General features: G+C 35.0%; 2 protein-coding genes, 1 long non-coding RNA gene and 7 pseudogenes across 11 annotated transcripts in view, besides 5 other annotated features; 4 read left to right on the top strand and 6 right to left on the bottom strand.

Moving 5' to 3' along the window:
• Positions 1-5,476, bottom strand: part of UGT2A3 (UDP glucuronosyltransferase family 2 member A3) — a 23,342-nt gene extending 17,866 nt beyond the window's left edge. For 3 of the 4 annotated variants that reach the window (NR_024010.2, NM_024743.4, XM_011532247.3), the window contains exon 1: positions 4,718-5,476. Coding sequence is in view for 2 of the 4 variants with exons in the window: in NM_024743.4 (NP_079019.3) it covers positions 4,718-5,432 (715 nt within the window). In the remaining 2 variants the exon portion in view is untranslated. Of the gene's footprint in view, positions 1-1,681; positions 1,839-4,717 lie in introns of those variants that run through there. The other variant, XM_047416177.1, reaches the window with a different exon arrangement.
• On the bottom strand, positions 26,662-29,667 carry LOC100289568 (UDP glucuronosyltransferase family 2 member A1 complex locus pseudogene; annotated as a pseudogene).
• SPOPLP2 (SPOPL pseudogene 2) lies at positions 49,011-51,383 on the bottom strand (annotated as a pseudogene).
• UGT2B27P (UDP glucuronosyltransferase family 2 member B27, pseudogene) lies at positions 73,333-74,068 on the bottom strand (annotated as a pseudogene).
• LOC100422020 (UDP glucuronosyltransferase family 2 member B7 pseudogene) lies at positions 75,328-76,012 on the bottom strand (annotated as a pseudogene).
• UGT2B26P (UDP glucuronosyltransferase family 2 member B26, pseudogene) lies at positions 81,460-98,738 on the top strand (annotated as a pseudogene).
• Positions 99,242-114,927, bottom strand: LOC105377265 (uncharacterized). Of its 4 annotated transcripts, XR_001741714.2 has the most exons (5): positions 111,989-114,927; positions 110,341-110,448; positions 103,615-103,808; positions 102,358-102,433; positions 99,242-100,791 (listed from the first exon to the last, which is right to left on the bottom strand). It is a non-coding gene; the product is annotated as an uncharacterized LOC105377265 (long non-coding RNA). The 4 variants fall into 4 exon arrangements; XR_938854.2 differs by lacking the exon at positions 111,989-114,927 and having other exon boundaries at positions 110,359-110,655; XR_938852.2 differs by lacking the exon at positions 111,989-114,927 and having other exon boundaries at positions 103,615-103,700; positions 110,341-110,655.
• Positions 105,047-166,659, top strand: UGT2B7 (UDP glucuronosyltransferase family 2 member B7). 3 transcript variants are annotated; one of them, NM_001349568.2, is made up of 7 exons: positions 105,047-105,274; positions 143,144-143,275; positions 152,212-152,360; positions 156,479-156,610; positions 160,847-160,934; positions 161,775-161,994; positions 166,129-166,659. In NM_001349568.2, exons 3-7 carry the CDS (start codon positions 152,238-152,240, stop codon positions 166,406-166,408), a joined length of 843 nt encoding a protein of 280 aa, NP_001336497.1. In that variant the 5' UTR covers positions 105,047-105,274; positions 143,144-143,275; positions 152,212-152,237; the 3' UTR covers positions 166,409-166,659. The 3 variants fall into 3 exon arrangements, with proteins under 3 accessions (NP_001336497.1, NP_001065.2, NP_001317648.1); NM_001074.4 differs by lacking the exons at positions 105,047-105,274; positions 143,144-143,275 and adding an exon at positions 150,146-150,913; NM_001330719.2 differs by lacking the exons at positions 105,047-105,274; positions 143,144-143,275; positions 161,775-161,994 and adding an exon at positions 150,146-150,913.
• Positions 108,170-108,370: a silencer, noted in NCBI's record as "peak5046 fragment used in MPRA reporter construct". NCBI's record gives its function as "represses an SCP1 promoter by STARR-seq MPRAs in K562 erythroleukemia cells {active_cell/tissue: K562}" and the evidence as "EXISTENCE:reporter gene assay evidence [ECO:0000049][PMID:32103011]".
• Positions 108,719-108,768: a silencer, noted in NCBI's record as "silent region_15466". NCBI's record gives its function as "represses an Ori minimal core promoter by ATAC-STARR-seq in GM12878 lymphoblastoid cells {active_cell/tissue: GM12878}" and the evidence as "EXISTENCE:reporter gene assay evidence [ECO:0000049][PMID:35858748]".
• Positions 152,112-152,488: an enhancer, noted in NCBI's record as "UGT2B7 (B) eExon fragment used in the reporter construct". NCBI's record gives its function as "activates a pGL4.23 vector minimal promoter by reporter assays in HepG2 cells and mouse liver" and the evidence as "EXISTENCE:reporter gene assay evidence [ECO:0000049][PMID:25340400]".
• Positions 156,748-156,892: an enhancer, noted in NCBI's record as "145 bp enhancer 238 fragment used in the MPRA reporter construct; PK_construct_1404". NCBI's record gives its function as "activates an SV40 promoter by MPRA in HepG2 cells {active_cell/tissue: HepG2}" and the evidence as "EXISTENCE:reporter gene assay evidence [ECO:0000049][PMID:23512712]".
• Positions 156,814-156,825: a transcriptional cis regulatory region, noted in NCBI's record as "FOXA motif; enhancer activity is reduced when this motif is scrambled". NCBI's record gives its function as "necessary for full MPRA enhancer 238 activity {active_cell/tissue: HepG2}" and the evidence as "EXISTENCE:site-directed mutagenesis evidence [ECO:0005528][PMID:23512712]".
• SPOPLP1 (SPOPL pseudogene 1) lies at positions 178,886-181,744 on the top strand (annotated as a pseudogene).
• Positions 198,411-201,314, top strand: LOC101060162 (UDP-glucuronosyltransferase 2A1-like; annotated as a pseudogene).
• The last annotated feature ends 21,777 nt before the right edge of the window (positions 201,315-223,091 follow it).

A 223,091-nucleotide genomic window follows, 5' to 3' on the forward strand; every position in this document is an offset into this window, starting at 1 on the left:
GTGTGGAGAGCCTCTTTTTAAGGTCATCACATTTTAATGTTTGAAGTTTTTTCCTAGGTCATAAATCCAAACGCCTTGAATTTGATAGTGAATAAATTTTACTGAAGATACTCAGTTTGAAGTTATCAGAAATTAGAATAGAGCCTTCTCTCAGCTTCCAAGCAAATGCATTTATGTCTTATAAATTTGTTGTTTTCTGTGCCTCACATGCTGCCTGCATTACCAACTTGTAGGTGATTTTAATTACTATGATATTAGGACTCATTTAAGAAAGACTCAGTTTTAAACAATTGGAGTCATTCAATGTTTAAAGGATAAATACACAGTAACAAGGATAAAGATGATCAAAGGAAAGAAAATTAAATTTGCTTTTTATACTAATAAAATAATTTCACATCTTATTTGAAATGCCATACACACATATCTTGGAGATATTGCAAGATAAGTTGCAGTTCATCTCAATAAAAGGAATATGCCAATAAAGTGATTCACACAAATTTGGGTCCCAGGACATATAAAAGTTATGTTAACCATACCTTGTAGGCTATTAGCTGTGCAATATCATCACGTTTAAAAAGGAATGCACATACCTTAGTTAAAAGTATGGCTAAAAAGTGCTAATAATAAGCTGAGTCTTCAGCAAGTGAGGTTTTTTATTTTTATTTTTTCTGGTGTAGGGTCTTGCCTCAGTGCTGATTACTGTTGATTGATCAGGGCAGCTGGACAATTTTTAAAATTAGACAACAAAGATTGTTGCATGAATTGACTCATCTTTTCATGAAAGATTTCTCTGTAGCATATGATGATGTTTCACAGCAGTTTACCCATAGTAGAATTTCTTTCAAAATTTGAGTCCATTCTCTCAAACCTTGATGCTGCCTTATCTACTAATTTTGTGTAATATTCTAAGTCATTTGTAGCCATTTCAACAATGTTCATAGCATTTTCACTCGGAGAAGATTCCAACTCACAAAACCAATTTCTGTGTTCATCTATAAAAAGTAACTGTTTAAAAAGCACCTCCTCACCGGTTTTACAGGTTTTAGTTTTATCATGATATTATAGCAATTTAGACAAACCTTCAGGCCCACTTATAATTCTATTTCTTTTTTCATGACCACCCCATCCCCAGTTAATTCTTCACATGATGTCTTCAATCCCTCAAAATCATCCAGGAGAGTTAGAATCAAATTTTTTCCAAACTCTTGTTAATGTTAATATGTTGACTTCCTCTCATGAACCATGAATGTTCTTAATGGAATCTAGAATGAAAAATCCTTTTGAAAAGGTTTTCAATATACTTTCCCCATTAGTAAGAGCTATAGCCTTACAAAATATATTTCTTACATAAGACTTGAAAGTCAAGGCTATATGATCCATGGCATGTAAGATGGATGTAATAATAGCAAGCAGGCAAACATTAATATCTGTACATCTTAATCAGAGCCCTTTGTTGACCATGTGAATTGTCAATGAGCAGCAATATTTTGAAAGGAATCCTCTTTTTTGAGCAATAGGTCTCAACAGTGTGCTTAAAATATTCAATAAGCCATGTCATATACCAATGTGATATCATCCAGGCTTTGTTGTTCCATTGATATAACACAGGCAAAGTAGATTTAACATAATTATTAAGAGTCCTCTATAATTATTACAAAAAGTAAATGGGCATTGGCTTTACCTTTGTCATCAGCTGCATTAGCCACTACAAGAGATTCAGCCTGTTTTTTGTAGCTTCAAAGACAAGCATTGACTTCTCTTCTCTAGCTATGAAAGTTTTAAATGGCATCTTCTTCCAACAGAAGGCTGTTAGGTCTACATTGAAAATCATTTGTTTACTGTAGCCACATTTACTGAGTATATTAGCTAAGTCTTCTGCATGACTTCCTATTGCTTCACATTGAACTTTTGCATCATGTAGGCAGTTTATTCCTGTAAACCTCATTAGTCAACCTCTACTAGCTTCAGTCTTTTTTTCTGCATCTTCCTCTCCTCTCTGAGGCTTCATGCAATTGAATAGTTAACGCTTTACTATGTATTAGTTTTTAGCTAATGCCAAAACCTAAGGTGATGTTGTGGTTGGTTTAATTTTTTTTCTTTTCTTTTTTTTCTTTTTTTTTTTTTTTTTTTTGGTAGTGGTTTTGCTCTATCACCTAGGTTGGAGTGCAGTGGAGCAATCATAGCTCACTGCAGCCTTGGACTTCAAACTTCTGGGCTCAAGCCGTTCTCCCACCTGAGCCTCCCAAGTTACTGGGATTACAGATATGAATCACTGCAGCTAGCTAGCTAATTTGATTTTCTCTCCAGACAACTAAAATTTTCTCCATATCAGCACTGATAATGGTTATTTGTTCTTATCATTTGTATGTACACTGGAGTAGCACTTTTAATTTCCTCCAAAAACTTTTCCTTTGCACTCACATCTTGTTTAACTGTTTGGTGCAATGGTGTAGTTTTTGGCCTGTCCCAGGCTTTTTTTGTTGCTACAAAGGAACAACTGAGGCTGTCTAATTTGTAAAAGAAAAAGGTTTTTATTTGGCTCACAATTCTTCATGGTATACAAGAGGCATGGCACCAACATCTGTGTCTGGTGAAGACCTCTGGTTTCCTCCACTCATTGAAGAAGATGTTGGGAGCCAGCAAGTGCAGGGATCAGATAATGAGAGATATGCAAGAGAAAGAAGGTGGATGTTCCTGGCTCTTTTTAATAATTATCTCTCCTGGGACCTAATAGAGTGAGAACGAACTCACCCATTTCCCCAGGGAGAGCATTAATGTACTCATAAGGAATCTACCCTCATGACCCTAACACTTCCCATCAAGCCCCACCTCCAATATTGGTGATCAAATTTCAACACAGGATTTTGTAGGGTCAAGCAAACCATATCTAAACTATAGTACTCATTAAACTTATTCCTTTATATTTTTGGTTTAAATTGAGAGACCTGCTACTTTTCTTTTCACTGGAACATTTAGAAGTCATTGTATGTTATATTACTGTGTCTCAGGGAATAGGGAGGCCTAAGAAGAAGTGGGATGGGGAAACGAATCAGCGGAGCAGTTAGTACATGCACAACATTTATAATTAAGTTTGCTGTCTTATATTGTAACACATCAAGGTGCCCCCAAGCTAATAAACGTGTAACCATCAAGGAACACTGATCCCAGATCACCGTAACAGATATAACAATGAAAAATTTGAAAAAGCATGATAAATGCCAATATGTGATAGAGTCAAAAGTACACACTTGCTGTTGGAAATATTACGCCAAATTGATTAGCTTGACTCAAGGTTTTCAAAAACCTTTAATTTGTAAATTGCAATTTTTGTGAAGGACAATAAAGCAATGTATAATAAAATGAAATACACCTGTGCGTAAGCACTTATGGAAATAAATCCTTGAATTGAAATTGACTGATATCCCTTTTCCTATAGTTGTTTGAATATATACTCTTGATTTAGACTCACAATAGATAATTCTATAAAATATATAATAATCAATAATTTAGTAAGTTGGAGCTACATAATAAATATAGTTATTAAATGAATTTCTTATATATCAAGCTGCTCCATGATTTTTAAAGAATTGTTGGGGAATTTCTGAATGCATGGCCAGAACCCACTTTTGTTTATTGGAAAATGCTCTTTCACCCCTTTGATAACACTTTTGTTTTATTTTAAATTTCAATCTTGTCAGGGGGCTTTTACTATAATCCTATTTTACCAAAATTTGCCAGTGACCTCTATATAGCTGTACCCCTTTAAATTAATATCTGAATGTAGACTTGAGGCCAAGAGATTTGTATTGTTTACCTAGATCCATAAAGCCTGGTAGGCTATCTGCAGCTAGGCACAGCTTACTGAATGGAAAATTATTTAAAGCAAATCAATACATGTAAATTCAAATCATGTCTAAGGCTAAGGACATTTGAACTGGGATCCTCTGAATATTAGTTCTGTGAAACAGTCTATGCATAAGAATTCGTTGGAATACATTAAACAATATTTTAGTGTCGAATATAATTGTACCTTTTTTCATGTTTCTACATAATTCTCAAACATATTTGGATAAAAACATGTCTTGCATTGACCAGCTCTGATCACAACTATATGAAAATTGCAAAGCAAAACAACTTTTTATCAGTAAAGCAAGGAAATAAAAATAAGTCAAGTAGGTGTATATCAGTAAAGTAAAAATTCTACTATCTTATGCCCCACAAGACCGTAAGTCTTTTAACTTTTTATAATATTTTTTCAAGTTTTTGTGAAGTAATCACCTAAGAAATTAAAGAATTCTAGAAAATGTTCAATTTAATGACTCTTGAAAAATTAATTCAAAGAAGACCTTCTGAAGATTTTCTTAAATACATGATGAGAGAGAAAATAATGATTAGCATTTTATTTCAATAGAAATTCTATAAAATTCAGACTAACAATCAGTGATTCTCAAAAATATGTGATGTTGATTTGCGCTATTTGGAGGAAATACAAAATATAATCTCTTAGTTATTGATGATCATTTTTAAGTATATTACTGGTATTAAGAAAGTAGGTTATCTTACGCTTAGAACAAATACACTTTCTTTATGAAAAACAGCTACAACATTTTCTAAAAAAACTCATTGACCTGCATATATATGTCATAGACAATGTATGACAATTTTTAAAAATATTTCTTTTGATAACTAAATTAAAAATAAAACAAAAGTGTCTTACCTAATGCCTTACTATAAAACTCTTCCCAAAAATGATAGTCGTAATCCTGAATCCAGAAGTGGAACAAAACTGAAAGCATTGAATTTTTTACTCTTTCCAGAAAGGTCATTCTGTCTGTTAGTCCTGTCATAGGCACAGGTACATAGGAAAGTGGAGCTGGAAGTTTCCCACAGCTTCGCTCCATATTGCCTCCTACAGAAATTCTAAGTGTGAGCACAAAAGGGACTGCAAGCAACTCAGCCATCAGGTCTCCACAGGGAATCACAGGGTCTATAAGCATTACATCGTAGTTGGTTTCCTGTAGCTTCTTCATAAGCGTCTGATTGTAGATAAAGCTCTCACACATCATTTTTAAAGTTCCTCTTATTTCAACAAAAAAATCATTTAATTTTATAACTGATTGCCAGGTTGATAAGCCTGGCAAGACATTCAGAGCTAGGTCAACAAATATTTCATTTTCTTCTGTTCTGTCCTGTGGCATATGGACCACCTCAAATTTCAATGCAGAAGGCTTCCTGTAGTCAATTAACGAAGGCTTTGAGTGAGTCAATACTGTTACCTCATGGCCTCTCACTATGAGCTCTTCTAGAATGACCTTGACATTAAGCCAATGGCTCATGTCACAGGGCCACACCAGGACTTTCCCACAGAATCCACAGCCAACACAGAAGAGCTGCAGGAGCAGAAATACCAAAGCTGACTTGTCAGACCTCATGATGGCAGTTCCCTCACACACTGATCTGCAATGGTTTTGTAGTTACTAAGCAAGGAGTTGAAATGACAATATAAGCACAGAAGTTAAAAATTAATATTTTAAGAGTAAAGTTCACTGGTGGTTGCCAGTTTAACATGTACTGAAGGTATCAAAAAAATGCAATGTATCAGGGAAAAGTTGTTCCAACCCTCTAGAACTTAGAAATAAAATACATAAATATACTTTTATTACCTGGATTGATGATAAAGAAAAAAATTTTTCAAGTCTTTAGATTTAATAATTCATGTGCAGAAACATGCACACAATCACACTTACATTCATTCCACACTAAGTCCAAGGCATCAGATGGTTTAGGACAGCACATGTTTCACATCCCTTGCTCACAAGGACAATACAAAGGTTTACTGAGAATATACTTAGAGAGTTTGGGTAACTATTTTGACTAATTTTATATAATAAGTACAAAGTGTTCAGTATTTCAGAGGGGAAAATGCACAATTGCTTTAATATGAAATAATAAAAGCTTTAATAAGGCATTTGACTTAGGAGGTGAGATGAAAGCTTTGATAGGATTTACTGTTGCCAAAGGAAGCATTTCACAATCGATAGAAGCATACAAAAGTATAGGATATTTGAAAATCATTCCAGTGAGTAGTGGTCACAGAGAAAGTTCAGAGCAGGACGTTACAGAAGAAAGTTAGTTTGAAATTGGAGAACATAATTTTAAATAAAAAATTATGAGTTTGAATCATAATTTATAGGCAAATAATTATTTACTCAAGTTTTAAAGGATAGTCACAAGATCAACCTTTTCTTTAGCAAGAAACTCTTGCATCTCAACACAGAGTGGTATGTAAAGGTAAGAGTTTAAAACAGGGAAAACGATAAAAATTATATATTAGTTACTGAGACATGTCAACCTAATAGAATGAAACATAAATTGTTAATAGTTAAATGCAAGAAATTAATTTAAAATTTGAATTTACTGATAATATCTGAGATAGGAAAAAATGTGTAGGAGAAAAGACATGGTTGTGGTTTCTGTCTTAATAAGCAGAAGTTTGATAATGACATTAGGTAAAATATTATGCACAAAACTTAGAGCAGTTTTCAGAATCAATATCATCTAACTGGGTTATTTTTCCTGTAGTTACTGTTCAAATTTTCAACAACTGTATGTAGATGTGAACAAAAAATAAAATTTTAGGAATCCCCAACCATCTAAACGGACCCTTACTCTCAGCAAAGAGCATTTCAAAGTTAATCTCAAAAACTAGTTGAGGCAATGATGAGAAGTGGGGTGGTGGGATAGGATATGCCTCATTATACCCTCCCCCCTTTCTGAATTCAGGAAAAACTCACTAGCACTACCATCAACGCAGACTTTAAAACCAATAGAACAGACTCACTAATTTTGATAAGAAACATTTACAATCTATTCTCTCTGAAGCCTGTTGCTTGACAGCTTTATCTGCATGATAACACCTTGGTATTAACAGCCCTTTATCTTAACCCAGACATTCTTGTCTGTTAATTCTATAACTTAGACAACAATATAACTCAACCAATTGCCAATAGAAAATCCTTGAATTTGCCTATGACCTGGAAGCCCCACTCCCAGTTGTCCTGCCTATCCAGACCAAGTCAATATATAACCTACATGTATGGATTGATGTCTAATGTCACTCTAAATTGCATTAAAACTGTGTAGCCTGAGCACCATGATGACATGTTCTTAGGGTCTCTGGAGGGATAAATCACAGGCCATTACTGACTCATATTTGGCTCAGAATAAACCTCTTTAAATATTTTAAAGTGTTCGACTCTTTTCATCAATAACAACTTGACACTTGAACATGTGGGGCCTCAGACAAAACTCAGGACACCATAAAACTTGCCTGAACTTGAAGCTAAGGTAGCAACAGAGGCCCACTGAATGCCTCTCCAATTTTGAGCTTCTTCTCCAGTGGAACTGGTATGTCCTCTTGAGTCCTGGATCTCCTTTCGGTATATAGTCCTTGATTTATTCTGAACATTTTTTCTTTTTTTTCTCCTTGGAGGTTGTCTTTTAGAATCCTAATTATACTTCAGGAGTTCATTCTAAAGGGTCCTCTCCATTGCCTTTTTTCCCAAATATAAGCTCAAAAGGCTTCTCTGCACTTTTGTATGAGAAGCTGAACTATTATTTTCACAGATAAATGAGAGACCAGAGACTGAGCTCCTCAGCTCTGAAGAGAAAGGGCATTTTACTCCTCCCAGCCAAGGGGGCCCACTTGGAATGTCTGGGATGTTAAAACTTCATGATGTATAGTGGCCAAACAGAGAACCCCTGCCAACACAACGAGTTTAAAAAAGCTCATCTAGAAAATGCATGTAAGAGCTGATCACTCAGTGTTTTGAGCCCTCATGGAGGTGATAGCTGTCTGGAGAGAGAAACTAATGAGAGAAAAGAAAATAAGGAACCAGTTAGGCAAATAGTTTGGACAAGTTTCTTGGTAGAAGTCCTCCCCCAAAAAATAACAGTGTGGAAGAAATCAAGCTGCAAGCGCAGATAAGGAAGCAAAGTCCAAAGCCTTTGTCTTCTGTGCAACAAGTGAGCTCTGCCTGTACATGGTGGCCTTCAGTGATCACATACCTTTTATTTTCAGGCATACTCGTATAAAGGAACTTGCACAGAGTGCTTGTCTAAGACAGACCTGTAGCTGTATACATAAAGAAAGTTACACAGAACCAGACACATCCGCAGTGACACATACCAAATAAGCAAAATAAAACAACATGCACTAAGTCAGGCTAAGGACCTGCGTGCACACTAGAGGGAAGAAGTGGAGCTAACGATAATTTGTATATATGCAAAGAAGACATCCAATCCTAACCAGTTTTTCATGTCTTACACAAATGAAACACTCTGCCCCATTAGCTTTCTTTCTTCCTTTTTTTTTTTATAAGAGTCTTTGCATTCAACTGTGAAAGGACAACCCTTTCCAGAACTCCTGGTAATACCTCAAACAACAAAACTGCTCCAGTGACCCTAGTCTGCTTTACTGTAAAAAGTAAAGTAGAGGTGCCTCTTCAAAGACTTTCCTCCTCATCTAATTGAGAATAAATAGTAACTTGTCTTAGAAGCAAAATTTATTCAAAGACCTGTGCTAACATTCTTAAATATTCACTAGCCGTAATAAAGAAATCAATGTACTTTATGTTCTTAGCTCCCACAATTTAGCCTAAATATTTGCCCTGGCATGCTTGCACTGGTCCAAGAAAGCGTTAGGTCATAGACTTGTCCTATTGCTTATTTGAAGGTGTTTTTACCTTTCTCAGCATTCCACAAGTTACTTCCACCTTCCTTTGTTCTCCTCTGCCTTTGCCTCTTTTAAAAAGTTCTAAGTTGCTAGCCAATCAGGACAAACACAGAATATGAGGTCCTATTCCTTCCAGTAGAAACAGGACACAGCAGTAAGGTGGATGCATCAAGTTATAAATGACCCTGTATCCTCTGTTTGGTGTACTTTCATGACTAAACTGCTGGTGAGTGCACCCTTTTTGCAGAAAGGAAAAAAAAAAGAAAAAAAAATGGTCTTGCTGAAGAAATTAAATTTATGTTCGAGTGCTATTTCTTTTCTTTACGGCACTGAAGAACAAGCATTTCAAAGATTCACTAAGACATGTAAGAAGGCAGAAACAACTCAACGTTAAAACATGTGGAGTCTCACTTACAATCAGCACGCATTGATGCACCACACAAAAAACCCTAGGACACAGTTTGGTTCCTCCTTTTAAGAAAAAAAGTGGGAAAATATATAAGAATGAGGAAAGACAAGGACAAAACTCTTTTGGGGCAATTTTTTGGTTTCATGCGGCTCCCATTTGCAAGCATGTGTGTAAAACGGAGAAGTTTGGGGGCCTTCCCCATCTAATGATTTAGGACCACCCCCTTAGTGCTGTCTTATCATAGTGTTTTCAGAAGATCTGGTTGTTTAAAAGTGTGTAGCGCTCCCCCCAACTTCCTCCTGCTCCAGTCAGGCAGGACATGTTGGCTTCCCCTTCACCTTCTCATAATTATAAGTTTCCTGAGGTCTCCTCAGCCATAGTACCTATACAGCCTGGGGAACTGTGAGTAATTTAAACCCCTTTTTTTCATAAATTACCCAATCTTGAGTAGTTCTTTATAGCAATATGAGAACAAATGTGAGAACAAAGTAATACAGAAGATGTGAGAACAATGTGACAGCAAACTAATACAGAAAACTAGAGAGGTGTGGCATTGTTATAAAGATACCTGAAGATGTGGAAGCAACTTTGGAGCTTGGTAATGGGCAGAGGTTGAAACAGTTTGGAAGGCTCAGAAAAAGACAGGAAGATGAGGAAAAGACAGGCAGATCCACAGGGCCAGAGCTGCCCAAAGCCTTGAGAGCCCTCCCGTTGCACTGGTGTGCCATAGATGTGAGACATAGAGTCAAAGGAAATTATTTTGGAGCTTTAAGATTTAATGAGGGCCCTGCTGGGTTTAGGAGTTGCCTGGGGCCTGGAGCCCCTTGATTCTGGTCAACATTTTCCTTTTAAAATGGGAACATTCACTCAGTTGCTGTATCCCCACTGGATCTTGGAAGTAACTCTCTTGTTTTTTATTCTCCAAGCTCATAAGTGGAAGGGACTTGCCTTGTCTCAGATGAGACCTACTATTTGGACATTTTGGGTAATGCTGGAATGTGTTAAGACTTTGGGAGTCTGTGGAGAAGGCATGATTTTGTTTTAAAATGTGAGAAGGACATGAGATTTGGGAGGGTTCAGGGCTAGAATGATACAGTTTGGCTCTATGTTCCCACCCAAATCTCATGTTAAATTGTGATATGTTTCAGCTGTGTCACCATCCAAATGTCATCTTGAATTGTAGTTCCCATAATCCCCATGTGTTTTGGGAGGGACCCAGTGGGAGGTAATTTAATCATGAGGGTGGTTATTCCCATGCTACTGTTCTCATGATAGTGAGTGAGTTCTCATGAGATCTGATGGTTTTATAAGGGGCTTTTCCCCCTTTTGCTCAAAGGACATGTTTGCTTCCCCTTCTGCCATGATGGTAAGTTCCCTGAGGCCACGCCAGCCATGCTGAACTGTGAATCCACTGAACCTTTTTTCTGTATAATTTACCCAGTTTTGGGTATGTCTTTATTAGCCGTGTGAGAATTAACTATTACAAATTGTTATCTTCAGTGCTAGAGGTGGAGGCTGGTAGGAGGTGATTGAATCATGGGAGTGATTTCTAATGTTTTTGCACCATCTTCCTAGTGTTGTCTTGTGATACAGCTCTCATGAGATCTGGTTGTTTAAAAGGGTGTATTACCAAACCCCATCTTCATGCTGCTCCAGGAATGTAGGATATGTTGGCTTCCACTTTACCTTCTTGCATGATTATAAGTTTTTTTAGGCCTCTTCAGTCATGCTACCTATATACCCTGTGGAATGTGAGTCAATTAAACCTCTTTTCTTCATAAATTACCCAGTCTCAGGTAGTTTTTTATAACTATGTCATAATGGAATATCAGACTTTCTAGGGCTCTAGATAGTTACATATTATGTTCTGTTTTGCACATTTTAAACTGATGGCCCAATTACACTAAGTGAAAATTTAGACCCAAAGGCTTACATGTAACTATAAAGTTTTTATGTTCTCTATTTTTCTTTTTTCTACCTGCTTTATGTCTACTGCTAGTTTTCTACTGAGGAAAAAAAAAATCACTTTTTGGCTAGAACCATTATTTTGTTTTTTTTTTCTTCTTATTATTATTATTTGTAAACCAGTGAGTTTGTATCAATATCTCATGTCTGGAGTTCTAAAGTAAAAGCTGTAGAATCTTTGTATGAGGGTGTTTGTGTCTGTTTATCTGTACATACGTGTATTTTTTATGTGTTATAGCTACAAGGAACCAAATAAAATTAAAGTTAAGGAGATCTCAGAAATTAAGGAAATAATAAACCTAATGGCTTTTCAAGTCTATGTGAATTAAGTAAAATTTTTAAAGAAAAAACTAGCTTTGAAATTGTTGGTAAACTAATATTAGAGATGTCTTAAGAATTGTTAGCATTTTTCTTTCCACTTATTGATCAAGTGGTTTCATACTTAGTCTTGCCAAATATTTTTGTTTCCTGCCAAATATTGTAAGGTGCCAAAATTTGGCATAAGGTTTATAAAACTGTGAACCCAGCACCAAACTAAATGATCTTTGCTTGTGTAATTTTTAGTAAAGAAAACATTTAATATTATTGGCTTAATGAGAGCAACTAAATCCTGAGTTATTGGAAAAATACCCATATATTTAACCTTAAGTTTCTTAGGTAAATACCTGAAATTCATAGGGTATAAACATAGTTAAAAAATAACTAAGGGATGACTGTTACACTTTTTATAAATAATCTAGGCAAACTATTAAATAAATTTATTATATGACTATGATAAAATGAAAGTCATATAATTTGGAATCTAAAGCTATATTAAATAATAGATATTTGTTAAATGTATGGGTAATTTTTGATTTCAAAAATTATAAGGAAACTTTAAAAAATGTTTTCTTATTAAAAGACAATTATTTTTCTAGTTCAACAGTTATTTAAAGTGTATATATTATACAAGGCAAAAGAAACTAGGGAATAAGAGATATTTAAAGAAACATACATATAAAAAGGTACCTTTGGTAAGAAAGATTACATGAAGACAAATCTTGTATTGTATATTTTTGTTCTAAAATAAAATAACAGGTTGTTGAAGAAGATGGATGTTTAAGACAAACCCCAAAGCCAAGTATGTTATGAATAATCTGTGTAAGTCATAGTAAGTTTAGTAAAATGAAATTTATTTTAAATACATATATGAAATATATATGAGTAAGTTGGCTATAACTAAAAAGAGATTATAATAGTCTTTCTGGTAATTGGACTTTAATATTAAAATTAAACTAATACAAAACTAATGAATTGGTTATAAAAATTATATTAAAATATTGAGTTAATGCAAGAATATTTCATTTTTTAAACTGTGTAATCTGATTAGTAGAAGTTTAGTTTCTGCTATATCCTGCTGCTTCAGCTCTTCCTTCCTTTTGAGAAGGCCTGGGATGGTAACTCTCTCCTTAAACTTTTGTTGAATCCTGTAACATTTCTTTTTATTCATAGTCTGAAGTAAGGGAGACAGTTTTTGAAAACAGGCAAATGAAAAACATTTTTTGGATCTGCCTGCCCAGACCAGCTCAGTTGTGGAGACCCTTACCCAGTGGCACTAGAGGAATTAAAGACACAAACACACAGAAATATAGTGTGTGGAGTGGGAAATTAGGGGTCTCACAGGATTCAGAGCTGAGAACCTGGAACAGAGACTTACCCACATATTTATTGACAGCAAGCCAGTGATAAGATTTACTAAAAGTATTCCTTATGCGAAATAAAGTAATGGGCCAAAACAAAGGATGGGCTCTGGCTAGTTATCTGCAGCAGGAACATGTCCTTAAGGCACAGATCGCTCATGCTATTATGTGTGCTTTAAGAATGCCTTAAGCACTTTTCTGCCCTGGGTGGACCAGGTCTTCCTTGCCCTCATTCCAGTAAACTGATAACCTTCCAGTGTGGGTGTCATGGCCATCACAAGCATGTCACAGTGCTGCAGAGACTTTGTTTATGGCCAGTTTTGGGGTCAGTTTATGGCCAAATTGGGGGGCCTGTTCCCAACATCTGCCTTTGTCTGTATCTCTGTTATATTTATATATTACTTGCGTCATGTGGAAGTGATATTTCAATATCAAAATATATGAAAGAGCTCTAATCAATTGACTTAAAGAAAAGTTAAGCGCTTATCACACTAACAAAAGCTAGCTTGGATACCTTTGAGTTCACATGACTATAGTAGTATTTGGTAACATTAATTTGGAAAATTTAATCTCAAAATTCTCTCTAATAGTATAAAATCTGAGTCATGTTATGTTAAATTAAGTAACCCTCAGTATGGTCACTGAGAATTTATGTTACTGAGAGTTAAAATAGTTGTAGAATACAAAGGTTTTTTTGGGTGAGGTTTATAAAAACAGAAGGATGGGTCAGGTGTGGTGGCTCATGCCTGAAATCCCAGCACCTTGGGAGGCCAAGGCAGGTGGATCATGACATCAGAAGATTGAGACCATCATGTCTAACATAGTGAAACCCCATCTCTACCAAAAAAAGATACAAAAAATTAGCTGGGCATGGTGGCAGGCACCTGTAGTCCCAGCTACTCATGAGGTTGAGGCAGGAGAGTGGTGTGAACCTGGGAGGCAGAGCTTGCAGTGAGCTGAGATCTTGCCACTGCACTCTAGCCAGGGAGACAGAGAGATACTCCATCTCAAGAAAAAAAATGATGGGGTAGATAGATAGATAGATAGATAGATAGATAGATAGATAGATAGATAAGACCAAATGGATAAAGAGAAAAATGAAAACTCAGGGAATGAGAAACTTTTGACTCTTGGGTGGCTACACGGTCACCCACCTTCAGGAGCTGCAGCTGGGCTGCATTCAGTTACTAAAGGTCAAAGTTACCAGTGGAAATTTAGAGATGGATGATAGCCACACTCCCAGGGAGTTAGTTCAGTGAATGCATAACAAAATGTAAACTAATAAGAAAACTACAAAATGTTAATTCCCTCAGTTATTGCTATCTGTAATCGCTAAAATGAAAGTAAAAGAGTGCTGGGTTTTGCCTTAAGGCTGGACCAAATTTATGTGGGTCTTTCTCAGCTCAGGCCACTAGCCTCAAAGCTACACACACACACACACACACACACACAAACATACACATCTTAAGCCAGGGCAACAAAGCTACTTTTGAGACCTGTAGTTACCAAGAACCTCTAGTCAATGTGGGGAAAGGGAAAGCCAAGTTAACTATTAAACCCAGAGGGTGTAATGTAAAGAAATTGCTCCATTTTGTAGAGTAATATAATCAGTTTCTGAGAAACCTTTACTATAATGGATTGGAAAAATAACTACTTTAAGGACAATATTTTTTATTTTAAGTGCTACAGAATGAAAGAGCATGAGTTTATGCAGGTCCCACAGCTCAGGATTAAATAATCACTGAAGAGTATATGTGACCCAGCTTCACAAAAGTTTATTCCTGAGAAAACAACCAGCCTAGTGGACAGAATAATTGCCATTGTTAAGTTTGATTACCCTGAGAAAGAGACTGCCCAACTCACCCTGTAAAATTCCAGGTGGAGTTCCCCAGATGAAGCAACTGATATGCTTCGTATACAAGCCATATGGGACTGGCTTTATCAATACCAGAATATTATTCAACTAAATATACCTATTACCCTGGTCATAGTAAAGGCTATGGTTAAGTGGGCCCCTTCTACCTGGGCACAAAATGCTATCAAAGGTGGGGTGAACCAAAGGGAGCTCCTGCTGGTCCCCAAACATCAAAGGGACCTACACCAGTTTTTTTTGTATTTGCCTTAGATTGGATAAGTTTTTTTTTTAAAGCATAATTTGTAATCTAATGGGAAAGCTGACATTGCCTGTGGCAATGTTGAGGCAAGTTTAGATAGAGATTGACAAAAGGGCTTGAGAATCTTGGCTCAACCCTATTCTGGGAGATTTTATTTTTACCAGAAAGTTAAATTTGTTTGAAGATAAAGAAGAAAAGCTCCTGGGATCAGAACATAAAATTGTAAATGTTGAGAGGATTACAAAATTTGAGATGTTTAAGCAGATTGTATGTAAGGTTGTTGTGACTCATTTACCTGATAACAGTGGTGTTCTTTACATTAGAATAGAGGACAAAAATTCCCAGATTTTCGTAGAGAGATAATATTGAAAACAACATGAGTAAACTAACCAAACCTAACTAATGAAAGATAAAAATTTTTTTTGTGGATTTTTGTTTGAAACATAGCTAATTATTTTTCTTTTTAGAGATTAGAAAACTTTTTTTTTCTTTTGAGCCACATACAACGTTTAACAATTGGGTAAAGTACACTCCTTTAGGCAAAATTTAAAACGTATTTCTCTCTCTACCTGATTTCTCCAGAATTTGAAGACTCATTGTAAGCATACTTAATTTACGACAGTATAGTTATTTGTGTAAGTTAAATAAGAATCTTTTTTTTTCTTTTTAATAACAGGACACTATTAGGAAATATATACCAAAGCTCTAACTCGAATGGAATACTTTCAGATTGCTTTTAGGGATCAAAGTTGACTAATAGAGCCAATAAAACCCCTTGGTAAATCTGACCTCTTAACTGGTCTACACGATTCTTGTAAGAATTTCTTCCCTATGGCAAGTAAAGAATGTCACTTTCTGACAGTCTCAGGAGCCCCACATTATCTTGGGACCTCAAGGTGAGAAATTCATCCAACCCATACTGATATTTGCAGGCACAGATAAATCCGTGGCTGGGCTGAAGGGTTTGAAAAGTCTAAGCTAATATTTCTTATGGACTAAAGTTCCAGCAAAGCTAATTTTAAGAATTCTATAAGGCAAATAATTATTCTGACTAACTTTATACAAAAACCCAGGCCAAGTAAAATAGGAATTTTTTTTTTACTTTATGCAAATATATTTGTCCTACTATTTTTTTTCTTCAGTAAAAATGGGAATTGAAGAAAGAAAAACTGTGCTTCAGGAAAATAATATAGCACACCTGTTGTTAGATTTGTCCTGTCTATTATTTTTGAGTTTTTAATATTTTATACACTGTGCACTTAATCCTGAATTTTTTCTTGGTTACAAGTCCCAAAACTAATGCTTGCAAATTATATTTTAATTCTTTTTCTGACTTGGCCTCAATAAAATTGTTACTACATCTTTTCTGAGGCCTTGATTCTTTGTAATACAGGTGAGAAAAAAGCATGTGAAATTGATACTACCTTCCTCCTCTTTAAACAAAAATCCTTTAAGTCTAATGTATAGAGAAATTGTGCCAAACATTAACCTTTTGTTTTTCTGCTGTCTCTACATAAATGCCTTTATTAAATATCTGTTTTCTTTCATAGATACAGAAGCTTAGCTTATCTTCAATGCTGCCTCCTTAAACAGATATGAGAAACATTTGTTTAACTGAACTCATCTAGTCTCAGGCCTAGAACACTGACTAAATAGATATAGGATGATATATTTAAGTTTGCTCTTCTTATTTAACTGAATCTGTCTTTCTAAAAACCTATAGTCTATTGTTCACTTAAGTGCTGTACTAGAACTGTGGGTGAGAATATTAACATCTTTGTTATACAACCATGAGTACATGCAGATAGCTGCATAGCAGTGATTTCCCTCCTATTTCCCTGTGATTAAATCCTTAACTATGCTCCTATCAGCAGGAAGAAACTAGATTGATTTTCACGCTTTTTTATCTCTATGTCCACAAACTTAAGAATAAGATGTATGAAAGCCAAAAGAGATATTAAAATCACCTTTGCAAAAATTATATCAGTGTGTAACCAAGCAGCTTAGCTTCAAACCACATTTTAAAAACTTTTTTATTTCCTCTTTCTCTCCAGTCTCAAGACACAGCTTTCCAACAATCAACAGATGTGTATTCTTTCATCTTGAAATAGAGCATGAGAATGTGCTTTAAAACTCCACTCTCCTTTCCCACTTTAAGCTCCCATGCCTTCTGCACATTAATTTACCTAGATGCCTGTTAAGCACACACCATGATAACTTATCTGACTATATACCGGTTAGAAGCTTCAGGGATCAAATCCTAACATGCTGCAGGCATTTCTGGAATTCTCTTCCCAACAGGAGATTACTTCAAGGCTGGAGTTCACTCCCAGTTAGAGTAACTGCAAGATTCTCTGTGATTAATTTGTAACCAGGTTGAGCACATAATGTTCTCCCCTTCACTAGATGGAACAATAATTCAAGATAAACCACTGGAGTGTGTCACACAACCTGGCACATCCGAACCCACCTTGCCTCTTCTGCATTCCAAGCCCTTCTTCTTAAATCATTGCCCTATCTACAGAAATTGAGAAGTAGTAAATTTTGAAAGAAGTGGTAAATTTTGAAAGTGCTTCTGGCCACTTTCCCCTTTGCTGACAACAGTAATAAAATTTACTGTCTTTCTTATTATATCCTGCTTTTACTATTTTGGCTTCTTTCTACAAGTGGTGAGCAACCAGACCCTCTTTTGTTACAGTGGAAGGTGACTGGATTATGGGAGTGAAGCATTATTGAATGATTTAGCACAATCCCCTTGGTGATAAGTTAACTGTCACTCAGGTAATTCACACAATAATTGGTTGCTTCAAACAGTTGGGAACATCCCTTCTCTCTCTTGATCCCACCCTTGCCATGTGATGCAATGGCTCCTTCTATAAATTCCATCACGATTGTATGCTTTCTGTAGTCCTCACCAGAAGCAGATACTGGAGACAAACTTGCACAGCCTAAAGAACTGTGAACCAATTAAACCTCTTTTCTTTATAAATTATTCAGCATATTAGTCTATTTTCACACTGCTCTGAAGAACTATGTAAGACTGGGCAATTTATGAAAAAAATAGGTTTAACGACTGACAGTTCCATAGCTGTAACAGAAGGCATGACTGGGAGACCTCAGAAAACTAAAAATCTGGAGAAAGTAAAGGGGGAAGCAAACACATCTTCCATGGTGGCAGGACACCGAGAGAGAGACAGAGGGACAGAGAGAGAGAGAGAGAGAGAGAGAGAGAGAGAGAGAAAGCAAAGGCAGAAGTAACACAAAATTTTAAACTATCAGATCTCATGAAAATTCACTCACTATCAAGAGAACAGCAAGGAGGAAATCCACCTCCACGATCTAGTCACCTCCCACCAGGCCCCTTTTCCAATTCAATATGAGATTTGTACAGGAATACAAATTCAAACCATAGCACCCAGCCTAATTTATTACTTTATAGCAATGCTAAAAATAGCCTAACACAGAAAATTGATACCAAGTGTAGCATGTTGGCATAGAGATACCTGAAAATGTGGAAGTAGCTTTGGAAATGGGTAACGGTCTAAGGTTGGATGGGTTTTGAGGGCTTAGAAGAAGAAAGGAAGCTGAGAAAATGTTTGGAACTCATTTGAGACTGGTGGAATGTTTGTGACCAAAATGCTGACAGAAATATTGACAGTGAGGGCCACACTGAGAAGGTCCCTGGTGAAAATGAGGAAGATATGAGGAACCAGAATAAGGGTCACCCATGTTACACCCTACCAAAAATCTTGGCTGCATTATGATCATGTCCTAGGGCTTTCTGAATGTTTCAACTTAAGGGTGATGACTTAGAGTGTTGGGTGGAAGAGATTTCTAAGAAGCAAAGCATTCAAGAGGTGACCTGTCTGTTTCTAACAGCCTATGATAAGATATAGAAGCAAGGAAAGAACCTAAAGTTAGAATGTGTATTTAAAAGGAAAAAAAAGAGCATAAAAGTTTGGAAAATTCTCAGAATGGCCATGATGTTGAAATGAAAATAGCTTTCAGTAGAGTTATTCAAGTGGGCTTCAGAGCATTAACTTGCTAGAGAGGTTTGCTTGAGTAAAAGGGAGAGTGGAAGCAAGAGAGAGAAGGTAAGTTGAAGACTTTTTTTAAGAACTAGATTTTTCTATGATGTATTAGTCTGCTCTCATGTGCTATAAGGACATACCCAAGACTGGGTAACTTATAAAGAAGCGGTTTAATTTATCAAAATTCCAGAGGGCTGGGGAAGCCTCAGGAAACTTACAATCATGGCAGAAGGAAAAGTATACATATTCTTTTTCACATGGTGGCAACGAGGACAAGAATGAGAGCAGCAAAAAGAGGGAAGCCCCTAATATAACCATCAATTCTTGTGAGAACTTACTTTTATGAGAATGGCATGGGGGAAACCACTCCCATGATCCAATTACATCCCACTGGGTCCCTCCTATGACACATGAGAATTATGAGAACAACAACTCAAGATAAGATTTTGGTGGAGACACAGCCAAACCATATCATTTGCTCCTGGCCCCTCCAAATCTCATGTCTTAACATTTCAAAATACAATTATGTCCTTCCAACAGTTCCCCAAAGTCTTAACTTCACCTTCTTCCATGATTGTAAGCTTCAGGAAGCCATCACTAGAAGTGGATGCTGGGGTCATGCTATACAGTATACTAAACTGTGAGCCAATTATAATTCCTTACTTCATAAGTTATGCAACCACATGTATTAATTCATAACAATGCAAGAATGGCCTAAGGCAATGAATTAAAGATTTAACTCTACAATCTCAAACTGTAAGAATCTTAAGGGAAAACCTAGAAGACACCATTCTGGACATTCGCCTTTGGAAACAATTTATGACTAAATCCTTATGTATTAGCCCATTCTCGAACTGCTAGAAAGAACTTCCCAAGACTGGATAATTTATAAAAGAAAGAGGATTAATTGACTCACAGTTCCACATGACTGAGGAGGCTTCATGAAACTTACAATCATGGTAGAAGGGGAAGCAGCCATATCTTACATAGTGGCAGGCAAGAGAATGAGTGTGTGAGGGAAAAAACTGTCAGACACTTATAAAACCATCAGATTTCATGATAACTTACAATCACAAGACTATCACGGGAGGCACATTGCCTCCATAATCCAATTTCCTCCCATGTGGTTTCTTCCTTGATGTATAAGGATTATGGGGTTTACAATTTATAATGAGATTTTAGTGAAGACATAAAGCCTAACCATAGCATTTCCCCCGGCCCCTTCCAAATCTCATTTCCTTACATTACAAAATCAATCATACCTATTCAACAGTCCCCCAAAGTCTTAACTCATTTCAGCATTAACTCAAAAGTTCATATCCAATACCTAATGTGAAATAAGGCAATTTCCTTCAACCTAGAAGCCTGTAAAATCAAAAGCAAATTAGTTTCTTCCAGTATACAATGAGGGTACAGGCACTGGATAAATGCTCTTATTTCAGATAGGAGAAATTGACCAAAATAAAGGGGCTATACTCCCCATGTACATGAGATATCTAGTGGAACAGTCATTAGATCTTAAAGCTCCTAAATGATCTCCTTTATACTTCATGTCTTACATCCAGTCATGCTGATGCAAGAGGTGAGCTCCCATGGTCTTGGGCAGCTATGCTGCTGTGGCTTTGCCCAGTGCAATCACCCTCCCAGTTGCTTTCACAGGCTGGTGTTGAGTGTCTGTGGCTTTTCCAGGTGTGTGGTGCAAGCTTTTGGTGAATCCACAATTCTGGGATCTGGAGAATGGTGACCCACTTCTCACACCTCCAGTAGACAGTGTCCCAGTGCAGACTCAATGTGGATACTCCAACCCCTTATTTCCCTTTAGCACTGCCCAAGCAGAGGTTGTCCATGAGGGCTTCATCCCTGCTGCAGATTTCTGCCTAGACATCCAGGCATTTCCGTACATCCTCTGAAAAGTAGGTGGAGGTTCCCACACCTCAGTTCATGACTTCTGTGGACTCCCAGGCCCAACAGCACGTGGAAGCCAACAAGGATTGCAACTTGCAGCCTCTGAAATAATGGGCTTAGCCACACCTTGGTACCTTTTAGCCATGGCTGGGAAACAGAGCACCAAGTCCCAAGGCTGCACAGAACAGCAGTGGACCACTTTTCTTTCCTAGGCTCCCAGATCTGTGATGGAGGGGTTGCTATTAAGAACTCTGACATGCTCTGAAGACATTTTCCCCATTGTCTTTGTGATTAACATTTGGCTCCTCATTACTCATGCAAATTTCTGAAGCTGGCTTGAACTCCTCCCTAGAAAATGAGTTTTTCTTTTCTACTACATGGTCAGCCTGCAAATCTTTCAAACTTTCAACCACAAATCTTTCTCTGCTCTCCTTTTTAACATAAGTTCCCATTTCAAGCCGTCTTTTCGTGAACACATAAGAATGAATGCTTTCAAAATCAAACAGGTCAATTCTTAAATTCTTTCCTGCTTAGATTTTTTTTTCTGCCAGATACCCTAAATCATCTCTCTCATCTTCATAGTTTCATAGATCTCTAGGGCAGGGGCAAAATGGTGCCAATGTCTTTGCTATAGCATTGCAAGAGTTACCTTTGCTCCAGTTTTCCAAAAGTTTCTCATCTCCATCTGAAACTGCCTCAGCCTAGAATTCATTGGCAACATCATTATCAGTATTTTGGTCAAAACTATTCAACCATTCTCTGGGAAGGTCCAAACTTTCCTACATATTTCTATCTTCTCCTGAGCATTTTAAACTATTCCAGTCTCTGCCTGTTATCCAGTTCCAAAGTCACTTCCACATTTTCAGGTATCTTTATAGCCATACCCCACTACCTCAGTACCAACTTACTGTAATAGTCCATTCTCACACTACTATAATGAACTTCCTAAGACTGGATGACATTGTTTGGCTGTGTCCCCACCTAAATCTTATCTTGAATTGTAACTCACAAAATTACCATGTGTCATGGGAGGAAGACAGTGGAAGGTCTTGAATTATATATCAGGTCTTTCCTGCACAGTTCTCGTGATAGTGAATGAATCTCATGAGATCTGATGGTTTCAAAAATGGGAGTTTTCCTACACAAGGTCTCTGTTTGCCTACGGCCATCCATGTAAGATGTGACTCCTTGCCTTCTGCCATGATCATGAAGCTTCCCCAGCCATGTGGAACTGTAAGTCCATTAAACCTCTTTTTCTTCCCAGTCTCGGGTATGACTTTATCACTAGCTAGAAAATGGACTAATACAATAATCAGGGCTATTGGAGGGCTCAGAAGGAAAATGTGGGAAAGTTTGGAACTTCCTGGAGACTTGTTGAATATCTTTGACAAAAATGCTGATAGTGATATGAACAATAAGGTCCAGGCTGAGGTGGGTTCAGATGGGGATGAAGAACTGGAGCAAAGGTGACTTGTTATGTTTTAGCAACAAGACTGGCGGCATTTTGATCTTGCCCTAGAGATTTATGGAACTTTGAACTTGAGAGAGATGATTTAGGGTAGCTACATAAAGAACTCTAGGCCAAAGGATCTACACAACTCCACAAAGGATCTACACAACTGGTTTTTTAGGCAAGTATTTTGATTCTAAGTCATGATTACACACCAGCAGAGAGGAACTTATCCCTGTATATACTATACACGTGCTCAGAGCTTCTCATGGAGTGATTAAAAGATCAAAGAGGTGGGATTGTACTGAGCTTGCTGGAATACATTTCATCACTTTATTAGGCCTTTTTACTAAGAAATATATACATGAATGGAGCAATACTGTCTGTGATTTGTTTCATTTTAACATACCACCTGGTAGTGTGGTGAAGTACTGTATTGAGAAGCAAAGGTGAAAGACACATGAAAACACAGAGAAAGAGAGAGAATGAGTAAGAGAAAGAGAGAAAAAAATTATTAGAGTTAAAATTTATTTTTGTAACATGAGGGGTTAGCCTATGACCCAGCATCATCAGTGCTCATAAAGTGTGTGTTGAAATAAATACAGGACCTGTAGCAGGGGTTAGATCATTCATACTCCAAATTTTACGTAAGTGATTCTTTTCAGTCTGAATATACACCTTAGTTTGACAGAATATTGAGACATTTTTGTTTTATACATATGATATAGATTTAATTTTGAGAAAGCATGCAATGATTACTAAAGAGAATTTCTTAAATATTTTAAAAATATATGTGTACATACATCAATATGAATTGACTGATGCTATTACTGATTCTCCGTTTTTTTCCGGTAAAATGCATTTATAGTTATTATATTGAAGTAAAACTGAAATAATGATACCTATTGGAAAAATAAAAGCTGTGATTGAAGTGTAATTTTATACAAATAATCTTGCTTATGTTGAGGTTTAAATTTAGTAATATTCCAAATTTTCAAACAAATATATAATGACTATTTCTTAGTAAAGATTTTGAATTCAATTGAATTTTAACTATACATTATAAATGTGAGGTGATATCAATGGAATATAAATTGATCAGAACCTGTTGATACTCAGCAACATTACGGTTCAGATAAAGTTTTAACTTTTAAATTATATTTTACTCATTATAGAGAGGGATTACAGAAGTAAAGTAAGCAGATAACTCTGAATCATGTACATCAGATAAACATAAAATTCATGTTATGATTGTTTATGTAATTAAAAATATTTTGCTTAATCCATAGTGTAAGAAAGTAAGGATATAAGGAGGGCTAAAATTATATACTACATAGACGTATAGAGGATTTTCAGTATAAACAGATACAAGCTGAATCTGAAGGTACTGTTGGTAAGAAAGCAAAGGAAGAATATGCTTGAAAAACATACAAAGAAAAAAATCGAAAAAGTCCAAAGCCTAAAATCATGATTCTTTATAGAAATATCCCTACGCTTTTCTGTGGAGTATCAAAAGAAGAACAAAAGTGATATTTATTCCTAGAACTACATTATTGCACCATAAACCTACACTGAATTCTGACTCTAAAAACAAAGTGCAACCATTAAGAATTGTAAACGGCATGCAAATGTGAAGAAATACAATGGAAACACAACCTGAGTGAAAGGTACAGAGATACTCCACAAAGTGAAACATAGCTGAAAGGGTTTCAGTTACAAAATAATAAATACTTTATTTCTAAAATGTTATGGCCACAATATTTTATGCCTTAACTACAAAGTATAGTCAATACTTTCAGTTACTAAAGGAATATAATCGTTTTATGCTCACTTTATCAATATCTTTTTAACTATTTCTACACCGTAATATTACTTTTATAATTTCAAAGATAATTACATTTTCAATATAAAATAATTAGGAAAATAAATTTTGCTATGACCTAACACCTAGTTATGCTACTCTCCCCATCCTATAAATGTATAATAATAGCAGATCACAAGTTACATAGGAGAAAAAATAATTAAGCTTTGCACATAAGTCATATTGTCTGTCAGTCTGATGTGCTGCCAGTAATACATGAAGGAGTGAGACGTCTGCCAATAGCTTTTCAAAATTCTGCTTTTCATTTGTTCTGGATAATTACCTAGTAGTGACATGGTTGTGTCACATGTAAATTCTATTTTAATTTTCTGGCATGTGTGCATATTTTTGTGTGTGTGTGTGTGTGTGTGTGTGTATATGTATAAAGTTCTATGGCAAAGGTAAATATACAGTCCAATATAGAGTCCTTTAACTTCATAATGTTTTTTATACATGTATATGTGTGTATATATTATATATGTATAGGTGTGCATATTTATGTTATATATATATTATGTATGTATACATGTTTATATAGGTATATAATGTGTGTTTGTATATATAAACACATATATACACCATCCTAATGTTTATGGTGATAGCTCATAACCTATTTAAGAGATGTTTTATATACACAGACACAGACACACATATACACCATGCTAATGGTTATGAAGTGATAGCTCATTATATTTTTGATTTACATTTCTCTAATGATTAGTGATGTTGAACATATTTTTATATGCTTTTTGACCATATAATATTTTTTGGATAAATGCATGTTCAAGTGCTTTTTTAAAAAAAATTGGGTTGTAGTTGCTAAGTTGTAGAGGTTTTATATATGATTTTGTTTATTCAACACTTCTCTCTGTTATCTTAAAATTAGTCTAGATAAAACAGTTTCAATTTTATTGACCATTTTAAAAACTGACTCTTAGTTTTGTTGATTTTTTTCTATTCAAAAAGTTTTCTATTTCTCTTCAAATCTGTAATATTTTCTTCCTTCTGCTGTCTTTGAGCTTAAAATTATTTTTTTCGCATTTCTTGAGATGTAAAGTTAGTTGCTTATGTCAGATTTTCTTTTTTATGTAGGTATTTATTAGAAACTTTTCTCACGCAACCGTGCATGTTAAATCATGAGGTTTTGTTTCTTATTTATTTTTTGTGTATCTTCTATAGGCATATTTTTTAGTTACTCTGAAGATTATATAATTATTTTACAGTTTAAAAATGTATTTTAAATTGTTCAAAACCATTTCAATCACATATGAAAAATCTACTACTATCTTCACTTTATGTTACTGGTGTCACTAATTATAGCTTTTTATGTTGTGTAACAGTTCTTTTCTTAGATGGACTTATTTAGATAGATTTATAGTTTTTTAATGTTTTTGTCTTTTAAATTGTATTCCAAAATTGAAATTAATTAATACACCAACATTATGAAGCTCTATATTGGACTGTATGATTACCCTTGCCACAGAGCTTTCTATTTGCATATGCCTTTGTTTTGATATCTAGCATCCTTTCATTTAAACTTGAAGGACAGCATCTCTTATAGTCAGGTCTTGTAATGACTATTTTCTTCAATTGTTGTTTTATTTTTTACCATAGATGATATTCAATATTCTATAAATATTGTAAGATATAACTTTGCCAAATAGTAGTCTTGTTTAGCAGGTTTCTTTTTCTTTTTCTTTCAGTGCTTTGAATATATCATCTCATTTACTTTTGATTTGGGAGGTTTCTGCTGAGATTCTTGTTGATACTCTTATTCTAGCTCACTTATATGTGATGAGCCATTTTTCACTGGCAGTTTTCAAGATTTTCTCTTTTCTGTGACTTTTTAAAATTTGAGTTTAGCCATGTTTTCCACATTCCACTATGCATTGGAATCACTGAGACACCTTTTAACAATACAAAATCTTGGCTTTTGACAGATATTATTTATTAAGAGAAATGGGCATTGGTGTTGTTATAATCAAAACTCCCCTTTTTTTCATGTTTAGCAAAAGTTGGAAACTCCTGTCTTAATCAATCTGATACGCACAAAATTTTTATATGTATAGTAGATACGTAAATTTTGCTTTCCTCTCTGATAACTCATGTAAACATTAGTCTCATTAAAAATCCTATTTTTCAATATTTCTTTCTTTGTTTTTCATGGGTTTTGGGACTCTAGGTTGGGAGTTCATAGAGAGAGAGGATAACAACCCTGAGCAGATTCTTGGGAAAGGACGAAATGGTTAGGGCAGAACATATTGCATACACAAGGCCAACTGGACTCTGATTGCTGCTGATCTCAAAACGCAACGCCAGACTGATGAAGAATGAAAGTCTTACAAGCAATAGCTCTTGAGTGGCAGGGAGTCTCATAAAGGAATTCAGAAAGCCCCAGAGTTTTAGAGTGGAAAATATGAAAATGAGGAGAAAGTAATGTGTTCTCTTTAAATTATCTGTGGATGAAATATTAACAAGCTTGCTCCATTCTTGCCTTTCCCAAATTCGGAAACATCTATTTCCTCTTTTTCTTCTTTCCTATTTTACCAAATGTTCGACAGGAAATCAAACAAAGTTTTGTGACCAAAAATATAGCCGTTGCCACACAGACCAGCAAAACCACAATCACACCCAAAGAGTGGCACTGGTACTAGGAGAGGTTGTGCGCAGCTAGCCGAGGGTGCTTGGCTCCTTTGTGGTGCATGACAAACTTGATCCAGAAAACTGCTCAACCCAGGGGCTTTACAGGTCGATCATGGTGAATTTTTGATAACCTTATAGCATTCTCTTTATAATTGGAAAGCAAGAGCACATATGGAAAACAGAGTTTTGTTTTGTTTTCATTAAAAAGAAGTAGGTAAACCGTAGCATATGTTATACAAGCCAAAAGCTTGTTGAATAAAAGAATTATTTTTGTTGTGATATGAACTTCATTGGTTGCATAGCATTGAACAGATACGGTGGGGAAATTGAAAAAGACACATATTCTTAGCAGAATGGGGTAAAATGAAGACGTAGAAAAATACTTAGTAAGCTGGTTGTTAATTTAAATCTACTGTTTCCAAGAAGGAGGATTGACACTCTATGAACTATCATTTCCAGGACTATTGCAATACTAAGATGATTATACCTGATGATATAATCATTGCAATACTAAGATAATGGCAATACTAAGATGATAATACCTGAGATTGAGAGGGAAGATCTTTTAAATAGTCTTCCAGTATGGCCCTAACATTTTCTAGTATGATATATAACATAATCAATGGTAGATAAGCCTTTTAAAGCAGTAATACTTACAAAAGATTATTGATACCTGTTCTCAAAGACCTAAGCAAATCTGTACCTGTAATTGTATTCATGTTCAGCTGCACAGCTGCTCCTTTGGCTTTCATGTGAGAGGTGTTGTCAAGATGATCACCAAACATAGGAAACTCCCACCATAGGGACTCCATGGTAAATAGCTTCATAGACCCCATTTATATCACCATGAGTGATAAAAGCTTTGGTTTGTGCATGACCTAGTTGGGAAACTGAATAAGAAGTATGGTTTTTATTATCACAATTCTTAAAAGAATTTCAGAGACATGTAGGGAAAAAATCTTTGAAATAACTCACTGAAGAGGGCAGAATTTTCTACAAAAGTGAACAAAAAGGGCATCATTGCAAAAGAAATTTGCTTTCTTAAGGAAAAGAGGCATTAATTTATTTCTGCATTGCTTGAAACTTACTTTAAAAATAAAAGTAAGAATCAAAAAATATAATGACCAACAATTACTCAATTATATATACTTTAAAATTAAAGGTAAAATAACAAACTATAAATTTTAAATTTTTGTTAAATTTATTAGGTGTTAAACAGTTATTCAATTTTTCCCTTATGAAATTCCTCATTTTTACTACGTCATAATCTTATCATGAAGATCGCTCTGGCATATCCAAACGTAGAGCTGAGTATTGGTTCCCAGTGTAGCTGGTTTCTTTCCTTTGAATCTCTATAAAACCTGAGGAAGTAAATGTATGCATTTCACAAGTTAAACCACAAGATAATAGCATTTTGAGTTTTCAGATCATTATAATTCATACAATCCACTTTATTTCAGATGATATTTGAGACAGGAGCATATAAGGGTCCTATGTAATCACTGAAAAAAATAGTAAGACTGTTGACAGTCACCTCTTAAAAGGGTAGGTACCATTAAACTCTTGGGGATACCATTTATTATTTTGTTTCCTGCAAACTCAAATCATCTAGGAGTGAGATTATAAAAATAACAAAAAAATAAAGCAGTGTTGGCTAATTTGTCAGCATATGGAAGTTCAATTTCTTACGGACACACAACTTCTGTGTAAATGTAAATCACTTGGCCATTCTAGCTCTATTATCAAATTTATAGTTTCCCAGAGACAAACATTGCTTTGGTTTTTGTCTGGTTTTGGGTAGTTGGTTGTCTTTTCTCTTCATGCCTCCTTCTCTCCTTTATTTCATTTATCTTTAATTAAAAAACAAAGAGAGAGGAGTTACCTATATTTCATTGTTGAAGGTTAAATTTTGTTTGTATTTGTATCTTAGTTCCATACTTTTTTCTTTCTAGAAACGTATATGAAAATCTCACACTTGAAAACAAAGGATTACATAGATACTCTGAACTCCCAAAACGAGAATCTCATGACTAAAACCAATTTCACATTCCTATTTACCATACTTGCTTTTATTGAGTGTTTTGAAATTTAACTAAACATAAAATTAAAAAAAAAACCTCTAGGCTGGTGTATAAATAGCACTAACTAAAGAGAGGAAAACTAGAATTACAGTAATAACAAAACTAATTGAATATCATAAAGAATTACATGCAGGTTGCTAGACTATAATATTAAAACCATAATTGCCTTTTAACTATAGAAAACTCTAGTTCATTAGAAAGACTACATAAATTTAAGCTTCTACTTTTATGTTCAAATACGTGGAATAGAGTTCCTATATAATCAAATATGTTGAGAATACTATTGAGCATGATTCTTCTCTTATATAATTCCCCAATTTTTATATTCCTTTGAGCTAGTATATTTAAAAAGTTTCCTTTGGAGTCATCAGAATATGTCTCAAGATTTCAAATCCTGCAATGTGGAATAGGGACTTAATGCACTATTTTTATTTTATTATTAACAAATGACAAGCAAGAGATGTGTTACTAAAGCAATAGAAAAGATCACTAGGCAAATAATCAGTTGTGTCCACATACACAACCATAATGTTTTCCAAATTGTTACGTAAATCTAACGCCTGTTACGCAAATTGAAAAATGAGATTCAAGTTCCAAATGGAAAGCCATACTTTCTCTATTGTGTGAATAGCTTCTTATAAGGATTGGAGGTTCTACTGACTTTTTGTGGAATCTGAGCCAGGGCGGAAGTGATAAGATAAACCTTTTCTTCTGTAAGGTTTTTCACAACTGACTCCAGAGAAAACACAACAACACCATCCTTATCAGAGCGCTGGAAAAATTCTTCTATTTCCTACAGAAAAAAAAATTTTCTTCATTATAAAGATGCAATGCCAAATAGAATAATACAGTTTATGCATACTTCTAAAATAAAATTTTGAAGTTGACATATATATAGTTGTATTGTCCCTGTATTCTGAGATGCATTTTAGCATAGAAATGAGAAAGTTTGTGTTAGAAACATATGTCTTCAGTACATAATAATTATTTACTAGAAAAAGCACACAACCACATAGTTATACAGAACATTTAAGTGAGAAATGTCCATCTTGTTTAATATTTGGTAGACATCAAATTCTAAAAACATAATGGTTAGTAAACTCATAAAACTATTTCAACAATATCAAGTGTCAATTTGTTGGCATTTTGTGATGTCAACAAAATAATAAAATTTTAAAAATCCAACATCAATTCCCCAACAAAAGTACAACTAGTAGCTATCCAAATACACAAATGCCACTCTGAATTCACCAGATCTCAATAGAGAAGGAGAAAACCCCAAGACTTACGGACATGACAAACTTATGATTGGTAAGATGAATAATTTTTGGGGGCTATACCAACCCCTTCCACACACAAAAATGACACCACTGTGAGATAACTTCTTTTTACCTGCAGTTATTGAAATGGGAGGAGGGAATTTCAAGTGGACATATAATTTCTTCATGGGTCTGTAAATTTGGAGGGAAAGCCCACATTTGTCCCACCCCACAAGAGGTATTGAGAGTGTTCACAGGGCTGAACCACCTGGGGTAAATTTGAGACCAAAAGTAAGAGTAGTAATCACAGTGATTGGCCCACAGATCTTGGCGTCTGCTTTGTGTACCTAGCTACAGGGATGCCACACTGAGGAGTCTGACCAGAACCATAGCACTGCAGGAGGCAAGATCTAAGAGAAGGTCTGAATCTTTGACAAGATTTTTTACAATTCCCAGGGAGTCATGTGGATGGAGATTTTCCATGACTGGGAAACAAGTATAAGGTTTGAAATTAAGTTCCAATGATTGTTTAAATCTCTCGCAGACCTAGAAATCACTGCAAGTCTGGGTTTAAGTTCCAGTGCAGCATTTATGTTCAGATGCTCACAATAAGTCTCCCAAGACTGGAAAACAACATTAGAGCAAATATTGAATTGAGTTTTGGTGCAGTATTAAATTCTGGTGGCAAATATTAAGTCCTTGCCCAAACAAAAAGCAACTGGTGGCAAGGAATTAGATTCCAATAATAAATAGTAAAGGTTGAACAACACAAGAATACACCTATAAGAGCTATACCATGTCAATATCTCTTTAAATATGGAAACAGCAATGTACAGATGAAAGGAAACACAACACCGCTAAAAAACAACAGAACTCACCTAATGCAGTAGAAGAAATAAACATATATAACATTTCTGACAGAGAATTCAGAGCACATCTTTTTATAAAAGAGCTCAGGAAACACCGAAAATATAAACAGAAAGTTAAAAAATCATTTGGAAAATATTTAAAGATCAAGAGGAGAAAAGTTGTCTTTTTTAATACATAAATTGAAAAAGCTTCAGCTAGAATAGCTACAAAAATAGATGACTCAAATAAATGAAATAAGAGATGAAAAGGATACATAACAACTGATACACAAAAATACAAAGGATTATAAGAGACTATCATAAACAAGTACCTGCCAGCAAATTAAAAAATCCAAAGGATATAGACAAACTTTTAGAAATGTACAACAAATCAGGATTGAATTATGAAGAAACAGAAACATGAGTAGAGAAATAACGAGTAACAAAATTGAAGCAGCAATAAAAACTCCATAAAAATGTACTAATTTTATTCAAATTATTGAAAAATAAACCATTTTTCTAAAAATGTTTCTTCCAAAACATTAAGGGGAATTGAATGCTTTAAAAAATAGGGTTTTATGGCTGGGATAAGGATCACCTTGATAGCAAAACCAGAAAGAAGGAGCCAAAAAAAATTTAAAAAAATAGAAAAATTCTGTAGGCCAATTTTTCTGATGAACATAGATGCAAAAATTCTCAGCAAATATTAGCCAATCAAATTCAACAGCACATCAAAAAGATTATACTCTATGATGAACTGGGATTTATCTCAGGGATGCAGGGAAGGTTAAACCTATGCAAACCCATAAACGTGATACATAACACCAAGAGAATTAAGAAAAAAATAATTTGTATGTCTTAAAAAAAAATCTTCTAATATACAACAGAATGATTTTAACACAAAATGCCATATAACCAACATAGGGTAAGCTTGAATGGAGAGTGATTGTCTAATGTGTATAAACATTCTTTTAGGTTGGTGACAGTTTTGGATCTAGATTGAAGTGACAGTTACACAATACTGTGAATGCCACTGAATTGTTCACTTTTAAATGGTTAAAATAGTACATGTTATTTTATGTAATTTTACCTCAAATATTAAAAAAAAAACATGTATACATGTAGCTGACCAAATTTTGCCCAGAGGACCCAATTGATTTGTCAACCCTTGGTTAATTAAATTATAAGAAATTTAATTCTGACATATTTAAAATAGCAAATGCTGTCATTTTTATCATTTACTTTTGAAAAATGATACTTTTAAAAATATATGAGGCAATTTAGGTAAGGACTCAAATCATTGTGGAAATTTATCTGTCTAGTTAATAATTATTATAATTAATGCAAATTTAGTTTGCTACATATAGCACCTGTAGTGCTTTACCAAGTTAATGCATCCGGCCTTTCATCAGCCACATGAGGTAGATAATGGCGTTACTTCATCTCCGTTTCACTGATGGAGAAGTTGAGGCATAGAGGTGAGGCAACTTGCCAAACCCCACATAATTCTGTAGTGGTTTTGCAGGGACTTGAATCCAGGCTAACTGGATGCAGAGTACAAAAGCTCTTAACCACCATGCTATGCTGACCTCCCTTTCTGAGTTTCAGTTATTTTCAAAATGCTACATTTGTAGTTTTCATTTTCTTGCCTCTATATTAATTATATATTATTATGAATGTATAATTACATTTTTAGAAATATTTTAGTTATCTATCACGTCACAACCAACTACCCTCAAAAGTGGGGACTTTGAAAAACAATAAGCATTTTATTAGAACTCTCATAGCATGAGTGTTGGGTGGGCTCAGCCAGGTGGTTCATACAGAGTATTTCTCAGGTCGTTACTTTCATATGATGGCTGGGGATGTAATCATCTGAAGGTCATTCATTCACATACTTAGTGATTGATGTCGAAAGACTGAAACTCCTTTTTGACTGAATAATCCTGACTTCCTAGTCTCCTCTGTGTGCCCCTCCCCAAACAGTCATTTATCATCAAGACTTTGGCTGTAATACAGGGCTCCACAGTGTACGGAGGGAGAAAAAGAGGCAGAAGGACAGAGAGAGAGGAAGAAAGAGATATAAGTAAAAACAAAGACAGACAGACAGACAGAGACAAGGAGACAGACAGAGATAATATACTGCCTTTTCTAACACAGTCTTCAAAATTACGCTGTCACTTCTACCATATTTTCTTTGCTGAGACAGCCACAAGCCTTGCTAAAGTGCAAGGGCAGGGACTATGGTTTGATTAGAATGTCAAAGTATTTGCAGTCATGTCTCTAAATCACCAAAATATAAGCTGTTGAGTTAGTCAACAGAAGTCACTGTGTAACTAGCAAATTCATTATATATTGAAAATAGAAACACAGTAAAATCATAAAAGTGTGTGAATTTAAAAGTTTACAACTATTGAAACCTTTATTATGCATTGTAAAATATTTATTCATAGATATTTTAAATATAAAATAGGTTTCCTATGAACAGGCGTCAAATTAATCATATGGCATAGAATACTGAGGTGATCCTAAGTGGCTCAATTCTTTCCCATTTATTCTACTGCAGACACATACACATCTACAAGAAAAAATGACATACAACAACATATATAGCCTAGTATAAAATGATGGAAGATCTAGGCATAGTGGTTCATGCCTGTAATCCCAACACTTTGGGAGGCCATGGTGGGCAGATCACCTGAGGTCAGAAGTTTGAGACCAGCCTGGCCAACATGATGAAACCCCATCTCTACTAAAAACACAAAAATTAGCCAGATGTCAGGGCAGGCGCCTGTAATCCCAGCTACTCGGGAGGCTGAGGCATGAGAATTCTTTGAATCGGGGAGGCAGAGTTTGTAATGAGGTGAGATTGTGTCCCTGCACTCCAGATTCCACATTAGAGTAAAAACAAACAAACAAACGAACGAAAAATGAAGGAAGGATGTTTACCGATTGTTAAAATCAGAGGGAATTCTGTGAATAGATGCTTGTAAGAGCTGTGACAAAGTGACTTTTGGGAGGAAAACTAATGAGACATAGTTTCTAGAAGCAGGGAACAAAATTTACTCTACAGGATGCAGTGACATCCTGTTAAAAAACAAGTAGAGAAAAAATGTGTGGAACTAGAGATCTCCCTAGACTGCAGCAGAGACAATTGAAAAAATTGTGAAGGGATGCTCTTACAATACAGAACATGAGGGATGTTGCAGAAAGCAAAACCTGTTGAAGATTTCCCCAAGAAAACTACATGAGAAACTAAGCAGTCATACACAATTGGAAGATTTGCACTCAAGGATTCTAGATAGAGGAAACGATCAGAATGAGATTTTGATTTTCGATTTTTATATTTATTTTTTAAGGCCTTGCTCAGTTGTCCAGGTTGGAGTGCAGTGGTGTGATCACGGCTCACTTCAGCCTCAACTTACTAAGCTGAAGTGTTTCTCTCACCTCAGCCCCCTCAGTAGCTGGGACCACAGGTGCATGTCACCACGCCCAACTAATTATTTTATTTTTTGTAGTGATAAGCTCTTGTTGTGTTGTCCATGCTGATTTCAAACTCCTGGGCTCAAACAGTGCTCTCATTTCAGCATCCCAAAGGGTTGAGATTACAGATGTGAACCACCGTAACTTTACAAAAATATTTTTAAATAAGCATGATTCAAATGTTCAGAGATGAAAGAGTCACTAACATAAAACAAGAATGGGATGAGGTGAGGATGAATACAAAAATAATTAGATATTCTTGAAATCAGAAATGTGCTCCCTAATTATATGAAATGTTGTTTGATTACATAAAATAAAGTGGAACTGAATGATTGACTGGTACAGCCCCCAAGAAGAATCACTTAATGATCTCGAAATTACCAGTAAACTGATTAAAATGTAAAAGTATTGCTTGTTAACACCTTCTGTTAAAGCTTTCCTGATTAGTTTTTCTTCCAAAGCTCTCTAGTTTCTAGTTGTTTTCTTGGTCTTAACTATCCATTACATGCTTTGTTAAAGTATTTATGCCCTGTTTCAATGTGATTGTCTCAATTTTTATTTCATTCTATCCTACCTCTTGCAATCTGCATGTCTTCATTATTATTGATCAATCCAACTGCAAAGTTCACCTTATCTAAGGATTATTCATTAATTTTTACTTGTTTATCTGATCTTTATTAATTTTGTCTCTTTGCCAGTCACTCTGAGCCATGGTCATGATGACTTAGGATTCTGGATCTCTTATGAATAATAAATTTATCCTTAATAAAGTCTCTATACTAAAGAAGAATCTAATGAAAAATATCACTTGAAAAAATGAGTGCAGTACGTGAACAAAGTTCTGACTAGATCATAAACACAAAAAGTGATTAATCAGTTTATTATTTAGGGACTAACAATGAAATCAATTATATATCTTCATATACTTTGAATTGGAAAAATTAATATTTATCATAGGTAAAGCACCAAATAACTGGCGACTCCAGTGCTGGTTTGTTGGGAGTATGAATAGAGTGGTGATAGGTGAAGGGCATCCACAGGCTCAGCACAACAAGAATCCCCTCTAACCAAGTCTGAGCCAGCAACTACTGAAATAAAAAATCCAACCTACTAGTATTGCAATTTTTAATATATATTTGGACATTAGGCAAGTGACCACCAGTGGAACTGCGGACTCAGTGGGCCAACTCTAAGCTCACCTTTGTCTGAACCTCTATATGGCCCCCCACTTTCAAAAAAGAAAGTCATGCCTCCTACTCATCCAAACTTTACCAAGATTCAGTGTCTTAGGGTACAACTTAAAAATAATAACAAATGAGAAATTTGAAATTTTATGCCTCACCAGTTTTCAATTTACTGTAGCTCGGATCCAAATATAGCTTTATGATACTGAATCAGGATCCTGTAAGCATTCCTCTTTTGCCAGCTGGTTGAAGGTTAAGCTTCATCAGTAGAGGACACTCGAGTGATGGTGAGGTGCTTGATGCAGGAAGGTGCATCCCTTCCAAGACTCACACTTTAGTTATTCAGTAATGTTTATCATTAATATTGAAGTTTAAGAATATGAATGTTAAAGAATATACTTAAGAATACTAAAGAATATACTTAAAGTAAGAGGAAAACTTCTAATAGCACATTTGTTTTATCTTTTAAGAAATATTGCATTCTGCAAAGAAATTAATTCAGAAAACTCCTACATAAACCATTTGTCCTTGACATAGATAGATTCAGCTTCATATGTTATTTTAAAGATTAAAATTATAATTATGTTATTTTTGTGTTTATCTTCTGTGGTGCTTGAATATCCCTGTCTTTATGCAGCATATTCAAAATTTAAAAAAAAGAATATCGCAAATTTGAAGAATGTTATTTCAATTATATCATTCTATGTGATTGCTTAGAGTTTCTGTGTTTAAATTTTTTTAACTGCGGAGATATTTAAAAGCTTGTACAATCAATCCCCAAAGAGCAGACACATCATATTATTGCAATTTTTGTAATCCAATTTAAAATGGAATTTTTATGACTCTCCATCAAGCATACCATCATGTTCACATATTTTCCTAAGTATATATGTACATATCACTTCATGTAAAAAGGCTTCTCAGAATTAAACTAGTGAAAGTATTATGTGTTCACTCATGGATAGACATAGATATGTGTATCTGGATATATGGTCTAAGAATTTCAAAGAAGATCTATTTTAAGAACATACTTTATTAGGAAAGTATATTCTGATATATTCCGATACATTTTCAGAAGATACTTCATTAAGGAAATATAAACAGACTAGAATTTAGCTTTTGTAGTACATGCTGAACATCATTATTGCCTCAGACTAATATTTATCCATAAGTTTCTCCCTGTTTTTTTTAAAAAAAGACATTACTATAATTGAAGTGCACAAATGCATTACTTTTTTCCTTTCTTGAACTTTGTTATTTTTTTCTTTCTAGTGACATGATTATATGTTCAAAGTTTAATAAAATAAAATATTCAGTGTATATTTCTTTTCTAGATATTAAAATAATTTGTTTTATAACCAATTGTTGCTAAAAATATTTTTTTCATAGAAAAGAGTAATATAAAAATCTTTTTCATGTGTTAGAATGATCATTATGCTTCTCTTCCATCTGATTGTTCAGGCACATCTCTTGTCAGACAGAAGAACTGCTCTAAGTTGGTTTTTTCCTTCTCTGTGATTTGCTTTGCAAACCTTTTTCTGAATCCAGATGCTGTAATGACCAATATTTAAAGGCAGAGTTTAGAGAGCTTTTGCCATTTATTATGCTTTCTTGAACATAGATTTTAAAAATTATTGTACAGGATATTTGGCTCTTTATTCCATCTACAATTTATTTTTCCATGTTATGAGGGGAGAATAAGTAAAATGATTGTATATATTTCTGGTTTGTGTATCCTCAGTATTCCAGGTATTAAAAAAGTTGGAAATGTCTGACTTGACAAGTTAAGGCCAAGAAATAGTGAGATATTATTGCAGGACAGAAATCATGTAACATTGTAATCTAGAGGGACTGGACTAAACTTTCTGAACCATATCTATAATTCCTATCTAAAGGGAACTAGCCTGGCATTTTATTTTGTGTATTATTATCCAATTACAAAGGGTTGTTACTAAAGTGAAAATAATAACTCAAGCATAGTCCAGGCCTCATGTGGAAAACATCTTTTGTCTTTCTAACTAAGGATTTTACCAGGTTGCATAGTTTTGGATAGGAAGTCAGTTATGACCATCAATAATTTTGAAACAAAGAACATTCTCATTAAGAAATATTTTGTATTTCATGAAGGACTTATTTTTACACTCCCATGTAACAGAAAAGACTTGTATAAACACCATGTTAGGAGACTTGGCCAAGTTTAGCTTAGCTTATATGTGCACTAGGTCATGAATTTGCCTTTAAAGGTCACCCTAGCTTCCATGGTAGGTCTTGACTCAAAAGAATGTGATGCTGCCAAACTGCAAAACATACATACACTGCCTAATCCACCTTGTCTAATAATTTTCAATTATTTCCCACTAAATTTTTATGTAATTTTCCATTTTCACATATCCCACTAGCTACTTTTTGTTTTCCTCAATTTATTCATATCACTTTTCTCTTTAAAAGCCTCAGTTACCTTTGTCTTAATTAGAGTTGAGCTCAGTTTATACTGTAGTCTCTATCTCCTACTTCATTAGTAAGAACAAAATATGTCTTGCCATTTTTAAGAAGGATCTTGCTCTGTTTTTCTTGACAGGGACACACATAATCCATATCATTGTATTTGTTTATACAGAAGAGTTTTCTTTACCTCTGTAACAAACCTACACCTCTTGCACATGTACCTCTGGAATTACAATAAATGTTGGAAGTAAAAAATAAAATAAAAAAGGGGTTTCTAAAAATGCACAGTAGAAATACATTATTCCCCACCTTCTTAAATAAACAACCTTGAGTTTTCAGTGAATCTCATTTTTTTCAGTTTAGAAATATACATAAGTAAGCATCAAAATTGAGTAATTTTAGGATTTCTGAAATTAAAATTGTATATTACTTAATGTTTAATGAAGAGTAAAATATTTGAATAAATCAGGAAGGCACAAGTCTTGTGAAATATGGAGGAGAATTTTGCCACACCTTGATGAATATTGGTGGCATTAAATGTCATGACCTTCCCTATCATGCCTGCCTGCCTTAGATCTCAAACAGTGCTACTCTCTTTTTTTTCTTGTCTTAACAAACTTTTGATAATCAAACCAGCAAAATATTATCACAAAGAGAGTAAAAATTGCCTTGCAGGCCAGCACAACCAGAGAGCAGTACTGGAGCCATGTGAGACTGTTGGCAGGTGGCAGCAAGTACTTGGCTCCTCTGTGGCGCATGACAAACTTGATCCAGAAGACTGTTTGGTCTGTGGGCTTCATAAGCTGATCATAATGAGTGACTGAAACCATATAACATTCTCTTTACAGTTAACGAAAATCAAATAGACATAAACTTATAGAATATAAAATAGAAATATGTGAAATTTTTGTGTAGATGTTAAAAGTTAGTGCCACATATAAGTGGGTGCAAAATAAAATATTTTATTTCCTGTTGGTTATAGAGATTTTGGTTTATGGATTAGAATTTGTTGGATGCATAAGATTTCACGATGTGAAAAGAGAATTTAAGAGAGAACAAATGTTTCTATGCTAGAAATTAAAATTAGTTAAGTCCAAAGGATAAAAATAAATCATTTGAGGGTACAGAGGTTGAATTAGCCATTAATGAAATTGTAATGAACCTGGTGTGCAAATTTCAAAATAATATCAAAGTCTAGAGATAGGAGACAAATCTATGACAAAGTTCAGGTCCATATCAGGGCAAAGCTGATAAGAAGTTGGCATTGATCAGAAATTAGTATTGACATCATATGAGTGAATTAGTGATTAAAAGTGTAAAAGTACATGGCCTTAGTTTGAATCATGACCTGATATCTACTGGTGCTTTTTTATTTATTTATTTTTTTGAAAAGTATCTGTTCCTAGTTTTTTTTTTAATTGTTAAATTGAATGAATAAGAATGGTATCTTTCTTATCTGTTTATTGTAAGTAGTAATGATTCTTAGGATACTTGGTAGAATTATTCTCATCATAATGAGACTCTATGTAAATGTTCACTATTGTTACTGTTTTTCTTGCATTGTGATTTTAAAATCTAAGTGGGGCTTAATATTTTACTTTGAGGCATTGTAGTCCCATTTATTAACAGTGCTGAAATAATTATGGACTAATAAATAAGGAATAAGGATGAATGTAAGCATAAGCCTTACCAAGTAGAAACCAAAGGGTGCTAAAGCATGGCACTGTAGCAATAGCAACGGAGGTAACTTCTCTTTTTGATATTTAAAAAACAGAGTGGGAAGACTATGTATTTCAGAGGAGGGAATTAAACCTGATATATATTTTCAATACAATTGGGAAAAATTATAACCAAGAAGTTGCATAATACAAATTATGAATATAATGCATGTCATTTCATATACAGTGAATAGGTATCAACTAATTAAAAATTATCTTTATTTTTCAACACAGCATTATATTTATTAAAATTTATAATATTGTCAATTTAATAGTAATAGCAAAACTGAAATTAACGTATGTACTGAAATAACTTAGAAATCCTATATTTCTGGTTTCGGACATTTTGGCTATTAAACAGGAATATTCCAAACTATCTCTTTCAAACCAATTATTTTTCAATTTTATAAATCTTCCAAATAAGCAAAAGCAAACACAACCATAAGAACAAAGAATATGGCTACATTTATATAGTATGTTCTTTTTCAAATAATTTGTAAAGGCAAATTTGAAAGCTCTAGTTGTTTACACGTTATCAGTGATGAGATAAAAATGTTAGCATAAAAATTTGGAAAGCATTAAATATAATAGGAATTAGAGATTGATTATGTCAATCTGATCAGTAAATCATGCTGATTTACTGAAAACAAATTACAAGAGTTTTAAAAACAAGGAAAAAAGGGTAACTAAAGTGAGATGATGGACATGTTTACTTGCTTCATTATGGTAGCCTTTTAACTAAGTATTTGTATCCCATACTATCACTTTCCATACCTTCAATAGACAAAATAAAATTTATTTGAAGACTAACGTTTGATGAGATCTCATCCTAAAAGACCCTTATAACTGTGCTGAAAATTAGTCAGTGCTGTAATAATATTCATGCTTCTTTTCTTCAACTTTGTTTTCAGTCTTCCTTATAATCCTTCTGTTACCATATTCAGCAATTCTTCTTATTTCACTTTTTGGCTATTTTAAAACTTATGCCCTATCCTAAAACCTCTGACAAATGTTTCCACTGAAACCACCAAAAAAACAGGTTGTGATACTCACAGTGGTTTATTAATGATTTCCTTTAAGCGTTACCAAAAAAAAAAAAAAAGTACTCAGCATTGTGTTCAAGTTTAGAGTCACTGCTGCTTCCTTGGCCTTCATGTGAGAACTTATCAATACATGCTATGTAGTTTAAAAAATTTCATTCATGAAGAGTCATTAATGACTGCTTTTAATGCGTTGAGCAAATCTGTAGTTGACATTGTTTTTGAGTTTACTCTAACAGCTTCCCCCTTAGCCTTCATGTGAACAAACTTATCGGGTTGATCTACAAACAAAGGAAGTCCCACCATAGGGATCCCATGGTTGATCCTCTCATAAGTGCCATTGGCTCCACCATGAGGTATAAAAACATTGGTTTTTAGATGACCCAGGATTAGATAAATGTTTGAATAATTATTCGTGATGAGTCTTAGAATTAAAATGAGCAATGCTCAATAGGAGGCAATGGAATGGACAGTGTTCTCTAGATAACAAATTACTGCAACAGTAAAACTGCATTAAAATTACTTTCAGATCTCAGAGAAAGAAGCACTAAGTCATCTGGGGTGAAAAGTGAAGGCTACACATTGAAGAAATGGTATATGACTTGAGACTTGAAGAATAAATACAAGATTGTCAAGTGGACATATAGAGCACACTGTGGATAAAGAAAACTGCATATCCCCTGCTGCAGCCCCCCAGAAGTAGGATGCATGGTAGAACATGTTCTCTTAGAGAAATAGTGGAGTCACTGAGTGTGATAGGGCACGGTGTCCAGGGCAGTAGGGAATAAGGTGGTGGTGATGCTTGAATAGAGGAAGGACAGGCCACGCTCCATCACAAAATGTGTTACCACTTCATAATGAAGACTGGGGATTTATTTCCATAAAAAATGCAGTTGCTGGTAATAAAAGAAGGGTTGTTATTTTTCAGTTGCATTTGAAATACGTAGCTGTTAGGAGAAAAGGGTAGGTGGAACATTTGAATTAGTAGACAGACATCCCAGAAAATTAATGAAAAATTATTCATGAGATGCAACTATACTAGAGATAAAGGTAGTTTTTTTCTGACCATAAAAAAATGACTGTGTATAACAAATGCCAACTGTTGTAGTTTATTATATATTTCCTCAAGACTGGAACATAAACGAAAAGAAGTTGGATTTTATTTTTGAGTTTTTAAATAATAAATGGTAAATCAGAAATTTTCTGTGGGACTATTATCATCCTGATTGGCTGTTACTCAAGTTTTCAAAATTTATTCTTCAGAGTCATACCAAGAAAGTTATTCTGGACTACCCACTTGTACAGCTGAGTTATTGTACTAAGGTATCTGATTTCCTGTCATCAAATTTCCATAGATCCATATAGATAAGTGAGCCTACCAATGAGAACACATGGACACATAGAGGGCAACGACACACACTGGGACCTTTCAGAGAGCAGAGGGTTTGAGGAGGAAGAGTCTTGCGGGAAGTCAGGAACCCCAAACAGAGGGACCGGCTGAAGCCATGGTGGAAGAATATAAATTGTGAAGATTTCATGGACATTTATTAGTTCCCCAAATTAATACTTTTATAATTTCTTACGCCTGTCTTTACTGCAATCTCTGAACATAATTTGTGAAGATTTCATGGACACTTATCACTTCCCCAATCAATACCCTTGTGATTTCCTTTGCCTGTCTTTACTCTAATCTCTTAATCCTGTCATCTTTGTAAACTGAGGAGGATGTATGTTGCCTCAGGACCCTTTGATGATTGCCTTAACTGCACAAATTATTTGTAGAGCATGTGTGTTTGAACAATGTGAAATCTGGCCACCTTGAAAAAAGAACAGGATAACAGCAATGTTCAGGGAACAAGATAGATAACCTTAAACTCTGACTGCTGGTGAGCCAGGCGGAACAGAGCCATATTTCTCTTCTTTCAAAAGCAAATGAGAGAAATATCACTGAATTCTTTTTCTCAGCATGGAACATCGCTGAGAAAGAGAATGCATTCCTGAGGGTAGGCCTCTGAAATGGCCACTTCTGGGGGGGCGGCCTTCTTTTATGTTCGAAGCTGTAGGGATGAAATAAGCCCATCTCCCATAGTGCTCCCAGGCTTATTAGGATGAGGAAATTCCCACCTAATAAATTTTGGTCAGACAGGTTGTCTGCTCTCAAAGCCTGTCTCCTGATAAGATGTTATCAATGACAATGTGTGCCTGAAACTTCATTAGCAATTTTAATTCCGCCCCAGTCCTGTGGTCCTGTGATCTCACCCTGCCTCTATTTGCCTTATGATATTCTATTACCTTGTGAAGCACGTGATCTCTGTGACCCACATTCTATTTGTACACTCCCTCCCCTTTTGAATATCACTAATAAAAACTTGCTGGTTTTATGGCTCAGGGGGCATCATGGAACCTGCTGACATGTGATGTCTCCCCTAGACACCCAGCTTTAAAGTTTCTCTCTTTTGTACTCCTTTATTTGTCAGACTGGCTGATGCTTAGTGAAATAGAAAAGCACCTAGATGAAATATTGGGGGTGAATTTCACCTGATATCGGGCTGAATTTCCCCTTATAGGAGAGAGTCAAGAAAAATAACTAATGGGTACTTGGCTTAATACCTGGGTGATTAAATAATGTGTACAACAAACCCCCATGACCCAAGCCGACCTATGTAACAAACCTGCGCTTGTACCCCTGAACGTAAAACTTCAAAAAAAAGAGAAAGTAAGTACCTTGTTTTATGAGTCAAATTCAAATTGGAGCATGTCTGTTGGAATTCTAAAAAGGGACCGGGTGCAGTGGCTCACGCCTGTAATCCCAGGACTTTGGGAGGCAAACGAGGGTGGATCACGAGGTCAGGAGTTACAGACCTGCCTGGCCAAGGGGGCAAAACTGTATCTTTATTAAAAATATAAAAAATTTAGCCAGGCATGGTGGCAGGCACCAGTAATCCCAGCTACTCAGGAGGATGAGGCAGAGAACTGCTTGAACCCAGGAAGCAGAGGTTGCAGTGAGCTGAGATCACACCACTGCACTCCAGCCCAGGCATCAGAGAGAGAATTCATCTCAAAAAAAAAAAAAAGAATTCTAAAAAGATGGAAGTCACCTACTTAAATGCTTTCCATATGGCTGACAAGGAAATGAGGACAAGGCAGGTTAAGTAATGAGAACTGCTAGAAGACTGAAGTGAACAGAACATCTATATTTCCTTGACTGGATTTTATATTGAACCAGATTAAATAAAATCATGATGTTTTATACATAGTGACTTAGATATTGAGATAATAAATGAAAAATTCAAATATTTAAGTAATCATTAGGCAGACATAATTCCAGTGAAAAGAAGAGTAAGAAATTACTAATGGTCCACACCTTTTATTATTATTATCATTATTATTATACTTTAAATTTTAGGGTACATGTGCACAATGTGCAGGTTTGTTACATATGTATACAAGTGCCATGTTGGTGTGCTGCACACATAAACTCATCATTTAGCATTAGGTATATCTCCTAATGCTATCCCTCCCCCTTTCCCCCAACCTACAGCAGTCCCCAATGTGTGATGTTCCCCTTCCTGTGTCCATGTGTTCTCATTGTTCAATTCCCACCTATGAGTGAGAACATACGGTGTTTGGATTTTTGTCCTTGTGATAGTTTGCTGAGAATGATGGTTTCCAGCTTCATCCATGTCCCTACAAAGGACATGAACTCATCATTTTTTATGGCTGCATAGTATTCCATGGTGTATATGTGCCACATTTTCTTAATCCAGTCTATCATCCTTGGACATTTGGCTTGGTTCCAAGTCTTTGCTATTGTAAATAGTGCCACAATAAACATACGTGTGCATGTGTCTTTATAGCAGAATGATTTATAGTCCTTTGGGTATATACCCAGTAATGGGATGGCTGGGTCAAATTGTATTTCTAGTTCTAGATCCCTGAGGAATCGCCACACTGACTTCCACAATGGTTGAACTAGTTTACAGTCCCATCAACAGTGTAAAAGTGTTCCTATTTCTCCACATCCTCTCCAGCACCTGTTGTTTCCTGACTTTTTAATGATCACCATTCTAAGTGGTGTGAGATGGTATCTCATTGTGGTTTTGATTTGCATTTCTCTGATGGCCAGTGATGAGGAGCTTTTTTTATGTGTGTTTTGGCTGCATAAATGTCTTCTTTTGAGAAGTGTCTGTTCATATCCTTTGCCCACTTTCTGATGGGATTGTTTTCCTTTTTTTTTTCTTGTAAATTTGTTTGAGTTCTTTGTAGATTCTGGATATTAGCCCTTTGTCAGATGAGTACGTTGCAAAAATTTTCTCCCATTCTGTAGGTTGCCTGTTTACTCTGATGGTAGTTTCTTTTGCTGTGCAGAAGCTCTTTAGTTTAATTAGATCCCATTTGTCAATTTTGGCTTTTGTTGTCATTGCTTTTGGTGTTTTAGACATGAAGTCCTTGCCCATGCCTATGTCCTGAATGGTATTGCCTAGGTTTTCTTCTAGGGTTTTTATGGTTTCAGGTCTAACATGTAAGTCTTTAATCCATCTTGAATTAATTTTTGTATAAGGTGTAATGAAGGGATCCAGTTTTAGCTTTCTACATATGGCTAGCCAGTTGTCCCAGCACCATTTATTAAATAGGGTATCCTTTCCCCATTGCTTGTTTTTGTCAGGTTTATAAAAGATCAGATAGTTGTAGATATATGGCATTATTTCTGAGGGCTCTGTTCTGTTCCATTGGTCTATAGCTCTGTTTTGGTACCAGTACCATGCTGTTTTGGTTACTGTAGCCTTGTAGTATAGTTTGAAGTCAGGTAGCATGATGCCTCTAGCTTTGTTCTTTTGGCTTAGGATTGACTTGGCAATGTGGGCTCTTTTATGGTTCCATATGAACTTTAAAGTAGTTTTTTCCAATTCTGTGAAGAAAGTCATTAGTAGCTTGATGGGGATGGCATTGAATCTATAAATTACCTTGGGCAGTATGGCCATTTTCATGATATTGATTCTTCCTATCCATGAGCATGGAATGTTCTTCCATTTGTTTGTATCCTCTTTTATTTCATTGAGCAGTGGTTCGTAGTTCTCCTTGAAGAGGTCCTTCACATCCCTTGTAAGTTGGATTCCTAGGTATTTTATTCTCTTTGAAGCAATTGTGAATGGGAGTTCACTCATGATTAGGCTCTCTGTTTGTCTGTTATTGGTGTATAAGAATGCTTGTGATTTTTGCACATTGATTTTGTATCCTGATACTTTGCTGAAATTACTTATCAGCTTAAGGACATTTTGGGCTGAGACGATGGGGTTTTCTAGATATACAATCATGTCATCTGCAAACAGGGACAATTTGACTTCCTCTTTTCCTAATTGAATGCCCTTTATTTCCTTCTCCTGCCTGATTGCCCTTGCCAGAACTTCCAACACTATGTTGAATAGGAGTGGTGAGAGAGGGCATCCCAGTCTTGTGCCAGTTTTCAAAGGGAATGCTTCCAGTTTTTGTCCATTCAGGGTGATATTGGCTGTGGGTTTGTCATAGATAGCTCTTATTATTTTGAGAGACATCCCATCAATACCTAATTCATTCAGAGTTTTTAGCATGAAGGATTATTGAATTTTGTCAAAGGCCTTTTCTGCATCTATTGAGACAATCATGTGGTTTTTGTCTTTGGTTATGTTTATATGCTGGATTACGTTTATTGATTTTCATATGTTGAACCAACCTTGCATCCCAGGGATGAAGCCCACTTGATCATGTACACCTTTTTTATTAATGTATTTACTACATTTACTTTCAACTTCCAAATATAATGTTAAGCTTTTCATTTCTAAAACAATGAATTGGCAATGAGTTTACTTATATTCACTTGTTTCATAACTTATATTCTCATATCTGATGATTTACAAAGAAAGCAAATCTATCAATCATCTATGTATGAGAAGTACATGAATTTGCTTAAAAAGCACATATATATTTTTTCCAGTTACAAATTATTAAGCACTGTTTCCAAGAAAAAAACTCAAGTGACTTTTTTCCCATATATCCAGAATAATATCTCATTTGCTACAATTGGAAATCATTTAAAGGTAGAAAAGACTGATTGGCAGTTCTTTAATAATAGGTCTGTTTAAAATATCCCAAAATTGTGGTGATGCTAAATTTCATTCTGCTGGCTCTTAGCTCTTCAATGGCACAATCCAAAGCATTGACAGCAGTGGTTTATATGGTCTGCTATAGCTAAGCCAGAGAGTACATGCCTAGTACCACAATGTGGCACTGATTTTGGAATTACCAAGCAATCTTCATAAACTAGAGTATAATCTACAAGTTTCTAACATCTACTTGCTATCTGAGTTTTAAAAGTAACTACACATTTGCATCAAAAAAATTAGTATGGGTGATTACAAGAATGTTATACAGGATATAAAACTAAAAGCTGCTTTATAAATATTCAAATATCAGAGTTGTGTTGTACATATTAGAAAGCTAGTTATTACTAAATTTTATGGTGGAAGAAGCATCTGTACCTCTCTCCCTGCCTGGCTTCCTTCTACACGGTATGTGATGCTCTTTCAGTTTAGCAGTCCATAGATGGCTTGTGTTAGTCAGCTCAATTAGACGCCTGCCTTATTACTGGAACAGAGGGTTTTCTGTGTCAGGGGTTCTTGCCTTGGTGTATCAGAAGAATGGGATCGTCGTGGGCTTGAAGAATGAGTGAAAGGTTTCATTGAGTAGAAGTAGTTCTCAGCAGATGAGGGAGCCAGAAAGGGGACGGTTTTCCCCTGGAGTCGGGCTGCTCTCCAACCACCCCAGTCAAACTCCGTGTTGTTCTGCCAGTTGGTGGCCTGCCTGCATGCTCCCCTGGACATCCTCTTGACGTCCAGACATTTGTTTCTTCTTCTGCTAATCCACTCCTCTTGATGTCCAGCCACTTGTGTGCTTGCCTGCTAGAGTCTCAGGGGTTTTTATAGGCACATGATGGGGGCGTGGCAGGGCAGTGTGGTCTTGGGAAATGCAACATTTGGGCATGAAAGCAGGAGTGCCTGTCTTCACCTAGGTCCCGGGGCACAAGTCAGGGGTGGAGCCCTTGCCAGGTTCCTAAGCTTCTCCTCCTTGCAGTTCCCTGCCCCTATTCCATATCGCTTTCTTTCCCATCCTCCTCCTCTTCCTCTTTCTCCTCCTCCTCTTCCTTTCCCTCATCCTCCTCCTCCTCTTCCTTCTCCTGCTTCGTCTTTTTTGAGATAGGGTCACATTGTGTATCTGAAGCTGAAATGCAGTTGTGCAATCATAGCTCACTTCAATCTCAAATTACTAGGCTCAATCAATCCTCTTGCCTCAGCCTCCTGAGTAACTGACACTACAGGCATTCACCTCCATGTCCTGCTATTTTATTATTATTATTATTTTTTTTTTTTATTTTTAGAAATGGGCTCTCTCTAAGTCATCTAGTTTGGTCTCAAACTCCTGGGCTCAATGGATTCTCCCACTTAGCCTCACAAAGTGCTGGTATTATAGGCATGAGCCACTGTTCCTGGCCTTGAGTCCTGCTTATATCCCCCTTCTTTCTCAGATGGGAGGTAGCATCAATATATGTGTTAGAAGCAAAGTCCTTTTGGGGCACATTTTATACTGCACGGGATCTACCTTAGATCCCCCTCTTTTCTGTTACTCCTTTCTTTCAGACATTGGCAAAGTCCAATCACCAAGGCAGTTTGGTTTTTCCATTTCTCAAAATCTACCTGGCTTAGTGGTACTTAGACTCAGGGAGGGGTGAGCCTTGGGTTTCCATTCTCTGAATAGCCCCCTGAGCAACATACTGAATTGGCCTATTTCAAAATTAGGGGAAGTAAAAAGGCCCAGATTACATGGGAAGCCTAAACTCCATGATATGTTTTAGATTTTTTTCAATACCTACTCCTTGTTATTGTGCTAATGAAGTTACCCATTAAAACATAACTCCTTCATAACTCCTTTCTGATAACATTTGTAGTGTGTACCCCTCAGTAATCCTGTAAACAAAAGTACTAAATGACAGGGCAGAATTTGTTGATATCTGTTACCTGCCTCCAATATCATGATAATACCAAAATGCCACACTGCACCTCCTCATTACCATTCTTTTTTGTTCTTATAAATTCAAGTTATCATTTGGTGTCATTCTCTTTTTTCCAAATTATAAATAGTTTATAACTGTTCATATTAAGCAGAATTTCCATATCATCCACAATGTTAGTACAGTAACTGAAACACAAAGAAGAAATAAGAGGTGGGTGGGGATGCTCATGGTGTATGACCTGATATACTGTAAGGTTTCTCTCTTTTTGTATGTGTCTCCCACAGGCAAGTATCAGTTCTCTCTCTCTCTTTTTTTTTTAGATAAAGTTTCATTCTTGTTACCCAGGCTAAAGAGCAATGGTGTGATCTTGGCTCACTGCAACCTCCGCCTCCCAGGTTCAAGCAAGCCTCTCACGTAGCTGGGATTACAGGCATCCACCACCAGGCCTGGTTAATTTTTTGTATTTTTCATAGAGACAGGGTTTCGCCATGTTGGCAAAGCTGGTCTCAAACTCCTGACCTCAGGTGATCCACCCACCTCAGCCTTCAGTTCAGGTTTTGAAGGAGAGTAGATTATCCAAGATTCATTAATTGTTAGGTATATTTTCCAAAGTGTGAAAAAACAGGAGTAAATTCGATAATGAATCTCTGCAATCCAAAACTATTTAATACAATCAAGAATATCTTTCTTATCTATTATCACAAACATCCTAGTTGCCTCCTTCTAAAAATTTCTTTAAAATATTAAGACACAATTAATTCTACCTTATTAACTCTCTCAAAAGCAAAAATAAATATGTACCATTCAGCATACAAAAGTTACACAGTAAAAGTGAAAGTGTATATGTGTGTGTGTGTATATTTTACATATATATGTGTATATATATATGTGTGTGTGTATATATATGTATATATATATGTGTGTGTGTGTGTATATATATATATATGTGTATATATATATATATATCTTGGTTAATTGGTCCACTCATTAAATTTACGTTTGGTCATCCTTACTCTTAACATATATATATAAATGTAGGTCACTATAAATTTGAAAAATTACCTCCACACAATACATGCTTTCTTCATGATGTCTTAACCTCATTCAGTTCTCAATCATTGCAAATGTAGATAAGCCCACAGTTTGTGGGACAGTTAACATACAGGACAAACACTTGTTTTGTGGTAACTTACTGGGAAGGTAAGTGTGTTCTCTGGTATTTATAGAACTTAGATTGAAGACATTACTGGTATTCTCCAATACGATTGCTTTTAAACAGAATTTAATCTTAAACCTTGAGATAGCATAGGACAAACCCTATAAAATACATTTTTCCTCTACAAAACACAAGATCTTTTTGAAACTTAGTATCTTCAGTTATCATTATTACTGCATTATAAAGCTGATTTATATAATTTTGCATAGCATTGGTCAAAATGACAAGGCAAAATAAAAGAAAATAAAGCATTATTATACAAACAAGAAAAGTCATTGAAAATAATTTAAGGCCTTGAAGTGAATTAATCAGTCTAACTTAAACCTGAAGAATAAACCATTAATTATCCACCTAAAATGCAAGCAATATGTTTTTTTCAGCTTCTGTTCTGTGGACCAAGTAACAGAAACAAATCTTCCTTATGGTTTATGTATTAGAATCCTTCTGGACTTGAATGACTAAAAGTCAATTCCATTTTTCAACTGTTCACGGAAGATTTAGGACTGTTTTAGCCGTGTGTGTGGAATGCCAAACTGTGGACACTGTGCAGATGCTAGTGCTCAGAAGGCTTCTGCTGCTAAGTAAGAGTGAGACTGAATCATGGACTTCCACCTTGATGTTTCCATTATGTCGGTTGCTTGGTTGCTGTTCCAGTTTTTCTTATGTTTACACCCAAGTTGTCGAAGTACACTGCACCTACTAATAATGTCTATGGCTTTTGCTTTCAACTGTTCTGCAATGTGCAAATCTGCAAGGACAAGTGTATCAACAACATTTTCTACTGAGGGATTACTACACAAAGCTTCCTCACACATGACTTTCAGCTGTTCCCAGTGCATGTTTGTCTGCAGCTGCCAACAAGTTGTCAGCCATTTTGTCAAGGTTTAGTTATTTCCCTGTGTTAATGAATCTCATCATTTCTTTAAAAACATCAGGGCCTAAATAATTTATTTCCACTCGATTCTTTATGTTTTCTTCCATTTCATGTTCAAACATGGCATTAAAAACTGGGGATGGAGGTACCAGCAGATTTATGAGCTTTAAATTCTTGTCCTCTCACAAAAAACTACAGTCTGTACATCTTGTGTTTTCACAGAGATTACATAAATCTTCTCCTAGTCGACACTCAGCCACCTTCAAAGTATTTGTATTAGTATGTCCTGATATGTTTACTGAATCTAGTACCACACTCATCTCACAAAATAATGTAAGCTCGTCATCTGGTAAAAGACCTTCAGCTTCGTCAAGCAAATGGTCCCTTCTAATGAATTTTTGTTAACATCGTTCTTGAGCAGTTGTTGGCTGAAGATTAATTTGATGAATGCAATTTTTCTAAAATGGATGATTTGGATGTTAGCTGTTTAGAAATAGCTCCAAAAAAAGTTTTTGTAATACATGTTCACACTGAAAATGAAACAGATTTGCTTCAGCCTCCAAGAGTGTATTTATGTGAAATTAAATGAGTGCTGGCTGTGAGCTGTACCCTTTTCTTCCTAAACTGGAAAATGGTAAAGAGGTGTGATTTCAAAAAGTTGCCCAGGCTGGCCTTGAAATTCTGGCTTCCGGTAGTCCACCCTCTTCAGCCTCCTGAGTAGCTGGAACTATAGGTGCATGCCACTGCAGTCAACTTCTCCTAATATGTTTAAATAGTTGCCTCTAAAAACAATTTTCACTATTTATTCTTGTCACATTTTGGAGCTGATACCTGGTACTTTTTATGCTACCAATCTGGAAGTGGCTGGGTCATGTTTTCTTCTAAAATGTCTGTCTGCCTTCTTGTCATAAATTTGTTCTGCCTCAGCATTGATTTTTAGGCTTAACATGAGTTGTTTAAGATCTAGTCATAGCTTGTCACTTTTGGCTTTGTTAAAACTTCCCTTCCTCAAGTAGTTGATTGAGGTAGAGTCTACTTGGTTCTCATCCTAATGACCCAGAAATGCAACACATCACGGAAGTGATGACCATGATATAACCTAATGATCAATACCAGAGTCGTATAATAATTTTCCCCTTCATGTGTTTTCCCTTAAGCTAGCCATTCCTCAACTCCTGCAGAGAAGCCTAGGAAATAATACCCATGGTCCTTAATAAAAGTCCTCCCACAGAGGTTCCCCCTCACACTTCTATGCAGGTGGTTGAGCTCTCTGCCACTTCTGGACTTTCTTTCAGTTTTCTATCATCATCCCTAACATCACTTAGGAACTGTGAGTAATAAATTTCTTCTATTTTATGTATTTTGTTCTTCCTTTCTCATTTCATTATATTTTACCTCACTCATATATCTGAAACTCACTTCCCCACCTCCATCAGAACTTTCCAGGGTCTTGGTTTAAGGCCATTCTCAAGAAAGAGACTTCAATATAAAATTGGAAAGAACTCATAACAATGTAAATCACAGCACCTCTGAATATATTTAATAGAGCAATTAAAACATAAAAGTTTAATTTTATACATCATAGAATTGCTATTTAGAAATAGGAGATGTTAGAAGAAAAAATAAAACACTTTGTCGAAGTTATATACATATTTGCAATTTTTTAAGTAATATTACCCAATAGGTTATACAATCATGCCAACTCATAATTCCAGGTTGCAAGGCATGAAGGAGGGGAGAATGCGAGATGACTCTCTAATGGGTATAAAGCTTCCTTTTGTAGTGAAAAAATAATAATTTGGATCTGGATAGTGGTGATAGTGGCACAACATTTCAAATATGTTAAATGCCAATGAATCATACAGATTAAATGCGTAAAGTGTAAAATTTTGTGGTGTGAGATTCCTATATCAATTATTTTTTTTTTTAAAAAGTGGCTGACCAGATTTGAGAAACCAAGAGGCCATAGTTTGTCAGCCCTTGGTTTATGCTACAAATTTATTTCCCACATGCTTGAAATAGTAAATGCTGTCATTTTTATCATTTGCATTAGAAACATAACATGTTTTGAAACTATAATATATTATGCAATTATATAAACACTAAAGTTATTTTTATGGAAATTTTTTGACTTGTTTAATGATAATAGTGCAAATTTTATTTTGCTGTACACACAGTTGTTAGTGCTTTGCAATATTAATGAATTCATTCTTTTGGTAACCCCATGATAGTGATAATGCTATGACAATCATTGCAATTTCATTGGTGAGGAAGCTGAGGCAAATAAAGTCCAAGTAACCTGTCCAATCCCACATCATTATATGGTGGTTTCTAAGACTTGAATCAAGGCCTTCTGGATCCAGAGTGCCAGCTCTTAACCACCGTGTTATGCTGACACTCCTCTTTGGGGTACATATATTTTCAAAGTGTAGTATCACAGTTTCCCACTTATGTAGATATATATTAATTGTAATTTTATTACAAATGTATAATTTAAGATATGTAGAATTATTATTCCAGGTGTGTATCACTGCATAACAAATAGTTTTCAAATGTAGGGCCTTAAAACAACTGTAATCATTTCATTATCATCTCTCAGAGTCTGTGTGTTAGGTGGGCTCAGTTGTGTGTTCCTTCCAATGAGTTTCTTAGGTAGCTACTTTTCTATGGTGCCTGGGTCTATAATTATTTGAAGATCATTCACTTACATACTTAGTGATTCGTGTTGAAAGGTTCCAAGTCCTAGTGAGCTACCAGGATTCCTTAGGCATATATTTGTGTCTCTCTACCAAATTGTCATTTGTTATGGGGACTACTGACTGAGTTGTTGAGGTGTTGGGTAATAGTGACAGAAAAAAAGACATGAAAAGAAGAGACAGAAAGAGAGAAGGAGAAACAGAGCGAGAACATGCTCTGTTTCCAGCAGAGCTTTGAAAACTTAGCTGCATTATTTTCACTACCTTCTTTTAGTTGAGACAGTTACAAAGTTTGCCAAACTTCAAAGGGAGGGGATACTACTTGATAGGAAAATTGTCAATGTATTTATAGTCATATCTCAAAATAACAACACATATAACCTTTCAAAGAAGGCAGCAGAAGTTATTAAACTATCATATGATTCATAAAATATTAAAAATAGTACAAGAAAAAAATTACATGAATTTAGATTTCTACAATTACTGCAATTTTTAAACATTGTATTTTATTTATTCAAACATATTTTCAAAAACAGAACAAATGTTCTAAAAACAAGCTGCAAGTGGATAAAATAGATAACATACAAGAAACATTATCAAGTTTTTTGAATGACACTAATAAATTAATTTGTGATGTTACATTTTGGAACTTCCTGTCTTGAATTGCTGTGTTCATTTCACAAATTAAACTTTAAATCTCATAATTAATACATGAAAACGTTTGTGAAAAGTTAAACATTGCAGAATTATATAGAATAAAAATTTAAATTCTCATCCTTGTAATTACATGTATTTTTCAAGATTCTTTCTTCTTTGTAACAGTTTACATATACTTTATTTCATTGAAAAAATACGTTTTTTTGTTTTTCTGGAAACTACTTTTTCTGTTTAGCAATGTGATAATGAACCTGTTCTCTGCAATGGCTACCCTCATACATTTGTTGGAGGTACATGTGTTCATTGACTGAAAGCCATTTAAGTGCTGGAGAAATCATTCTGTTCATACATGTGCTTATATGCACGGATTTCTGCATGACAGATTCCTAGATGTAGAACTTCAGTTTCAAACGGCATATTCACATTTTATTTAAAAGTGTTATTTCAAATTTACTTCCTCAAAAATAGATTTCTCAGGTTTTTATAGGGTGAAAATCTTCTCTATGACATCAATTTGTTGGCATTATTTCTATTTTACTAAGCATCAGTAACTTTTTAATCTTTTATATCTTATGGGCCATTTTTACTTCGAATTGCTTCTTCATATTTTAATCAATTTTTTATTAGATTGTTTGTCGGTTTTGGTTAGTGATTTCTAGTACTCACTGAACAATGGATACCAATCTTTTGTTATGCGTGTTATAGGATAGGTTTTATGTGAATTAATACAGGTTTATAAGCATGATAAAACAACATTATTAATCTTTGGCACTATATAAGTTCTGCTTTTCTTTATATCTTTATTAATTCCTAGAAGATTTGCATAAAATTTTCTATAATTCCTCCATCTTATCAATGTTTTAGAGTGTGTGTGTGTGTGTGTATATATATATATATATATATATATATATATATAAACGTGATTTATCTATGTCTATGTAATTATAAATATATATATATATATAAATATATTTGTTTTTAATCACACCTTGTGCCGGAGAATATTTTTTGTGAAAATTGGTAAATGGTAAGACTTTTTAGTGACAAAGACAACTAGGTTTCTGTCAATCTGGACTAGTTTGATCATAAAATGCTTCGCTGATATGTAGATTAAAGGAGATTGATGGCTTAATTTAAGTATTTTCCACAAAATTTATAAACTTCTTGTATTCTTTGTAAATATTTTTGACTTACTAAAAAATTTATGTTTCCATATTACATTTGTAGGAGGGATGAATCAAAAATCTCTGTGGAAAATAAAAAAATAGATATGATCATTTAAAATATAGTTATGTAGAATAATAATAATTATTTCAAGCTGTCTTCAAAACACACTTTGAATTTTAAATTCAATAACATACCTATTAGCTAGTTAATTGATGCTGTGTCTTGTTTTAAAAGAAATGGACATGTATATGTACATGTATGTTTAACAAGATTGAAAATTCACTAAGTCCCTTTAGAGTGCAATTTCTATATGATCACAACCTAAAATTAAGGACTTACATTTTTTATTAAAGGCCAAAAATGATAATAAAACCCATATGAAATTTAGGATTTTTTTTTCTAGTTCTCTTAAGCATGATGATTGTATTTTGATGAGAATTGAATTGCATTTATAGATTTATTTTGGCAATATGCTCATTTTCACAAAATTGATTCTACCCATCCATGAGCATGGGATGTATTTCCATTTGTTCGTGTCATCTATGACGTTTTTCAGCAGTGTTTTGTAGTTTTCTTTGTAGAGGTCTTTAACCTTCTTTGTTAGGTATATTCCTCATATATTCCTCAGTAATTTGTTTTGTTTTCCTTTCTTTCTTTTTTTTTTTTTTTGCAGCTATTTTCAAAATGGATGAGTTCTTTATTTGATTCTCGGCTTTGAAACCTGCATAGTCAAAGAAAGACTACAAAAAAGAACAAACCTAGAGGCATTACATTACCCAATGTATTATAAGGCACATTAAAAGTTACCAAAACAACATGGTATCAGTATGAAAACAGGCATGTACAGAATAGAGATTCCAGAAATAAAGACAAATACTTATAGCCAACTGAACTTTGACAAAGCAAACAAAAACATAAAGGGGAAATGACACTCTATTCAACAAATGGGGCTGGAATAATTGGCAATCCACATGTAGATGAATGAAACTTCACCTTTGTCTCCCACCTTATAAAAAATCAACTCAAGATGGATCAAATAGTGAAAACTAAGATCAGAAACAATAAAAAATTCTAGAAGGTAACACTGGAAAAACTCTTCTAGACATTGGGTTAGGCAAAAACCTCATGACCAAAAATCCAAAAGCAAATGCAACTAAAACAAAGATAAATAGTTGTGATTTAATTAAACTAAAAAGCTTCTGCCAGCAAAAGAAATAATCAGCTGTGTAAACAGACAACTCACAGAGTAGTGGAAAATATTCATGAACTATGCATCTCACACCAAAAGGCTAATGTCCAGAATCCACAAATGGCTAAAAAAAAAAAAAAAAGAAAAAAACCCATCAAAAAGTAGCCTAAGGTAATAAATAGACAATTCTTAAAAGAAGATATATAAATGGCCAACATATATGAAAAAATGCTCAACTTCACTAATTATCAGGAAAATGCAAATCAAAACCACAATGCAATACCACTATACTCCTGAAAGAATGAATATAATTTAAAAATCCAAAAATAATAAAATGTTGGCATAGATGTGGTAAAAAGGGGACAGTTTTATGCTGCTATGGGAATGTAAACTAGTACAACTACTATGGAAAACCATATGAAGATTCCTGTAAGAAATAACAGTAGAAGTACCATTTAATCCAGCAATCCCACTACTGTGTATCTTTACAGAGGAAAGGAAGTCTTTATATGAAAAAGACCCACACACATATATGTTTCCAACAGCACTGTTTGCAATTAAAAAAAAAAGAATGGAAGTAGCCTAAATGCCCATCAACCAACCAATAGGTGGATAAAGAAAATGTATACACACACACACGCGTGCGCGCACACACACACACACATATACACACACATATACATACTATATATATATACACCATGGAATACTACTAAGCCATAAAAATAAACAAACTAATGGCATTAACAGCAACTTGTACAAAGTGGGAGGGCATTATTCTTAGTGAAGTAATTCAGGAATAGAAAACTGAACATTCTAAATTGTCACTTATAAATGGGATCTAAGCTATGGGGATGCAAAGGCATAAGAATGATATAGTGGGTTCTAAGGATTCAGAGGAGAGGGTGGGAGGGGGTGAGGGATACAAGACTACACATTGAGTGCAGGGTACACTTCTCATGTGATGTGTGCACTAAAACCTCAGAAATTACCACTAAAGAACTTATCCATCTAATCAAACACCACCTGTTCCCAAATAGCTATTGAAATAATTAAAAATATGAGAATAAAATCAAACAGATGAATATTTTTAAATATCTGGAAAAAATAGAATTGGCTTGTGAAACCAAAGATGTTGCAGAATAGTTCAAATTTACAGTAGGAAGCAGGAAAGAGTGGCTATATTTCTAATTCCACATAATTTCCACTGAGAAATGACTTATGTGCTTAAAACAGTAAACATTTGGCCATAAATTTTAGCAAAAAATGTGACAATAAAGCTGCATGCATCATAAAAGCCAAGCAATACTACTCATCTCAAAATATCAAAACGAAGAGAGAGACTTTCTAAACAATTTAACTATGTAATAGTTTCTTCAGCAACAGTTAAAACAACAGAATCCTGTTCAAAATGAAGCTAAATTATTCTGAGTATGTTCAAAACAGTACTGATACTGTCAGTAGACTTCTTAATGTTCTTGTGTTTATGTAAAATGTGTGAAATATAGTTAAGCTGAGTAAATTTTTTTCATGTAACTTGTGAATTAGAACAACAAATTTCAATATAAGTGCAACAAATTTCAATATGAGCTTGTACGGCTTTATGTTATTTTTTATTTTCCCTAGTGTTTTCTTCATTGCCACAAAATATTTCTAACCATTAACTGGGTGGTAAATCTCTGAAAAACAAATTTTTACTTGACAAGGTAGATTTCGAAAAGATTTTTTTTTTTTTGTCACAGGAAGAAAGAAATCTTGCATCACAATATTTATTGCTGGAATCAACTGAAGTATCCCTATCTATCAGGTTTTCCAGCTTCAAATCTCAGATTTAACTAATCCCTTTTTCCTTTCTTTCCTTTTCTAGCGAACTTCCAGAAACAAAACAGACAACACTTTGTGATGATAAATAGCACAGTTGCCACACAGGCCAGCAGGAACCCAATCACATCCAAAGAGTGGTACTGGAACCAGGTGAGGTCATGGGCTGCAACTCGAAGGTGTTTGGCTCCTTTGTGGCGCATGACAAATTCAATCCAGAAGACTGCTCGATCCAAGGGCTTCACTGGTTGATCATGATGAATTCTTGATGATTTCATAATATTCTCTTTATATCTGAAGGATAAAAATAAAGATACCAACACTGAAAGTAAGTTAATTTGCCTGTACATATCAAGTCTATGAAAGGCATTTAAAGTGTCAAATAATTCAAAGTAAATGTCAAAGAATTGACATAGAATTTATGTATTTTAATTTGAGTCATCATAGAAAGTTTGGCTTTTAAATTGGACTTTTCTCATTAACAAATATTTTTAAAGTAGAAAAGGAAGGTCAGGTGAGAAAGTTATTTTTTCAAGCAGAGAAAGTATGAGGCATTTTTAATTTGTTTTTAATTTTTTAATTTTAAGTTTTTGTGGGTCCATATTAAGTGTACATATTTATGGGGTATATGAGATGTTTTGATACAATGTGAAATAATCACATCATGGAAAATAAGATACTCATTCCTTAAGCATTTATCCTTTGTATTATGAACACATTCCACATTACACTATTAGTTCTAAAACAGGCATATTAGAATGTGCTCAACATCATGAGCCATTTTAAGTGCTATAAGAAAGATGTGAAAATGCAATCTGAGAATTATCATCTCTCAGGTCCTAAAAAGGAATTTTATCATGGTGGGTGACATGCCTCATAGCTAGTCACTTTGCTTCTAGATTACTCTTTTTTCTCCTACTGTTTCCTACCCTGTAGCCAGAATGATGTTTTGCAATTAAAGTGAGATTATGGCACTCTCCTGATTAAGATTTTTGCCTGGCTTCTCATTATTTTCAGAAAAAAATCCAACTCTATTATTTGGTCTACAGAACCCTACATTGTTAGACACTGGCAAGATCTTTTTCTAACACTTTTTCCCTGCACACTGTCTTCTAGATTGGCCTACTATTTTCCTTTAAGCTTCCAAAGGTGTTCTCATCTTAGCACTTTACACATTTTATCCCTTCTCTCCCGCTCTTGGAGTATTCTTTCTTGCTACACCCAAGGCATGCTTCTCTCTCTTGTTGTAGCTTCCCTCTAAGTGTTACCTCTAAGAGAGGCTTTTACTGGCCACACTCTGATGGAACCTCTAGGATTTTCTCTGTTTACTGTGCTTATTTTCTATCTGATTCCTAGAATTTTTAAAATGATTTATATATCTCATAAAATATACATTTAAATATAAAATACAAAAGATAAATATACTTGCACTAAGTGAATAGTTCAAAAATGGAAGATCCTCTTGAACATTATCTTGAGGCGAAGATACCAATTTACTTATTGTTCAGTTCATGGTATAGGATATCACAACCTGCCTAGAATAGCTCTCTTTTTCTGAACCATTTAGTCACCACTTTTGTCCACCAACTAAAGATTAGCCTGACTTTGAATAGCAGCACTAGTTTTGCTTGTTTATGTAATTGAATTATATAATATGTACTCCTTAGTGTCTGTTTTTTTTAATATAGCAGTTCTTGGGTAATTCCATTGCTGTGTAATATTTTGTTGATTGATAAAGCACAAACTATGTCTTCATTTTATGTTGAATATATATTTCTGTTGCTAACGATTTTTGGACACTGTTGATAATTCTGTCATGAACACTCTTCCATATACCATTAGATTTATATATTTATACATATCTGTTGTGTATATAATTGAGAGTAGAATTGCTGAGATAAAAGTGCATGCATAATTATGATTTACTTCTTGACTTTAAATTTTTTTGAAGTGTATTTTGTTAATTTCCAAAATTTAAAGATATTTTAGTAATAGTATTTATAACATCCCTTACTTCCACTATGGCTGGATCATATAGTCTTTATGATATTGAATCTTTTTATATTTCCTAAGTCTTGATTTATTTCCCACCACATGCCACTTCAAACGACTATTAACTATTCGACATGCTCTAGGAAAATGTGTCTTCCAGTTGATATATACGATACCTATACGTGTATTGTATATGTACATATGTGTGTGTTTATCATTTTACATTATAAGATTCCATTTGTTAATTGTGTTCTTCAAATGTTTTATGTTCTTACTCATTATTTGCTCTTTTTTTAAAAGTCTGTTTAGATTGAGTGAAAGTATTTGTATAATCACATTTAAATCTACCACTTTGTTTTATATTTCTTTTCTATTTGTCCAAGCTGGTTTTTGTTTCTTTTCAATTATTTCCCATCTTCTTTAAAGGTATTTTGATCATTCATTATCCTTCTATTTTCTTTGTGATACAATATTTTTAAAGTATTCCTTTAGATGATACCCTCCTTACACAAAAACTTTATTGAGAGTAGTTATAAATGCGGAATTGATGGTAGCTGGACTCCACAAGGAATTTTGCACATTGTTATCTTTGGGGTGTGAATAAAATCAATTATTAAAATTTAACTTAAAATTATATTTTTTGTGCTTCAAAGACCATCATCAAAAAGTAAAAAGTTTGGTCACCCAGAATGGGACAAAATATTTAAAAATTATATATCTGACTTGACCCATAATATATAAATAGTTCTTAAAACTTAATAGTAAGACTAATAGCAAAGTTAAAAATGTTCCAAGGATTGGAGTAGACATATTTTCTAAGAAGATATATGAATGATCAATAAGCACATATAAAGATTCTCAACATCTTTAGCAGTAATGAAAATGCTATCCAAGACGAAGATGAGAGATCATTTTATATGCACTAAGAAGTATGTAAGAAAAAGACAGATAATAAGAGGTTTGGCAACAGTGTGGAGGAATTGGAACCATGTTGTACTGCTGGTGGTAGTGATGAATGGAACAAGTACTTTGGAAAACAGTTTAGCAGTTCTTCATAAACATACAGTTCTCACATGAGCCAGCAATTCCACTTATAGTATCAACCCAAGAGAAAGGAAAACATATTTATGCAAAAACATGTGTAGCAATATTCATAGTAGCCTCAATTGGAAACAATCAAAAGGCCAATGAACTGATAAATGAACAACTAAATTATGACGTATCCATACTACAAAATATTATACAAGTGTAAAAGGAAATTAAATATTAAAACACACAACAACATGAATTAAACTAAAAACCATAAAAAAAAACAACAAAAAATTCGGCTAGGTGAAATGTCATTTACACAGTACCCTAGACTGTATGATTCCATTTATATGAAATATCTAGAGAGAATAATCTATAGAGAAAGAAAACAAATTGGTGTTAGACTATGACTAGGCAGTCATGGGAGGTGATTTTGGTGTCATTGCAGTTTCTTTTGTGTTGATAAAAATGTTCCAAACTTATATACTGGTGATGACTTAATGACTCTGTAACATAGTAAAAATATTTGGAATTTTTGCCATAAATAGATGGGTTTTATGCTATCAAAATTAAATCTCATTTTCAAGTCTGTTACAATAATGATAATAAAAATTAATTTTTCAGCAAGAAAATAGTTATATTCTGAGACATTTTAGATATTTAATTAAAACATTTTATTATATTATTTCAAGTTTATTCTTCCTTTCTACTATGGATTCATTATGTCAAATTTTTAAGAAATTTTTTTATATTATCTATATCATTTTAAAATTATTTTTGTTTAGAAAATTGTTTCACTAACTGGTTACTCACTAGATGTATGGGGTTCAAATACAATTTTTAAATAACATAAAAAATAAAAGCAGATTTTGGATTGGTTAAATCATTTAAATGCTTTCAAAATTACTCTCATAAAAAGGATGAAACTTATGCTAACTACTGACAAAAAAACTATCTATTAATACCACCTAGTGAAAAATATTGTTCTACTCACGAAGGATCATTAATTACTGTCTTCAGTGCATTCAGCAGGTCTGTACTCGACATTGTGTTGAAGTCCACTCTAACAGCTGTTCCCTTGGCCTTCATGTGAGCAATGTTATCAGATTGATCAAAAAACAATGGAATGCCCACCATAGGGATCCCATGGTAGATTGTCTCGTAGATGCCATTGGCTCCACCATGAGTTATAAAAGCTCTGGTTTTTGGATGACCTAGGATTGGATGAATGTTAGCAAAATTATTCATAGGAATAAAATGAGATGCACAATGAAAGGCTCTGAAAGTGACAGTGTTTTCTAGATTACACATTGAACTAATTTGCTATTACTTTTCAGACTTCAGAGGAAAAAACAGGTACTTGTGTTGGAGATGTAACTGAAGGCTATATGGTGTGTGTGACTTCAGACTGCAAAACTTAATACAAGATTTCCAGTTGGACTAATGAAAAAGGGCATTCTAGATTTTAAAAATGTGCACAAAAGAGGACAGCAAAGAGATGGGCATGAAATGAAGTGTTATTCTAAGTACAGTCACAGAGTGTGATATGTGGGGTGTGCAAGGCAGCAGGCAGTGGCTTGGTGGTGGTGCTAGGATTGAGGAGAGACAGGTCACACTTCATCATGAAATGTGTCATTACTTTAAGATTAAGATTAGGAATTTAGTCCTCCAGAAAATACAGAGTCACTGGTGATAGAAGAGCTATTATATTTAGTGGCATTTGAAATAACCCTGCAGGAGAGGAAAAAACAGGTGTAAAGCTGTAGAAATAGGAGACAGAGGGACAGCCCGGGAAGATATTGTAAAATTCTGTGAGATATAATAACACCTGAAATAAAGATTCTCTCTGATTCTGACCGTGAAGAATGTGAGTGTATATCATAAAATGCTAACAATTATAGCTAATTTTTCCCCCTAGGACTGGAAAATAAATATAAAGAAGTTACATTTTGTTTTCCTTAACAAATATTCAATAAGCTTGTTTCATGATGAACTATTAACACTCTAATACGCTGTTACTAATATATCCAGTATTTGTTCACCAGAGTTTTACCTAGAAGGTCATTCTGGGGTATCCACCTGTACAGCCGAGTATTGAGACCTAAGGCATCTGGTTTATTCCCATCAAATCTCCAAAGAACCTGTTACAGTAAAGAGAATATCTTATTCCACGAGTGGAACTCAAAAGTTATAAAATGTTAGAACTGTAAAAAGAGTAGAAATGAGATCAAGGGATGATAGTAAATAAATCTATTCAAAGACCGCTGTAAAAAGAATACCCACAGTTTATTTTCTGAACTTTAATGATTTAGGTATATAAGAAACCATTATTTTCCAAAATAATACCTTAGAAAAATAAGATTATCAATGAAAAGTTCAAGTATTTAGAAAATTGTTATGTTTTTTAAAAGAAGAACTACCTGCGGCTAACCATCATATGAAGAAAAAAAGTTGAACATCACACATCATTAGAGAAATTCAAATCAAAACCACAATGAGATAACATCGCACACCGGTCAGAATGGCCATTATTAAAAACTCAAAAAATATCATGATGTTGGCAAGGTTGTATGGAAAAGGAATTCTTATACTCTGTTGGTTGGAATGTAAGTTAGTTCAATCATTGTGGAAGACAGTGTGATGATTACTCAAAAACCTAGAGACAAAAATACCATGAAACCCAGCAATCCCATTACTGGGTATATAACCAAAGGACTATAACTTGTTCTTTCATAAAGATCCATGAAAGTGCATGTTAGTTGCACTACTATTCACAATAGCAAGGACATGAAATCAACCTAAATGACCATCAATTATGGACTGAATAAAGAAAATATGGTATATATGCACTACAGAATATTATGCAGCCATAAAAAGAACAAAAATATGTATTTTGCAGGGATAAGGATTGAGCTGGTGGCCATTAGCCTTAGCAAACTAACATAGGAATTGAAATCCAAGTGTAACATGTCCTCACTTATGAGTGGAAGCTAAAAGATGAGAACACATGTACACATAGACGGCAACAACATACACTGAGATGTGTTGGAGGGTGGAGGATGGGAGGAAAGAGAGGATCAGGAAAAATAATAAACGAATATTAGTCTTAATACCTGGGTGATGAAACAATCTGTACAACAAACCCCCATGACACAAGTTTACCTATGTAAAAAACCTGCACATGTACTCCTGAACTTAAAATAGAAGTTAAAAATAAAGGTTAAATTAATTTAATTTAAAAAATAAAAATATTCTAAAAAAAGTATAAAAAATTATAGGGAGTCATTGCAATTCTGGTGTAAAAAAACAGTAACAATTTAGTAATGACCTATATGTTTATTTTGTTTTATGTATTTTATATTAGTTTTCATCTCCAAATTTAATTGTAATGTATTCGTTTCTTTTTGAGTAATATGAGTAGTTCCAATATATCTACTTGTCTGTAGGTTATTATATTAGAGCCTGTTGTCCTTTGATTGACAAAATAGCAAGTCTATAAAATAAGCTACTTACAAGAAATAAATAAATGCTGCAAGGGTTTTATGTATAACTTCGTTGGAATTACAAATTATCAAGCACTACTTCCAAGAAAAATTTCAAGTGACAATTTTTGACACAAATTCAGAGTATTACCAACCAGTATTGCTAATTTTGGATTTTTTTGGCATAGAAATGAGGAACATGTTGGTATCATGAATAAAAATAAAGCTTTTCAATAACCTCAAAATTGTATTTTGCTGAATTTGGTCAACAGATTATTAACACTTAGACAAGGTGCTACAAAGCTTTGACAACAGTGATTAATATGTTCTTCTATAGCCAAGACATTTTTATGTTTAAGTTACTAATTTTGAAACTCCAAAGCAATCCTCATAAACTGAACAATAATTTTCAGTGTTTAATTTTATTTGCTACATGAGTGTTAATGTAACTCAGGTTTAAGCAAAATTTAGAGGCCATTACAAGAAAGCTTTATCAGATAAGAAATTAAAAAGTAATTGACAGATACACAAAGGTCACTGGTTTATTCTATATAGAAGAAAATATATTCCTACTATGTTCTATGGAGGGGGCATCTGAACCTGTTCCCCTGCCTGGCTTCCTTCTGTTTGTCTCCTTCCTATATTTCCTTCTGCTGCGTCCATTGGGAGGGGTTGTTAATCTGGTAATTAGTGCTGAGTCCTTGTGGGGCCACATTTTATACTGGACAGGATCCACCTTCAGGTCAGGATCCATCTCCATCCTTTCCCTTTCATCTTCCTGCTTCAGATATTGGCTGGGCCCAGTCCAGCAGGGCAAGCTGCTTTTCCTCTTTCTCTAAATCTACCTGGTTGTGTGGGTACTTGGACTAGTTGTCTGTTGGCCTAGGCCACTCTTTCTCTGAATAGTAGCCTGAAATATCATTCAGATAGGCCTATTCCAAAATGTAGAGGAAGTACCTGAGGCTGGATAACATGGCAAGCCTCAACTGCATGATGCATGTCAGACTTTTTGAAATACCTGCTATTGTTATTTTGCTAGTGAAGTCACCCATTAAAACATAACTTTTTCTGATAACATCTGTAGTGTGTACAGTGCAGTGCCATCAGGAATTCTTAAACAAAAGGGTCAAATGACAGGGGCAGAATTTGGTGATAACTCTTACCTGATCCCAATAACATGATAATATCGATACTTCACCTACATTTCTTAAATAAATTTATTCCTGGTCATATTATTAATGCCAAATTTATTATAAATGAAAAACAGCCTCTATTATTATAGCATCGTCCATGTATATTTTTGATTTTGAACTAATATCTGAGATAATTAGTTCTTTCCCAAAAGCTAAATTTTTAGGCCTGAACTTTCTTATTTGTCATATTCATAAAGTTTATTTTAAAAAATTGTTTAAAACTTACCATACAGGAATATTTATTAATATACTTAAAAAGTTTGTTCCCTATGCTGAAGTAAAATACATTAGTGACATCTTCCAGGCACCATGTTTATAAAAGTAAAACTTCTAAGTCCTGAAATATACTACAGTAGAGTCTATAGTTTACTAGTTTACTTTTTTTGAGGCAGAGTCTGGCCCTGTAGCCCAGGCTGGAGTGCAGTGGTGCGATCTTGCCTCATTGCAACCTCCACCTCCTCGGTTCAAGCGATTCTCCTGCCTCAGTCTCCTGAATAGCTGGGGTTACAGGCACACACCACCACTCCTGCCTAATTTTTTGTATCTTTAGTAGAGATGGGGTTTCACCATATCGTTCAGGGTGATCTCGACCTCCTGACCTCGTGATCCGCCTGCCTTGGCCTCCCAAAGTGCTGGGATTACAGGTGCAAACCACCGTGCCCAGCCTATAGTTGACACTTTTAATCACAGGATTAGAATTCATTCTTTTTACTCCCCTACTCTCCACACGTGCCAGTTATTATTCCTATATTAATGACATTCGATCATGTATACTACCACAGATCCTTAAATAGAGTATATACTGCATAATGACCACCAGAGCCAGTCTTCTCTATTTGTTGCCACGTATTTCATATAAGCATTTGACTTAAAGTACAAACAAAAATACTACATTCCTTAATTGTAAACATTCACCAAGGGCTTCCAGAGTACAAGTAATAGAGGTGGCCCAAGTGTTAGTCAAGTGTTCTTCACCCATTGGATACTGCTGAGATTAGGAAAACTCTTTTGAAGAAAATTATCATAAATCTTACTTGTATTTCTACAAGGATGCAGTTGTGGATATATATTTTTAGTTGAAAATACCTGAAAGTCATTCTAAAGACTACATTAAGCACCATTTTCACTTAACTGAAATATATTGAGTTAAATTCAGCAGTAGGTATGACTGTTAATATCAGAAATTAAAAATAACTGTGGGTCTCAAGCTCCCTTTTGTGGATACATATGGAGTACTGAGTTCCCACTGATGCTAATAGGAATCACTCATGCATACCAAGGGTAGTAACTACCCCAGGGCCACATGTAATCACTAAGTCTGAGGCACAACTATTACTTCTGTCAGTGGATGCTATACAAGCATATTTAAGGCTGTATTCGCCTATAAAGAGTTCAATCTACTCTTTAATATTCTTTCTATGTAGATCACAAACTTTAACAGCCTCTTTCAGTAGTTTTCCACACCAGTAAGGCACTTTATCTTACCTTTTGTGGGATCTTGGCAAGGGCTGTTGCAATTACATTGGCCCTTTCTGCTGTCATGTTACTGACCATTGACCCCAGAGAAAACACCACAGCACCATATTCTCCAGAGCTCTGTACAAACTCCTCCATTTGCTGTGGAAAAAAAAATGTTTCATCACAAAAGAGTATCACCACAGCAGGCACTACTGAAAGAATTGGTACAAAATATCAAAGAGAGAAAATCCAGTATTTTGAGGAATTATTGGAGTAAATAATATTTTTTAACTGACTCAATCACTGTTTCTTTGCAAGAAGATGTATGAGATAGTTGGCCTCTGTTAAGGATATTTGTGTAAATATGTGTGTGTATGTAGGTATGTGTCTGTATGTGTGTAATGGAGAAAATAAATGGAACTATTACATTGTAGTCAGGGAGATAATGTTAAAAAATATACCCAGACCCTTCACTTATAATACTATAATTACTAATATAAGTTCTTGGAAAAGTGGCACCACTAGGGTTTAATTCTATATTTTTGTTCTACTAAATCACTTGTGTTTATTTCAGGCAGGTTTTCTGTAGAATTCTTTTAGTTTGAAGCCATTAGTGGTTTACTTCCCTAACTATGAGCACTGAGGAAAAGCTACTTACAGTTGGGATAATTTTATATCTACATTTACATTACTCTGCAATGCTTTATGCTTCACTTAAAATTTGTCAGTTTTCCGGTAGTTTTTCAAAAAATGAAATAAAAAATAAAAGTTGGTGGTTAAGAATCACTGACATTCTGGAGTCTAGTATTGTGATCTGGAATTTTTATGAATCAGTCCTTAGAGTCTCATTTATAATACAGAATTGTACAGTTTGTAGTTAGTAGTTGAATAACTGTATTTTTCAGGTTATTGTTCAGGTGGAACACCTATTGCCCTGAAATCACACTGTTAAATTGATGTGCTATTTCTAACTGCATGTGAGGAACTCTCATCATCACTTTGTTGTGTCTCAGAGGCAGCACTGGCACCAGAATAGAAGAGGCCACCAGGCCTTTCTGCAGGGGGATCTTGTCTCTCTTTTGAGTAGCTCACGCACACCACATTACACTCCTGGTGAAGATGTGCTTGGCTGCAACTGATTGAGAATTACTCTGACTTGAGTTCCCCAATGTATACCAATATATAAATTTAAATACTTTCAGATTTAATCATTGGGGTAAAACTTTTCCAAATGGTTTTTAACAAAACAAAGAAAAAAGTGTCTAAATATTAACTGTGCACCACATATTATAGAGCTTTTTCTAAAATATGATTTTTAATCTTAAGTTAACATGATAGTCCCTGTACTATTCCACATAATACTTGGGGCATCTAGGTATTGTGTGTGATTGCAGTTACCTGTAGCCACATTTAATGTAACTCGTGTTCAGTGTTTCACCTCACTAGCTTGATGCCAGAGCCTTATTTTTCTGTGCAGTGTTGAAGGAATCTAACCTCTGTGTAGAGATTCCTCACTGATATTGACTGGTTGTTTCTCCTTTTGTGATAATATTATAAAAATAATACAAAATTAATGTAATAAATTTTATAAAAGTATGAAAAGATTTTTTAAAATAGTTTTTTCTAAAATTTCTATCTAGAGATATTATTTATAGAAAATATGTATTATTTTATTATGGATTTTGTCCTATTTATATAGGTCAATGTACAGATGTGACACTTATTTAGAAAATTTTAATCTTATTGTATATACATTTTCTCCTGCAAAAACTTACCATCTTGTTATATTTATCATTTTCTAATTCACTGTATTTGTATTATGGCTGACAGCGTAATTGAACATTTCATTGATAAAATTATTTTAGTGCTATCATAGGCACATAAGTTTTTAATCATTATTTCATATAAGATGTTGGATTACTTCCAATGTTAATTTTGTGAATATTTTCCATAATGTTTCATAGGTACATCTTGATTAATTTTTTAATTTCACATGACTATATTATAAAATTAATAACAATATGTATTTTTAAAACACCTGATACATTTCATCAAGGGTCTTATTCTCTTAAAATATATAGAAATTATCTGAGAATTTAATATATAATTGAAAAGAAAGCAACCTGGGTTAGCAAATATTTTACATAATAAACAATTAAAGAACTGGTTTCACAACCATTGACTTGCATTCAAAGCTTTCTGCAAGTTAATAACAAGAGCTAGTATTAGTAATTACCACTAATGTACTACCAGTCAACCTTTTTTTCTTGTCCTTCTACACATGCTACTCTCTTCCTCCTTCTACTGGCACTATCAGTTTCCCTTAGTGTGAGTGGGGAAATCTTTCAAGAGTAGGGTAGAGTGGTATATATTTTTCATTAGTCTTACCTCATCGTTTGACTCTTGAGAAACTGACTATATAAAGCCCATACAATTTGCATTAAACATAGATACTGAGTTTTAACAATGGAATAAAATCTCAGTTTTATGCAAGCAAAAATGATCTTTTAAGAGATTGCATAATAATGCATTGAAGAAGCCTTCTTTGTACATATGTCTTAAAATGTGATGTTAATTTAAAATATATGAGGTTCTTCTATTCCTTCAAAAAGAATATAATCTTATACGCTGACGGAATTTTTTTTTCATATTGAAACTAAGGGCACTATTCAGACACAAGTGGTAGAAATTATTTGGTCTTTATTATACATGCATTGTTCATTATCTCTGTGCATCTCTGTCAGTCACCTATGATGTCAAGACGAGTTCCCCCAGGAAGCCTTACTGAGTTGCCTGTCATAAGGCAGAAATCATCTGCTCTAATAGGGTATGTTTATGCTCTAAAATGTGAAATTCTGGGATCTCAATGCAGAATGATTTAAATGCTTTATTAAAATCACGTGAACCCTGTGTTTGCACATATTTGAGGCATACATTTATATTGTTGAGGAAGTGTTTTAAGCTGGAATGCTGGTGAAGATCCTATTACTTATGGAAGAATTTTAGAATTTCAACTAGCTTATCTTACTGTCACAACTGGTATGTCTACTATTAATCAAGTCCACAGGGTATCTGTCATCTATGACTTTGCAAGAGAATATAACCTTGATGTGCTGAATAATCTGGTTCTCTTAAATGAGGAATGATATCTCAAGTGACTTTCACATGTTTAGTAGTTAGTAGTATTAGTAATAATCACAAAATAATCATAATTGCAAAATTAACAACATTTCTGAGTCACTGACTATGTGCCAGAGACATTTTAAGTGTTTTGTCTGTGTTAATATTTTTTCCACACAACACAATATGAAGTTGGCACTATTTGTGTAAATGTGGGCATAATTATTTCTATCAACAATCTAGTCCGCTTTTCCATCATCTGCTACCTGAATTCATGGAAAATTTCCTGAATGTTTGGGTCTTTACAGTGTGGCCCTTCTGCAATTTAATCCATTGAATATCTTGGAGCCTTTTCTTAAAAAGAGAATCATTTCATATATCCTTATTTCTTAACTCTTTTTTTGGACTTTTTCAATGTTCTTAATAAATATTTCAACTCCTAATACGTATCTGGCTCTAATTTACCTCTTAGCATTGTCTGATTCTTAATCATTCCCTGCAAACTAAACCTGAGGACTTGAGAACTGTCCTGACCACTTTATCTGCTTTCCCTTTTTGTCTGCCTCTCCCCGTCATTCTTTTCCCTATTCCTGCTTATTGTTCAGCTCTCATCGTACTCATCAGTGACTCCAGGATACTTTCTATTATCTCCACTGATGCTTTCTTAGCATTGGGTTTTTCCTTGAGAAAATAATTTTTATATACTTTTCATTACTTACTTATATTCTATATTTCAAAGTAGAATGTAAGGTATGTAGGGACAGAAAACTGTGTCTATTTTTTTTCTCTGAAAATTCTGCACTTACCTGTGTTTTGTGCTAATCTCTTTATAAATATTCTTTGAATGAATGACCAATGCCTTCTTAGATGTTGCATAATCAAGACTTTAATTTAACCAACCCTATTTTCAAAGTTTCCTTAGTATTCCTATTTGTAATATGCATAAAACTCACATGCTTATGATGGTATCAACATGTACATGAGTTTCTAATTGGTATCTGCTTTACCCCACCTACTTCCCATCTTTTTTCAATGTAAACCAAACACTCTGAATGAAGGCTATAGAGTCATTTCTACTGAAACTTTGAAGCCAACAAAATAAAACCAACGAAAGTATGTTTACCTTAGGTAGGGGTTTGGCAGGTTTGCAGTGGAGTCCTCCAACAAAATCAACGTTTGGTAAGAATGGATGAGGAAATTTAAAATTCCAGGAGTTTCGCATAAGCCATATGTCAGCTTTTCCCATTGTCTCAGATAAGGTAGTGGGTCTTCCTGATATGAATAAAGAAAAGAAAAAGTGGATGACATAAGATAATTACTTTATGTAATTTTCTGAAAGGAGTTAGAATAATGTAGGCAAAAATGTAGGTAAAGTTTGTATGCTTTGAAAAATATATACATATAGGAATAATTTATTTTTTATGTATTCTATATTTTGCCCATGTTTATTTATAAGAAAGGCAAAGTGGTGGGAGAATTGTGAGGTTAAGCTACATCTCTAATGTCATGTCAGTATACTCACAATTATTAAAATAAGTCATAGAGAATTAAACATCAATTTATTTTCTCTTTAAAACTTTAATAGTAGCCTCTAGATATTTAAAAAAATCTTTGAGCTCCATAATCAATTAATTCTACTGTAACCATAAAAAAATTTTCTAACTAATAGTCTAGTTTACACAAATCATTAAGCTAATCCTTTTATCTTTGGTTCTTCAAGTTAACCGTGGACTATTTTGAGTATGGCTGAAATCATTGTACCAACTACTCATTTGGATTCAAGCTAACTTCTTAATAATATTAAGTAAAGATATTTATAAATTATAGCTAGAAATTTTTGAGAAATTATTGAAACAAATCTGTACTCAACCTTAATCTGTCTCATATTTTTAAATAAAGAGACACAGTTTCAAATAAACTATATAGATAAGACAACTTTCACACTTCAACGAGATGATTGGACTTTAAATAAATGATTTCCAATTCTTTAGTGAAGGAGTATAGAAACATTTGAAACTTCAAATTACCCTCATTGATTTTTGCATCTGAGATATAGACATTATCTCTCTCTACTGTGAAGACAACCTCCTGATAACATGGGAACATCTTTTAATTTCTAAATAAGACAACTGAGGTTTACAAGGAAAATTTTTTGCAGTTATATAGATAGTTGTAGAAAGATGTGTAATTACTCATTCTAAATCTATGCATTTGGTTAGATGTTACTTGATGGATCTTGCTGTTTTTAAGGTCTGAAACATTCTATGATAAAACAGATGTGTAATTGCTTAAAGTCTTAGGTGTACTAATATATAGGTATATGATTTCCTGGGGTGTTGTGTATGAGTGATGGTCACAGCATTTTCACTGACCCTATAATTTAAGCTTTTCTATAATATTTGTGAGATTGATAGACCATCTTGTATTTTCATTTCATAAATTCACTTACCAAAAACTCCACTTCCTTGACTTTATGGCTTTGTACAAGTTCTGCTTCAAAGACACAAAGAAGTTAGAGCTTCATGTTACTGATTGAAAAAATTCTTACCTAAAACTTCACTGTAAAAGTGATCCCACTTCTTCATATCAAATATTTGGTACCAAAAGTCAAAATAAAGCACATAGAGCACATTTTTTACCCTCTCCATGAAAGTCATTTGATCACTTAATTTTGACATAACAACAGGTACGTAGGAAGGAGGGAAAATAAATCCTCCACTGTGCCTTTCAAATGAGTAGCCAGGAGTGAAGCTGTGACTGTACACAAAGGGTATGTTAAATAGCGCAGCCAGCAGCTCACCACAGGGTAAATAAGCATCTGCAAAAACGATGTCAAATCTTGACTCTTGTAGTTTTTTCATAAGTTTCTTATTTGAAACTACATCTTTACAGAAGTTTCTAATTATGTTATTATATGCCCACATGATTTCTTGTTCTTGTGAAAAATATAACCAAAATGTATCTTTTGGAATGTTGCATCGTGATATTCTCCAACTCAGTTTTAGTTAAAGATGTAGGATAAACTTCGAGTTTAAGAGTGGATGAGTCATTGGGATCAAAAAGAATGGAAGCTGAAGATGCCAGTACAGTCACCTCATGACCTCTCTGAACAAGTTCTTTCAGGATTGTCTTCATATTCATCCAAGGGCTGTACTCTGCGGCCCACACCAGCACCTTTCCACAACTCCCAGAGCTAAAGTAACAACTGAGTTGTATCAGCAGAAGAACTGAAGTTTGAGTTCCTTTCAGAGCCATCCTGGTGCAATGTGATAATTCTTTTCCAGTCACTGTTTCTTTCTCATACTTATATACAGAGAAAAATCAATCAAGTTAAAACATAACTCCTTCAATTCAAAGTAAATACATTATATGAGCATCCTGAGTACATGGATGGCAAGGAGACAAAGTTCGATTACTTCATATTTACTCAAGAATGTTTGATGTTTCTTTTATGTTTATATTTGCTGTCATCCACCTAAGTTTAATGACCTTGCAAGTATCCTGTTTTATATAATGTATTTTGTAATAGTGTCAAGAACAGTGGCAAGTGAGAGAGTCCTGCAGGCCCCTTGACACAGAATAAGAGATGAAGTAATTATACAATGCAAATAGAATTTTTGAATATCGTGGTTCAAGGAATATCTTGTAAAACTTTGTTGAAGTATAATTCACTTACCATATGATTCATCAATTATTATATAAAATTAAATATTTCCAAGTAAGTTCACAGACTTGTGCATCCAACATAACAATCAGTTTTATCTAAAAAAAGTCCTGTATATTAAATATCATCTCCCCACCTGAATTTCTGCATCCACCCTGCACTGGGCAACCAATAATCTAATTTCTGCCTCTACAAATATGCTTATTCAGGATCTTTTTAAAAATAAATGAAACTATATAATATGTGGTCTTTTGTGGCTGGCTTCTTCTATTTAGTTTAATGTTTTTAAAGGACCATCCATAGAATAGTGTATATAAGGATTTCATTTTTATTTCCAAATAGTATCAGATGCTACTTATAACCACAAATTATTTATTCATTCATCAGTGGATGGACATTGATTTTCTTGCACTTTTGGCCATTATGCATAGCGTTGATATTTTTATTGCCAAATAGTATCAGATGCTACTTATAAACACAATTTATTTATTCATTTATCAGTGGATGGACATTGATTTTCTTCCACTTTTGGCCGTTATGAATAGCATTGATTAACATTGATGTACATGCTTTCTTTGGGCATGTTTTTATTTTTCTTGGGTATATGTCTAGAAAGGCAATTATTGAATTGTGTGGTAAATATATGTGTAACCTTTTGAGGAATTGCTGGACTTTTTCACAGTGGGTGAATAATTTTCTATTCTCAACCAACAATGTTTGAGGGTTTCAGTGTCTCCACCAACTTGCCAAACCTTGTCTTTCAAATAACAAAAAAGGTTATTTTTTATTTTAATTCATAAACACACTCTAACAGACACAAAGAAAGGAAAGTTTCCTTCCACATATTGGAGGAAAAGTGAATAAATTAAACACTAACTTACCTAATACTTCACTGTAAAACTGATTCCACTTCTTTTTGTTAAAAGTCTCAAATGCAAAGTCAAAATGAAGAAAATGGAAAAGATTTTTCACCTTTCTATAAATGTATTTTGGTACTAAGTTCTGATATGACAACAGTTACATCAGAAGGAGGTAATGAAAGTCTTCCACAGAGTTCTTGGTACATACTGCCAGTTGTAAATGGATGATAGTAGACCAAATGTATAAGAAATGTTTAACAGATTAAGCTGTTCAGATAGCAGCTCACTAATGAGAAATGACATCTGCAAGAATGACATAAATTCTGGAATCTTGTTGTTCCTTGTAAGTTTCTTGTTCAAAACAGCATACTCACAGAGCTTTTGAACAGTATCAGAACATTCATAATATGTGTTTTTTGCATCTTTGAATCATATGCCAACAATGTACTCTTTGGGAACTTGTATGTCCACATCTTGATCAATTTCATAAAAATGAAATCAAGTTCATTCTCAGTAAAAGATGTGGGATAAACCTCAAATTTAACAGCAAATTGTTGGAATCAATGAGGATGGAAGCTGAAGGTGACAAGCACAGTTACCTCATGGTGTTTCTGAGCAAGTTCATCAAGTATCATTATTAAATTGATATAAAGACTGTATTTCACTGGCCACACCAGCACATTCTCATGGGACTCAGAGCTGGAATACAACGGTCAGCATAAGAAACAAAAAAGCCCATTTCTTAGACAACTGTTAAAATGCTATCTTTCTTTATAACTTTCCCTAACTTGGTACATATCAATGTCAATCAATGTCATAATGATTTAAGTGTTGACAATAGAGGTTTTGGAAAGCAAGAGAATAAAGAAAAGGATGAATGATTTTGTGTTTGTATGTGTGAATAATAAATTTCAGTCTTATTGTAAATGTGGCTGTCTCCAGAACAAGAGATAATTTAGTTGTATATAAAGAGTTTCTAGTATAAGAAAGCATCATTCTGTCAACAATGAGGCAGTGATGTGATCTATTCTTATTTATCTAAACATTCTCAAATAGACCATCTTCATTTTCTCTATATAGTTTCACACTTATTATATTAGCTTCATTTCATGTTCCTTGACATTGTTTTTCTGACAGTAGAAATTCCTTTTATTTTTATCCAAACAGATATGTTTTAAGTACAATTACAGTTACTTTGCTTCATTTGAAAATATTTTGTCTAAATCACAATATTTTCCTTTTCTGAATATTTGCAACATTGCTTAGTTTCTCAGTCTTAGAAAGTATTTATCTTCTAAACGCCTACTACTGAACTTGTTTCACAGATTGCCTTGTAATTCAGGTAAGTTCTACTTTAAAAAGTCTCACCAGAAATTTACATCAAAGTAGAATTAGGAAGGAAAAGATGCATGTCACAAAATAGAGAAATTTGTTTTTATTCTATTAATAATCTGTTAACCTGAAATGAAGTAAATCTTTCTTAAAAGGATTTTTGAACACAGTTTGTGAGCAAATATTGCCAGCAGAGTGGCAATATTGCTCAATATTTTTAATGTCCTTGAGTGCATGCATTATGTGTCACCCAGATTTCCCTTTTGGTAATATAGAAATTACTTTCCAGCTGATGAAGTGATTAAACACTGACATACCTCACCTATAAGCTCTCTCTCAGTACATCTCTGCTGAAAGCTATCTAGCATGTAGTGACTTTTCCAACACAGCCCATATCCAATGCCTGGTCACGTGTAGGACTCTAAAGGCCCATTCTCCTCATTTCAATTTGGACCAACTCTGAAGGGCTAACCACAAGCCTCCTCACCTAGAAAGCAAGCAGACTCAGTTTTTCAGCATCTCAGGGAGCCTGCAGTGGTGATCCAGTTCCTTCAGAGAGTCTGTGAATTTTCTCAGCTTTCCTGGTGTGTTCCTGCTGTAATCCTTGGAGAAACAGTTCATGACATGAGTCCCAACACACTGCTCTATCCATTCGAGTAGAAGCTGCAAACTAGTTCTGCCTCCTTTTCATCATCTTAATCGTATACATCTGTAGCAACCTTCTATGTCATTTTTCTATCTTTGTTGGTTTAAAGTCTGTCTAGTAAGAAGTTAGAATTGCAACTGCTGCTTTTTTTTTTTTTTCATTTTCTTGTTAGATTATTTTCCATTGGTTTATTTTGAGCCTATATATGTCACTGCAGGTGAGATGGGTTTCTTGAACACAGCATATCAATGGTTCTTGGTTCTATAATCAGCTTGCCCTTCAGTGTCTTTTGATAGGGGCATTAAGCCCATGTGTATTTAAGGTTAATATTGATATGTGTGGACTTGATCCTGTCATAATGATGTTATCAAGCAATTTTGCAGACTTGTTTATGTGCTTGCTTCACAGTGTCACTAGTATGTGTACTTCAGTATGCTTTTGTAAAGGCTGGTAACGCTCTTTCCCCACCCCCCACCCCCCCGATATTCAGTGCTTCCTTCAGAAATTTTTGCAAGGCAGGTCTGGTGGTAACCAATTTCTTCAGCTGTTGCTTGTCTGAAAAGGTTCTTATTTTGCTTATGAAGTTTTATTAGGCTGGATATGAAATTCTAGATTGCAATTTCTTTTCTATAAGAATGTTGAATATTGGCCACCAATCTCTCCTGGCTTCCGGGATTTCAGTTGAGAAGTCCATTGTTAGTCTGATGAGCTTCCCATTGTAGGTAATTTGGCCTTTCTCTCTAGCTGTCTTTTACATGTTTTTTTTTTATTTTGACTTTGGAGAATCTGATAATTATTTGTCTTGAGGATGAGCTTCTCATTGATTATCTCACTGGGGTTTTCTGCATTTCTAAATTTGGCCTCTCTAGCTAGATTGGAAAAGTTCTCATGAATGATATCCTGAAATATACTTTCCAGGTTGATTTCATTGTCTCCATCTGTTTCAGATACACCAAATACTCATAGACTCATTCTTTTCACATAATCTCATATTTCCTGGAGGTTTTGTTCATTCATTTTTATTCTTTTTTCTATATTATTGCCTGCCTGTCTTATTTCATGAAGCCTGTCTTAAAGCTCTCATAATTTTTTTTTCAGTTGGTTTATTTTGCTATTATTTTTCAATTTTTATTTGTGATTGCATTATAAAAGTCTTGTGGTGTTCTTTTCAACTCTATGAGGTCAGTTACATTTTCTCTTTACAGGCTACTTTGTTAGCTTCTGCAATGTTTTATTATTATTTTTAGCTTTCTTGCATTAGGTTACAATATACTCATTTAGCACAGTAAACTTTGTTTATATCCCTGTTTTGAATTTTACTTCTGTCATTTCAGCCATCTTAGCCTCAGCCCAGTTCTAAACCCTTGCTGGAGAGATGATGCTGTAATTTGGATGAAAAAATGCACTCTGTCTTTTTGAGTTTTCACTGTTCTTGCACTGATTCTCTCTTATTTTTGTGGGCTTATCTGCCTTCAATTTTTGAGGTTGCTGGCCTTTGGATTTTTTTTTCTTTTATTCTATTTGATTGCCTTGAAGGTTTGTTTGTGATATAAGGTGGATTCAGCCAACTGACATTGTTTGTAGAGGGGGCAGAGTTCAGTTCCCAACTCCTGGACCGTATGCTTTAACTCTGATGGACTTGCATTGAGCCCCAGCTTTGTTCTCTGGCTTTTCAAGGCTTTAAGTCTACTGCACTAAGGTGATGAAGGTGCAACAAGTGCAGCAGAGTGCTAGTGAGTGCAGGAGTGTCTGCCTCTTTCTGAGTGTTCACAACAGTGGCAGAAGCAAAGCAGTTGGAAGGGGAATGGAAGACCCCTGCTGGAGACTGTGTGACGTTACATGGGAGGTGGTGTTTGTTTAGGGTGGGGTGATTGCCAGCACAAGTCTGGGTGCCTTCTCTGTGCCCTGCAAGCAGAAGTGATCACTCAGGGTATGGAAGGATCCCCTGTCCTCTATGCAGCATCAGAAAAAGGTGGGCACTGGCTTGACAGGGATTTCTGGTTCTGTGCCCATCAAAGCTCTCTTTGCAATGCTGCAAAGGCTATCAGTGTGATTTGAGTGAATGTGATGGGGGGTCATGGAGGGATGCACTGCACTCCTGTGTGCTGGTGGGTCAAGTACAGCAAAATCCACCCATGCAGACATGCACTCAGCAAAGTGGTGTGAGGAGTTTCTCAGGGGAGAGGCTCAGTCGAAGCTGCAGTATGGGAAGGAACATGCAGACTGGTACACAGTTGTAGGGACTGCGTCACTGGAACTCTCTGTCAGTCAGGCCTGGTCCTCTGTTGCAGAAACTATGGTGTGTTTCTGGCTGCCCTGTAAGTAGGCATGGCAAGGCTGGGGCCCCAGTTGAGGGTAGAAGATCAAGGAGTCTCAAATCAGACCAGCCTCATCTGATGTGCAGGATCACCATGCAGGGATCAGGTCTGACTGTTACCCAAGGGCTAGGGTCTCTTATTCATGAAAGTTGAACTTACAGAGATGGCCACACTGCTACAGATTCTCCTGCACCCACTGCTCTGGGATCCACATCAGTTGGCTTGCTGCTTTGCTACTTTGTTTGTTCCTGTGGCTTCATCTCAGAGAGATGCAAGCCAGCAATGGCTCAGTGTCTTTGCTCCTTTGTTTGTCCAAGGGAGTCAAGGAAAGTTTCACTGCAGATGCAGTGGCTGAGAGGCTTTCTGTTGCCCCAGTGGCTCTCTCCAAGGAGTTGCCAATTTGCTACTAGCTGGATAGATTGGGCAGGTGTTGGCTAGAGACCCAGGCCTGGAAGATCTGCATGATGAGGACATACAGGAGCAGGCAACCACATTACACTCTGATCATTTTTCTGTAGGGCTGCTGTGTTATGCTAGGGGCCACTCCAGTCACTATTCACCTCAGATTTTTTAGTACCTGGAGGTATCACCAGTGAAGGCTGAGAAACAGGAAAGACGGCAGCCTGCCCTTTTCTCTGGTAGCTCCATCCCAGGGAGATATGGACCTGTTTCTGCCACAAACATACCTCTAAGAGGTGGCTGGAGACCCCACTTGGGAGATCTGACCCCTAGTCAGAAGGAATGGTATCAGGGACCTGCTTAAGGTAGTCTAGCCACATTTTCATAAAGCAGCTGTGCTTTGCTGGGGGTACACTTCAGCCCTCGGTTGCCTCAGACACTCCAAAGCTAGAAGGCTGGAATGGCTAAGTTGCCCAAACAGCAAAGATGTCAGCCTGCCCTGCCCCCTTGGGTCTCTTTACCAGGGATGCCTGGAACCTCTGTCAGCTTGTGAATACCAGTGATGGTAGCCAAAAATCCCCGTTGGGAGTCTCCACCCAGTAATGAGGACGAGGGTCAGGAACTCAATTAAAAAAGCAGTCTGGCCCCATTTTTATATGGCTGCTGTGCTGTTCTGGTGTATCATTTTCACCCCAGTCAGAATGGGTTCTTCAAAGCTTACAGACTGGAATTGATAAGTCACTCAAACAGCAAAGATGCCGGCCCATAACTCTCTCTGGGAGCTCTGTCACAGGGAGTTTTCAAATCTCTGTAGACACAAGAACACTGGTGGGAGTGGTTGGAGTCCCCTGTTGGGAAGTCCCACCCAGTGAGGAGGAACAGGATCTGGTACCTGCTTAAAGAAGCAGTCTGGCCATGTTTTTATAGAGCAGATGTGCAGCAACTGGGGAATTCCTTCCACTAAATGTACATTTGGACTCTCCAAAGCTCGAAGGGCAGGACAGCTAACTTGCACAAACAGCAAAAATGGCAGCCTGCACTGCACACCATGCCTCAGTTGAAGGTGCTGTGTGGTATATAAATTATATGTAAACAAAATATACAAAAAATTATTTGAACCATGTTTTGTTATTTTATCTTTAGTTCTGTGTCAAACAAAATGCACAAACATGGACCTCTCATGACTATGTTTCTGGAAACTTTTCTAAAATAAATTACATAAGACAAGTGATGTGTCCATACAAGAACATTGATATTAGCTCAAAGATAGCACTTATAAACATAAAGGGACATTAAACACACTTGTGTAAATAGATCATCTACCTTCATTTATCTCCTTGCCATCTACATGCTCAGACTGTTAATCTAATGATAATATATTTCCTTTGAAGTGTAAAAGTTACATTTGAACTTCGTGATTGATTTATCCATGGATATAACCATAATAAATGACAGAAAGAAACAGCAAATGGAAAAAAGCATTGCATTGCACCAGGATGTGTATGAAATGGACTTCAATTTTGCTGCTGATACAGCTGAGCTGTTACATTAGCTCTGGAAGTTGTGGAAAGGTGCTGGTGTGGCCCACAGCATTCAGCCATTGGATGAATGTAAAGACAATCCTGGATGAGCTTGTCCAGAGGGCGCATGAAGTGCCTGTACTGGCATTTTCAGCTTCCATTTGTTTGATCCCAACAGCCTACCTACTCTTAAACTTAAGTTTATCCTGCATCTTTAACTAAAACTGAGTTGGAGGACATCATCATGCAACTAGTCAAGAGATGGGCAGCCCTTCCAAAAGGCACGTTTTGGTCATATTTTTCACAAGTACAAGAAATCATGTGGACATTTAATGACATACTTAGAAAGTTCTGTAAGGATGTAGTTTAAAATAATAAACTTATGAAAAAACTACAAAAGTTAAAATTTGATGTTGTTCTTGCAGATGCTATTATTCCCTGTGGTGAGCTGCTGGCTGAGCTATTTAACATACCCTTCCTGTACAGTCTCCACTTCTCTGCTGGCTACACACTTGAAAAGCACAATGTAGGATTTCTGTTTCTGCCTTCCTACATACCTGTTGTTATGTCAGAATTAAGTGACCAAATGACTTTCATAGAGAGGGTAAAAATATATGATCTATCTGGTTTATTTTCAATTTTGGTTCCAACCAAATATTTAATATGAAGAAGTGGGATCAGTTTTCCAGTGAAGTTTTACCTAAGTAATTTTTTCAGTTGGTAATATGGAGATCTAACTTTCCTGTGCCTTTGAAGCTGAGCTTCTATAAAGCAATAAAGTCAGGGTCCTTTTTTTTTTTTTTTTTTTTTGGTGGAGACTTTCTTTGTCTTCCAGGCTGGAGTGCAGTGGTGCAATCTAAACTCACTGCTGGGATTACAGGCATGTGTCAGCACACTTGGTTAATTTTTTGTATTTTTAGTAGAGATGGGGCTTCACCATGTTGGCCAGGCTGGTCTCAAACTCCTGACCTCAAGTGATACACCTGCCTCAGCCTCTCAAAGTGCTGGGATTACAGGCATGAGCCACCACGCCCAGCTGGTAGTGGAGTATTTCGTAAGTGAATTTATGAAATGAAAACACAAGATGATCTATCAATTGCACAAATATTATAGAAAAGCTTAAATTATAAGTTCAGTTAAAACCCTGTGGCCATTGCTAATACAGAACATTCTAGGAAGTCATAAACCTGTAAATTAGTGCACCTAATATTTCTTTAAACAATCACACATCTGTTTTACTATACATATTTTTATCTTAAAAAAGTCGGACCCGTCCACAAACATCTTACTGAATGCATACATGTATATTGAGTAGTTACACAATTTTCTACCACAACTATCTATGTAACATTGCAGAAATTGTTTTTCCTTGTACACCGCAGTTTCTTTATTCTGAAATTAAAATATGTCCCCATGTTACCAGAAGGTTTCCTTCACAGTTGAGAGAAATAGTGCTTCTGTCTCAAATGCAAAAACCAATAAGGGCAATTTGTAGTTTCTAATGTCTCCACATTCCTTCACTAAAAGATTGGAAATTATTCATTTTAAGACTAATCATCTTATTGAAGTCTGAACATTTTTCTATCTATATAGTTTTTTTAAAAAAATACTATGTTTATTACAAAATATAAGCCAAATTAAGGTTGGATACAAATCTCTATTTGAATAATTTCTCAAAATTTTCTAGCTGTAATTTTCAAATATATTTACTTAAAAGCTAATATGGTTAATACCTTAGCATAAATCAAAAGCAGTAGTTGGTACAAGGATTTCAGCCACACTCTCAAAATAGCCCACAGTTCACTTGAATAACCAAAGATAAAAAGATTAGCTTAATGAACTGCGGAAACTAGACTATTTCTCAGAAAATTATTTTTATGGGTTAGGCAGAATTAGTTGATCATGGAGCTCAAAGAGTTTTTTAAATGTTTATATGCTACTATTGAAGTTTTAAAGGGTAAAGAAATGGATGTTTACTTCTCTATAGATTATTTTAATAATTGTTTGTGATTATGAGTATTCCGATGTGACATTAGCGATGTAGTTTACCCTCAAACTTCTCTTATCAGTTTGCTTTTCTTATAAATACACAAGGGCAAAATATATAATACATAAAAAATAAATTATGTTTATATTTGAATATATGTTCATGTATTTCAAAGTACAGACACTTGGTCTACATTTTTGCCTACATTATTCTAATCCCTTTCAGAAAATTACCTAATGTAATTATCTTGTGTAATCCACTTTTTCTTTCATTTTTCCTCTCAGGAAGACCCACTACCTTATCTGAGACAATGGAGAAAGCTGACATACATATGGCTTATTCAAAACTCCTGGAATTTTCAATTTCCTCATCCACTCTTACCAAATGTTGAATTTGTTGGAGGACTCCACTGCAAATCTACCAAACCCCTACCTAAGGTAAAGATAATTTTGTTGATTCGGTTTTGTTAGCTTTGAATTTTTAGTAGGAATGACTCTACCGTCTTCCTGCAGAGTGTCTGACTTAGAAAGAAAGATGGGAAGTGGGTGGGGTAAAGCAGATAGCAATTAGGAACTCTTGTACTTGTTGATTTATCGATACCATCACAAGTACGTGAGTTTCATCATTATTATAGATACAGAGGGATACTAAGGAGACTTTGAAAATAGGGTTGGTTAAATTAAAGCCTTGATTATGCAACACGTAAGAAGGTATTGGTCATTCATTAAGAGAATGTTTATAAAAGTTTAACAAAAACCACAGGCAAGAGGAAAAAAAATAGACACAGTTTCTGTCCCCACACACATTACATTCTATTTCAAAAGATAGAATATGTATAAGTAATAAAAATTGTGCAAAAGCTATTATCTCATGCCAAGATAGCATCAGTGGAGATAATAGAAAGTATCCTGGACGCACTGATAATGAAGCTGACAGCTGAACAATGTGCAGAAATTGGTGAAATAATGAGGAGGGCAGAAAACACAAAAAGAAAAAAAGGTAAAGTGTTCAGGAAAGTTCTCAAGACTCCAAGTTTAGTTTGCAGGGACAGGCTGAGTGAGAATCAGATGATGCTGAGAGACAAGTTAGAGCCTGATACTTATTAGGAGTTAAAATATTTATTAAGCACCTTTGGGGACTACTAAAAAGAGTTAGGAAATGAAGATATATGATAAGGTTATTTAAAAAAAAAGAAACAAAGAAAGAGCAGACCATTTGGGAAATTTTGCATGGAATCTGGTAGCAGATGATGGAAAAGTGGATTAGAATGTTGGACTAGAAGTAATTATGCCTACATTTGCAGTAATAGTACCCACTTCATATTGTGTTTTGTGGAAAAAATGTTAATACACACAAAACACTTAAAATCTCTCTGTTATATAGTCAGTGATTCAGAAATATTAATTTTGCAATTATGGTTATTTTGTTATGATTACTAACACTATTAATTACTTAACATGTGCAAGTCACTTGAGATACCATTCTTCATTTAATAGAACCAGATTGTTCAGCACATCAAGATTATGTTCTCTTGAAAAGTCGTGGAGGACAGATATATTGTGGACTTGAATAAAAGTAGGCATACTAGTTTTGCTAGTAAGATGCGTAAGTTGACATTCTAAAATTCTACTGTAAGTTATGAGGATTTTAAGTATTCTATCTTAAAAAGAAAATAGTTACTCAACAATATAAATGTGTATCCTTAATAATATTTGCAGCCAAACCCAGTGTTCACTTGATTTCACTCAAGGATGTAACTCATTCTACACTGAGATATCTGACGTTTACATCTTAGAACAGAAACATGCCCTATTAGAGCAGGTGTTTTCAGCCTTATGACAAGCAACTTAGTACAGCATCCTGGTTGAACTTGTGTCTAGACGCCAAAGCTCCCTACAGAGAAGCATGGAGAAAATGAATGATGCACGTATTATAAAGGCCAAATAATTTCTATCACTTGTATCTGAATAGTAGTAAACTTAGTTTACCATAATTAAAGAATTCTGTCTACTTAGAAGATGATGTTCTTTGTAAAGGAACACAAGAACCTCATGCATTTTAAATTAGTATCATACTTTTAAGACATAGGTAGAAAGTAAGCATTCTTTAATACATTATTAAGTAATCTCTTAAGATTTTTGTCTACATAAAACTGAGAATTTATTCCATGGGTAAAATACAATATCTATGTTGAATGCGAATTGTATGTGCTTTATGACTTTCTAAAGAGACAAAAGCTGAGGTAAGACTAATAAAAATTCTATGGCACCCTACCCTACTATTGAAAGATTTCCCTATTCATATTAAGGGAAAGTGATAGTGCCACTAGGAGGGGGAAGAGAATAGGAGGTGTAGAAGGATAAGAAAAAGGATGACTAGTAGTATAATAGTGATAATTACTAATAGTAGCTGTTGTTATTAACTTGCAGAAAGATTTGAATGCAAGTCAATGGTTGTAAAATTGGTTCTCTAATTGTTTATTATGTAGAATAATTGTTAACCCAAGTTGTTTTCTTTTAAATTAAATATTAGATTCTCATAATATATGTCTATATTTTAAGAGAAAAAGACATTTGGCAAAATATTTCTAGTGATTTAAAAATGCACATAATCATTGGTTTAATAATATAGTTTCATGTAATCATACTGAGAAAAAAATGAATTAAGATGTGCACATTTAATATTTATGGAAAATATTCATAAAATTCACATTGGAAATAATCCAACATCTTAAATGAAGGAATGACTAAAAACTTATACTATATGCATACTATAGCCTTACAATAATTTTATCAATCAAATATTCAATTACACTGTGAGCCATAATGCGAGTAAAGTGTAGTAGAAAATGATAAATATAACAAGATGACAAATTTTTTGTAAGAGGAAAATGTATATACAATAAGGTTAAAACTTTCTAAATAAATGTCATGAGTGTACATGTGTAAATAGAATAAAAGCCATGATGAGAATATACATATTTTACATTGGTAATATCTCTAGATAGAAATTTTAGAAATATTTCCTTTTCTTTATGAAACTTTTCATACTTTTGTTAAATTACTTACAGTGATTTTGTATTATTTTTATGAAGTTGTCACAGAGTCTGAAACAACCAGTCCACATCAGTGATGAATCAGTAAACAGAAGTTAGATTACTTCAACACTGGGTGGATGAAGAAGGCTCTGGGCATCAAGCCAGTGAGAGTAAACCCTGAACACGAGTTACAGTAAATGTGGCAACAGGTAACTGCAATCACACAAAATGTCTAGATGCCCCATGTATTATCTGGAATAGTAGTACAATGACTCTCACATTAACATTGATGTCTTAAGATTAAAAATCATATTTGAAAAAAAATACAGCAATATATGGTCTTCACAGTCAATATTTGGATTTTTTTCTTTGTTTTATAAACAGCAGTTCAAAAAAGTTTTACCCTAATGATTAAAACTGAAAGTTTTTAAATTTAAATATTGGCATAGATTGGAGAAAGCAAATCAGAGTAAATATCAATCAATTTTAGCCAAGTACATCTTCACCAAGAAGTGTAGTGTGAGTGAGCTACTCATGAGGGTGACCAGATCTCCCCTGTGGAAAGCGCTGGTGGCCTCTCCCATTATGGTGCAAGTGCTGCTGCCTCTGAGACACAACAAAGTGACAATGAGAGTTCCTCACAGGCAGTTATAAATAGAACATCAATTTAACAGTGTGATTTCAGGGAAAAGTTATTCCACCTAAAGAATCACCTGAAAAATATGATCATTCAACTATCTAACTATATACTGTACAATTCAGTATTATAAATGAGACTCTCAGTACTAATTCATAGAAATTCCAAACCACAACCAGACTCCAGAATGTCAGTGATTCTTAACCACCACTTTTTACTGTTACTTTTTTTCTTTTTTGAAAAAAAACTGGGAAACTCTGACAAAATTTTAGTGAAGTGTAAAGGATTACAGAGGAAGATAAATGTAGACAAAAAATCACCCCAACTGTGAGTAACGTTTCCTCAGTGTTTATAGTTAGGGAAGAAAACCATTGATAGCTTCAAACTAAAACAATTCTATAGAAAATGTTGCAGGAAGTGAGGGACCCCGAACAGAGGGTCCAGCTGAAGCCATGGCAGAAGAACATAAATTGTGAAGATTTCATGCACATTTATCACTTCCCCAATCAATACTCTTATAATTTCCTATACCTGGCTTTAATCTCTTAATACCAGTATCTTCATAAGCTGAGGATGTATGTCGCCTCAGGACCCTGTGATGATTGCATTAACTGCACAAATTGTTTGTAAAGCATGTGTGTTAGAAAAATATGAAATCTGGGCACCTTGAAAAAAGAACAGGATAACAGCAATGTTCAGGGAACAAGGGAGATAAACATTAGGTCTGACTGCCTGGGAGCCAGGCAGGACAGAGCATGTTTCCCTTATTACCAAAAACGGGTAAGAGAAATATCACTGAATTCTTTCCCTAGTAAGGAATATAATTAACAGCACTGGGAAAAGAATGCATTGGGGGGGGCGGGGCTAAAATGTCTGCTCTGGGAGTGTCTGTCTTATATGGTTGTAGATAAGGGATGAAATAAGCCCTGGTCTCCTGTAGTGCCCCCAGGCTTATTAGGATTAGGAAATTCCTGCCTAGTAAATTTTAGTCAGACTGGTTGTCTGCTCTCAAACCCTGTCTCCTGATAATGTGTCATCAATGACAATGTGTGCCCAGTGGGACATGAAACTTCATCAGGAATTCTATTTTCACCCTGGCCTTGTGACCTTGCCCTGCCCATTTGTCTTGTGATATTTTATTGCCTTTGAAGCGTGTGATCTCTGTGACCCACACCCTATTCGTACACTCCTTCCCCTTTGAAAATCACTAATAAAAACTTGCTGGTTTTGTGGCTCAGGGAGCATCACGGAACCTGCCAACATATGATGTCTCCCCCGGACACCCAGCTTTAAAATTTCTCTCTTTTGTACTCTTTCCCTTTATTTCTCAGACTGGCTGATACTTAGGGAAAATAGAAAAGAATCTACATTGAAATATTGGGGGCTGTTTCCCCCAATAAGAAAACCTGCCTGAAATAAAGATATGTGATTTAGTAGAATGACAATATAGAATTAAAGCCAAGTAGTGCCACTTTCCAAGAACCTATATTAGTAACTGTAAAATTATAAGTGAAGAGTCTGGGTATAGTGTTTTCTAACATTATCTCCCTGACTACTATGTAATAGCTCCATTTCATTTCTCTCTTACACACACACACAAACATGCACACACACATATTTACATAAACACACTTAGTAGAGGCTACCTATCTCATATTATACATCTTCTTGATAAGAAACTGAATGATTGGGTCAGTTAAAAGACATAATTTCCTCCAATAATTCCTGATAATACTTGATTTTCTCTCTTTAGTAATTTGTACCAATTCTTTCAGTAGTGCCTGCTGTGCTGTTACTCTTTTGTGATGGAACAAATTCTTTTTTCACAGGAAATGGAAGAATTTATCCAGAGCTCTGGAGAAAATGGTGTTGTGGTGTTTTCTCTGGGGTCAATGATCAGCAACATGTCTGAAGAAAGGGCCAATGTAATTGCATCAGCCCTTGCCAAGATCCACAGAAGGATAGATAAAGTTCCTTACGGTATGGAAAACTACCAAAAGAGGCTGTTAAAGTCTATAAATAATCCAATTATAGAAATTTCCTTCCTGGAAATGTAGCTCTTGGGAAAGCACTAATTATCAGATATTAGTTCAAAATGAGAAATGTACATGAAAGATGCTAAAGTAATACAAAGGGTATAATCATGGATAATAAATTTGGTACTAATATTGTGAACAGGAAGAAATATATTAAGAGGCGTAGGTAAAGTTTTGATATTATCATGATATTGAGGTCACATAAGAGATATCACCAAATTATTTCCCTGTCATCTGATCCTTATGTTTAAGGATTCCTGAGGAAATTATACACACTATAGATGTTATCAGAAGAAGTTACATTTTAATGGGTGACTTCACTAGCACAATAACAATAACAGGTATTTCAAAATGTCTAACATGCATCATGCAGTTTAGGCTTGCCATGTAATCTGGCCTCATGTAGTTCCTCCACATTTTGGAATAGGCCCATCTGAGTGATGTTCAGGGTACTATTCAGAGAAAGAATGGCCTAGGCTGACAGACTTAGTCCAAGTTCTCACCTAGCCAGGTAGATTTAGAAAAAGAGAAAAAGCAGCCTCCCTTGCTGGACTGGGCCCAGCCAATGTCTAAAACAGGAAGATGAAAGAAAAAGGATGGAAATGGATCCTGACCTGAAGGTGGATCCTGTGCTGTATAAAATGTGGCCCCACAAGGACTCAGCACTAACTATCAGATTAACAATTCTTCCCAATGGAGGCAGCAGAAAAAAATATAGGAAGGAGTCAAACAGAAGGAAGCCAGGTGGGGAATAGGTTCAGATGCTCCCTCTATAATACATAGTAGGAACATATTTTCTTCTGTATAGAATAAAACGGTGACTTTTGTGTATTTGTCAATTACTTTTTAGCTCCCTATCTGATATAGTCTTCTTGCAATGACCTCCACTAAAGTTTTTTGCTGAAAAACCAGTTATTTTAATACTGATATAACAAGTAAAACACTGTAAATTATTTATCAGTTTATGAGGATTGCTTGGGAGTTCCAAAATTAGTAACTTAAACATAAGAATGTCTTGGCTATAGTAGAACATATTAATCACTGTTGTCAAAGCTTTGTAGCACATTGTCTAAGTGTTAACAATCTGTTGACCAAATTCAGAAAAATATGATTTTGAATTTGTTCAACAGCTATATCTTTATTTATGATACCAGCAGGTTCCTCATTTCAATGCTGAAAAAAAACAACAAAAATTAGCAATACTGATAATACTCTGAATTTGTCTCAGAAATTGTCCCTTGAAATTTCTCCTGGAAGTAGTGCTTGATAATTCATAATTTCAAAGAAGTTATACATGCTACCTTTGTAGCATTATTTCTTACAATTAGCTTATTTTATCAACTTGCTTTTTTGTCAATCAAAGAACACCAAACCCTAACATAATAACTTATAGACAAGCAGAAATACATGAATTACTTCCTATATTACCAAAAATGAATAAATTAATATTTAATTTGGAAGATGAAAACTAGTATAAAATACATAAAATAAAATAAGCATATAGGTCATTACTAAATTGTTACTGCTTATTCTCACTAGAATTATAATGACTATTTAAATATTTTTCATACATACAATTTTTTAGAATTTTTGTGTGCTTAAAATTAAATTTATTTTATTTTTTAAATTTTATTTTAAGTTCAGGGGTACAGGTGCAGGTTTGTTACATAGATAAATTTGTATTATGGGAGTTTGTTTTACACATTGTTTAATCGCCCAGTCATTAAGACCAGTACCCATTAGTTATTTTACCTGATCTTCTCTCTTCTCCTGCCCTCCACCCTCCAATACACCCCAGTATGTTGTTCCATGCTATGTTTCCATGTGTTCTCATCTTTTAGCTTCCACTTAACAGTGAGAACATGTGGTTCTGTTTCTATGCTAGTTTGCTAAGGATAACAGCCTCCAGCTCCATCTATGTCCTGTAAAATACATATCTTGCTTTTTTATGGCTGCATAATATTCCATGGTGTATATATATCCCATTCCATTTTCTTTATTCAGTCAATCATTGATGGGCATTAAGGTTGATTCCATATCTTTACTATTGTGAATACTACTGCTATTAATAAACGTGTATGTGCCTTTATAAGAGAATCATTCATCATCCTTTGCGTATATACCCACTAATGAGATTGGTGAGTTGAATTGTATTTTAGCCTCTAGGTTTTTGAGGAAGTGCCACACTGTCTTCCACAATGGTTGAACCAACATAAACTCCCACTAACAGAGTATAAGCATTCCTTTTTCTACACAATCTTGCTAGCATCTATTACTTTTTAAGTTTATAATAGCCATTATGACCGGTGCAAGATAGTATCTATTGTGATTTTGATTTGCATTTCTCTAATGAGCAGTGATGGTAAGCTTTTTGCATATGATGGTTGGCCACACATAGGTCTTCTTTTGTAAAGCATACCAATTTTTTAAATACTTGAACTTTTCATTTATAATCTCATTTTTCTAAGCTATTATTTGGAAAATCCTGACTTCCTTATATGCTTAACTAATTATAGAAGTTAAGAAAATGAAATGTTGGCATTCTATTTACATCAGTCTTTGAGTAGTTTTATTACCTAACATCCCTGATCTCATTCTTAATCTCTTTAGAGTCCTAACATTCTCTAACTTTGGAGTTCTACTAACGGAATAAGATATTTTTTTTACTGTAGCAGGTTCTGTGGAGATTTGATGGGAATAGACCACATGGCTTGGGACTCAATACTCGAGTGTACAAGTGGATACCCCAGAATGACCTTCTTGGTATGACTCTGGAGTAGAAATACTGAATATATTAGTACCAGCCCATTAGAGTGTGAATAATTAATCATGAAATAAGCTTATTCAAAATGTGTTATGGAAAAACTTATAAATAAAATGAAACTTCTTTGTATTTATTTTCCAGTCCTTCGGGGAACATAATAAGCTATAATTGCTGGCATTTTATGATATACATTCACAGTCTTTATGGTCAGAATCAGGGTATTTTTATTTCAAGTGTTATTATTTCTTGCAGAATTTTTTATTAACGTCATAGATTGTCTCTTTGTCTCCTATTTCTATAACTTTACACTTGTTCTTTCTTTTTATGCAGGGTTATTTCAAATGTCACTAATAAAACAGCTCTTCTGCTATCACCAGGAAGTCTGAATTTTCTGTAGGATTAAATTCCTAATCTTAATCATAAAGTGATGACTCATTTCGTGACGAAGTGTGACCTGTCCTTCCTCAATCATAGCACCACCACCACCCCACTGCCTGCTGCCTTGCACATCTCACATATCACATTCCGTGACTGCACTTAGGAGAACACATTCTTACATGTCCTTCTCTTTTCTTTGATTCTTTTTCTTTTTTTTTCGCATTTAATTTAGATCACATTGTTTCTTTAGTCCAACTGGTAATCTTGTTTAATTTTTTTTCAGTCTGAAGTCACACAAAACATATAGCTTTCACTTATATCTCCAGCAGAAGTATGTGCTCCTTCCTCTGAAGTCTGAAACACAATTTTAATTTAGTTCAATGTTTTAGCTAGAAAACACTGTCACTTGCGTGTTTTGTTGTGCATTTCTCATTTTATTCCTATGAGTAATATTGCTAAAATTTATCCAATCCTAGTTCATCCAAAAACCAGGGCTTTTATAACTCATGGTGGATCCAATGGCATCTACAAGGCAATCTACCATGGGATCCATATGGTGCACATTCCATTGCTTGCAGATCAACCTCATAACATTGCACACATGAAGGCCAAGGGCACAGCTATTAGATTGGACTTCCGCACAATGTCTAGTACAGACTTGCTCAATGCTTGAAGCCAATAATTAATGACCCTTTGTGAGTATAACAATATCTTTTCACTAGGTGGTATTTATAGATACCTTATCTTCTCAATAGTATGAGTTTCATCCTTTTTTCAAGAGACTAATTTTGAAAGAATTTAAATGATGTAACCAATCTGAAATCTTCTTTTATTTTTGAGCAGTTGTTTAAAAACTGTTTTTAGAACTCCGTACATTTAATGGGTATCCAATAGTGAAACAATTTTTTACACAAAAATAATTTTCAAGTAATATAGATAATATAAAAAAGACTGTTTTAAAAAAATTTCATGATCAGTCCACAGTAGAAAAGAAGGATAAACTTAAAGAAATATGATAAAATGTTTTAATTAAACATCCAAAATATCTAAAAGTATAACTATTTTCCTGCTGAAAAATTCATTTTTATTCTTTTCATTATTGTAACAGGCTTGATAATTAGATATAATTTCCACGACTTAAAATCCACCTATTTAAGGTTTAAAATCCCAATATATTTAGAATGCTTACGAGTCACGAAGCCATCATCTGCAATCACATAATTTAGGGTGTTGTGTAAACGACTTATTTCACTGAGCATAATTTTTTGGGTTTTTTAAAATAGTTTTTAGATTCGTTCATGTTGTAGTGTGTATTAATACTTCATTTCTTTTTACAGCAGTATAATATTTTATAGTATGGATATGCCATATTTTATATGTTCACTTATCAGTTCATTGGCCTTTTGATTGTTTCCAATTATGGCTACTAGGAACATTGCTACACGTGTTTTTGCATAAACATGTTTTTCTTTATTTGGGATTGATACTATAAGTGGAATTGCTGGCTCATGTGGGAACTGTATGTTTATGAAGAACTGCTGAACTGTTTCCCAAAGTCCTTGTTCCATTTGTCATTCCCACCAACAGTGCAAGAGGGTTCCAATTCCTCCACACTGTTGCCAACACATGTTATTATCTTTTTGTTATAGCCTTCTTAGTGGGTGTGAAATGATCTTTCATTGTGGTTTTGGATTGGATTTTCATTACAGCTAAAAATGTTGACCATTGTTATATGTGCTTACTGACCATATATGGCTTTGGAAAAACACGTATTCCAATCCTTGGAACATTTTTAAACTTTGCTACTTGTCTTATTATTGAGTTTTAAGAACTATTTATGTTTCATGGATATAATCTTAGATACATAATTTGCAAATATTTTGTTTCATTCTGGGTGTGCTAACATTTTACACTTTTGATGATGGTTTTTGAAGCACAAAATTTTTAATTTTAATAAGTTAAATTTTTAATAATTGATTTATTTATACTCCAAAGGATACAACATGCAAAATGTCTACCCACTCCAGCTACCATCAGTTCAGCATTTATAACTACTATCAATAATGTTTTCATGTAAGACAGCCATCACCTAAAGGAATACTTTTAAAACAGGTTGTACAATAAAACAGGTTGGACCAATATAAAAGAAATATAAAATAAGGTGGTTTATTTAAATGTAAATACACAGATACTTCCATTAAATCTAAACAAACTTTAAAAAGAGGAGCAAATAATGAGTAATGCCATAGAACATTAGAAGAACACAGTTAACGAATGGAAACTTGTAACAAGATACACACACACGCATGCATATATATATATGTATCATATATATCAACTAAAAGACATTTTCTTAGAGCATATTGAATTGTTAATAATTATTTGAAGTGACATGTGGTGGGACATAAATCAAGACTCAGTAAATTTGAAAAGATTCAATATCATAAAGAATATATGATCCAGCCTTAGTAGAAGTAAGGGAAATTTTAAAAAATGTAACTAAAATATCTTTAATTTTGGAAATTAAGAAAATACACTTCAAAAAAATTTAAAGTCCTGCCTCAGCCTCCCCAGTAGCTGGGATTACAAGCATGCACCACCATGTCCAGCCAATTTTGTATTTTTAGTAGAGACAGGGATTCACCATGTTGGTCAGGCTGGTCTTGAACTCCTGACCTCAGAACATCCACCCGCCTTGGCCTCCCAAAGTGCTGGGATTACAGGCGTGAGCCATCGCTTGAACCTGGGAGTTGGATGATGCAGTGAGCCAAGATCATGCCATTGCACTCCTGCCTGGCCAACAAGGGCAAAATTCTGTTTCCAAAAAAAATAAAATAAATATAATAAATAAATAAAACTTAAAAAAATTAAAAATTAAGAAAAAAAAAGTCAAGAAGTTAATCATAATTAAGCATGCATTTTTATCTCAGCAATTCTACTTTCAATTATATACCCAACAGATATGTATAAATATGTAAATCTAGTGCTACATATGACATGGACAGGAAACAGGAAAATACTGGGTAGAAGAGGTCGGTTCCCCAGCAAAGTTCCCACCCTCAAGCCTGAAAACTAAATGAGAACAGACATTCTGTTTTTGAGGCCCGAAGTTCCCTTTTGGCCCACCATGCCCTCCTATTCTGTACCCATATGAACCCCAAACCCCCGGCATGAAAAGAAGAGCCGAAGAATGGCAGAATGGTGCATCAGAGAGAAGAGAATGAATTTCTGAATGCAGAGAGTAGTTCAGCTGGGGACAGTTGGAGAGGAGAGGAAATTGGATGCTGGATGGCCAAACTCCAGAGGAAGATCATCTTCCCACTCCATCACCATCCCAGCTCTCCATTCATCCAAGAGCCACCTCCACCACTCAATAAAAACCCCTGCATTCATCCTTCGAGTCCATGTGCGACCTGATTCTTTCTGGATCCTGGACAAGGACTTAAGTACTAACAGGGCACTGAACTGGTTAACACTTAAGCCATCAATACATTGCAAGGTTAAAAGAGTACACCAACACATACCTACTTGGGCTTTGGGAGTTGTAGACACCCACCCCTGGATGCTGCCATGGGGCCAGAGCCCAGGGGCGCTCGCCCAGGCTCCTGCACTTGCCTGTCTGCATGCTCCCCCTCCCATAAGGGGCTTGAATGTGCATGGGGGCTGAAGAGATGAGCCACACAGCTGTCGCACATCTTGTGGGGGGGGGCCCAGAACTCTTGCATTTCATATACAAGAATGTTTATGACAGAATTATCAATATTATCCAAAAATTGTTAGCAACCCAAATGTCTATTGGTCATAAAATGATGACATAATCTGTGTTTTAGCAATCAACAAAATACTAAACAGCAATGGAATTAACCAACAACAGCTACACAAAAATTTTAAAAAAAATAGGCTCTAATGAATATATGTTATATAATTCAATTACATAAACAAAGGAAACTAATGTATGATATTTGAAGTCAGGCTAATATTTAATTGGAAGACAAAAGTAGTGAATAAATGGTTCAGAAAAGGAGAGTTATTCTAGGCAGGTTGTGATATCGTACACCATGATCTGAGCAGAAGGTAAATTGGTATCTTCTCTTCAAGATAATGTTCAAGATGATCTCACACTTTTGACCTATTCACTTAGTGTATGTATTTTTATCTTTTCATTTCAATATTTAAAGGTTTATTTTATATGATATATAATGTATTTAAAATTCTAGGAATCAAATATCAAAATAAGCATAAAACAATAGAGAAAATCCTAGAGGTTCCATCATAGAGTGTCCAGGAAAAGCCTAACTTAGAGGTAACACTTAGAGGGAAACCTCAAAAGGAGATAGAAGCATGCCTTGGGTTGTTGAAAGAAAGAATGTTCCAAGAGTGCGAGAGAGGGGGCAAAATGTGTAAAGATGCTATGATGAGAACACTTTTGGTACTTTAAAGAAAAATAGACCAACGTCTCTAGAAGACATAGTGTGTATGGAAAAAGTGTTAGGAGAAGAGCTTGCCAGTGTTTGACATTGCAGGGTCCTGTAGACCAAATAACAGAGTTGGATTTTATTCTTAATATGATAGGTCAGGCAAAAATCTTAATCAGGGGAGTTGCAAAATCTGACCTTTAATTTCAAAAATTTCATTCTGGCTACTGGGTAGGAAACAGTAGGAGAAAAATGGTAGGGTAGAAGCAGAGTGACTAGCTATGAGGCATTTCACTGACCATGGCACAATTCCTTTTAGGAACTTAAAAATGGTAATTCTCAAATTGTATTTTCACTATCTTTCCTAAAGAACTTAAAATTGCTCATGATGTTGAGCACGTTCTCATATGCCTGTTAGAGAACTAAAAGGGTGTAATTGTATTGTTCATAACAGAAAGGATAAATGTTTAAGGAAGGATACTTTATTCTCCATGATGTGATTATTTCACATTGCAACCTGTATCAAAACATCTCATGCAACCCATAAATATATACACCTAGTAAGTACCCACAAAAACTAAAAATTAACAAATTAAAAAATAATAATAAAATGGCTCATATTTGCTTTGCCTGAAAGAAATTAGTTTTCCTGACTTTCCATTTTACTTTAAAAAAATTGTCAACGATAAAATTCCAATTTAATAGTTGAAGTTTCTATGATGACTCAAACTAAATTGTACAAATTCTATGTCAATTATATGTCATTTACTCTGAATCATTTGGCACTGTAAAAACCTTTCATGGGCCAGGTGCAGTGGCTAACGCCTGTAATCCCAGCACTTTGGGAGGCCGAGGCGGGTAGATCACCTGAGGTCAGGAGTTTGAGACCAGCCTGGCCAACATAGAAAAACCCTGTCTCTCTCTACTAAAAATCCAAAAAGTAGCCAGGCATGGTGGTGTGCGCCTGTAATCCCACCTACTCGGGAGGCTGAGGCGGGAAAAATCTCTTGACACCACGGGAAGGGGAGGTTGCAGTGAGCCGAGACTGCACCACTGCACTCCAGCCTGGGCAACAGAGTAAGACTCTGTTTCAATAAATCAATAAAATAAAATAAAATAAAAAATAAAAGCCTTATATGGACTTGATATGCTCAAGAAAATAAACTTACTTTCAATTTTGGTATCTCTATGTTTATCCTTCAGATATAAAGAGAACACTATGAAGTTATCAAGAATTTGACATGATCAACCAGTAAAGGTCGAGCAGTCTTCTGGATTGAATTTGTCATGTGCTGTAAAGGAGCCAAGCAACCTCGGGTTGCAGCCCAGGACCTCACAGGCTTCCAGTAACACTCCTTCAACGTGATTGGGTTCCTGCTGTCCTGTGTGGCAACTGTGATATTTACCATCATGAAATGTTGTATGTTTTGTGTCTGGAAATTTGCTAGAACTGGAAAGAAGGGAAACAGATTTGTTGTATTTGAAGCTTGAAGTTGGGAAACCTGATAGATGGGACTTCTTCAGTTTATTCCAACAAGAAAGATTATGATGCAAGTTTCCTTTCTTTCTGTGACAGAATATCTCTTCAAAAATTACTTACCTTGGCAACTAAAAAATTTGTTTTTCAGAGATTTAATACCTGTTTAATGGTTAGAAATACTTTTTGTCAAGAAGGAAAATACTGGCAAAAATATTAAATAGTATAAAGCCATACGAGCTGATGTTAAAATTTGTCAAGCTTATATTGAAATTCATTGCCCTCATTCACAAGTTACATGAAAAAATTTTTACTGAGCTTAACTACATTTCACATATTGTACTTAAACACAAGAATATTGAGAAGTCCACTGACAGTATCGGTTCTATTTTGCAAATACTCAGATTACTTTGGCTTCATTTTGAGCAGGATTTTCATATTTTAACTGTTGTTAAAGGAACTATTAAACAATTGAATTGTATAAAAAATCTCTCTCTTCCTTTTGATATTTTGAGATGAGTAGTGCTGCTTGGCCTTTATGGTGCATACTGCTTCAGCGTCAGTTTTTTCCTAAAATTTATGGCAAAAATGTTTATTGTTTTAGAGCTTTAGTCATTTCCCAGTGGAACGTATGTGGCATTAGAAATATAGCAACTGCTACCTGCTTCCTACAGTAATATTGAACTATTTTACAAAGCCTTTGGTTCTATGAGCCAATTCAGGCTTTCCATGTGATATCAACAAAATCAATACATCTTTGTCCAAAAAAAAAATTAAAAATGGAGAAATGAGTAAGTGAGTGGTGGAGAGAACACCGGACTAAAAGTCAGGAGAGCTGGGGTCAAGTCCCACCCTTCTGCTGAGCCAGTCTTTCATCCTGAGTCTCAGTTTACCCATTTTTTCTGGTCATTTAAAAATATTCATCTGTTTGATTTTATTCTCATATTTTAAATTATTTCAATAGATTTTAGGGAACAGGTGGTGTTTGATTTGATGGATAATTTATTTAGTTGTGATTTCTGAAATTTTGGCACACCCATCATCCGAGCAGTGTACACAGCACCCAATGTATAGTCTTTTATCCCTCTTCCCACTCCAACCTTCCCTGAGTCCTGAGAGTCCATTATATTATTCTTATGGCTTTGAATTTTCATAGCTTAGCTCCCACTTATAAGTGAGAACATCCAATGTTTAGTTACCTAATCCTGAATTACTTCACTTAGAATACTGGTCTCCAATTCCATCCAGGTTGCTGTTAATGGCATTATTTTCTTCCTCTTTATGACTGAGTAGTATTCCAAGGTGTGTGTCTGTGTGTATGGGGGGTGTATATTATATATATGTGTGTGTGTGTATATATATATATATACACACACATACATACATATCATATTTTCTTTATCCACCCATTGGTTGATGGGCATTTAGGTTTGTTCCATATTTTTACAGTTGGGAATTGTACTGCTGTAAAGATTTGCATAAGTCTTTGCAAATAATGACTTCTTTTTTTCTGTGTAGATATCCAGTAGTAGGATAGCTGGGTAAAAATGTAGATCTACTTTTAGTTCTTAAGGAATGTCCATACTGTTTTCTATAGTGGTTGTACTAGTTTACATTCCCACCAGTAGTGTAAAAGTGTTCCTTTTTACTACATCCATGCCAATATTGTATTATTTTCTGTTTTTTTTTAATGATGTCCATTCTTACAGGAGGACAGTAGTATTGCATTGTGGTTTTGATTTGCATTTCCATGATAATTAGTGATGTTGAGCATTTTTTTTATGTTTGTTGTCCATTTGTATATTTTCTTTTGAGAATTGTCAATTCATGATCTTAGCCTAATTTTTGATGATATTATTTGTTTTTCTCTCGTCTGTTTGAATTTTCGTAGATTCTGAATATTAGTCCTTTGTCAGGTACATAGTTTGTGAATATTTTCTCCCATTCTGTGAGTTGTCTGTTTATTCAGCTGATTATTTCTTTTGCTGTGCAGAAGCTTTTTAGTTTAATTAAGTCACATCTATTTATCTTTGTTTTTGTTGCACTTCCTTTTGGGTTCTTGCTCATGAAGTCCTTGTTAAGCCAATGTCTAGAAGAGACTTTCTGATGTTCTGTCCTAGAATTTTTATTGTTTCAGGTCTTAGGTTTAATTTTTTCATCCATCTTAAGTAGATTCTTTTTTATAAGTCGAGAGATGTGGATTCAGTACCATTGTACTACAAGTGACTTGTCAATTATCCCAGCACCACTGGTTGAATAGGGTGTCCTTTCTCCACTTTATGTTTTTGTTTGCTTTGTCAAAGATCAGTTGGCAATAAGTATTTGGCTTTATTTCTGGAATCTGGATTCTGTTCCATTGGTCCACATGTCTGTTTTTATGCCTTTGCCATCCTGTTTCAGTAGCTACAGCCTTGTAGTAGTTTGAAGTTGGGTAATGTGATACCTCCAGATTTGTTCTTTTTGCTTAGTCTTGCTTTGGCTATGCAGACTTCAAGCCAAGAATCAAATCAAGAATTCAACCCATTTCACAACAGCTGAATCAAAAAGAAAAAAAATAAAATAAAATACTTAGAAATATATCCAACCAAGAAGGTGAAAGACCTCTACTAAGAAAACTATGAAACCTACAAAATACTGTCAAAAAAAATCATAGATGACACAAACAAATGGAAACATCTCTCATGCTCATGGATGGGTAAAATCAATTTTATGAAAATGACAATACAGCCAAAAGCAATCTATGAGTTCAATGCCATTCTCCTAAACATACCATAATCATTCTTAACAGAACTAGAAAAAACAATCCTAAATTTCATATCGGTTTTATTCTCATTTTGACCTTTAATAGCAAATACAAGTTCTTAATTTTAGTTTGTGATAATATAGGAAATGCATTCTAAAGGGACTTAGTGAATTTTCAATCTTGATGAACATACAGGCACATATACATGTCCATTTCTTTTGAAACAAGACACAGCATCACTTTACAATCTAATAGCTATGTTGGGAAATTCAATGTGTTTATTGAAGACAGTTTGAATTTATAATTATTATTCTACATAACTATACTTTAAATGATCAAGTCTAATTTTTTTTTCTCTTTTCCACAGTCTTTTGATCTTTCCCTCCGATAAATATAATTTGGCAACACTACATTTTTTAGCATAACAAAAATACATCTACAAAGAATACAAAAAGTTTATAAATTTTGTGGAAAATAGCTAAGTCAAGCCATAAACCTCCTTTAATCTGCACATCAGGGAAGCACTTTATGATCAAAGTGGTCCAGATTGACAGAAACCCAGTTGTCTTTGTTAATCAGAAGTCTTATCACTAAACAAGTCTCCCAACAAATATTATTCGGCCTAAGGCATGATTTAAATATATGTCACTATATAAACATGTGTGTATATATACACACATATATATCACTATATATACACACACACATATATGTTATATATATCACTATATATATCACTAAATATGTAGATTTGTATTTGTATACATATATATAAATCATGTCATACACACACACACATGCACTAAAACAATGATGTTAAAGAAATTATAGGAAGTGTGTATAACAGAATATTTTACACAAATCATCCTGGTATTGATACATTTATAAAGGAAAACAGGAATAACAAGGTGGCAAAGGCTAAAAATGTTGTTTTATCATTCTTATAAGCCTGAAATAATTCACAGTAAACCTATTCTACAACACACTTAAAAGGTGGGTATCTATTGTTTAGTGAGTACTACAATCACCAACTAAAAAGGAGAAACATTCCAATATAAAACTTAATGAAAATATGAACAGGCACTTCAAAGTAGAAATTCCCAAAAACATATAAAAGATTATAAAGTAACTGATGCTCAGGAAAATAGAAACAATGCCAATAAATTAATGCTCTAGAGATTTGCAACCTATAAAAACCTGAAAAATCTATTTTTGAGGGAGTATAATGCAAAATAACCTTCTAAAATAAAATGTCAATATACAGTTTGAAACTGAAGTTCTACATCTATAAATCTATCATGCAGAAATCCTTCCATATAAGCACATGTATGAACAGAATATTTCCTCCAGCACTTACTTGGCTCCAGTCAATGAACACACATAGCTCCAACAAATGTGAGTGTAGTCATTGCAGAGAACAGTTTATTCCATTGCTAAATAGAAAAAGTAGTTTCCAGAAAAAAAGGCTTACTTGTACTTGTAATGAAATAAAATAAAATATATGTAAACTTGTACAATGAAAAAAAATCTAGAAGAATACACATAAATATAAGGATGGGAATTTTAGATTTTATTCTACAGAATCCTGCAGTATTTAACTTTTTACAATATTTTCATGTGTTATTTATGAGGTTTAAAAATGAATTTGTGAAATAAACATAAAATCAGTACACGACGTTTGAAAAATTAACATCTCGTTATTAATTCATTAGTGTTATTCAAAAAACTTGAATTGATCATGTTTCTCACATGCTATTTTATTCATTTGCAGCTTTTTTTAGAACCCTTATTCCATGTTTAAAATACCTATGGATACATATAATACAATGTTTAAAAAATTGCAAGAACTGTAGATATCTAAATTCACATAATTTTCATATTTTGTTTTTTTATTATTTTTAATATTTTATGAATCTTACAATAACTTAACAACTTCTACTGTCTTCTTCAAAAGGTTATATTGGTTGTGATTTTTGTGACATGACTATAAATACTTTGACAATTTTCCTGTCAAGTAATATCCCCTCCCTTTGAAGTTTGGCAAACCTTGTAGCTGTCTCAACAGAAACGATATAGTGGAAATAATGCAGCTTATCTTACAAAGTTCTGTTGGAAACACAAAGTGTTCTCTCTCTCTTTCTCCCTCTCTCTTTGGATCTTTTGTTTGTATGTTTCTTTTTCTCTCTACACCTCCTCAACTCCATCTGTAGTCCCCGTAATAAATGACAATTTGGTAGAGAGACACAGATATATGCCCAAGAAATCCTGGTAGCCCACTAGCACTTTGAGCCCTTCAACTTGAATCATTAAGTATGTAAGTGAATGATCTTCAGATAATTATAGACCGAGGCACCGTAGGAAAGTAGCTACCTAAGAAACTCTGTGGAAGGAACACATAATTGAGCTCAACCAACACCCAAACTCTGAGCGATGATAATAAAATGATTACAGTTGTTTTAAGGCCTGACATTTGGAAACAATTTGTCATGCAGTGATATATAACTGGAATAATAAATCTACATATTTTAAATTATACATTTGTAATAAAATTACAATTAATATATAGCTACATGAGTGGAAAATAGGGAATATTATATTTTGAAAATATCTGTACCTCAAATAGAAGACTCAGCATAACATGGTGGTTAAGAGCTGGCACTCTGGATCCAGATGCCCTTCATTCAAGTCTCTGAGAAACCACTACATAATGATGTGGGGTTGGACAAGTTACTTGGACTTTATTTGCTTCAACTTCCTCACCAATGAAATGGCATTGGTGGTCATAGTATTATCAACCTCATGGGGTTGCTGAAAGGATGAATTCATTAATATTTCAAGCACAAAAAACAATTGTATATACAGCAAAGTAAAATTTTTTTGTAACATTGAATGTGGCAAAGTTTTTAGATATGACACCAGGAGCAGGAGCAACCAAAATAAAATTGATAAATTAGGTTTCATCAAATTAAAATTTTTCACACATCAAAGAACACCTTCAATAAAGTCAAAAGAGAAACCAGAGTTTGAAGTATCTATTTGCAAGTTACATACCTGATAAGTGACTTACTTATATAAAAAAAAATAAAGAAAGCTTACAGCTCAATGTTAAAAAGACAAATAACATAATCAAAAAATGTTTAAAAATCTAAACAGGAATTTTACCAGGGAATATGCAAATGTCCAATAAGATCATGAAAAAAATGTTTTATGTTGGATTACATAGTTAAGAGAAATATATAACATCTTCCCAATCACAAGTAACTTTTCCTTTGTGCTCATAGTCAGGGAAATAAATTCTCATGGCTAAACAGAAAAGCTGCCTGGAATAAATACAAGTGATTTAGCAGAGCTGTAACAATATAAAATTAAAGATAAGTAAACAAATAACACTAGTCTTCCTAAGAATCCATACTAGGGATTAAAATATTATAAATGAAGAGTCTGGTTTCCATATTTTTTAACAGTATCTTTCCCACTACTCTGTAAAGATGCTATTTTAATTCTTATTATATATACTAAGTCAAACACACATGAAGGAAGAGAAAGACCCTCTCATATTATTTTATATTGTTTTATCCTCAGTACCTGTTTTAAGAAAAAAACAAATAAGTGAAATCAAAGATAGGCAGCCCGGCGCCAGGCCCAAAACCAGCCCTGGGCCTGCCTGGCCTAAACCTAGTAGTTAAAAATCAACTCATAACTTAGAAACCGATGTTACTCATAGATTCCAGACATTATATAGAAGAACATTGTGAAACTCCCTGCCCTGTTCTGTTTCTCTCTGACCACCGGTGCATGCAGCCCCTGTCAAGTACCGCCTGCTTGCTCAAATCAATCACGACCCTTTCATGTGAAATCTTTAGTGTTGTGAGCCCTTAAAAGGGACAGAAATTGTGCATTTGGGGAGCTTGGATTTTAAGGCAGTAGCTTGCTGATGCTCCCAGCTGAATAAGTCCCTTCTTTCTACAACTCGGTGTCTTGAGTTTTGTCTGCGGCTCCTCCTGTTACATTTCTTGGCTCCCTGACCGGGAAGCAACGTGACTGACAGACAGCTGAGGCAGCCCCTTAGGCAACTTAAGCCTGCCTTGTGGAGTGCCCCTGTGGGGGACTCCAGCCAGCCTGAGTGACATGATCCAAAGAGCCCTCCTGGGTAGGAAATTGCCCCGGTGGAATCCCTCACCAGAGAAGCAGGTAGCAGGCCCTCGCAGAGGATTAACACAGTGGCTGAACACCAGGAAGGAACTGGCACTTGGAGTCCAGACATCTAAAATTTGGTAAGACTAGTCTTTGGAACTTGCCCCACTCCACCTGAGTGGAAGTGTGGCCTGATCACCCACGGTGTGCCTGTATTGGCACCTTTGTTCTGGTTTTGACTCGGCTTGACTTGGTAGGACTAGTCTTTTGAACTTGCCCCACTCCACCTAAGTGGAAGCGTGGCCTGATCAACCCAAGGTGTGCCCTTATTGGCACCTTTGTTCTGGTTTTGACTTGACTTGAATTGCTGGATACTTTGGTTTCGGTTTTTGGCCTGGCTTGAATTTCTGGGTATGCTGATTTTGGTTTTGATTTTGGTTTGGTATAAACTGCAAAAGTGTGTGTGTGCCCTTTTACCTGTTCTTTGTTTTGTGGTGTGTGTGTGGTGTGAGCGTGGTGTTTTGCCTCGAAAAAACATGGATCAGGTGCAAAGTAAGCCCACCCCACTGAGAACTATGTTAAAGAATTTCAAGAAAGGATTTAATGGAGACTATGGAGTCACTATGACTCCAGGAAAACTTAGAGCTTTGTGTGAAATAGACTGGCCAGCATTAGAGGTAGGTTGGACATCAGAAGGAAGCCTGGACAGGTCCCTTGTTTCAAAGGTATGACACAAAGTAACCTGTAAACCAAGGCACCAAGACCAGTTTCCATACATAGACAGTTACAGCTGTCTTTAGACCCCTTCCCCCCCAACAGTAGTTAAGAGAACAGCAGCATAAGCAGCTGGCAGAGGCAAGGAAAGACCAGCAGAGAGAAAAAAAAGGCCATCTATACCAATTCTAAGTTAATTTAGACTAAACAAGGTCTTATTAATAGCAAAGGATAATTGAAATCCCAAACTTACAAGGTTTTCAACAAAAGTGAAGTTTGCTAAAAGTTAACAGTGTAACACATATTATGGTAAATTCTAATCTTGTGGCCTTAGACAGTCTAGTCCAAAGACATCAAAAAAGTTTGCTTAAAAAAAAAGAAATGGTTATCTTCAAAAAAAAAAAAAAAAAAAAAAAGAAGGGGAGGCAAAATTTACGTAAAAAGAGTGTTATATGGTAAATTCTTGTTCTGAAATAAATTGGTTGTTTCAAGAAAAAAATGTTTGTAATAAGTCAAAAAGTTGAGACATGTTGAAGAATTGTCAGTGGAAGTCGTGAAAAAAAGTTATAAAAATTTATGCAAAAAGGTTTTATAATTTAAAAGTAATTTGGCCTCTTGAGTACTATTGAAGAAACAGTTTATGTGCAAAGTGTATAAAAAAGTAAAACATACCTTTGGTAAAAAGATTATAAGGAGGCATAAAAATGTGGATTTTTACCTACATTAAAAGGTTAAAAAAATTATTGTTTTAAAAGTTTAAGCAAGTTTTAAAACATTAATTGTAAAGAAAAGTCTGTGTGTAAACATATTAGCTAAAGTTAAAAAGATATCATCCAGTTTTTCTGCGAACTAGACATAAAAGTAAAAATGCAACAGGTTTTTTTTCTTAAAGCATCAACCTGCTCTTTAACAAAAATTATAAAAGGTTAAAAAGAGTCTATAAAATCTTACCTTATGGTCAAACATGAAAAATTAGATAAATATGTCTTCAAGGTTTTATTAAAATTAAGTTTAATATTAATAGCATACTAATATAAAGGTAAAATTTAGCTTATCTGGTATAAAAATCATACAAGAAGCATTATTAAATATGAAATGGTGTTTAGCTTTCTTTGGTCTAAAAACTAATACAAATTGGTGCTAAAGGAAACATTCATTTTACTAGAAGATCACAGAAGTTAAAGACTTAAAAAAAACTTTGGCAATTAAGACAGCATACCAAGATGCAAATGCCTGGTTGAAATAGATCAAATATTCCATCTGCACGTTAAACAAAAGCAATTGTTATGCTTGTGCACATGGCAGGCCAGAGGCCCTAATTGTCCCCTTTCCACTACAGTGGTCCTCCAGTTGACCAGGCGTAGGCTGCATGGTAACTCTTTTCCAGGATTCTACAGCCTGGAGTAATAAGTCATGCCAAGCTCTCTCTGCTATATCCTGAAGTCCCTGTGGGTCAGCCTCCGAGGGCCATCCAGCTTCCATCTCCCAACACTAAGTTCACTTCGTGTCTCTCACAGCAGGGAGGAGACAGCATTCCTTAGAGACCTGAAAGGATGCAGTGAGCTTAAGAATTTTCGAAAGGTTATCAATCAGTCAGCCGTTGTTCATCCCCGAGCAGATGTGTGGTGGTATTGTGGTGGACCTTTACTAGGTACTCTGCTGAATAAGTAGAGTGGCACTTGTGCTTTAGTCCATTTGGCTATCCCTTTCATCCTGGCATTTCATCAACCAGAGGAAGAAAAGAAAATAATAAGATATCATAAAGCGAGAGAAGCCCCTTATAGGTCTTCCAACTCTCATATCTATTTAGATGCAATTAGAGCCCCGCAAGGAATACCAGATCAATTTAAAGCTTGAAATCAAATAGCTACAGGATTTAAGTCAATATTTTGGTAGATGACAGTGAATAAAAATGTAGATTAGATAAACTACATCTATTACAACCAACAGCAAAGAGCTTTTCATGAGTTAAAAAAAAAAAAACTCATGTCGGCCCCAGCCCTGAGGTTACCTGACCTGACTCTGTGAAGTCTGTGTGTCAGAAAAGAAAAAAATGGCAGTTGGAGTTTTAACTCAGACTGTGGGGCACTGGCCAAGGCCAGTGGCCTATCTCTCAAAACAAAAAGACAGGGTTTCCAAAGGCTGGCCCCCATGTCCAAGGGCCCTGGCAGCAATGGCCCTGTTACCACAAGAAGCAGATAAGCTAACTCTTAGACAAAACCTAAACATAAAGTCTCCCCATGCTGTGGTGATTTTAATAAATACTAAAGGACACCATTAGCTAATAAATGTTACACTAAGTAGATACCAAAGCTTGCTCTGTGAAAATCCCCACATAACCATTGAAGTTTGCAACACCCTAACCCTGCCACCTTACTCCTGGTATCAGAGAGCCTAGTTAAACATAACTGTTTAGAGGTGCTGGACTCAGTTTATTCTAGTAGGCCCAACCTCCGAGACAATCCTTAACCATCAGTAGACTAGGAGTTGTATGTAGATAGGAGCAGCGTCACCAACCCCTGCAAAGTGACTCTGAAGAAGACTACAAGCCCTGCTCCAGTCACACCCAGAAGCTGACTGGTCCACGCACGGCTGAAGCATGAGGAAACTCATCGCAGGACTCATTTTCCTTAAAATTTGGACTTGTACATTAAGGACTTCAGCTGAACTTCCTCAGACTGAGGGCTGTTCCCAGTATATACATCAAGTCACTGAGGTAGGAAAAAAGATTGCTACAGTCCTATTATTTTATAGTTATTATGAATGCCTAGGAACTCCAAAAGGAACTTGTTTGTACAATAACACTCAGTACAAAGTATGTAATCCAGGAAGTGACCAGCCTGATGCGTGTTATGACTCACTGTAAGCCTCCCATGATTAAGGACTGATCCTTTTCTAAGTGACAGAAGTAAAGTAATAGCTAAAAAAAAAAAAAAAAAAAAAAAAAAAAGAAAGGTCCCCAAAAACGTAATCTTAAAATTTGGCACTTGTGCTGCTATTAATAGTAAGCAGCATGAGATAAGATGTGGTTCTCTAAATTGAAAAACTAGTTACACAGTAAAAAAATAAGTATATCTGTCAAGAATCATATTTTTGTGAGATGTGTTAATACTGGTCTTGTGTCATTTAGACTACTTAAAAAAAGATAAAAAGGATCCTGTTTGACTCCAAAAAAAAAAAAAGGTCAGCCCCTCCCCTCCTGCATGAGTAGGAGCTGCAACCTTTTAAAATTGATAATCACAAACCCCTCAGACCCAAAGTAAAATAAAGAAAAATATGTAACATTAGACATTAACAGAAAAAGACTAGATCCTAGTGTAAGCATCCTAATAAAAGAAGAAGTTCAAGAACACTATCCAGAACCAGTATTTCAGACTTTCTATGATGAACTAAATGTGCCAGTACCCGAGATTCCAGGAAAAACTAAAAATTTGTTTTTGCAATTAGCCGAACACATAGCCCAGTCTCTACAAGTCACTTCACGTTATGTTTGTGGAAAAACCGTAACAGGAGATCAATGGCCATGGGAAGCCCCAGAATTAGTTCCTAAAGACCCAGTTCCTGATGAATTCCCAGACCAAAAGAATCACCCTGATCATCTCTAGGTTCTAAAAGTCTCAATTATTAGACAGTATTGCATATCTAAAGAAAGAAAAGGATTCGCTCATCCTGTAAGGCAGCTTAGCTGTCTTAGACAAAAGCTCTATAATAGTACCACAAAAACAGTTACATGGTGGAGTTCCAATTACACAGAAAGAAATCCATTCAGTAAATTTCCAAAGTTGCATACTGTTTAGGCCCACCCAGAATTCTACCAGGACTGGATGGTCCCCACCAGGTTATACTAGATATGTAGACACAGAGCTTATGCTAAGCTGCCTGATCAGTGGAGAGGTAGCTGTGCAATTGGCACCATTAAGCCTTCTTTCTTCTTACTGCCCATAAAAACAGGTAAACTTCTAGGCTTCCCAGTCTATGCTTCCCACAAAAAAGGAAGCACAGCCATAGGTGATTAAAAAGATAATAAATGGCCCCCTGAAAAAATCATACAATACTATGGACCTGCCACTTGGGCACAAGATGGCTCATGAAGATACTAGACCCCCATCTAAATGCTCAACCGAATCATACGGTTACAAGCTGTTTTAGAAATTATTACTAATAAAACCGATCAAGCCTTGACTGTTCTTGCCCGTCAAGAGACTCTGATGAGAAATGCGATCTATCAAAATAGACTAGTTCTCGACTACTTGCTAGCAGCTGAAAGAAAAGTTTGTAGAAAATTTAACCTTACTAATTGTTGTCTACACATAGATGATCAAGGACAAGTAGTTGAGGATATAGTTAAAGACATAACAAAACTGGCACATGTACCCATGCAAGTGTGGCACGGACACAATCTGGAAGCCATGTTTAAAAATTAGTTCCCAGCAATAGGAAGATTTAAAACTCTTATAATAAGAGTAATAATAGTAATTAAGAACCTACTTACCGCTCCTTTGTTTCCTACCTGTACTTCTTCAAATGATAAAAAGCTTCATCGCTACCTTAGTTCACCAAAGTGCTTCAGCACAAGTGTACTATATAAATCACTATCAATCTGTTGCACAAAAAGACATAAGTAACAAAAATAAGAGTGAGAACTCCCGCTAATAAAAAGTGAGAGTCTCAAAAGGGGGGAATGAAGGAAGAGAAAGACCCTCTCATATTATTTTATATTGTTTTATCCTCAGTACCTGTTTTAAGAAAAAAACAAATAAGTGAAATCAAAGACAGGCAGCCCAGCACCATGCCCAAAACCAGCCCTGGGCCTGCCTGGCTTAAACCTAGTAGTTAAAAATCAACTCATGACTTAGAAACTGATGTTATTCATAAATTCCAGACATTGTATAGAAGAACATGGTGAAACTCCCTGCCCTGTTCTGTTTCTCTCTGACCACCAGTGCGTGCAGCCCCTGTCATGCACCACCTGCTTGCTCAAATCAATCATGAACTTTTCATGTGAAATCTTCAGTGTTGTGAGCCCTTAAAAGGGACAGAAATTGTGTATTTGGGGAGCTCAGATTTTAAGGCAGTAGCTTGCTGATGCTCCCAGCTGAATAAAGCCCTTCCTTCTACAACTCGGTGTCTGAGAAGTTTTGCCTGTGGCTTGTCCTGCTACACACACACACACGCACACTTGCATGACTGTGCATTAATAATAGAGGAAATGTATCTTGTGGCACATACCTCCTTCCAAAGGAACTGAGTGATGAGGTTTGTTTAAAAAATTGACACTACTGAAAACAGTATGGAGGTTTCTCAAAATATTTAACGTAAGATTACCATATGATGCAGCAATCCCTCTTCTGGATATTTATCCATAAGAATTAAAATCAGGATCTCAAAGGGATATTTGCACATCCATATTCATAACAGCACTATTACAAAAGCTCAGACCTTGAAACAATCCCAGCATCTATCTGAGCAAAGTGTAGGAACAACCGGGTCCGACTGGTCTAAAATGAAAGGAAAGGTGAATGTGCTGTGTTGTAACTGGCAGGAAATGGGAGGAAAATCCTCAAAACCCACCCCATTGGAATTCATGTTAAAGAACTTTAAGAAAGGCTTTGTGGTGGAGGGGGTGGTGGTTAGGGAGTCAAGTTAACCCACTGAATGCTGAGAGCTCTCTGTGAATTAGAATAGCCCTCTTTTGGTGTTGGCTGGCTGGCCAAATGTACTTATAGATAGGGACACAATTGGCCCTGTGTTTAAGGTGGTGACCGGAGTCAGAGGACAGTCAGGGCATTCAGACCAAATTTCCTTATATTAACTCATGGCTGAATGCAGCCCTGTTTAGCAGCTTATTGCAGAATGCTCGCAGTTCAAGCCGAGAGTAATCAGCTGTGCTGGCAGCTACAAAGACAAAGTGAAAACAGAGTTAAAGGGAAAGTCACAGGAGCTTGTAGCCTGAGCTGAGCTGAAAGTGAAATCTTCTCTGGCAAACACAGAGACAAAAAGAAAGCCACAGGAAAACCCAGTTTTGCAAGAACCACTGGAGGGAAGAGACCCTTCCTCCATATGCTCCAATCTACCCACCTTTACCCAGAGTTACTGCCTCTGAGGAGTCAAGCTCAAAGGGATACATGCCCCAGTCTCACCTGAGATGGAAAAATCTGAGCCCTCACTCCAGGAAGTTAAGGTGAAATGCTAGGAAAATAAAGCAAACTTGTCTCCAGTCAGGTCATGTTTGGGCTATGCAAATGCCTTTCTGGGAAACAAGAGGACCCCGACTAGGACCCAAATGAGGCAGCCCAACTACAGCAGCTGCCCAGATACCAAAAGGCACTCCTGCAAAGTTTAAGGGAAGGCGGGAGAAAGGCAATCAATATAGGGAAAAATCTCATAGGTGCTTCAGGGTGCATATGAAAGCCCCAGCCAGTTTTATAAAAGACTTAGTGAGGCCAGCACATGCTGAACACGGCATTTGTAGAGCAGGCCCAGGGGGATATCAGGCAAAAATTGCAGAAAATGGAAGGTTTTGCAGGCATGAATGCTATTCAGTTTATTGAAGTGGCCACAAGTTGTACATTAACGGAGATCAGGAGGCAAAGACAGAGGCTAATCAAAGGCTTAAGAAAAAGGCTGATTGGCTGGCAGCAGCTCTCACAGGGAGGGAAGCTGGCTTTGCAAGGTGGCGTGATGTGGGCATGGAAGTGGGCATGGAAGAAGCCAGTATGGACAGGGATTTGAGAGCAGGCCCAGGTTGGAAAGAGATCAGTGTGCACAGTGCAAAAGACAAGGACACTGGAAGGATGAGTGTCCAGAGAATAATAATAAGGAGAAGGGTCAGGGCCATCGTACAGGAAGGCCACCAGCCAGGGGCTGCCACACCCAGGAGAAACCAGGCACTGATCTGATCAGACTGGCAGGGGCTGAAGGATATGAGGACTAGGACAGACCAGGCTGCTTCTCTTTGGGCCCTGAGAAGCCCATGGCCAGATTGGAAGTTAGAGGCCAGCTAATGGACTTTATGGTAGACACCAGAGCTAAACACTCAGTAGTGACCCAACCTATAGGGCCACTATCCAAGAACTGTGCAACTATTGTGGGAGCCACTGGAGTCTCTGAAAAGAGGCCCATCGGTTGGTCAAAGAGGTGTGTTATAGGAGGATGAGAAGTCCAACCTGAATTCTCATCCCAAATGGTTCTGTTCCTTTGCTGGGAAGAGACCTACTTCAAAAACTGCAGGTACAGATTACATTTGGGCCACAAGGGAATGTAACTTTAAATCTACCTCACCCGGAGGCTATGATGTTAACCCGTACTGTACCATAGGCTGAAGAATAGAGGCTATATGCAAAAAAGACTCTGGAACCAAGAGTAAATGAAATGCCTGGGTTGCTTACTAAAATTCCCAGAGTTTGGGCTGATAGTAACCCACCTGGACTGGCTGTAAGTCAGGCACCAGTGGTGGTAGAGTTAAAATCCAGTTCAGGTCCAACAGTACCTGCTACTCCCTGAGGCCATACTGGGTGTCCGCAAATATTTAGAGTCTTCATAAACATGGAATCATAGTCAAATGCCAGTCACCATGGAACACCCCTCTCTTGCCAGTGCGGAAGCCGTCTGGTGAATATAGACCAGTACAGAATTTGTGTGTGGAAAACTAGGCCACGGTGACCATCCACCCAGTGGTGCCAAACCCATATACTTTAATGGGACATATTCCAGCAAGTGCCACTTGATTTACAGTCCTAGATTTAAAGGATACATTTTTCCGTCTCTGGCTTGCACCAATTAATGAGCCTATTTTTGCTTTTCAATGGGGTAAATCACAGTACACTTGGACAAGACTCCCACAAGGATTTAAAAACTCTCCTACAATCTTTGAAGAGGCACAGGCCTCAGACCTTAAAGCATACACCCCACCAAACAGTGACTGTGTCTTGCTCCAGTACATTGATGATCTTCTTCTAGCAGCCCCGACCTGAGAGGACTGCTTCGAGGGGACCCAAGACCTCCTGCACTTGCTATGGAAGGCAGGATATAAAGTGTCAGGGAACAAGTCTCAAATCTGCTCTGAAAGTGACCAGTATTTAGGCTTCTATATAAGCCAAAGGAAAAGATGGCTTGGTAGTGAACAGAAGCAGACCATTTGTACACTTCCTACTCCAACCACCCGGTGACAAGAGAGTTCCTAGGGCCAGCAGGGTCCTGCTGCATCTGGATCCCAAATTTCTCGCTCATGGCTAAGCCATTATATGAAGCCACAAAGAGGGGAAAAAGGAGCTCCTCCTCTGGGAGGCTGACCAGGAGAAGGCCTTTAAGGAAATCAAAGAAGCCTTGACTCAGGCCCCAACTTTAGGACTGCCAGATCTAACTAAGCCTTTCTTTTTATATGTCCATGAGCAAAAGGGAATGGCCGTAAGAGTTCTAACTCAAGCCATAGGATTGTGGCATCACCCGGTGGCATACCTATCCAGGCAATTGAATTCTGTGGCACCTGGATGGAGTCTTTGTTTTAAGACACTAGCTATCACTGCTCGGCTGGCACAGGAAGCTAATAAGCTGACTTTAGGACAGCAAGTGACAATCCAGCTACTGCACTCAGTTATAACTTTGATGGACCAAAGGGGGCACCATTGGTTTTCGAATCCGAGAATAACTCAATACCAAGGGCTCCTATGTGATAATCCCTGTGTAACTTTAGAGACTGTGAGTACCCTAAACCCAGCTACCTTGCTCCCCATTGAATCAGTGCCAGGAAGCCCCCTTCATTGCTGAGTGGATGTGGTAGATGAAGTGTTCTCAAGCCAGAGAGATCTGACAGATCGGCCCCTCGGAGACCTGGACATTGAATATTTTACTGATGGGAGCAGCTTCATACTAGAGGGAGTCCACCAAACTGGGTATGCAGTGGTGACTTTGGACTCAGCAGTAGAGGCACAGTCTTTGTCTACAGGAACTGCCTCTCAGAAAGCAAAGCTGATAGGTCTTATAAGAGCTCTCTGGCTAGCAAAAGACCAGAAGGCAAATATTTACACAGACTCTAAATATGCTTTTGCCACTTTGCATGTTCATGGGGCTATTTACAAAGAAAAAAGACTCTTAACTCCTGGAGGTAAAGAAATAAAGTGTAATGAAGAAATTCTACGGCTCCTGGATGTGGTATGGGCCCCCAAACAGGTAGCAGTAATGCACTGTAGGCAAAAGGCAGGAACATTAGAGGCTAAAGGAAACAGAAAGGCAGACAAAGAGGCAAAGCAAGCTGCAATGGCAACTCCACCTTCTATTCTAAAGAAGAAGCCTTAGCTATGCCTCTCCTCCTGGAGATTCCCCTTCCAGGGACCCCAAGCTACACTCCAAATAAAAGGGCTTGATTTGCCCAGGAAAATGGGAATTACGTTGAAGGAAGATGGTGGAAATTCTCCAATGGGAGGCTAGCCATACCTGAAATCTTGGCCCCCAGATTTGCAAAACAGTTCCAAGGAACTCACATGAGAAAAACGGTGCTAGAGACATGATTAGGGTGTCATTTCTATGTGCAATGGCTCACCGCTATTACTTGAGCCATTTGTAAACAGCGTTTAACTTGTGCCCAAAACAACCCCTGAAAAGGGCCCACTCAGCCCCCGGGAATTCAGGAAAAAGGAGCTATGCCCTGTGAAAACCTGCTTATGGACTTCTCCGAATTGCCCCAAGCAGGGGTCTATAGGTACATTTTGGTGCTTGTCTGTACCTTTTCAGGATGGGTCATGGCCTTCTCCGTCAGGACAGAGAAGGCATGAGAGTTGATGAAGGTATTGTTAAGAGACATTATTCCCAGATTTGGACTGCCCCTAACTTTGGGTTCAGATAATGGACTGGCATTTGTGGCTGAAATCGTTCAGGACTTAACTCGACTGTTAAAAATAAAATGGAAGTTGCATCCAGTCTACCAGCCTCAGTGCTCAGTAAAGATGGAGCACATGAACCAGATACTCAAGCAGCTGCTGAAGAAATTTTGTCAGGAAACTCATCTGAGGTGGGACCAGGTCTTGCCCATGGTCTTTCTCCAAGTCAGGTGCACCCCCACAAAACAAACCACACTGGGTATTTGCCCAATGAGATTTTGTTCAGCCAGCCACCCCCAATCATAAGTCAGATTAAAGGTAATCTCCGTGAGCTACAAAAACTAACTTTAAGAAGGCAAATGCAGGCTTTAGATATGGCCATGCAAAAAGTATATGGCTAAGCGCAGGAAAGAATGCCTATAAGTCTGGCAGACCCAGTACACCCTTTCAAACCTGAAGACTTTGTTTAGGTTAAGAAATAGACTCCAACTATTCTGAGCCCCATATGGGACGGGCCCCATATTGTGATCTTGTCCACTCCCACTGTTGTTAAAATTGCAGGTATCGTGCCTTGGATCCACCACAGTCAGCTGAAATTATCAGCCCAGGACCAGTGGACCAACCAGCAGGACATAGACCATCTGACCCGAATGATCCTGCAATGAGACCACATTGCCAGTGGAGATGACAACAGCACTGCTCTGGTCACTCTGGAAGATGACCAGTCTATGCATGGTGGAAGCTTGAGAAAATAGCAAGCCCTGCTCTAGTCACACCAAGAACTGACTAGTCTATGCACGGCCGAAGCTTGAAGAATCGTCATCAGATGAATAAATGTGGCCAGAAATCTTAGGCCCAGTAATCTTCTTTGTATTATTCATTATATTGCTCTTGTGCTATTGTTTAACCAACCCCCTAAATGCCTTTACTGTTCATGCTGGCTGTAAGAATGCTACTGTTTGCTTTGTTTGTGCTGATCCCCATATCTATGCTAGAAGGAGGACCCGTATTAGGATGCCGTCACTGCATGCACACTACATGGATAAGAAACACAGTAATTGCTCACGCCTGTAATCCCAGCACTTTGGGAGGCCGAGGCGGGCGGATCACGAGGTCAGGAGATCGAGACCATCCCGGCTAAAACGGTGAAACCCCGTCTCTACTAAAAATACAAAAAATTAGCCGGGCGTAGTGGCGGGCGCCTGTAGTCCCAGCTACTTGGGAGGCTGAGGCAGGAGAATGGCGTGAACCCGGAAGGCGGAGCTTGCAGTGAGCCGAGATCGTGCCACTGTACTCCAGCCTGGGCGACAGAGCGAGACTCCGTCTCAAAAAAAAAAAAAAAAAAAAAGAAACACAGTAATTAAGACTTTATTATACCATACATACTATAGGTACCTGGGCACAAGATAGGTCAGGGGGTACTGTACCCCTATTTACATGCTTAATCACATCATAAGGTTGCAGGTGGTACTTGAAATCATCACTAATGAGACAGCAAATATGTTAGACTTGCTGGCCCAGCAAGCCACAGAAATAAGGATCACCATCTATTAGAATAGACTGGCTTCAGACTGCCTCCTAGCCCAAAAAGAAGGATTATGTGGAAAGTTGAGCCTGATGAATTGCTGCCTAGAAATTAATGATAACAGGAAAGCCATCATAGAAATAGCTGCCAGGATGTGGAAGATAGCTCATGTCCCAGTTCAGACCTGGAACCCAGATGGTCTCCAGATTCCCTCTTAGGAGGTTGGTTTTCATCCTTTGGTGGTTTTAAAACAGTAGGGGTAGTGTTGGCTATATTAAAAGGTTGCTTAATGTTCCCTTGCCTCTTAGGCCTCCTCATCAGAAACATCCAATCAATCACAGAATCCATCGTTAACAGAACCACCTCCACTCCACTGATGGCTCTAAACAAGTATCAACCCGTACCAAACAGAGAAGAACTGACTTGTAATGAGGAATTAAATGATAGTGATGCCTTCTATTGAATTCCATTTACAGGAGGCATCAAAGGGGAAGATGAGATGGGAAAGAAAGAAAGAAAGAAAGAAAGAAAGAAAGAAAGAAAGAAAGAAAGAAAGAAAGAAAGAAAGAAAGAAAGAAAGAGAAAGAAAGAAAGAAAAAGAAAGAAAGAAAGAAAGAAAGAAAAACAAAATTAAAAAGAGAAATAAGCTTTCCTGTATTAGGCTAACTTGTCCCAGACGCAGCAACGGGTGCAGCCCAGACCCAGGGAAAGTCCTGATACTACTGTCTAAAAAGCCAGGAGATGCACCAAAAAAATGTGGTCTGTAGACCCTCCCAAAACTCCTTCAACATAGGGAGAAGAAAAACAAATTTTCCTTTGTTTTATGGTATGACTTTATAGATTCTTGTTCTCTGTAACTAGTAACTTCAAGTATTCTGTTTTGTCTAAAAGGTACTGCGAAGGTCATGAGACGCCTGAGAAGGCCTGAACTACAGCTGTCTGGGCACCTAGTGAAGGTTATAAGGCAAACCAGTGCAAGGCTCTTTTGAGCAAAACCTAGATAACAGACATCTAGGTTGCAAAGCAACAGTCATGTGTAATCCCGAGTTATGAACTATCACAATTTGATTAATTGTTCTCCCTCTGTATCTCTGCTTTCATGCCACTGTAAGCCTACATCAAGTTAGCCCACCCCTTTTGGAAAGTGTGTATGAAAGTCAAGTGCTGTCTTTGTTGGGGCCCAATCTCTGGATGTTAAGTCAGCTGAGTCTGAGTGCACTCAATAAAGATATCCTCCTGTATACACCCCAAGGTCTCTCTCTGGTACTCCTGATTCCTGCAAAAAGATGTCAATTTATAAACAATATACAGGACAGATGATAAAACAGCACAAAGAGTGTTGCTGATTGGTAATATTTTGCCGTTAACGTTGTGATTAGAAAAAAATACATAATTAGGAGGTGCAATATGGCATTTTGGTATTATTATGATAGTGGTGGCAGGTAACAGATATCACCAAATTCTGCCCTGCCATTCAATTCTATTATTTACAGGATTCCTAAGTGCACTGTACACACTACAAATGTTATCAGAAAGGAGTTATACTTTATGAGTTACTTCACTAGCACAATAAGTAGGTATCGAAAAAAAAATTGAAATGTATCATGGAGTTTAGGCTTTCCATGTAATCTGGGGCTCTTTACTTACCCTAATTTTGAAATAGGTCTATTCAGTGTATTTTTCAGAGGGCTATTTAGAAAAAAGGAAGCCCAAACTCACCCACCCTCAGTCTAGGTACCCACTTAGCCATGTAGATTTAGAGAAATAGAAAAACCAAACTGCCTTGGTGGACTGGATTTGGCCAATATCTGATAGGAAGATGTAATATAAAGAAGGGGGATCAAATCCTGCCCTTAAGGTAGACAGAATCTGTCAAGGCTTTAGAGTGTACCATCAAAGAGTTAACAGCCAACAGAACAAAATTTAGCATCATCACAATTTTGGAAGTTTTTCAACAGCCCTATGATTTATAAACTGTCAATCACTATTTTTACATATAAATCATTTCCAGTGGTAGTAAATGTGCTAATATTCTCGATATATGTGAAAAATATCACTTAAAATTTTTTCTTGGAAGAAGCACTTAATAATTTGTAAATCAGAAACAAATTATATGTACTTTCTAAGTAGATTAGTGTATTTCTCATACATAGATGATGGCATAGATTTGCTTTTTTAGTAAATTGTCAGATATCAGACTCTAACTTATGGAACAAATGAATATAAGTAAACTCACTCCCATTTGATTGTTTTGTAAATGAAAAATGTAATATTAAATTTGTGAGATGAATGTGTATGTAGTAAATACATTAATAAAAATGTGTAGATCATTAGTAATTTTTTAATCTTCTTTATACTAGAATTATGTCTGCCTAACAATTACTTAAATATTTGAACTTTTAATTTATTATCACAATTTTCTAAGTCACTATGTATGAAACATCATGATTGTATTTAACTTGACAATATAAAAATTAGTCAAGAAAATATAGTTGTTCCATTTACTTCAGTCTTCTAATAGTTCTCATTACTTAACTTGTCCTCATTTCCTTATTAGCCATAGGGAAGGCATTTGACTAGGTGATCTCAATGTTTTTAGAATTCTAACAGATATGCTATCATTTCAATTTCACTCATAGAACAAGGTACATACTTTTTTAAAACTTTTAAGTTCAGGCGTACATGTTCCGGTTTGTTGCATATGTAAACTTGTGTCATGGGGGTTTGTTTTACAGATTATTTCATCACACAGGTGTTAAGCCTAATACCCATTAGTGATTTTTTCTTCTCCTCCCTCCACCCTCTAAAAAGCCTCAGTGTGTGTTGTTGCCCTCTATGTGTCCACGTGTTCTCATCATTAGGCTCCCTTGTCTATATAGTTCTATGGAAATTTGATGACAGGAAATCAGATACCTTAGTACCAATATTCACCTATATAGTGGGTAGTCCAGAATGACCTTCTCGGTAAGACTCTGAGGATCAAATATTGAAAACTTTGGTAACAGCATATGAGGATGAAAATGGTTCAACAGAAAACACACTGTTGAAATAATAAGTGATTCACCATTTATTATTTAAAAAGTCAAAAATAAAATCTAACTTCTTTACATTTATCTTCCAGTCCTAGGGAAAATATAATAAACTAAAAGAGGTTGACATTTTATTATACATAGTCACATTCTTTATGGCCAGAAACAAACTATCTTTATTTCAAGTGTAGTTACCTTTCACAAAATTTTTTTTCAATAATTTTCTGGGTTGTCTGTCTCCTAATTCAATCATTACACCTACCCTTCCTCCTAATGTATAGATGTTGCAAATGCAACTGAAAAATGACAGCTCATTTTCATGATGATCTCCTGCATTTTCTATGGGAGTAAATCCTCGGTCTTTATCATGGAGTGTTGGTAACACATTTCATGATGGAGTGTGGCCTGTCCTTCCTCTATTCAAGCACCATCACCACCCCACTCCCTGCTGCCTTGGATACTATGCCTTATCATACTCAGTGACTTCACCATTTCTCTAAGAGAACAAGTTCTGGCATGCATCCTGCTTCTTTTGTGGGGGAGGGTGGTAATGGGAAATGGGTGACACACAACTATCTTTATCCACAGTGTTCTCTATTTGTCCACATGACAATATTGTATTAATTCTTCAAGTCTCAAGACACATACCACATCTTAATGTGTAGCCTTCACTTATTGCCCCAGAGGACTTGGTGCATCTTCCTCTGTGATCTGAAACCAATTTTAATGCAGTTTTACTGTTGCAATAATTTGTTATCTAGAGAACACTGCCTGTTTCATTGCCTCATATTGTGCATTGCTCATTTTATTTCTAAGACTTACAATGCATAATTTTTCAAAAAATCATCTATTCTTAGGTCATCCACAAACCAAAGCTTTTATAACTCATGATGGATCCAATGGAATGTATGAGAGAATCTATCATGGAATCCCTAGGGTGGGGCTTCCTTTATTGCAGATCAACGTGACAACTTTGCTCACATGAAGGCTAAGGGGGAAGCTGTTAGATTGGACTCAAAAACAACATAAATTACAGATTTGCTCAATGCATTAAAGGCAGTCATTAATGGCCCTACACAAATGTAAATTTTTTAACCTCATAGCATGTGTTCATACTTTCTCACATGAAGGCCAAGGGAGCAGCAGTGACTCTGAATATGAACACAGTGCTGAGTACATATATTTTTTGTAACACTTAAAGGCCATGATCAATACACCATTGTGTTGCAATGTGTTTTTTTCGTTTGTTTTAATGGAAACATTTGTCAGAGGTTTTAGGATAGTGCATAAGTTCTAAAATAGCCAAAAAGTAAAATAAGAGGAATTACTAAAGATGGTAACAGAAGGATTATAAGAAAGATTGAGGCCAAAGTTGAAGCAGAAAACCATAAATATTATTACAGTACTGACTAATTTTCAGCACACTTATGTTGTCTTTCAGAATGAGAACTCATCAAATGTTCATTTTTAAACATTTTTTGTCTATATTGAAGGTATACAAAGTGATATTATGGAATACAAATACATATTTAAAAGGTTACCATAATAAAACAAATAAACATATTCATGATCTCATATTAGTTATTCATTTCTTTTGTTTTTAAAGCTTTCCTAAGATGATTTATTTTCAGTAATCAGCATGACAATCAATCTCTAATTCCCATTATATTTAATGTTCTCCAGATTTTTACACTACATTTTGATCCCATCACTGATAATTTGTAAACAGCTAGAGCTTTCAAATTTGCCTTCAAAAATTATTGAAAAGAGGAGATATTAGTATAAATGTAGCCATTTATTTGTTCTTACAGTGGTGGTTGATTTGCTTATTTTGAAGAATTATAAAATCAAAAAATAATTGACTTGAAAGATATAAGTTGGAATATTTCTGTTTAATAACCAAAATGTATTAAACCAGAAATATGTAGTTTAAAAATTATTTTAGTGCATACATTAATTTCAGTTATGCTATTACTATTATATTAGTAATAGCAATAATTTTTAATAAGCATAATGCTGGTATTGAAAAATGAAGATAACTTTTAATTAGTTGATACATATTGAATGTGTATGACACACATTGTCTTGGTTATTTGTGTTATGTAACCCAATTGTATGAAAAAATATATCAGAATTAGTGCCCTCTTCTGAAAAACACAGTTCTCCAACTGTGTTTTTTTAAATAACAAGGGGAGAAGTTACCTCCATTGCTATTGCTACAGTGCCATACTTTAGCACTTTTTGGTTTTGACTTGGTAAGCGAGATACTTATATGCATCCTTATTCTTTGTCTATTAGTCCATAATTATTTCAAAACTAGAAACAAATGGAACTACAATGCCTCAAAGTAAAATACTGAAAGCCACTTAGATTCTAAAATCACAATACAAGAAAAATAGTAATAACAGTGAACATTTACTGACAATCACTTTATGACAAGAATAATTCTACCAAGTATTCTAAGAATCATTACATTACTACTCACAAAAATCAGGCAAGAAAGATACGATTCTTAGTCATTCAATTTAACAATAAAAAAACTTGGAACAGATACTTTAAAAAAAAAAAAAAAGGACCGGTAGATATCAGGTTAGGATTCAAACTAAGGCCATCCACTTTCATACTTTTAACCATGAATCCATTGATGTAATGTTAATACCAACTCTTGGTCAGCGCCAACTTCTTATGAGCTTTGCCCTGACATGTACCTGACCTTGTCAGATTTGTCTGCTATCTCTAGACTTTGATATTATTTTGAAACTTGTATGCCAGGTCCATTAAATTTTTTTTTCCCTGGATAATTCAATCTCTGTACTCTCAATTGATTTTTTTTAACCCTTTGGACTTATCTGATTTCAATTTCTAGGCTACAAACACTTGTTCTCTCTTAAATTATCTCTTCACATCTTGAAATCTTATGCATGAAACAAATTCTAGCCCATAAAACAAAATCTCTATAACCACTATGAAATAAAATATTTTATTTTTCATCCACTTTTATGTGGCACTCATTTTTAACATCTACACAAAAATTTCACATATTTATCTTTTCTGGTTCATTATATAAGTTGATGTCTATTTGATTTTCCTTTAGCTGTAAAAAAAAAATGTAATGTAGTTATCAATCATTTATTATGATCAGTCTCTGAAGCCATTGGACCAAAAACTCTCCTGGATTGAGTTTGTCATGCACCACAATGGAGCCACCTACCAACAGTCTCACCTGGTTCCAGTACTGCTCTATGGATGTGCTGGACTGCATGGCAATTGTTACTCTCTTTGTCATAATATGTTGCTTGATTATCAAAAGTTGTTAAGGCGAGAAAGAAAGAAAAGAGAGTACATCTTTTTGAGATCTAAGGCAGGCAGGCATGATACAGAAAATCATGCCATTTAATGTCACCACTATGTATCAAGGTATGGAGTAAATTCTTTACTACATTTTTCAAGACCTGTGCCTTCTTGATTTGTTTGAAATTTTTAATCTTTGTTAAACATTATGTAAGGTACAATTTTAATTTCAGAAAACCTGTAATAATTCAATTTTAATGCTTATCTACGTATATTTTTTAAACTGAAAATAAAATGAGATTCACTAGAAACTCAGTCTGTTTACTTGAGAAAGGCAGAAAGATTAGCTATACTGTGCATTTCAAAAAAACCTCTTCTTTTATATATATATTTATATAATATATCATAAATTTATATATTTTATATATTATACTTTTATATATAATAAATATACTTATATATTGTATTTTTATTGTTTTATTTCAACTTTTATTTCAAGTTCGGAAGCACATGTGCAAAATGTGCACGTTTGTTACCTAGATAAAGAACCCTCTTCCATATAAACAAATACAATTATATGGAATATATGTGTCCCTGTCAGAAAAAAAAAAAAGAAAAACAGAGCAAGATCCTTGTTAAAAATTGCAAGACAAATTTTATTTTGACTACTGAAGTAGGGGACAGACACTACAGTATGAACTGAGCTCAACTCCAACTAAGACAAAGGTAACTGAGACTTTTAAAGAAAATCCATTTATGAATAAAAAGGAAATATGAGGAAATAAAAATAAGGAAACCAAAAACAGAGTAGTGGGCTACATGGAAATAGAAAATTACATAAAAATTAAGTGTAAAATGATTATTAGACAAGGTGAGTTAGACAGGGTAATTTTGCAATTTGGCAGGATCACATTTTATTGAGCAAAGCCTCAGCATGAAGGCTAGGGTCACCTTCTAGGACAAATCCATGACATAGTGCACATATAAGCTGGACTAAACTTGGCCAACTCTCTTAGCGTGGCGTTTAGGCAAGTTCTTCATGTTAAATAGATGTTTCCAATTCATATCCTTCATGAAATACAAAATATTTTCTCTTGAAAATTTTCTTTGTTTCAAAAGTCTAGATGGTCATAACTGGCTTCCTGTGTAAAACTATGCAAACTAGTAAAATCTTTGGTTAGAAAGACTAAAGATGTTTTCCACATGAGGCCTTGAATACACTTGAGTTACTATTTTTGCTTTAGTAATGACCATTTGTAATTGGATGGTAATACACAAAAGAAAAGAAGAGGCTAGTTCCCTCTAGTTAGGAATTATAGATATGGTCCAGCAAGTTTAGTCCAGTCCCTCTAGATTATAATGTTACATGATTTCTCTCTTGAAATATGATCTCACCTTTCTTGCCCTCACCTTGTCAAGTATGATATTTCCAACCACTTTAATATCTGGAATACTGAGGATATACAAACTAGAAATGTATACTATTATTTTGATTATTCTCTCCTCGTAACATATTGAAAACTAAATTGTAGGTGGAATAAAGAGCCAAATACCATGTGCAACAGTTTTTAAAATCTATGCTGGAGAAAACATAGTAAATGGCAAAAGCTCTCCAATACCTACATTCAAATATTGTTCATTACAGCCTTTGGACTCAGAACAAGGTTTGAAAAGCAAATAACAGAGAAGAAGGGAACAAACTTAAGAGCTGTTCTTCCATCTGACAAGAGATGTGTCTAAAACAGTTGAATGAAAGAGAGGCATAATGATTATTTCTCACACATGAAATAGATTTTTATAGTACTCTTCTCTATGAGAAAATATTGTAGCAATAATTGATAATAAAATGAATTATTATAATGTCTAGAAAAGAGATATACACTAAATATTTTACTTTACTAAACTTTGAACACATAGTCTTGCCACTAGAAAGAAACAAATAGCCAAGTACAAGAAAAAAAGTGTAACGTATTAGTACTTTTTATAGTAATGTCTTCTTTATAAAAGGGGAAAACTTATAGACAAATATTAGTCTGGGGAAATTATGTAGCTCAACATGTACTACACAAACTAAATTTTAGTCTATTTATATTTTTTTATGAAACAACTTCTGAAAATGCATCAAGGACCTTGCCAAAATAGATCTTCTTTGCAATTCATAGACCATATAGCTAGATAAAATAATCTTTGTCTATTCATGAGCTATCAAAGAATACTTTCATTTGTTTTAATATTGAGAAATCTTTTCACATAAAGTACCATGTACACATATAGTTAGGAAAGTATGTGAATATGAAGGTTTACTTGATAGAGACTCATAAAATCACATAGTATATTAAATTCCAAAAATTTCAATATTGTGCATGTGTCTGTTTCTTTGAGATTGATTCTAAAAGCTTTTAAATATCTCAGCAGTTAACAAAATTTAAACACAGAAACTCTAAGTAGTCACATGGAATCACTGAATTGAAATAACATTCTTCATCCTCATGAAAATCTTTTTCTATAAAATTTTGAATATGCTGCTTAAAGACTGGAATATGAAGCACTACAGAAGTTGGAGACGAAAATGAAATAATTGTGAATTTAATGATGAAAATAACATATGAAGCTGAGTCTATCGATGTCAAGGACAAATGCTTTATGTATAAGTTTTCTGAATTAATATCTATGCAGAATGCAATGTTTCTTAAAAGATAAAACAAATATGCTAATTAAAAGTTTCCTTCTTATATTCTTGAAGTATATTCTTTAATAGTCTTAAATATATTCTTTAACATACAAATTCTTAAAACCCAATAATAATTGTAAAAATTACTGAATAACAGTAAAGAGCAGGGTCTTGGGGGGGTTGTGTCTTCTGGCATCTACCACCTCACAACCACTCCAGTGTTCTTTATTGATGAAGCTTAACATTCAACTAGCTGGCAAAGGAGGAATATTTACAGGATCCTGATTCAGTATCATAAAGTTATATTTGCACCCAGGGGACAATAAATTGAAAACTTGTAAAGCATAAAATTTCAATTTTTTCATTTGTTATCATTATAAAAGTTGTGTTCCTTCAGACACTGAATCTTGGCAAAATTTGGATGAGTAGGAGACATGGCTTTCTTTTGAAAATAACATTTTTGAAAGTGGGGGAATGTAGAGGTTCTGAGAAAGATGAGCTTAGAGTTGGCCCACTGGGTTCTCCACCTCCCTGGTGGTCACTTCCCTAATGTCCAAATATATAATAAGAATTGACATACTAGCGGGTTGGATTTTTGATTTCAGTAGTAGCTAGCTCAGACTTGGTTAGAGGGAGTTTTGTGATGCTGAGCCCATGAATACCCTTAGCCTATCACCACTCTATTCATACTCCCAACAAATCAACACTGGAGTAGCCAGGTACTTGATGCTTTACCCAAAAATGGATATTAACTTTCACCAATTCAAAGCATATCAAGATGTCTCATTGAGTTCATTGCAAGTTCCTAATTATTAGTCTGATTAATCACTTTTTGGATTTATGATCCAGTGAGAATTTTGTTCATGTCCTGCAGTGATTTTTTCAAGTTACATTTTTCTATAGATTCTTCTTGGTATAGAGACTTTATTTAAGGATGAATTTGTTTTTCATAAAAGATCTAGAATCCTGATTCATCATGACAGTGGCTCAGAGTGATTGGCAAAAAACAAGGTTGATAAAGGTCAGATAAACAAGTAAAAATTAATGAATAATCCTCGGTCAAATAAGGTGAACTTTGCAGTTGGATTAATCCACCATAATGAGGACATGCAGGTTGCAAGAGTTAAGTCAGAATGAAATACACTTGAGACAAACACATTGAATAGGTCATAAATGCTTGGACAAATCATATAATGAGTAGCTAAGATCAAGAAAACAACTAGAAACAAGAGAGCTTTGGAAAAAAAACAGGTAATCAGGAAATTTCTAATGTAAGGTGTTAACAAGCAATGCTTTTAGGTTTTAATCTGTTTACTGACAATTTCTAGAGCATTAGATAATTCCTCTTTTGGGCTCTATCAGTCAAGCATTTGGTTTCATTTTATTTCATGTAATCAACCTTCATTTCATATATAATTAGGGAGCCCATTTCTGATTTCAGAAATATCTGATTATTTTTGTATTCATCCTTCTCACCTCATCCCATTCTTGTTTTATATTAGTGACTCTTCCATCTCTGAACATTTGAATCATACTTATTTAAAAATCTCATTTTGTCTAGGCATGGTGGTTCACATCTGTAGTCCCAACACTTTGGGATGTTGAAATGGGAGGATTGACTCCAGGAGTTTGAGATAAGCCTGGATAACATAATGAGAGCTCATCACTACCAAAAATTAAAATACTAGTTGGGTGTGGTGTCATGCACCTGTGGTCCCAGCCACTTGGGGGACTGAGGTGAGAGAATCACTTGAGCTTCAGAGGTTGAGGCTCAAGTGAGTTGTGATCATACCACTGCACTCCAGCCTGGACAGCAGAGTGAGAGAGTCACTTGACCTTGGTAGGTTGAGGCTGCAGTGAGCCCTGAACACACCACTGCATTTCGTTCAGCCTGGACGATGGAATAACACCTTATCTTAAATATATATATATATATATAAATTAAAAATCAAAGTCTCATTCTGATTGTTTCCCCTATTTATGATCCTTGGGTGAAAATCTTCCAACTGCGTGTCACTGGTTATTTCCTCATATGGTTTTCTTGAGGAAATCTTCAACATGTGTTGATTTCTGCAACATCCCTCATATTCTCTAATGTAAGAGAATCCCTTCACAATATTTAAAATTGCCTCTGCTGTAGTCTAGGGAGATCTCCAGTTACACACACATTTTATTATTATTATTTTTTAACAAAAGTCACTGCACTCTGTAAATTTTTGTTCCTTGCTTCAAGGTACTATGTCTCATTTGGTTTCCTCCCAAAAGTCACTTTTTCATAGTTTTCACAAGCATCTATTCATAGAATTCGTTCCAATTTTAACAACTGGTGGACATTCTTCCTTCATTTTATACTAGGCTGTATATGTCTTTTGACATCATTTTTTAATGCATGTATATGTGTCTGGAGCAGAAGTGGGAAAAAGTTGAGTCGCTTATGATCACCTCACTATACTATGTTGTTTAATTTATTTGAGGCTAGTTTTTAGGACACCTATTTCATATATGAAAATCTTTGAGTAAATATTTTAAAATGCTTAATGAATGTTTCAGTAGTTGTAAAAATATAAATTCACACAATTTTTAGGATTTTATTGTGTTTTTAATGTCCATATGTAATGAATTTCATAGTTGCTTAGAGGCTTCTGTTGACCAACTCAATAGCTTAAATTTGTGGAATTTTCAGACATCACTGCAAATACTTTGACATTCTTATTAAACCGTGGTCCCTCCCCTTGAAATGTGGCAAGGCTTGTGGCTTGCTTAGCAAATAAATTATACTGAAAGTGACAGCATAATTTGGAAGACTGTGTTAGAAAAGGCAGTACATTATCTCTGTCTCTGTTCGTCTGTCTGTCTGTCTCTGTCTTCTACTTATACCTTTTCCTCTCTTTCTCTCTCCTTCTCCCTCTTTCCCTTTTTCTCCCTCTACACACTTTGGAGCCCAGTGTCACACACAAAGTCCTGACGATAAAGGACAATTTCAAGGAGAGATGCAAAGAGGAGACTAAAGTCATGATTATTCAGTCTCACAGGAATTTGAGTCTTTTGACATCAATCACCAAGTATGTAAATAAATGACCTTCAGATGATTACATCCCCAGCCACCATATGAAAGTATCAGCCTGAGAAATACTGTGTATGAACCACCTGACTGAGGCTACCCAACACTCAGGCTATGGGAGTTGTAATAAAACGCTTGCTGTTTTTCAAAATCCCCACAATTGAGGGTAGTTTGTTATAAAGTGATAAATAACTACAAGGATATTTCTTTATTGTATTATGTTTATTATACTTTAAGTTCTGGGCTACATGTGCAAAATGTGCAGGATTGCTACATAGGTATACATGTACCATTGTGGTTTGCTGCACCCATCAACCTGTCACCTATATTAGGTATTTCTCCTAATGCTATTCCACCCCTAGCCCCCCTCCCCATAACAGGCCCCACTGTGTGATGTTCCCCTCCCTGTGTCCATGTGTTCTCACTGTTCAGCTCCCACTTATGTGTGAGAACATGCGGTGTTAGATTTTCTGTTCTTGTGATAGTTTGCTGAGAATGATGGTTTCCAGCTTCATCCATGTCCCTGCAAAGGACATGTACTCATCCTTTTTTATGTGTGCATAGTATTCTATGATATATATGTGCCACATTTTCTTTATCCAATCTATCACTGATGGACATTTGGGTTGGTTCCAAGTCTTTGCTATTGTGAACAGTGCCACAATAAACATATATGTGCATGTGTCTTTATAATAGAATGATGTATTTTAATCATTTGGGTATATGCCCAGCAATGGGAATGCTGAGTCAAATGGTATTTCTAGTTCTAGATCCTTGAAGAATCACTACACTGTCTTCCACAATGGTTGAACTAATTTACACTCTCACCAACAGTGTAAAAGCATTCCTATTTCTCCACATCCTCTCCAACATCAGTTGTTTTGTGACTTTTTAATGATCACCATTCTAACTGGCGTGAGATGGTATTTCATTGTGGTTTTAATTTGCATTGCTCTAATGATGAGTGATAATGAGCTTTTTTTCATATGTTTGTTGGCTATGTACATGTCTTCTTTTGAGAAGTGTCTGTTCATATCCTTCACCCACTTTTTGATAGGGTTGTTTGATTTTTTCTGGTAAATTTGTTTAAGTCCTTTGTAGATTCTGGATATTAGCCCTTTGTCAGATGGACAGATTAAAAAAATTTTTCCCATTCTGTAGGTTGCCTCTTCACTCTGATGATAGTTTATTTTGCTGTGCAGAAGCTCTTTAGTTTAATTAGATCCCATTTGTGTATTTTGGCTTTTGTTGCCATTGCTTTTGGTGTTTTAGTCATGAAGTCTTTGCCCATGCCTATGTCCTAAATAGTATTGCCTAGGTTTTCTTCTAGGATTTTTATGATTTTAGGTCTTATGTGTAAGTCTTTAGTCCATCTTGAGTTAATTTTGTATAAGGTGTAAGGAAGGGTTCCAGTTCAGTTTTCTGCATATGGCTAGCCAGTTTTCCCAGCACCATTTATTAAATAGGGAATGCTTTCCTCATTGCTTGTTTTTGTCAGTTTTGTCAAAGATCAGGTGGTTGTATATGTGTGGTGTTATTTCTGAGGTCTCTGTTCTGTTCCATTGGTCTATATATCTGTTTTGGTACCAGTACCATGCTGTTTTGGTTACTGTACCCTTGTAGTATGGTTTGAAGTCAGGCAGCATGATACCTCCAGCTTTGGTCTTTTTGCTTAGGTTTGTCTTGGCTCTGCAGGCTCTTTTTTGGTTCCATATGAAGTTTAAAGTATTTTTTTTTTCCAATTTTGGGAAGAAAGTCAATGATAGCTTGATGGCAATAGCATTGAATTTATAAATTACTTTTGTCAGTATGGCCATTTTCACGATATTGATTCTTCCTATCCATGAGCATGGGATGTTTTTCCATTTATTTGTGTCCTGTCTTATTTTCTTAAGCCGTGGTTTGTAGATCTCCTTGAAGAGGTCATTCACATCCCTTGTAAGTTGTATTCATAGGTATTTTATTCTCTTTGTGTCAATTGGGAATGGGAGTTCACTCATGATTTGGCTCTCTTTTTTTTTATTGGTGTATAGGAATGCTTGTGATTTTTGCACATTGACTTCGTATCCTGAGACTTTGCAGAAGTTGCTTATCAGCTTAAGGAGATTTGGGGCTGAGACAGTGGGGTTTTTCTTAACATATAATCATGTCATCTGCAGAGACAATTTGACTTCCTCTTTTCCTATTTGAATACTTTTTATTTCTTTATCTTGCCAGATTTCCCTAGCCAGAACCTCCAATACTATGTTGAATAGAAGTGGTGAGAGAGGGCATCCTTGCCTTGTGCCAATTTTCAAAGGGAATGCTTCCAGCTTTTGCCCATTCAGTATGATATGGGCTGTGGGTTTGTCATAAGAAGCTCTTATTATTTTGAGATATGTTCCATCAATACCTAGCTTATTGAGAGTTTTTAGCATGAAGTGATGTTGAATTTTGTCAATGGCCCTTTCTGGATCTATTGAGACAATCATGTTTTTTTTGGTTTGTTTTTTGTTTTTTTTCATTGGTTCTTTTTATGTCATGGATTCCTTTTTTTGATTTTTGCATGTTGAACCAGTCTTGCATCACAAATATGAAGCTGACTTGATCATGGTGGATAAGCTTTTTGATGTGCTGCTGGATTTGTTTTGCCAGCATTTTATTTAGGATTTTCAAATCCATCTTCATCAGGCATATTCGCCTGAAATTTTCTTTTCTTGTTGTGGTTCTGCCAGGTTTTGGTATCAGGATGATGCTAGCCTCATAAAATGAGTTAGGGAGGACTCCCTCTTTTTCTATGTTTGGAATAGTTTCAGAAGGAATGGTACCATCTCCTCTTTGTACCTCTGGTAGAATTCAGCTGTGAATCCATCTGGTCCTGGACTTTTTTTGGTTGGTAGGCTATTAATTACTGCCTCAATTTCAGAACTTGTTTTTTCTTTCTCCTTTCTTGATGCTTTTAGGGGTTTAATTATGGAATAAGATGAATTCAGTTGACTATCTTTGATTCTAGTCCACTCCTGGGTTTAGAGGAGCCCCTTCTGATTACTTTCTCCATGACTGTGTGTATTTTGTTAAATGTTCTGGCCATGGGTCTTCCTCAGGTAGGAGCCATAGTTGGCACACAAAACCATACCTTTGACCTATCAGCCCTAATCTGCTGTTTTTGTGCTTCCTGAAGTTCAGATGAAAGTGAGAACGCTAGGTGGGTTGGAAGCTCTTGCAGATGTGATCCATCTGGCTATGGAAGGTGGGGACAAGTGAAGTTATTTGCCATGCTGTTGGTGTGTTACTGGGGCAATAGGAGTCTGCACCGCCTGGTGACAAGTGGCAGTGGTGGGTGGAATGTCACACATCCTGCCATACTTGGGTTTCCTGGGATAACAGGAGGCTGCACACTCTACCTGAACTCACACAAAGCAAGACTACTGGGCTGGAAGCTCTAGGAGGTATTACCTGCCTGGTTACCAGTGACAGGTTCAGGTGGAGCATGCTCTGCTGTTCAGGTGTTTCCTGGGACAATAGGAAGCTGAGCCCTCCAGCTGAGTTCACACAAAAAGGAGGCCACTTGGCTGTAAGCTCTAGCAAGCGTTGCCCATCTGGCTAACAGCAGCAGAATGGGTGAGGTTTTGTGCCATGCCATCAGGGTGTTTCCTGGGACAACAGGAAGCTGCACCCTTCTGCTGCATTCAGACAGAAGTGAGACTGCTGGGCCGGAAGCTCTAGCAAGGATGATAGCAATACAAGTTGATTCTTAATTAATTAAAGCACATTGAGAAGCTGATCCAAAAAGACAAACACTATTAAATCTCTCAGACTTTAAAAATACAGTCATATTCCAGGAGTTAAAGGGTCCAGCTCACCAACATGGCACATGTATACATACGTAACAAACCTGTACGTTGTGCACATGTACCCTAGAACTTAAAGTATAATAAAAAATATATATATACATAGTCATATTCATTTTTCACAACATAGCATATTGTGACAGGTCTTTCTTGATTTACTAAGTTTACTTATTATCCTGTGAAGTATATTTTCATACCTGAATTTTACCTAGCTTCAGCCTTCCATTAACGTTGCATTCATTCTTAACATTTGTAAACCACCATATTTTCTAGAAATTGGTGACTATATTCTAAAATCATTGTAGTCACGAAATCATATGAATACCTGCTTGGCCTCTCCGGATAGGGTCAAGTTTCTCACATAAGCAAAATTTACTTATTTGGCATATACAATGTGAACATAATCTTAAAACCTGACTTTGGCTTTTGGTGTTATTAATAAGGTTCTTAATCCAATTTTTGTTTTTTTTTTACAGAAGTGATACAGCTATACTGTAATCCTAGCATTCCTGAGTTTTGTATATAGCTTGGAAATAATATTTATTGTCAAATATTTTTAAATACTTCACTTTCTTCTAATATATTTATTAACCTTAGCATCTTTTTTTGCATTTTTTCCCTGTGAAGTGTCATTCACTCTATCAATTACTATCAGAAAATCTGTTATCATCTTGCCTATTTATGCAAAGCAAATGATTCTCCAACTGTTGACTCTAATCCTTCCTCTCAAATAGGTTCTGCTAAATAAATGACCCTGAGTCTCTGAGACATTTGTTGTATCAAAGCACAACAACATTAACAGTAAAACAAAAAATATTGTGAAATATGAAATATCTGATCCTTTCTCCCTCTCTCAAAAATTCTGTCTGCCAGGTGTGGTGGCTCACACCTGTAATCCCAGCACTTTGGGATGACAAGATGTTTGGATCACCTGAGGTCAGGAGTTTGAGACCAGACTGGACAATGCGGTAAAACTCCGTCCCTGCTAAAAATACAAAAATTAGCCAGGCATGGTAGCACATGCCTGCAATCTCAGCTACTCAGGAGACTAAGGCACAAGAATTGCATGAACCAAGAAGGCAGAAGTTGCAGTGAGCTGAGATCGCAGCACTACACTCTGGCCTGGGCAACAGAGCAAGACTCCGTCTCAAAAAAAAAAAAAAGAAAATCTATCAATGACTATACTTCCAAATTTGCTTGTGGTTCTCTTCTTAGCAAAATGAGACGATTAAAATTGATCAGGGTTTTAAATAGTATTCCTTTGACTCGCTAAGCACCTATTGAAAAGTCTCAGCTGAAGCATAGCTTCATCTGAAAAAAATTAAATGCAATTGACTTTCTGTACTAAACATTCTTCTTTACACACTCCTCACCATGGAATATCTCTAATGGAGCCCTTTCTTTAATATAGAAATAAATGCGATTCAACTTATTTAAATATAAACGTGAGCTACTTGAGCATAGGAACTACATCACATTCTCTTTTATTCTCTACATACCATTAATGAGTGGATTAGGTAAGTGCTGTAAATTGTGCATTAAATGTGTAACATAAAAAAAACACAGAAGCATAGATAGCTGAGTAGATAGATAAATTATTATCTAATTCATATCTTGAAACTCTATCACTTTACCCAACAATGAGTCTCCAAGGAAGTTATAATTATTTACATAGAGAAATATTATTACTAAATTAATCACTGAAGAAAAACAAATTGCAGAAAGATTGTAATTTTCCCAAATGTAACATTCATTTTTTGTATCATATTTTACCTAATGGCATTATCAATGTTTTGACCATTCAGGTAGAAACCATATCAGTGTCTTTGTTGATACAACACTTTCAGCATCAGATGTAGTCAGTAATCACAAATTCAAATTATATTCCTCACATTTACTATTATCAATGCAAGCCACAGCCCTATAATCTCATACTTGGTTTCCTAATATACACTTGTAATTATTTTTCCTACATTTACACTCTTCTGTTTACTTGCCAATCTTTGTTTAGCTGTCAGAGTGGCTTGCTAAAGAAACAAAACAAAAATGACCTTTTGACTGGCTTTCCTTAAAACTAGATTAAATTATTTTGCCTGTAAATTAAAATAGAAACCTGTATACATCACACAAAGCTACACAAGACCTCCAATTTCAACCAAAATTTTTCTTTTATAATCTCTGGTATACAATTTACTCAAAAATTCATACTTGTGGGAATAATTTCCAAACATCAGGACTTCTCTCCTTCTGTGATTTGTTTCCTTTAGCCACTCTGTCTAGATTCTACCAAAGCTTTCATCTCACCGTATTATGTGATCTGTCACACCAGCTTTTTCTGATTGCTCCATAGATGGATAATGGTTTTCTCTGGGCTTCTGATCATATTGCACCATTTACATCACACATCATAATATTCTTCAGAGAACAAGCATACCTTATTTTATTGCACTTTGTTTTATTATGGTTTACACATATTTAGGTTTTTTTGTTTCTTTTTTACACAAATTGTATGCTTGTGGCAATTGCACATCATGCAAGTCTACTGACATAATTTTTAAAATGGCAAGTAACAAATTTATATCTCTGTGACCCATTTTGCTAATTTTCACAAAATTTCAAGGTTTTTCGCTACTATTATATCTGTCCTGGTGATCTGTGATTGGTGATTTTTCATATTACTGTTGTAATTGGTTTGCGGCATCACAAATTATGCCCATATAAGATGTCCAACTTAATAAATGGGTGTCTCCTGAGTGCCCTACATACCAGTTGTTTCCTAGTCTCTCTCCCACACCTCAGGCCTATTTCCTGAGACACAACAACATTGAAATTAAGCCAGTTAATAAACTTACGAAGGTCCCTAAGTAGAAGGGAGAGTACCACATCTTTCACTTTAAATCAAAAGCTAGAAATAATTAAGGAACATGAGGAAGGCATGTTAAAAGCTCAGAAAGACTTAAAGTTAAGCCTCTTGCATCAAATAGCCAAGTTGTGAATTAAAAAAAAAACAAAAAAGATAAAACAAAGTTCACGAAGGAAATTAGAAGTGTTACTCCAGTGAATGCCCAAATGGTAAAAAAGTAAAACCGCATTATCATTCATGTGAAGAAGTTTTAATCTGGATATATCAAACCAGCCACAATCACGCCTTAACCCTAACCCTAATCCAGAGCAAGACCCTACCTCTTTTTAATCTATGAAGGCTGAAATACATGAGGGAGCCAAAGAGAAAAATGTGGAAAGCTAGCAGACATTGGCTCATGAGGCTGAGAAAAAAATAAATCTATCTCTATAACAAAGAAGTACAAAGTAAAGTAGCAAGTGCCAATGTAGAAGCTGCAGGAAATTATCTAGACAACCTAGCTAAGATCATTGATGATGGTGATTACACTAAACAACAGAATTTGAATGTTGACAAAACGGTCCTTTATTGAAAAAATATGTCATCTGAGACTTTGATAGCTAAAGAGGGGAAGTCAATGCCTGGCTTTAGAGCATTAAAAGACAGGCTGACTCTTTCGTTAGTGGCTAATTCAGCTGGTGAGTTTAGTTGAAGCCAATGTTCATTTATTATTTTGAAAGTTCTAGAGTCCTTGAGAATTATGAGTTGAGAGCCCTTGAGAATCTGCTTTGCCTGTGTACTATAAATAGAAAAACAATGCCTAGATGACAGCACATATTTTAAAAGCATGACTCACTGAATATTTTAAGCTGACTGTTGAGATCTACTCCTCAGAAAATAAAATTTATTTCAAAATATTACTGCTTAATGAAAATGCACATGGACACCCAAAAGTTCTGATAGGAATGTACAAAGAGATTAATGTTGTTTTCATGCCCACCAACATTGCATCTATTCTGCAGCCCACTAATAAAGGTGTAAATTTACTTTCAAGTTTTATCATTTAAGAAATACATTTTATAATGCTATTGTTGTCTTAGATTGTGATTTCTGTGATTAATATGGGCAGAGTAAATTGTAAACCTTCTGTAAGTAATTTAGTGTATTAGAAACATTTCTATTTGAAATATTTCTGATTCATAGGAGCAGGTCAACGTATAAATATTAACAGGAGTTTGGAAGAACTTGATTCCAATCCTCATGGATGACTTTGAGGAGTTCAAGACTTTATAACTACAGATGTGTTTTATTCCATTTCTTTCATCAATGTTTTATCATTTTTATTGTAAAGATCTTATATTTTCATGGCTAAACCTATTCCTACACAATTTCATTTTTGTAACTTTGTAAATGTGATTTATTTTCTTTGCCTTTTTTAAACATTTAGATATTGGAATACGGAAACACAACTGATTTTTGGGTGATGATTTAGTATCTTCTGCCTTTACTGGATTTGTTGATCAATTTTAAGAGCTTTTGATGGAGTCTTTAGGATTTTCTGTGTATAAAATCATGTCATATGCAGAGAGGGATAATTTGATTTTCTCCCTTCCAGTGGATGACCTTTCTTTTTTCTCTTGGCTACTTGCTCTGGCTAGAAATTCTAATGATATATTGAATAAGAGTGGTCAACGTGGACATCTTTGTCTTGTTCCAGATCTTAGAGACAAAGCTTTCCAACTTTCCTTTTTTACTCTGATGTTACCTGTGCATTTGTCATATATGGCCTTTATAAGTTTGAAGTGTTTTTAGTATACTTGTTGAAAGTTGAAAGTTTTCATCATGAAGAAATGTAAATTTTATCAAATGCTTTTTGTGCATCTACTGATAAAATTATATGTTTTTTCTTAATTCTCTTGATATAATATATCACATTTATTGTTTTGCATATGCTTAACCTTCTCTGTATCCCTGGGATAAATCCCAGTTCCTCATCATGTATAATCTTTTTGATGTGTTGTTGGATTTGGTTGGCTAGAAGTTGAGTATTTTTGCGTCTATGTTCATCAGGATTATTGGTCTATAAATTTTCTCTCTCTCTAGCTCCTTCTTTCTGGTTTTACTATCAAGGTAATCATACTCTTGACAAATCATTTTTAAAGCATTTACTTCTCTTTAATGTTTTGGAAAAAATATTTGGGAAAAAATGGATTAATTTTTTAATTATACTTTAAGTTCTTGGATACATGTGCAGAACATGCAGGTTTGATACATAGGTATACATGTTCCATGGTGGTTTGCTGCACCCATCAACCAGTCTCCTAGGTTTTAAGCCACACACGAATTAGGTATTTGTCCTAATGCTCTCCCTCCTCTTTCCCCCCAACGCACGACAGGCCCCAGTGTGTGATGTATCCCTCCATGTGTCCATGTGTTCTCATTGTTCATCTTGCACTTAGCAGTGAAAACATGAAGTGTTTGGTTTTCTGTTCCTGTGTTAGTTTGCTGAGAATGATGGTTTCCAGCTTGGTCTGTGTCCCTACAAAGGGCATGAACTCATTCTTTCTTATAAATGCATAGTATTTCATGGTATATATTGCCACATTTTCTTTGTCCAGTCTATCATTGATGGGCATTGGTTGGGTTGGTTCTAAATCCTTGCTATTGTGAATAATGCTGCAATAAAAATACTTGTGCATGTGTCTTTAAAATAGTATGACTTGTAATCCTTTGGGTAGATGCCCAGTAATGGGATTGCTGGATCAAATGGTATTTATAGTTCTAGATCCTTGAAGAATCGCCACACTGTCTTCCACAACAGTTGAACTAATTTACACTCCCAGCAACAGTGTAAAAGCATTCCTATTTCTCCACATCCTCTCCAGCATCAGTTGTTTCCTCACTTTTTAATGACTGCAATTCTAACTGGTGGGAGATGGTATCTCATTTTGGTTTTGATTTGCATTTCTCTAATGATAATGATGACGAGCTTTTTTTCATGTTTGTTGGCTGCATAAATGTCTTTTGAGAAGTGTCTGTTCATATCCTTTACCCACTTTTTGATGGGGTTGTTTGTTTTTGTCTTGTAAATTTGTTTAACTGTTTTGTAGATTCTGGATATTAGCCCTTTGTCAGAGGGATAGATTGCAAAAATTTTCTCCCTTTCTGTAGGTTTCCTGTTCAGTCTGATGATAGTTTATTTTACTCAGCAGAAGCTCTTTAGTTTAATTAGATCCCATTTGTCAATTTTGACTTTGTTGCAATTGCTTTTGGTGCTTTAGTCATGAAGTATTTGTCTATGCCTATGTCCTGAATGGCATTGCCTAGGTTTTCTCCTAGGGTTTTTATGGTTTTAGGTTTCACATATAAGTCTTTAATCCATCTTGAGTTAGTACTGAAACTATCAGTTCATGGTTTTTTGTTTTTGTTTTTGTTTTGTGAGTTCTTATTACTGCTTCAGTCTTGTTACTCATTATTTCCCTGTTCATGTTTCTATTTATTTTTAATTCAATCCTGGTTGGTGGTATGTGTCCAAAAACTTTCCTTATCCTTTAGATTTTTTAATTTGTTGGCATGAACTTGTTTATAATAATATCTTATAATCCATTGTATTTCTGTGTATCAGTTGTTATGTATCCTTTTCATCTCTCATTTTATTTGAGTCATCTCTTTTTGTAGTTAACTTAGCTGAAGCTTTTTAAATTTTACGTATTCAATAAACCGTTTTGTCTTGTTGATTTTTAAATATTTTAAAAATCTCTATTTTTTCTCTATAATCTTTATTATATCCCTTTTCTACTATTTTTTAGTTTAGTTTCTGTTTTCAGATTTCTTGAGGTACTATAGGTTGTTTATTTAAGATATTTCTGCATTTTTAATGAAGACATTTATTGGCATATATTTGTTGTTTTAGAACTTATTTTTTCTATATCTTCTAGGTTTTGTTATATTGTCTTTCCATTTTTATTTTTGTCATATATTTTAAAATAATTTATCTATGGACTCAATGGTTGTTTATGAGCACATTTAATTTATGTATAGTTGTACATGTTCCCATATTCTTTCTTTTATTGATTTCTAGTTTTATTCCATTGTGGAAAAAAATTGACACCATTTTGATTTTAAAAAAATTTAAGACTTATTTTGACCTAAAATATGGTCTATTCTAGAAGATGTTTCATGTGCTATTGAGAAGATTACATACTCTGCAGCTGTTGGATGGAATGTTCTGTAAATGTCCGTGTTAGGTTTATCTTACCTAGAGTGCAGTTTAACTCTGAGGTTTTTTCATTGATTTTCTGTCTGAATTATATTTTTATTATTGTAAGTAAAGTGCTGCACTCTTCTACTATTATCATATCACAGTCAATCTCTCTCTTCAGCTCTATAAATTTTGCTTTATATATTTGGATGTTCCAGTGTTATGACCATATATATTTACAATTTTATTCTGTTGCTCTATGGAGCTCTTGATTATTATACAATGGCCAACTTCTTATCAATCCTGACTTAAAATATATTTTAACTAAGTATAGCTACTACTGTATTTTTTTTATTGTTTACAATGACATGAAACAAATTTTTCTATTTCTTTTCTTTTAGTCTGTGTACACCTTCATAGGTGAAGTGAGTTTCCTGTGGCAACAATACAGTTGAGTTTTAATTATTTATCCATTCAGTCACTCTATGTCTTTTACTTGGATCATTCAATCAATTTCATTTGTAATATTACTAATAGATAAAGATTTACTACCTCCATTTTGTTAATTGTTTTCTAGGTTAGTTTCTGTATATCCTTTCTCTCTCGCTCTGTCTCTCTTTCTCTCTCTCTCTCTCTGTCTCTCTCTCTCTGTGTCTTCCTTTCTCTCTCACTCTGTCTCTCTCTCTCTGTCTCTCTCTCTCTGTGTCTTCCTTTATGGTTAAGTAATTTTCTCTAGTAATATGTTTTGATTCCATGCCATTTGTGTTTGTTGTGTCTAAGTTTGGCTTCTTAGTTAATGAAAGATTTACAAAAATATTTTATTGTTAGATATTTAAAACTGGTGACAACTTTGAGCACAAAGAAAAATAAACAGAACTCTGTATTTTGACATAATTTTGTCTTCCACATATTGACTTTTTCATGTCTCAATTTATATCTTTTCATATTTCCATCTCTTAATTGTAGTTATGATTTTCTTTAATAACTTTGTCTTTTTATCTTCATGATAAAGATATAAATGGCTTATATACCACAATTATAGTATTAGAGTATTCTGAGTTTGTCTTTATAATTGGTTTTACTACTGCTTTTTATGCCTTCAGATGTATTCTTATTACATGTGAGTGTCCTTTTCTTTCCAATAAAACAATTCTCCTTTGTATTATTTCTTGTAAGATTGGTCTGATGTTTATGAATGCCTTATCTTTTGTTTCGGAAAATGTTATCACTCTTTCAGGTTTGAAGAATTGCTTCGGTAGGCTCAGTATTTTTGCATGGCAGATTTTTTTCAGCACTTTAAATGTATATCTTATTGTCTTCTTGCTCACAAGTTGATTTATTTATTTTATTTTTTTTTGAGAAATTTGATGAAACTTGAATTGGGACATTGTTTAATATGGTATAAACCTTTTCTTATACTGCTATCAATATTCTTTCTTTGTATTTGCCTTTTAACAATTTAAATAGGATGTGCCTTTGGGAAATACTCTTCGGATTAAATTTGATTAGGGTACATGGATACTGTCATCTTTCTCTAGATTTACAAAATGTTCCATCATTATTTTATTATATATGCTTTCTAGACTTTTTATTTCTTATCTCCTTTAAGAACTCCTATTATATGGAGGTAGTTTTCTTAATAATGTTTGATACTTTCCATATGCCTACTTCACTAATTTTAATTATTTCTCTTTTTTTGCTCTTCTGATTGGGTAATTACATATGTTTTATCTTTAGGATTGCTGATTCCTTACTCTGTTTGACCAAGTCTGCTGTTGAAGTTTTCTACTGAGTTTTTCAATTCACTTCACATATTTTTTATTAATTGGATTTCTTTTTATTTTTAAAACATTTCCACTTCTTTGCAAAATTTATCATCATTTTCCTGGATTATTCTCTAAAGTGTGTTTTTTTCAACTCTCTATTCATATGTGCTGTGATTTCTGAACTTTTAAAATAGGTGTGCACTGAATTTCTTGTCAAAAATTTTACGGAGCATCTGAACCTTAATTCTGCACTGTAACTTAAAACTAGACTTGCAGTGATTTCTAGGTCTGTGAGATACTTAAGCAATAACTGGAGCTTAATCTCAAATGTTATACTTGTTTGCAGGTCATAGAAAAGCTCCGTATGAGTATCTGGGAATTATAAAAATACCTGCCAAAGATTCAGGCCTTCCTTTGGATTTTGGCCCCTGCAGTGTTATGGAACTGGTCAGACTCCTCAGCGTGGCATTCCTGCTAATAGGAACACCAAGCAGTTGCTGAGATGTGTGTGCCTGTCACTGTGATTAGTACTTCCACTCTTGTTTCCAATTCACCCCAGGTCATTCAACTCTATAGCCACTCCTAATGCCTCTCCTGAGGTAGGACAAAAGTGGGCTTCCCAAACCAAAAAGATTCACAGATCCATGAAGAAACTGAACATTCACTTCAAATTTCCTCCTCTGATCTTGGCAACTGCAGGTAAAATAAAGTTCTGTCACAGTGGTGTCTTCTTGGTGTGTGGAAGGGGTGCCATAATCCAAAAAATTATTCATTTTACAGATCATGAGTTTTCCCATGTCTATGAGTCTTGGGATTTTCTTCTTCTCTTTTTAGCTCTGGTGAATTCAGTGTGGCTTTTTGTATTTACATAGTTACTAGCTCTATTTTTGTGTGGGAATTAATGTTGGGAGGTGTTATTTCATCATTTTACTGACATCACTCCTCAAGGAATACTTTTATGAGTTTGCAAACCATTATGATTTTAGAATTAGCTATCTACCAAATATTAAAAGAGCTGTATATTTATCATTTAAGTGTTCTGTATAATTATTTGTGTACCGTTTCTAGTACATAATTACTATGTATTGAAGCTATGTGTTTCCAACACAAACTTTCTTGTAGAGACTGGCAGTACATGGCAGAATATAGGGACAATATAACTATACATATCACAACTTCTTCAGATTTTTATTAAAGCATAAGTAAACTATATTATTCTACATGATATTGCATCTTTATGATGCAGAAATTATTTTCTTTGTAGGAAATGAAAGCATTTGTCCAGATCTCTGGCAAAGATGGCACTGTGGTGTTTTCTCTGGGGCCAGTTGTGCAAAACCTTATAGAAGAGAAGGCTGATCTCATTGCTTCAGACTTGGCCCAGATTCCACAGAAGGTGAGTACAACGTCCAATCCTTATAAGCAGCCATTTACACAGTGAAGAAAATGTGGCTTTCCATTTGGAACTTGAATCTCATTTTCTGCTTTGCATTAACAGGCACTACTTCTACATAGAATAATTTAAAGCATTATAGTAGTGTATGTGGGCTCAACTAATCATTTGCCTATGAATGCTTGAAGTTACTTTGGAAATACTTCTCTTTGTTGTCATTTGTTTGTGACAAAATGAAAATAAAATATTAAGTTCCTATCTCACATTTTGAGATTTTAAATCTTAAGTCCTGTGCTGACTACTCAAAAACAACAAATAAAAAAACCCTGAAGTGTACTAACTCCAAGGAACATAAAAAGGGAGGGCTGATATTACAAAGATAGAGAAGAATTATGCCCAAGAATATCCTCAACATATTTGATTGTATAGGAACTCCATTCAGTGTACTTGGGTATAAAAGTAGAAGCTTAGATTCACGTAGTCTTTCTTATGAATTAGACTTTTCAAGAATTAAAAGGCAATTACAATTTTGATATTATAGTCTAGTAGTCAGTTAATTTTAACTTTCTTGTTATTGCAATTCTAGATTTCCACTATTTGGGTAGTACTATTTATGCACTATCCAGTGACTTTTTAAAAATGTAATGTTTAATTAAAGTTCATAAAACTCAATAAAAGCATGTATGCTAATTAGGATTGTGAAATTAGTTTTGCCTATTAAATTGGAATATCTATGTATTCCTATGTTTTCAAATGCAAGATTTTCACATAGCTTTCCCATAAAAAACAAATTATGTGACAAAAGGCATAAAGACAAACAAAATTCAACATTGAACATAAATTCTAAGTAACTTCTTTTTCTTTTTTAATTAAAAATAAATTAATATATAAAATCAAGGAGCAAAGGAGACATGAAAAAAAGCAGAAAGTAAAGACAACTAACTATCCAAAAACAAACAGCAAAGTCTAAAGCAAAGTTTTTCTATGAGGAGAAAAGCATGGAAAAGACTCATCCCCATGATTCAATTACCTCCATCAAGTCCCTCCTACAACATGTGGGAATTGTGGTAGTTATACTTCAAGATGAGATTTTGGCGGGGACACAGATAAACCATATCAGGCCATTATGATCGCCTGTTTTGGTTACAAACACACATTTTTAATAGTCTTTCTAATTTTAAGGTCTTGACTTTACATGCCAATATTAGTCGACACAGTTGCTTGCTAAAGGAAAATCTTGATTTCATAACTGTCATTTTTTAAAAGTTGTGTAAGTAAATTTTGGTCATGTATTAAAATCCAAATCCATAGTATGACAATTAAGACTGCCTAAGGTCTTCATTCCAAATTAACTGTCTTTTTTAATAGCTTGCCCTCAAATTTCTCTGTGATCCATACACATTGGGATGCTCTTCATATATCCATGACCTTTACTCATTCTGTTCTTTATTGGAAAATCCCTTCTTTACCACACACTGCCTAGGTCCAATCAAAGCTTTCATCTCATATCATGTTACCTGCCTAATTAAGTTTTTCTAATTATTTCATGTAGAAGTACTTGTGTTTTTTCTCTGGAACTCTAAACACATCCTGTATTACTCATGTGATTCATATCAAAATAGTCTTTATATTATAGCTATTCAATGTATTATCAGCTAATTAGTCGGGGTCCACATAGGTGAAGCAATGTAAAATATTTGTTTTCCAAAACCACCTTGTACCTTTGGGTTTTGTGTGGAATGAAAGAAAGTGTGTGTATGTTTGTGTTTTGTGTGAATTAGAAACTTTAAAGATTTTGTTTTTTTTTTCTGTCATTGAAAATATAGATTAGTACAGTTATATTTCATGTATTTTTATTTTTTAAAGGTTGGAACAAATTTTTCTGGATACATAATTTTTTGATTGCCGTAATAAACATCAAGTTTCAAAATAAAGCGTGGCCATTCATATTTAATATTTAATTTTTAACATCTGTGTATATTTATTTCAATTCGGAGCCCTGTAAACTCTTAATCTCTGTGAGCAGTGCGTCTGGGAGCTACCATCACAGTTTCTGAGAAGTGGGCTTCAAGTATTCTGCACCTGCAGCTCTGCTGTGCTGGTTGTGCATTCTGTGGGAAAGTCCTGGTTGGCCTTGTGACATGAGCCATTAGCTTAATGTCAAAAACATTCCAGATAAACTCATAGAAAGGGGCCACAAAGTAACAATGTTTACTTACTACAGGCTTTTCTCATTGACTACAAGAAGCCTTCTTCATTGAACTTCAAGGAGGTCCATGTGGCACATGACAAAGATAATCTTGAGAATTCAAATGATGAATTTTTTGACCTAGCTTATTATTTTCTTTTATTTTCTATTTGAGACAAGGTCTTGCTCTGTCACCCAGGCTGAAGTGCAATCATGGCTTGCTTCAGCCTCGAACTCTCAGGCTCAAGTGATCCTCCCCACCAAAGCCTCCCAAGTAGCTAGGACTGTAGGCACACCCCAGCACACCTGGTCAATTTTTTTGTAAAATGTTTGTACTGAGTAGGTCTTGTTATGTTACCCAGGCTGGTCTCAAACTCTTGGCCTTAAATGATCCTCTCATCTTGCCTCCCAAAGTTCTGGGATTACAGGTTGAGCCACTATATTTGGCTTGTAGACCCAGTTCTCAGTATCTTTCCTGGCTTATCATCTGGTAATGGAAGGTAAAACTAAATATATTCTTTAATTGAATTGGGTGGAATTTTTAAACCACTATGTGAGTGTTGTCTACAGTCAGGCACTCATGAAGCAGCTGCAGGAAATGAATCATTACAGAGTAATGGTTTACTGACCCTATAATTTTCTCTGGGGAGCTAGTGGCTGAGTTGCTTGCAGTCCCTTTTGTGCTCACACTTAGGATGCAACAGGGAGTGATGCTTCAGGAAACTTCTAGCTCCACCTTCCTATGTACCTGTGCACATCGTAGGACAGAGTGACCTTTCTGGAAAAAGTAAAATATAAAATATAAAAAGTAAAATATAAAACATAAAATATGAAAAATATAAGTTTTCTTTACCTTTTGTATCCAGGATTATGACTTTCATTTTTGGTAATCATTTTATAGTGAGGCATTAGATAAGTGTCTTTTATTTTAAATGAGTTATCAAAATAAATAGAAGAGAGTTAAATGAAATCTATGTAAATATAAATAATACATTTTTATATAGCTATCCTACATGCAAAACTCTAACAGTGATACCAATGAAAGAATAATCAAAATCTAATTGGGAATAGAAGTAATACATTTCTTAAAATAGTTACACTTTCTTTAGAGTCAGTTAACCATTTTTCTTGATACTTGTTAAGAGTCATGCCAAAAACAATACCCCCACCCCAGAAAAAAAAAAAAAAAACAATATTAATACTTTGGAAGATTTGGAAGACATATGGTTTGTCATACATAATCTCCAAAGCCCACAGGCTGGAATTGCTAAGTCACCCAAACAGCAAAGATGGCGGCCCATATCTCTGTGAGCTCTGTCCCAGGGAGTTTTCAAATCTCTGCTGGCCTAAGAACAATGGTGGAAATGACTGGAGTCCCCTGTTGGGAGGTCCCACCCAGTGAGGTGGAACAGGATCTGCAACCTACTTGAAGAAGCAGTCTGGCCATGTTTTGGTAGAGTAGCTGTGTTGTGCTGGGGAATTCCTTCCTTCTGTGGTCGATTTGGATGCTCCAAAGCTCAAATGCCAGAACAGCTAAGTTGCACAAACAGCAAAGATGGTGGCCCACCCCACGCGGCTGAGAGTTCCATTCCAGGGAGGCCCAACACTGCTATCACGGCTGGTTGAAATTCCAAGCCAGTGGATCTTATCCTGTGAGGTGCTGTGAAAATGGGGCCCGCAGACTGTCACTGCTCAGCCCCCTGAATTCAGCCTCCCACTTTGCAATTCTAACCTTCCACTTTGCAAGAGCTACAGCTACTTTTGCCAGGAAGCCCTGAAAGCCAGAGTATCTAAAGGCATCACGTCTCTACACGTGCCTGAGTGGCTGCTCTGCTGAGACTCCACATACCTTTGTGTGTCAGACTGAAGACCTGGTTAAGTGGGTTCATGAGGGGATCTTGTGACCTGAGGGTTACAAAAATCTGTGAAAGAAGCATGTTATTTGGGGTAGCACATTCACTCACCACTTCCCTGGGTGAGGAAATTTTCCTTGGTTCTGTGTTGATGCCAGGTTGGCAGTCATCCTGCCTTACTTTTCTTCATTCTCTGTGGATCAAGTTGTTTCCTTAAATAGTCCCAATGCGAGTGCCCGTATGTTTCAGTTGAAGGGGCTGTATTTACTCACCCCTTCTGTTCATCTTTGTGAGAGCCATGCATATTACCTACTTCCGGTCAGTCATCCTGGCCACTCCTCCAGCTTAAAATATTTTTAGAGTATATCTCATATTAAGTGTTTTCACTAATACAAGGCATACTTCTGAGATGTTGCAGATTTGGTTCTAGAATACTAAAATAAAGCAAATATTGCAATGAAGCAAATCACACAATTTGTTTTGGTTTCTTTTTTTTTTTTTTTTTTTTTTTTTTTTGAGACGGAGTCTCGCTCTGTCGCCCAGGCTGGAGTGCAGTGGCGCGATCTCGGCTCACTGCAAGCTCCGCCTCCCGGGTTCATGCCATTCTCCTGCCTCAGCCTCCCGAGTAGCTGGGACTACAGGCGCCCGCTACCACGCCCGGCTAATTTTTTGTATTTTTTTTTTTTTTAGTAGAGACGGGGTTTCACCGTGTTAGCCAGGATGGTCTCGATCTCCTGACCTCGTGATCCGCCCGCCTCGGCCTCCCAAAGTGCTGGGATTACAGGCGTGAGCCACCGCGCCCGGCCGGTTTCTAAGGCATATAAAAAGTTATGTTTACACAATGCTATAGCATATTAAGTCTGCAATAATATTAAGTCTAAAAAAATACATGCCTTAATTTAAAAACACTTAATTGCTAAAAAGTGCTAATGATCATCTGAGTCTTCAGTCAGTGCAACTTTTGTTGATGAAGATTCTCATATCAATGTTGATGGTTGCTAACTCATTTTGGTGGTGGCCGCTAGTACTTAGCATGGCTGTGGCAATTTCTTAAAAATAAGACAACAATGGCATTTGCCACATACATTAACCCACCCTTTCACAAAAGATATTTTTAGCATGCAATGCTGTCAGATAGCATTTTACCCATAGAAGATCTTCTTTCAAAATTGGAATTAATCCTCTCAAACTCTAACGCTGCTTTATAAAGTAAGTTTAAGTAATATTCTAAATCTCCTGTTGTCATTCAACAATGTTCATAACATCTTCACCAGGAGTAGATTCCATCTCAGGAAACAAGTTTCTTTGCCCCTCCAAAAGTAGTAACTCCTCACTTATTTGTTTTATCATGAGATTTCATCAATTCTGTTACATCATTAAGTTCCACTTCTAATTATAGTTATCTTTCTAGTTTTATTATATTTGCAGTTACTTATTCCATTAAAGTTTTGTTATAGGACCAACAGTTTCATATGCTTACTGTCCAATAATAGTCCAATTACACTGAGACGTCAGATTTGGCAGCAAAGAAGGAGTTTAATAATTGCAGGGCACTGAGCAAGGAGATAAGAAGAGAACCCTAAATCCAGCTCCTCAAGGAGTTCTGGGTTGGAGGTTTTAAGGAGATCATAGATGGTGATAGGCTGGAAAATTTGGGTAATTGATTAGTCAGGGTAATAGGGTAAAGTCATCAGAACAAGAAACTACATTATTTGCTGAGTCAGTTCCTTGTGGGGTCCTCTAGATCAGCTGGCATCAGTGAAGTCTTTCAGATCAGCTGACATCAGTGAGATCCTTCAGACCAGCCGAGTCAGTAGTTTTAGCAGTATGCTGGACCTGAAGGAATACCTCAAAAGGAAAGTTGATCATTTCATAATGTTTAAGTTAATATTTATAGAAGGATTAAGAGGAACTATAGTCTTGTAACAGGGTCTGCATAATTCTAGGACAACAGCCAAATAACTGTGAGGAAGTGAGTCGGAGAACAAGCTAACCTAATGATTAATGCTGAATGTACTACAAGCTTGGTTTACTTTTCTCTTTTTCTTTCTTTATCTTTGATTACTTTAACAAAGTTTAAAAAGATAGTGTCATCTTGAAACTCTCAATATCTTACATGATGGTTGTAAGAATCAACATGTATACGCTATATCATAAATGAACCTTTAAAATATTATGTTACATAAAAGAAGCCAGTCACAAAATACCACATATTGTATGATTCTATGCATTAAAAATTGTCCAGAATAGGCAAATCTATAGAGATAGAAATTCAATTAGCAATTACCTAGGACAGGGGAAATGCAGAAACTAGGGGTGGAGAGAAAAAGGCTAAGGACTATAGGGCTTATTTTGGGGAGATAAAAGGGCTCTCCAACTGATTGTTATGGTAGATGCACAATTCTGTGAATATACTATGAAACATTAAATTTTACACAATAATTGATAAATAGTATGATATTTAAATTACATGTCAACAAAGTTTACAAAAATATGTGGACCATGTTTAGTCATTTAATCTTTAGTTTTGTGTCAAATGGACTGCAGAAACAAGATCTGTCACTGCTACTGTTCTGGACACTCTTCTAAAATATATTGCATAAGACAGATGGCATGTCCATACAAGATCCTTGATATTAGCTGAAGGATAGCACTCATAAACATAAAAGGGAAATTAATCACATCTGTGTGAACAGATCATTTACCTTCATTTGTCTCTTTGCCATCCACATGCTCAGACTGTTGATTTAATGATATTGTATGTACTTTGACTTATAAGGGTTACATTTTAACTTCTTGGCTAATTTATCTTTGGACATAACCATGAGAAATGACAGAAAGGAACAGCAACTGGAAAACAAGCATTGCATTGCACCAGGATGTCTGTGAAATGGACTTCAGTAATTTTGCTAATACAACTGAGCTTTTGCTTTAGCTCTGGGAATTGTGGAAAGGTGCTGGTGTGGGCAGCAGAATACAGCCATTGGATGAATATAAAGACAATCCTGGATGAGCTTATTCAGAGAGGTCATGAGGTGACTGTACTGGCATCTTCAGCTTCCATTCTTTTTGATCCCAACAACTCATCCGCTCTTAAAATTGAAATTTATCCCACATCTTTAACTAAAACTGAGTTGGAGAATTTCATCATGCAACAGATTAAGAGATGGTCAGACCTTCCAAAAGATACATTTTGGTTATATTTTTCACAAGTACAGGAAATCATGTCAATATTTGGTGACATAACTAGAAAGTTCTGTAAAGATGTAGTTTCAAATAAGAAATTTATGAAAAAAGTACAAGAGTCAAGATTTGACGTCATTTTTGCAGATGCTATTTTTCCCTGTAGTGAGCTGCTGGCTGAGCTATTTAACATACCCTTTGTGTACAGTCTCAGCTTCTCTCCTGGCTACACTTTTGAAAAGCATAGTGGAGGATTTATTTTCCCTCCTTCCTACGTACCTGTTGTTATGTCAGAATTAACTGATCAAATGACTTTCATGGAGAGGGTAAAAAATATGATCTATGTGCTTTACTTTGACTTTTGGTTCGAAATATTTGACATGAAGAAGTGGGATCAGTTTTATAGTGAAGTTCTAGGTAAGTATTTTTTTCAATCAGTAACATGAAGCTCTAACTTATTTGTGTCTTTGAAGCAGAGCTTATATAAAGCCATAAAGTCAGGGTAGTGGGGTTTTGGTAAGTGAATTTATAAAACAAAAATACAAGATGATCTATTAATCTCACAAATATTATAGAAAAGCTTAAATTACAGGGTCAGTTAAAACCCTGTGGCCATCACTCACACAGAACACCCCAGGAAATCATAAACCTATACATTAGTGCATCTAAGACTTTAAGCAATTACACATCTGTTTTACTATACATTGTTTTACATCTTAAAAACAGTAAAATCCATCAAATAACTTCTTACTGAATGCATAGATTTAGAATGAGTAGTTACACATTTTTCTACAACTATCTATATAACTGCAGAAATTGTTTTTTCTTGTAAACTTGTTTTCTTATTTAGAAATCAAAAGATGTTCCCATATTACCAGAAGGTTTCCTTCACAGTAAAGAGAGATAATGTCTATACCTCAGATGCAAAAATCAATAAGGGCAATTTGAAGTTTCTAATGTTTCTATACTCTTTCACGAAAGAATTGGAAATCATTAATTTAAAGTCCAATCATCTTGTTGAAGTGTGAAGGTTGTTATATCTACATAGTTTTTTGAAACTATGTCTCTTTATTAGAACATATGAGACAAATTAAGGTTGAGTACAAATTTTTATTTCAATAATTTCTCAAAAATTTCTAGCTATAATGTACAAATATATTTACTTAAAAATATTATTAAGATCTTAGCTTGAATCTAAAAGAGTAGTTGGTACAAGGATTTCAGCCATACTCTCAACATAGTCCACAGTTCACTTGAACCAAAGATAAAAGAATTAGCTTAATGAGTTGTGTAAACTAGACTATTTCTTAGAAAATTATTTTTATGGGTAGAGTAGAATTAATTGATTATGGAGCTCAAAGAGTTGTTTAAATGTCCGTATGCTACTATTGAAGCTTTAAGAGAAAAGAAATTTTCTGTTTAACTTTCTATGGCTCATTTTAATAATTGTTTATGATTATGAGCATACTGATGCGACATTAGAGATGTAGCTTAACCTCACAATTCTCCTACTACTTTGTCTTTCTTATAAATACACATGGGCAAAATATGTAATACATAAAATTAAATTATATCTATATATGAATATGTGTATATATTTTTCAAAGCACAGATATTTGCCTACATTTTTGCCTACATTATTCTAACCCCTTTCAGAAATTTACCTAAAGTAATTATCTTGTGTCATCCACCTTTTTTTTTTCTATTCCTGTCAGGAAGACCCACTACATTATCTGAGACAATGGGGAAAGCTGACGTATGGCTTATTCGAAACTCCTGGAATTTTCAGTTTCCATATCCACTCTTACCAAATGTTGATTTTGTTGGAGGACTCCACTGCAAACCTGCCAAACCCCTGCCTAAGGTAAACATACTTTTGTTGGTTTTATTTTGTTGGCTTTGAATTTTCAGTAGAAATGATTCTATAGTCTTCTTTCAGAGTGTTTGACTTACACTGAAAGAAAGATGGGAAATGGGTGGGGTAAAGCAGATACCAATTAGAAACTCATGTGCACGTTAATACCATCACACGTATATGAGTTTTATGAGTATTACAAATAGAGAGGAATACTAAGGAGACTTTGAAAATAGGGTTGGTTAAATTAAAGTCTTCATTATGCAATACCTAAGAAGGTATTGGTCATCCAATCAAATAATATTTACAAAGGGATTAGCACAAAACACAGGTAAGTGCAGAATTTTCAGAGAAAAAAATAGACACAGTTTCTGTCCCCACATACCTTACATTCTACTTCAAAAGATAGAATATGTGCAAGTAATAAAAATTATATAAAAACTATTATCTGAAGGAAAAACGCAATACCAAGAAAGCATCAGTGGAGATAATAGAAAGTATCCTGCAGTCACTGATTAGTAAGATGAGAGCTGAACAATATGCAGGAATAGGTAAAAGAATGACGGGGAGAGACAGACAAAAAAAAAAAAAAAAAAAAAGAAGCAGGTAAAGTGGTCAGGACAGTTCTCAAGTCCTCAAGTTTAGTTTGCAGGGAGAGACTAAGACTCGGATGATGGTGAGAGGCAAATTAGAGCCAGATACGTATTAGGAGTTGAAATATTTATTAAGCACATTGAAAAACTACTAAAAAGATTAAGAAATAAAAATATATGAAAAGATTCTCTTTTTAAAGGAGAGCTTTCAAGATATTCAATGGATTAAATTGCAGGAGGGCCAGACTGTAAAGAGCCAACCATTCAGGAAATTTTGCAGGATTCAGGTAGCAGATGATGGAAAAGTCGACTAGAAAGTTGATAGAAATCATTATGCCCACATTTACAAAAATAGTGGCAACTTCATATTGTGTTGAGTGGAAAAATATTAACACAGACAAAACACTTAAAGTGTCTCTGGAATATAGTCAGTGACTCAGAAATATTATTAATTTTGCAATTATGGCTATTTTGTTATTATTACTAATACTACTAATTACTTAACATGTGCTGGTCACTTGAGATATCATTCTTCATTTAATAGAACCAGATTGTTCAGTACATCAAAATTATATTCTCTTGCAGAGTCATAGTTGACAGATACCCTGTGGACTTGATTAAAAGTAGACATATCAGTTTTGACAGTAAGATGAGCTACTTGAAATTCTAAAATTCTACCATAGGTAATAAGGATCTTCACCAGTATTGCAGCGTAAAACACTTCCTCAACAATAGAAATGTGTTCCTTTAATATTTGCAGACAAACTTAGTGTTCACTTGATCTTACTAAAGCATTTAAATCATTCTTCATTGAGACCCCAGAGATTTACATATTACAGCATAAACATACCCTATGAGAGCAGATGATTTTTGCCGTATGACAAGCAACTTATTAAAGCTTCCTGTGGGAACTCGTCTCAACATCATAGCTGCCTGACACAGAAGCACAGAGATAATGAACAATGCATGTATAATAAAGCACAAATAATTTATACCACTTGTATCTGAATGGCGCCCTTAGTTTAGATTCCAGGGAATTCTGTCAGCATATAAGATTATATTTTTTATGAAGGAACACAATAAACTCATATATTTTAAATTAATATCACACTTTTAAGACATATGTACAAAGCAAGCATTCTTTGTTACGTTATTATTTAATCTCTTAAAAGATCATTTTTGTCTACATAAAACTGAAATTTTATTCCATTGTTAAAACTCAATATCTATGTTGAATGAAAATTGTATGGGCTTTATATGATAACTTTCTCAAGAGACAAAAGCTGAGGTAAGACTAATGAAAAATCTATGCCACCCTACCCTACTCTTGAAAAATTTCCCCACCCATACTAAGGGAAAAACTGATAGTGTCAGTAGGAGGGGGAAGAGAATAGGAGGTGTAGAAGGACAAGAAAAGGGATGACTAGTACTAAAATAGTGATAATTACTACTACTAGCTGTTGTTATTAACTTGCAGAAAGATTTGAATGCAAGTCAATGGTTGTGAAACCCGTTCTTCGTTTATTATGTAAAATAATTGCTAACCCAGGTTGCTTTCATTTCAATTAAATATTAAATTCTAAGATAATTTCTTATAAGAGAAAAAGACACTTGACAAAATGTATCAGGTGTTTTAAAAATGAATATTGCTATCAGTTTTATAATATGTTCACGTGAAATCATACAGAGAAAAAAATTAATCAAGGTGTACCTATTAAACATTATGGAAAATATTCATAAAATTAACATTGGAAGTAATCCAACATCTTAAATGAAGGAATGATTAAAAACTTATACTATGTGCATACAATAGCATTACAATAATTTTATCAATGAAATATTCAACTACACTGTCAGCCATATTACAAATAAAGTGAGTTAGAAAATGATAAATATAACAAGATGACAAGTTTTTGCAGGAGGAAAATGTATACATAATAAGATTAAAATTATCTAAATAAGTGTCACATGTGTACATTGAGCTATGTAAATAGGACAAAAGCCATGATGAAAAAATATATTTTACATAAATAATATCACAACATAAAAATTTTAGAAAAATTTTATTTAAAAAAATTTTTTTCATGCTTTTATAAAATTTCTTACATTAATCTTATATTATTTTTATTATGTTATCACAGAAGAAGAAACAACCAGTCCATATCAGTGATGAATCTGTAAAGAGGCTCGATTCCTTCAACACTGGGTGGATAAATAAGGCTCTGGGCATCAAGCTAGTGAGATGAAACACTGAACACCAGTTACATTAAATATGGCTACAGGCAACTGCAATCACACGCAATACCTAGATGCCCCAAGTATTACCTGGAATAGCAGTACAATGACTCTCATGTTAAGATTAAAAATCATATTTTAAAAAAACACTCTGTAATATGTGGTCTGCAGAGTTAACATTTGGACTTTTTTTTCTTTGTTTTGTGAAGAACAGTTAGGAAAAGTTTTACCCCAATCATTAAATCTGAAAGTATTTAAATTTAAACATCGGCATATATTGGACAACGCAAGTCAGAATAATTCTCAATCGATTGCAGCCAAGCACATCTTCACTAGGAATGTTACGTGGTGTGTGTGAGCTACTCAAAAAAGAGACAAGATCTCCCCTGCAGAAAGGCCTGGTGGCCTCTTCTGTTCTGGTGCAAGTGCTGCCTCTGAGACACAACAAAGTGATGATGAGAGTTCCTCACATGCAGTTATAAACAGCACATCAATTTAACAGTGTGATTTCAGGGAAAAGTTATTCCACCTAAAGAATCACCTGAAAAATATGATCATTCAACTATGTAACTATATACAATTCTGTATGATAAATGAGACTCCTGGACTAATTCATAGAAATTCCAAATTACATTACCAGACTCCAGAATGTCAGCGGTTCTTAACCACCAGCTTTTATTTATTTTATTTTTTTTAGTTTTTGAAAAACTACCAGAAAACTCTGACAAACTTTAAGTGAAGTATAAAGCATTGTAGAGAAACATAAATGTAGATATAAAATTATCCCAACTGTGAGTAGCTTATCCTCAGAGCTCATAGTTAGGGAAGTAAACCACTAACTGTTTCCAACTAAGAGAATTCTACAGAAAACCTGCCTGAAATAAACACAAGGGATTTAGTAGAACAACAATATAGAATTAAAGCTGAGTGGTCCCACTTTCCAAGAACCTATATTAGTAACTTTAGTATTGTAAGAGAAGAGTCTGTGTATAATATTTTTAACATTATCTCCCTGACAACAATGTAATAGCTCCATTTCTTTTCTCCCTTACACACATGCACACAAATACATACACATACACACATATTTACACAAATATCCTTAACAGCATCCACCTATCTCATATTATACATCTACTTGCAAAAAAACTGAGTGATTGGGTCAGTTAAAAAATATTATTTACTCCAATAATTCCTCAAAATACTGGATTTTCTCTCTTTAGTAATTTGCACCAATTCTTTTGGTAGTGCCCGCTGTGCTAATACTCTTTTGTGATGAAGCAAATTCTTTCTTCACAGGAAATGGAAGACTTTGTACAGAGCTCTGGAGAAAATGGTGTTGTGGTGTTTTCTCTGGGGTCAATGGTCAGTAACATGACAGAAGAAAGGGCCAACGTAATTGCATCAGCCCTGGCCCAGATCCCACAAAAGGTAAGATGAAGTGCCTTACTGGTGTGGAAAACTACTGAAAGAGGCTGTTAAAGTTTGAAGTAATCCAATTATAGAAACTTCTGATAAATGTGAAGTTGACCAAAAGTTGAAAAATTAGAACAAGGATAATCTTGGAGAAACTATGAGAAGTTTGAAAATTGTGGTTGCATTTTTTTTTAAATGGTGTTAAGTATGAACATTCCCCTATGTAAATATGCTGACAATAAATTGAATGGAGAAAGGTATTTAAAAAGTGTTTGGAGACTTCTCACCTCCTGTCCATAAAATTTTGAATTGTGTATGTGATCTACATAGAAAGAATATTAAAGAGTAGATTGAACTCTTCATAGCTGAATATAGCCTTAAATATGCTTGTATAGCATCCACCGACAGAAGTAATAGTTGTGCCTCAGACTTAGGGGTTGCATGTGGCCCTGGAGGAGTTACTACCCTTGGTATGCATGAGTAGTTCCTATTAGCATCAGTGGGAACTCAGTACTCCATATGTATTCACAAAAGGCAACTTGAGACCCACAGTTATTTTTAATTTCTGATATTAACACTCATACATACTGCTGAATTTAACTCAATATATTTCAGTTAAGTGAAAATGGTGCTTAATGTAGTCTTTAGAATGACTTTCAGGTGTTTTCACAAAAAACGTATATCCAGAACTGTGTCCTTTTAGAAATACAAGTAAAATTTTTGATAATTAGCTTCAAAACAGTTTTCCTAATCTCAGCAGTATCCAATGAGTGAAGAACACTTGACTGACTCTTGGGTCACCTCTATTACTTATTGTACTCTGGAAGCTCTTGGTGAATGTTTACGATTATGGGATGTAGTATTTCTGTTTGCACTTTAAGTCAAATGCTTGTATAAAATACGTGACAACAAATGGAGAATATTGGCTCTGTTAGTAGTTATGCGGTATATTCTCTGTTTAAGGATCTGTGCTAGTATAACATGATTGAATGTTATTAATTTAGGAATAATAACCAACACATGTGAGGAGTAGGGGACTAAGGAGAATGAATTCCAATCCTGTGATTAAAAGTGTAAACTATAGGCCAGGCACGGTAGCTCACGCCTGTAATCCCAGTATTTTCGGAGGCCGAGGCAGGCGAATCACGAGGTCAGAAGTTCAAGACCAGCTTGGCCAACATGGTGAAACCCGTCTCTACTGAAAATAGAAAAAATTACACAGGCATGTTGGCACACACCTGTGATCACAGCTACTCGGGAGGCTGGGGCAGGAGAATCACTTGAACCTGGGAGGCAGAGGTTGCAGTGAGCCAAGATCACACCAATGCACTCCAGCCTGGGCAAACCCCTCTCAAAACAAATGTAAACTGTAGATTCTACTGTAGTATATTTCAGGATCTAGAAGTCTTATTTTTATAAAGATGGAGTCTGGAAGATATTGCTAATGTATTTTACTTCAACATAGGGAACAAACTTTTTAAGTATATTAATAAATATTCCCGTATGGTTAGTTTTTTACATTTTTAAAAATAAACTTTATGGATATGACAAATTAAAAAAAAGAAACTTCCTGCCTAAAAATTTAGCTGATGGGAAAGCAATAATTTTCTCAGATATTAGTTCAAAATCAAAAATATACATTAACGATGCTAAAATAATACAGAGGGTGTTTTTCATTGATAATAAATTTGGCATTAATAGTATGATCAAGAATAAATTTATTCAAGAAATGTAGGTGAAGTTTTGGTATTGCCATGATATTGGGGTCAGGTAAGAGATATCACCAAATTCTGCCCCTGTCATTTGACCCTTTTGTTTAAGAATTCCTTAGGGCACTGTACACACTACAGGTGTTATCAGAAAAAGTTACATTTTAATGGGTAACTTCACTACCACAATAACAATAGCAGGTATTTCAAAAAGTCTGACATGCATCATGCAATTTAGTCTTGGCATGTAATCCAGCCTCTTGTACTTCCTGTACATTTTGGAAGAGGTGTATCTGAGTAATGTTCAGGGTACTATTCAGAGACAGAACAGCCTAGGCGGACAGACAACTATCCCAAGTACCCACATAGCCAGATAGATTTAGAGAAAGAGAAAAAGCCTGCCCTGCTGGACTGCGCCCAGCCAATGTCTGAAGCAGGAAGATGAAAGGGTGGAGATGGATCCTGCCCTGAAGGTGGACCCTGTGCAGTATAAAATGTGGCCCCACAAGGACTCTGCACTATCAGATTAACAACTCCTCCCAATGGAGGAAGCAGAAGGAAATATAGAAGGGAGTCAAACAGAAGGAGGCCAGGCACAGAAACAACTTCAGATACCCCCTCTATAAAATATAGTAGAAATATATTATCTTTTATATAGAATAAGCCAGTGACCTTTGTGTATTTGTCAATTACTTTTTAATTTCCTGCCTGATAAAGCTTTCTTGTAATGACCTCTTCCAACTTTTGCTGAAACCTGAGTTACTTTAACACTGATGTAGCAAATAAAAGTTAAACACTGTAAATTATTGTTTAGTTTATGAGGATTGCTTGGGAGTTTCAAAATTAGTAACTTAAACATAAAATGTCTTGGCTATAGCAGAACATGTTAATCACTATTGTCAAAGCTTTGTAGCACGTTGTCTCAGTGTTAATAATCAGTTAACCAAATTCAGCAAGATACAATTTTGAGTTTTTTCAACAGCTGTGTTTTTATTCATGACACCAACAGATTCTTCATTTCTATGCTGAAAAATATCCAAAATTAGAAATACTGATAATACTCTGAATTTGTGTCAAAAATAACCACCTGAAATTTATTTTGGAAGTAGTGCTTGATAATTTATAATTCCAATGAAGTTATACATAAAACCTTTGCAGCATTAATCTATTTCTTATAAGTAGCTTATTTATGGACTTGTTATTTTGTCAATCAAAGGACAACAGGCTCTAATATAACAACCTACACACAAGTAGATACATGTGAACTACTTCCCAAATTACTCAAAAAGATATGAATACATTAAAATTAAATTTGGAAAATGAAAACTAATATAAAATACATAAAACAAAATAAGCACGCAGGTCATTACAAAATTGTTACTATTTTTTACACTAGAATTATAAGGAATAGCTAAAATTTTTATACATTTTTAGAATATTTTTAATTTTAAAAAATTAAATTAATTTAACTTTTATTTGTAACTTTTATTTTAAGTTCAAGGGGACATGTGTAGTTTTTTTACATAGGTAAACTTGTGTCATGGGGGGTTATTGTACTGTTCGTTTCATCACCCAGATATTAAGGCTAAAATCAGTTAATTATTTTTCCTGATCCTCCCACCCTCCACCCTCCAATACACCACAGTGTATGTTGTTCCTGTCTATTTGTCCACATGTTCTCATCTTTCACCTTCCACTTATAAGTGAGGACATGCCATATTTATATTTCCATCCCTTTGTTAGTTTGCTAAGGATAATGGCCTCCAGCTCCATCCATATCCCTGCAAAATACATAATTTTGTTCTTTTTTATGACTGCATAATATTCTGTAGTGTATATGTACCATATTTTCTCTATTCAGCCCATAATCAATGGGCATTTAGGTTGATTCCATGTCGTTGCTATTGTGAAAAGTACTGCAATTAATACACCTGTGCATGGGTCTTTATAAAAGAACCATTTATAGTCCGTTGGTTATATACCCAGTAATGGGATTGCTGGGTTTCATGGTATTTTTACCTCTAGGTTTTTGAGGAATCGCCAGTCTTCCACAATGGTTGAACAAACTTACATTCCCACCAACAGATTATAAGCAAGCCTTTTCTATACTACCTCACCAGTATCATGATATTTTTTGAGTTTTTAATAATAGCCATTCTGACTGGTGTGAGATGCTATCTCATTATGGTTTTGATTTGCATTTCTCTAATGATGTTAAGCTTTTTTCTTTTTTTTTTTCATATGATGGTTGGCCACACGTAGGTTTTCTTTTAAAAGGTGTAACAATTTTTTAAATGCTTGAAATTTTCATTGATAATCTGATTTTTTCTAAGGTACTATTTTGGAAAATCATGATTTCCTTATATACCTAACTAATTATAAAAGTTGAGAAAATTAATGTGAGTATTCTATTTACATTAGTCTTTGAGTAGTTCTTATTTACTAACATCCCTTGATCTCATTCCTACTCTTTATACAGTTCTCACATTCTATAACTTTTGAATTCCACTCATGGAATAAAATATTTTCTTTATTGTAACAGGTTCTGTGGAGATTTGATGGGAATAAACCAGATACCTTAGGTCTCAATACTCGGCTCTACAAGTGGATACCCCAGAATGACCTTCTAGGTAAGACTCTGGTGAACAAATACTGAATATATTAGTAACAGCACATTAGAGTGTTAATAGTTCATCATGAAACAAGCTTATTGAATATTTGTTAAGGAAAAACAAAATGTAACTTCTTTATATTGATTTTCCAGTCTTAAGGGAGAAAGAATACATTATAATTTTTGGCATTTTATGATATACACCCACATTCTTTATAGTCTGAATCGGGGGAATCTTTATTTCAGGTGTTATTATATCTCACAAAATTTTTCAATAACTTCCTGGGCTGTCTCTCTGTCTCCTATTTCTACAACTTTACACCTGTTTTTTTCCTCTCCCGCAGGGTTATTTGAAATGCCACTAAAAATAATAGCTCTTCTATCACCAGTGACTCTGTATTTTCTGAAGAATTAAACTGCTAATCTTAATCATACAGTGATGATACATTTCACGATGAAGTGTGACCTGTCCTTCCTCAATCCTAGCACCACCACCAAACCACTGCCTGCTGCCTTGCCCACCCCATATATCACACTCTGTGACTGCACTTAAAATAAGAGTTCACTTCATGCCTATCTCTTTGCTGTCTTCTTTTTTGCACATTTTTGAAATCTAGAATGCAATTTTTCATTAGCCCAACTGGAAATCTTGTATTGTTTTGCAGTCTGAAGTCACACACACCGTATAGCCTTCAGTTACATACCCAGTACAAGTACGTGTTTTTTCCTCCGAAGTCTGAAACACAATTTTAATTTAGTTCAGTGTTTTAGCTGGAAAACACTGTCACTTTCAGAGCCTTTCATTGTGCATCTCATTTTATTCCTATGAGTAATTTTGCTAAAATTCATCCAATCCTAGGTCATCCAAAGACCAGAGCTTTTATAACTCATGGTGGAGCCAATGGCATCTACGAGGCAATCTACCATGGGATCCCTATGGTGGGGATTCCATTGTTTGCCGATCAACCTGATAACATTGCTCACATGAAGGCCAGGGGAGCAGCTGTTAGAGTGGACTTCAACACAATGTCGAGTACAGACTTGCTGAATGCATTGAAGAGAGTAATTAATGATCCTTCGTGAGTAGAACAATATTTTTCACTAGGTGGTATTTACAGATAGCTTCTCTTGTCAATAGTGAGTGTGAGTTTCATCCTTTTTATAAGAGACTAATTTTGAAAGAATTTAAATGATTTAACCAATCTGAAATCTGCTTTTATTTTTATAAGTTATTTAAAAATTGAATTTGAAACACATACATCTAAAGAATAGCCAGTTAGTGAAACAATTTTCTACACAAAAATAATTTTAAAAGGATATAGATAATACAAAAAATACATTTCTTAAAAATTTGACATAATTAATCCATAGAAGAAAGGAAGAATAAACCTGAAATAATATAATAAAATATTTTAATTAGATATCTAAAACACCTCAGAGTATAACCATTTTCTTGCTGAAAAATTAACTTTTATTATTATCATTATTGTAACAGACTTGAAAATGAGATTTAATTTTGATAGCATAAAACCCCCCTGTTTATGTTATAAAATCCAAATATATTTAGTATGTTTACAGAGCCATGAAGCCATCACTATTACATAATTTTAGAACATTTTTATCAACACAAAAGAAACTGCAATGACACAGAAGTCACTTCCTATGACCGCTTAGCCCTGGTCTAACTAATTTGTTTCCTTTCTCTATAGATTATTCTCTTTAGATATTTCATATGAATGGAATCATACAGTTTAGGGTGTTGTGAAATGACATTTCACCTAGGCTAATTTTTTGTTGTTTTTTTTTTCTGGTTTTAGTTTCATTCATGTTGTTGTGTGTTTTAATACTTCATTTCTTTTTATAGCAGTTTAATATTTTTTAGTAAAGATATGTCATATTTTAGTTGTTCACTTATCAGTTCATTGGCCTTTTGATTGTTTTCAATTGTGGCTATTAGGAAGATTGCTACACATGTTTTTGCATAAACATGTTTTCCTTTCTTTAGGGTTGATACTATAAGTGGAATTGCTGCTTCATGTGGGAACTGTATGTTTATGAAGAACTGCTAAACTGTCTTCCAAAGTACTTGTTTCATTCATGACTACCACCAGCAGTACAACATGGTTCCAATTCCTCCATACTTTTGCCAAACCTGTTATTCCCTGACTTTTTGTTACAGCCTTCTTAGTGGGTGTAAAATGATCTCTCATCCTGGTCTTGGATTGCATTTTCATTACGGCTAAAGGTGTTGAGAATCTTCATACGTGCCTACTGATCATTCATATATCTTCTTTGAAAACAGTCTATCCAATCCTTGGAACATTTTTAAACTTTGCTATTTGTCTTATTATTAAGTTTAAGAACTATTTATATATTATGGGTCATGTCAGATATATAACTTGTAAATATTTTGTCCCACTCTGGGTGCACTAAATTTTACTTTTTGATGTTGGTCTTTGAAGCACAAAAAATATAATTTTAAGTTAAATTTTTAATAATTGATTTTTTCAAACCCAAAGATATCAATGTGCAAAATTCCTTGTGGAGTCCAGCTACCATCAATTCAGCATTTATAGCTACTATCAATAATGTTTTTTTATATAAGCAGGGTATCATCTAAAGGAATACTTGAAAAATACTTTATCACAAAAAAAGAAGGATAATGAATGATAAAAATACCTTTAAAGAAGATAGGAAATAATTGAAAAAGAACACAAACCAGCTTGGACAAATAGAAAAAAAATATATAAAGCAAATTGGTAGATTTAAATATGATTATACAAATACTTTCACTCAATCTAAACAGACTTTAGAAAAGAGCAAGTAATTAGTAAAGACATAAAACATTTGAAGAACACAATTAACAAATGGAATCTTATAATGTAAAATGATACAAACGCACATACATACACACACAATAAACATATATGTATCATATATATCAACTTGAAGACACATTTTCCTAGAGCATGTCGAATAGTTATCTGAAGTGATATGTGGTGGGCAATAAATCAAGATTTAGTACATATAATAAGGTTCAATATCATAAAGACTATATGATCCAGCCATAGTGGAAGTAAGGGAGGTTATAAAAACTATAACTAACATATCTTTAAATTTTAGAGATCAAGAGGTGAATCACAACTATGTCTCCACTTTTATCTCAACAATTCTACTCCCAGTTATATACCCAACAGATATGTATAAATAAATCTAATACCATATAGAAGAATATTTATGACAGAATTATCAATATTGTCCAAAAATTGTTAGCAACCCAAATATCTATTAATCATAAAATGAAGACATAATCTGTGCTTTATCAATCAACAGAATACTACACAGCAATGGAATTACCCAACAACTGCTACATTAAAAAAAGACACTAATGAGTACGTATTATATAATTCAATTACATAAACAAGCAAACTAATGTATGCTATTCGAAGTCAGGCTAATCCTTAGTTGGTGGACAAAAGTGGTGACTAAATGGTTCAGAAAAAGAGAGTTATTCTAGGCAGGTTGTGATATCCTATACCACAATCTGAACAGTAGGTAAATCGATATCTTCACCTCAAGATAATGTTCAAGATGATCTTACATTTTTGAACTATTCACTTAGTGTATGAATATTTATCTTTTGTATTTAATATTTAAATGTTTATTTTATGAGATATATAATGCATTTTAAAATTCTAGGACTCAAATAGCAAAATAAGCACAGAAAATAGAGAAAATCCTAGTGGTTCCATCATAATGTGGCCAGTAAAAGCCTCTCTTAGAGGTAACATTAGAAGGAAGCCACAAGAAGGGAGAGAAGCATTCCTTGGGTTGTAGCAAGAGAGAGTACTCCAAGAGCGGGAGAGAGGGGAAAAAAATGTGTAAGGTACTAAGATGAGAACACCTTTGGGAGCTTAAAGTAAAATAGAAGGCCAATCTAGAAGACAGTGTGCAGGGGAAAAGTGTTAGGAAAAGAGTTTGCCCGTGTCTAAAAATGTAGGGTTCTGTAGACCAAATAACAGAGTTGGATTTTATTCTAAAAATAATGAGAAGCCAGGCAAAAGTCTTAATCAGGGGAGTGCTTTAAACTGACTTTAATTGAAAAAATCATTCTGGCTACAGGGTGGGAAAGAGTAGGAGACAAAAGAGTAATGTAGAAGCAAAGTGACTAGCTATGAGGCACGTCACTCACCATGACACAATTACTTTTTCGGAACTTAGAGATGATAATTCTCATATTGCATTTTCACGATCTTTCTCATAGCACTTAAAAGGGCTCATGATGTTGAGCATGTTCTCCGTATGTCTGTTTGAGAACTAAGAGTGTAATTAGATTGTTCATAATACAAAGGATAAATGCATAAGGGATGAATATCCTATTTTCCATGATGTGATTATTTCATATTGTATCAAAACATCTCATATACCCCATAAATATATACACTTAATATGTACCCTCAAAAACTTAAACAATTAAAAACAAATTAAAAATGCCTTATATTTTCTCTGCTTCAAAAAAAATTAACTTTCTCAGCTAACATTCAATTTCTACTTTAAAAATATTTCTCAATGAGAGAAGTCCAATTTAAAAGCCAAACTTTCTATGATGACTCAAATTAAAATACACAAATTCGATGTCAATTCTTTGACATTTATTTTGAATTATTTGGCCCTTTAAAAGCCTTTCGTAAACTTGATATGGACAGGCAAATTAACTTACTTTCAGTATTAGGGAGGAGACCATGCTTCATATCGTCTTATGCCCAATTTCTGCCTCCAAAGAAAGAAGTAAAAACTAAAAGGCAGAAATGAAATCCACAAGCAGACAGCCCAGTGCCACACCCTGTGCCTGATAGTTAAAGATCGACCCCTGACCTAACCAGTTATGTTATCTATAGATTCCAGACATTGTATGGAAAAGCATTGTAAAAATCCCTGTCCTGTTCTGTTCCATTCTGATTACTGGTGCATGCAGCCCCCAGTTATGTACCCACTGCTTGCTCAATCGATCATGACCCTCTCACGCAGACCCCCTTAGAGTTGTGAGCCCTTAAAAGGGACAGGAATTGCTCACTCAGGGAGTTCAGCTCTTGAGAGAGGAGTCTTGCCGATGCTCCCAGCCGAATAAAACCCTTCCTTCTTTAACTCGGTGTCTGAGGGGTTTTGTCTGTAACTCTTCCTGCTACATTACTGTCTTTATTTTTATCTTTCAGATATAAAGAGAATGTTATGAAATTATCAAGAATTCAACATGATCAACCAGTGAAGCCCCTGGATCGAGCAGTCTTCTGGATTGAATTTGTCATGCGCCACAAAGGAGCTAAACACCTTCGGGTTGCAGCCCACGACCTCACCTGGTTCCAGTACCACTCTTTGGATGTGATTGGGTTCCTGCTGGTCTGTGTGGCAACTGTGATATTTATCGTCACAAAATGTTGTCTGTTTTGTTTCTGGAAGTTTGCTAGAAAAGCAAAGAAGGGAAAAAATGATTAGTTATATCTGAGATTTGAAGCTGGAAAACCTGATAGGTGAGACTACTTCAGTTTATTCCAGCAAGAAAGATTGTGATGCAAGATTTCTTTCTTCCTGAGACAAAAAAAAAAAAAGAAAAAAAAATCTTTTCAAAATTTACTTTGTCAAATAAAAATTTGTTTTTCAGAGATTTACCACCCAGTTCATGGTTAGAAATATTTTGTGGCAATGAAGAAAACACTACGGAAAATAAAAAATAAGATAAAGCCTTATGAGCTCGTATTGAAATTTGTTGAACTTATATTGAAATTTGTTGTTCTAATTCACAGTATACTCACAAAAAAATTTACTCAGCTTAACTATATTTCACACATTGTACATAAACACAAGATCATTAAGAAGTCCACTGACAGTATCAGTACTGTTTTGCACATACTCAGAATAATTTGGCTTCATTTTGAACAGGATTGTATTGTTTTAACTGCTGCTAAAGAAACTATTACATAGTTAAATTGTACAGAAAGTCTCTCTTCCTTTTGATATTTTAAGATGAGTAGTATTGCTTGGCTTTTATAATGCATGCAGCTTTATTCTCATATTTTTCCTAAAATTTATGGCCAAGTGTTTACTGTTTTAGAGCTTAAGTCATTTCTCAGTGGAAATTATGGGGAATTAGAAATACAGCAACTCTTACCTTCTTCCTACTGTAAAATTGAACTATTTTGTAACATCTTTGGTTTCATGAGCCAATTCTATTTTTTCTAGATATTTAAAAATATACATCTGGTTGACTTTATTCTCATATTTTTAATTATTTCAATAGTTATTTGGGAACAGGTGGTGTTTGATTAAATGGGTAAGTTCTTTAGTGGTAATTTCTGAGGTTTTGGTGCACATATCATGTGAGCAGTGTACCCTGCACTCAATGTATATAATCTTGTATCCCTCACCCCCTCCCACCCTCCCCTCTGAATCCTGAGAGCCTATTATATTTTTCTTGTGCCTTTGCATCCTCATAGCTTAGCTCCCACTTGTAAGTGAGAATTTATGATGTTCAATTTTCTATTCCTGAATTACTTCACTTAGAATAATGCTCTCCCACTCCTTACAAGTTGCTGTTAATGCCATTGCTTTGTTTCTTTTTATGGCTTAGTAGTATTCCATGGTGTATATATATAGTATGTATATGTGTGTGTGTATACTTGTATATGTCTATGTGTGTGTGTATATATATATATATATATATATCACATTTTCTTTATCCACCTGTTGGTTGATGGGCATTTAGGCTGGTTCCATATTTTTAAAATTGCTAATAGTGCTGTTGTAAACATGTATGCGCATGGGTCTTTTTCATATAAAACTTTTCTTCTGGGAAGATACACAGTAGTGGGATTGCTGGATCAAATGGTACTTCTACTTTTAGTTCTTATAGGAATCTTCATATGGTTTTTCACAGTATTTGTACTAGTTTGCATTCCCACAGCAGCATAAAACTGTCCCCTTTTTCCCACATCCATGCCAACATTGTATTACTTTTGGATTTTTAAATTAGGCCATTCTTGCAGGAGTATAGTGGTATTGTGTCTGGAATTGGTGGGTTCTTTGTCTCACTGACTTCAAGAATGAAGCCGCAGACCCTGGCGGTGAGTGTTAGAGCTCTTAAGCTGGCGCGTCTGGAGTTTGTTCCTTCTGATGTTCAGATGTGTTCGGAGTTTCTTCCTTCTGGTGGGTTCTTGGTCTTGCTGGCTCAGGAGTGAAGCTGCAGACCTTCGCGGTGAGTGTTATAGCTCTTAAGGTGGCGTGTCTGGAGTTGTTCATTCCTCCCGGTGGGCTCATGGTTTTGCTGGCTTCAGGAGTGAAGCTGCAGACCTTCTCGTTGAGTGTTACAGCCCATAAAAGCAGTGTGGACCCAAAGAGTGAGCAGTAGCAAGATTTATTGCAAAAAGCAAAAGAACACATCTTCCACAGTGTGGAAGGGGACTGGAGCGGGTTGCCACTGCCGGCTAGGGCAGCCTGCTTTTATTCTCTTATCTGGCCCCACCCAATCCTGCTGATTGGTAGAGCCCAGTGGCCTGTTTTGACAGGGCGCTGATTGGTGCGTTTAGAATTCCTGAGCTAGATACAAAGGTTCTCCATGTCCACATCAGATTTGTTAGATACAGAGTTTCGACACACAGGTTCTCCAAGGCCCCACCAGAGCAGCTAGATACAGAGTGTTGACTGGTGCACTCACAAACCCTGAGCTAAACACAAGGTGCTGATTGGTGTGTTTACAATCCCTGAGCTAGACATAAAGGTTCTCCAAGGCCCTACCAGAGCAGCTAGATACAGAGTGTCAATTGGTGCACTCACAAACCTTGAGCTAAACACAGGGTGTTGATTGGTGTGTTTATAATCCCTGAGCTAGACATAAAGACTCTCCACGTCCCCACCAGACTCAGGAGCCCAGCTGGCTTCACCCAGTGGATCCCACACTGGGGTCGCAGGTGGAGCTGCCTGCCTGCCAGTCCTGCGCCATGCGCTTGCACTCCTCAGCCCTTGGGCGATGGATGGGACTGGGCGCCCTTGAGCAGGGGGCGGCACTCGTCGGGGAGGCTTGGGCTGCACAGGAGCCCATGGTGGGGGTGGGAAGCTCAGGCATGGCGGGCTGCAGGTCCCCAGCCCTGCCCTGCAGGAAGGCAGCTAAGGCCCAGTGAGAAATCGAGCGCAGCGCCAGTGGGCGGGCACTGCTGGGGGACCCAGTACACCCTCCGCAGCCGCTGGCCCGGGTGCTAAGCCCCTCACTTCCCGGGCCGGCAAGGCCGGCCGGCTGCTCCGAGTGCGAGGCCGGCCAAGCCCACGCCCACCCGGAACTCCAGCTGGCCCACAAGCACTGCACGCAGCCCTGGTTCCCGCTCGCACCTCTCCCTCCACACCTCACTGCAAGCTGAGGGAGCCGGCTCTGGCCTTGGCCAGCCCAGAAAGGGGCTCCCACAGTGCAGTGGTGGGATGAAGGGCTCCTCAAGTGCCACCAAAGTGGGAGCCCAGGCAGAGGAGGTGCCGAAAGCAAGCAAGGGCTCTGAGGACTGCCAGCATGCTGTCACCTCTCAGTATTGCATTGTGCTTTTGATTTGCATTTTACTGATAGTGAAGTTGAGTATTTTTTCATACGTGTTGGCCAATTATATATCTTCTTTTAAGAATTGTCTATTTATTACCTTAGCCTACTTTTTGAACGGTTTTGTTTTTCTCTTGTGGATTTGTTTTAGTTCTTTGTAGACTCTGGACATTTGTCCTTTGTCAGATGCATACTTCCTGAATATTTTCAATTACTCTGTGAGTTGTCTATTTACACAACTGATTATTTCTTTTGCTGGCAGAAGCTTTTTAGTTTAATTAAATCACAACTGTTTATCTTTGTTTTAGTTGCATTTGCTTTTGGATTTTTGGTCATGATGTTTTTACCTAACCCAATGTCTAGAAGAGTTTTTGAAATGTTACCTTCTAGAATTTTTTATTGTTTAAGGTTTAGATTTCATTATGTGATCCATCTTGAGTTGATTTTTATAAGGTGAGAGACAAAGATGCAGTTTCATTCTTCTACGTGTGGATTGCCAATTATTTCAGCCCCGTTTGTTGAATAGGGTGTCATTTCCCCACTTTATGTTTTCGTTTGCTTTGTCAAAGATCAGTTAGCTGTAAGTATTTGGCTTTATTTCTGGATTCTCTATTCTGTTCCATTGATCTACATGCCTGCTTTTATACCGATACCATGTTGTTTTGGTAACTTTGAATATGCCTTTTAACATGATGGGTAATGTAGAGAGGAGGTGCCAGCTGGGCTTCCTGGGTCAAGTATGGACTCAGAAAGCTGTGAAACTCACTCATTTACTGCAGGAGGACTTACTTCGATCCTGGATGAATAATATTGAAGATAAATGCTTAAAATATTCCTAACACCAGGATTTGTGCATGTGTTTTCTTCCCCAAGAAAGCTATAAACAATGAAAATTTTGCTGTAAGTTTCCCTGTGTCCTCTCTTCCTCTCTCCCTTCCCCATTCCCGAAAACTAAAGTGAAAGAAATGTTAACTGCCTGTTTTTCTGTAACCAGTGGGCCTTATCTATACTCCTAATTCCAGTTCCTTGTAAACATCCTTTGTAAAGTCCCATAAGATCCTGTCTCCTTTGCCATACAGCTGCAAGGTCATAAAGTAGATAAAACCTAAGTTGCAATTCTGGTTTTCCTCAAGATCTAAGACATGTTACAAAGAGTTAATTGTCTTTGTTTCTCATCTGGTAACATCTACCCGCTGCACATATTTCTTACCTTAAAGAGTTTAAAAGGCAATCGTATAATCCAACTCTGCCTACACTTTCGGGACCCCTTCCACACTCTGGAAGCTTTGTACTCTTGTTCTGCTCGATAAAACCTACTGCTCATTCTCGGTCCGGGTCTCTATCACTTGCCGTGGTCAGCTGCCGCACCAGTTTTTGGTGTGGCTAGGCAAGAACCTTAGGCATTACAATGTGATGCCCCCAGATTTGTTCTTTTTCTTAGTCTTGCTTTGGCTATGCGGGGTTCAAAGCTGAGAATCAAATAACAACTCATCCATTTTCACAATAGCTGCAAAAAAAAAAAAAAAAAAAAAAAAACCTTAGAAATATACCTAACCAAGAATGTGAAAGGTCTCTACAAAGAAAAATACAAAATTTTGCTCAAAAAAGTCATAGATGACAGAAACAAATGGAAATACAGCCCATGCTCATGGATGGGTAGAATCAATTTTGTGAAAATGAGCATATTGCCAAAAGAAATATATAAATCCAATTCAATTCTCATTAAAATATCATCATCATTCTTAGCAGAATGAGAAAAAACAATCCTAAGTTTCATATGGGTTTTATTATCATTTTTGACCTTTAATAACAATTGTAAGTCCTTAATTTTAGGTTGTGATAATATAGAAATTGCACTTTAAAGGGACTTAGTGAATTTTCAATCTTGCTCAACATACATGTACATATACATGTCCATTTCTTTTAAAACAAGACACAGCATCAATTAACTAGCTAATGGATATGTTGTGAAATTCAATGTGTATTTTGAAGACAGCTTGAAATAATTATTATTATTCTACATAACTATAATCATTTTTTTTTATTTTCCACAAAGCCTTTTGATTCATCCCTCCTATAAATATAATATGGACATATAAATTTTTAGCATGTTAAAAATATATACAAAGCATAAAAAAAGTTTATAAATTTTGTGGAAAATAGATAAATCAAGTCATAAATCTCCTTTAATCTACACATCAGGGAAGCACTTTATGATCAAACTAGTCCAGATTGACAGAAATCTACTTGTCTTTGTCACTAAAAGTTCTTACCATTAACCAATTCTCACAAAAAATATTCTCCAGGGTAAGGTTTGATTAAAAACAAATATATATGTATATTTATAATTTTATACACATAGATAAATCATGTAATATATAAACACATACACACTAAAACATTGACAAGATAGAGAAATTATAGAAAATTTCATACAATTCATCCAGGAATTAATACAGATATAAAGAAAAACAGAACTTATATAGTGTCAAAGATTAATAATGTTGTCTTATGCTTATAAACCTGAATTAATTCACATAAAACCTATCCTATAACACACATAACAAAAGATTGGTATCCATTGTTCAGTGAGAACTACAAATCACCAACCAAAACAGACAATCTAATAAAAAATTGATGAAAATATGAAGAAGCAATACAAAGTAAAAATGGCCAATAAGATATAAAAGACTAAAAAGCTACTGACGCTCACAAAAATAGAATTAATACCAACAAATTAATGCCATAGAGAAGATTTGCACCCCATAAAAACCTGAGAAATCTATTTTTGAGGGAGTATAATTTGAAATAACACTCAAATAAAATGTAAATATGCCATTTGAAACTGAAGTTTTATATATAGAGATCTGTCATGCAGAAATCCTTGCATATAAGCACATGAATGAACTAAATTTCTCCAGCACTTAAATGGCTTTCAGTCAATGAACACGTGTACCTCCAACAAATGTTTGAATGTAGCCATTGCAGAGAACAGGCTGATTATCACATTACGAAACAGAAAAAGTAGTTTCCAGAAAAACAAATAAGTATTTTTTGTAATAAAATATATGTAAGCTAGTACAAAGAAGAAAGAATCTCGAAAAATACGTGTAATTCCAAGGATGAGAATTTAAATTTTTATTCTATACAAATCTGCAATGTTTAACTTTACACAACATTTTCATGTATTAATTATGAGATTTAAAATTTAATTTGTGGAATAAACACATTAATTCAAGACAGGAAGTTCCAAAATGTAATATCATATTATTAATTCGCTAGTGTCATTCAAAAACTTGATAATGTTTCTCATATATCAGCTCTTTTATCCACTTGTAGCTTGTTTTTAGGACATTTGTTCTATTTTTAAAAAATGTATGAATAAATACGATACAATGTTTAAAAATTGCAATAATTGTAGAAATCTAAATTCATGTAATTTTAATATTTTTTCTTTAACTATTTTTAATATTTTATGAATCATACAATAGTTTAATAACTTCTGCCTTCTCAGGAAGATTATATTTGTTGTTATTTTGAGACATGACTATAAATCCATTGACAATTTTCCTATCAAGTAATATCCCCTCCCTTTGAAGTTTGGCAAACTTTGTAGCTGTCTCAACACAAAGAATGTAATGGAAATAATGCAACTAAACATTCAAAGCTCTGGTGGAAACACAGCATGTTCTCTCTCTGTTTCTCTTTCTCTCTTTCTGTTTCTTCTTTTCTTGTCTTTTTTTCTCTCACTATTACTCAACAACTCAATCTGTAGTCCCCATAACAAATGACAATTTTGTAGAGACATAAATATATGCCTAAGAAATCCTGGTAGCCCACTAGCACTCTGAGACTTTCAACATAAATCACTAAGTATGTAAGTGAATGATCTTCAGATAATTATAGACCCAGGCACCATAGAAAAGTAGCTACCTAAGAAACTCTGTGGAAGGAACACACAACTGAGCCCACCTAACACAGAGACTCTGAGAGGTGACAATAAAATGATTACAGTTGTTTTAAGGCCCCACATTTGGAAACTGTTTGTTATGCAGTGATACATACCTGGAATAACTATTCCACATATTTTAAATTATAAATTTATAATAAAATTACAATTAATATATAACTACATGAGTGGGAAACTGTGATACTACACTTTGAAAATATCTGCACCCAGAGTAAGAGAGTCAACATAACATGGTGGTTAAGAGCTCGCACTCTGGATCCAGATGGCCTTGATTCAAGTCTTAGAAACCACTATATGATGACGTGGGGTTCAACAAATTACGGAGACTTCATTTGCCTCAGCTCCCTCACCAATGAAATGGCAATAGTTGTCATCGCATTATCAATATCATGGGGTTGCTGAAAGAACGAAGTCATTAATATTGCAAAGCACTAACAATTGTGTGTACAGCAAAATAAAATTTGCAATACTCTGATTAGACAAATAAAAAAATTCCACAATAATAATTTTAGTGTTCATATAATTGCATAATATATTATAGTTTCAAAACATGCCATGTTTCTAATGTAAATGATTAAAATGACAGCATTTACTATTTCAAGCATATGGGAATTAAATTTGTAGCATAAACCAAGGGCTGACAAACTATGGTCTCTTGGTCAAATCTGGTCAGCCACTTGTTTATTTAAAGAATAATTGATATAGGAATTTTACACCACAAAATTATACAATTAAACCATTTAATGTGCATTATTCATTGGCGTTTAGCACATTTGCCAGTACCACTACTATCTAGATCCAAAGTAATTTTTTCACTTCAAAAGGGAGCTTTATACCCATTAGACAGTCATGTCACATTCTCCCATTCTCCATGCCTTGCAACCTGGCATTATGTGTTGGCATCATTCTATAGCCTATTGGGTAATGCTTTTAAAAAAATCCAAATAGGTATATAACTTCAACAAAGTGTTTTATTTTTTCTTACTTCTAACATGTCCTATTTGTTTCTAAATAGTAATTCTATGATGTATAAAATTAAACTTTTGTTTCTAATTGCTCTGTTATTAAACATATTCAGAGGTGTTGTGATTTATATTGTTATGAGTTCTTTCCAATTTTATATTGAAGTCTCTTTCTTGAGAATGGCCATAAACCAAGATCCTGGAAAGCTCTGATGGAGGTGAGGAAATGAGTTTCAGATATATGAGTCAGGTAAAATATATTGAAATGAGAAAGGAAGAACAAAATGCATAAAATAGAAGAAATGTATTACTCATAGTTCCTAAGTGACGTTAGGGATGATGATAAGAAACTGACAGAAAGTCCAGAGGTGGCAGAGAGCTCAATCAGCTGTCTGGAAGTGGAAGGGGGAACCCCGTGGGAGAGCTTTTATTAAGGACCATGGATATTATTTCCTAGGCTTCTCTGCAGGAGTAGAAGAATGGCTGGATTAAGGGAATACACATGAAGGGGAAAATTATTATATGACTCTGGTATTGATCAATAGGTTATATCATGGTCATCACCTCTGTGATATATTGCATTTCTGGGTCATTAGGGTGAGAAACAAGTAGACTCTATCTCAAACAACTACACAAGGAAGGGAAGTTATAACAAAGCCAAAAGTGACAAGCTATGACTAGGTCTTAAACAACTCATGTTAAGCCTAAAAACGAATGCTGAGGCAGAACAAACTTATGACATGAAGGTAGACAGACATTTTAGAAGAAAACATGTCCCTAGCCAATTCGAGATTGGTAGCATAAAATGAATCAGCTCCAAAATGTAACAAGAATAAATAGTGAGAATTGTTTTTAGAGACAACTACTTAATGATATTAGGAGAAGTTGACTGCAGTGGCATGCACCTATATTCCCAGCTACTCAGGAGGCTGAGGAAGGAGGATTACTTGAGCCCAGGAGTTCAAGGCCAGCCTGGGAAAATTTGTGAAACCACATCTCCTCACCATTTTCCAGTTTAGGAAAAAAAAAAAAATAGTGCAACTCACAGCCAGCACTCATCTAATTTTACATAAATACACTCTTTGAGGCTGAAACAAATCTGACTCATTTTCAGTGTGAACATACATTATAAAAACTCTTCTTGGAGTTATTTCTAAACAGAGCTAACATCAGAATCATCTGAATCATCTATTTTAGAAAAACTGAATTTATCAAATTAATCTTCAGCCAACAACTTCTCGAGAACAACGTTAACATCCTGCTATATTTTCCAGGATTTGACATCTTCAACGATCGAAAATGTCTATATTTTGTAAATGGAAATAGCACTCATACAATAGAATGCTAAATATTGAATGTGTTTTTTCTGTTTCCAAAGTTGGTATGCTAAATCAATGAAAAAATAATAATAAAAGCTAGATATTTTGTGACAAAATTATCTCGAGGTAAATGCTGCATCTGCAAGTACTGCCAGCAAGTATTATCTGGGCAAACAGAGAAAGGGTTTAAAAAATAAAATTAATTAACAAATTTAACAATATACTGGGAATTGCCCTCAAAACAAGCAGCAAATAAACATTTATTAAGGAACACACTAAGGGTTGTTTAAAACAGCAAGAGCTTGTGGCATTAAACAATGACTTGTTTGCTAGCCTACCCTCCCTCAGTGCGACAGAAATTTTACTGCAAGCTGGCGGAGACAAGACCACTGGACTAACCCTCTGTGAAACTACTACAAGAGGGCTATATTATCTTTTTGGGAGGGAATAAGCTTCTTAAATTTTTCACACACAGACACCTCATCTATGTGTTACAGAGGCTAAATTTCTGGCAAGAGAGGCGAAAAAAGTTTCACTTCTTTCATTTAGCCATTGTCAAAACACAGTTTTACTCAGACACAGCATACTAAGAACGAGTACCAAATAGTCATTACCGTAGTTCTTTTATAGGATGGAGGTTCCATGAGAGAAGAAGCAAATTAAGACTATAGGCTAGCACCTTACTCTTAGTGGCACAAACAGAAGTGTGCCCCTGCAAGTGCCCCTAGCTCTGGAGCAAAGGTTGATGATACTTTTTTCCCAAGGAAAGAGGCAGACCATTAAACAAAGAGTTCTAAAGCTTTCATGAGAGTAACTCACTTTATATGAAAGAATGTGAAGGAAATTCAAGCCTAAGCATGTTGTCAAAATATGAAGGGTTTTTTGGTAACAGTTAAAGAAGTTGGTAATTTCATGAGTAATGCAAATGAGACCATAAAAAAGCTAATTAATCAGAAAAAAAAGATAAAGATAGAAAAAGAACAGTGTTTCCTGTGTTCATATCACCCTGAAATGCCTCAGAATCTATCAAGGCAAAAGTGCCTAAATGCTATTAGATCAGACTATGAAGTAATTTATGCCCTAAGGGCAACACCAAAAGAAAAAGATCAATCAGCTAATAATTTGTGAAGATTAAGAGGTAGACTGAGCATGTAAAACAAACAAACAAACAAAAAAACAGAAAAGAGTCAAAGAGTGTTCCTATTAAAACCACTGTTATTCAAGGGTTTGTGAAAATGACCAAGGGTGCACTTTCTGAGTAGAAACACCAAGGAAATAACACTGCAAGGTAAAGAGACTTCATTAAAATAATCCATCTCCTCACCAAACAAGTTAACAATTAGAATTAAAAGAAGATGGGGGTATAATTTCCAGAGTAACTATAATATATTATCTAAAATATTGAGGGTTTAACAAATTTTAACAGGTGTATAAAGAAATAGGAAAATGGGACCGCTATATGGGGAAAATAAGCAATAAAATATGCCTGTGAAAGGGATGAGTTGGGTTGGATGCAGAGGCTCACACCTGTAATTCCAGCACTTGGGGAGGTCAAGTTGGGAGGATGGCCTGAGGTCAGGAGTTCAAGACCAGCTTGGCCAACATGGTGAAACCTCGTCTACTAAAAATACAAAATTATCCAGGCCTGGTGGTGCATGCCTATAATCCCAGCTACTTGGCATGCTGGGACAGGAGAATTGCTTGAACCCGGGAGGTGGAGATTGCAGTGAGTCAAGATCATACCACAGCACTCCAGCCTGGGCAATAGAGTGAGACTCTGTCAAAAAAAAAAAAAAAAAAAAAAAAGATGAGTTGTAGATTTAGTAGGCAAAACTTTAAATTACACATTATAAATATACTCAAAGACCTAAAGGAAATCACATATAAAGCTGAAAATTAAGGTATAATGACAATGTCACATTCAATCGAGAATATATAGAAATAAATAGAAGTTATATATTTTTCAAAGAACCAAGTGAACATACTGAAATGAAAATATAATAACAGAAATAGACAATGCACAAGCAGGATTCTGTTTCATATTTGAGGAAGAAAAATAAGGGCCAAAAAATGCTGAAGAGAGATCAATAGAGATTATATAATCCAAAGAACAGGGAAACAAAGAATGAAGAGAAATAAACAGAGCCTTATAGACTTTTGGGACACACTTAAGCACACTAACATATGCAAAGTAGGAGTACCACATGAAGAAGGGAAAGATTCACTGGAAAATATTCAAAAATAATGCCCCAAAACGTCCCATAAACTATCTTAAAAACACTAATTTACAAATTTCAGAGGTTCTATAAATCCTTAGTTTAGAGTAAACACAAAAAGATCCAAACAGAGACGCAATAATAATAGGTTGAAAACTAAAGGAAGAAAATTATAAGGCATAAAAACAAAAACAAGTAACCATATATAAGGGAACTCAGGTAACATTAATAGCTGACTACTCATCAGAAAAAATGCTGCCCCTAAGGCAGTGCTATGCCATATTCAAAGTAATGAAAGAAAAAACTGCCAACCAAAATTTCTTTATACTACAAAATCATCTTTAAAAATTAATGGTGAAATAAATACATTTCTAAACAAACAAAAACAGGAAGTTATTGCTAACTAATCTGTCTCACAATAAATTCTAAAGAAAGTTTTCCAGGCTAAAAGTAAATAAACACAGAAAGCAGTGCAACTCCACATAATAAAAAAGTACACCTGAATAATTATGTAATTTTAACAGATAATATAAATTCATATTTATTCAACTTTCTTAATAAATTTAAGAAGCAAGTGTGTAAAGCATATACACGTATTTGTAATGCTGAACATTTAACTTATACATATGTAATATATTTGTCAATAACAGCAGTAAGGAGGTATGTGGATGCAAAACTCTATTGCAGTAAGGAATGACACCAAGAGGAGAGAGAGATAGGGAAGGATAGAGGGCAGGGGAGGAGGAATGTGGGTTGGTGAAGGTGCCTCCACAGGGACTTGCCGCCATTAACCCTGCTGCCTCCAGCACAGCCTCAGCTTCTCACAGCTGATGCAGCCAGGGCAAGTCCAGGCATTGAGAATACATGAGGGTGGCCCTTCTGAACCATGCTCCTGGGGAAAATCAAACACTAATGCTCTGAGATATCTAAGGTAAGGTACTCAACTCTGTAGGGTATTACATAAATCCTAAAAGAATGCAATAAACTGGTAATGTCTCAGGAACCTGCCCCACCTCTAACTAGAGATAAGTCTTCTTGTCCCATAGTAGAAAGCTAGTGTTATACACAGATCAAAATAGTAAAATGTTGAACACATAGACAATTAATAACTTCAGTTTTTGTCAAGAGGAAATGGGTGAGGCGTTAAAAAGTTCCAAATTTTCACCTGGCCCAAATGACAAAATGAAATGGTGTCTGAGGGTAAACCCAAAAGCATTAGATAATGAAAGTAAAGACTACTTGGTCCTTATATTTGCTTTTAGTCAGATGCCCCAAAAGTGAAGTGTGAGCAAAATTCAAATGTTCCCTTCTGAATGCTAAAAGGGAAGAAACAAAAGCAATGGAAAGCAAAAGAGCATATCAATTTGTGCAAGGGAAGGGCTGGGATTTTTAAAAATTCATTAGAAGAGACCTTTTGCTTGACGAAGCTAATAGTCTTTGACCAGATGACAAGCTTACATTATTTTACAAGATGAGTGTGATCCAAGATTCAGTAAACAAATCAGGACATACTAATACAAATACTTTCAAGATGCCTGAGGGTCGACTAGGAGAAGACTGAGGTAATCTCTGGGAAAACACAAGATTTATAGACTGCAGTTTTTTAGTGAGAGGACAAGAATTTAAAGCTCATAAATCTGCTTGTACCTGAATCCCTAGTTTTTAATGCCATGTTTGAACATGAAATGGAAGAAAGCATAAAGAATTGAGTGGAAATAAATGATTTAGACCCTGATGTTTTTAAAGAAATGGTGAGATTCCTTAACACAGTGAAAGGATTAAACCTTGACAAAATGGCTGACAACTTGTTGGCAGGTGCAGACAAACATGCACTGGGAACAGCTGAAGGTCTTGTGTGAGGAAGCTTTGTGTAGTAATCCCTCAGTAGAAAATGTTGCTGATACCCTTGTCCTTGCAGATTTTCATGTTGCAAAACAGTTGAAAGCAAAAGCCATAGACATTATTAATAGGTGCAGTGTACTTCAACAACTTGGGTGTAAAGATTAGAAAAACTGAAACAGCAACCAAGCAACCAATGTAATGGAAACATCAAGGTGGAAGTCCATGATTCAGTCTCACCCTTACTTAGCAGCAGAAGCCTTCTGAGCACTAGCATCTGCACAGTGTCCACAGTTTGGCATTCCACACACACGGCTAAAACAGTCCTAAATCTTCCGTGAACAGTTGAAAAATGGAATTGACTTTTAGTCATTCAAGTCTAGAAGGATTCTAAAAATAAACCATAAACCATAAGGAAGAGTTGTTTCTGTTATTTGGTCCACAGAACAGAAGCTAAAAAATCATATTGCTTGCATTTCAGATGGATAATTAATGGTTTATTCTTCAGCTTTAAGTTAGACTGATTAATTCACTTCAAGGCCTTAAATTATTTTCAATGACTTCACTTGTTTGTAAAACGCTTTAATTTTTTTTTATTGTGACTTATCATTTTGACCAATGCTATGCAGGATTGTATAAACTAGCTTTATAATGTAGTACTATTGATAACTGAAGATATTAAGTTTCAAAAGGATTTTTTATTTTGAAAAAGAAAGTGAATTTTATAGGGTTTGTCCTATGCTGTCTCAAGGTTTAAGATTAAATTCTCTTTAAAAGCCCTTGTATTGAAGTTTACCAGCAAGGTCTTCAATCTAAGTTCTGTATATATGGGAGAACCCATTTACCTTCAAAGTAAGTTACGGCAATACACTGCTTCAATTCTAATTTATTTTTCATTTCAGGGGGCAAATAAACAATGAGTTGGCCCAGATTTTTAGTGAAATTTGTGATGTTTGCCTTGTATGTTAACTGTCCAACAAACTGTGGGTTTATCAAAGTTTGCAATGATTGAGAACTGAATGAGGTTAAGATATCATGAAGAAAGCATGTATTGTGTGGAAGTATTTTTTTCTAATTTGTAGTGACCTACATTTATATATACATGTTAAGAGTAAGGATGACCAAATGTAAATTTAATGAGTGGGCCAATTAACAACCATATATATATATATATATATATATATATATATATATATATATATATATATACACTTTGACTTTTACTGTGTAACTTTTGTATGCTGAATGGTACATATTTATTTTTGCTTTTGAGAGAATTAATAAGGTAGAATAATTGTGTCTTAATATTTGAAAGAAATTTTTAGAAGGAGGCAACTGGGATGTTTATGATAATAGATAAGATATTCTTGATTGTATTAAATGGTTTTGGATTGCAAATACTCATTATTGAATTTACTCCTGTTTTTTCACACTTTGGAAAATACACCTAATAATAAATGAATCTTGGATAGTCTACTCTCCTTCAAAAACTGAACTGAAGGCCGAGGCGGGTGGATCACCTGAGTTCAGCAGTTTGAGACCAGTCTTGCCAACATGGAGAAACCCAGTCTCTACTAAAAATACAAAAAATTACTCAGGCATGGTGGTGGATGCCTGTAATCCCAGCTACGTAGGAGGCTGAGGCAAGAGACTTGCTTGAACCTGGGAGGCAGAGGGCAGAGGTTGCAGTGAGCCCAGTCTGCACCATTGGACCCCAGCCTGGGCAACAAGAGTGAAATTTCATCTTAAAAAAAAAAAAAGAGAGAGAGAGAACTGATACTTGCCTGTGGGAGACGCATACAAAAAGAGAGAAACCTTAGAGCATATCAGTTCACACACCAAGAGCATTCCCATCCACCTCTTATTTCTTCTTTGTGTTTCAGTTACTGTACTAACATTATGGATGATACAGAAATTCTGCTTAATATGAATAGTTATAAGCAATTTATAATTTGAAAAAAATAATGACACCAAATGATAACTTGAATTTATAAGAACAAAAAAGAATGGTAATGAAGAGGTGCAGTGTGACATTTTGGTATTATCATGATATTGGAGGCAGGTGACAGATATCAACAAATTCTACCCTGTCATTTAGTACTTTTGTTTACAGGATTACTGAGGGGTTCACACTACGAATGTTATCATAAAGGAGTTATGTATTAATGGGTAACTTTACTAGCACAATAACAAGAAGTACGTATTGAAAAAAATCTGAAATATATCATGGAGTTTAGGCTTCCCATGTAATCTGGGCCTTTTTACCTCCCTTAATTTTGAAATAGTCCTATTCAGTATGTTGTTCAGAGGGATATTCAGAGAATGGAGACTGAAGGCTCACCTTCATGAGTCTAAGTACCCACTCAGCCAGGTAGATTTAGAGAAATGGAAAAACCAAACTGCCTTAAGACTGGACTTTGCCAATGTCTGAAAGAAAGAAGTAACAGAAAGGAGGGGGATCTAAGGTAGATCCTGTGCAGTATAAAATGTGCCCCCAAAGGACTTTGCTTCTAACATGTATATTGATGCTACCTCCCATCTGAGAAAGAAGGGGGATATAAGCAGGAGTCAAGGCGAGTCACAGTGGCTCATGCCTATAATACCAGCACTTTGTGAGGCCTAAGTGGGAGAATCCCTTGAGCCCAAGAGTTTGATACTAAACTAGATGACTTAGAGACAGCCCATTTCTTAAAAAAAAAAAAAAAAAAATAGCAGGACATGGTGGTGTAATGCCTATAGTGTTAGTTACTCAGGAATCTGAGGCAGGAGGATTGATTGAGCCCAGTAATTTGAGGTTGAAGTGAGTTATGATTGCACCACTACATTCCAACTTCAGAAACACAATGCGACCCTGTCCTGAAGAAGGAGGAGGAGGAGGTGGAGGAAGAGGAGGAGGAGGAGGAGGAGGACAAATAAAGTGATATGGAAGAGAGGCAGGGAACTGCAGGGAGGAGAAGAGTGGGTCCCTGGCAAGAGCTCCACCCTTGACATGTGCCCAGGGACCTAGGTGAGGACAGGCACTCCCGCTCTTATGCCCAAATGTTGCATTTCCCAAGACCACACTGCCCTGCCGTGCCCCCATCATGTACCTATAAAAAACCCTGAGACTCTAGAAGGCAAGCACACAAGTGGCTGGACGTCAAGAGGAGTGGATTAGCGGAAGAAGAAACAAACAGCTGGACGTCAAGAGGACGTCCAGGTGAGCATGCAGGCAGGTCATCAACTGGCAGAACAACGTGGAGTTTTGCTGGAGTGATTGGAGAGAAGCCTGACTCCAGGGGAAAACCGTCCCCTTTCTGGCTCCCCCATGTGCTGAGAACTACTTCTACTCAATAAAACCTTGCACTCATTCTTCAAGCCCAAGACAATCCCATTCTTCTGATACACCAAGGAAATAACCCCAGATACAGAAAGCCCTCTGTTCACAAGCCATCTAAGAACTGCTAAACTAAAAGAGCATCGCATACAGTGCAGAAGGAAACCAGGCAGGGAGAGAGGTTCAGATGCTTCTTCCACCATACAATATAGTAATAACCAGCTTTCTAACATGTACAACACAACTTTGATATTTTAATATTTATAAAGCAATTTTTAGTTTTATATCCTGTATAGCATTCTTATAATCACCTATACTAATTTTTTGATGCAAATGTGTAGTTACCTTTAAAAATCAGATAGCAAGTAGATGTTAAAACTTGTAGATTATACTCTAGTTTATGAAGATTGCTTGATTGCTAGATTATACTCTAGTTTATGAAGTTTGCTTGGTAATTCCAACATCAGTACCACATGTTGGTACTAGGCATGTACTACATGGCTTAGCTATAGCAGACCATATAAACCACTGCTGTCAATGCTTTGGATTGTGCCATTGAAGAGTTAAGAGCCAGCAGAATGAAATTTAGCATCATCGCGATTTTGGAATATTTTCAACAGCCCTATTATTAATGAACTGACAATCAGTCTTTTCTACATTTAAATAATTTCCAATGGTAGCAAATGTGATATTATTCTGGATATATGTGATAAATGTCATTTGAATTTTTTTCTTGGAAACAGTGCTTAATAATTTATAATCAGAAAAAAATTATATGTGCTTTTTAAGCAGATTAATATATTTCTTATACATAGATGATTGATAGATTTGCTTTCTTTGTAAATCATCAGATATGAGAATGTAACTTATGAAACAAGTGAATGTAAGTACTTTTACTCCCATTTCTTAGCTTTAGAAATGAAAAGCTTAACATTATATTTGGAAGATGAAAATGAATGTAGTAAATGCATTAATAAAAAAGGTGTTGACCATTAGTAATTTGTTACTCTTCTTTACACTGGGATTATGTCTGCCTAATGATTGCCTAAATATTTCAATTTTTCATTTATTATCTCAATATCTAAGTCACTATGTATAAAACATCATGATTTTATTTAATCTGATTTAATATAAAATCAAGTCAAGGAAATGTAGTTGTTCTGTTCACTTCAGTCTTCTAGTAGTTCTCATTACTTAACCTGCCTCGTCCTCATTTCTTTATCAACTATATGGAAAGCATTTAAGTAGGTAATCTCCATCTTTTTAGAATTTTTTTTCTTCCTTTCCTTTTCTTTTTTCTCTTTTTTTTTTTTTTTTTTTTTTTGACGCGGAGTCTCTCTCTGTCACCCAGGCTGGAGTGCAGTGGCACGATCTCCGCTCACTGCAACCTCTGCCTCCTGGGTTCAAGCAGTTCTCTGCCTCATCCGCCCAACTAGCTGGGATTACTGGCGCCCGCCACCATGCCCGGCTAATTTTTTTATATTTTTATTAAAGACAGGGTTTCACAATCTTGGCCAGGCTGGTCTTGAACTCCTTACCTCATGATCCACCCGCCTCGGCCTCCCAAAGTGCTGGAATTATAGGCGTGGGCCACCGTGCCTGGTCCCTTTTTAGAATTCTAACAGACATGCTCTAATTTGAATTTGACTCATAAAACAAGGTTCTTTCTTTTTATTTTTTTTTAATTTTTAAGTTCAGGGGTACAAGCGCAGGTTTGTTATATAGGTCAACTTGTGTGTTGGGGGTTTGTTGTACAGATTATTTCATCACCCAGGTATTAAGCCAAGTACCCATTAGTTATTTTTTCTTGATCCTCTCCCTCCTCAAACCCTCCACTCTCTGAAAGGTCCCAGTGTGTTTGTTGCCATCTATGTGTCCATGTATTCTCATCGGTAGGCTCCCTCATCTATATGGATCTATGGAAATTTGATGACAGGAATTCAGATACCTTAGTACAATTACTCGGCTGTACAAGTGGGTAGTCCAGAATAACATTCTTGGTAAGACTCTGAAGAATATATTTTGAAAAATTAGGCAACAGCTAATCAGGATAAATATAGTACAACAGAAAATTTCTGATTCACCATTTATTATTTAAAAACTCAAAAATAAAATCTTACTTTTTTTCATTTATGTTCCAGTCCTGCGGAAAAATATAATAAGCTACAACAGTTGGCATTTTATTATACACAGTCAAATTTTTTATGGCCTGAAAAAAACTACCTTTATTTCAAGTGTAGTTACATCTCACGAATAATTTTTCAGTAATTTTCTGGGTTGTCTGTCTCCTAATTCAAATGTTACATCTACCCTTTCTCCTAATAGCTAGATATTTCAAATGCAACTGAAAAATAACAGCCCTTCTGCTGTTATTTTTAATAAACAGCCATAGAGTGACTGCATTTTCTATGGGAATAAATTCCCAGTCTTTATTATGAAGTGGTAACACATTTTGTGATGGAGTGTGGCCTGTCCTTCCTCTCTTCAAGCATCACCACCACCCCACTCCCTGCTGCCCTAGACACCATCACCTATCACACTCAGTGACTCCATTATTTCTCTAAGAGAACATGTTCTAGCATGCATCCTGCTTTTGGGGGGCTGGAGTGAGGGATATACAGTTTTCCTTATCCACAGTGTGCTCTATTTGTCCACTTGACAATCCTGTATTCATTCTTCAAGTCACATACCACTTCTTCAATGTGTAGTCTTCACTAACCGCCCCAGAGGACTTGGTGATTTTTTCTCTGAGATCTGAAAGTAATTTTAATGCAGTTTTACTGTTACAGTAATTTGTTATCTAGAGAACACTGCCCGTTTCATTGAGCATTGCTCATTTTAATTTTAAGACTCATCACGAATAATTATTCAAAAATTTAACTTAGGTCATCTAAAAACCAAAGCTTTTATACCTCATGGTGGAGCCAATGACACCTATGAGAGGATTTACCATGGGACCCCTATGGTGGGACTTCCTTTGTTTGCAGATCAACCCGGCAAGTTTGTTCACATGAAGTCTGAGGGGGAAGCTGTTAAGAGTAGACTCAAAAACAATGTCAACTACAGATTTGCTCAATGCATTAAAAGCAGTCATTAATGACTCTTCATGAATGTAATTTTTTTAACTACATAGCATGTATTGATAACTTCTCACATGAAGGCCAAAGAAGCAGCAGTGACTCTAAACGTGAACACAATGCTGAGTACATTTATTTTTGGTAACTCTTAAAGGCAATCATCAATAAACCATTGTGAGTATCACAATCTGTTTTTTTTGGTGGTTTTAGTGGAAACATTTGTCAGAGGTTTTAGGATAGTACATAAGTTTTAAAGTAGCTAAAAAGTGAAATAAAAGGAATTGCTGAAGATGGTAACAGAAGGATTATAAGGAAGACCGAGAACAAAGTTGAAGAAAAGAAGCATGAATATTATTACTGCACTGACTAATTTTCAGCACAGTTATGAGGGCCTTTTAGGATGAGATCTCATCAAATGTGTCTTTAATTTTTTTTTTTTGTCTATTGAAGGTATAGAAAGTGATATTATGGGATACAAATACTTAGTCAAAAGGCTACCATAATGAAGCAAATAAACACGTCCATCATTTCACTTTAGTTACCCATTTTTCCTTGTTTTTAAAACTCTTGTAATTTATTTTCAGTAAATTAGCCTGACATAATCAATCCCTAATTCCCATTATATTTAATGCTTTCAAAATTTTTATGCTAACATTTTGATCCCATCACTGATAACTTGTAAACAACTAGAGCCTTCAAATTTGCCTTTAAAGATTATTGGAAAAAGAACATACTTTATAAATGTAGCCACATTCTCTGTTCTTATGGTTGTGGTTGCTTTTGCTTATTTGGAAGCTTCATAAAATCAAAAAATAATTGGCTTGAAAGAGATAGATTGGAATATTCCTGTTTAATAGCCAAAATGTCTGAAACCAGACATATAGGATTTCTAAATTACTTCAGTACATAAATTAATTTCAGTTTAGCTATTACCATTATATTGGTAATATTATAAATTTTAATACATATAATGCTGTGTTGAAAAATAAAGATAATTTTTAATTAGTTGATACCCATTGAATGTATATGAAATGACATGTATTATATTGGTAGTTTGTATTATGTAACTTCTTGGTTATAGTTTTTCCCAATTGTATTAAAATATATATATCAGGATTAATTCCCTCCTCTCAAAAACACAGTCTTCATACTCTGTTTTTTAAATATGAAAAAGAGAAGTTACCTCCATTGCTATTGCTACAGTGCCATGCTTTAGCACTTTTTGGTTTTGACTTGCTAAGCCTTGTACTTATATTCATCCTTATTCCTTGATTATTAGTCCATAATTATTTCAACACTCGAAATAAATGGAACTACAATGCCTTGAAGTAAAATATAAAGCACCACGTAGATTTTAAAATCACAATGCAAGAAAAACTGTAATAATAGTGAACATTTACTGAGAGTCTCTTTATGATGAAAATAATTCTACCAATTATCCCAAGATATCATTCTTATTCATTCAATTTAACAATAAAAAAAAAACTAGGAACAGATACATTTTCAAAAAAAAAAAAAAAAAAAGACCAGTAGATATCAGTTCATGATTCAAACTAAGGCCATTTACTTTTACACTTTTGATCACTAATTCACTAATACAATGTCAATACTAATTCCTGATCAATGCCAACTTATCAGCTTTGCCCTGACATGAACCTGAACCTTGTCATAGATTTGTATCCTTTCTCTAAACTTTGATACTATTTTGAAATTTGCACACCAGGTTCATTACAATTTCATTAATGGCTAATTCAACCTCTGTACTCTCAAATGATTTCTTTTTATCCTTTGGACTTAACTAATTTTAATTTCTAGGATAGAAATACTTGCTCTCTTAAATTCTCTTTTCACATCTTGAAATCTTATGCATCCAACAAATTCTAACCCATAAACCAAAATCTCTGTAACCACCAGGAAATAAAATATTTTTTCATCCACTTTTATGTGGCACTAATTTTTAACATCTACACAAAAATTTCACATATTTATATTTTATATTCTATATGTTTATGTCTATTTGATTTTCCTTTAGCTGTAAAGAGAACGTTATATGGTTATCCATCATTCATTATGATCAGCTTATGAAGCCCATGGACCAAACAGTCTTCTGGATCAAGTTTGTCATGCGCCACAAAGGAGCCAAATACTTGCTGCCACCTGCGAACAACCTCACCTGGCTCCAGTACTGCTCTCTGGTTGTGCTGGCCTGCGAGGCAGTTTTTACTCTCTTTGTCATAATATGTTGCTTGTTTGATTATCAAAAGTTTGTTAAGACCAGAAAGAAAAAAAAGAGAGAGTAGCACTGTTTGAGATCTAAGGCAGGCATGATAGGGAAGGTCATGACATTTAATGCCACCACTATTCATCAAGGTGTGGCAAAATTCTCCTCTATATTTCACAAGACTTGTGCCTTCCTGATTTATTTAAATATTTTACTCTTTGTTAAACATTAAGTAATATACAATTTTAATTTCAGAAAACCTAAAATAACTCAATTTTAATGCCTGCTTATGTATATTTCTAAGCTGAAAAAAAATGAGATTCACTGGAAACTCAGGCTGTTTATTTGAGGTCAGGAGTAGTGTGTTTCTAGAAACACAGTGCAGTCTCTCTAGATTATAATGTTACATGATTTCTCTCCTGCAATAAGATCTCACTATTTCTTGGCCTTAATTTGTCAAGTCAGACGTTTCTGACTTCTTAAATACCTGGAATACTGAGGATACACAAACCAGAAATATATATATAATCATTTACTTATTCTCCCCTCATAACATGGAGAATTGTAGATGGAATAAAGAGCCAAATATCCTGTGCAATTTTTAGAAACCTCTTTTTATTTTTATTTTATTTTATTTTTTATTTCCAACATTTATTGTAAGTTCAGAGGCACATGTGCAAGATGTGCAGGTTTGTTACATAGGTAAAGAAAACTCTTCTGTATAAACAAATACAATGATACGGATTATATGTGTCCCTGTCAAGAAAAACAGTGCAAGATCCTTCTTAAAAATGGCAAGACAAATTTTATTCTCCCTACTGAAGTAGGAGATAGAGACTACAATACAAATTGAGCTCAACTCTAACTAAGACAAAGGTAACTGAGGCTTGGCTTTTAAAGAGAAAACTGATATGAATAAAATTGAGGAAAAAAAAAGGAACTAGTGGGTTATATGAAAATGGAAAATTACATAAAAATTAAGTGGGAAATAAATGAAAATTATTAGGCAAGGTGGGTTAGGCAGTGTATGTTTTTCAGTTTGGCAGGATCACATTATTTTGAGCCAAGACCTACCATGAAAGCTAGGGTGGTCTTTAAAGACAAATTTATGACCTAGTGCACATGTAAGCTAAGCTAAACTTGGCCAACTCTCTTAACATTGTGATTATTCAAGTCTTTTGTGTTACATGGGAGTTTAAAATTCAAATCCTTCATGAAATACAAAATATTTGTTAATGGGAATGTTCTCTTTCAAAATTATAGATGGTTGTGACTGACTTCCTATCCAAAACTATGCAACCTAGTAAAATCCTTGGTTAGAAAGACTAAAGATGTTTTCCACATGAGACATTGAATGTGCTTGAGTTACTATTTTCACTTTAGTAATGACCCTTTGTAACTGGATAATAATACACAAAATAAAATACGAGACAATTCCCTTTAGTTAGGAATTATAGATACGGTCCAGCAAGTTTAGTGCAGTCTCTCTAGATTATAATGTTACATGATTTCTCTCCTGCAATAAGATCTCACTATTTCTTGGACTTAATTTGTCAAGTCAGACATTTCTGACTTCTTAAATACCTGGAATACTGAGGATACACAAACCGGAAATATATATAATCATTTACTTATTCTCCCCTCATAACATGGAAAAGTAAATTGTAGATGGAATAAAGAGCCAAATATCCTGTGCAATAATTTTTAAAGTCTATGTTGAAGAAAACATAATAAATGGCAAAAAGCTCTCCAAATCCTGCCTTTAAATATTGGTCATTACAGCCTCTGGATTCAGAAAAAGGTTTGCAAAGCAAATCACAGAGAAGAAAGAAACCAACTTAAAAGCAGTTCTTCTGTCTGATAAGAGATGTACCTGAACAATCGGATGGAAGAGAGGCATAACGATCATTTCTAACACATGAAAAAGATTTTTACAGTAATCTTTTCTATGAAAAAATAGTTTTAGCTACAATTGGTAATAAAACAAATTATTTTAATATCTAGAAAAGAAATATACACTGAATATTTTACTTTATTAAACTTTGAACATACAGTCATGCCACTAAAAAGAAAGAAATAACAAAATGCAAGAAAAGAAAAAAAAAGTAATGCATACATGGGCTTTAATTATAGTAATGTCTTTTTTTTAAAGAGGGAAAAACTTATATATAAATGTTAGTCTGAGGCAATAATGATGCTCAACATGTACTACAAAAAGCTAAATTCTAATCTGTTTATATTTTCTTAATGAAGTATCTTCTGAAAATGTATCAGAATATACTTTCCTAATAAAGTATATTCTGAAAATAGATCTTCTTTGAAATTCTTAGACCATATATGCAGATACATGATTCTATGTCTATCCATGAGTGAACAAATAACTTTCACTAGTTTTATTTTGAGAAGTCTTTTCACATAAAGTGATATGTACCTATATATTTAGGAAAATATGTGACTATGAAGATATACTTGATGGAGAGTCATAAATATGTCATAGTAAATTGAATTACAAAAGTTGCAATAATATGATGTATCTGTTTCTTGGAGATTGATTCTACAAGCTTTTAAATATCTCAGCAGTTAAAACATTTAAACAGAGAAACTCTAAGCAATCACATAGAATGATATAATTGATATAACATTCTTGATATTTGTGATTTTTTTAGAATTTTGAATATGCTGCTTAAAGACAGGGATATTCAAGCACCACAGAAGTTGAACACAAAAATAAAATAATTGTACATTTAATCTTCAAAATAACATATGAAGCGGAATCTATCTATGTCAAGGACAAATGGTTTATGTAGGAGTTTTCTGAATTAATTTCTATGCAGAATGCAATATTTCTTAAAAGATAAAACAAATGTGCTATTAGAAGTTTTCTTCTTACATTCTTTAAGCATATTATTTAGTATTTTTAAGTATATTCTTTTACATACATATTCTTAAATTACAACATTAATGATAAACATTACTGAGTACCTAAAGAGTGGGCCCTTGAAAGGGATGTGCCCTCCTACATCAACCACGTCACTATTACTCCAGTGTCCTCTATTGATGAAGCTTAACATTCAACTAGCTGGCAAAGGAGGAATGCTTACAGGATCCTGATTCAGTATCATAAACTGTATTTGCATCCAAGGGACAGTAAATTGAACACTGGTGAGGCATAAAATTTCAAATTTCTCATTTGTTACTATCCTAAAAGTTGTACCCTTGGGCACTGAATCTTGGTAAAATTTGGATGAGTAGGAGGCATGACTTTCTTTTGAAAATAACATTTCTGAAAGTGGGGGCATATAGAGGTTCTGACAAAGATGAGCTTAGAGTTGGCGCACTGAGTCCACAGTTTCACTGGTGGTCACTTGCCTGATGTCCAAATGTATAATAAGAATTGAGCTACTAGCAGGTTGGATTTTTGTTTCAGTAGTTGCTAGCTCAGACTTGGTTAGAGGGAGTCTTGTTATGCTGGGCCCATGCATACCCATCACTTGTCATCACACTATTCATACTCCCAACAAACCAGCACTGGAGTCACCAGTTATGTGGTGCTTTACCTATGATGGATATTAATTTTTACTAATTAAAAGCATATGAAGATATATCAATGATTTTATTGTTAGTCCCTAATTATTAAACTGATTAATCACTTTTTGTGTTTATCATCCAATCAGAGTTTTGTTCATGTACTGCACTCATTTTTTCAAGTGATATTTTTTATTAGATTCTTCTTTAGTATAGAGACTTTATCAAGGATGAATTCGTTATTCATAAGAGATCCAGAATCCTAAGTCATCATCACCATGGCTCAGAGTGACTAGCAAAGAAACAAAATTAATAAAGGTCAGGTAAACAAGTAAAAATTAATGAATAATCCTTAGATAAGGTAAACATTGCAGATGGATTGATCAATAATAATGAGGACATGCAGGTTGCAAGAGGTAGAACAGAACAAAATAAAAATTGAGACAATCAGATTGAATCAGGGAATAAATACTTTTAACAAAGCATATAATGTGTAGTTAAGACCAGGAAAACAACTAGAAACAAGAGAACTTTGGGAGAAAAGCTAATCAGGAAAGCTTAAATCTAAGGTGTTAACAAGCAACGCTTTTTGATTTTAATCTGTTTACTGGCAATTTCTAGAGCATTAAGTGATTCTTCTTGAGGGCTATATCAGTCAAGCATCCAGTTCCACTTTCTTTCATGTAGTCAACCAACATTTCATAAAATTAGGGAGCACATTTCTGATTTTAAAAATACCTAATTATTTTTGGACTCATCCTTCTCACCTCATCCTATTCTTGTTTTATGTTAGTGACTCTTTCATCTCTGAACATTTGAACCATGCTTATTTAAAAATCTCATTTTGTAAAGGCATGATGGTTCATATCTGTAATCCCAACACTTTGGGATGCTGAAATGAGAGGATTGTTTGGGTCCAGGAGTTTGAAATCTCATGGACAACACCACGAGAGCTCATCACTACAAAAAATAAAAAAAAAGTAGTTGGGTGTGGTGACGTGCACCTGTGTTCCCAGCTACTCAGGTGGCTGAGGTGAAAGAATCACTTGAGCTTAGTAGGTTGAGGCTGAAGTGAGCTGTGATCACACCGCTGCACTCCAACCTGGACAACTGAGCAATGCCTTAAAAAATAAATATAAAAATTGAAAATCAAAATCTCATTCTGATCGTTCCCTCTATCTACAGTCCTTGAGTGCAAATCTTCCAATTGTGTGTGACTGCTTAGTTCCTCATGTACTTTTCTTGAGGAAATCTTCAACAGGTGTTGCTGTCTGCAACATCCCTCATGTTCTGTATTGTAAGATCATCCCTTCACAATTTTTTCAATTGCCTCTGCTGCAATCTAGGGAGATCTCTAGTTTCACACATTTTTTTTCCTTATTTATTTCATAACAGGACTTCACTACACACTGCAGAGTAAATTTTGTTCCCTAATTTTAGGGACTACGTCTCATAAGTTTTCCTCCCAAAAGTCAGTTTGCCACAGCTCTTACAAGAATCTATTTGCACAATTCCCTTTGATTTTAACAATCAGTAAACAATCTTCCTTCTTTATTTTATTTTATTTTATTTTATTTTTTCTTTTTGAGACAATCTCACTCCAATGCCCAGGCTGTAGTGCAGGAGCACAATCTCTCCTCACTGCAACCTCTGCCTCCTAGTTCAAGCAATTCACATGTCTCAACCTCCCAAGTAGCTGGGATTACAGGCACCCGCCACCACATCTGGCTAATTTTTGTATTTTTAGTAGAGACAGGGTTTCACCATTCTGGCCAGGCTGGTCTCGAACTGCTGAGCTCAGACGATCCACCCACCATGACTTCCCAAAGTGCTGGTGAAAGGAGAGGCCAGCTGGGCTTCCTTGGTCTAGTAGGGGCTCAGAAAGCTGTGAAACTCACTCATTTCCTGCATCAGGACTTACTTTGGTCCTGGATGAATAATACTGAAGATATATGCTTAAAATATTCCTAACATCAGAATTTATGCATATGTTTTCTTCCCCAAGAAAGCTATAAACAGTGAAAATTATCCTGTAAGCTTCCCTGTGAACTCTCTCCCTCTCTCCCTTCCCCCTCCACTAAAACCAAAAGGAATGTTAAAATGTTTTTCTGTGACGAGTGGACCTTATTATGCTCCCAATTCCAATTCCTTGTAAACATACTTTGTAAAGTCCTGTAAGATCCTGTCTCCTTTGCCATGCCGCTGCAAGAAAGTAGATAAAACCTAAGTTACAATTCTAGTTTTCCTCAAAATCTAAGACATGTCACAAAATAATTTACTGCCTTTGTTTCTCGCTCTGGTAACATCTTCCCTCTGCATGTATTTCCCGCCTTAAAGAGTTTAAAAGGCAACTGCGTGTTCTAATTCTGGCTACCCACTCGGGACCCCTTCCCCACTGTGGAAGCTTTGTACTGTCACTCTGCTCAATAAAGCCTACAGCTTTTTTTTTCCCCCTCTCGGTCCAATTATTTGCTATGGCTAAGGCAAGAAGAACTTTTGCCATTATACTGGGATTACAGGTGTGAGCCACCATGCCTGGCTCTTCCATCATTTTATATTAGGTTATATATGTTGTTCTACATCATTTTTTCCTGTGCATGTGTATGTGTATTCAGTAGAATAAGTGGGAAAGAATTGATCCACTTATGATCACCTCAGTATTCTACTCCATATGATTAATTTGAGGCCTGTTCATAGGAAACCTATTTTGTATTTAAAATATCTATGAATAAATATTTTACAATGCATAATAAATGTTTCAGTAGTTGTAAAAATTTAAATTCACACACGTTTATGATTTTACTGTGTTTCTAATGTCAATATATAATGAATTTGCTAGTTGCTTAGTGGCTTCTGTTGACTAACTCAACAGCTTATATTCTGGTGATTTTGAGACATGGCTGCAAATACTGTGACATTCTAATCAAACCATAGTCCCTCCCCTTGAAATTTAGTAAGGCTTGTCGCTGTCTCAGCAAAGAAAGCATGGTGGAAGTGTCAGCATAATTTTGAAGACTGTGTTAGAAAAGTACATTATTTCTGTCTGTCTCTCTGTCTCTGTCTGTCTTTGTTTTTATTTATATATCTTTCTTTCTCTCTCTCTGTCCTTTTTCCTTCCCTCTTCTTTTCTCCCTCTGTACATTTTGGATCCCTGTGTTACAGCCAAAGTCCTGATGATAAATGGCAGTTGGGGAGGGGCGCACAGAGGAGACTACGAAGTCATGATTATTCAGTCAAGAAGGAGTTTCAGTCTTTTGACATCAATCACTAAGTATGTGAATGAATGACCTTCAGATGATTACATCTCCAGCCACCATATGAAAGTAACAACCTGAGAAATACTCTGTATGAACCACCTGGCTGAGTCCACCCAAAACTCATGTTATGAGATTTCTGATTAAATGCTTATTGTTTTTCAAAGTCCCCACATTTGAGGGAGTTGGTTATGAAGTGACAGATAACTAAAATCATATTTCTAAAAACTTAATTATGCATTCATAATAATATACAGTTAATATAGAGGCAAGAAAATGAAAACAACAAATGTAACATTTTGAAAATAACTGTAACCCAGAAAGGGGAGTCAGCATAGCATGGTGGTTAAGAGCTCTTGCACTCTGGATCCAGTTAGCCTGGATTCAAGTCCCTGCAAAACCACTACAGAATTATGTGGGGTTTGGCAAATTGCCTCACCTGTAAGCCTCAACTTCTCCATCAGTGAAATGGAGATGGAGCAATGCCATTATCTACCTCATGTGGCTGATGAAAGGTTGGATGCATTAACTTTGTAAAGCACTACAGTTGCTGTATGTAGCAAATTAAATTTGCATTAATTATAATAAGTATTAAGTAGACAGAAAAATGTTCACAATTTGAGTCCTTACCTAAAATGCCTCATGTATTTTAAATGTATCATATTTCAAATGTAAATGATAAAAATGACAGAATTTGTTATTTTAATATGTCAGAATTAAATTTATGATAATTTAATTAACCAAGGGCTGACAAATCAATTGGGTCCTCTGGGCAAAATTTGGTCAGCCACATGTTTACATGATTTTTTTTAATATTTGAGGTAAAATTACATAAAATAACATGTACTATTTTAACAATTTAAAAGTGAGCAATTCAGTGGCATTGACAATATTGTGTAATTATCACTTCTATCTAGATCCAAAATTGTCACTAACCTAAAAGGATGTTGATACACATTAGACAGTCACTCTCCATTCAAGCTTACCCTATCCTGGTAACACGGCATTTTTGTTAAAATCATTCCGTTATATATTAGAAGATTTTTTTAAGACATACAAAAATTATATTTTTTCTTAATTCTCTTGATGTTATGTCTTTTCTTATTCATTGGTTTTCTTATGTTTAACCTTCCCTGCATCTCTGAAATAAATCCCAGTTCACCATAGTGTATAATCTTTTTGATGTGCTGTTGGATTTGATTGGCTAATATTTGTTGAGAATTTTTGCATCTATGTTCATCAGAAAAGTTGGCCTATAGATTTTTTTTCTGTATTTTTATTTATTTTTTATTTTTTTGGCTCCTTCTTTCTGGTTTTGGTATCAAGGTAATCCTTACCCAGCCATTAAACACTATTTTTTAAAACATTAAATTCTCTTTAATGATTTGGAAGAAAAAAGTTAGAAAAATGGTTTAACTGATTTTTAATATTTTGAATGAAATGAGCACATTTTTATGTGAGTTTTTATTCCTGCTTCAATTTTATTACTCATTATTTCTCTCCTCATGCTTCTGTTTCTTCATAAGTCAATTCTGATTGAATGTACATGTCTAAGAATTTATCTATATCATTTAGATCTTTTAATTTGTTGGAAGGTGTTTGTTTACAATAATCTCTTATAATCCTTTGTACTTTTGTGTATCAGTTGTTATGTGTCCTTTTCATCTCTTATTTCATTTATTTCAGTCATCTCTTTTTGTAGCTATTCTAGCTGAAGCTTTTTCAATTTCTGTATTTAAAAAAACCATATTTTCTCTTGTTGATCTTTAAATATATTCCAAAGGATTTTTTTTAACTTCATATTTTCTGTTTCCTGACCTCTTTTATAAAAAAAGTGCCTGGAATTCTCTATCAGAAATTTTATATACATTTATTTCTTCTACTGCATTAGGTGAGTTCTGTTGTTTTTTTAGCGGTGTTGTATTTCCTTTCATCTGTACATTGCTGTTTCCATACTTAAAGAGATATCCACATGTTCTAACTTTTATAGGTGTATTCTTGTGTTGTTCAACCTTTACTACTTAATATTGGAATCTAATTCCTTGCCACCAGTTGCTTTTTGTTTAGGCAAGGACTGAATATTTGCCACCAGAATTTAATACTGCACCAAAACTCAGTATTTGCTTTAATGTTGTTTTCCAGTCTTGGGAGACTTATTGTGAGCATCTGAACTTAAATGCTGCACTGGAACTTAAACCCAGACTTGCAGTGATTTCTAGATCTGGGAGACATTTAAACAAGCCTTGGAACTTAATTTCAAGTCTTATACTTGTTTCCCAGTCATGGAAAATCTCCACATGACTACCTGGGAATTGTAAAATTTTGTCAAAGATTCAGGCCTTCCTTAAGATTTTGCCCCCTGCAGTGCTATGGTTCTGGTGAGACTCCTCTGTGTGGCATCCCCGTATCTAGGAACACAAAGCAGATGCCAAGATCTGTGTGGTGATCACTGTGATTACTACTCCATCTCCTGTCCCCAATTTACCCCAGGTGGTTCAGCCCTCTGAACACTCTTAATACCGTCTGTGGGGTGGGACAAATGTGGGCTTTCCCCTCAAATTTACAGATCCATGAAGAAATTAAATGTCCACTTGAAATTCCCTCCTCCCATTTCAATAACTGCAGGTGAAAGGAAGTTCCCTCACAGTGGTGTCATTTTGGCTTGTGGAAGCGGGGTGGTACAGTCCAAAAAAATTAATCATCTTACCAATCATAAGTTTTCTCATGTCTGTGAGTCTTCGGGTTTTCTCCTTCTGCCTTGAGATCTGGTGAATTCAGAGTGGCATTTTTGTATTTGGATAGCTACTGGTTGTACTTTTGTGAGGGAATTGATGTTGGGTTTCTAAAATTTTATCATTTTGTTGACATCACAAAATGTCAACAAATTGACACTTGATATTGTTGAAATAGTTTTATGAGTTTGCAAACCATTATGTTTTTAGAATTTGATGTCTACCAAATATTAAACAAGCTGGACATTTCTCACTTAAATGTTCTGTATAATTATTTGGTTGTGTGCCTTTCTAGTAAATAATTATGTTCTGAAGCCGTATGTTTCTAACACAAACTTTATCATTTCTATTCTAAAATGCATCTCAGAATATAGGGACAATATAACTATATATATGACAACTTCACAGTTTTACTTTAGAAGTATGCATAAACTATACTATTCTATGTGGCATTACTTCTTTATAATGAAGAACATTTTTTCTCTGTAGGAAATGGAAGAATTTGTCCAGAGCTCTGATGAAGATGGTGTTGTGTTTTCTCTGGAGCCAGTAGTGCAAAACCTTACAGAAGAAAAGGCTGATCTTATGGCTTCCGCCCTGGTTCAGATTCCACAAAATGTCAGTAGAACCTCCAATCCTTATAAGAAGCTATTCACACAGTGGAGAAAGTATGGCTTTCCACCTGGAACTTGAATCTCATTTTTCAATTTGCATAGCAGGCACTAGATTTATGTAACAATTTGGAAAGCATTATGGTAGTGCATGTGGGCACAACTGATTATTTTCCTAGTGATCTTTGCTATTACTTTTGTAACACTTCTCTTGGATGTCATTTGTTTATAATAAATTAAAAATAAAGCATTAAGTCCCTATTTCACGTTGCAGGATTTGAAATCCTAAGACCTATTCTGATGACTTCAAAAGAAACTTCTTAAGTGTAATAGCTCAAAGGGACAGAAAAATTGGGGGATAATATAAAAAAGAGAAGAATCATGCTCAGTAGTATCCTCAACATATTTGATTGTATGGGAACTCTATTCAGTGTATTTGAACATAAAAGTAGGAGCTTAGATTTATGTAGTCTTTCTAATGAACTGGAGTTTTCTATGGTTAAAAGCCAATTATGATTTTAACATTAGAGGCTAACAATCTGCATGTAATACTTTATGATGTTCAATTAAATTTATTATTACTGTAATTCTAGATTTCCTCTCTTTAGTTAGTGATATTTATACACTAGCCTAGAGGGGTTTTTTTTAATTTTGTGTTTAGTTAAATTTCAAAACACTCAATAAAAGCAAGTAAACTAATTAGGAATGTGAAATTAGTCTTGATTATGAGATTCTCTTTTTGGGAGTTTAGAATAACTGTGTAATCCTTTGTTTTCAAGTGTAAGATTTTCATATTGGTCTCCAGAAAAAAAAAAGTAACTAAGGTACAAATACAAACAAAATTCAACATTGAGCAATGAAATATAAGTAACTTCTGTCTCTTTCTTTTTTAATTAAAAATAAATATATAAAATTAAGGAGAGAAGGAGGCTTAAAGAGAAAAGACAACCAAATATCCAAAACCAGAACAAAGCCAAAGCAATATTTGTCTCTGGGAAACTGTAAATTTGATAATAGAGCTAGAGTGGCCAAGTGATTTACATTTACACAGAAGTTGTGTGTCCATAAGGATATTTAATTTCCATATGCTGACTAATTAGCCAACACTGCTTTATTTTTTTGTTATTTTTATAATCTCACTCATAGAAGCTTTGAGTTTGCCATAAACAAAATAATAAATGGTATACTTAAGAGTTGAATGGTATCCACCCTTTTAAAAGGTGACTGTAAACAGTCCTACTATTTCTTCCAGTGATTACAAAGGAATCTTATATACCCCTGTCTCAAATATCATCTGAAATAGATTGGATTGTATGAATTATAATACCTCTGAAAACTCAAAATACTATTATCTTGTGGTTTAGCTTGTGGAATGCATACATTTTCTTCCTCAGGTTTTATGGAGATTCCAAGGAAAGAAACCAACTACATTAGGAAGCAATACTCAGCTCTATGTTTGGATATCCCAGAGTGATCTTCATGGTAAGATTATGACAAAGTAAAAATAAAAAATTTCATGAGGGAAAAATGTAATAACTAACATCTAATACATGTAACAAAAATTTAAAATTTATAGTCTGTTACTTTACCTTTAATTTTAAAGTATATATAATTAAAAAATTGGTCATTAATTTTTTGGACTCTTACTTTCTATTTTTCAAGTAAATTTCAAGCAATGCAGGAATAAATTAATGCCTCTTTTTCTTAAGATAGCAAATTTCTTTTGTAATAATGCCCTTTGTGTTCACTTTTGTAGAAAATTCTGCCCTCTTCAGTGCGTTATTTCATAGATTTTTACCCTACATGTCTCTGAAATTCTTTTAAGATACGATAATAAAAATCTTACTTCTCACTCAGTTCCCACACTAGGTCATCCCCAAACCCAAGCTTTTATCACTCAAGGTGATATAAATGAGATACATGAAGCTATTTACCATGCAGTCCCTATGGTGGGAGTTCCCATGTCTGGTGATCAGCCTGATAAGACCTCTCATATGAAAGCCAAATAAGCAACTGTGCAGGTGAACATGAATACAATTACACGGGCAGAATTGCTTAGGTCTTTGAGAACAGTTGCTAATGATCCTTTGTAAGTATTACTGCCTTAAAAGGCTTATCTACCTACCATTGATTATGTTATAATCATACTAGAAAATGTCAGGGGCCATACCTGAAGACTATTTAAAAGATATTTCCCCTCAATCTCAGGTCATTCATCATCTTACCATTGCAAGTCCTGGAAATGGTAATGCATAGAGTGTCAATCTTCCTTCTTGGAAACACTAGATTTAAATTAAGGACCAGCTTACTAAGTATTTTTCTATGTCTTCATTTTACCCATTCTGCTAAGAATATGCTTCTTTTTCAATTTCCCCACTGTAGCTCTTCAGTGCTATGCAACCAACAAAGTTAGTATCACAACAAGGATCAATCTTTTATTCAACAAGGTTTTGGATTGTATAATATATGCTATGGTTTACCTACTTCTTTTTAATGAACGCAAAACAAAACTCTCTGTTTTCCATGTGTGCTCTTGTTTTCCAGTTATAAACAGAATGCTATGAGATTATCAAGAATTCACCATGATCAACCTGTAAAGCCCCTGGATTGAGCAGTTTTCTGGATCGAGTTTGTCATGCGCCACAAAGGAGCCAAGCACCCTTGGCTAGCTGCCCACAACCTCTCCTAGTACCAGTGCCACTCTTTGGATGTGATTGTGTTTTGGCTGGTCTCCGTAGCAATTACTATATTGTTGGTCACAAAACTTTGTTTGTTTTTCTGTTGAAAATTTGGTAAAATAGGAAAGAAGAAAAAGAGGAAATAGATGTTTCCAAATTTGGGAAAGGCAAGAATGGAGCAATCTTGATAATTTTTCATCCACAGATAATTTAAAAAGAACACATTACTTTCTCTCCATTTCCATATTTTCCACTGTAATATTTTATCTTAGCTATATAGCCTGAAATTTAAACAATTAATCTCGGGGGGGAGTGTCGCATTCTTTTGTTGTATTTTCCTAGGCGATTTGATCCTTTTCTAATACATTGCTGACACAAGATCACTAACAATTCTAAAATGTCCTATTCATGATATCACTATTTTTATGATGTCACATTTTTTAAACCTTAGTTGATATGTTTATTCACAATATGCTGGTCCTCTGTAGTGCATAAATATGAACTGACATCAATAGATGTAAAGAAGTCAAAAGCATAAAATTCACAGGAGGCAATAGACTATACAAGTCATGGAAGTGTTCTATGATATTAGTTTGTTATTAAAAACATAACAATGTTCCCTTTTTGATAAAAATAAGCCATTTTACATAGCCAACAGTACTGGGCTTAGACCATGAATTGGTAATGATAATAATGATAGTGCATTACTCTGGAAAAGGTTTAGTATATTTCTCTAGAACTCATCTAGATATTATGGCCTACATTTCTGCCTTTAGTCCAATATTTTTTGTGTCCTCAATGAGAAAGAGATAGTTATCATCAATGTGTTCAAACAAAAGGGTAAGTGATCCTTTCTTAGGGAGAGAATATGTCAACAAGGTGATCAAGTTGAACAGATTATTTTAGGAGAGGTAACGACAGGAAACATTTTATTAAAAATACTAATTTTAAAAAACTTTGATCGTTTACTTGACAAAGATTTAAATGTCTTTATTAAATATGTATTTATTAAAGTATAATTCACTAAAAGAAAATAGATATTTACTTTAAAACTAAGATTATTATGTTGTTTTTCAGTCTCAAGCTTCTAGATATATATAAGTTCATTAAATAATTGCTTACATGCAAGAATTTAAGATATTAGAAAATCTGCATGACCAAGAATATATGGTATATTATAATAAATATGTTGCAAGGTAAATCTCTACATTAAATTAAATATTTATATTATAATAATCTTTACATCAATTTAAAAAATATGTTAAACTTATTATTTTCTTTAGTGTTTTATAGTCAGTGACATGCTTATTTAATGTTTTGAGTTCTGTATTTATTAAATAAATAAATAACCTTAATTGGCTTACTGAAAATTTTAAAATACTTATAAAATTAATAAGGTATATTTACAAATGAATTCCAATTGTAAAATGACTATATAAAAGAAAATGTAAATATTTTTTCTGGTACATGTATATGACTAATACACATACTAAAATATAATAATTAAATAAATTTATTTTCAAGTATTTAGAACTTTTTACATTTTTATTTTGATGTGTATTTTTACTTTTACGATTTTATTATAATCTGGGAAGCGCTGCTTACATCTCTTTTTAGGGTAATTTTTTCTTTGTAATTAAATGCAGCAATTGGCTAAGATGTTGTGATAGGTGGGAAGCCATCTCGATACTTGAGCCTTCTAACATTCTGGGGCTCTGGGTGGTCCTTTATGAGACTCCCTGTCACTAAAGAGCCATTGCTTATAAGACTTTCATTCTTCATCATTCTGGCATTGTGTTTTGAGATCAGCAGCAATCAGTATCCAACTGGCCTTCTGTTTGTAATATGTTCTGTCCTAACCATTTCATCCTTTTCCAAGAATCTACTCAGGATTGTTATCACCTCCTTGTAAGGAACTCCCAGCCTAGAGTCCCAAAACCCATGAAAAACAAAGAAAGAAATATTGAAAAAAAAGGATTTTTAATGAGAGATTGATGTTTATATGAGTTATCAGAGAGGAAAGCAAAATTTACATTTCTAATATGCATATACAAATTTTATGTGTATCAGATAGATTAAGACAGGAGTTTCCAACTTTTGCTACACATGAAAAAAATAGGGGAGTTTTTATTATAACAACACCAATGCCCATTTCTCATATTAATAAATAAAGAATATCTTTCAAAAGCCAAGAATTTGTATTGTTAAAAGATGTCTCAGTGATTCCAATGCATAGTGGAATATGGAAAACACTGGATTAAAGTCAAATTTTCAAAAGTCACAGAAAAGAGAGAATCTTGAAAATCGCAAGAGAAAAATGACTCATCACATATAAGTGAGTTTGAATAAGAGTATCAACAAGAACCTCAGCAGAAAACTTCCAAATCAAAAGTAAATGAGATGATATATTCAAAGTGCTGAAAGAAAAAGAAAAAGAAACCTGCTAAACAAGACTACTATTTGGCAGAATTATATCTTTCAATATTTATAGAATATTGAATACTTTCTACGATAAGAAATAAAACACCAATTGAAGAAAAGAGTCATTACAAGACCTGACTATAAGAGACCCTGTCCTTCAAGCTTAAATGAAAGGATGGTAGATATCAAAACAAAGGCATATACAAATAGAAAGCCCTGTTGCAAAGGTAAACATACAGTCCAATGTAGAGCTTTATAATGTTGATGTATAAATTACTTTCAATTTTGGAATACAATTTGAAAGACAAAAACATAAAAAACTATGAATCTATCTAAATAAGTCTATCTGAAAAAAGAAATATTACACAACATAAAAAGATATAATTAGTGACACCAGTAACATAAAATGAAGATAGTAGTAGAGTTTCCATATGTGATTGAAGTCATGTTTTGAACAATTCAAAATACATTTTTATAACTGTAAAATATTTTATGTAATCTTCACAAGTAACTAAAAAATATCCCTATAGAAGATACACAAAAGAACTAAGAAAAAAAAAACCCTTATGATTTAACAAGCACGGTGGTGTGAGGAAAGTTTCTGATAAATACCTACATAAAAAAGAAGAAAGATCTGATATAAGCAACCTAACTTTACACCTCAAGAAACGAGAAAAAATAATTTTAAGCTCAAAAGCATCAGAAGGAAGAAAGCATTAAAGATTAGAACAGAAATAAGTAACATATAGAATAGAAAAAAAAATCAGCCAAACTAAGAGTCAGGTTTTTGAAAAGGTCAATAAAATTGAAATGTTTGTATCTAGACTGATTTTAAGATAAAAGAGAGAAGAGTTGAATAAACAAAATCGTATATATATATAAAACCTCTACAATGTAGCAACTACAACCCAATTTAGAAAAAAACAACTTGAACATGCATTTATCCAAAAAGTATTATATGGGACAAAAGCATATAAAAATATGTTCAACATCACTAATCATTACAGAAATGTAAATCAAAAATATAATGAGCTATCACTTCATAACCATTAGGAGGGTGTATATGTATGTGTGTGTATATATATATATATAAAACATCTCTTAAATAGGTTATGAGCTATCACCTCATAACAATTAGGATGGTTTACATATATGTTTATACATACAAATGCACATTATATACCTATATAAACATATATACTATATAACATAGATATACATATATATAATATAAATATGCACACCTATATATATAATATATACACACATATGCATAAATAAAAAACATTCTAAAGTTAGAGAACTCTATATTGGACTGTATATTCACCTTTGCCACATAGCTTTATACACACACACACACACACACACACACACACACACACACAAATATGCGCATAGGTCAGAAAATTAAAATAGAATTTACATATGGCTCAACAATATTACTACTAGGTAATTATCCAGAACAAATGAAAAGCAAGATTTTGAAAAGCTATTGGCACATCCAAGTTCTTCGCAACATTATTCACAAGTGTAAAGAGAGGAACGCAACCCAAGTATCCACCGATAAATGAAAGGACAGAGAAAACATGGTATATACATGCAATGGAACACTATTTAGCTTGAAAAAAGAAGAAAATTCTGTCATATATAACAACATGAGGAACTTTGAGCCTATTATGATATGTGAAATAAGTCAGTCACAAAAAGACAAATACTATGTGAGTCCACTTATATGTGGTATCAAAATTAGTAAAATTCATACAAACAGAAAATAAAATGGAGGCTGCCAGGGGCTGCCAAAAGGTAGAAGTGGTGTTGTTCAATGGGTTTTGCAAGATGAAAAATTATAGAGACTTTTTGTACAGCAATGTGAAAATAGTTAACATTACTGAATTGTAAATTTAAACATTGTTACGATGGGAAATTGTATAGTACCTGTTTTTACCACAATCAATTACTCAATAGTTACATGTAAAATTGAAAATTTTAAATGTTATCACTTTTAATTTTCCCTAAACTTAAAAAAAAACTTCTTTGAAGTTGACTATATATTCTTAATCAAGGAATAAAAACAGGCTAGATGATATATGTTTAACTCTGTATGTTTTCTTTCACTTCTCTCTTTAATTATTCACCCACTTTGAACTCTGTGTTGGCCAAAAATTATCATAATATTAAAGAACTAACTGTATATTCCCAAGCACACAAAATATATTTTTCCATGATTGAACAAAGTAATATATTAATAAATTTGAAGATAATGATTATTACTACTATAAATCTATAAAAACTAAGGAAAAATCTGAAGGTAACTGTTCAATGTGCAAAAGCATTCCCAGAAAATAAACCAAAAAAACATTTTCTTGGAATTATGTATTGTGTTTTTGAAATGACTAAGTTGATAAACATATATAACCAGTTTTATACAACCAGTTTTATATGTATTATCTTTTGAATTGTGCATAATGCTTTGTTCATACCTTAATTCATACTTGACTTTCTCAAAATTAATTTCCTATGCAACATCAACCTTCAAAATTAAGTGTATTGCTACATAACACTCTTGTTAGTTTGCTAGGGCTGCCATAACAAAGTATCACAGACTACATGGTATAAACAATAGTTATTTATTTTATCACAATTTGGGGGGCTAGAAGTGTGATCACAGTGTCACCGACAGGGTTAGTTTTTCCTAAGGACTCTCTCATTGTCTTGTAGATTGCTGTCTTCCTCCAGGGTCTTCACATAGTCTCCCTTCTGTATATGTCCTTATCTTCATATGGGATGGGTTCTATGTGCCTTTATTTTACCTTAATTTCTTCAGTAAAGGACTTATTTCCAAATGCAGTCGTATTCTGAGGTACTGGGTGTTAGAACACCAAATATGAACTTGGAATGAGAGACACACGATCCAGCCCATAACAACCATTTAACTTATTTAAAGTTTCAAAATAAATTCTATACATTTTGATTTGACAAATCAATAGTAGATAAGCATGGTCAAAATATACACTTTCTATCATTCCAACATTAAGAGAAATACATTGAGAGAAAGTATTCTGCTCAAATAAACACTCAAATCCAAAGAACAGAATCAAAAACATCTTATGTAAACTGTTAAGACCTGAGGTGAACATTCATAGACTCAATTAGAAAGTTTTTCAGTTGTGTTTAGTTGTAGGTGTTTGAATTCCTGTTTGATAAAAGCACTTTTTAAGAAGCTTTTATGTAATTTGAGCTATACTGTTTAATTCTATTAACCATTCCATTAAAGCAGCTATTTGTAACTTTGAACATTAGGGTAAATAGATTGTGCAAAGTTCAGACTCACTCACTGTCAACTGGTTGAGAAATTGAAACTTAAAACATAGTTATGATTATTCTGGGTTATGAACTTCTTGCACTTGTTTTGAGCTCAGGGTTAATTAGACCAAGAGCTGATCATAGAGACTAAATGGCTTCCATGTTATTTTCCTGTTGCATCTGTGCTTCTTTGACTCTGGAAGGACTGGAAAAGTACTTGTATGGTCCATGAATTGTAGTCAATTAATTTAAGAGTGTTCAGCTTCTTTTAAACTGCTGACATTTTTATGATCAGCATGGAAATAAAGCTGTCACAAGTGGAGAAATAATTTCCAAAATATGAGTGACAGTGTTGTAATAATTGAGGAGTCATTCAGCAGGCTGTAAGCACACAAGTTCAATTTCTCTTTTGCAGACCCTTTAGCTTAATGTGGAAAGTTGATGGCTGAGCTCCTCGACATTTCATTTATATATATTCTTTTTAATTTACCCATGGGAATGGCAGATGTCTCACTCCTTCATGTATTACTGGCAGCACATCAGACTGACAGACAATATGACTTATGTGCAAAGATTAATTACATTTTGTTCTATATAACTTGCGAGCTGCTATTTTATTGTATATTTCTAGAATAGGGTGAGTAGTATAAGTAAGTGTTAGGTCATAGCAAAAGTTTATTATCCTTATTATTTTATATTTAAAATGTAATTAAATCTTTGAAATTATAAAAGTAATATTACAGTATAGAAATAGTTAAAAAGATATTGATAAACTGAGCACAGTAGGATTATATTATTTTAGTAACTGTGAAAGTATTGACTATACTTTGTAGTTAAGGCGCAGAATATTGTGACCATAACATTTTAGAAATGAAATACTTATTATATTTTAACTGAAACCCTTTCAGCTCTGTCTCACTTTGTGGAGTATCTCTGTACCTTTCTCTCGGGTTGTGATTGCATCGTTTTTCTTCACATTCTCACACTGTTTACAATTCTTAATTGTTGCACTTAGTTTCTAGAGTCAGAATTCAGTGTAGGTTTATGGTGCAATAATGTAGTTCTAGGAATAAATATCAATTTTGTTCTCCTTTTGAAACTCAACAGAAAAGCGTAGGGATATTTCTATAAAGAATCATGATTTTAGGCTTTGGACTTTTCCATTTTTTCCTTGTATGTTTTTCAAGCATACTCCCCCTTTGCTTTCTTACCAACAATGCTTTCAGATTCAGTTTGTAACTGTTTATATTGAAAATCCTCTATACTTCTATGTAGTATATAATTTTAGCCCTCCTTGTATCCTGACTTTCTTACACCATGGATTAAGCAAAACATTTTTAATTATATAAACAATCATAACATGGATTTTATGTTTATCTGATGTACATAATTCAGAGTTATGTGCTTGCTTTCCTTCTATAATCCCTGTCTATAATAAGTAAAATATAATTTAAAAGTTAAATCTTTATCTGTATCATCATGTTGCTGAGCATCAATAGTGTTCTGATCAATTTAGTTATAGTCCATCGATATCATCACACATTAATAATGTATAGTTAAAATTCAATTGAATTCAAAATATTTACTAAGAAATAGTCATTTTATTAGTTTAAAAATTTGGAATATTACTAAATTCAAATCTCAACCTAAACAAGATTATTTCTATACAATTACCCTTCAACTCACAGCTTTAATTTTTCTGGTAGGTATAATTATAATTAGGTATAAGTGTAATTATTTTAGTTTTACTTCAATATAGTAACTATAAATGCATTTTACCAGAAAAAAAAAACAGAGAATCAGTAATAACATCAGTCAATTCATATCGATTTATGTACATGTATATTTTTAAAATATTTAACAAATTACCTCATCAGTAAATATTGCAGGCTTTCTCAAAATTAAATCTATATAATATGTATAAAATAAAAATGTTTCAATATTCTGCCAAACTAAGATATATATTCAGACTGAAAAGAATCACCTACATAAAATTTGGAGTATGAATAATCTAACCCCTGCTACAGGTGGTGCATTTATTTCACCACACGCTTTATGAGCACTGCTCATGCTGGGTCATAGGCTAACCCCTCATTATACAAAAATAAATCGTAACTCTAATAATTTTTTTCCTCTCTCTCTTACTCACTCTCTCTCTTTCTCTGTGTCTTTGTGTGTCTTTCACCTTTGTTCCTCCTTACAGTGCTTCACCACACTACCAGGTGGTATGTTAAAATGAAACAAATAGGAGATAGTATTGCTCCATTCGTATATATATATATGTGTGTGTGTGTGTGTATATATATATATATATATATATGTGTGAATATATATATGTGTGAATATATATATATGTGAGTATATATATATATATATATACACTCATATATTTCTTAGTAAAAAGACCCAATAAAGCTATGAAATGGATTCCAGCAAGCACAGTAAAATCCCACCTCTTTGATCTTTTAATCACTCCATGAGATGCTCTGAGCACATGTATAGATATATTCAGGGTTCAGTTCCTCTCTGCTGGTGTGTAAACATGACTTTGAATCAGAATACTTGCCTAAAACACCACTTGTAGTTGTGTAGATCCTTTGGCCTAGACATCCTCTTTATGTAGCTACCCTAAATGATCTCTCTCAAGTTCAAAGCTCCATAAATATCTAAGGCAGGGGAAATATGCCGCCAGTCTCTTTGCTAAAACATAATGAATCACCTTTGCTCCAGTTCTTCATCTCCATCTGAGCCCACCTCAGCCTGGACCTTATTGTTCATATCACGATCAGCATTTTTGTCAAAGCTATTCAACAAGTCTCTAGGAAGTTCCAAACTTTTCCACATTTTCGTGTCTTCTTCTGAGCCCTCCAATAGCCCTGCAGTCCAAGTACTGCAAATAAAGGGAGCTTTTCTATGTGAGAGATTGATTTTTTTCTTCTTGGGAGCTATCGTGTTAGGCCAACTCCCCAGTTCCCAGGTCTTTAGTGAGGAGGACCTGGTTCCACAGCTTCACCTTAGAATTCTGCTTCTGACAGGGAAACAGTGGAAGAGCTGCCCTGCTAGGTGCTGGCTGCAATTTGGAGAGGGCCACCTGGAACTTAATTTAATGGGTTCGTACATCTTCCTGAGGCATTTTTTTAACAAATTTTATTTCAAGCTTTGGTTTGAAGTCATAATAAGAAAAACTGATCAAGGGACCCGGAAGCAGTTAACAGTGGAAGGCTAGAACTATCTATGCCTGCTAGGCCTTTCCACTTCTTGGATGTAGGTTATGTTTGCATCTATGGTATAGATGAGGTCTAGGGAACCCTCAAGTTACCAACAGTGGGAGGGTAGCACATAGGTAAGTGAAAATACTCCTACACACCAGGCCTGCCTGCTACATAGGTGGAGGTTACACTCTCATTCATGGGTGGTACATAGAGTCGCCAGATTCGGGGATATAAGAATGGAAGAAAAAAGAGGACACTTTTCTTCTCTCCACCACACACACTGGGTTTTCCCTGGAAGAGAGAGAGGGACTAAGGGACACCTTTTCCCATCTATTTTAGATGGATAACCAATCATCTTTATGCTACACTCCTCTGTAATGTATCCTGAGTCACTGGGACTTTTTGACCCTCAGATTCTGGAGAAAAGCACCTCATATTCCTTTGTACAAAGTTGTGGCCTGATTATCTTCTGAAGAAAAGAGAATATTGGCCTCAGGAAGGATTAATTTCAGTACCATCCTGCAGCTGCACCTTTTCTGTAAACATAAGGGCAAATGGTCCAAGGCCTCATAGGTGGAGGCTTTCTTTGCCTTACAGGGTAATCTGGCCCTTTACCAATGTTGTAGGATGGATTCAGCCCTCCTAGTGGCCATCTCAGGAAAGGCTGCAAAGGGCAATTTCAAGGAACTAGGGAAGCAAATCCTAGAGGTACTTCTAGTGGGGGAGTTAACTCCCTCTATTCCACCCTACCCAGGTTCTCTGCCAAACTTGCCACATCGTTGAAATACTTATTTTAGGCAGGTCCAAGTCTTGCTTCTGCCACTACAACAGACGCCTGGTCAATGTGGCTCCATTAAGTTCCAGGTCCCTTTTCTTTACAGGACTTAACGCAAATTAAGGGGGGATCTTGGCCAAGTTTTCAGATGACCCTGACAGGTATACAGAGGCTTTCCAGAATTTAACCCAGGTATTTAAACTCCAGAAAGGACGTTATGTTACTTTTGAATCCAACTTTGACTGCTGTGGAAGACTGGCAACCAATGGCTGACTGCTGCTGGTTGCCTTGAAAGTGGCAGAAAATTTGGGGGATGAGCTTTATATTTTTATATGTATAAATATATATATATATCTTCATATAGATATGAATACTATTCAGCCATAAAAAGGAACGAAATAATGGCATTGACAGCAGCAACCTGGATAGAATTAGAGACTATTATTCTAAGTGAAGTAACTCAGGAATGGAACACCAAATGTCATATACTCTCACTCACAAGGGGAGCTAAGCTATGCGGATGCAAACACATAAGAATGGTACATTGGATTTGGAGACTTGGGGGAAAGGATGGGAGGGGGGTAAGGCAGAAAAGACTACACATTGGGTACAGTGTATATTGCTCTGCTGATGGGTGCACCAAAGTCTCAGAAGTCACCACTAAAGAATTTATTTATTTAACCAAACACTACCTGTTCCCTAAAAACTTATTGATATGAAAAACAAATTTAAATAAAAACAGAAGGACAATATATAATGGTAAAAAATTCAATTCAACAAGAAGATCTAACTACCATTTCTACTGAGACTATTCCCAAAAATTTGAAAAAGAGAAAATTCTCTTTATCTCATTCTTTGAGGCCAGCATCATCCTAATACCAAAACCTGGCAGAGATACAAACAAAAAAAGAAAACCTCAGGCCAATATCCATGATGAACATTGACACAAAAATCCTCATTAAAATAATAGTCAACCAAATCCAGCAGCAAATCAGAAAGTTTATCTACCATAATCAAGTTGGCTTCACTCCAGGCATTTTATTTCAGTTTTTTACCTAGGAAGATTTATTGGTCAAAAATCTCCTCAATTCCATTTCTTGATTTAAAAACAATATAGCTAGCGGAACTCTTACCCTTGAGAATATTTTAAAATATTATACGTGCCTTATTTTGTATTAAGTAATTGCTTTTTATGAAGTAACTTCTGAGATTTATTTTAAAATTTTACTTCAGAGTGTACCTGTAAGTTATGGCCAAGATTATAATTCATGATAGAAGACACAGAATCTCCCAGAACTTGGTTTTTTATTTGAAAAAAAAAAAAGATCTGTGCTGCATAAATGTATGTGTATGTATCTTATGAGGGAAATTTCAAACTAGACAGCTAAACACTTTGGTAATGGCCAAGACAGAATTCTTTTTATTGTAATCTGTAAAAATAAGTAGAGAATATAACTTTAACTTTACTATTTAGCCTGAAGGAATTCTGTCTGTCACCATATTTAACTAACATAAGGGGAAATGAAAAACAAATTCTGAAAATATTTTTATATACCAGCAGCATTAGAAATTCAATAAATCAAAATCAAAACCCCAACAAAAATTAAAAACAAACAAACAAATAAACACAACTGTGTTATTAATGGAGATATTTTAAAATATTTAAGAATAATATTCTTACAAATATACAGCAGCTTACATTTTTTCATTTATATATGATACATTGGACTTTGTGGACTTGGGGGAAAGGATAGGAGCAGGGAGGGATACAAGACTGCACATTGGGTACAGTGTACACTGCTCAGGAGATGTATATAACCCCCAAAAGCTTTGTTTGCTCTAAATAAAATTTAAATAGAAATAGTTGAATTCATTAGCTCATTATTAATACAATTAGTATTAATCAACCTTTAATCAATTAATACGATTATACTTAGCTATACATTTGTATTAATATTGTGTTAAATTTATAGATAAATTAGAAGAAAAATAAGCTTTTTCACTGCAAAACAGAGATCAGGAAACTTTTCCTGTAAAACCTCAGATAATATATATTTTAGATTTGCAAGTCTTATGGACTCTGCTGCACATATTCTGTCATTGTAGTGCAAAGCAGCTACAGACAATACTTTAAAGAATGGGCATGGGTATGTTCCAATAAAACTTTATGTACAAACAGGTATTAGAGACACCACTAAAACCAATGCTGTAGAGAAATTTTAAATTTTTCATTTAATTTCATTTAATGTTTTCATTTCAGTTATTGCATTGTATTCTTCAGCTCCAGGATTTCTGCTTGTTTTTTTTATGGTTTCTATCTCAATGATATCTCATTTTCTTCATGTAATGTTTTCCTGAATTCATTTATTTCTATTTCAGCTGTTCATTTGTAGCTTACTGATGTTTTTAAGATAATTATTTTGAATTTTTTGCCATATAATTTATAGATCTCAATTTCTTTATTTTTAATTACTGAATATTTATTTTGTTTCATCAGAAGCATCGTATTTTCCTATTTTTTATGCTTTTTATATCTTTGTTTTGGTGTCTGTGTATTTGAGGAAGAAGTCACCTCTTCTACTATTTATGGACCTGATTTGGAAGGAAAATGCCTCCTCAATCAGGCTGACAGAGATTCTGGAAGTCTTCAAAACCTTTCCTATAGATGTGCTCTTCATACCTCTCTCCTTACTGATAAAGATCAGAATTATATGTCTTACCCAATCCCACAGAGCCAGTCTGAGTCCTAAGAACTGCCCATTTCTTCTCCCTAGGGCAGTGCATGATATAAGGCCTATATCACTTAAACTACAAATAAATTAAGTGCATTATGCCATTCCTGCATTGCTAGAAATAAATGCCTGGGATAGGGTAATTTATAAAGAAATGGAATTTAATTGGCTCATGGTTCTGCAGTCTTTATAGGAAGCCTGGTGCTGGCATCTGCTTGGCTTCTAGGGTGGTCTCGGGACCTCCTACCATCATGGCAGAAAATGAAGAGTGGAGGGATGGGGCAGGCACGTCATGTGGTAAAAGCAGGAGCAAGAGTCAACCTGGGGATGGGGAAAGGTGTCACATACTTTTAAACAACAAGATCTTACATGAAAACTCACTCTAGTGAGGACAGCACCAAGCTATGATGCATCCGCCCCCATGATCCAAACACCTCCAACCAGGCCCCACCTCTAACATTGGGAATTGCTATTCAATATAAGATTTAAGTGAGGACAAGTATCCAAGCCATATCAGTAGGCAAGTAAACAATTAAAGGAAATGGATTATAGTCATTAGAAACTGATGATAAAGATAAGCTTTTTTTCCTGGAAAGCATGAATAAGAGATAAAACATAACTTCCAGGATCACTTGTAAACCCCTTCTGTGTCTGGTATAATTATTATTATATTGATTTACTTTTCTTCTATGTAGGCTTTTCAGATTCCTTTTCAGTAAATATTTCTTTCACATCTCTCAAAACAATTAGGGTCAGAGAGAGTTTACACCTCCTTGATTTTTTGTAAGAAAATAAGTGCCTTTGTTAAGTAACTCCAATCTACATAAATAAGAACTTTATGCACACTACTCTTCATATTGAAACAATGGCCAATGTGATGGTGTTATGAAGTGAGGCCTTAAAGAGGTAATTAGGACATGAAGGTTTCTTGCTAGTGAATGTAACTAAGGCCCATATAAAGGAAGCTTGATGCAGTGTTTAGCCTTTTTGCCCTTCTAACTTACACCATGTAAGAACACAGTATTCCTTCTTTTCAGAGGATGCAAAAATAAGGCACCATTTTTGTAAGCAGAAAAGAGCTATCACTACATGATAAACCTGCTGCAGGTTTGATCATGCACTACTCAGCCTCCAGAATTGTGAAAAATACATTTCTATTTTTTTTATGTTACCCAATCTGTTCTACTTTGTTATAGCAGCACAAATGGACTAAGACACTGGATGGTATTTCTTTAGTGTTAATTGCTGGGTAAAACATCTAACCATTATCTCTGAACTAACATGAGTTTATGAGAAAAAGCTATGGAAGACCCGCACTCTTAGTTTTCACTTAGGATCCACTTAGGATCTGCTTTTATAAATGATTTGATATGTACGAAGACATTTCCTTCACAAAGATTATAAGCATGTTTCTAAGTTTAGTTTATGAGATCTTTCCATTTATAAATTAGAAAAAAAATGGTGGGCTTTATAATGGTATAGATAGAATTTTTAAATACATGCAATTTTATTTGTATGTCATCTTTATTGAGGTAAAATTTACAAAAAAAATACTCATTTTGTGTGTACAGTTTAACAACTAATTACAAAGACATACAGTGATGTAATTTGTCACCACAGCTTTGTTTAGAACTTAAGATTAATTACTTTAATGGTTTGGTCTCTGGTAGTCAAACTTGGATGTGTGTTAGGTGATGTAAGTAGCAGTTACATATGGATGAAAAATATTCTTCATTTTCGCAGAGAAATGTGCACTTGACTTTATGAGAATAAACATAGTTAATGATAAAATAATACTTTCTTTTTATTATTTTTATTGTGTGTATATCTTTAACATTTCATATACTCACAGTGATTTGGGGAAGGATTTAGGTCTTTGTGCATTTACTAGCCATTATTGGACCATAGTGTCATTGAACAGAGCACCAGACACATGATTATCTGCAGCGGAGTCTAACTATAGTCATACATTGTGTGTAAAGGACAGAAGCCCACACAGTATTTTAATGCCATTTACAGTATTTTCTTCTTTTTAGTACTTTGCAAATGTTTTAATAAAAAAAAGTTAAATAATTAACTGTTGCTGAATATTTTAAATATCTGTGCAAGAAACCATCAAAGGATAATATAGAATTTTGGAACTAGCAACTTTGGGAGCTGTTAAAAACCCTAAGTCTAAAGGGCAAGAAAAGGGAGTAGATATCAAATCCAAGTTCTTGGTGGTAATGTCCACAATGGGTTGCCACAGCTTTCTATTAACTAATATTGAACACGATAGCACTAAGAAGCATTCAGTGAGTCTTCTGGATTGAAAATAGTGTTCTGTGTTCATTGTGTGGCAACATCCTGACATTCTTGTTAATTTCTTTTTTGGCCCATCAGTTCAGGAAGAGAAGAAAGGACAGGTTCAGCTTCCAGTTTCACAGAATAGTGCATTTACTTCCTGAACAATGCATTTCTTCTTGAGACAACAGGACCTTGGAACCTACTAAATCCTAAGGTCTTGGAGACTGGAAAAAATATTACTACAACATCTATTGCTGGTAATATCATAAGGGGCTACTTCTACTTCTTAGTTCCAGACTTATGCATTCTACTTATGGAGGTGATAACACCCTACACTGACCTACTTCTTTTGGACAAGAAGGGCATTTTTTATGATAGAAGATGTCATATTTTAGCTTTTAGTTAATCTATCTACCAATATAAAGTTAATTGCTTTAAGTGATGGGCATACTGTAGTATGTGTTTTCAAAATATTACAAAAGATGATTCATCCTGTTTGTGACTATTTACTACCATGGCCTTGTGTAGGATAAATTTTAGGTGCAAAATTTTTTGGCCTTAAACTCAATTAATAATTTATATCAATACCCATGTGAAATTAGCTATACTGATAAATGCATGGCCTCTTCTCAATTGAAAGTTCAGAATATGGCAAAGAAACATTTAAGAAAAATGACGGAACTCTAATCATGTAACCCAGTTTATTTTTTTTGAACCAAAGAATGTGAGAAGTAACAACAATCCCCAGTACCTGGCTAGTAAAAAACCCTAACTTGCCACATCATCATCAAGGTATTTCTTATCGAGTATTCCATGTGCTCAGCTCCCTGTGTCCCTCCAAGGAATATCACTGGGCAGAGGACACCTGCTGTCAGTCAAGGCAGACAGAAAAGTTTGGAGATTTAAAACTCTTATTATCCAGTCCAATCTTTTTTGTTTATATAGCTATGTAGCTTTTTGAGGAAAAACATGTTTAACCTGTAGGTATTTAGTATGTGGCTTTATGCTACATTTCAGTGAATTGAGATTTTGCTGCAACCTGAGTAGAATTAAAATTGAAACAAGTTCAAAGTTCAAATGTAGTACATATGTTAACATCAATGAGTATGTTTACATACCTCTCATTTTGCAAAATGTATTCTTTCTTTAGAGGTAATGTGTGGCATATCATCACAATGAAAAAGACATTCACGAAGTTCAGGAAAAGTGATACTGTAAGAAAAATTGAGTGTTGGTGTAATATTGTAAAACATGTATTTGGTCTTCCACCCACTTTTCCAGCATAAAACTACTAAAATCAGTAGAATCTCCAAAATTATGTGTTTTTGTAAGCTAACTAATTGACTGATGGCTGGCAATTCCTATGTAACTTTGAAATGAAGGACAGTCATTGGAAAGACCCAAGCAGGAGTAGAGAGTTGCGACTTTCATCTCCATCCCCCAACCTCCGGGGAGGATAGAGAAATTAAAGTTTAGGTTGATCGCCAATGGCCAATGTTTTAATCAATCACGCGTACATAATGAAGGCTTAAAAAAAAAAAACCTCAAAAGGACAGCATTCATAGAGTTTCCAGATACCTAAACCCACGGAGGTTCCTGGAGAATGACACATCTCAGGAGAGCACACAAGCTACACACCCCTTCCACTGTACCTGTATCACATGTAATAATTTTTATAATAAACTGATAAATGTATTTCACTGAATTCTGTGAAATGCAATAGCAAATTGATCAAAACCAAGGAAGGAGTTGGGGGCATGCTGATTTGTAGCTAGTTGGTCAAAGCATAGGTAAAACATACTGGGGCTACTAATTGGCATTGAGGAGTGTCTTGTTTGTCTGAGCCCCTAAACTGTGGAATCTGATGCTATCTCCCTAGCATTGTCAGAATTGAGTTGGAGGACACCCAGTTGCTGTCTACTGGAGAACTGATTCCTTATTTGATGTGTGGGGAACACCCTTTATACATTAACACTTGGTCACAGAAGTCTTCTGTATTGATCATTGTTTAGTAAGTGAATAGAAACACTTTGAGATTAGCTTTTTGCACACAGTACAGACACACTGTACAGCCATCATGTCCAGGAGTTGGCAGAGATATTACCTCAATTAAAATACCATGTCGCATATCATTCTCAGAGTAATGGTTTAGTACATAATTTAAAGTTAAAACATTTGCTTTCTATTATGGTTGGAATGTGTGCTTGCCCTCCAAAATTTATGCTGAAGTGTAAGCTGCAACACAAGAGTATTAAGAGATGGAGCCCTTAGGAGATAATTAGGCCATGGAAGTTTTACACTCATAAATAGAGTAGTGTTTTATATAAAAGCTTGAAGGTGAGTTTGTCCCATAAGTCTCTCCTACCATCTGAGGAGAAAGGGACAAGGCCCTATCTTGGAAGCGAGAGGAGCCCTCACTAGACACTGGACCTGCTTGGTCCTTGATCTTAGACCCCTAACCTCCACAACTGTGAAAAGAAAATATTCATCCTTTATTAATTACCCAGCTTCAGGTATTTTGTAAAGCAGCATAAATGATATAAGATACTATCTAAATCAGAAGGATATACAGACATGAAGGATGGGCCTACATGCCTTCATAAGTGTGTGCTCAACTCAACATGAAGGGGGATTCCTACTAACAAAGGATGTCTACTCCATACATACCCCTACTTTTCTGGAGTCTCTGGGAAAGAGGGAATGAGGAGGATTCTGGTGCAACTATACATTTCTCCCTCAGATGATCTCAACTTTTTTTTTCCTGCACTTCTCACAGTGGTCGCAAGACCAGGGATGCAAGTGTTCATGCCACAAGCAAGGATAATCCCTAAGCCAGAATTTGCAACTATAACTTTAAACCTTTGCGTCAGAATTTTTAAGGACCTTATAAAGTTGACTGTGCATTCACCGTATCTGGCAAGGTTCTAACTAACAGTAAATACTACTATGTTGAATTGTGGTCAGGATAGCCCATTAGTTCTGTATTTATATAACCATATACTATATAAATGGTAGACTGGAAGGAAAGAACTTTCTAGACTAAGATTGCTGCCAGCAATCAGGGCTAGCCCAGTGGGTGGACCTCACAACACTTCTGGTGGTAGAAAATTTGGGGTAAAAATAAGTTACAGATGGAGGGAAAGAGAAATCATTGCCTAAGTTAAAGGAATGAATAAGTGTGTTATCCAATGAAGGTAATCCAACAATATATTATTATCTGCAGAAAGGCTCAGAGCAAGAGCATAATATGATCTCTTAGCACAATTATACTAGATGTCTGGAATTGTGAAGCTATATGTTTGCCAAGATCAGCTGCACTTTTGGAACCTGACAAAGTCAAACAGCAGCCTGTAAAATTGCATGACATTAATCTGGGAGACACTCTGGTTGTACCATATGTTAATGAACAGGATCAACTGTTAATAACTAAAAGGAACTCTAGTAAATAGCCAGTTTTTTGACTCCTATTTTTCAGGCTCTCTCTGCTAAAGAAGATATCATTTTTTTTGTTTATTTCCTGGAAGAAAATGTAGGGACTTGCTGTCTACTAGAATTTTAAATGGTGTTTTTTTATGACTCTCGGAAGACAGATCACTGCATAACTGTACATTTGGATCACAAAATGCTTAGAAGCTTTATAATGGACAGTGACAGCCCACCCAGCAAGGCACAGTGCACTAATCACAAACATATCACCTTTGATTTATGGATAGAAAGTTATCCACAAATGTGAGTTTAAAAACCAATGGGTTTCTGGCAGAATTAAGCAGTGGACATTTTATGCTGAATCTGAGTTCCCCTGGGAAACAGCTCCACCCTAAAATAAGGAAGGATATGGGAGGCCTTTTGGCATACAAATGAAATTACATTTTTCTATGACTACCCCTTATCTATACTTATTATGGGGCATCTAACATTTTGGGGTGCAAAACATGTATTCTAACTTTACTCAGGTTATTAATATATAGAGGAAACAATGTGCTTGGTGGATTGACCAATACTGGTTCATGAAATGGAAAAGTGTCTTAGGAGAGATGAGTGCCATCTTATCTATCCTGGGAATGCCTGAATTTGTTTTTAGTGAGGAGCAGCATTCAGGGAAAATATAATTATAGGAAATTTTCTTCCAGGAAATAAACCAAAAATGAGAGTCAGGCTGGAAAGTTAGTGAGGCTTTAGCGAACTGTGTCAGGCAGTCTAAGCAATATTGGATAATGCTAGAGCCCAGCCCCTGGAAAGATCCTGTGGGTCACTCTAGTAAATTATTCACCCTGAGAATGGGGTCATAATTTGTAGCCAAGCCAGACAGTAGTTAATGGATAGCCTGGAGACTCACTACTTGCAACTGGCGTCTGGAAAGAAGAGCAGTGAGATTAAGCCCTTTACTTGTGGAATCTCATGCTATTGTCATGTATCTAGCGGCTTACTTGAATTAAATTGTGGGAAAAACGGTTGTTGTCAGCTGAGAATTAAATTGAACCATTGTGAAGGTAAAACATCCACATATTGGTGGCTGGAAGTTCTGTGTTGTGAGTGAATATACAGAAAATCAGTTTTTTTCCCCTAATCATTTTCTAATATAGGGGTTTATAGGTATAAGTTTTCCTCTGAGCCTTGCTTTCACTGAATCTCCAAAGTTTTGACATGTTGTGTTTTTATTGATTTTAAAGTATTTTATAATTACCTTTGCGATTTCTTTTCTGACTTATTGGTTGTTAACATTAACAGAATAAAAACTCTACTGCTATATAGTTCCATCACTCTTCTTTTTCTGTTACTGAGGTGACAAATTATATCTATATATTGTGTGCTTAATAACATGGATTACTAATTGTCTTTTAAGCAATTGTCCTCTAAATTATAAAAAAAATAAAAAGTAGAATCACAACCAAAATTACAAAAATATTATATTTTATAATTGTTATGAATTTACCTTCACTACACATCTTTATTCCTTTACATGTGTTCACATTGCTGCCCAGCACCCTTCTATTTAGAACTAAAATATTTTCTTTAGCATATTTTGCAGGGCCGGTATGGTAATAGTAAATTTTCTCTGCATTTTAAAAATCTGAAAATGTCCTAATTTCTATCTAATTTTTGAAGGACAGTTTTTCTGGATGTACAATTCTTTATTAACCTTTTTTTTCAGTACTTCAATTATGTCAATCCACTGCTTTTTGGCTCCAATGTTTCAGATAAGAAATTGGCTGATAATCTTACCAAGAATGACGTATTTATGATGAGTCACTTCTCTGTTTTCCAGTTTCTCTTACTGTTTTGACTATGAGCGTCTTGATTATAATGTGTCTTAGTGTGGGTTTTTTTGAGGTAATCCTACTTGGGGTTTGTTGAGCTTCTTGAATTTGTAGATTTATGTACTTTATTACTTTTTTTTATTTTCTGTAAGTAGTTTTTCAAATATTCTTTGCATCTTTTCTTTCCTTCTTCTCATTCTCAGACTTCCACAGTGTATATTTTGTTTTATTTGATAATACCCTACAATTTTCTTAGGTTCTGTTTATTTCTTTTCCTTTTTTTTAACTGACTCAATAATTTCAATGACTCTTTCTTCAGGTTTGCCAATTCTTTCTTCTATCTGCTAATATCTGCTTTTGAAATCTTCCAGTAAATTTTTCACTTCCATTATTGTATTTCTCAGCTCCAGAGTTTCCTTTTGGTTTCCTCTTTAATTTCTTTTTCTTGATTGATATCATTTTGTTCATTCATTGTTTTCTTGTCTTGATCTATTGATTCCTTTAGTTATTTAGACACATTTAAGACAGTTATTTTAAAATCATTTGTGTAGCAATTTAAGTGTCTGTGCTTTCTCAGAAATTGTTTTTGTAAGTTTATTTTGTTACTTTGAATGGGCAGTACTTTCATGTTTCTTTATATACTTCATAATTTCTTTTGAAAACCAGACATTGATTTTTTCATGGACTATGAAATCAGATTATCTTTCTTGTTTAGGGTATTTTTTTTAATTTTTTAACGATTTCTCCAGCCTCTATACAAAAGACATGTTGTCTGTCAGTTCTGATGTGCTGCCAGATACATATGAAGAAGGATTAGGAAGCCCAGCATTGACTATCATGAATAATGCTGCACACAACATGGATGTGTCAATATATTTTCAAGATCCTGATTTTAATTATTTTTGGAAAAATACCCCGAAGTGACACTGTTGGACAATATGCTAATTCTGTTTTAATTTATTTCAAGAAGCTTCATACTCTTCTCCATAGAGACTTCACCATATTTTATTCCTATAGATAAGGCACAAGGCTATTTGTCTATATTCTCTTTAACATTCATTATTTTCTGTTTTATGGAAAAGTTACCTTTCTTATGCTCACTTTAGACTTAGTTTTCCTTTTCTTAGTTCCTTGATGGGTAAAGGTAGGTTGCTTATTTGAGATGTTTCATCATTTGTAATATGGTTATTTTTTGCTATAACGTTTTCTCATACTACAAATTTTTGCTGTATGCATAATTTTTGATTCCTTCTTCGCATCCTTTTTTCTATCTTTTATGTGTATTCTTTGTGTTTAGAATGAGGATTACATGAAGCATTTTAAAATTATAACAAACTATTTTAGATGAAATGAAAAAACTTTAAAGATTAAAATTTTACTTCAATCACATATAAAACTTTGTCCCTTTACATCACTCATCCCCACTTAATATTCTTAATATCACTGAAGATATCTTCTTATATTGTTATTAATTTATGTACACTTATAGCTATTTTATGCTTTTGTTTTTTAAGTTGCATATCAGAACTAAAAGTAATTTATGCACCAACGTTAACTACAGAACTCCATATTTGATTATATATTTTCCTTTACTAGTGAAATATTTATTTTTGTGTGCTTTTGCTTAGCATACTTTTTTTTTTTGAGATAGAATTTCACTCTTTTTGCCCAGGCTAGAGTGCAATGGTGCAATCTTGGCTCACTGTAACCTCCACCTCCCAGGTTGAAGTGATTCTCCTGCCTCAGCATCCCAGGTAGCTGGGATTAAAGGTGCTTGCCACCATGCCCAGCTAATTTTGTATTTTTAGTAGAGACAGGATTTCACCACATTGGCCAGGATTGTCTCGAACTCCTGACCTCAGGTGATCTGCCCACCTCAGCCTGTAAAAGTGCTGGG

The sequence above is a fragment of the Homo sapiens genome, chromosome 4 (genome assembly GCF_000001405.40).
Source record: "Homo sapiens chromosome 4, GRCh38.p14 Primary Assembly".
Lineage (NCBI taxonomy): Eukaryota > Metazoa > Chordata > Mammalia > Primates > Hominidae > Homo > Homo sapiens.

Bases quoted from the DNA above. Each gene is read 5' to 3' on its own strand.
- UGT2B7 (NM_001074.4), top strand. From the start codon at position 150,193: ATGTCTGTGAAATGGACTTCAGTAATTTTGCTAATACAACTGAGCTTT. The intron at 156,611-160,846 runs GTAAGATGAAGT...TTATTGTAACAG, and splicing joins TGGCCCAGATCCCACAAAAG to GTTCTGTGGAGATTTGATGG. The intron at 161,995-166,128 runs GTGAGTAGAACA...TTTATCTTTCAG, and splicing joins AGAGTAATTAATGATCCTTC to ATATAAAGAGAATGTTATGA.